At 36.2% G+C, this 288358-nt stretch overlaps 1 pseudogene across 4 annotated transcripts; it reads right to left on the bottom strand.

The window, feature by feature from the left end:
• Positions 1-49991: 49991 nt before the first annotated feature.
• On the bottom strand, positions 49992-249805 carry LOC145664524 (protein yellow pseudogene; annotated as a pseudogene). 4 transcript variants are annotated; one of them, XR_014127456.1, is made up of 2 exons: positions 249688-249805; positions 49992-52817 (listed from the first exon to the last, which is right to left on the bottom strand). The product of XR_014127456.1 is annotated as a protein yellow pseudogene, transcript variant X3 (transcript). The 4 variants fall into 4 exon arrangements; XR_014127455.1 differs by lacking the exon at positions 249688-249805 and adding an exon at positions 121837-122030; XR_014127457.1 differs by lacking the exon at positions 249688-249805 and adding an exon at positions 76289-76375.
• Between the last annotated feature and the right edge of the window lie 38553 nt (positions 249806-288358).

Genomic DNA, 288358 nt, shown 5'->3' with positions numbered 1-288358 from the left:
AGTTTGTAAAAATAATCGAAAACGATCGATATTAGTTGAGACACAAACAATACAGTGTTTTGCATCATATATCCATATATGCTTACCATCAGGGGCGGAACCAGGATGCACTTCTGCGGGAACGGTGAGTTGTAATACTGTTACTTAGAGGTACTTTTAAGAGCTCCGAACTCTGGGTTTTATTTATATATAAAATAGGAAAGTTTCCTCTTCTGTGGGGCGATCGCTTCCTGGATCCGCCCGTGCTTACCATGCTCTTTCTACTATAATTGCTGAAGCTTGTTTATTATATGGAGCGCTTAAAGCACAAGGGAATCAACCCATAAAGTTGTGAGATAAATAGACATAAAATTTGCAATGTAAGCTTCTGTACGTTGGCCTACTTACCTTGATTTGGGACTTTTGAAATTGCATCCGTTTTTCCATTGAAAATCTCATTAATTCAACAAGGAAATAATTAGACCATGATAATTTAATTGACATTCATCGTAATTTTACCCATTACAAACACTTTACCATTTTATATTGTAAAGGTCAGATTCATCGTTATTGTAACAGAGCGGTGCTTGAGCAATTGACGGTACAAATTCAAACTCCGATTAGTAGAATTTCACAACCTGGTTGTATTACAAGTGTAAACTCTTTAGTCGGTAAAAAGGCCGTGGATCATGTGTCACAGTTGATGACGATGTTTTTTGGTGGGTCAGTGCTTCATGGTGGATGGTGGGTCGGAGTGGGTCATAGTTGGTGGTGGGTCAGAGTGGGTCACAGTAGGTGGTAGGTTACGATGGGTCATGGGTGTGAGTTGCTCATGGTGGTGGTGGGTCGTGGGTCACGGTGGGTGTTGGGTCAAGTTTTCATTGACTCACGCCATCTCTGGGTTAACTGGTTTGGGTTCGGTTTAAAATTGAAACAGAATGTGTCCGTTTATTTCAGAAAACGAAATGTAATTTGGTTCAGCTTTTTTAAAACAGACACTATATTACCACTTTTCAGACTATCCGTAAATATTTTGGAAAAGTTCTCTATATATTTTTGTGAAAACACATGTTTTTTCTCTATATATTTTTTGTGAAAACATGTTAATGAGCAATAGAAAGTACAACTGTTTTTCGCTTCGGATTGGTTTGTGTTAACAGCTTAAAAATGAAATCTTTACGTTTAATGTCCAATGCTTATGCCTGTTAGGTTGAGGAAGACTATGATTAAAGCAAGTGAAATATGATGGACGAATTGGTGGAATGAGAAATTGGGAGTGTCCGGAAAAAACCCAGGAGCACGATGTTGTCCGTCTCAAGCTTACTTACCTTGGGAACGAACCAGACACATGACCCATCAGATAGTTTAGTAGACGCGGTCACAATTTTGATTCCCGACGGGAGAGCATTTGAAATATTAAATGTCCTCGATGTATCTGTGTTCGTCCCTGTCGTTCAAGGTTACTGGAAATAACTGTAAAACAAGAATAACCGAATATAATAGAGATAAGTTACGGAGATACTTTCGGTCTTTTTTTAAACTTGAATTCTCTGGAATATAGTATTTTATCATGACCGAAATCTGTGTTTCCTCATTAATAAATTATTGAAATCATAAACGTTTTCAATTTGCTACATAGACGAGTGTTTCTTGACTTACTTAAAAGAGCAGTCTCAGGGTAGTGGCTTGCACATTCGTTTCTTGAGTTAGGGGCTCGCCGTGTGATTCCCTATGAGGATATTCAGAAAAAAATATAATTTAGAATGTTGATATTTCTGGTGTATAATAACACGAAAAATAGTCAATTTCTCTCGTTCTTACAAGTGAGAGTTGAAACAACTTCCTTCACAGAGGAAAACTAACAACATGACATCACAGTCTACGAACTCGATTCCTACTGTCTGAAAACTTCGCGTGTTTCGCGAACAATTCATGCATACAAACAGGCCATCCTTCAGGCCTAGTATGAGTCATAAATTTGTCTGAAACGTCATTGAGGAATTGTTATTAAGTTCTTCCACTCTTACTAGAAATAATATTTTCATTCGCCATTTTCAACACGTTCCAAATATTTCTTCAACCAAAATTGGTAAATAGGAACTATTCTTTTCTGTTTGTATTTGTTTGTATATTTTGTTAAAATATCAATATAACGCATACATAATCCAATGTCTTTTACCCAAGGAAAGGGTGTTACTATGTATCTGATGAAGACAAATCCTACTTAGTTTCTGTTAACGCATCCGAAGGTTCGATTTTCATATTGTCCAGTAGCTGACACATTCTTTTCCACCTCCTTTCCTTCCAAAGTATCTCTTATAAGGCAATTCATCCTTACAGAGGGTCCAAAAATTTCTTTTCATTTTTCTTATCTTCAGGATGCTTATGTGCATTGGAATAGGATGTAATATTGAGGTCTCAAACATTCAGTAATAAATAATAATAATAATAATAGTAATAATAATAATAATACAGGAGACAAATTTCATATGAGGACACATTGTATTAAAATCCGTAATATCGTCCCTAGCCTTAGGCAAAATTTACAAAATTGTCGGGATAGGAGAGAAGTGTCGAGACTATCAGGATATACCCTCAGCATAGGTCCCTCCAAATAGCTATATGTTAAACGGAGATTTTCCAGGCAAATTTCATGTAGAAAGTAGGGATACTGAACCTCACAAGAGCCGTAAGAAAATTTGTTTTTAAGTAATGATTATGCCGGCTAAGCTATAGAAGACGTCGATGATGAGAATGAAAGAAATATTTGAATAAAGAAAGTGGGAGGAAGCGGAACCCGGAGAAAAACTACACACAAGGTGATTGTTCAGCACAATGCCCAACTAGGCGGGAGCTGGGTGGAACAGGGTGAACCATTAAATTAATAACGCTTCAGTAATAATAATAATAATAATAATAATAATAATAATAATAATAATAATAATAATAATAATAATAATAATAATAATAATAATGGGATTAAAAGTTTTAAAGTAACCCTTAAATTTGGCAAAGCTTACTTATACGTAGGGATTTCGGAGAAGAGATTGCATACCTTCAAGAGACACATCTGCAACTACCCAAATTTAAACGAAAGGTTTCCACTAAACTTTCATGTAGAAAGTATTCTACTGTAAGTTTTAAAGAAAATAACTGTAATAAAAATAACTGAATATCATTGAACAGTAAGGCGTATAATAAACTAACTTGTAGAATATGCAGATCTAACTATAAAAGCTTTGCTATAAAAATATATACACAGACCATAATTCAGCGAGCTCTGAAATACAAAGTAACAAAGTAACCTATAAGATCCAGTCTACAGAGCAATAGTTACTTAAAGATGGCATACACTATTTCGAGAATCGAGACAGGACGAGAAATGTTTACGATACTTTTCGTCTCGACTCGATTCTCATCTCCAAAGAGAGACAATAATTTGAGTTAGTCTTGTCCCGTCTCAAATGTAAAATGTTAAGTCTCATCCCGATTTTGTTTGGTTTGTTTTAGAATCGAGATGAGAAATTCCTCATGGGCAACATTAAACAAAACCGAAATATTTTTTGCCTAATATCACGTTTCTGCTTGTAATGGTATGACCTGAGTGATAATAAGTTTCTAATTTTAATCTTCTACGAGATAATTATTATTACTATTATTATTCCTGAATATTTGATAGTTCAAGTATTCAAACATCCGAGTATTCAAATATTTGAATATAATAAAACGTGTGTCATCGCCGACCAATCACCATCAAAATTCCTAATAAAAATAAATTGCCTAGTTGGATTCGATCCAAGAACCTCAAGATTACTGGCTACGCGCCTTGACCACTGAACCACGATCACTACGGTGTAAATGATTCGTCTTTATTCTGGTTGCGTTAGGTTTCTTTGCCTCCGCTTGCAAAGTTGTATGTTCTTTTTCTTCGTTTCAAAAAATCTTTCGTATTTCTTTTATGATGATATAAGTTAATAATCTTCGGCAAAGTTTATATTAATAACATGAGTTGTTCTTAAACCTTTGGTTCATAAATTTGTTTTTTCTCCACACGAAACTACAGATACGACATTTAATTCTCGTACTCTGCATTTGTTTCAAAGCAATCGCCATTACCTGGTCAAAAACTTATGTCCGCCACGATACATTTCGGGAAAATTGAGTTTCACATCTATGTCTGTTAACAACGACCTTTCATCGTTTACAAATCTCTCCACTCAGACGAGGACTCACTAAGTGATGTGTTATGTGGCATGACTAACATATAACATGTGCATTAACCACCAGAATTCAACGTTTGGAAAAATGTAACGTAACACCTTTATCCTCTAACGAATCACTTGTTAGTAGATAGAAGTAGAGTTAACAAACGTCCTGCTTTCGAATTGCATGTCGGGGCCGCGGTGGCTCAGTAGTAGAGCGTTCACCTCTGGTGCTTGGGGTCCCGGGTTCGATCCCAGCCTCCGCCAAGTGAACTTTGTGGTGGACAATCACCGTGTGCGTGGGTTTTCTCGGGGTTCTCCCGTTTCCTCCAACTTTCTTCATTCCACCATTTCATTCATCACTCATCATCACCGTCTCCTTTAGCCTAACCGGCATAACCGTGGGACGTAAAACTTAAAGATTTCATTTCATTTTTTTTTTTCGAATTGCATGTCTTCATTCAAAGTATTTTCACCTGTCGTCTGTTCCTACTTTTTTTCCTAAATACCTTGTCCATTTCAAATCATCTTATGTTGTTACTATAATGTTTTTATAAGAAAGATATTTTTCTGAATCTAAGGCAAACATTGAGTTTCCTCATTAATTTTTTGCCAGTGAGCTGACGATACAAATAGACTGTTATAGCTACACTGTCCTCTGAAAAAACATAGTGACAACAGTGGTACGCACTGGCACAAATCCCAGGGGGACGAGGGGGACATGTCCCGCCAATCCTGGACCTGAAGGGGACTGTCCCCCCAATAATCTGACTTAAAAAGTGCTTTTTGGGATAAGTGTGATGATTTGTGTCCGACTGTCACAAAGGAATGTAAGATTAAATTGATTTAATCTTACATTCGTGAACTGCGCGTGACGTAACCTGATATGAAATCTTATTTCCTCCTCTCCCCTAGGCCCTAGCACACGAAGAGTATATAGACTATCCAACGTCAGTAGAACTCATTTTTTCAGTAAATGTGCATTTCATCTATTTGTAGTATCAGCCTAGGAATCTACTCATGCTTCGTAAGCTAACTAACTCTATAGCGTATGGAACCCGGAGGTTCAATGCCGCGTTCAGAAAAACTCTCCACTGACTTCTATCCTTAGCCAACTGAATCCAGTTTCTACTTTGTATTCCTATATTTGCGAGATCCATGTTAATATTGTCTTCCCATCTGCGCCTAGGTCCTCCTAATGGCCGTTTTCCGATTGGTCTTACCGCTAACACTTTAAAAACATTCCTACTTTCTTCCGTCCTGGCTATATGCCCTTTCCACCTAAGCCTCCTAGACTTGATGTCCCCAACAATGTATGGTAAGCCGTATAATATATGTAGTTCCTTATTATGAAGTTTCCGCCATTCCCCATTCCCATTCCTCTTGGGTCCGTATATTAGTCTGAGCATCTTGTTCTCAAATACTTTCAGTCTATGTTCTTCCCTCAGAGTAAGCGACCATGTTTCGAAACCATACAGAACAAAAGGTATGATTATCGTTTTATATGTTTTAAGCTTTAAATTCCTGGACAGAATTCGCGACAAGAGATTTTGAACTAAATAATAACACGAATTCCCTGTTTTTAGTCGACATTTAATTTCTTTGTAAATATGATCTTCGTCTCTTAATATTGATCCTAGATATTTGGAAGTATCCACTTTATCAAAAGTATTATTTAATATTTTAACGCATTCATAATTTGCCGTATTACGGTCACGACGAACTCCCATGTATTTAGTTTTTTCTGCATTTACTTCTAAACAAACCCTTGTTCCTTCAGGCGTTTAATAAGACCTCTGCATTTCTTTCTATTGTTCTATCATCCCCTATTAAATTTACATCATCAGCGTAAATTTGCATAACCTGGTGAACTCCGTTCAGCTCTAGGCCCTGGTTACTATCTTTGATTTTCCTTATAGCGTATTCCAGGACAAAGTTGAATAATAATGGTGACAACGCATCTCCTTGTTTCGGGCCATTCTCGACGTGAAGGCTCGTGAACAAAAATTTTTCTACCCGGACTTTACTTTGGGATTCATTTAAACATGCCTTAATTGATCTAATTAGCTTTTTCGATATTCTAAATTCTGTAAGAACGTTGTACAATGTTTCTCTCCTAACCGAGTGGTAAGTCTTTCTAAAATCAATAAATAGTTGATGTACCGGGCTACTGTATTCCCCCTTCTTTTCAAGTATTTGGCGAATGGTAAATATTTGGTCGATAGTTGATCGATTTCGTCTAAGTCCACACTGATAATCTCCAATAATTTCATCTGCGTATGGGGTCAATCTTGCTAATAGAATGTTTAAAAAGGATTTTATAAGATGTTGACAGAAAAGAGATGACTCGATAATTATTACACTCAGTTTTGTCGCTTCTCTTGTGGATTGGAACAATGATTGATTCTTTCCACTCTTGTGGCAATTCTTCCTTGTTGCAGATAAGAAGAATGAGTTTGTGTATCTTGTTCCACAGTTTTTCGCCTCCAGCTAAAATTAACTCAGCCGGAATTTCGTTTGCACCTGGAGATTTGTGTTGTTTTAATTTCTTTATAGCAATTTCTACTTCTATTCGGTTGGGATCTGGAATATACGGTTCTGCGGTGTGTATCTCCCTTTCTCCACGCACACTAGTTTTTGGTTGCGTGTTAAGCAAATTGTCAAAGAAATCTTTCCATCTATTTAAAATGCTATCTGTATCAGTGAGAAATGTTCCATCAGCATTCTTTAATAAAGCATGAGGTTGATATAGCCTTTCTTAAATTCGTTGATCCCTTTAGACATGTCCCGAATGTTTTTATTTTTACTATTATCTTCAAGTTATTAAATTTTAGCTTTCAAAAAATTGCGTTTCTTTGTTCCAAAAGTTTTGGAAATTTCTCGCCTGATGTCTACGAAATTTTGTGTAGCTATTTCATTCGGATTTTGTAGCCAACGTGATTTTTTCTGTTTTCTCTTCTCTGCTAGTTCGAACCCTGGTTTGTTTCTACGTATTTGCGCGTGTCCCAATTTCTCTTTGAGTATGCAGTAGTAGTAGTGGTCCCCGTTGGCGCGAATGACTCATCCTCACTCTCTTTTATGACCGGGATTTTGAAATTCGTTCCCTTTTACGGCTTAGATGAGGGTCAATGACCTAGGGGTACCTAGGGCCACCCCCTCTAAATTTTGGCAGGGGTACCATGGCCCACCCCCTAAATTTTGGCAGGGGTACATAGGACCACCCCCCTTAAATTTTGGAAATTGCCAAATCTAAAAATTTGGTGTGGTAGCCTAGGACCATAGTATGTACCTCTATCAGTATTGGGTGTCTATGTTGTTCCCTTTCATGGGTAAAAAATTGCCAAAAATTCAAATTTCGGGGGTTTTTGACCTAATTTATCCCCTTTGATGAGGTATTATTACCCTATATAGTTATATGGGCGTATACAGGGGTCCATTCCCTTTCATAACATATGGGTATATTAATGCACCCCTTGAAAAATTTGGGAGGGGTATCATGGCCCACCCCTTAAATTTTGAAAATTGCCAAATCTAAAAATTGTGTGTGGTAGCCTAGGACCATAGTATGTACCTCTATCAGTATTGGGTGTCTATGTCGTTCCCTTTCATGGGTAAAAAATTGCCAAAAATTCAAATTTCGGGGTTTTTGACCTAATTTATCCCCTTGGATGAGGTGTTATTACCCTATATAGTTATATGGACGTATACAGGGGTTTATTACATTTCATAAGACATGGGTATATTAATGCACCCCTTGAAAAATTTGGGAGGGTTATCTTGGCCCACCCCTTAAATTTTGGAAATTGCCCAATTTTAACATTGGGTATTATAGTATAGGACCCTAATATGTATTATGATAAATTTGGGTGGTCCACCTCGTCCCCTTTTAAGGGTACAAAATTGCCAAAAATATAAACGTAAGCAATACGTTATACCACGTGTTTGGTTTTCAGCCTATTTTATCTCCTTGGATGAGGTCCTATTACCTTATATAGTTATATGGGCGTATACAGGGGTTAATTCTCTTTTATAATATATGGGTATATTAATGCACCCCTTTAAAAATTTGGGAAGGGTATCTTGGCCCACCCCTTAAATTTTGGAAATTGACCAATTTAAACATTGGGTATTATAGTATAGGACCCTAATATGTATTATAATAAATTTGGGTGGTCCACCTCGTCCCCTTTTTAAGGGTACAAAATTGCCAAAAATATAAACCTAAGCAATACGTTGTACCACGTGTTTGCTTTTTGGTCGATTTTATCCCCTTTGATGAGGTGTTATTATCCTATATAGTTATATGGTCATGTATAGGGGTCCATTCCCTTTCATAAGATATGGGTATATTGGTGCACCCTTTAAAAATTTGGGAGTACCTTGGCACACCCCTTAAATTTTGGAAATTGCCCAATTTAAACATTTGGTAGGACGAAACATGAGAAAACATGTTCCCTTTTAGAGGTACAAAATTGCCAAAATATAAACGTAAGCAATACGTTGTACCACGTGTTTGGTCTTTTGGCCCAATTTATCCTCTTGGATGAGGCCCTATTACCTTATATAGTTATATGGACGTATACAGGGGTTCATTACCTTTCATAAGATATGGGTATATTTGTGCACCCCTTTAAAATTTGGGTGGAGTACTTTGGCCCACCCCCTTCAATTTTGGAAATTGCCCAATTTAAACATTTGGTATAATAGTATAGGACCCTAATATGTATTATTATATCCCTTTTAGGGGCACAAAATTACCAAATTTTACTACAACCACGTATTTGGTATTTTGGCTCATTTTATCACCTTGGATGAGGTCCTATTACCTTATATAGTTATATGGACGTATACAGATGTCCATTTCCTATTATAAGACATAGGTACATTTGTGCACCCCTTTAAAAATTTGGGAGGAGTACCATGGCCAATCTTTTAAATTTTTGAAATTTTCCAGTTTAAGCATATACTACTGGACTCTAATATGTATCATGATAAATTTGAGTGATTCACTTCGTTCCCTTTTAGGGTACAAAATTGCCAAAATATAAACATAAGCAATATGTTGTACCACGTGTTTGGTTTTTTGATCCAATTTATCCTCTTGGATGAGGACCTATTACCTTATATGGTCATGTATAAGGGTCTATTCCCTATCATAAGACACAGGTACATTTGTGCACCCCTTGAAATTTTTGGGAATGGTACCTTGGCCCACCCCTTAAGTTTTAGAAATTGCCCAATTTAAACATTTGGTATAATAGTACTGGACCCTAATATATATTACTATAAATTTGGGTGGTGCACCTCGTTCCCTTTTAGGGGTCATTTTGTTCCGCTTTAGGGGTGAACATGGATACCTTGCAATCGTCCCGAGTTCGATTCTTGGTGCTAGTTTCAGGAAATGTTGAATTTAACGTCTCCGCAAAATGATGATGATGAGAAGTGATAGGACGAAACATGAACTTACTTGATTGAGGATTGAAGCAGGGACCTCACACATTAGTGACAAACGCGGATGGGATGATGTGATTTTGGACCTCTCGTTTCCGTTCATGGATTAAATAAAAAGATGACTCTTTGCTTAAATCTGATTAGTTCATTGTTCGAGCGATTTTTAAACGCCCAGCGTTTGTTGATCAGTAAGCGCTTCATTGATGGAAACAATGTTGCCAGATTTTGAAAATCTAAACTGCTCCGATTCTTTTTCGAAACGGTTCCGCTGAGTGCAAGAATTTTTCAAAACTAAAAATTTTGAAAACTAAAAATTTTCAAACTAAAAAATTTAAACTTTTCAAAAAAAATTTTCGAACTAAAAAATTTCAAATAAAAAAATTTAAACAAAAATTTTCAAACTAAAAGATTTCAAATAAAATTTTGAAACAAATTTTGAAAATCTAAAATTTTTAAAACTAAAAAATAAAATCAAACTTTCTGGAACGAAATTTTTTAAACTTAAAATTTTCGAACTCGAACCGAATTTGAAAACTAAAAAACTTTTCGAACCAAATTTTCAATCAATTTTTTTTCGAACTCAGAAAGTTTCAAACTTAAAACTTGCAAATCAAAATTTTAAACTAAAAAAGTTTTCGATCTAAAATTTTGAACTAAAAAAATTCGAACTCAAAGTTCTCACTAAAAATTTTCGAACTCAGAAAGTTTTAAAATCAAAATTTGAAACTCAAGTTTCGAATTTAAAATATTTTCGAACTACAATTATCAAACTCAAACTTTTCGAAAATCTTAACAGAGATTGAAAGTGATCACTCGTTTCGCGAGCCGTAACTTTTAGTAATGTAACATAGTTTACGGTTTAAGATTTATATTGTCTTGAGAACGATTGAGTTCGTTTATGTAATGAACCCGTTGGCCAGCCATAGCCTGATTTCACATCGTAGCTCATGAAAGCAATCTTGTTGTAGTTGTGTAGCCGTGACCATTTTTTCTGGACATAGCCTTTACGATCACCAGGAATGAAATACTACTTAGTTTAGCGATCATTAAGACGTGATTTAATAAATATTAGCCACATTAACACTTGAACTTGTATGAAACGGATAACAGCTTACTGATCAAAGCACAAAACGAAAAATGCTAAGATGGACAGAATTTCATTCATGTGACGTCAAGCACGGAAGTATTTCCTTACCTCTCACTCCTCTCACTTGAAGGTCAAGGTGCTAATCAGCATTTTCTAGGTTGAATGCATTACAATAAAAAAAATCTTTCCTTAAGCCCATTTGAGATTTCAGTGGCTAAGTCCAGGTTCGATTTTTTGGCGTTATTATTACGGGTTTAAGTACACAACCTACAGAAGTACGTTCAAGTCTTATACAGCCTAAGGACATAAACGCTTTCCATCTTATACGTAAAATAGAAACAAATATTTGATGTTTATAGCTACATTTATGATGATTCGAATTTCACTTTGAACTGTAGGTCCACGTCCTATACAGCCTCGATATTGTTAAGTCAACATAAAACATTTATGGTGGTTCAGATTTTATCGTTCACGTCTTATGCAGTCTAGGAACACAAGATTTACGTCCTCGGTACTGTCAAGAGAACAAAAAAACACTCGTGGTAATTCAGAGAAATGAAATTAAATCTTTGAGTTTTACGTCTTACGGTTATGTTAACTAGGCTAAAGAAGACGATGATGATGAGAAATAAATGTAATGATGGATTAAATATAGTGGGGAGAACCCTGAGAAAACTCACGCACACGGCTTTTTGTTCACTACAAAGCAACTTGACGTTAGCTAAGATCGAACCAGCGACCTTACACACCTCTGTCATTGAGTCATCACGACGTAAAACAGATAATGATACACTTAACATGAAACAAGCAAGGTCACTGAGTTGAGGAAGATCATTTTGCAGGCCTCAGCTTTTTCTCGAAGAGCAAATACCACAACAATAATTTAAAAACCATTCATGAAAAAGACTGTTGTTTAGACTAACATCACGCACACACACGACACACACACAAACACACAATGTTGTTTATTACAGTACATTCTGATTACATTTTTAAATACAAATATATTACTTATGTTGATTTCAATGAAAATGTAATTCAGTTTTAGCAGTAGGCACAGACTGTTCGTGCAGTACTTTTATCGTATAAAAACTCCACTTAAAATAGTGAACGTCAGCAGGATCAAACTAGAATCCTTTTCGCATTAGATGCACTTGTTCACTTTTATGAAAATGTTTTCCAGCCGGAATCGATCTTCTTGTGAATGTTATTTAATACAAATCACTCGAATTACAGCACCACGGTACAAAAAAAATATGAGATCAAAACGATAAATCGTTCATTTCTTTTACACAAGAAAAGCCAAACCATGGTGTCGTAATAGTTTTTTTTCTTTCTTCATTTACAATCTTATGAGGGAAGCTCTTCCACCATAGTAAATTGAATTCAATGTAGCATCATTCACTACTAGCACGATCTTTCATGAAATAAGTAACATGATAATCCTATAAGAACGACGGGAAGCACTCTAAAGGAATCGAACTGAAAACCTCTTGCACCAGAAAAATTGGATTCAATGCAACATTATAGCATCACTAGGTAACACGGTAATCACTATTGCAGTAAATGACAAGTTCAATGTTACAAGCACGGGACTGATATCTTAGTAACTACGCAACAGTAACACAATTTAAAGAGAGAGAATGCAATATGACAGAGCTGAATGATGTTATAAAGAAAAACTGCAAATTCTGCATTCTTCATCTATGACAAAGAAACTATGATACTGAAGTAATGAAATTCATTTCGTTACGAAACTTGTGCAAGAAGTCGCTCCTCTCTTTCGTCATCTTCGCCTTCGCATATGATTTTTTTTTAATGCAATTTCAATATGACAGAAGCTGACTTAATATTTTAAAGTGTTTGGCAATGTAAATGGAAAATTGGTTCATTGCTTTTAACAACTAAGCAGACGTCGATTTTGAGGTCCGAGTTCCCAGCTCATAAGATATGAATCGCTGTGCTAAACGAAATATGTCCCTTTCTTAAAGTTCTAATCGATCCGGGGTTCGACTCCAGGTAAGGAAACATACATTTTTGTTTGTTCTATCGCAGGATGTCTTAACATTTGATGGTTCAGATTTCATCTTAATGGTCGCTAAACTAAGTAGTATTTCATTCCTGGTGATCGTAAAGGCTATGTCCAGAAAAAATGGTCACGGCTACACAACTACAACAAGATTGCTTTCATGAGCTACGATGTGAAATCAGGCTATGGCTGGCCAACGGGTTCATTACATAAACGAACTCAATCGTTCTCAAGACAATATAAATCTTAAACCGTAAACTATGTTACATTACTAAAAGTTACGGCTCGCGAAACGAGTGATCACTTTCAATCTCTGTTAAGATTTTCGAAAAGTTTGAGTTTGATAATTGTAGTTCGAAAATATTTTAAATTCGAAACTTGAGTTTCAAATTTTGATTTTAAAACTTTCTGAGTTCGAAAATTTTTAGTGAGAACTTTGAGTTCGAATTTTTTTAGTTCAAAATTTTAGATCGAAAACTTTTTTAGTTTGAAATTTTGATTTGCAAGTTTTAAGTTTGAAACTTTCTGAGTTCGAAAAAAAAATTGATTGAAAATTTGGTTCGAAAAGTTTTTTAGTTTTCAAATTCGGTTCGAGTTCGAAAATTTTAAGTTTAAAAAATTTCGTTCCAGAAAGTTTGATTTTATTTTTTAGTTTTAAAAATTTTAGATTTTCAAAATTTGTTTCAAAATTTTATTTGAAATCTTTTAGTTTGAAAATTTTTGTTTAAATTTTTTTATTTGAAATTTTTTAGTTCGAAAATTTTTTTTGAAAAGTTTAAATTTTTTTAGTTTGAAAATTTTTAGTTTTCAAAATTTTTAGTTTTGAAAAATTCTTGCACTCAGCGGAACCGTTTCGAAAAAGAATCGGAGCAGTTTAGATTTTCAAAATCTGGCAACATTGTTTCCATCAATGAAGCGCTTACTGATCAACAAACGCTGGGCGTTTAAAAATCGCTCGAACAATGAACTAATCAGATTTAAGCAAAGAGTCATCTTTTTATTTAATCCATGAACGGAAACGAGAGGTCCAAAATCACATCATCCCATCCGCGTTTGTCACTAATGTGTGAGGTCCCTGCTTCAATCCTCAATCAAGTAAGTTCATGTTTCGTCCTATCACTTCTCATCATCATCATTTTGCGGAGACGTTAAATTCAACATTTCCTGAAACTAGCACCAAGAATCGAACTCGGGACGATTGCAAGGTATCCATTTTCACCCCTAAAGCGGAACAAAATGACCCCTAAAAGGGAACGAGGTGCACCACCCAAATTTATAGTAATATATATTAGGGTCCAGTACTATTATACCAAATGTTTAAATTGGGCAATTTCTAAAACTTAAGGGGTGGGCCAAGGTACCATTCCCAAAAATTTCAAGGGGTGCACAAATGTACCTGTGTCTTATGATAGGGAATAGACCCTTATACATGACCATATAAGGTAATAGGTCCTCATCCAAGAGGATAAATTGGATCAAAAAACCAAACACGTGGTACAACATATTGCTTATGTTTATATTTTGGCAATTTTGTACCCTAAAAGGGAACGAAGTGAATCACTCAAATTTATCATGATACATATTAGAGTCCAGTAGTATATGCTTAAACTGGAAAATTTCAAAAATTTAAAAGATTGGCCATGGTACTCCTCCCAAATTTTTAAAGGGGTGCACAAATGTACCTATGTCTTATAATAGGAAATGGACATCTGTATACGTCCATATAACTATATAAGGTAATAGGACCTCATCCAAGGTGATAAAATGAGCCAAAATACCAAATACGTGGTTGTAGTAAAATTTGGTAATTTTGTGCCCCTAAAAGGGATATAATAATACATATTAGGGTCCTATACTATTATACCAAATGTTTAAATTGGGCAATTTCCAAAATTGAAGGGGGTGGGCCAAAGTACTCCACCCAAATTTTAAAGGGGTGCACAAATATACCCATATCTTATGAAAGGTAATGAACCCCTGTATACGTCCATATAACTATATAAGGTAATAGGGCCTCATCCAAGAGGATAAATTGGGCCAAAAGACCAAACACGTGGTACAACGTATTGCTTACGTTTATATTTTGGCAATTTTGTACCTCTAAAAGGGAACATGTTTTCTCATGTTTCGTCCTACCAAATGTTTAAATTGGGCAATTTCCAAAATTTAAGGGGTGTGCCAAGGTACTCCCAAATTTTTAAAGGGTGCACCAATATACCCATATCTTATGAAAGGGAATGGACCCCTATACATGACCATATAACTATATAGGATAATAACACCTCATCAAAGGGGATAAAATCGACCAAAAAGCAAACACGTGGTACAACGTATTGCTTAGGTTTATATTTTTGGCAATTTTGTACCCTTAAAAAGGGGACGAGGTGGACCACCCAAATTTATTATAATACATATTAGGGTCCTATACTATAATACCCAATGTTTAAATTGGTCAATTTCCAAAATTTAAGGGGTGGGCCAAGATACCCTTCCCAAATTTTTAAAGGGGTGCATTAATATACCCATATATTATAAAAGAGAATTAACCCCTGTATACGCCCATATAACTATATAAGGTAATAGGACCTCATCCAAGGAGATAAAATAGGCTGAAAACCAAACACGTGGTATAACGTATTGCTTACGTTTATATTTTTGGCAATTTTGTACCCTTAAAAGGGGACGAGGTGGACCACCCAAATTTATCATAATACGTATTAGGGTCCTATACTATAATACCCAATGTTAAAATTGGGCAATTTCCAAAATTTAAGGGGTGGGCCAAGATAACCCTCCCAAATTTTTCAAGGGGTGCATTAATATACCCATGTCTTATGAAATGTAATAAACCCCTGTATACGTCCATATAACTATATAGGGTAATAACACCTCATCCAAGGGGATAAATTAGGTCAAAAACCCCGAAATTTGAATTTTTGGCAATTTTTTACCCATGAAAGGGAACGACATAGACACCCAATACTGATAGAGGTACATACTATGGTCCTAGGCTACCACACACAATTTTTAGATTTGGCAATTTTCAAAATTTAAGGGGTGGGCCATGATACCCCTCCCAAATTTTTCAAGGGGTGCATTAATATACCCATATGTTATGAAAGGGAATGGACCCCTGTATACGCCCATATAACTATATAGGGTAATAATACCTCATCAAAGGGGATAAATTAGGTCAAAAACCCCCGAAATTTGAATTTTTGGCAATTTTTTACCCATGAAAGGGAACAACATAGACACCCAATACTGATAGAGGTACATACTATGGTCCTAGGCTACCACACCAAATTTTTAGATTTGGCAATTTCCAAAATTTAAGGGGGGTGGTCCTATGTACCCCTGCCAAAATTTAGGGGGTGGGCCATGGTACCCCTGCCAAAATTTAGAGGGGGTGGCCCTAGGTACCCCTAGGTCATTGACCCTCATCTAAGCCGTAAAAGGGAACGAATTTCAAAATCCCGGTCATAAAAGAGAGTGAGGATGAGTCATTCGCGCCAACGGGGACCACTACTACTTATGCTCTCAGAGGATGCTTCGTAAGCAAAGAAAAGAATTCAGTTGCTGGAATATTTTTGTTCACAATCTTAAGGTTACATCTCTTAACAAAAGAGTATATGACATGCGTCAGTTTTCTGTAACGATTCCTGTAATGTTATTGAGATTATCATCATTTTGCTCAAAGAGTATTGTTGCGTCATACATAATTGATATTCTTTCTTCATAGTTTTGGTTAAGTCATTATTTATATTATTGTATTATTATAAAACAATTTTAACGTGGATCTTTGTGGATGCCTAATTAGAAACATACCAATTATAAATATGCATGTATTCAGATTTCAGAATGTGTTCACGGCAGTGATATGTAATACTGATATGTAGTATACTACTGCTTCATCTACATCGCCTAATGCATAATATACTCTACAACAGTTGATCAGATTCATCTACCGTAATATGAGTTTCATCTCCCTTCTCTAGAATAAGCCTCAAATCTGCCCACCTCACAATGTTGAAGACAACCAATGGTATATTTAGGATTTTGTTTCGAGGGGCTAAGCCCAACACAAGGAAGGAAGTGGGCAGTTGCCTACTTGAGTTTGAGAATTAAATATATTTTAATTTATGCATAAATTGAAGTTATAATGGCAAGAATTGCAGACCGAGAAATCCTATATGATATGATACAAAAATTTATTAGGGAATCTAACCCTTTATTCTATTCATGCAAGAAAAAGGAAGCAAGGAAGCATCCTCTTTGCCTTCCTAATTTCCCGGGCTAATTATTCCCCCGTTTTGATTTTCTTTAATTCAAACATTTCCTTCTTTTAAAAATCATTAAACGATATAATTTTTCCTTTGTTATAATAACTAAAGTCTGCCATGTTGATATCCGCGCAAGTTGATGTGGAACACCAGTTTCGCTTATCAACTTCTCTTAGTTTTGATGTTACTAATGGCGTTCGACTTGAATCACAACTGACAACGGTCGATGAAGTATGATAGGCGAAATGAAGGAAAGTATCGTCAAGAAAAAGAAACAGAAAAGTAGAAAGGACGAAAGAAAGAACAAAAGGACACAGTTCTTATAGGCCTATGGAATGAAATTTGACAAATACAGTATTATTTCTGAACAAAGAGCATAAGAAAATGGAAAGTCAATGACATTCTTAGAAATGGTAAAAAGGACTATTGTTGTATGTGGAATGTGAAAAACTAACAAATTTATTTTGGGGGAAACTTGAGCCCGACAGCCTTCTAAATACGCCACTGAAGACAATTCTGCTCCCTTGATCCTTTCCAGCATTGTTTTTCTTCATAAATATTTTGAACATCGCTTATATATACAGTGGCGGATCCAGGATATGATCAAGGGAGAGACTGAACCTTAGTTTGCAGCTTTATCCAGTGTAAAGCAGGATTGAAGCCCATTTTATCCAGTGTATACCTGAGCGTCAAGGGGGGGCTATAGCCCCTATAGCCCTCCTTGGATCCGCCTCTGTATATATATATATATATATATATATATATATATATATATATATATATATATATATATATATATATATATATATATATATATATATATGCATATATTTGGTCTAGGAATTAATTCGTGCGGTTGGTACGCACACATTGAAGCTGTAGTACAAACACAAAATACATAAATACCTTAAGAAAAATATTGTCCATCGCTAGCCACCACTTTCGCCCATCTGTCAGGCAATGTACGGATTCCGTGGCGAAAGAAGTCCTCATCCTTGGAAGCGATCCAGTCAGAGACCCATGTTTCGATATCTTCTGAAGAAGTAAACCGCTGTCCAATCAAATCGTTGTTCATGCAATCGAACAAGTAGTAGTCCGAAGGAGCAACGTCTGGTGAATACGGCGGGTGGGGTAAAACTTCCCATCCGACATTTTCTAAATAGGTTTTGACCGGTTTTGCGACATGTGGGCGAGCGTTATCATGTTGAACAATAAGTTTATCATGTCTGTTCTCCCATTCTGGTCGTGTTCTGGCCAGAGCTTGCTTCAAACGCATTAATTGTCGTCGATAACGTTCTCCATTCATAGTTTCACCCAGTTGCAGCAGCTCATAGTACACCACACCTTTCATATCCCACCATATGCACAGCATAACCTTTGCACAGTGAATATCTCGTTTTGGTTGTGATGGACCTGGTTCACATGGTTTCACCCAGGCCTTTTTTCGTTTAGGGTTCTCGTAATGGATCCACTTCTCATCACCCGTAATAATTCGATGCAGAAACCCCTTTCTGCTCTGTCGTTGAAACAGCAATTCGCAAATGGTTTTTCGTTTTTCAACGTCTCTGTCTTTCAATTCATGTGGAACCCAATGTGACATCTTTTGAATCATTCCCATGGCTTTCAAGCGTTTGGAGACTGTTGTTTGATCAACGCCTAATGCTGCTGCAAGTTGTTCCTGCGTTTGACACGAATCCTGCTCGAGCAATGCTGTCAATTCTTCGTCTTGAATTTTTTTTGGCTGTCCAGCTCGCTCTTGGTCTGCCAAGCCGAAATCACCACTTCTAAACCGTGCAAACCACTTCTGACACGTTCGCTCAGCTAGAGCATGGTCACCATACACTTCCACCAAAATACGATGACTTTCAGTCGTACTTTTCTGCATGTTAAAGTAATGCAGCAGGACACCCCGCAAAAACACTTTATCAGGCACAAATTGCGCCATGTTCACTTAACTACAAACTGGTGTTGTTGACGCTTTAATCCACTGCCCTATACTACGAACGATACGCGATGACAGGGGTTTGCAACACATGTGGATACACGGAACTGTGGGACGCTCCGTTCGTTGCGCCATCTCTTGTCCACCCGCACGAATTAATTCCTAGACCAAATATATATATATATATATATATATATATATATATATATATATATATATATATACATACAGACTGTTCCATAATTCGTGTTATCTTCTACAGCGCTGGAAGAAGATGAAGTTTATACACTATTAATGTAAAATTTGGCACTCTTATTGAGAAATATCTGAATTTTTCGAATTTCTAAAGAAAAGAAGAGAAAATTGCTGTTTAGCCCCCCTTTTAGGGGTGTAAACACGAAAGTTCATTTTCCTTATGGGAGATTCAATGTTAAATTTTAGAAGCAGTTTTCTCCAATAATTATTCGTGAAGATTTTGAAGCAAATGAATTGTATTTCTTACAAAATGCAAAAACACTCATTCACAAAGCTAGTAAAGCCGTCTCAAACATTATTTTACGAAGGTTCCCCTTTTGGGGGGCAAGGGGTGTAAAAAGGTGGTGAGTGATATGTTACCAAAATCCCAAAATTTATTTTCGAAATGCCAGTAAGCGTGAGATTAATCACAAATGTCACAGAATTAATGCTCCAATGTCCTTACATGTAAGAGTGACTGATAATGTGGCTACAGCCCCCTTTCAAAAATAAGAAAAATCACCTTAAATATCCTTACAAGGGACCTCACCCAATTGTCCGGCTCCGATTTCAATGAAATTTTTGTTCCTGATAGAGGACATGTATTCATTACTTGTGATGACAGAAATTTTTGCCATGGTGCATGTTTTCTATTTTTTAATATTTTTTAAAGGTTGTGATGTGGTTAGTAGAGATTACTGCAGAAGTCCTTTACTACCATTTGTAAACGGAGTGTTAATGAAAGAACAACCATGTAGATACATATACGGCATAGGGGGAAGTCGTATGACACGTATGACCCTGACGGCAGCCATCTTGAAATCCGCCATTTTGAATTAAAGTGAAGTTTTGAAAACTGAAAACCATAGCATGTGGCACCAAATTTTAATAGTAAATTTTCCCCAAAAGCCAATGGTATGCTTATTTTTGTTCTATATTTAACCAGTATGAATTTATGACTCTTCTAATGTGCACGAAACGTCCATTATTCGATCCTTCAAACTGGCAACACTCCTAATTTTCACCGCATGTTTTAAGATTGCAACTGGCACTTTGCAATTGTTGCCATGGCTCATGTTTTCTAAATTTATTACATTTTTTTAAGAGTTGCGATTTGTCAGTTCATGAATAGTGTTGTGATAAGCAACGAGCAATCTTTCTGAATTTTGAAGACTTGCCATGTAATTATTATTTTCATAGGCAATGTAATTATTTATTTCCTACACCTGCCCTTCAAAAACTCGTTTACTGACATGAATCATCGCAGAACTCCAACTTTGCATTCAGGTAATACCGGAGACGTAGCTTGTAATGGATACCGGTAGTAGATGAGACGAGAAATAAGTTGAAAATTCACTTCAAAAAAGAAGACCAAATATGATTGTTGTGTAAAGCAGTGGTCTTTTGTTTTGTTTTATATTTATTTGTTTATTGTATATTTATTTATTTATTTTCTATGGCAATATTTTAGCTAGTCATACAAAAAAGTCATTCGTTTTCTACCGATTGTTGTCGATGGTTCATGTTTGTAAGATTTATAATCAGAATTGATCGGGAACTCGATTAAATTACACCTCTTTATAAACAAGTTACCTATTTTCATATTTTGTTCACGGTACAAACAGTGTGTTGGGAACAGTCATATTATGTCTCTTTGATATGTTCTATCATTGCTGCTGATCCTTTAAAGTTGTAAAATTGTATTTATCTTTTTTAAAAAATACTGTTTGTCGTTTGTGCAACATGTAGGCTACATTTCATGATAATTTTGAGTTCGTGTTACACCAATTTCTTATAATTTCATTTGTATTTCTTTACACTACATAGGTCCATAGGTTCCTCATGTACTCTGGGTTAAAATAAATAATTACACTGCCTAGGAAATTAATAATTACATGGCAAGTCTTCAAAATTCAGAAAGATTGCTGGATGCTTATCTCAACACTATTCATGAACTGACAAATCGCAACTCTTAAAAAAATGTAATAAATTTAGAAAACATGAGCCATGGCAACAATTGCAAAGTGCCAGTTGCAATCTTAAAACATGCGGTGAAAATTAGGAGTGTTGCCAGTTTGAAGGATCGAATAATGGACGTTTCGTGCACATTAGAAGAGTCATAAATTCATACTGGTTAACTATAGAACAAAAATAAGCATACCATTGGCTTTTGGGGAAAATTTACTATTAAAATTTGGTGCCACATGCTATGGTTTTCAGTTTTCAAAACTTCACTTTAATTCAAAATGGCGGATTCCAAGATGGCTGCCATCAATGATACCCTTATCGTATCACTTATGTATTACCGAAACCTTTATCTACTTATTATTATTAATACGCGGGTTAGAAGCGGAGGTAAGGGACTTACGCACATGGTATGTATAAACAATTAATATACCTGTACCTTTTCACCAAATGAGCGCATCTTAAAACTAACTTCACCATTGTCTTCCTGATTAAATTCTAGCCCGAAATTATGTATCATATTACCCTATTCCCATTTAAAAAACTTGACCTTAATTCAAAATGGCGGATTTCAAGATGGCTGCCGTCAGGGTCATACGTGTCATACGACTTTCCCCTATGCCGTATATGCATCTACATGGTTGTTCTTTCATTAACACTCCGTTTACAAATGGTAGTAAAGGACTTCTGCAGTAATCTCTACTAACCACATCATAACCTTTAAAAAATATTAAAAAATAGAAAACATGCACCATGGCAAAAATTTCTGTAATCACAAGTAATGAATACATGTCCTCTATCAGGAACAAAAATTTCATTGAAATCGGGGCCGGACAATTGGGTGATGTCCCTTGTTAGTAGGGACATACGAGAAGAAGGTATTTTTGTTAATTAATGTGAAATTTGGCGTCATTGTATCAAACGAGTATGCGTTTTCAAATCTAAAATGTTATTTTGATAACACACCACCTTAGGGGGCACAAGGGGCGAAGTACTCGATGATGGATCTTTATAAAAATTCAAAATTTTGTTCCGGAAATGCCAGTGAGAGTCAGATTTTTCACCACTGTCACAGAATTAATATTCTAATGCTCCTTGCATGTGCCAGTGACTTATATGGGGCTGGGCCCACTTTCAAAAATTAAAAAATATCACCATAAATATCCTTAGTAGGGACATACGAGAAGAAGGTATTTTTTTAATTAATGTAAAATTAGGCGTCATTGTATCAAAAGAATATGCGTTTTTCAAATCTGGAATGTTATTTTGATAACGCACCACCTTAGGGGGGCACAGGAGGCGAAGCACTCGATGATGGATCTTTATAAAAATTCAAAATTTTGTTCCGGAAATGCCAGTGAGGGTCAGATTAATCACAAATGTCACAGAATTAATATTCCGATGCTCCTTGCATGTGTCAGTGACTGATATGGGGCTACAGCCTCCCTTCCAAAAATCATATTAAAAATTCACTATAAATATCCTTAGCAGGAACATACCGGAAGAAACTATTTTTTAAAAATCAATTAAGTTAAATTTGGTGTTATTGTGCTAAAAAGGTATGTTTCTTTTAATATGGGATGTTACTTTGGTACCGCACCGCCTTAGGGGGCACAGGGGGCGAAACAATATGATGCATGTTTATAAAAATTTCAAATTTTATTCTGGAAATGCCAGTGAGCATCAGATTAATCATAAATTTCGCAGAATTAATATTCCGATGTTTTTTTGCATGTGGCAGTGATTGATATGAGGCTACAGCCCCCTTCCAAAAATCACATAAAAAATTATCCATAAATATTTTAGCAGGGACATCAGAGAAAACATTATTTCTTGTCAAATTAATGTAAAATAATTTATCTTAGTAAAAAGGTACGCGTTTTTGAAATATACAATGTTATTTTGGTGACAGCGGATTAGGAGGGCACAGGGCGCGCAGCATAAGCATTTGAATCTTTATTTAAAAAATCCAAATTTTATTCTCGAAGTGTGAATGAGTATCAGATTAATCACAAATAACACAGAATTAAGATTCCGATGCTCCTTGCATGTGCCAGTGATTGATGTGGGGCTACAGCCCCCTTCCACAAATCACGATAAATATCCTTAACAGGGGCACACCGGAAGAAGCTATTTTTTAAAATCAAGTAATGTGAAATTTGGCGCCTGCGTTTTTTTTAATTCGGTATAATTTTGATAACGCACCACCTTTAGCGGCAAAGCGGGCGAAGCATAAGATTGTGGATCTTTATGAAAATTCCAAATTTTATTTTGAAAATGCTAATGAGCGTGAGATTAGTCACAAATGTCACAGAATTAATATTCCGATGCTCTTTGCATGTCCCAGTGACTTATATGGGCTATAGCCCCCTTCAAAAAATCACAAAAGTTCACAATAAATATGTCGTAATTATTATGTAAGTTGTCATCATTGCAAAACAAATATATATATATATATATATATATATATATATATATATATATATATATATATATATATATATATATATACACAATAAACCTGGAAATTACTGTAAATGAATAACTTCTATCAGTGTAACTGATTATGCATATAGCTTTGTTGTTATGGTGTCACTGGAATATAATCAAAGAATTTGATATTTTTAAAAATCAATTAGGGCTCTTTTTATAGCAGAAAATCTCACATACAAATCACTTACGTATTTTCTACACACTTAAGCAGAACCATCTCGAAGTAGAACACAAAATGACAATGGAAAACGTAGCAGGAACCAAAAAAAAAATCTTAATGAAAAGTAAGATCTTAAAAATTAAAAGTGAGCTTTAAGTTTCAATATTGTTTGCTTTATTCGTAAAAAGAAAAAGCATGTATTTTCATTACTTCTTACACAATAACCGTATTATCCAACTTTCCATATAACAACTTACTCGTATACTGCAGACGTAATACACACGGACACACGGTTGTAATAGAAACAAATGTTTCCCGAGGAATAAGAATCAGTTGCTGGAAATTATTCTTTGTTGAAAACAACTCTTTTTGGCTCTACTGTCACTAATTGTTTTAAAAGATCATTAACCTAAGTGTAAAACCCATAAAATCAACTTATTTTTATTTGGCATGCCTTCCTCAACGAGCAAGACATAAATTAATGCGATTTACTAAAGAAACTGTGAACACCTTCAACATATCTGGAGTGATCATCTCTACACTGTGGACAATCCTCTGTTTCAAGTCCTCTACACTGTTACATGATTTTTGGTAGACAATTTTGTTTTAGGAATCCCCACAAGAAACAATCACATGGTGTAAGATCCGGACTTCTTGGTGACCATTCGACACTTGACTCCATAGAAATAATCCGTTCCCCAAATTTCTCTCTCAAAAGATTTATAGTCGTATTTGAGCGATGCGCTGGCGCTCCATCTTGCATAAACCATAATTCATCACTTTGACCTAAATTTAAACGATCAAGTTCAGCAAATACTTTTTCTCTTAGTAGCTTTTGGTATGATGACGTTGTTATATTTTCATCAAAAAAGAAAGGCCCTATCACCTCAGTCGCAGTTATACCACACCAAACCATAATTCCTCGTTTGTCCATTGACACTTCTGATCTCACGTTCGGCTGTATCGATGACCAATATCTTGCATTGATGAGGACACAGAACCATTTAAGAAGAATTTTGCTTCATCGGAAAACATGACTTGAAATAAGAACATAGGGTTTTCATTTAACTTCTCGATAAACCAGTTACAGAAATAAACACGATCACCATAATCACTTGCACACAATTCAGAAACCATTCGGACCTTGTATGGTTTTACCTTCAAGTTTCTTAAAATTCTTTGTAGCGTACTTTTCTTAATATTTAAGCCTAAGCTTCGACGAGCAAGAGATTTCCGCGGTGAACTAGTAACAGATAACAACACCTGTCTTTTTGTTTCTTCTGTAGATACACTTGGAGACCTTCCTGCACTTTTTCTAGATGCAAGATTGGGCAGTGTGAAAATAATTGCTGCGGAACTGTTTGTACAAACGGTGAATTTGCATGTCGTGTACTTTTAATCCGAGTTCTTTAACTATACGGGATCTTGTTGCTCTTGCAGATTTTTCTGATAAAATGTACCATTCAATTACATTAGCACGCTGAGCCTGAGTTAAAGACTGCATGATCGAAGGACACAACAGTATGAATGCACTCTTCAAGTATACTGGAAACGACAAGTAATTATCAAATGATTAAGCCAGTCTATCCCCGAGATTCACCTACTAAGTAATGTCCATTTCCGAAGAAGTCAATCTAACCCAGATGTTGATTACAGACACGAAATCCTATTGAACTGTCAACACGTTAACTCGTAAATCGTTGGTGTATTACAGTTGACATTGCTTAAAATCAGCTTACAGTGGGACGCAGTAGTAATTGCCCCACTTGGCCGAAGTTTGGACTTTGACCCCGACCTTTATGACGTCATAGGTCAAAGGTCAATGACCTTGGCCCGGAGTCAATGACCTAGGGGTACTTAGGACCACCCCTCTAAATTTTGGCAGGGGTACCTTGGCCCACCCCCTAAATTTTGGAAGGGGTACATAGGACCACCCCCCTTAAATTTTGGAAATTGCCAAATCTAAAAATTTGGTATGGTAGCCTAGGACCATAGTATGTACCTCTATCAGTATTGGGGGTCTATGTCATTCCCTTTCATGGGTAAAAAATTGCCAAAAATTCAAATTTCGGGGGTTTTTGACCTATATTATCCCCTTTGATGAGGTGTTATTACCCTATATGGTTATATAGGCGTATACAGGGGTCCATTACCTTTCATAAGACATGGGTATATTAATGCACCCCTTGAAAAATTTGGGAGGGGTACCTTGGCCCACCACTTAAATTTTGGAAATTGACCAATTTCAACATTGGGTATTATAGTACAGGACCCTAATATGTATTATGATAAATTTGGGTGGTCCACCTCATTTCCTTCTAGGGGTACAAAATTGCCAAAAATATAAACGTAAGTAGTACGTTATACCACGTGTTTGGTTTTTGGTCGATTTTATCCCCTTTGATGAGGTGTTATTATCCTATATAGTTATATGGTCATGTATAGGGGTCCATTCCCTTTCATAAGTTATGGGCATATTTGTGCACCCCTTTAAAAATTTGGGAAAGGTGCCTTGGCCCACCCCCTTAAATTTTGGAAATTGCCCAATTTCAACATTTGGTATTATAGTACTGGACCCTAACATGTATTATGATAAATTTGGGTGGTCCACCTCGTTCCTTTTTAGGGGTATAAAATTGCCAAAATTTTAGTACAACCACGTGTTTGGTATTTGGTACATTTTATCCCCCTTTGATGAGGTCCTATTACCTTATATGGTTATATGGTCATGTATAGGGGTCCATTATCTATCATAAGACATGGGTACATTGGTGCACCCCGGGAGGGGTACCTTGGCCCACCCCTTAAATTTTGGAAAATGCCCAATTTAAACATTTGGTATTATAGTACAGAACCTCAATATGTATCATGATAAATTTGGATGGTCCACATCGTTCCCTTTTAGGGGTACAAAATTGCCAAAATTGTACCACGTGTTTGGCTTTTGGTCCATTTTATCCCCTTTGATGAGATTCTATGATTACAGGGGTCCATTTCCTATCATAAGACATGGGTATATTGTTGCACCCTTCTTAAATTTTGGCAATGGGGGTCCACTGAAATTGTCCAATTGAAGCATAGTACAGGACCTCAATATGTTTCGGTGGTCCTATTGTCAAATTTTTAAGTACAACCACGTGTTCGGTTACTGACTCAATTTATCCTATTTGATAAGGTTATAAGGTATGGACGGGTATCCCCTTTCAATTTGGTAGGACCCTTCGGGTGTAGTACAGTCACGTGATCGATGATTTGGTTTTGATGCGCGACGAGGTCCCTTGTCAAAGTTCTCTAGGAATTAGGTGGAAACTTTGCCCAGGGTTCTCGACTTATATCGCACAGTTCTTTAGGAGAATCTGATAACGTTGTATGTGGAATGGACAATAAAAAACTCATAAATAAGCATAAATTGCATTTTATTCAATTTTTTCTGGTTTCTTCTTTTTCTTTCTTATTGACAATGTTTGTATATTGAGCTGGGTTTCTTCATTAGACCGCCTCCTCTTCTTGATTGTAATGATTTGTTTCAATGTTTTGCAGCATAGCACCCGTTTGCAAAGCTTCGTATTGTGAATTCTGTAAAAAAAAAAGAACGAGGAAAAAGATGATTAGTATAGAAATAGATGATGATAAAACAAATACACTTACAATGATAAATATGATAAAATTACCTGGAATGTATATTGCAGCAGTCTACGATCATTAACCGTGGGTACTGTTGTGAACAAATATTGAATTTCACGCAGAGATTTTCCTTGGGCTTTACAGCACAAATAAAAATAAGCATAATAGCCACATACGGGTGAACCAAGACTTTGCATTTGGCTATTATTATATTTATAGTACATACAATGAAGTTTTAAGAATGCAACATGTTGTGGTACATAAGGAGGAAGGCCATAGCTGTCAAAATATTCTCCAACACCGCGATTATCAATATAAATTGCAATCCAATGGCTTCCTAGTTTTGTAGATGGATCTGTATTTACAATGATTGCCAGAGGTAGAGAAATCCGTGAGGGCAACTCATCGCTTGCAAATACCCCGGTAAAATGATTTCTGAATAATGGACTACCGTTTAAAGCACTAGCTAATTGTAATGTATTCAACATCGTGAATAGAAATGATACATAACGTATATGTACCTTGTAATTTAAAAGTCCAGGATAATGTTGCGCTGGTGGTCGATCTCTAGGAGTGAGGAAAACTCTCCATACACAATACAGTTTGCAGGTGCTGCTAATTTCTCTTGGAAATGAACTTCCAATCGGATGGCTCCATGTCGTTGTAAATTCCAATAGTGACAATCTCCAGCAGAAGAATCGGGAGTTAGGTCAAATACAAACAGTGTATATCCATTCTTGTAGTCGGCTCTTGAAATTGTATTTCCAGTATTGGTAAAATGTATGCCAGAGCCTGAGAACAATGTGTGGTACGATGAAATGTAGAGATTTTCTTCAAAGTTGGGTTGCAATGGTTTTGAAGGTACAGCTTTTCCATCCACGTACAATGTAAAGAAATTAATGTTTAGATGTTGAAATTCAAATGGATTGGTGGTAATAGTTCCACTGGATGCTTCATTCGATGTAAATCCTACAATAATACGATTTGGCAATGTTCCCATAAACAGGTTATCAACAGTTTTGTATTGTATATCCTTCGGGATGGTAAATGATTTCATTTGAACCCTTGTCAGAGGATACTTTACCGGTGTAGATTGTAAAATTTTATTGTGTGCCAATTTGACACTAGGGCTGATGCTGACTTTTTTCACCTGCAACGATGCATCTAGAATATTGATTTTTGCATTGACACCACTTTCACCGGCCATGAGACAAAAGTTTGGCTTTGCAGGAATAAGTTTCACACGTAATTCCACTCCATGAATTAAAAATTTATCTTGATTAAAAATGTCACAATGAAGATGTCCAATCATATCGAATTTCATACTTTGTTTTGTCAGTTCATAGCGTTGTTGAAATCCTTTGTTCTCACTTGTGGTTGCGTTCATATGACCAGCCGTATCTTGAAACCACATTGCTGTTTGTAAATGTGTATTTTTAGCTCCATCGCTATAATTGAGCAGTTTTTCCATGTACGAACGATATGGATGATTATGTGACGGAAATGAAATCAGTTTATTGTTCAAGTAGATGTGTACTTCACTAAACATAGCATTTAGAAAATCATTGACAGGTGCATTTGCTTTATCCGTATTGATGAAGGGGGAACCATCTGGTTTCACAATTTGTGCTTGGATGTATAATAAGGTTTGTGGCAAATCAATGTATTCATCACTGCTACCACTCACTACAAATTCTATTGGTGAATTTTCAGCTATTGAACTAATTGGTTTGTAGCCAATAATACGATTGTCCAGAACACTGGTTTGCGTGGGTAATGTTGAAAAAATGTCCAATTCACTTTTTACACATTCACAGGATTGATGATGTAAGAAAGCCATCGTTGAATTAATCAAAAATATCTGGTGACGATGCCAATGATTTCTTCTTCTTCTTATGTGATAATTTACGTCTCTTTGTAGGATTGATGATGTTGTTGATCGTTGGAAGGTCAACCTCAAACTGAGAGCAGTCATCCCATTTTCGTTTATGATATCCACTCTCAGCATAGTTTTCAACTTATTTTTAGCTTTTTCTTGTAAATTTGATTTTGCCTCTTGCATACGTTGATGAAACGATTCTTCCAGCGGTTGATTCGAGATCACCACATCATTAATCATATTGGCACCTGATTTTAATAATTCTTTTCCCACAGTTTTAGCGCCTTGCTTCACAAGTGGTAACACTGAACGAAATAAGCCACCAAGGAAACTTCCAATGCCATGTCCTGCTTGATAGGGACTTCCCACATAGACGTTGCCGATACCGGACAACGCTTGTTTTTGGTAGTATTGCAAATACGGATCAGTCATGACGACGACGACGGAAATGTAGTTTTGTACACACCGTTCCAAAGGTGAATGGCATACGATGACCTGTGCTGTCCCTTATATCGATTTGTATTTCCTCAAAATTCATTTTTTCCACCGGAACATAATGTGCAGGATTAAAGATTTGTACTGCATGGCTTCCAAAAGTATGATTCACAGGATCCATGTTGACAATTCGTAGCAAGGGTACCATTGTATCTCCAACAATGATAGATTCAATAATGTCACAACAGACGTACATTTGTGATGGTAAACCTAATCGTACATCCGGTGTATATTGTCCCTTTTCCATATCTTTTAAATCACTTTTCGGTTCAAATCCAAGCATTAAACTAACACTTGGTGAGATTTGTACAGAAGTATGGATTTCCTTTTTGGGATGTCTTATGAGGCATATATTATTAGTTGCGTCATGAGATATAAATAAATTGGTTTCTTTATGAAGTATATTAATTGCATGAATAAGATCCCGTATATTGATATAATAGCGTACAGGGATCGTTACAACCTTCCACGGTTCTTGATCATTACTACTTGATGATTTGTAATATATTTTATTGTTTTTACTGTTAATGTTCAGCAAAGAATGTGGATAATGAATCTCTACAATTGCCACATCCCATTTCTGGCGAAACTCTACACGTCGTTGTAATTTCGTAATATATGAAGTCAATGTATTTTCTGGAAAATAATCCATGGAACTATTACTGGGAAGTGTAACGTAAAAATCTTGATCAGGTTCCATTCTTCTTCTTCAATGAAGTTGCAGGGATCCACGAATTGAATGAGGAAGGATATCCTTTCCACTGGACGAGATACTCCTTTCTGCGACCTTTTGTTCTTGTACGTAATATTTTATCGATGAGGAACGTCGAAGGGAGCGGTACTGGTTGTAATTTTTCTCTGTAGAAAACACCATCGATGAGTTGATGATTTAAATCCTCTAGTCGATACACTGGTGGGTTTCTTGGTACAATGGCTTTTACTCTAAATATTTCCCAAGTCCAGTTCTCGAGGTAACCCTTGTCAAAGATACGTTTTGTTTTACTTATACGAACAGTATCACCAACAGATAAATCCGTATCTTGTTTTGAACGTTGTAGCTTTTTGTCGTATAAGTTATGCCACACCTCCAGTAAATTGTCCTGAGAAACGTTTGCAGGTGCCATTTTAATACTGGAATGCCGACTTTCATTGTATGCTTTTACAAGTAAAGGCAATACTTTGATGTAATTGTATGTTTGATATTTGGTAAAGTATATCCACATACGATGTTTCAATGTCTGATTAAATCTTTCTGCGATGCTGGCTTTAATATCTGGATCCTTTGTTGTAACATGTTGCACGTTGTTTCCTGAGAAACTTTTGTACTGTCTTGTTGGTAAATTCAGTTCCTTGATCACTACGTAACACAATTGGTTTCCTGTCCTGGAAAATCATTTCAAATGCATTCACTATATCCTCGGCACTTTTTGATTTTAGTGGTACAGCCCATCCGTACCGACTAAACACATCAATCACTGTAAGAATATAGCGGTAATTGTCATTATAGTTTTGAAGTGATTGTAAATCATTTAAATCACATTCCCATTGATAATCAATATTGTTAACAAGATAAAAATCTCTACGGAAACGACGACGTACAGGACGATGTAACGTGTAGGTAGGTTGTTTGTTTAACCAAAGTTTTATTTTGGCTAGAGGTATAGATTTTCCTGTGGCTTGCCATAATTTCTTTGCAGTAGAAAATGATGCAGGATGTGCAGGATTGTAATAAATGGATTTCAACTTTTTGTTCATGGTTTGTACGTTGACCATTGTGGAATGATACGTTTTCTTTTTGGTCGGACTTCTAAAACATCATCATCATCTTCTTCTTCTTCTTCTTCTCCGGAAGAAAATAATTCAGGTGCCGGTTTTGGTGGTGCAGATCCTTCAGATGCTGTTGTACTATTATGCTTGATAATATAGTTTAATCTTCGTGGATTACCAATCAATTCTTGAGGTGTGTTTGACGATGCAAGGTAGTTGCAAAACAATTCCCAGCCTTGAGGATTAGAATGTTTCCTCGGTCGAGTCACATCGCACATTAAATCTACAATATTGGATCCATGTAGTTTATTATCATTGATGTACACTGTTCCTTTATGATTCCACGTAATTGCGTCATCTTGTTTTAAACGACGGAATAGTAGTTCGGCTTTCTTACGATACATTTGTGGTATTGCGGCTAAAATTTCTTGTTTCGTGCTATCGTCAACATTCGGGACGCCACTATCAGGTTTCATTAATGTAATTGTAAGTGGTATTGGTTCTTCTTGTTTACGTATCACATAAAGATATTTCTGTACTGATTCCATTTTTCTTCATCACTTGGATACGATGTATTCAATATAGATTGCATTTCACGATCGAGATTAGATTCTCGATTTTCACTCACACGGGATGATGATGCATGCATTCGTTCAAGCATTTCTGGTGGCACTAAAACCATCTTCTTGCTATGTTCCATGAAGTTTATTGTTTAAACAAAATACTGGATAACACACTTCCTACAATAGGTGCAAGTAATGCAGGTAAGAATCCTCCTTGTTGTACGGCTAAATGTTTCTTCTTTTTATCCAATGATTTTGTATTGTCTACGAGATAGCGGAGCGTGTTCTTGTAACGCTTTAATCTTGATTTCTGCGCACTTGTCAGTGGAACATTGCCTTTTAAGACATTATAACAACATTCACAAATACTATGAATTAATGAAGCGTCTGCATTGGCAATAATAGCTTTACGCAATCTTGGTTTAGCTTTGTGCAGAGCACGTAGCAAATCAGCGTGTTTCACTGTAGGAGACATCGTGACAGACTAAGTCATTCTTTTCACATGCACAATAATTTAAACATGTTTTGTTGGTACGTAAACATAATGATGCAAATCGTCGGGAAAAATATTTGTACGAAATCGCATTTCATCGGGTGTATTTTGTTTAAGATCCATCAGTAAATAACCATGTGGATTTCTTGTTGCGTCTGCATAACTTTCTTGTAGAAACAGTGGATGCTCAGGCATGATTTGATAACTCATATGCTTGATTTGTGACTTGTCACGTGGATTTTTAAACAACACCAAATACGAACAATTTAAACTCATATTTCTATTTGCTTTACTTTGATGAAATACATTTTGTGTTATAAAAATCACACTAATATTTCGATGATGTGATCCTTTTGTGAACATATCAACAATATCACTATTCACTTCTCGCATATGGTCATCAATAATAATCAAATGTGGTCCATCTTGAGGCTGAAAATCTTTCATTCGTAGAAGTCCTTCGTGAAATTCTACTGGAACCGGCATTGTTGCATACACGTCTTGCCATTCTGCATAATACCAGTATATCTTACGAAATTTTGCATTGATCATGGTTGGGAGATGTGACAGTAATCGCTTCACAAAATACGTTTTTCCACACTCACTAGGCCCTGCGAGAATACAGGTAAATGGATGTTTCCACTGTGTATCCATGATGAACACTAACATCTTGTTTCAAAAATGATGCGCATTTAAAGCGAGTACAATTTTTTTTGTTTTAGTTTGTAAATTCTTGCACTCACTGGTGTGAAAAGGAAAAAACCGTTCATCTGTTTATCGAATAGTTGAAAACCGTTTATTTGTTAATCGAATAGTTGAAAACCGTTTATTTTTTAATCGAATAGTTAAAAACCGGATAAAGTTTAACGGTTAACCGTAAAAGCTGACCACTGATTTAAATTCTATTTGAAAAATTTTTCGTTTCAAATTTGTTTTGAAATTTTTGTTTGAAAAATTTTGTTTGAAATTTTTTTCAAATTTTTTGTTTGTAAATTTATTGTTTCAAAATTTTTTGTTTGAAAATTTTTCGTTTCAAATTTTTTTTTGTTGAAAATTTTTCGTTTCAAAGTTTTTGTTTGAAATTTTTTCGTTTCAAATTTTTGTTTTGAAAATTGTTTAGTTTCAAGATTTTTGTTTAAAAGTTTTCGTTTCAATTTTTGTTTTGATTTTTTTAGTTTGAAAGTTGAAAAGAAAGTTTTAAATGCCATGAATCTTGTTCAAAGTTTCCACCTAATTTCTAGAGAATATTGACAAGGGACCTCGTCGCGCATCAAAACCAAATCATTGATCACGTGACCGTACTACACCCGAAGGGTCCTACCAAATTGAAAGGGGATACCCGTCCATACCTTATAACCTTATCAAATAGGATAAATTGAGTCAGTAACCGAACACGTGGTTGTACTTAAAAATTTGACAATAGGACCACCGAAACATATTGAGGTCCTGTACTATGCTTCAATTGGACAATTTCAGTGGACCCCCATTGCCAAAATTTAAGAAGGGTGCAACAATATACCCATGTCTTATGATAGGAAATGGACCCCTGTAATCATAGAATCTCATCAAAGGGGATAAAATGGACCAAAAACCAAACACGTGGTACAATTTTGGCAATTTTGTACCCCTAAAAGGGAACGATGTGGACCATCCAAATTTATCATGATACATATTGAGGTCCTGTACTATAATACCAAATGTTTAAATTGGGCATTTTCCAAAATTTAAGGGGTGGGCCAAGGTACCCCTCCCGGGGTGCACCAATGTACCCATGTCTTATGATAGATAATGGACCCCTATACATGACCATATAACCATATAAGGTAATAGGACCTCATCAAAGGGGGATAAAATGTACCAAATACCAAACACGTGGTTGTACTAAAATTTTGGCAATTTTATACCCCTAAAAAGGAACGAGGTGGACCACCCAAATTTATCATAATACATGTTAGGGTCCAGTACTATAATACCAAATGTTGAAATTGGGCAATTTCCAAAATTTAAGAGGGTGGGCCAAGGTACCCCTCCCAAATTTTAAAAGGGGTGCACAAATATGCCCATATCTTATGAAAGGGAATGGACCCCTATACATAACCATATAACTATATAGGATAATAACACCTCATCAAAGGGGATAAAATCGACCAAAAACCAGACACGTGGTATAACGTACTGCTTACGTTTATATTTTTGGCAATTTTGTACCCCTAGAAGGAAATGAGGTGGACCACCCAAATTTATCATAATACATATTAGGGTCCTGTACTATAATACCCAATGTTGAAATTGGTCAATTTCCAAAATTTAAGTGGTGGGCCAAGGTACCCCTCCCAAATTTTTCAAGGGGTGCATTAATATACCCATGTCTTATGAAAGGTAATGGACCCCTGTATACGCCTATATAACCATATAGGGTAATAACACCTCATCAAAGGGGATAAATTAGGTCAAAAACCCCCGAAATTTGAATTTTTGGCAATTTTTTACCCATGAAAGGGAACGACATAGACCCCCAATACTGATAGAGGTACATACTATGGTCCTAGGCTACCATACCCAATTTTTAGATTTGGCAATTTCCAAAATTTAAGGGGGGTGGTCCTATGTACCCCTTCCAAAATTTAGGGGGTGGGCCAAGGTACCCCTGCCAAAATTTAGAGGGGGTGGTCCTAAGTACCCCTAGGTCATTGACTCCGGGCCAAGGTCATTGACCTTTGACCTATGACGTCATAAAGGTCGGGGTCAAAGTCCAAACTTCGGCCAAGTGGGGCAATTACTACTGACGCCAACAAATGATTCGGACGTGTTCCAGTGCTTCTTAAACACACATCTCTTAGCATGCATTCTGAATAGGCCAGAGAGAAGCATGGAAGATAATAAAACAAAGTGGTGTGGTTCTTTAAATGATTTTGGTACCGGGAAGGGGGAATTGGATCTACTAAAGTGATCATGGGTACATGGAGGTAGCTTCTAAGCATTAATTTTGGTATATTTCCAAATATTTTGACGCTCACGGGAAATAACGAAAAGTTTGAATTTTTCTTACTGCCTATCTTCCCCAATTTGAAGGTTTGGCATAATAAAACTAGAAACGGATGTACCATCATAGATGAAAGGGGAGGAAGAAGAGGAATGGTATCATATTTTCTACCTAAAACTGCTAATTTACAGCAAAATTCGTATAAATATAGAGCAAACTGCTTTCCGCATTTTACATTGAAACTCCAGTTAGGCCAATCAAATTTTGAGTTGACGCCACTAAAAGAGATCAACACATAACCATTATCATATTGTCGCTTTAGCTCTTTTTCTAAACAAACATTTTTCGACAATAATGCCAAATTTCACTTTAATAATGAAAAATATTTACCTTCTGCCAGTAGGTCCTTGCGTATAAGGACATTCATCATGAATTTCTATTGTTTTATGAAAGGGGATTGTAGTCTAATATCAGTCACTGGTACAGTCCGCAGCAAAAAACCTGCAATATGAGCATATATGTTTATTGTGAAACGACGAAGTCTTTTGCTCCAAAATAAGTGTGCAGGGAAGGACGCCGAAGTTTCTCCTGGCGTGATTCATGCCACTTAGACGTTATGTTGATTCCCTGTGCTGTTAGTCGTAGTTTCACAGTAAACTTACATGCTCATGTTGCAGGTTCTTTGCTGCGGATTGTACATGGAAATAGCATAGGAGCATTAATTCCGTGCGCCTTGCAATTAATTTCATGCTCATTGGCACTACCAAAATAAAATTTGGAATTTTTATACTTCGACCCCTGTGCACTCCAAAGCCAAAAATTACCAACCGCACACTTTGTCCCCTGTTACCAAAGTAACATTTCAGATTTGGAAAATACATAACTTTTTATTACAATAACGCCAAATTTCACATTAATCGACCAATAGAAAAAAAAGCTTCTTCTGGTGTGTCCCTGTTAAGAATATTTATCGTGATTTTTGGTGATTTGTAGAAGGTGGCTGTAGCACCACATCAATCACTGGCACATGCAAGGAGCATCAGAATATTAATTTTGTGTCATTTGTGATTAATCTAATATTCATTCACATTTCCAGAAGTAAATTTGGAATTTTTATAAACATCCATCATTAGATGTTTCGCCCCCTGTGCCACCCTAAGGCGGTGCGTTATCAAAATAACATTCCAGATTTGAAAAACGCATAATCTTTTGATACAATGACGCCTAATTTTACATTAATTAAAAAAATACCTTCTTCTCGTATGTCCCTACTAAGGATCTTTATGGTGATATTTTTTTATTTTTGAAAGGGGGATATAGCCCCATATAAGTCACTGGCACATGCAAGGAGCATTAGAATATTAATTCTGTGACAGTGGTGAAAAATCTGACTCTCACTGGCATTTCCAGAAAAAAACTTTGAATTTTTATAAAGATCCATAATCGAGTACTTCGCCCCTTGTGCCCCCTAAGGCGGTGCGTTATCAAAATAACATTCCAGATTTGAAAAACGCATACTCATTTGATACAATGACGCCAAATTTCACATTAATTAACAAAAATACCTTCTTCTCGTATGTCCCTACTAAGGATATTTAAGGTGATTTTTTTTTAATTTTTGAAAGGGGGCTGTAGCCCCATTATCAGTCACTCTTACATGTAAGGACATTGGAGCATTAATTCTCACGCTTACTGGCATTCCGAAAATAAATTTTGGGATTTTGGTAACATATCACCCACCACCTTTTTACACCCCTTGCCCCCCAAAAGGGGAACCTTCGTAAAATAATGTTTGAGACGGCTTTACTAGCTTTGTGAATGAGTGTTTTGGCATTTTGTAACAAATACAACTCATTTGCTCAAAAATCTTCACGAATAATTATTGGAGAAAACTGCTTCTAAAATTTAACATTGAATCCCCCATAAGGAAAATGAACTTTCGTGTTTACACCCTTAAAAGGGGGGCTAAACAGTAATTTTCTCTTCTTTTCTTTAGAAATTCGAAAAATTCAGATATTTCTCAATAAGAGTGCCAAATTTTACATTAATAGTGTATAAACTTCATCTTCTTCCTGCGCTGTAGAAAATAACAAGAATTATGGAACAGTCTGTATATATATATATATATATATATATATATATATATATATATATATATATATATATATATATATATATATATATATATATATATATAATATGGGAACGGTCTTACCCGTTCCCCCCAGTGTTCAAGACAGATTTGCGCCGATGGTGGTACGGTAAATGTAAACAGAGGCTTGAAACGGCTTTTTAGGCAACTTTGCGTTAGGCTGCTGTTTCCATTTATATCTCTATCTTATGTTCATTTTATATTATTTACTTATGTTGAATGTAGTTTTAAATTTGAAATTTGTTTAAATTCTTTCTGCAACTTTGGTTCACCGCGGTGGATGACAATGGGGTGATTGCTGAAATGAAGAAAGTGGGATATAAAGGGAGAACCTCAGATAACCCACGTATACAGTGTTTGTACACCACAATGTCCACATGATACGAGCAGAAATCGAACTGAGAATCAAAATACTCACCAGAAGTCAGCGCTTTACCAATGAGACGGTCCGAAATGTAGTTTTAAAGTTTATGTGTTTACAAAGTTATATGTACTTGCAATATAAGAAATAAATATGGACAGAACAAATAAAATTATATACTCTATAAAAACATAATAACAAAATCCTTTTAAAAGTTTAAGAACATGTTGAAAAAATGCCGGAAATCTCTCTCGCATATGTTATGGAGCTACTAGAAAAAATATATTTTCACAACACATTCAAAAAACTTCTACAACTTTGGATAATAAATAGCCTAATCTTTTTAAATGCATGAGTTCAAATTGATTGAACTCAAAAGGGGCGTTCTGATTTCTTCTTCTTCTTAAAGGATGTCGAAAGTGCCACTATCTATCTTAACGCGTCAGAAAACTATGGATTCCACATTCATTTCGATCATTTTTGATTACTTAAAAAATGTCACCTCCTGCCCCAGGGATGAACTTGTGCGGCATGGAAACTATCACTAGTGACCGAAACTATGGATTCAACACTAATATCCATCTTTCCGATTACTAACATTTCACCCCTCCCATTCCTACAGTTAGGGATGCTAGAGATTTCTTACCCTCAGTATTTATTTCTGGATTGTAAGTAATATACGTACTAAGTTTAGCTGAAATTAAACCAAGGATATTTCTCACCTCCTTAAATAGTTCCATACCAGAACAGAGTAACATATGAGAAATATTAGCTGTATTAAATAATATTAAATGGCGCATCAAGCGACCTCATGTTTTGAATGAATTTGGAATGTGCAATATCAGGCAAAATATCTTGTAAGTATGGCAAGGGAATTGTAAGTTATTAAACAGGTATTATGAAGGAAATAATAACTGAATGATTAGAGAGAAGTTGGAAATAACGTCACATGTGTGTTTGTGGTGCAAAATATTCATTAAGAATGTTACAAGACCCTATTCCTATTACAAAGTTTTAACCTGATTAGGAAATGGCGAAACTTAAAATGGTACTATGCAGTAATGCAGGGATGCAAATAAGCAACAAATATTTACTATCCCAAGAAAAAAGCTACAGCCTAAATCCCACAATAGAAATCATTTACTTATCTTTGGTACAATATTAAATACTCGCCTGCACCGATGAACAACACGCCACGGAGAGTGGTTATTTGAATCAGAGCCCTGCAAATCCAGGCCCCTGTTCCCAGCTCGACCCGACCCACCCGGCCCGGCCCGAATCTCGAGCCGGGCAGAGAACGGGACGGGCGTAACCGGCCTGAGAACAACCAAATTGATAAGTCAAGTCAATCCTTCAATATGCAATGCAAAATGAGAAATGTGTCGTCATAATATTGCAATGTCTACTTGTATTTGTCCTTCTCGAATGGGAAAATCGTGTGAAAAGTTACCCAAGGTTTGTTTTCCATATCCCTATTCTGTATGTCTATTTGTTATCTGTGCTTGCTCTGTCCAGCCATGTTTATTATACAATAATACAGCTCATGGACGTAAAAGTCTTATACTACGCTCATTAGTGCATTACGAGTAACAGAGAAGATATGTAAAACTGCTACACCGTATGCAATACTAATACTGTACAGCTACTACTGCTAATACTACCATTATTAATACGATTACGAATGCTAGTGCTAATTCCACTATTGCTGCCACTGCTACTACTATTACTATTACCACTACTGCTACTTTCTCATTACTATATTAATACGATAGCGAATACCACTACTGCTATTACTAGTAATACGAAAACAAAACAATGCAAATGAAATCTTTGAGTTTTACGTCCCACAGTTATGCCGGCTAGGCTAAATGAGAGGTTGATGTTAAGAATTAAATGAAATGGTGGAATTAATAAAGTGGGAGGAAACGGGAGAACGCCGAGAACATCCCCACGGTGTTTGTCCACCACAAAGTTCATTTGGCGAGATCTGAGATTGAACCAGGGACCCCATCCACTAGAGGTGAACGCTCAACCACTGATTCACCGTTCCAGGAACACCTAATCGACCCTGGCGTCTTGGTGATTTATTTCATCATTATATTTTGTTATATTTGTAGTATGATACTATAAACAATACAGGAACATGTAACACCATTTGGTATTTGCCTTGCTAATTGAACATTACTACAAATTGCACCGATCTTATGAGCACGCCAGTTCACGGTTTTGGCCTCCGTGGTCTTATGGTAGCGTACCAAATTCTACTTAGTAGGTCAAGTACTTGACTTTATCATACGTTCTTTAGGTAACTACGGCTCAGGCCGTATGGATGATGATCGGATGAATTGATGGAATGAAAACAGTGGGAGGAAGCGGGGCCACCCCGGAAACTCCACGCACATGGTGTTTGTCCACCACAAAGTTCACATAGCACAAGCAGGGATTGATGCGACGACCTCTAGCACCAGATTTGAGTGGTTTTCCTACTGAGCCACAGTTGTCCCTCGTAGATCAAGCATCGGTTCACATTCTACGCAAACCGGCCATAATAACTAGCATTTCTCCGTTTTCTTCTGTAGTTAGAAGGTAAATTCGGTATCACCAGACATGACAACTCTGATGCGAAGTCGTAGCAGTTGTAGTAGTATTAGCAGTGGTCGTAGTAGTAATAGTAGTAGTAGTAGTAGTACTAGTAGAAGTAGTAATAGTAGTAGTATTAAAGTACTTTGCAGTCTTGAATAAAGAGTCAGTTTCCCAAACACATTACGATTAACATAGGCTGACAGTAAAACCGTACGAACACGACAAAGGCAGGGGTAGTGGGGACATTACAAAAAGGATGACAACATTAGTTTCCAATCCGTCTTTCAGAGTGTCCGGGCCGAGCCGGGCAACATGTGTCCGGTTCGGCTCTATAACATTTGTGTCCGGCCCGGAATGTGCCCGGCCCGGTCCAGTTTGATATTACTTGAAACGGGCAGGGCCGGGCCGGGCACATTCCGGGCCGAACCGGGCGCGCCAGGCCCGTGCAGAGCTCTGATTTGAATCCCTGCAGTAATGGACGCGATTTTACCTCTGTTGCTCTTATCCAAGATACAGTATGTGTCACTTCTTTAGCCGTACCACATTCACAGAATACCTTTGCCTCATATTGTATATTATAAATGCAATAAAAATTTGATGTTGCTCGCACAAGTTACTTTGGTCTGAAATGGAACCAATGTAGGGAGTAAGACTCAAGACGAAAAACTCGGAAGTAGAAAAATAAGAACCATCATAATATATATATATATATCTCAAATCTCAAAAAATATATATACGTTATTTTTGTGTGAATTCTAAAAGTATTCTCGCTTTTTTTATTTAACTTTATCATATGGCAAGCGTGTTTTTTTTTTTTTATTAAGTATCTTTTATATGTTCGCTTCTTTTGTGTATCGTAAATTTTGAAATCCAGAGAAAGTTCATTTCAGCTTGTTTCTCTCTTGTTTAATGTTTCTGCCTTATTAACTTTAATAGTTTTATCATCTGTATTACAAGTCGGTCCTTCATGAAAATGGTTTATCGTACAGTGTGAAATCATAAAAATAATGTTAATAAGGAAATTGAAGTTCACAATAACGTAGTTATTTTAAGTACTATAGGTAGTTTGTGAACATAAATTAAAACTTTTCGAGTATAATAAATATTTCGTGAATTTTTTCCCCCTGGACGTAAGGAAGTATTTTAAGAATCTAAAGCATGAGAATTTTCTCGTTAGTGAATAATTGCCCTAAATAACAAAGGCAGTGACGTCGACTGAAAACGAGGAATTTAATTGTTTTGTAGTGACTAAAGGAAAGTAAAACCGCTGAGATGTATGATACGTGTCTTGTTTAACTTACAAGTTTCCAAACCCTGCGTATTTAACTTACATATTTTCTGGTAAACCTTTTACCTTACAGTATTCTGTGTTGATCATCTGTATGAATCAGAAGATTGTAGGTTCATAGACACTGCTGGTCTTTCCAAGCACCTTTGCAGGAATTTATTTTGGGTGGGTCCTAAAATTTTTGAAGGTAGTCCAAATTCAATGTGAGGATAAATTGTATTAAAATTAGCTCACCCCAGGCCCGTAGCCAGCCCAAAAATGTAGGGGGGGGGGCGATCCAACCATATGATAGTTCATCACCGTATTATAGTTCATTTGCAAGCCTACCGTGAAAATTTTACGGGGCCAGCAAAAGTTTTGGGGGGCCCGGCTCCCCCTAAACCCCTCTGGATACGGGCCTGCTCACCTCTAAAATTAAACTAAATTTTCAGAAAAGTTGGTATTTTGGGTTGGGTCCAGACCCCCAGGACCAATCCCTGTGTAGGTCCCTAGTTCTTTTTGATTATGTCTTTCTCTCCTCACTAACACCTTCCAAGATTCCATTACACTAAATGCTAATGTGAAACTGTGGTAGACTTCCAAACTATAGCAATTCAATACTCAACCTCGAAGTAGTACAACTACTGGCTACAATAGATTTTGATAAGATCAAAGATGGAACCTGTTCTTAGGACGTTGAATCCATATCAAAAAGCCATTACTAGATATGACTTACTATGTTGTTCTATAACGATAAAGGTTGAAATCACAAATTGCTAATTTGAACCATTTCTGGATTCAATAGAAGTTTAAGGGAGAAGATAGAACCTATTCTAGGATAGCTGAATCGCTCGCGATATCTATTACCATTTTTGATATAAAGAAAGCAATGTTGAAACCGAAAGTAGTAATAAATTCCAACTACTTCCTGTTTTGGTAGAGTGTTGCAAGTTGGGATGGTATGTACTCTTGATAGGCTACCTACAGTCGATTGCACAAAACAGCTTGTCAATATATTTCATCATTTTTGTTTTATAGCGATAAATATTGAAACCGGAAATGGTTAATTTGAATCACTTCCGTTTTGAATAAAGATTACTTGAGAAGGCTGAACCTATTCTTGGGAAACTAAATCAATTGCAAAGAACCTAATTTCGATCTTACCTCTTTTGCTATATGGAAATCACTATTGAAACCGGAAGCAGTAATAAATTTCAACCCTTTCGGTTTAGATATATTGTTATTGAACCCACTCTTGGGAAGCGGAATATATTGTTAAAAAAAAAAATTACGTCTCATTATCTCTTACAAATTTTGTCTAGAGAAATAAGTATTGAAACCGGAAGTAATAATGCATTTCAACCACTTCCTATTCTTGTAGAGTGTTGCAGGTTGTAATGGCATGTTCTCGTCAAACCGTGAATCGATTCCGGAAAATAGCTTGTCGGAATTTAATACCATTTTGTTCTGAGGCATGTGCGCCCATGTTGTGGTTTCCAAAGGGGGGGGAGCCAAGTATAAGCGACATTTCAAATGTAGTCTCAAATTTTTCGGTAACTATTCTAAAATATCTATTGGGTTTTCGATCTTCCGAAGCACAATTTCCTCTAAAGGGGGGGCGCCCTTGTTCTGAGGTGATAAATTTTGAAATCGAAAATTGTTAATTTGAACCGCTTTCAGTTTGAATTAGTGGCGTATTTAGGGAGAGGCTTCCGGGCTTAAGCCCCCCCGAAATCTTACTTACTATAGTAAAGTGTATGAAATATCTTGCAGAATTTTCACATTTTCAGGCAAAGCCCCCACCCCGAAAGTTGGCAAAGCCCCCCGAAACAAAATCGTAAATACGCCACTGGTTTTATTACATAGTTAACGAAGAAGGTGAAACCTATTTTTCGGACGCTGAACCAATTGCAGAAAACTGCATGTCGATATCTTGTACATTTTTTGCTCTATGAAAATCAGTATTGAAACCGGGAACAATGTTAAATTTCAATCATTTCCTGATTCGGTAGAGTGTTCGGGATGGTCATGGTACATTGACTTGAGATACTGAATCGTTTGCAAAGAAACGCATCTCGCTATCTGTTATCTTTTTTGTTTTATGTTGATAAACGTTGGAACCCGAAATAATTAATAAGAACTACTTCAGTTCTGAATAGAGAGTTTGCAGATGAGATGTAACTTATTCTTTGGGTGCTGAATCGATTCTCGATATCTCTTACCGTTCTAGCTTTGATACCTGTCGATAGACGGATGGACAGACAAAGCTGTTCTATAAGACTTACAACACTTGCGTATAGCATAGTATGCGAGTCTACTAGCGAAGCTTCTATTATTCTGCTCGATTGACGTTTATGTGTCTGTCCATCTTTTCACCGGTCCGTCTATTTCACGTTAACTCTCCTAAAATTAAGCGATTTTGATGAAAATTGGTATGTGCCTTCCTTCCATTTACAGAAATAAACTATTGTTTGGGACAGGGGTGCACCGGGGCAGGTGTCCACTGGGTCCGGACTCCCCTAAAACTTTCTAAGTCTACATACATTTGTACACTTTCTCAATTAAATTATACTTCTTTAATAGAAAAATTATTGATGTAGCATGAAAATTTGATCTTATACCTTATCTGCACGATTTCTTTTATAAAAACAATCTAATTCTATATATTTTTTCTGAAAATATAGGTGGAAGTATTTCACAATTACTTATCGTCTTTTCGAATGGAGAATAATACCCATTCAATACTACATAGATTTAGTGACTTGTGGTATTGGACCCCCTACCAAAGTTTGGACTCCTTTAAAAAAAATTCTGGTTGCGCTCCTGGTTTGGAATTGCAATCCATCAAGTATAAGGGAATGAAAGGGGGTGAAATACAACACATTTAGCAAGTTTACACACGTACATACAAGACAGTTTTCCAATACAAACTATGTATTTTTCTATTATGACAAAACTTCTATGTAGCATCGAGAATATCCTTCGAGCTTGGATTTAAAATCTGCCAAGAATAAAGGTCTAATTCACCTACTCCTCAATTCCAAAAATATATTCCACGATAATTCTCATTAAAAGATTTTCGATTCTGGAGTAATATGTCGTACATATTCTTCGAGATTTCCCAATCATCCTAGACCTATCTTTTATTAGAGATCTACGATACATTTCCCAAAATTCATTCTTTTTTGATGCAATATAAGAGTGCTGGATAAAAAGTAATGGCAATATTGCTATAATTCGTACGTGGCTTTACCTGTATGTACAGAACGTGTATGACACTTCTTCAGATGTCGTCTTCTCCCACCTCTAAAACCTTCTGCCATACGTCTGCATCGCACCCCGTCAGCGCGTCAATCTTTGTCGATATCTCGCAAGCAAGAACGTACGCAGTTTTCTACGTTCTCTACGCAGGTACGGAAGAGAGGTCCATAGCTTTCCACGGATCCATGTTCAATATGATAACAAATTATATTAAAATTTGTAAAACAACCTCTGAAATTAGACTAAATTTTAGTATTGTTAATAGAAATGATGATTATGTTGGAAGTCTTCAACATACAATCAACTTGCTTCATGTGCATGGCCAAATGATGTAGGAAACTAGTTGGATGTTACATATTTTCCGTCCTCCTCTTGTCGTTTTTGTCTTGATATTTTTATTGCTCCTATTGATAATATAACATTGTCAAAGATACTTACACAACAGAAGTAGTTATTGTAGATTCAGAATGTCATACGTATTTCACATGATCATGTTGATGTTACCAAAAGTTATTTACTGTTGATGAAAGGTATGGGGCACAGTGGTGCAGTGGTATAGTGTTTACATCTGGCATGTGGGGTCTCTGGTTCGATCCACAGCGAAGTAAGTTTGTGATGGACAACATCATATCCGTGGGTTTTCTAGGGGCACTCCCGTTTGCTAACATAATTTCATTCCATCAATTCTTCCATCATCATTCACTTGCCTTAATCATTATCTACCTTAGCCTAACGAACATAATCGTATTGTTACATTGTTGATCGGTGTGGACGTGTTTTTGAATCGCTCCGCAAATCTGATTAATTTTGTGTGTTTTGGGATTTGTTACTGATGGTGATGTTTGTGAAATATGATTCTTATATACGGATTTTCGATTGACTCACATTTCATTTACTTGACATTCTGTTTTAATGGGTGTTCTGTTCTTGAGAAGGAGATGTGAGCCGTGACTTGGTCTCGAGCTGGAATGTCTTGAGTGCGGAGATGCTGCTTGGCCTTTGAAGCGTTGCAGCGGTGACTCTCGGTGATGGTTTGATGTAGTGTCCTTTCTAGTTTGTGATACTTGTTTGACTCTTTTCAGTTAAAATTCGTTAAATTTTAGATTTCTCCAACAATAACATAAATTCATATTCAATACCAACAATGGATGAAAAGAGAAAATGATATAAATTCTTTCATCCCAGTTAACGAATTACATGTTACTAATCAAGAAGTCATGGAACCAAACAACATAGATGTATTTCCCAGTAACCAAGAGGAATCGAACACAATCGATAAGTATACCAAATGTAGCCACTAAGACTGGTTCACTATAACCCAATCGATTAATTTTGTTCCAAATGTGACAAATTCAAGAGGTCTGTCAATTCATAATAGTAAATGTCGCAACGAAGTAAATAAGAAGAAGGAATCAGTTGGTTCTAACGCGAGATACTCTGTGTTCAATACCTCTCTTAATACAGAGAATAATAATGCAAATAACATCAACGTGAGCAACACTGTACCTCTTCCCAATTATAATAATGTCATAAGAAAATTAAAATCATAAACACCAGTTCTACGCAGAGTTCCTCGGAGTGCAAGACATACCATGGCAGAAGCTCTATAAGAAATTATTCAGCAAATTGTGATATTTAATACTTTTGACTCCTGGATGAATCTCTTCCTTTTTCCATACATACTGCTTTACATGCCCTCACATGCTGTAAAGATTAAGAACCTCACAACATGGGTGAAGTAAAGAGTTCAGTATTGGTCAAATAGCAATCACGTTGATATCGCAAATCAAACGAATTTAAAGAAAAAAAAAAGTATAAAACTCAAAGAACTCAGTTAATAACATCTTCGTCAAACACATAGAGAACAAGTTAACCGACGGCGACATCCATGGAGCAATAAGACTACTTATCTCTGAAGACACCTTAGCTTCAACAGATACTTCAACTTTGCACTTATTAAAAGAAAAACATCCGCCACATACTTATGAATTTACACCTCCTGATACATCCAATATTCAAATCGACATCAATGGAGTCTCAACCAACGAATTTCTAAGAGCATTCAAATTCTTCCCCCCAGGCTCATCAGGAGGTATAGATAATATGCGTCCATATATTCTCAAAGATTTAATTCTCTACCATAATCAAGACTCCAAAGATAAATTGGTTAAAATAATTTGCGATCTTCTCTCAATGATAATTTCAGGAAACGTTCCCAAAGAAATAAGACCCATGGTCTTTTGAGCTTCTCTGAATGCACTAAAGAAGAAATCGGGAGGAATCAGACCAATCTCAATAGGAAATACCTGGAGAAGACTTCCATCTAAAGTCATTTGCAACAGAATTTGCAACTACATCTATTCCTATCTCCACACCAACTCGGAGTGGGCATAAAGCAAGGAGCCGAAGCAGCGGCCCACGCAGCACGTATATATATATATATATATATATATATATATGTTTCTCTTTTCCTCACTCAAAACCTAAAGCCTTCCTAAAAATTGATTTCAGGAACGCTTTCAACAAGATTGACAGAAACGCAATGCTATCAGCTGTTAAAGATAATTTCCCATTGATATTTCCTTATGTTCATCAGAGCTATTCAGAAGCTAGTAATCTATATTATCGGAAGGACATCATTCTCTCACAAAGAGCGATCCCTTGGGACCAGCTCTATTTGCAATAACCTTACAACCAATAGTCAATAAAATAAACACAGATCTAAATACTTGGTATTTGGACTATGTCTGTATTGCTGGAGATCCAGATGACGTTTTAAGCGCATTAAACATGATTCACGTACAAGCTAAAACAATTGGCCTATTCCTCAACTTCTCAAAATGTGAGGTTAGTTTTCTCAGAGCAACAAAGGGACAGACAAGGAAATATTTTACATTATACAATGAAGCAACTCCAGGAATTCAATTAATGTCATCGTCAAATGCTTATCTTCTCGGAGCTCCCCTTTCAACAGAAGCTCGAACACTATTAATAGAGAAGACAGCCAAACTAGAATTATATTTCTCACGATTATCTCTGATCTCAGCACACTCGGCCTTCTGTTTACTAAAGTCTTCATTCAGTATTCCAAGAATATTATATTTTCTTCGATGTTCTTCAACATGGCAAGATGAAGATCTAGAACATTATGACAACGCCATAAAATCTGGACTAGAGTCTATACTCAATTGTGCTCTGAAAGATAACAGCTGGCTCCAGGCTTCTCTTCCTGTTAGTAATGGCGACTTGAGCATTCGTCGAATCTTAGATATAGCTATTCCAGCCTTTCTGGCCTCGCTCTACGGTTTCCGAAGCCTCATAGAATCATTACTTCAACAGGACTTTCACCCATACATAGGCTCAGAAATCACAGAATGATCTTCTACATCGGCTCTACTAGTCACCTCTGAACTTCCTCCACTAAGCGCAAGGACAAAGCAATCATCATGGGATGATCCCATCATCAAATCCCACTTCTCTTACCTAATGCATTCAACCAATAATCTAGAGGACAAAGCCAGACTACTAGCTGTCACATATGTTGGAGCAGGTGATTGGCTTAAGGCCCTACCATCTTCTTCGCTAGGACTCCGTTTACCCAATGAAAGTTTCCAAATTGCTATAGCATTATGTTTAGGTGCAGAGATATGCGTACCTCAAATGTTTCGCTTGTAGGATCCCAGTAGATGAAAGAGGACTACACGAAATTTCCTGTACAAAAACTGCTGGAGGCACCCATGACATTCTATGGTTAACGAGTTAATAATGAGAGCTCTTATCTCAGCAGGAATACCATCAATACGAGAACCAACTGGATGCAATCGATCAGACGGCAAGAGACCTGATGGATTAACATTGATACCTTGGAAAAGAGGTAAAGCCTTGGTCTGGGACTTTACATGTGCCGACACGTTCGCTCCTTCCAATATTCCTTTTTCATTGGTTCAAGCTGGTACCATAGCTAGTAGAAAAGAAACAGAAAAGAGAAACAAATATAGTAACCTAATTAACAAATACCAATTCGTAACTATAGCTGTGGAAACCACTGGAGCTTGGGGCAAAGAAGATCTCAATTTTATCAAGGAAGTTGGTTAACGAATTACTCTTCTAACTGGAGATAACAAAGCCAGTTCCTTTCTAGCACAACGTATAAGCATGGCCGTACAAAGAGGCAATGTTGCCTCAATTCGTGAAAGTATACTACCAGGAAAAGAATTAGACGAAATCTTACTCCTACGAAAAATGCCCCATTGAACAACCCATCCATGGAATAGATATGGAATCATCTATCGAAGTACACCAAATTTCGTGGAATGAATTCCAAACAATGTGAAAACGGGCGTGTGCGATATTTCACCGCGAGGACTGAAAATGTCAGTCACATTCATTGGGAATTCCACAGCCATCCAAGAATTATTCAGAAGGATTTCTGACCAGTTTACTGTCATGTTCATAATATTAAGTTATTTAATGTAAAATCAATTCGAAATAATATCATTCTTCATAGAAAAAAATCGCATAATAAAGGTGATCCAATGTTTAAAGCAAGTGTGGATATACAAGCTCCTTGTAGTAAACTTACTGATATACAATTTTATAGTTTATATATTTTTAAATTCTTAGAGTTAAAAAAAACTTATTCTCAAATACCTAGGTAGAATAATGCACTCATTAATAATAATTAATTATATTTTATTTTACTGAACATAAAATAATATACGTTTTTAACATAGTCATACTTCACAAATTGCCTGTTTTATCTCTTCTTAAAAAATAAACTATTAATTGAGCCTTAATTATATATTTATATATTTTGTACATTAAATAAGTAACTTTGCTAATTTAATATAAAATAATAACAAAGCATTACATCATTGATATTTATTCTATTGTTCTGATTTATATAATGGAATCGGAACATAGAAATTTTATTTTTTTGTATTTTAATACTGCGAATAAGTTTTCCCTATGGAAACTTACACCAGCTAATATTTACGAACATTGCTTTAACTTTTGTTTGGCTAGACTCAATTTAAGTGAAACATCAGATATTTTTCTTGACTTCTCCTTCAACATTATTTAGAATAATAATTTATTATTATTTAATACTCAACAATAATTTTAATAATAGTTAATAAATTAGAGAAATACAAGAATAGGGGATCTTGTGTTCCTTAGTTAAATGTTTGATGGTATTTTAACATCTGTATTTTCTCAAAAAACAAAATTAAAAAATGAGCGTACGAATTATGATTTATATGAGAAAATCACTATTCAACATTCTAAAAAAACAGCATTTTCTTATATTAGGAAAATTGTTTAGATTTCTATCTATTGTCTTCTTTCTCTAAAATTTTAACAATGTTTCTCAGAAGGAGCACTAATCTTAATATTGCCCAACTTTACTTACTTCACATTGTAAATCAACCTCACATTAAAAGAACGAGAAAAGTAGTACATTAAAAACTAGTACGTCAATGTACTAGTGAGACCTCGTACTTTAAGAAAATTTATATAGTTTTTTTTGTCGGATAGTATTTTGTTCTGTATTTGTCCATACTTTATTTTAATTTCAAAATTATTAAGGAAACAATTAATTATTCTGTAACATCGACTGATTAAAACGGTGAAAATTTAAAGACCACCTGCATTTACACTACTTATTTTCTATACAAGAACAACACATTATGAAATTCTATCAATAATTTTATTTTTGAATTACAAGGGAATTGATTTTTTTGTTTTATACGTAGAATAATAATATATGGCTTGCAATTAACCTTGTTTCAAAACAGTGATGGAAGTGCTATAGGTATTACCATAATTGAATTCGAGCTGCTTTTACAGAAATTGAAACAGGACATTAGCATTCAAAATTTACAATAACTTTTACTTCTTCTAATGTTGACTCAACAGTGAGTTGTGGTGACAACTTCGCAACGGACGTAGTGCAATTAACTGTGTATGAAAATTGAATGTGATTCAATAAATGTGGATATGAAGATAGGTACAAAGCTATTCAAATTTGTGCCTAAAAACCTGAAGAGAAACTATTTAGTTATGTCTAAAACCAAAGATGGCTTTAAAAGTTCTAAATATTTGATTCCTAATTATCAATGACACCAGAGGCCAATTAAATATTTCACATAAATTTCCCAGTAATGTTGAATTTAACAACATGTTCTTTTTTCAAATAGACGGAAACCGGCAATATATTTTAGACATTGGGCGATTTGTAAATATTAAACCTAATTGGAGATAAAATATATTAAAAATAGAAAACATCTAAGGAGAAACGATTTACTTCTCATAAATAAAGTTTGCATCGCAAATTGTACCTCGGATAGCTTCAGCAACAGGAACGGTAAGTACTCTAAAGTTAATATCTGTAACATTGTTCATCGTTCGTTGGAAGTATCTCTGAAATCTGTTAGTCAAGACCCAAAGATTTTGGCGTGGCTCATTGTCAATCTTGACACCACCTGGAAATTGGAGTTTTTCTGGGTTCAAATCGATTTCTTGCATATAATAGTTAGAAAATGGATATTTGGTGTTCAAACATGCGATACTAGTTCGAGCCAGCAATCCAAAGAACATTACACCATTTCTGTCCATCGCTGAGGCAGCTGATTGAGCTGGTTTCTCCTCTGAAATACCAAAAGCAAAGTAATTTGTGTTTGCATTGGAAGCGTTCTTTAAAACTCTAGTGGATACCCAGGCTTCCCGTACGCTTGCCAAACTGTGGAAATACAACAGACGTTCTCCATAGTATTCAGGAGTTAAAGCTAAGCCAATTACACCATCTGTTATAGAAAAAGATTCGTCACCAACACGAATTCTCGAGTTAAACGGATCTGGGAAGAAGTAAGGATGATCTACTCGCCATGATATGTTTTCTCGGTAATTGTACACTACTAAACCATAGCCAGAAACATCAGCCAAGTATGCCATCACATTGTCACTGCAGTCTTTATAATCAAGAGCAATAGTTACTAAAAGCGATTGCGTAGGCACAAGATCTTTTTGTGGAACAACATACCTTTTAATTAACAAATCACTGTTGAGATCGAACACTAATATTTGGCCTGGACAAACTGATGTTCTGTTAGTCAAAATGTTTATGGTTCCTGAGTCAACAACCCAGAGTCTTCCACATGAGTCTATTTTCATCCTAAAAACTGATGTAAGGCCGTCACACATAGGCCTATTTAACTTTTGCCACATCCAATTAGGATATGGCGTTAATGTTGGTGAAGAAGTCAATGTACTTGTTTCAAGGAAAGCTGTAGTTAAAGTTGCAGGAATTCCTGGTCGCCATCTTGGAAAAGAGATAAAAATTCGATTTTTCCACACATCTACGTCTAAGGGCAGGCTGTTACCAGGAATAAATGCCCCAGATTTAATGGCATTCTGTTTGGCTTCTGGGCTTGGAAAAGTGAAGTCTATGGAAGTCCAGCTAAAGATTTCCTTCATTGGTGTGCTAGCCAGCGACATTACCATGAGGAACTGAATCACAAATAATGACCTTGAGATACCCATTGCTGTGGAAATATGCTGTGTATACCTACAATAAAAGAAATAAAGCAAGTTATTACTGTTAAGATATACTGAAAAATACACGTAATTCAAAATGAAAATTAGACCTATTTTTTACACCTGAAGATTACCACAAAAAGTGGAGAATGTAAGATTATTGTGTATAAAATTTTAAGTGCATTTCATCCAGTAGTCCACTAATGTATTTGATTTTGAACGAAAATAAACAGAAAAACGTAGGAAGTTCTTGCAATATAACATATCTATCATTACCCATCATTGGATATAGAGCAAATCGTACTTTCAATCTAAATATTAGTTGTACTGTGACCAAACTAATTCGACTTCTATAGGCAATTCAAATTTTGTTTCACGATGTCTTTTAGTAAGTGACTGTACATTAGGATGGGCCAAATTTCAACTTTTTTCGAAAATCGGTTCGGCGAAGCGGTTAAGGGTATCTTTTAGTGGGCAAAGTATGCCAGATTTTTTCAGAATATTTAGTCAACGCTTTCATGTACCGCATCGAGGCTTTATGGAAAATGTATGCAACACGCAATACAAGGAATTACGTTTTTGGCTATGTAAAATACATATATTCTCGTATTTTTTAAAGATTAGAGACAGCTTGAACTATACCTAATTGACCTTCTCAAAACCCACTTATGTGCAGCTCTTCCCTTAAATTGGCCAAATTTCAACGCTTAAGGCAAGAATGTTGCGTTTCTTATATGTATAAACAAATAATGGATTTATATTTTTTAGCCCAAGAGTACAGTTTATTTATTGCTGTAATGCAATTCATTATCAACATTCTCAATCATTAACCCAGAACTCACCACGAGGAGGTGACTGCACTTCGAGTTCCGCCCAGCCTTAGTTCCGGCCTACTGCTCTGTTTAATTTTCTACGATGGCCATTCTTGCTTGAGTTGTCAGTTACTTGCTTTACTTTTCTAGATGGCATAGTATTTTCTCGATCCGAATGTTGGAAATTCCTTACTAGAAAGCAAGGCACAGCGTATGAATCCCTCGCGACTTGACGGCCTACACACGGATTGAAAAGCTTGCGTCATCAATCGCACCATTTGTTCTACTGACTGGGTATGGCACGGAAACGCAGTAATTTAATTTCCGGGCATTGCAGCTGACTTAATATTTTCTTCAATCTCATCGTCGGAGAGCATCTTTGTGAGTGGAGGTTCTGTGGGGGACAAGGTCAGCACCTCTACAATGTCGTAGTAATCGTCCGCGTTAAAATTTATTTTAGGAAGTGTGAATTCTCAGAAAATACAGGGAATATTATCTGCTTAAGATCCGTGGGTTGAAATTGGGCTAGTCGTCCGAAATTCCATAAATGCCGCGGTCTTTCACAGCACAAGGGCTTTGCTGGATGTAAAACAGACCCGGGGGTACACCATAATAATGTATTGTACAAGACACACCAATGTCTCGCAAGGTCTCGCTTTGCTAATTACAAACGAAAAATACGACATGCCGTGTTGAGCCAACATGACTGGACCACTGGATCGGGTTTCTTGTTCAGCAAGTTTGAAGAACAGTATCCTGAGTGAATTGCTCTGCACATTGCTAGTAAACATTGTTGGTCCGCACTTAAGGCTTCAACTTTTGCGAATTCATCCAACCAGTCAAGAATTATTGCTTGGTATTTTACCAATGGTGCTTCCATGCAACTGTCGAAACTTTCTTCCGATGGGTCCCGAAAGTGCTTTTGGGCCCGATGTTTCCCATCGAGGTGTCTTATTAAGTAACGAAGACGTAGTTCATTAGCGTTAAGAAAGCAAACGATCCATTGAAGTTCTCTATTTAGTTATTTTTTTCAAATAATGTAGAGCCCCGTTAAATATCTCCGTGTTGATTGGTGTACCGTCACAGCCAGCTGCTTACAAACGTTGACAGATCAGTTCCGTTTACATCCAGAAATTCGTACACGGGTGCGGTGATGTCCTTTCCAGTACCAGACTTCGGCACGACGTGGCCCAAATATGTTGAACCTTGTTCTTCCACTATCGTTAAATGTTTTTCGATTTGCGGTCGATGCCAATGTTTTCCTTTTTTTCGCTTCCGTTAGGGTCTGGTCTTTTCTTCCATCGAAAAAGACTCTTCTATCAAATTTTTCGGCTATGTCATCATTTTCTTGAACAGCTGCTGTGAATTTTCTCTTTTCCCTTCTAATCTAATTTTTATCAATAATGAAGTCTTTGCAAGGCTTCCGTCGAAATGATGCCTGCATCTTGAAGTGCTGCACTAGCGATTAGTGCAACTTCCCGGAAAAGAAATAACTGTGTTCCCATGCCATACCCAAGCAGTAGAACAAATGGTACGTTTGGTGACGCAAGCTTCTCAATCCGTGTGTGGGCCGTCAAGTCGCGAGGGATTCGTACGCTGTGGTTTGCTTTCTAGTAAAGAAATGTCAACATTCGGATAAAAAAAAATACAATGCCATCTAGAAAAGTAAAGCAAAATGAGGACCCAAGCAAGTAAGGCGATGACAGAAAATTAAACAGGGCAGGAGGGCGAAACTAAGGCTGGGTGGAACTTGTAATGAGTTCTGGGTTATTTTGGCCAAATAATAAATGATCGAGAATGTTGATAATGAATTGCATTACAGAAATAAATAAATAAATAAACTCTACTCTTAGGTTAAAAAATAAATCATTTTTTACATACATGTAAAAAAACGCAACATTCTTGCCTTAAACGTCAAAATTTGGCCAATTTAAGCGAAGAGCTGCACATAAGGGGGCTTTGAGAAGGTGAATCATGTATAGTTCAGGCTGTCCCTACGGATGAATAAAAATAAAAAAAAAAAGAGAATATATGTATACCGTGTATTGTGTGTTGCGGAACATGAAGGCGTGGCACACTTTGCGCACTAAAAGACAGCCTTTGACTGCTTCGCCGAACCGATTTTCGAAAAAGTTGAAATTCGGCCCACCCTACTGTACATGCATTTTTTTTTGTTTACGACCTCTTTCTACAACGAAATGGTCGATTTCCTGACTACAATATGTTAGTTTATGTTAATTGCGAAGCAAATTTACAGTACAATTCCAAGTGAAAAAATATGGGAATATATTAACAACACCAAGGTACACTTTATAACACAAAATAAAAAGTTCGTCAACATAAATTCGGAATTGAGGACTTCAAGAACTGTAAGAAGAACATAAAATAATTTAAAAAGTAATTGAGCTTGAAAATGATGTGTTATATCAAAAGTGATGTAGAACTTACACAGCAACCTGCATAATTCTATCAAAATATTCATGTTTCAAAATGATGAACTGCTTATATATACAACAGATGTTATAAGGAGATTCTTAGTATTGGGCAGAGTATTCGTATGAAAATAAAGTTGGACGAATTTTTATTTTGGTATATTAGAGGGTTAGAGAAGGCATTTTTTTTTAATCATATGAAATTCTGCCGTTATCATATTAGTATTCTGATACTCTAGTCACACATATTGTACTTGGTTTTGGACTGCACATTAGTAAAAGATATGATATTATCTTCCCATTTCAATATGTAACAAGCTTCTATTACACAATCCGACATTTTCAGATGAAGTTTCTGATAACTTAGATTTTTCTTCTGATTTTATATAATTGGAGAATGCTAATTACAGAAATGAACTTTTTTTTAACGCTAACACGGCAGTTTCTTTTAGAAAAAAAAGAATCGAAACACGGGAAAATTACGAAATTTGTGTACTTTTTTTTTTTAAATAGACAATTTGAAACTCGAGATAAACAGAATGTTCAGGGTGATTTGAAATGGGAAATTTGCGTAGATTTCTAAAATATAATTACTTTTTCTGTAGCGCACTTACTTTTTATTTATAGTAGTAGTAGTAGTAATACTTTTACACGTACTACACCAAATACGTAAAACACTTGGTAATTACTATAGTAGCAAATATACACTATGTGGTCAAAAGTATCCGGACACCCCAAAAAACATACATTTGCATATTAGGTGCATTGTGCTGCCACATACTGCCAGGTACTCATTATCAGCGACCTCAGTAGTCATTAGACATCGTGAGAAAGCAGAATGGGCAATCCGCGGAACTCACGGACTTCGAACGTGGTCACGTGATTGGGTGTCACTTGTGTCAGAAGTATGTACGCGAGATTTCCACACTCCTAAACATCCCTGGGTCCACTGTGTCTGATGTGATAGTGAGGTGGAAACGTGAAGGAACACGTCCAGCCCAAAAGCGTACAGGCCGGCCTCGTCTGTTGACTGACGGAGACCGCCGACAGTTGAAAAGGGTCGTAAAGTGTAATAGGCAGACATCTATTCAGACCATCACACAGGAATTCCAAACTGCATCAGGATCCACTCCAAGTACTATAACAGTTAGGTGTGAGCTGAGATTTCTTGGTCGAGCGGCTACTCATAAGCCACACATCACGCAGGTAAATGCCAAACGACGCCTTGCTTGGTGTAAGGAGCGTAAACATTGGATGATTGAACAGTGGAAAAACGTTGTGTGGAGTGACGAATCACGGTACACAATGTGGCGATCCGTTGGCAGGGTGTAGGTATGGCGAATGCCCGGTGAACGTAATTTGTCAGCGTGTGTAGTGCCAACAGTAAAATTTGAAGGTGGTGGTGTTATGGTGTGGTCGTGTTTTTCTTGGAGGGGGCTTGCACCCCTTATTGTTTTGCGTGGCACTCTCATAGCGCAGGCCTACATTGATGTTTTAAGCACATTCTTGCTTCCCACTGTTGAAGAGTAATTCGGGGATGGCGATTGCATCTTTCAACACGATCGAGGACCTGTTCATACTGCACGGCCTGTGGCGGAGTGGTTACTGAACCATAACATCCCTGTAATGGACTGGCCTGCACAGAGTCCTGACTTGAACCCTATAGAACACCTTTGGGATGTTTTGGAACGCCGACTTCGTGCCAGGCCTCACCGACCTATATCGATACTTCTCAGTTCAGCACTCCGTAACGAATTGGCTGCCATTCCCCAAGAAACCTTCCAGCACCCGATTGAAAGTATGCCAGTGAGAGTGGAAGCTGCCATCAAGGCTAAGGGTGGGCCAACACCATATTGAATTCCAGCAATACCGATGGAGGGCGCCACAAACTTGTAAGTCATTTTCAGCCAGATGTCCGGATACTTTTGATCACATAATGTACATATAGCATAGATGCATAGATGAAAATAGTTCAGTGGTTTACAGGGTGTAACAAAAAGGTATGGCAAAATTTCAGGGGTGGAATCCTTATGGGTAGACAAGCAAAAAAGTTCATATGGCCTTATGTCGGGAAATGCATCGTTACAGAGTTACAGCCATTGAGTTACCTGACGTGAAATAGTCACATTCTGGTCGACTCTCAATGTGATTCAATTTAAACCTCAATAACTCAGCCTCTGATTAAGCTACGAAGATAATTTTGGTGTCAATATGTTCCAGAAGGACGAAGCTTTTCGCTGGTATGCATTTTAGGAATGTGAGGGGTAACACGGCGGACAGGGGAGGGTAAAGTAGGTACTTTTTAGCTTTTTTACATCAGAATTTTGGGGATAGCATTCCATCTCCCTTGCTGGTACACTCCTAAAACTTGGTATGTGAATCAATGAAGTAGTCCACTATATAGAACACATAAAGTAAATTGGAACTATGTTCAGCGAAACAACTGTACTGTATCACTCTTTATTAAGTTTACTGAGGAAGTTAACTTAATATAGGGTTATTAATGAAATATAAACGAAACAGATTTTCTTTAGGAAAAATATACTAGTTTTCGATTTTCATTATTTAATAAAGTAGTCTTATATTTCAATATTTGTAAGAAGAACATTCGGAATCACTTGGAAAATCTCGTTAAAATTTTAAAATTTGCTGCCCATACACTGAATGATGTAGCATGTAGTTTACTGTACATAGTGGCGTATTTACGATTTTGTTTCGGGAGGGGCTTTGCTAAATTTCGGAGGGGACTTTGCATAAAAATGTGAAAATTCTGCAAGATATTTCATATACTTTACTATAGTAAGTAAGATTTCGGGGAGGGCTTAAGCCCGGAAGCACCCCCTAAATACGCCACTGACTGTACATAAGATTAAACCGAATTAATAAAGAAAAAGAAAAAAGAAAACCTTTAGTCATATGTGACTAATCAAACGTGTCAATTCGTTGGAAACTGTTAATTTATTGTAAACTTGTTAGTGAGATATTTATTTATGAAATTTGAACTAAATCACATAAGCCATATTTGAGCAAAGCTTTCGAGCAAAAATAACATATACACCATAACTGAAGATTGGCCCTAACCAAAGAATCCGTGTACTTAAAAAGTGCTCTTAAAATTATAATTTCATAATAAAACATTCTGATTGTGATTCTTATAGACACTGAAAGCTGAATTAAAATATCTGTTTAGTTTTTTTGTGCACCTGGGGTAGTTTAAAACTAATCAGATATTTGATTTTTTAAACATTTTATAATCCTAGATATTGTGCTCGACATTCTAGACATTAGGAAAATACGTATATTAGCAACAATAAATAAATAAATTGCTTCCTCAAATTATGTTTATTCGAATGTTGTTTAAAAATAGCTCCTTCCCTAATATAATGAATTGGTTTGGGCATTTAACTTAAGTATATCCAATGAATTAATGATATAGCTGTGAATAGTTAAATTGTAATCAATTTGTTGAATTATATTCTGGGCAAGTAAGATTGTGTATTGGACTATTTACAATTGAGATTGAGTGTCTAGTGTTGTTAATGTCGCAAAGTTGTCTAAAGAGTTGGCATGGTTAGATATCCGTTAATCTCGGAAAATTATATTTTAAACAAGAAAAGATTCGGGCTCTTAGATATTTCGTATAAAGCGATCAAGCTTGAAAAATCAAGTCGTTGCAACTTGTGCTTACACGTTAAAAGAAAAAAAAAAAACGTTAAGGTCAACAGATGGTGCTATGATTGGGTTGGGGAGTAGCGTAGAGTTGAAAGAACTAATGAAAATTTCCTGATCTAATTTAACATAGCAAGTGAATTGTAACTTAATCGGTCAATTAAGTGAAAATTCAACGTTAATATTGCAAGAGCTATTGACATATAGTGTTTTTAATTGTTATATTATCAATAGAGAAGCTATGCTTAATTTCGGCTCATAAATTTGAGGACATGTCGCAAAGTTAAAATTGTAAGTCTACCTAACGATGTCGATCAGAGAAAAAATCTAAGCATAAGAACTTTTCTCTCGATAGTCTGAAACACCTGCCAATTGTTCAAAAAGCCTAGGAAGAGTTTCGGGACCCAAATCGCCACAGTGGCCTATGAAAGAAGCGTTGTTAGGTCAGCTCAGTAAATAACGATAAGGAAAAGGTCAAAGTTTTAGTACTTTTTTGTCTATACTAAAGTCAATAAAAATTCTTATACCAATTTGTCGGTACCACTTGTCGATAATCATAGCTACGAGATATCGCGATCTTAGATTTCAATAAAGCTAATTATTTGTTCGAATTTTTAGAGAAAGAAATTAAATTATTTCAAATTCATAAACCGCTATATAAATGAGATATTGTAAAGGCAAGTTCAAATTTTTAGAAAGTATATAGAACACTGGGGAACCTGAAGCTTCCAGATGTCATAATTGTAAAAGAGCCCCAGCTTCTGATGTCTGTGTTTATGGAGTTGAAGCATAAACTTCTTTTTTCAGTATTGTGAATGGTGAGTTGAAGTAGAACATGAGACTAAAAAACAGAATCCGGACAATACAACAAAAGGCTAAAACAAATTTATGATTATAGTGAACCCAAATTGGGAGGATTAGATGATTTAGGAATACTAGACATGAATAATTTTTGCATGATGGAATGAAGCACAATCTAACAGGTATCAAGGATTTAAGAAAAAATAAATGAATTGACGAATAAAGTAATGATGCTTGTGACTAGAGAATTCCGTATGGTAAATCAGATACTGTTGGGAAAAAAAGGAGTAATGGGATGTTAATCGAGTTAGTAAGATATGTGACTCAAAATGCCTAAAAATCATTAAAAAAATATTAACCAAATCGAAAAAGTCACTGCCTGAAAAGGGAACTTGAGCAAGTGGGCAGAATATAGAACCTGGAATTTGGGAATAAGTGGAGTCCTATGGTGTAAAATATGAACCCAGAGAATGTTTCGGAGGAAAAGAAAGTGTATAATGGGTGATGGAGTAAGGCTTTAAGCAAATTGGCATGTTACGAAGTAATTTTAGAAGAGGAAATACAGTGATGGATTTAGTACGTAAAAACTGGGTGGCCAGCCAGAACCCAGGCTATGATAGGCATATCATGAGATTACTATAAACTTTCAAAAATATGTAAATGATAGCTTAAATTGTTTTTGTCACTTAAAAAACTGGGGGGTAGGCCCCCTCGGCCCCGGGCTAGATCCGCCACTGAGGAAACAAATTCAACGACAACTTGTAGAGATAGTTATAAGGAAATGAAGACTTCCTATATAGACTTACCGAACATTGTTAGGGTAATCAAATCAAAGAGGCTCAAGTGGGCAGGTCATGCAGCCAGAATAGAAGAAAGTAGGAACGTTTTCAAAGTCTTAACTGGAAAACCAATCGGAAAACAACGATTAGGAAGAGAAAATATTAAGATGCATCTCGCGGAAATAGGAATACAAAGTGGAAACTGAATTCAGTTGGCTAGGGACAGAAGTCAGTGGAGAGCATTGAATCTCAGGGTTCCATAGGCCATAGAGCTAGCTAGCTAGTTATATAGATTATACTCAATTTTTTACTTGACTCCATATACTCAATTTTTACTTGAACAAAATAAAAGATGGTCAAGAGTGTCAGATTCTTGTTCGTCTGATAGATTTATGTACCTCCCCTCTCCAAAAAAAGTTGATTTTTTCTGTGAACAGGTAAGGGAGAACGCTTAATAATCACCGTATATTTTCAGCGTATTTACAGGAAACTATATAAATTTTCGAGAAAATGTCCTATGCACTAGGGATGAAAATCTGTCGTTCGCAAATGTCTGACATTTTACCTTAAAATTCAACTGATGATTTGAAAATCTTTGAGTTTTACGTCCCACGGTTATGCCGGTGAGGCTAAAGGAGACGGTGATTATGAGAAATGAATGAAATGGTGGAATGAAGAAAGTGGGAGGAAACGGGAGAACCCCGAGAAAACCCACAAGACGGTGTTTGTCCACCACAAACTCCACACGGCGCGAGCTGAGATCGAACCAGGGACCCCAAGCACCGGAGGTGAACGCTCTAATACTGAGCCACCGCGCCCCCACAACTGATGATTTGAGTGCACCCTACAAATCTAACCTTTCAGTGTAAAGATTCCTATGGATAATATTTTTCTTCAATATATCCCGAAATTTATATTATTAATTTGATAGTTTTTCTTGCGTGCACTTTATATCAAGCCCAATTTTATTATATAAAAAATAAAATCAAGGATATTTGGCAACTTCTTGACATGATTTACGGAAGGTAACAAAGAGGTTTGTTTCCGGTAAATTCTCCTCTGCAGTGAAACCAAGCGTTGCTCTGTTCTTCTATCATACAAGAAGAATCCTACAACCATGAAGAAATATGAAATATAAATTCATGGTCATATTTAATAACGTAGTTATTTACTGTCTATAATTCACTAAATTGAAATTCATTATTCTCTGTTCTTCGTTATACCTTTATTTTATAATGCATATCGGAAAACTGATAATCGGAAAGTCCACACACACCTATTAGAAAGATAACATATGGGGAAACATGGTTGGAACTGAATAGAGATGAATGTTAATTGTTAATTTGTTTCTTCTTTAAATGACTGATTTTAAGATAATTGCAGAAAAATGATCAATGTATCAATAATGTATGACTATTTAGTAAATATAGGCATACACTTAAGTGCTTTTCTATTTGTGCTCCACAATATGGACCATGGGTGATATAATATACTTTAATGCATATATAGCTAACACACGGATATACAGTAGCTATAAAATGATTTAAAAATGTACAGCGCCGAAAGATCAGAGTGCAGATGAACATTTTTAAAATCATTTTTCAACAAGTAATAAAAAGGAGGAAGTTTACAGTCATATGAATGGTGCAAGTGTTTTATTTATAAATATTTATTGTATCTAAACATTAGGTTAGATAATGCCTAGAGTACATATAAACGCTATAGGCATAAACGATCTAAACATTGTAGTACGTTCAATGTTCTATTTGGGATCTAACCGAAACCTTCTGCACGCGCGCTAAAGTACACACTAGAGTTGAGTTGAGTTCAGTTGATTTTAGTTTAACGTCCTTTCTAGCAGCGAGGCTAGTGAAACGGTACCTACTGATTAACATGGAGTCCGAACCACATGAGCTCCCGCCAGGTACACACTAGACTAGAGGAGATGTACCTATTTATCCTCTCTCTCTCTCTCTCTCTCTCTCTCTCTATATATATATATATATATATATATATATATATCTATATATAGGGTGATTCAATAAGAACGTACCAGGCCTATATCGCAGCTAATACTGCACGTAGAGCCTTCAAACAAGAAAATTGCATTACCAAATCGTGTGTGTAGAATGTAATAAAAATAGCAGCGAGACCAGTGGCGTCTCGTGAATACCTCCAACGGGGAGCAACTTCAAAATTTGAAATGGAAAGTGGTATAACTGTTGGAATCATTCGAAAGGACATTAAATGTCATGCTACTTTTAGAGGACAAACTTTGTCATATCCTTTCCCATTTAGCCGCTAGAGGTGTTGTTACAGACTTGTATCTGACTACCCGTAGGAGGACTTTATCTCAGCTAATAATGCACATAGAGCCGTCAAACAAACAATTGAACTACCAAATCGTATGTTTAGAATGCAATAAACATAGTAGTGACACCAGTGGCGTATCGTGAATATCTCCAACGGGGGAACTTCAAAATTTGAAATTTAAACAAGGGTTGGTTGTGCCTCCATTGAAACAAGCGCACAATGGGAGAAACGTCGAGAGGAAACTCATTGGCATATTTCTTCCTCTGTGGAAGAAACACGATCGCATTACGAGGTCAAAGTCAGATGATGCGAGGGTTTCTGCATGCGGAACCAAAGGGAAGAGTAAATACTGATCTGAAACGAACGGGACGTACAATTGTACATACGCGGAATCACACTGTGAAGTGGCGACAACAATGGCGTCAGCAAGAGACCACGACGAGGGGAGGATACATACTGTAACAGTAAGCAGAGGTACATTTGCTGCTGTTGAATGAAGCTCTAAATAGGGAACCAGTGACATACGCAATATTTGAAGAGAGTGGTTTCCGTATGGCTTCGACAGAAGCACAGTCGATGGGAAGAACTATGGTGAGGGACAATGTACGATGCTATAACAAAACGGAAGAAGAAACTATTGGTTGCCATGAAGAAAGACGAACCGAATGTGCTGTTGCCAAAGCATGGAACAAAACATGGGGACAGAAAGCTGAGGCGTTGGAATCAAGCCATTGGAGAAAGATGAATAAAGAGCTAAAGAATCAGCTTACCTTCTGCGGAGTGTAGTCGACGCCCCCTGGCTTTCACAAATGTTCAAAGTGATGTCCCCGAACAGCAATACAGCGATTTATTCGCTGTACGTAATTATGAGCAACAGCTTCCAACTCGGCCACGTTGATGGTCCGGAATGCGGTTGTAATGCGGTCTTGCATGTTGCGAATTGTAGTTGGTCGGTTGACAAACACAAGATCCTTAATTTGACCCCAGAAAAAATAGCCCATACAAGTAAAGTCGGGCGATCGCGGAGGAAACTGTGGATTGGAACCTCTTTCGATCCAGCGTTGCGGAAATAGAACATTTGGCTCTTCCCTACACATGGTAGCATTGTGGGCTGGACAGCCATATAATTGAAACCACAGCGTCTGACGTATATGGAGCGGTACGTTTTCCAATAGTGATAGTGGATGGTGTCGCAAGAAATCACGAAACCTTGCACCTGTTGAATGAGCAACAAAAAAACATGGCCCAATGACCTGAGTCCCTACAATGCCACCCCACACATTAATGCGCCATCGGTGTTGCCGATTGACTTCTCTCATCCAGTGAGGGTTCTCCTCTGCCCAGTAATGTGCATTGTGGAGATTCACATTGCCATCACTGCAGAATGTCGCTTCATCAGTCCATAAAATGAAGTGATTGAAATTCGGATGTTCTCTCACGCGATTGACCACCCAATTGCAGAACAGAAGCCGTAAATTACGGTCCGCACCACTTAGTTCTTGATGCAGAGAGGGGTGGTACGGGTGAAAATGTGATTTCAAACAGAATACGCAGGACACTACCTTGACTGACACTACGATCTCGTGAGATCTGCCGCGAAGATACATGATGATTTACTGCAATAGCGGCAAGTACATCAATGGTAACGTCTTCATTTTATACGACTCTTCTCCGGACACCATAGCGTCCACGCATGTTACCTGTCTGCCGCAATCGTGCTGCTAATCCCCGCAGCAGATTGTGGGAAATAGCTTGTCGCTGTGGATTACGTTCAGCGTATAACCGAGCTGCAGCCCTATAATTTTCCCGGCATTCCTCTAAAATCATGAGCATTTGGAATACCTCCAAATTCGTACTCCGCATGAATGTTATTTACTACCGACACTTCCTACTACAATCACTCAAACATCAACACAATCAAAGAGGTTTCACTGCTTGTGGAAGTTTCGTATCCGTCCCGTCACGAGCTTGTAATGCACAGGGGTAGTAGAACTCAATGCACGACACCTTGCCCAGTACACAGACAACTTTAACTCACTGCAGAGGTTAATCACTCTCAGACTCTACACGCTTGTGTTACCTGTTTTCTCTACAGCATCGCTCATTCTGCCCTCTGTCTGACATAGCAGCAATCGCCTGTTCGAGGCCGCATAGACTATGTCTTGAGAAGGTTATGTACGTGTTAGCTACTGGATGTACAAGGGTACCACCACACAATCACTGGCAACGATAAATGAGTGTGCTGTTCGAAACAACGACAAACAAGCCCACAACACATGCTCCCGGATTTGGGAGATATTTCATATTGTACGTACGCACTCAAGATACATCGCGCGTCCACGTCATTGTGGGTCTGGGCTACCCTTGGCTTAGGCCCCGAGTTAATCCTGCAAAGGCGTCGGCGGTTGTTTGCCAGGGCATGGTTTGCACGTACCCTCCCGGCATTCACCTTGTTTGACTGCGGACATCCTCGCACCATCTGACTTTCACCTAGAAATGCGACCGTGTTTCTTCCACAGAGGAAGAAATATGCCAACGACTTTCCTATCGACGTTTCTCCCATTGTGCGCTTGTTTCAATGGAGGCACAACCAACCCCTGTTTGCATGTCAAATTTTGCAGATGACCCCGTTGGAGATATTCACGATACGCCACTGGTGTCGCTACTATTTGTATTGCATTTTACACATACGATTTGGTAGTTCAATTGTTTGTTTAACGGCTCTATGTGCATTATTAGCTGAGATAAAGTCCTCCTACGGGTAGTCAGATACAAGTCTGCAACAACGCCTCTAGCGGCTAAATGGGAAAGGAAATGACCAATTTTGTCCTATAAAAGTTGCATGACATTTAATGTCCTTTCGAACGATTTCAACAGTTATACCACTTTTCATTTCAAATTTTGAAGTTGCCCCCCATTGGAGGTATTCACGAGACGCCACCGGTCTCGCTACTATTTTTATTACATTCTACACATACGATTTGGTAATGCAATTTTTTGTTTGAAGGCTCTACGTGCAGTATTAGCTGCGATATAGGCCTGGTTAGTTCTTATTGAATCACCCTATATATATATATATATATATATATATATATATATATATATATATATATATATATATATATATATATATATATATATATATATATATATATATATATATATATATATCGGGTGTTGCAAAATAAGTGTTACAACTCTTGGGAGGTGACTCCTGTCACTGAGACAAGAAAAAAAGTTCTCTTCAATTTTCTGCTATCGGACATAGTTTCAGATCTACAAGGTGCCGAAAGCGTGGGAAAATGACTTTCGGACGCCAATAGTTCGGAAACTATCCAACATAAAGAGGGCGGGTAAAAAATTCACTGAAGAAGTCATACCTGCTCTATTAAATTTTGCATGTTTCACAATCCTACCGCGCACGCGCAGGGGATTCCCCAAAGGAACGTAGGGAGTCCCGGATAATCTGCCAAATGAAACTTGGTTAAATGGATATGAATTGATAGGCTTTCTACCAGGTAACAATAATTCGTTTGTCTTAAGTCGTTATCTGGAACGAATACAAAATGGCGGACACCTTTATGCCCGTTGTGTGTGGTTGCATAATCGCCAGGAACGGATGCTGGCCAACAGTGACGTTCTGAGTATTAATTGTAGCGAATTTGTACTCAAATGCTCTAGAAAGACATCTGGAGTGCCGGTAGAGCATAAGAGATGAAGCAGGGTGATTCACATGTGTGGAAACACTTAACGAAAAATGCCAAGAAATGCACTCATACTCAATAAACGTGAGTTCAAAGCGTCGGAAATGTAAGGATTAGCGTCAAGAACATGAAAACCATTGCCAATTCACCAATAATATTCCCTCAAACCGATGCAATATGATGTGCATGGCTGCATACCAATAAGGATGATGCCAAGTTCAAATTGTGCAATGGACTCACAAAGAAACTGGGTAAACTAAAGGAATGTCACTAGTGGGATCGCATGATCGATATTGAAATGTGGCCAATGTGTGTGTTGATATCAACATGTAGCTAATGGACAAATGCCAACATGTCGCACTACTGCCGGGACATCGTCCCACGTGCGAAAAATAGGAAAATAACTACTCGGGTCTTGAATCTGAGGCCGTGGGCTCCCAGTAGGATTGGAAACTGCGACCACGCGAGCAAAAGCGAGCGCTCTAGCCCTGAGGTTCGAAGGAGCCTCAATTTCTCTGTATTCATTTCTTTGAAGAGTACCCACTTTGGCAAGCCCTCTTGTACAGCCTCCCGACATACTTGTGTGTTTCATTTTGTTACTTCTACTGCACAGTTGTAAACAATCAGAGCTTTAAGACGTTTCTTTTTATTTCTCATGTCGTTTTATTTTCCATATCTATGGTGTTCCAGCTGTAGTGTTAAATGTGCCAAATCGGTTCATTTTCGTCTTTGTCTTGGGATGTGCACTGTGTGTAAGACGAATATCTGGAGGTGTTTTCCTATATTTCGAGTACGTCATATGTCTCAGAAGACGTGGGACATGATACAAGTTTGTTATTTTCACGCTCTATCAGAATTTGAACCATGCATTATGAGATTTCTTTCCATATGTGTCGACTGTGGGACAATGTCCCAAACAAAGAGGGACATTGATACAATCGTGTTCTAGTTACGTTCTACCAAAAGGTGCACCAGATGTAATAGCAGAATGTACAACGTTATTTTCCTAGTTTTCGCACGTGAGATGGTGTCCCAGCAGTAGTGCGACATGTTGACATTTGTCCATTAGCTACATGTTGATATCAACACACACATTGGCCACATTTCAATATCGATCATGCGATCCCACTAGTGACATTCCTTTAGTTTATCTAGTTTCTTTGTGAGTCCATTGCACAATTTGAACTTGGCCTCAGTTGTTGTATCCTTATTGGTATGCAACCGCGCAGATAATATTGCATTGGTTTGAGGGGATATTATTGGTGAATTGGCAATGGTTTTCATGTTCTTGACGCTAATCCTTACATTTCCGACGCTTTGAACTCACGTTTATTGAGTATGAGTGCATTTCTTGGCATTTTTCGTTAAGTGTTTCCACACATGTGAATCACCCTGCTTCATCTCTTATGCTCTACTGACACTCCAGATGTCTTTCTAGAGCATTTGAGCACAAATTCGCTACAATTAATACTCAGAACGTCACTGTTGGCCAGCATCCGTTCCTGGCGATTATGCAACCACACACAACGGGCATAAAGGTGTCCGCCATTTTGTATTCGTTCCAGATAACGACTTAAGACAAACGAATTATTGTTACCTGGTAGAAAGCCTATCAATTCATATCCATTTAACCAAGTTTCATTTGGCAGATTATCCGGGACTCCCTACGTTCCTTTGGGGAATCCCCTGCGCGTGCGCGGTAGGATTGTGAAACATGCAAAATTTAATAGAGCAGGTATGACTTCTTCAGTGAATTTTTTACCCGCCCTCTTTATGTTGGATAGTTTCCGAACTATTGGCGTCCGAAAGTCATTTTCCCACGCTTTCGGCACCTTGTAGATCTGAAACTATGTCCGATAGCAGAAAATTGAAGAGAACTTTTTTTCTTGTCTCAGTGACAGGAGTCACCTCCCAAGAGTTGTAACACTTATTTTGCAACACCCGATATATATATATATATATATATATATATATATATATATATATATATATATATATATATATATATATATGAAGGATCTTGCCTTGCCTCCTCGTACTATTATACGACATTATAGTTAGGATACTGTCTACGTTCATCTAATTGAAAATGTCCCAGTTTTTCAATTAAGAAGTCCTGACCATCCGTACCATAATATACCCGATTGCCTTCAATCTTCTGAATCTAAGTAAATCTTTATCCTCTATCAGTGTGCAGTTTTTAAATGGAATTAAACCCAGTAGGGCGACAGGTAGATTTTATTTTTTATAATACGTTGCTTGTTGTTCAAAACATTTTGGTGAAAACTAAGTAGTATTCTGAAGTTTCAAATTACTATGATTTCAATTTGTAATTTTATAATTTGTAACTCCATTAGAGCGCGGCCGTTGCTTCATGATTTACACTCTTCAAACAGAAACACAAAGTTACAAATTTTAAAGTTCCGAATCCGAGCAAAGAAAGATCTGTCTATGCTGGAACTCGATTACATATAGGCCTATATATACTCGATTACGAAAAGTTTAAACAAAACAACAACAACAAAAATATACTTTTATACTTATAAAGTAGGAATTTTTTATCCATGGGTGGAATGTACCCATATATATATATATATATATATATATATATATATATATATATATAGTTTAAACATTTCGTTTTATACTGGTATACCTTATTTGTCCTTAAAATGATGAAAAATATAATGAAAATATCAGCATAGGACCACTCGTTGACATCTCTAAAGTTGAAGATTGAAAATTTTGGTAAAATATTAAATGTTATGGTAACTAAGTCCTGAACACGTTATTAAATAGTAAATTTTCTCAACTTCCGCAACTAAGTGGAAATGGTTTATTGAGACCTGGAGTCGATTTTTCAAAAATAATTTAGTGTCTTTTATTCAGATTCGAATTTATTCAGAAGTGTACAAGGAAATAAGACACTTTTATTTCAAATATTTTTAGGTGTTCCCTTTACCCTTGAAATGGTGTCGTAATTGAGAAAGGAGTAGTTTTATTTTTTATATTAAAGAAAACTAATTTTATGTTATTTTAAGAGCAAGGAAAACATTGTGGAAAATGTTTTAAAACAAAGGTTTCTTTATTTTCTTGCAGACATCCTAAATCTGAAACTAAATCCACGGCATTTCGTTTCTGAAAAGACTTTTCTGAATCGTCTAATTTTGGTCTGTTACCGGAAGTTGAAAGTCTCACTTTTTAATAGAACATTGAAAATCTAGTAATCGTAAGACTTAAAATTCTGACAAAATTCATGTTCCTCAATTTTAGAAGGGGTGAATATGTTCTGTCCTATATATTAAACTTATTTTTGAATCACATTTTCAATGCTATATTTAGAGTAATGGAGGCATAAAACACAAAATATTCTGAATTAAAATTTTCTTGTGAGTATACCGATTACTGGATTCAAAATTACAACTTTTATCATATTTAAATAAATTGCTATTGACCTATACATTGGAACTTCGAAATATTAGCAATTATTTGGCACATGTGAATCGATATGCTTAAAAAAAGACTCTTTGTGCAATACGAGCCGTGTTTAAAACCGTGTACGAACTGCCTCACTCTATACGGGAATATCAGATAAATTGTTCAATGCTTATAAATCAAATACGGCTGGAGATAAAAGGATGAATCAAAAAGAGAAATAGGACTAGATGCCGATGCCTCACACGGAAAACTTTTTCCTGCAAAAGTTGTTTGTTTGTCATTTTCCCAATGCTGTATCAGATAACATGCTTTTCCATTAAAAATTTTCGAGTGACCTCCTAGCGCACTTGATAGGAGGGCTTGTGGGGCAAGCAGAAAGCTCCATTCGATGCGTCCTCTTACATTTTCCTATCTCAGCTTTGTTTCATTCCCTTATCTCGAACTGTTTGTGATTCATAAAAACTGGATCTTTTACCTGAAACAGCCAGCATATGGTGTACAATAAGAAAAAATTCATAATCGTTATGCATCAACTCGAGAAAATTCAAGCATTTTGTTAATTTGCACAATGAATACTTGCTAAATACAGTATTGGACACTGAAAAGTTTCATTGTAACTGAAGGTTCAATTTCCAATTTTCTGAAATCTTATTTAGCTTTATTATTACTCAGAAACACATTACTAATCTCAAGCATACACATGCAAATATTTATAGCGAAGGTTTAAGTTTTCTTATGAACGAAATACAATAATATGACTTCAATTATCCAAACTCATCATTCAGATCGATGTCAGAAAATAAAATAAATAGTTGAATTAAGAGAATACTAATTTTTGAATGTAAACTGTATAGATTCGTTTGTAAAAATGTAATTTCCTTGAAATTGTTCTTAAAACCAACGTTAAATTTTATGCTTAATTGGGATTTTCAAAGTCTATGTATATTTGGGTAGTTCTAAGTTGGTATTTTATTAATTTCAGAAATACTTTATTTCTCTATTCTCACTTTGTAAGATTTATTATTATTATTATTATTATTATTATTATTATTATTATTATTATTATTATTATTATTATTATTATTATTATTATTATTATTATTTTATGATTGCCCCTATTATCAGGATTTCAGCATAACCAGAACTCACCCGTCCGGATAATTGGAATTTAACAGTAGATTATAATCATTATTGATACCGGTATTGTTCACATATCACGACGACGAATTTTCACAATTTTACTGATGATACAACACTAATAATAATCAACTCATAATGCTGTCTAAGAAGTAATCTCATTGTGAATATAAACAACACTAATAAGTGGGCCATATATTAGTTACTTACGAAATCATTAAATGTGAAGATCCACAATAATAACAATTAGAAACTACTAAAGAAACTAATTTCGAGGAAATAATATAGGAACAGAAGTAGTGTTATAGTACAGTGTAGTATATAGAAACAGTAATGATGACATACCGGTTTGAAGCACTTAATATGATGATCACACAACGTTGGTAATATCACTTGGAGAATATCACAAAGCAGCATGCCTACAAGCATGCGGTCATTCTTTAACTATAATGTTTCAATGACTGAACGCCTACGTGGAGAAATTTCAATAAATATACGCATACTTTGGAAACAATATTTAGCACTGACCTTTGGTAGTTAGATAATTTTGTGGCTTGTTAACTTTCACTGGGACTTCCATTGTTCTTTCAATGACGGTTACAAGCTGTACCTTCCGTTGTGTGTTTTTCTCTTTTTATAGAATATAACAAGAAGAAAAATTCTATATTTATTGAACATCATACAGAGTTATCATACTAGTAATCTCAAATTCTTAAGATTTATCATCATTTCAATATGAAATGCCATATTTATTTCTAACCGCAACAACGGTTAAATATAAAATATTTGATAGAAGGCTTGTCATGTGTTCAATTTCTTCACTTCGCTGCAGAATTTTGTCTCTGCTTCGTTAAATAGATGTGCGTGTCGTTTCAAACTGTGTACCAAACCCTCTGAATGGTAAATGACTGAAGTCACTGACTGAAGGCTCGATAATCGTTGTATTAAGTATTTAAGTTGAGTAAGTTACGTATTCAGGTTTGTCCATAGGTGTTTAGGTAACAAAGATTAGGATGAGCAAAAAATCAATGCATATAGTGAGAAGGAACTTTAATTACAAAATAGTGGTCTGTTACTTTTTCTAATATCCCTGTTTACGGAAAGTAGCGTGTGGGTCATAGTTCTCCAAATTGTATTTACGTAATACCAATACCATTCTACCCACTATAGCACGTCATGATTCTCTAGCTATACATTATTTTTTCGGTAAAATGCGATATGTTCATTCCTTCTGATGTCTGTCTTAAATTGTGTAAAGAAGCGATTCTTAAGTGTGAAGATAGATATAAGTTGACTCCTTTCATGTATTTCATGCAGATTCTTATTTTCATCATTACTGTAATCATAATTATACTTTTAGGAAGTTCTGGAGTTTCCTCTTCAGTGTGAAAATCATTGAACAATGTTTCTTAATGTGATTATTTCTCCCTGGGCTTCCTAGCAGGTGAGTTTGGAAAGCGTGTGAAATACGTATGGAACAATACCAAGTATTTATTATTGTTATATTATTATTATTATTATTATTATTATTATTATTATTATTATTATTATTATTATTATTATTATTATTATTATTATTATTATTATTATTATTATTTAGCAACAGCGAGTCTAAGGGTATCCCGGGTGATCGACCTTCTGAGCGGATGATCGCGATAGAACAGTTACCCTGACTACGATTAGTGGTTTGGTTTCTACTTTAAATAGTACCCTCTGTCTTTTATACCCTTAATGGTGAAAAGACATGTTAAATTAATCAATGCAAGTGACCCTATATGAACCAACAACTTTCCTTTTTTCCTTCAGAAGCGTTGATATGTATATATATATATATATATATAAGAGCCGAAAGATATAAATAAAGGGTGATAATAAATTGTTCATCGGCCTTGAAAGAACTGTATTAAAAATGCAGAACACATACAATAATGAACGGTTCATGAAAATATACACAAACTGTCCAAGTTTTAAATGTACTGTTACAAATGTTTAATGTGCCTTTCTTTCATCAGACGACACTCATCTATGGGCTAGTCCACTTCGCCCCAGTTGCACTGTAGCGTATCCCTACTAATGGTCGTAAGTGCAGCTACAATGCGATCCTGGAGCTTGCCCAAAATTGTTGGTGGTGGTTGACATGCATCCGAAGGAGAAAATCCAAGCTGTTAGATCGGATGATCTAGGAGACCATGTGAAAAGTGCTAAGTCATTACACCATTTTTCAAACTAGGTGTGTGCTGTCATCTGCCGCCACGAATCAAGATTAAGAATAAAAGGAACTAAAATTTCAAATCTGTTCTTTCGTTTTATCATTAACACAAACGTAATGTTCATGTTTTCAACATATTTCACTTTAAAACCCTATGAAGCTACCACCACATATACAAAATAATATCATGTAAGTAATGTGAGTAATGATTTAAGAATTTCTAGCTTCAGACTCCAAATGCCAATTTCAGTACAATATTTTAATATTCCCTGGCATATTAGGATGCAGCAATTCTACGAGCAGAACTGATCGGACATAATTACAAACTGTTGATACCATCCACAGCATTTAGCTTTCTCTTAAAGTGAACTTTGTAAAGAATGTGTGTTCATCATTCAAGGTAAAGTTAAACAATTTGTCAAATTACATACAACATAAGTGGATTCGCAGAATATCAAGATTTAAATTTAAGAGTTGAAGTATGAGACCGTGAAGAAGGGGAGTCTTCTCAATAACAACATACGATGCAGCTCTCCCATTAGTAGTGAAATGTCCCTTTTCACAATTAAATTAAAGGTACAGATTATCTTCGAATCACAAATTGAATTAATCATATGGAATTGACACATTGGTTCGTAGGGTTTGCTTTTGTCATGGCAAAAATTGAATGTTAGAAATTCTTTATTATTTCATGTTCGTTATTTACGAACGATCAGCAATAGAATAGAACTCAACCACGACAAATCTGAAAGCATATCCGTATAATATGTATAATGACGAGTTAATTTGGTAACAAAATATGAGCTACAACTCTTACAAAACATCGAATAACAAAGCAAACATCGAATAATTTAAGCTTCTCAACGTTCCTAAGCGACGTGCAACCAAATCTGACCAAATTACTGAAAATTAACGATTCGAAACATTTTGTGATTACCGGTGATTGAAAGTTCTCAACAGACGCTCCAAAATATCTTGCATACAGATCAAAACATGTATTAATTCTGTTGACATTTAATCCAGTCAATATATACATTAACTCGAAAAAAAATCATAAGAAGCTGAAATTTTGCACTATCTTTGGGAACATCATATCGACATACTAACAGTCCTGAAAAATCTGGTGACAGGTTGGGCCTCCATATTGGGAAATGGCCGCCAAACCGTGTTTTTAAAAATAATAGCTGGTTCTCACTTTAATAGCTATAACTCACGTTCTATCTACACTGTTGATATTGTTTTTACTTCATTCGAATAACAAAGGACTAGGCTTTCAGACCATGCACCACACTTGCCAATTTACTGTACATGTGGGAAGTAACAGAGGGATATTTTTTTAAAAATCCCAAAAATTTCCCTTCTTGATATTAGTTTTCCTATATATTAACCCAGAAAAAATCATAACAAGCTAAAATTTTATACATACCTTGGGAAAGGTATGTGTATAACAATGTACTAAAAGTCCTGAATTATTCGGAGGCGGGTTTGGTCGTGATGTTGAAAAATGGCCGCCAAACCGTGTTTTTAAAAGGTAATAACTGGTTCTCCCTTTAATAGCTATAACTCACGTTGTATCTGCACTATTGATATTATTTTTTTTCTTCATTCGAATAACAAAGGATTAGGCTTACAGACCATGCATCACACTTGCCAATTTACTGTACATGTGGGAAGTAACGGAGGGATATCTTTTTTAAAATCTCTAAAATTTACCTTCTTGAGATAAGTTTTGCCATACATTAACCCAGAAAAAATCATAACGAGCTGAAATTTTGAACATACATTGGAAAAGGTGTATATAACAACACATTAAAAGTCTTGAAATATCCGGTGACGGGTTTGGCCACCATATTGGAAAATGAATGCTAAATAGTGGTTTCTAAAGGTAATAATTGGTTTTCACTTTAATAGCTATAATTCACGTAGTGTTTGCATTATTTATGTTATTTTTACTTCATATGAATAAAAAAGGACTACGCTTACAAACCTTACCAGCCTACTACACATTGGGGAAGTAATGGAGTGATTTTGTTTTAAAAAAATCCCCAAACTTTCCCTTCTTCCGATTACTTTATCTTAACCAGTTGACAATCTCGTCCTCTGAGAGTAGCAACTAAACTTATTTTAAATACAACATAATACATAAAATATAGCTTCTAGGTTTCATTGGGATCATAATGATAGAAAAACAATAAGAAATATTTATACCTCTTGTGTAGCAGGCAGGGCCGGATTTCCCAATAGGCCCGGGCCTATGGGCGCAAGCTCCCAAGGAGCGCACGGCCGAGAGAAAAAAAATATCTAGAAATAAAAATAAATAGCCATAACTTAACGTATTTTTTGAATTGATTTTTTAAAAAAAATTAGGCTAATAAAGCATTGTGATTTTGAAGTTCATTGGAACAAATAATTGTTGGTAAAGTTAAACTAGTTTTCAACATTATGCATCAACTTCGTTACAACATTGATCTCAGAAATGTCATTTTTTATACTAGTACAATTTACTATTTGTACATACAAAATATCTAGTTTTACTTTAAAACACAGTTTTTGTGTCACGTTATCAAAATACTTCATGTAAGCGGTGCTTCTGAGATTAAAACTATTTTATAATGTATTACAGAGTTTTTTTTATTTATTTGCCCAAATGGCTAAATTGAACAAAACCAAAGTTATTCACCAATCTTTTGTTAATACATTAACGGTATTTTGTTAAGCCCAGAACCAAGTAAATTCCTCAAAAAACTTGCAATGATAAAATTGCATCGTGGAGTGGTGTTTAAGCAATTAACATATAGGCCTGATATAATTTTTTAATAAAGGCTTTTAGGAAAATAACTTTAAAACTAGGGGGCGGAAAAAATTATTGGGCCTAGGGGCGCCAAAATGATAAATCCGGCCCTGGTAGCAGGATTCTATCGGAGGCCAGTTTATCCCTAATCTTAGATAAATCATCTACGAGTCACCAAATTATCTCTAACTTAGCAATAATAACACTGGTCGACATTTTTTCAAAAGTTGAGCGATGTTTTGAAATGAATAGGTAACTTCGAATGGATTTTTAATGCTGATTTCAAAAATAAAATCAGTTTCTCTCTATCACGTCACATTTTTTCACAAATCGTGAAAACACATTAGCATCAGCAGGTGTATTGTTTTATTACTAAGCCTATAAGGGACTTAACGAAACGTATTACGTATTACGTTCAGGCATTTCTCACAATTTTTATACAGTTCTTAAATGTATGCGACATACAACAAGATTGTAAAATTAATGTTAATGTTAATGTAAATGTACATTTTCATTTACGCATACATACAAAATCATCGTCTTCATTCGTGGATGTATCGTAAAAGATCATCCGTGGGCTTTGCTATACCCATGATCTGGCGAGAACCATCAAACCATGTGGATGATTGTTACTTTTGTATGACAATTCCATTAACACATGGTATATCCAAGAAGAAAAAGTCTTCCTTGACATATCCTAACGTATTGTCGGCCATGTGACCAGTGCCTCACGCAGACGGACTGCCTGTTCCTGTTCCACCTGCCTTTGTTCAAGTGTCAACCAACTCTCTAGGAAATAAGAGGGCAGAAAACTGTAAGGAACTTGGGGCAAATCTTCTGCACTGCTACGATAGATTGGGGTGCAACATCTCCTCAAAGTCACATTTCTTAGATTCCCACTTGGACTTCTTTCCTGACAACTGTGGTGCTGTAAGCGACGAGCACGAGGAACGCTTCCACCAGCAAATTTCGAACATGGAAATGAGATATCAAGTTGAGTTGATTTTAGTTTTGCGTCCCTTTCAGCAGCGAGGCTATATGAGACGTGGACCTACTGATTAACGTGGAATCCGAATCACATGAGCTCCCGCCGGGAATCGAACCCGGGTCTCCCACGCCAAAGATGAGATATCAAGGAAAATGAAGTGCATCAATGTTAGCCGATTACTGCTGGGCACTAATCAGGGACGCTAGCAGAAAACTACAAAAGCCAGGCAAGGCGGTTGCGCCTTCAGTGACCTTTCTCCGAGGGATAACAACAAGGTAAATACATGCATAAGCTTATATAGGCAATAAAGTAAAGTTATCATAACTTCAAAACGAGAGCTAATCTTGCATTTTCATTGCCATTTTCGTTATTAGCACACCCGAAAGTTTAGCTGTTTTCATGAAAGTTACAGAAAAAAGGTGAAATTTTGTTGCCTAGTGTTATCATGGCAGCCATATTGGAATATGGCTGAACATAAATCCCGGTCACTCCTATGCAAAAATATACGCCAGATTTGAATTTCCCAGCCTCATAAACATATAGTTTGACGTAAAGATAATTGAATTTAATGGATTTTGAATTTTTAATGATCATGGCAGCCATTTTGGGAAATGGCGCCACAGCGTGAAACAGAAGACAGATCAAGCTTGGCAACCGGTGAAAATGAACTTAGCATGCTGAAATGTTTTAGAAAAGATCATCTGCCCACTTTGACTAGCAATGCCTATGGCTGTTAACTTTTGTGTAAATTGCACTAGTCTATGAGACAATTCAAAGATTTTTCTTTTCTCTAGCCATTTATTTATTTTTTTTTCACCTGAAAAAGTGCCGTGTATCAAAGCGCTTCAACGACAGTGAAGTGCGGAAGACATCAGTTCTGGACTAGTTGCACTCTCAGTTACGCAGAGGGGATACGGAAACTTGTGTCACGCTACCAGAAATGTCTGGAGGTTTATGATGACTACGTGGAAAAGTAGCAAAGGTATGTACTTGTATACAATCACAAAAAGTTTCTTCTATCATCCGGTTTGACATGAGGCTTGTAATTATTGTCAGTTTATAAACCTTGGACAAATTAAGAGTACTTTTGTAGCTGTACTGACCTGTTTTTCAATAAAAAGCACTGATAATTTGGAAGTTATTGCGAGTTTTAGATGGTAACTTTGGAGTCGATTTACTATATATAATATCGTGCACAGGTTTTGTTACCTTACTGAGGGGGAACAGTGCTCACTGATAGAGCGCTTTCCTCTGGTGCGTAGGGTCTCTGGTTCGATCCCCGGCCAAAGTTTATGTCCGTGGCTTTTTCGGATTACTCCGTTTCCTTCTACTTTCTCATTCCACCAATTCTTCCATGATCATTCATTTGCCTCAATCGTCATCTTCCTTAGCCTGAAGACCATGTACGTGGGACGTTAAACTGAAATATTTCATTTCATTTCATTTTAATTACCTTAATGAACTCGTCATTACACGTACTATATGGACGTGCATTCAGTGTCGTGGCTAACAAGGAGAAGTCGACTTTGGTAAGTGAACTTCGGGGCCATGTTTTGCGAGGAGTTAGTGCACATTTAAAGAGTTAATATTACAAACTGGGAGAGCGCAATGAGCAAAAATAAGGGAGAAAAACCGTCTTCAAAAGTTTTCTACTCGCCACATATACTGTTCAATGCGCAAACTTATCAAGGGACGGCGTGGCAGAATGAGTAAAGTGTGCAACTCATGTGAAAAGGATCTCGATTTCGATTCCCGTTCGAGTCAATCCTTGTTTTGTTTTTTGCTTCAACTAATAAAGTAACCATTTGTAACTATAAATATTAATTCACCATATGTTTATAATGAATAAAACAATAGAAATTTTAAAATCACTTGTAAAATCTTTCAATATTCCATGTTAACTAGCAAGAAAATTTAATCTATACCGTAAATATACTGATATCACGAGTTAATTATGGTTACGACAGTCAACGGCGCCGATTTCTCTGTAAATTTGGGGCGGCCCATTCATAAAAAATACATATAACAATACATGTAACAATAAAAAAATACATATGAAAATACATATTCATAAAAATACATGGCGCCCATATGAGCTTGGGGGGACGGGCCCTCCGGCCCCCCATGATCGGCGTCCTTGACGACAGTCATTGTGTAATAAATGTTCTTTGACGCTTCGTGTCTACATCTGTTGACAGTGTGCGATTTACAAAGGAGTTGAGTTGAGTTGATTTTAGTTTAGCGTCCCTTTCAGCAGCGAGGCTATATGAGACGTGGACCTACTGATTAACGTGGAATCCGAACCACATGAGCTCCCGCCGGGGATTTACAAAGGAGTTGAGGGAGGAAATCCCCTTTGCTAATACTGGATGTTGGTGGAACATCAAAAGAATTTACAAGTGATTGAAATTTTCTATTGTTTTATTCATTATAAACATTTGGTGAATTAATATTTTACTTATAGTTACAAATGCCTACTTTATTGGTTGAAGCAAAAAAACAAGAAAATATGTTTGACTCGAACGAGAATCGAACCCGGGAACCATTGCACTTCAATCGCTGATTCTTCTCACTCTGCCACGCCGTTACTTAATAAGCTTGCGCGTCGTACGATATATGTGTGGAGTAGAAAACTTTAAGACGGGTTTTCTCCGTCATTTTTGCCCATTGCGCTCTCCCAGTTTGTAATATTAACTCTTTAAATGTGCACTACCACCTCGCAAAAAATGACCCCGAAGTTCACTTACCAAAGTGTGCCTTCTCCTTGTAAGTCCTATTCAATTCCCGTTAGAGTGATATTGTTGCGTTCGTAAATGCATCTTGAGTTTTGCAGATTTGAAGTAAGTGCTATTCGTAAGCTAAAGAACAACTGTCTAGCTAAGAAAGAAAGAAACAATAATGTTCCTCTGTTTGAATTAGTGTTTGTCAGCAAAGAACACAGAGTGTTAAGCGGAGAAAAAAACTAATATTTCCGACATGTTCTTTTGTTTGAGCTCCTATGCAGGATAGTTACCGGCGACGTGGAATGGTGCTTTCATGTCAAAAATAAGAGGAAGAAGGGAAAGGAATAATGGCAGAACATAATTATTAACTTTCCGTGCAAAAGCTATTGTCCATCCACAGAAGATAAAGTTAAGCGTCTAGTGGGACAAGGGAGAGTGGGTATACTATTAATTCCTTTACAGGAATAGAATGTTATCATCACAACTGACACTTATACCAACTTGATCCCTTGCAGCCACAATTCAAGAAAAAAAATCATTAGAAAAACTGCGTCAAGTGCGGCTGCGAGCGACAATCTAAACCCACATTGTGGTAACATGAATTATACTATCTTAGATTCTTGGTTAAAGCGTTACACATCTTTTGTTCTTTCACTTTAAGTATTCAGATTTCCACTTTTTTCACTTTCAGTCTAACAATCTTCAAGGAATCCTTTGACAGGCCAACATGAGTCATATTTCAAGGTGATAAACACGCACACTTTCTATCAGGAAAGAGATTGGGTAAATTCATTGTACTTAGGCAGTGCGTGAAAAAGAAAGTAGCATAGTTTATATGGAAACTGAACTTTAAAGAGACTATTTTCTTTTAGAGGAGATTATAATTCGATACTTTAAACCAATAAATAACAGTTCTTCCAGATTTTGACACTAGCAATTCAAGTATGAAACAAGGTCGACAGGCAATGACAAAATAAGAATGGCACTACTGAAGAAGAAAATGTTCCTATTCACTGTTTGCTAACTTCCAAAATAACGGAAAACTAAGGATTAAAGCAACATTTGAAGTCTGTTGCAATCTATTATTTTAAAAGTACTATAAAATAGAGTGACTACTATCTTTAAGATACTATGAGTGTTTATTGCTACCCAACTGAGGTCCTGTTAGGTGAACTATAAACCAAATGAATTTCCATTGAGAATTGAGCCCATTTCTCTCGTTAGCTGTTTAGTCACATGGCATAATGTTTTCGTAGCACGAATTTTCAATATAATAAACATTGTGAAGCTCAATTTTTCAAATATTTTTTTTTTGGTGCTTTTAAAAATTATAAATGGAAAATAGAAAGTAAGTAAGGGTCTAAGGGAGTAGGAAAATAGGATAATAGGTAAGGAAATTTAAATTATGGAACACAAGATCATGATAGTCATACTGAATCTGGAACGATAATTTAAAATGTGAATACAATCATTTGACATGTATTAAATCTAAAATTTGATTTTACAAAATATGGGGGAAGCTATAGTTTCGATATAATTTTATTCGTTAAATAGATAATGACTTAAAGAGGAGGTTAATATACGTATTTGATTTTTGAAATAGGAAATTTTGTTTTCTTATTTCAGGTGATCTAGAGTGACGTTAACTTCTCAGGAAATAAGTGAGAATGCTTATGAGTGCTGCACGAAGTACAGTGTGATTGCAGATAAATTTGACATTTTATACCATGTCGCAATTACTAGGAAAAGTCATTGAAGGATAAAGTACATAGCGAATAGCCAGAAACCACAATGGAATCATAAAGGGCATTGCAGTTGTGCCTGCGTCAGTTAAAAGCTATGCAGCATTGATCGGTTAATTTTCGAGTTACGTATGAGTTAAAGATTCAACAGCTATACCAGCACTTCCCAACCTTTTACAACTTGCGGCACACTATGGGTGTAACTTGAATTCTCGCGGCACACTCATAGATATTATTTGTAAATATAAAATACCGTGGTATTTTTTCTGATTAATGATTTTCTCACAGAGAAGAAAGCTCGATCACTGATTTTCCCCCGTGGTTAATCACTATGTTTACTTTTCATTCTAATTTAAAAATAGGAAACAATTCAATGAAATATTGAACTCAGGTTTTAAAAACTACGCTTTCTTTTTCGAAAGCTGTATCTAACCTTTCACTACGAAGGAAGATCACTAAATAGCGAACGAACAAACAAATCTCTTTTACTTTTAAGACACAAACGTAGGTAATTTGCATGCATGTTTGCTTTGACGAAAGTATTGAATGGTATTTTAAAATTTCAAGTTACGAAATAGTCTGCAACAATAGTCACAACAATGATAACAAATACTTTTTTCAACATTAAAATTGTACACAAGAGTAACACGGTATGAAACTTAAAACTGTAGATTCATAGTAGAGGTTCATAGTAATGTGAAATACAAATAGACATTTTCTCTTGCGTGTTGCAATTTGATTTTTATAGAATTAATAATTTTGTTTCGATTTCCCCGCGGCACACCAGCGGCCCATTCACGGCACACCAGTGTGCCGCGGCACACCGGTTGGGAAACGCTGAGCTATACGATACGATGCTTCAGATAAGCGGCTTAAGATTGCATGATAAGCCTTGGACACAATCGCTCGGAACTCCGTATTTTGAACACTAGTATTCTTCAGTAATAAAAATTTCCATTTTTGTGTATTGTGAAATGGATAGGCCATACACAAGAATTGCTTATTCCAAACTACTCGAAAACTGTTCAATGAAACAAATTTAAAGTGGGGTTTGAAAGCAAGGACCCACAATTCTGGATCTTGACAATTCAGACCATTCTTTAAGATGATCAATATTTCCTCAACATATTACTAGATATGTTCTTAGCAAATGAACTTATGCCGAACATAATTATACCATGGACTTTTAGACTTAATCAATATGATACATGATCCTCTATCCATTAAAATTTTCGTCTCAGATTCAAAAAGGTTATTGTGATAATTTCACCATTACCATTCATATCCCTTTCTTATACAGCATACAATCTCATTTCTGATGAGTGATTTGACTTGTGTTTAGTGTCCCTTTCAGTAGAGCGACTATGCGAGACGTGGACGAACAGCCTAGCGTGGAATTCGAACCACATTAGATCCCACAGGGAATATAACCTGACTTTACCTCGCCTAAGACACTTATACTAACAATATAGCGAAGAAGGAGCTCTATTTCTGATCGGTGGTGTATATAGAGCTATGTGTATGTGACTTTAATACAAGATCTACAACCAGATCTCAACGAAACAGTATCTTCATTGTAATCTTAGGTGGTTGAAGCTTCATATCCCTTTAAGCCACCATATAACTAATAACGTAAAAATGTGTAGTAATGTTCTTTTCCCCTTCAATTATTGTTATTCCTAATGATTGTTCTGTATTGAGGCGAATCTTCCTACTCTTCATGGAAGAAAAGGAATTTACTTACTTTTTGATTTCAAGAAAAATCGTTTAGTGGAAACTAACAGGGTTCATTTTGGAGGCCTAACAACTGTAATGAAATTGGGTAAATTTGCCGGTTTTTAATATAATAATAATAATAATTCTCAACTTTCGAAAAAATATATTTAGAAGATATTTCGGGGATGTTATATATAACAACGGTTAATTTACTCTCTTAATGAGTTTCCTGGCACAGAAGTCAGATGTTTAAAATCATTTTTATTCACCATATCTTTTAACAGGGCAAAGAATGGGCACCAGCATGTCATTAGAGAATACTCGTCAGTTTTTAAAGAATGACACAATTTATTTTAAATACACTCTGTTTCTAATCGCGTTGTTAATCTGTATACATCAATGACTATTCCTCAAAAGTAATCAACCATTCATCAACACCATTAATCAGAATAGCATTGATCCATGGATGCCTGCTCTTGGAGAATTTCAATCCATGGGAAACAATAATAAACCAATACAAGACAAGCAAAACAGTTGATGAACTGGACTGAGAAGCTACCCGTGTGTAAAGCTGTAGAACACAGCTTTTGTTGATGGGCTACTTGTCCACCAAATTTCGTTTAGATTCAGTCAGTTGTTACCGAGAAATAAAGTACCACGCACAGACACCTAGAGTGAAAATACGATCTCCTATATGCCTAGGCCGGGAGCTAATAAAGTAAAATATAAAACCTGTCATGTAAATGTCATTAGATAAACCGTTGAGCAATAAATTTCAAGGTTAATAAAACGCAAAGTAGTCAATAGAATATTAACGATAACTTTACAAGTTTTTTTTTTTTTTTGATCCCCATCATCTGTCAGTCTTTGTCGGCCGCGTTTAAATTCCCCAAACCATTTTTTTTTTTAAAGTTGGGCGTGAAGGGGCAGAGTCCGTGAAACACTTTTTATAAACGATCGTGGCACTGCTTTTGCGTTAAACTGTACTTAAAATCATTGCATGAAAATCACGTCGCTCGAGCTCTAGATCTTTCACCACTAGAGGGCATACGTTTTAAACGTGATACGTTCAAATACGGCAGCGCTATTTGAATTTTAGTATCTAAACATTTTAGGATGCCACTTAGATGTAGTTATTTGAATTTATAATAATTTAATCTACTGTACTAAAACAGCAGAATCGGATGGTATTAAGCATATATATTACTGCAGATAGAAACGTGAAATTAGGAGAGAATACTTCTTTTGTCACAAAAGTAAGGAATAAGGGATAAAGGAGGGTTCAAAAATTTCCCAAAGAATAGTGTATTTTACGAATCCCTGGCATTAGAGAGATGGAACTGGGCATATAAACTCTTCATTTAAAATAAAGAGCACATATTTCAGTGTTTTCGAAAATTCTGCTGCAAAGGTGGGGAAAGGGGGCATTTATATCAGAAAGAGCCGAATGTGGGGATTCGCTTGAATTCGAGATCTGAAATTCTGTAAAAGGAAACACGTATTTCAACGTTTTCGAAAATTCTGCTTCTTAGAGGAGTAATTCTGAGTCTATTCGATAACATCTAAATTTTCCTTCCTTTATTGAGAAAATATCAAATGTGAAGGTTTGCTTACGTTGAAGATGAGAAATTCGGTACACAAACTGTTCGGTATAGAAACAGGGTACGTGTATGAGCATTTTCGAAAATTTCGCCCTAATGGGATAAAGAGCGTAATTTCTATAATATTGAAGTTGAAATTTATTTATAAGATGTGAAATGTGAGATTCGCTTTAGTTGGAGGTAAGAAATTCGATATATAGTTTTTTTTATATGAAAATAAAGGAACACATATTACAATGTTCTTGAAAATTCTGCTTCTGGAAGGGGAAGGGGGATTAATATGTACGATTACATGTAAGAGTGAAAGTGATTGACTGCAAATTCAGGCCATAGTAATATATCTAGAAGCGTGAGATTTGGGAAGAAATATCCTTTTGTTACGACAGCAATGAAAAAGAAAGGATTTTTTAAAAATACATATGTTAAGGGAGATAACGGGGACCAAAATGTTTTGCCTAGAATAAAGTATCACATAAATCCGTGAAGTTAAGGAGATGAACTCGGCATATAAGCTCTTTAAAAATAAGCAGATACGCGTTTTTAAAAAATTGTTTCAAGGAGAAAGGGACATTTTGTGTTACTTTTTTCCTCTGCATTGAAAGGGATATTATCTGTTGTTTGTGATTGCATCACTGGAAAGTAGATGAAAACATTTGAAATGAATTTGGAACACATTTAGTATCTACCTCGAGCTAGTAGGTTTCGCTTTGATTAAAAGATGTGTCCTAAAAGAGTATGCAGTTCAAAATTAATGCTCATGTACCTCTAACGTTAGGAAAATAGAAATAGGTATATAAACTCCCCTTACAAATAAGCGGACACGTGACTCAGCATTTGCAAATATTCCATTTTTAAGAGTGGATGTGCAATTTCTTATCTCTCCACATTAGAATAGACACTGTTTATCGTCTGTGATCGAGTCACGGAAAATTGTTTATCCGTTTGAAATGAATCTTGGAACATAGTTTCTGCCTCAAGTTCTTTTTTTTAATCATGATACATTGATTAACGGGCATATCCCAAAGGGATACGCATGTTCAGAATTTATAATAAAAATAGAGTATCTTAACGGATTTTATAATTACAATTTTCATTGAAATGAAAAACCTAAAGAGGAGAAAGGATTCAATTACTTTTCATAAACTTATTCTCCCCGTGAGAAAACGGGCATTTCAGCTAGTGGCAATATATATATATATATATATATATATATATATATATATATATATATATATATATATATATAAGTAGCAAATGAGCATTCTGTTGTCACCTGACTTAACGTCACCATGCAAAATTTCATCATTCCATGACATCGGGTAATAAGTTAAATTAAGGTTGCAAAATTTGAGAACGAAGTTGAACCAGAAACATGTGAACTGTTTAAAGAAAAGCATATACAGATAAGGATTCAAAAATGTATCCGATCAGAAAAATCATTATTGAAGAAGTGACAAAAATAAATTTTCAACTCCACACATTTTAAGCACTATGTATTACAATGACGAATTTAAAATTGACATGAAAATAAAGTAGGACCTATTGTCTCAGTTGTATGGACTGCTCGTGATCGTTCGTGGAGGCATTTCTTCCGATCTGGCGTTGTCTGATTTACAGTTTTTCTTTTACAACATTAATACTTTATGAGGTATAATCCTACATTTTAACATGAGATAAAAACTATATCGATCCTTACTGGAAGAACTATTGCAGTATACTATACAATAGTTAATTATTATACATAACTAATCTGTTATTGAGGTGAAATACGGTAGATAAGAGCCCAATTGTGAGAGATGAGTTAAAATAAGAAGAGAAAAAAGGGAGAGAAAAAAACACTTAGTACTGACAATTCCAATTTGGTGAATTCGATTGCTGAAAATGATTGCTAGCACTGGATTCAGCAAGCACCCAGACCATATACAGAGTAGGAGATAAATTAGGTCAAAGTGCGAAGATAAGACGTAATATTATGTTAATTTTGAAATGAGTTGAGGGATTGAGGTCAAATGTTAGATATGAGGAATGCGTGTAGAGCTCCACTGATTAGGCGTAATGTGAACGGTGTTTTAGCTGCACTGTAAAAAGTGAGATGTTGAAACAACACAAAATACTACCACTTTAGCGTGTTACTTATGTGTCAATTCAGTACAAAGACATCGCCTTCCGAGCATATCAAAAATAACTAATCACTACCTGGGAGAATTTGTATTGGTATTTATCGCTTAATATGAGCAAAGCTTTGCGAAATATCTTTGGCACTTCTACCAAGTAACGAATAATGTTCTGTTTTCTGTAATCGGTCACAATAATATTGTTGTAAACCTGTGAATCATCTGACAACAGTTACACAGATAGCTGTGCTTCCATCTGTTTTATCTGTTATTCTTGTGTCTTAGTATATATGAACATAAGATGGCAGAACTGCTGCCTGTGTTATTGTTGTAAGAAGTCACATCATATCGTCCTATTCACCTCACTAGTTGTGTCTGCAAAATCTGGGAAAGAATCCTTGTCCGTCGCATGCACGACCATCTTCACTCACATAACCTTCTTCCAATATACCAAACTGGATTTCGACCAAATTTTAGTACTCAAGATCAATTATTCCGTCTCACCACAGCTATTTACAATCAATATAATACAGGTTTTCCTTCTTGCCTTGTAACATTTGATTTGGAAAAGGCTTTTGACAAAGTTTGGCACCCTGGCTTACTATATAAACTTCGTAACAATCTTCTGCCAACTTCGTACATCCGCTCCATACACTCCTTCTTAATAGGACGACTAGCTTATATCTCAATCAATGGAACGCTATCTCATCCTATCTTGCTGCAATCTGGTGTACCACAAGGCTCATCATTGTCTCCTTTATTATACTTACTGTACGTCGCTGATCTTGTTATTCCTAATAACACCACAATATTTCAGTTTGCTGACGACACTGCTTTTTTCACATCTGGCCGCACCGTACAATCTCTTAATAAAACCATGCAAGTAGCCATTGATGCATTTGTGCGATGGTGTCATGTTTGGAGGTTAAATATTAACTCTTCCAAAACACAAACCATAGTTTTCTTACCACGTCGACGCCGTTCACGAGTATATCGAAACCCGAATCTACTTCGCCTTCAGGTTGATCTTACGCCTATTCCAGTTTCAAGTACTATTACGTATCTCGGTGTCATTTTTGACACTCTCTTACTTGGACTCCACATCTCAAACTCATGGGTCAAGGGCAAAATCGACTTAATGTTCTCAAACGATTAGTGGGCACAACCTGGGGATTAAGGGCACATACCGTTCTCAATACATATAAAACCTTCATGCGGAGTACATTAACCTATGGACATACAACCTGGACATATGCGCCCCTAAAATTCTATCTAAAACTTGCTATACTAGAACGCCATGCTATACGCCTAGCATACCGCATAAGCCTACCTCATCCAACACGTTTACTTTATGAGATGATCGATTTTCTGCCATTATTAACGCACCTCGAACAACTACGTATACGTTACATCAGCAAACGTATGGCACAGCCCCATCCTATGATACTTGTTATACTCCGCTACGACCGTGACAACGATGAACCAACTTTCATTGACACCCCTCTTCAACACTTTATGACATTATATCATTTACAGTTAGATGATGACATATTGGACCCCGAAATCTATACAATCTACCGACCGCATGAACTTTCATCTCATATCTAGCCATCATATGCACAGTAATACCTATTAACAAGGGCCTCCTTCGTCTTCATCAGTTCCTGAATCGCCCCATGAACAGAAGATAACTTCATTCGTCTGAACTAACATAACCTTGTGATGTGACGTCCAAAGCACTGCATTTCATCCATTCATTACAGTTGTTCATTTTATTTCTGTAGCCCTCAACTTTCTTTTCCTCTCATAATTTGTGTTTATGTAATAACTGCCAATATTCTCTTCTAGCCATTAACCTATTAATGTTTGTGTTATATATATATATATATATATATATATATATATATATATATATATATATATATATATATATATATATATATATATATATATATATATATATTTCGCCTGGAATCATTTCAATTCATGTATGTTTAATATTAATGTGATGAATAAAGAAATAATAAACCTGGCAACCCTTAGACCAGCTACATTTCCATAGAGACACTTGATCTACATTACAACACTTACCCGAAGAAAGGGCACAACCCTTTAACCGGGACGACGAACAAAAAAAAAAATCTTTGTGCTGAATTGACACACAACACGCTAAAGTAGTAGTCATTTTATGTTATTTCAACACCTCATTCTTTGCTGTGTGCTAATTGTATGTAACTGGTTGTGAGAAAAGTCACCAGTATTACAACCGGCACGTTTTGTTACAAGGGGTCATTAATACATGAGAACCCTAAATGGAACAGATGTCTTTGTGCAAGGTACCACGCCGGCATTCATCCAGTGGAACTACTTCTCATTCCGTTACACATTGCAAACATTCTTCTTGATGTTCCAGGATTCGATTCTATCTCTTTCTACTCCTCGTGCATACAACGTGCTCATGGACCGTACTGCAGGGTTACTACAGGGCCTCTAGTTCCTCATTGAAGTCACCTTTACGACAGTATTCATACATAGCCATAGCGTGGAACGCCTCCTGTTACAGAGATCTCAAACAGTATTTGTCACTATTGATTTCAATAGACGGTGTGCATCAAGAGCCATATGCCACATGGCCCCTTTCCCGTATATTCTTTATGCGCTAAGTCCAACATGGCGGCTTTTCAGATGTCCCTCATGATTCACGTTACGCCTATTCAGTAGAGCTCTAGATACATTCCTCATATCCAACATTTGACCTCAATCCCTACTCGTTTCAAAATTAACAAAGCATTTCTAGACATTTTCTACGTTCTATCTTCGCACTTTGACCTTATTTATCTCCCATCCTGTATGCGGTTTGTCGCTAAACGCCCTCTTTTTCTATGTTTCTTTTGGTGCTGAATAAATTGCTAGCAATCATTTTAAGCAATTGAATTCAAATTGGAATAGTCCCTTGTGAGATTCAGAGGAAGACAAAAAAACTTACAAGATCGAAAAATATAACTTGGATTATTCGTCTGAAATGTTTCGAATGGACCGTCTTCTGTAGTGAAATCGATATTTTTCAGAGTACGAAATGTCTAAAGAAGCAGGTTTTAGCGAAACACATGTAAATTGGCAGAAAATGAAAATGTGAGAATAATCAATATTATTTTATATTTTATTACGTCTATTTAAAATAGTTATGATCAAGACAAACCTTCGCTACAAATCCTTGACTACACATAGAAGTGTTGAAAGATCCTTCTTAAGAGACTACATTTAACTATACTATAGCTCAGTGTTTTCTAAACTTTCTGTGACCGCGCTGCCCATCAGACCTTACATTTTTCTTGCGACACACTGTGCGCTCATAAGTAAGAAAGAAAAGAAGTTAATTGGTTTAGTAGTATCATTTCGAGAGATATTGTTTACAGTATTTCATATATCATTTTTAAATATTCATACAAAAAATTAAAATACCATTACAAAGTAATAATATATTTGTCAAAGATTTAGGCATTTAATATAAATTACAGTAAAACCTGTCAACTTGGCCACCTGCTCATCTTGGCCTGGTTCCTCTTGAACCTGCATTTTCCTGTAAGACATTCGTTACTTATTATTATGTAAGTTGGCCACCTGCCTATCTTGGAAGTTGGCCGCATTGAAGAAATGTTTACCCTATGATGATAATGATAAATTTACCTGCATATCTTGGCCACGCAAAACACCGTTTTGTTATTTTTTTTTTTAACTCTTTCGTATTTCCATATGAGAGGCAGATGTTCTGCATTTGTGACTGGAGACAAATAAGCATGGATTCCTACGATTTGTTCTTGGAAATCAATGGCCAGAATACTACCCTGATAAAGAGGTAGTGAAGGAAGATGTGAATAAGAAAAAGCACGTACAGGAATTCAGGAAAGGTTGTACGTATTTGTTTGCTCCGTCTGTTTTGATAAAACCATCAGCTATCTTTGCTCCTTTCATCAGTGGGAATTTTAACAAATCCGCCAAAATTCTAAAGCTAACCAACCACCTCAATTGTCAACTCTTGGCACCTGACGGCTTGTCGAAAGGTAGCGGAGGTTTTGAGATATTAATTCTCTTAAGATTTTCTTAAAACATCTTTTGCTTCGAGGGAAACACTTGTAGCTCATTAACAAGAGGTAGTTAACTACAAAATTAGAATGTGCATATGTGCCAAAAAGAATAAAAGAAATACGTCTAGAATGAACCGCCATGAATAATTGTTATTAGGTGTATATATATTAAACACACTGTAGTAATTTTTTCTAGTATTGTATATTGTTATGATTATTCTTTATACATTATTTATAAGTAGATGTCGTGCTTATTAAATTTTACAATCAAGTAACACTAGAAATCCTATTCTAAAAATACACCAGTCACACTTATTTTCTGTAAAGTTCTTTGTTCAAGTTGGCCACTTTTCAATGGTTTCACTGTAATTTAGGAACTTACATGAATGGAGTACTTTCATAACAAGAAAACTACATTTTCATTTTATTCCATTCTTTAACGTGCAACATCTTAATATTTACATAATATTTTTTACTCTTTTGCTTTCACAAGCTTTGTAGCCGCAGCGCTCTTGACTGAGGGACATGACACTTGATGGGGTGGCAAATCATAGTTTTGAAACCCCTGCTCTAAGTAACTCTTCCATTGATAAATATTTTGATTTTTTGCTTAGTGTTCAACCCAGTTCCTTGTAACTGTGGTTTGACTACATGACCTTGTGGTTCTTGAATTCTCCACTACATCTCGTTTCTTAAAAGGAAAAATTGTAGTAGAACAATAAAATATTGTAGTATAATGGACACAATTGTACTGTACTAACACAAAAATGTCCTTGAGAAAGTGTATAATTAATAACTGAATTTAGTAAGTTACAAGAAAAATCTGACCATCGTTGATATCTATCTTTGTATAACCGGAAAATCTCAGGGTCCTTCCTTCATATTTTTGGTATAAATATTGTTCCTGTTCATTACAGCTTTTCTGGTGTTGGTGTACCAGCCGTGTTATTATCGATGACCCTGATAAACTGGTAGTTTTTCTTTTTCATTTCGTTAATAAACTACGTATGAGGAGTTGTGTAAATTAATTGCTTTTACTACTGTTTTCACCGTTATGGTTCGATTCCCTTGGACATTACGTAAGTTAGGGTAGGTTAACAAACCAAAACTTCAAATGGAGCGCTGCATCCGCCGACGTCACAGAAAGTATTTCACTTGTTTCCGCTGCAGTAAAGCTGCTCTTTTAATCTTTCCACTAGGTTTCTTTCTTTTATATACGTATATATCCATACCTGTTATCTTTATATATATATACACGTACGTTTGTTTTATAAACCAATCTGTTATACATTGTTTCTTAGACTTATTCTCAATATAAATACTCGTATACTCTATAATTAATTTCACGCATGGTAATGAAATAACGTTATAATTGTTATAATCGTAATGTATTTTGAAATTTATTACATCCTGAGGTATCTGGCAGCAAGACTATCACTGTAGAAGTTCAAAGAAAGGATATCCGATTACGAAAAGTTTTACTTAAAAGTTTAAGATTTTTCCCCTGATATTTCAATATTAAGTACAATTAAAGTTGTTTCTGGAAAATGTTTGATAATAGTAATTTAATATTGAATAGTACAGTAATCTTGAATATGGCTTGTATTTCTTAAATATGTTGACTTCAAAGAGTTACGTTTTATTAGGATAACGATGAAATTATTTTTGAATATATGTCCTCAATCGTTTAAAAGTCGTGATAAAATTAGTTTCATCTACTAGCACTTTAAGTTTATAGAATGTGGAAAAATAGTATCAACAAACTGCGTGAGATGTTTCTTTACATAAAGCATTACATATAGTTACAGCAAGAATTGATAAACAAATATCTCAATTGGAAGCTACATCTTAAAAACGCTGTAGCTCTCAAGTTCATGGATTTCCGGTGGTGGTGGCAATTAAACATCAGACATAAAAAATTATAGTCCCAGAAACAAGATATGTCAAATTATTTAATAAATAAGCATTCAAAATTTATTTACAAGCAATGTGTTTTATCCTGCAGAAAGGAATTCCAGATCGTCCATTACCTTCTGCGAAACATACGGATGAGCTCTTTTTGGCATACGAGAACGACTTCTTTCCATGTTTTTCTTCACTTAAAATTGTTCACGCACCATTGTAGCCAAACTCATTTGAAGTTCTTAGTCAATAGAAACCATTGGGAAGGCATGCGTGCCGCACATCTAGCTTTATGCAGACGCCGTTGACATAGAGAAGTCCATACCTGTTACAGTGCTCTAGTTTCGAATAATAACGTTGATGATGTACGGTCCGTCACGTCCATGCGGACAAGATGCCTATTATCCCGTGGTATAATGACATTGCGATCACCATTGCCATACCATAACTGCGTACAGAGATGTGCGAGCTCCATGAAAATGTAGTGGTACAGATATTGGGAAGCTGCCATGTCAGTTGGTCAGAGAGAGGAAGCATTATGTCATTTGTAGACATAGGTTGCTTATAAGACATCTCACATTATATCTATAATCATATGCGATTTTAACTATCTGGATAATTTTGAAATAAAGAAAAAATGCTGTTTTAGCTTGATATTTGATTACAGAAGAGAGCCACAGTGCCTCGGAAATGTAGCTGTAACATCTGGTTAGCCAGCCTTACACGCGCATTGAGAAGTTCGTAGAGTTTCACAAGATATGTGTATTAATTTGAATATTATTCTAGAAAAATAATGTAAATACTTAATATATTTTCGTTATTAAATAGATTGGTAGGGGAAGCTTTTCACCCGTGTTTGTTTACGGTTTTCTTCTGTCCATTACTCCACTAATGAATTACTTTGCTGGTGACACGTAATGTACGCGTACCAATTTTGTGGTACAAGAATCCACCTTTACATAGGCTGACCATATGGCCTTATTCGAACACAGTCGTTTGTTTCTGTACTCCTTGACATAGATGAAATATAGTAATCTTGCCCACAGGTTGCCCACTAGCTCATTGAGCACCCACTACCTTAGTGTTTCGTAGCCAATCTTTAGCTGTTGTACTACTCCAAGCAACTAACAGAGCGCGCTGTTAGCTCCATGCATGCATCATCCTTCTGAAATTGCAGTCGTTTTGTGTCATATCCTGCTGTGCAAGTTAGGATACATTTCTGTTATTCCTTGTAGACGCTGCAATTATCACAATTTTTCATTGAAAAACACTAAAGGGTTAGTTTACTAGTTGTGATGAGGTTTCATCCGACAATTTTCTCAAAAACGGTTCCCAAGATTTTGTACGTATTTCATAAATGAACATCATTAGTACGCATACTATGGTATATGCCGTATCTATTGGAAAAAAATCAGAGGCGACTTATTGGTGTGTCTGCAATTTTTCAGGATGACACTTCCTCTAACAAGTGAGTTTTGTTTCACATTGTGAAAGTATAGGGAAGCCTTTCTAACTATTTGAATCAAATATTAATACCAGAAAGAATGGATCTATATTTCTATACTTTCGGTTTCACTAGATGGATTAGTGCGGAGATGAACCTATTTTTACGATGCCGAATTGTATTAATTTATTTAATAATAGCAGACAGAGTCGTGGTATAAAAATCTCATAGCTAGAGGATTCAACAATTTCAAAGTTTAAAATTGCTAAGACGAGTTTGTTCATACATGAACGACTCGGATAAACATAATGGTAAGCGCTAGTTCCGGTGAAATTGACTAAAACGGAATGGGTTGTGATCGTGCCATAGAAAAGTATGTAGGTAGTTTAATTTCAGAAATGTATCTGCAGATGGCAGGAGAAGCTTGTTTGGTATGTGTCATTGCATTAAACTGCATGTAAATAATCAACTTTATTTTCTAGTTTACTCGAAAATTAGAATATGTGACACACCATTATTTTCGCCCGAACTTCCCATATTTTCATAAATAGTACACTTATAACTTTACAATAATATAAACATTAAGCAGGGATATTTGGTTGGTAGATGCTATTTTTTTAGAGGATATGTCGTTGTGATTTCATTCATATTTCATAAGTAAATGTCTTGCTAACAATCCTTGTATAACATGCCGCATCTATTTAAAGATACAGTATAACTATTTTACTGATAGGGTCTAGACGTAAAAGCTACTTTTCGAAGAATTTTCTTCCGAAAGATAATTTAAGGGCAAGGATATATACTTAAATATTTCGATAGTAATTGCATAATTTGTAGAGATTAATTTCTCTCAAAGAAATTTAGTGTAAACGATAGTTTATTAATGAAGTAATTTTTATTTCGATGAATTTCTCAAAATATGCGTTAATGATTTTCTCTATACATGTGTTGTAAATAAAGTACTGGCAACACTACCAAGAGGCGAGTATATCCATGATCATGCACTACAAGGGTTTGGGAATTGTTAGTTCGAATAGAACCTTTGTCGACGTGTGCAGTACCAAAAACACTTCGTAAAGCAAATAGTTGTGGTGCTACGCACACTTGAAGTTGCCGATGGTGTGGAAGGTGCCCTAAAAAGCATAGTTACAAAGGTTAAACAGATTTCTTGGATAAAAATCCAAATAATCCATGTCAAAGATACATGTCAGTGATCCAGTACAGTGCTTGTGGCAACGATGCACTGCAACAGTAGCGTCATTTCAGATTTTGCTAGGAGGGGACAAGACTGTTCATCTGCATAAGAGTTACGTGTTATTTATTAGTGTATTAGTATACAAGTTATTAAAAAACACGTGTTTCTCGATTTTAGGGGGCAATTGCCCTCTCCTGCTCTCCCCAGATGATGCCCCTGCACTGCAATATCGTAATGTTAGATCTTGCACGTTGAGTCAAGGCATTTGTTTCAGGTCTGAAGAAGTCAGCAGATGTGATTTGTAGTGGTTGTCCGTCTGTTACGGAGGAGCAGCTGGAGTTGTGGCGAAATCTCCTTTAAATCGATCGTTACTGGACTGTTACGGAGGTGCGAGAATTCATAGAAGTTGGGTTTAGTGATCAAACTGCGTGACACATCCTGAAAGAGAATCACCAAAGCTCGTTATAATGGGACAGGTACTGTACAGTGACTCAACTGTTGGTTAGATGGTAGTGGGAAACAAATGGAGAGTGAGTTGTCCTAACCACATGTTTGTTATATTTCAACACAACCGCGTTAACACATAGGCATGTCGTTGAAATAACACAACGATTTATCACAGTGTGTACAAGCGTACATAAATACGTATTTTAGTAATAACTTTATGGTATGACATGATTTATGATTCAGTTGAGAAATAAAAGTAAGAAAGTACAGTGAGGAAGACTGTTTCTTTTATCTTTTCTCTTGTAGTTATCTTAAAGAAGCGAGTGAAAGTTAAATTAATTTAAATTAAGATGTTTAGTGTTTCTTTCTAAATTTATGAACTTCAGCGGAAATAGTTTGAGACATGAGCTTATTTAGTCCGAAGGGGTGTCGAACTGATCTTCTGCAGCCCACATTGAGAAAGAAAATTGCAGGTGGCGTACTTACAAAGGAGGTTACATGCATAATTCCTGTAGTTTTTGGACTTAACGTACGGCAGGCGTATAACTGAAAACGCATGTTTTATAATACATTCTATATACAGTGAGTGTTCCATCTATACGTACTTTTCGTATGAAACAATATAGGCGGTCAGGATCTCACATACATATGAACGTATATAACATACAGCTGAGGAATGTAACATAAGTATATGCATGTGATATACGGAAAACTGTTAGATGTCAGACATTCTGCAACGGCATGATGTAACATCTAAGGGCAGTGCGTATGTAGCATATGGATAACGTATGCTACGTACTGATTTCTGTAGTAAGTAAGAGAATTCCGTATATTTGTGCAATATACCGTTGTCCGGAGAACGGATTTTTCTCAGTGCACTAGATGCTAAATTATAACATTTTGTAGGCGGAAGAAAAGGGTACAGAACAACACGATATTTCTCAATATCTTTTGGGAAGATGCTATTTAGCAGCTTGTTCTATGGAAATAAAACAAAATATCATTTATTGACAAAAGATACTAGTATATTCCTATATGATACTCAATTTCAATATAAAATATACCAATATTTTCGTTTTATGCACATTGTCCATGAATTAATGTTGTCTTAAAAGTAGACCAAATCAAAATCAACAGCCCATAAAATCTTTTCACAAATCTTTGTTAGTCTGCTGACCCCTGAACAAGTTATTTAGAAGCTATGAAGTTCGTTGCATGAAATATATATTAACTGAAACCTTGTCCTTGAGTAAACATTGCATGTAACTGTATTTAAAATTATAAAATCAAAATGTGAAATAATAATCCCTTAGAAGTGAGCACATACATGTCCCTTCAATAGAGACTTTTTAGAATATTTTTATGTAAGAAAAACATAGAATACCAATATCACAAAAGTGAAAAAAAAAGAGAATACTAGTAGAAGTTAAAGTAAAGATATCTTTTGATTTCATATCACACTTTGGAACTAAAAAAGAAAGAAGCATTTAGTGTAGTTTAAAATATCACAAATTTAAAATTTTGAAATAAATCACAGAGTAACTGGAACTAATTTAGAGTAATGACATTTTCACGACCGGATGTCATTTGATTAGTATTTATTGACTCGATACGAGTTGAGTTGTTGAGTTGATTTTAGTTTAGCGTCCCGTTCAGCAGCGAGGCTATATGAGACGTGGACCTACTTTTTAACGTGGAATCCGAACCACATGAGCTCCCGCCGGGAATCGAACCCGGGTCTCCCACGCCAAAGGCGCGTACGCTAACCGTTTAGCCACGAAGGAGCTCTCGATACGAAGAGTAAGGTAACACTTTTATCACTTTATTCATAAAATATATATATTCTATGAATGTCATTTAAATAATCATCCAAAATAATTAAATTTATTATTTTCGTTATTCATTTTCTTAAAAAAATCACAAGGATAGTATATTCTGTCAAATAAATAAAGGGAATCGTCCATTTAGAAAGCTCGCGTTAGAGTTGTAATTTTTTATTTGTTTGCTCTAGTTAGGACCAATGTATACTTAATTGACAGGGACAGTTATATCGAGATCTGTCTATCAGTTCGTTTGCAGTTGTTGTTTAAGTTAGTCAACCTCAAGAATTTGGTTGCAGACGAAATTGTTTATATTGAATCGTTCTAAATGCTAAAGAAGACAAGTTTTATCGAAAAGTGGAGGTTTCAAAGAAGGCTGAGAAATGACTGATAAACTTTCCTCGCTCCAGTCGACCTTCAACTTCTATGAATGACGAAAACTTCGACAAAGTGAAGGAAATGGAGTTTAAGCGAAATCGTAGAGAATCATCTCACGAATCCCTTTGCACCATTTTAATACTTAGGCCATGAGACGCGTCGCGAGACTGCTTGTTAAGAAGGAGCTGATTCTCTTTTGAAAAAGAGCACCCCAAACGTTAGTAAAAACATCTTTGAACGAGCCAATTCGGACTCAGCTCGTTCTTAACGCTTCGTAATGAATGACGTGGATTTGTGAGTTCGATATTCAAAGCAACTAAAAAGCGTCAAAATGACGCTTGAATAACGGACTGACATCTAAAAAACACGTCAAATTCTTTCGAAAATCAGCTCACGTTGGCTGTTTCCTTGACTATTAATTTGACGATGCTGAATCTAAAGAAACTATTTTTCAAACTTATCAGTCCATTACGTCACGAGAAAAATGACCTCAAAATTGGACTCTTTGAAGTACCGCTTATGCCAATAGTAAAATTGTCCACACTTCGATACATTTCTAGTTTCACTTTCATACAATTTTTTAAATACATTTTATTAAGAAAAAATCTGCCTACAGTGGCGTGTTTAGAGGGCTATCGGACTCAAGCTCCCTAAATAAATTTGCTAGTTTTTCACATTTCACGTGCAACAATAAGCCTTCTTATAGATTCAAAGAATTTCATTGACTTTCCATTTTATTGTGCTCTTTGTTCAAAAATAATACTAAGTTTGTCAAATTTCATTTCAAGTAAGAACTTCGTTCTTTCTTTCGTCTATTCTACTCTTCTGTTTCTTTTTCCCAGTTGTTTCTTTCATTTCTCGTATCATCTTTCGACAGTTGTTAGTTGTGATTCAAGTCGACCGTCGTCAGTAACACTAAATCTCCCAGAACAAAATACTAAATACGCAGCTGTCTGTATATGATTAAGTAATGATATGTACTGTATATTAAGTATGTATATGATTTGTAGTATAACGTGTTCAATAAATTTCTTCTTTATGATCAATAAAGCATTTATACATATATATATATATATATATATATATATATATATATATATATATATATATATATATATATATATATATATATATATATATATATATATATATGTATATATACAGGGTGTTAATGAACTATATCGCCAAACTGTAAAAGGTGATTCCTTACATCAAAATAAAAGAAAAAGTTGATATGGATCTGTGGAGAAAAGTGCATAGTTTCAGAACTACGGCTGTCCAAAATCGCAAAAAAAGCCAAATTTTAACAGGTCCTATTTTGAATTCCAGAAACTGTGGATGGTGGTTCTTATCAGCGTAAAGGAAGTCACGCATATGTAATCAAAAATGCATATTTCATTAATGTTCAATCGATGTACAGAGTAGTCGATGTAGAGTAAAATTCCCATACATGCCATCAACCGAATTTTGAGATATGCTCTGACTTTATGATTGGTCCAAAGTAGGCAAACAATAAGCCTTGATAGCAGTGAACACAGAATCCTTTGGTGCGATGTCGGAAGTGTTAAGGCTAACATACACTAGCGTATTTTCGGCGCATATTTTCGATCCGTAAAATGATGTCGTAAATTTCGGTCCGTAAGTTGGCCCATACACCTAGCGTAAAAATAGGCGCGTAAAAGAAGAAAAAGAAGCGGTCATATTTCGCTCTTCCTCTTCCCTGTTGTTTGAGCACATGGTCGTTTTCCAGTTTACTCAAGTTACTTGAACAAGATGGATCTATCTAAGGCCATTGTTTTAAGTGCAGGTGCTATAAACATTGTGTTGTTAAGTAAAAGAATAAAAACAAAGCATAGAAGAAACAGACTGGGAGCCACGCCGAAGAGGATTAAAAATTCACATTTATCTATATTACGTCCAAGCAGCTCAATCCATTTGGCCTATTTTTGGTACAATCTTAGATCATTGTACTTAGTGATCTGAGATCACTAAATATTTATATAAATCGTACTTCGAAGGAGGAGGACACAGGACAGAAAAAAGTTGTATTCAATTTTTTACGATATAGATTGCAAACTTTTAAATTTCTAAACAGACACAATGATGATTTAATACAATCTGAATGAGTTTGATGTGTGGTTTCCTCTTACCTTCCGAAATAAGCCTATTGTTTGGAACTGCAGTTTACAAAGAATAAGGGAGTAAAGGAGTGTTTCGATAGTTGAATAATTGATTGATTTTTTTGTTATACAATGTTTTAGACTGTTGACTTTGGTCGTTAAAAAGTGGACTACTGAATGATAAATTCAATCACGGTTTCTCGTACTCGGGAAAACGCATACTGCAATGTTTTCTTTCACGCTTACGTATAAGTGAAGAAAACGTGAAATATACCGTGACGAAATAAATCACATCACATATTATTTCGAACACAAAAAGGCATGAAGCTGCCGGTTCCTAACACTTCTGACTCCCCTCCGAAGCATTGGATGTCCATTGTTGTCAAGGCTGCCTACTTCGGACCCTTCTTGAAATCAGGGTATTTCTAAAAACTCTATTAAGAGCATATGAGAATTACACCCTGTAGAGAATACCCTGTATACCTATTTGAAATTGACGAAATATGCATTTTTGGATTATTTATGGTGGCGTCCTTTACGCTGATAAGGACCACCATCCACGGTTTCTTGAATTCAAAATAGGGCCTGTTTACATTTGTCTTTTTCGCGAGGAGCTCCTCCGTGGCTAAGCAGTTAGCGCACGCGCCTTTGGCGTGGGAGGCCCGGGTTCGATTCCCGGCGGGAGCTCATGTGGTTCGGATTCCACGTTAATCCGTAGGTCCACGTCTCATATAGCCTCGCTGCTGAACGGGACGTAAAACTCAAAATCAACTCAACTCAACTCTTTTCGCGATTTTCGACAGCCCTAGCTCTAAAACTATGCACTTTTCGCCATAGGTCCATATGAACTTTTCTCTTATTTTGATGTGAGGAATCACTTCTTACAGTTTGTCGGTATAGTTCATGAACACCATATATATATCGAAAGTTTGAAGTCATTTTTCCGCGTGACCGCATGGGCATACATACATATTTAAAAATAGTTGCATTGTTTTTAGAACCTACAATTAATACACACAAAAACACAAATGTATCAAAGCGTGGGCTCACACACTGTTGACATTATTGGGATGTTTAAAGCGTACTTTAAACATACCAATTTTGAGATCTTTTGACTATTGTAACGGACAACTCGGCTTTATGTTAATGCGAGTTAATATGCGAGTTAACTGGCTTAGTTAATATGTTGCACATTCCATATGCTTTAAAAATTAGTTACTGTGGTCGTGAACGGTTTCTTTTACTTTTGTCAGTCTGTGTACTGGACTTTTTTTTTTAGACTTAAGTTTGATTTTTATTGCTAATTTATATGCTCATATCATTTTTCTAGAACTTTATTTTCTTCCTTTCCCTTCACATACCACTGGTTTTTGACTACTGAGACGGAAAAGACTTCTTTTTCGAACTTTCCAACATTTTATGTTAATCCCTTGCACATGATCTTGCATCATTTGGCCTAATCCTCGTTTCGCCTAACAAATTATCTGACACTTTTATATCAGATAAATGATAAGATTTGTGGCAGGCATTTTAGGCTAAATAAGTATCCTCGTTTTGCCTAAAATGGCGGATTATAAAAAAAATTGCGGAACTAAAACTAGAGGGAAATTACAAGAGAAAGTTCCCTGGTATATGAAGAACTGAGAAATATTTTATTTTCCATAACTAATTTGTAATACGAGTATTTGCTTTTGGGAAAATGTTTCGACAGTAGTGTTAGGGTTATTTTCCCTTTCCATTTTGAGAAAATTAATGTTCGATATACCTTTCATTTAAACTTAACGCCCTCACAGCATGTATTGTGGCTATATTTTAGATGAGAGAGAAACAAGTTACACGTACTTTTTTCTCTGTTATTAATTTCGTTTAAAGGTGAGTGTTTTAGTTTGCAGTTTATTTCCAAATGGGCCTATCTGATATGAAAAATGAAATGAAATGAAATCTTTGAGTTTTACGTCCCACAGTTATGTCGGTTAGGCTAAAGCAGACGGAGATGATAAGAAATGAATGAAATGGTGGAACGAAGAAAGTGGGAGGAACCGGGAAAACCCCGAGGAAACCCAGGCACACGGTGTTTGTCCACCACAAAGTTCACTTGGCAGGGGCAGGGTTTAAACCCGGGACCCCATGCACCAGAGATGAACCTAAATATCTTATATCTGACATTGTGTGAAGTAAATGTGTATTAGATGTGAAGTGACCATGAGATAATTGTGTAAACTCCTAACTTAATTCGCTAAATTCAATTATTTTATTAAATTGCATTATCAATGACAGAATCATGAACTTTTGAAAATTCATCGGAAGAAAACTTTGATGAAGATTGTACATTCTCAGACAGCTTTCGTAAACGCATATTTGTTAATAAACACGACTAGTTTCGTCATTGCCTTTCCGCATACCTTCAAGCATAGCCTGATACTTTCCCTTCATTTGACTCCAAAGTCATCATTCTTCAGCCACACAAAACCGCGGAGGACACAACAACAAGGGGTATTCACCACGAAATTGAGAAAGGTGCAGGATCATCGGAGACAAGCAGATCCCACCGTTGGAGGACGACCGACTCAATGTCTAAAGAATACCATTCTGCCGGTTCATCGCCGCAGACACTTTTGAGTTTGTTAGTTGAGACTAGTGGAATGAAGGTGTAAGAGGACAGCTTTAAGACGCATAATCGCAGAGACGTATCACAGAGAGAGTTCGACGCCCCTAGCAGTTCAGCAGGATTGAGTTCCAGTTGTTGGCTGTTACTAGAACATCTAGGTTCCTCCAGGGCAAACCCTTCAACGTTACAGATGGCCAGTCTCGTTGGAATTATCAGGCTAGTGCTCTTCCTTTATTTCTTAATTACATCCTTTTTCTCTCACCTCTTTCCCACAACTAGTCATTTTTCAAATTAGAAACATTTGAATTTTATTTAAATTCAACCACAATTTTACAGTTAAGTACCGTGTTGTGCATCAGTTTCATCCCCATTTAGTTGCGTTCATTTGATAAATATTCTGAACTAATGATGGCACAGCACCGGCACAATTGTCAAAGGATACTGCTAATAAGCATCTTAAGGGAAATGTAGTTTGCGTGAGTATAAACAGAAATACGGATTTTATATTTGTTTGTTTTGTACTTATGTGGATGTAGAAGCTATTTTATTGTAGGTTTTGCTGTTTTTCAGAGTATTTCATTCCAATTTTAATGCATTATAAGGGATCCCATTGTGTTCCATATTATTTTAATTCGTAAGTAATTTGTAAACATTTCGAGCTAGATCACACAAGAAGTATCTAAATTAGCTCACAACAATGGACAACTGTGATCGAAATGAGTGATTTGGACAAATGGCTCCACTGGCAAAGTTGATCTTTGGATAATTCCACACTCCAAATATCTCAATGTGTTACTAAGAAAGAAAAAAATAAAAATAGCCTTCAATTCTAAGTAACCACTAGCAAATACTTATTGAAAAACTGTTCAAGAAATAAAATTGTATAAATAAAAAAATATATATATATACGTAAGCATTCTTAGACATCCGCTTCAAACATAGTGGACTGGCATATATGGATTTGTTTACAATTTCCAGTTTTGGCCAATTACATACAATCATTTGTTTACATCTTTCAAGCATGTCTATCACGTATGATCCTTTAAATCTTAGTTACTGTTCTTAGGGTCTGTGAAAAAGATATATATCTTGTTATTGTATAAATTGTTATTGTATAAATTGTTATTAAATTGTTCCAGAGCTATCAATAATAATTAGTGATGTTTACTATTATTTATTTTCTCATTTGGATGCTGTATTGTGGTAGAATGTTAGATGAGTGAAATGCTCATTTACTTTTTACTTGTTTACTTTTAATGCAAATGTAATTTATTAGTTACTCATTTTACATAAAATTTTGGGAAATAAAAGTAACGTTCATTCTAAAAAAAAATAATAGTTTTTCTCATTTTCCTTTCAACATTTCTGAGAATTCATTATTGGAAACGAGCGTAGTATTTCCTTTTTTCTTTTAGCTTAAATCTCAATTTTATGCTCCGAGGCTACGAGAGGCGGTGCTGCTGATAATGAATGAAAATGGTGGAATGAAGAAAGTGGAAGGAAACGGATGAAGCCTAAGATAATCCTTACACAAGATGTTTGTAAGGTGCACTTGAGCGTGGTATTTCATTCGATTCAAACAAATCTGTTATTTGTGTAATTATTAAGTCATATGATGTTCCATTATGCATCTACAGTTTTTTTTTTTTAAGTGAATTTCACGTGATACTAGATTGTTTCTCAGTATTTGCTCAAATCTCAGAAATTCGAATGTATGAAATGACGACAAAGCTCTTTCACTACTTTTAGCATTGTAGTTTTTATTATTATTATTATTATTATTGCAAAATATTCTGAAGTGCATTAAGGTCAGATGTGCAAGAACGCATTTGAAAGAAGCTCAAGATAAGCAAGTATTGTTCAAATAGTTTATATTTTCATTGGTGAAATTATAACTTTTGATTTGAAATTTTACTCGCTTCACACTACCGGAACGTCCATCGCATAAACAGGAGCGTCATTTCAGATTTTGCTTGGGAGGGGGAAGACCCATTGGCATAAATAAAATTTCGCGTTTTTCTGTGATTTAGTACTATTCTATTGATAAAATCTATATAAAGCTCAAACTCAGGGGGGCAATTGCCCCTCTCTACGCCACTAAATGACACTCCAGCTTATAAATCTCTGATTTAAGATTGCTATATCTCGGAGATTGTGTAAAAATTGTACAAATTCTGACAATAATATTTAACGATAATCTTATGCTACCAATTGTTGAAGACATGCGTGATACTATCAAATTTAACTCGTGTGCATAATAGTGAATCTTACATGCATATTACATAGTATATATATATATATATATATATATATATATATATATATATATATATATATATATATATATATATATATATATATATATATAGATAGATAGATAGATATAGATATATATAGATATAGATATAGATATAGATATATAGATAGATAGATAGATAGATATATGGACATGCTAAATGCATAAAGGCGTTTTGGCAATCCTAACTGCTTGAAAATATTGACTGCTTGTTAATATAATATCAATACTGATAATATTTTGCATTTCTTTCTAGGGAATTTTCTCTTGTAATTTCCCTCTAGTTGAGTTTCCGCAATTTTTTATTGTCCGCCATTTTAGGCGTAACGAGGATTAAGCTAAACAAGGATCCTTTTTTCGCCTAAAATGGCGGACTCAAACCTTATCATTTATCAGTCACAAAAGTATCAGATAATGGTTAGGCGAAACGAGGATTAGGCAAAACGTGGTAACACGCTTGCACATTGCATACGCTTGAGGATAAGTTACTGTAATCGCATTGTTTAGTTTACTTTTGTTGGCTTAACTGCAAGTATGCACATATATCACATTTCTTTTATTTTTGTCATCTTGGTCTACATATATGCACCTTTTATTTTTGTCATCTTGGTCTACATATATGCACATTTTTTAATGTCTTGAGTTCCATTTTATTTACTAAATTTAAAGTCACTTTTAGTTACAAGTGCATATAGTGCTATCATACAATGTAGATTTTTATTTTAAAGTTTAGATGACGTCTTAATAATAATAATAATAATAATAATAATATTCTTATTATTTATTTATTTATTTGTATTTAACACACGAAGGCAATTACAAAGTACAAATTGTTAATTTTATAATAGTGCAGAATGTGCTACATGTAAAATAATTGACATGTTATGTTCATGATGATTGGCAGTATGTACTGTGGTGTAGTGGATTATTAAGAACTTCGAAGTCCGTGACAAATAGTGTTCTATACGAGACGAAATTTAGGGATGTTTCGTCTCGGAAAAGCGTCGTGAAAGTGCTCCCTTGTCTTGAAAACTGGATGTTTCTATTTGAAAAGGACTGTCTTGTCACAAAAATTTTGTTTCGCTTATTCACGTAGACCAGCGTTTCCCAACCGGTGTGCCGCGGCACACTGGTGTGCCGTGAATGGGCCACTTGTGTGCAGCGGGGAAATCGAAACAAAATTATTAATTCTATAGCAATCAGATTGCAACACATAAGGGAAAATGTATATTCGTATTTCACATTACTAGGAACCTCTCCTATGAATCTACAATTTTAAGTTACATACCGTGTACAATTTTAATGTTGAAAAAAGTATTCGTTATCATTGTTATGACCATTGTTGTTCCTTTATTGTTGCAAATTATTTCGTAACCTGAAATTTTAAAATATCATTCAATACTTTCGACAAGGCAAACGTGCATCCTACATTTGTTTTTAAAAGTAAAAGAGATTTGTTTGTCCGTACGTTATTTAGTGATCTATCTTCTTAGTAAAAGGTTGGATACAGTTTTCAAAAAAGAAACGAAGTTTTGCAAACCTGAGTTCAATATTTCATTGAATTGTTTTCTATTTTTAAATTAGAATGAAAAGTAAGCATAATGATTAACCACGGGGGAAAACCAGTGATTGATCTTACTTCTCTGCGAGAAAGATAATTAATCACAGAAAAAAAATACCACGGTATTTTATATTTACAAATAATAATATCTATGAATGTGCCGCGAGAATTCAAGTTACACCTGTAGTGTGCCGCAAGTTGAAAGAGGTTGGGAAACGCTGACGTAGACAATACTAGCGACCGGAAAGCATAAAATTTTTCACCATATAATCCCTTTCTTATCAAGCAAATACATAACTTTCAATAATAACACCATTATAACTTACTTCTCATCTCTGGCCGTCTTAAACACAGACATAAATAAATGCGTGACACCTTCTGAATTTATGTATGAAGTCCACTTTTCTTCGTTTATTTGTTAGTTACATCTTTCTCAACTCTACGATCTTGCTCAATGAAATTGTTTTGAATAAGTAAGTGATGACAATAAAACGCTAAAAATGCAATGAGATGCTCAACAGTTAATGAAAGATGACAATCAAACAGACATTGGTATCTTAAATTTAGAAAATTTGTGGAAAAGGAAAAAACAAAATTTCCGTACTTAATACCTAAGTGGAATGTCTTGTTTCATAATCAGCATAACCTTCCATGAAAATTGACAACACCACATAAATTAAACTACAAATAGATGGAGACTTAGCTGGGAAATATCTCTTTCTGAATATAATTTCTCTTCATTTAGTTATGTTTCGCCAAACATGGTCGATCGACCAGGCGTACTATAATGTTGTAGCATACTGCCTTAGACGAAACAGGAAGGCTAGATTACCATGACCCTTAACTCAAGAACCAAAGATATGCCTACTAAAATACGTATATCATATGCTTACCAAGTTTGTCAACGTCTACCACCATACTACGTTTGGTTAAGAATGGATGAGTTGAGAAAGTGTGAAATATATCCACGTGTTTGATATTTTAAAAGAAAAATCAAATGAGTAACGACAGAAATACATGAAACAAACTTGTTATTAAACGTTAATTAGAGGGGTAAGAAAGAAAACAATGAGATTGTTCATTAGCTATAATGGAAATGCAGCGTATATTTACAATAATGATTTGCGAAAATCAAGCAAAGAAGGACAATCTTTTGTCCGCAATAGGGAAACTTACTAGTGTTTAATTAGAAGATTGGCATTATTTTGATTTATTACATTTTGTATAATTGACGCATTTGTTGAAATAGGAAGTAGAGTTATTGCCAAGTTTCACAAAACTAACAAGAGCACTTTATTTTAACGAGTGAAATGTTTGAACCATTTCTAAGAAGTAACATAGGTATTATTATTGTTAATAATAATATAATAACTATATATTAACATACATTACAAAGTATAACCGTCAATATATGTTTTTCCTTATGGGACCTGCGTTGAATACAGCAAGTTGTTTCCGCCAGCATCAATAACATATAAGTGAAAGCATAATGAAGTCTTATTTTTTTAAAAGTATATATAATATAAATACGTAAAGATATGATCGTGGATCGATCGTATCCAACTCTTTTCCAATCAACGTATATTATTACGTGAAAAACAGAAATATGCAAAGTTCTCTTAAATTGTTTCAGTTTTGGAGTAATTTGATAAAGAAAGAACATAAATTTCTTCAGTTTTCTAATGGTTAATACATGTACAGGGTAGCCCAAAAGTAGGTATAGGCCTACTGTCATGTACTGATTAGCTCACTGTATTTCATATCACTTCTTATTGTTATCAAACAGGTATACCTACTTTCTTTATTATTTGCTCTTAATGTCTTATTACTTATACTTTTAGCTCGGAACAGCAGAAGTAAATAAATCCATAAACTAGAACGTTATACTTGATGAATACAGGGCTGTATACCTACTTTTGGGCCGCCCGGTATATGTGCCAGTATTTCTCACGAACATAACCAACCTTAGCTATCTCGGTCGAAAACCATCACGCCGCGAGTGCTATTAATTTACTTGATTGATCGTTCTACTCCGGGTAATCTTGAAGAAGTCAATGCTAGTGTGTGGGGCAGTTTTTCTGCCACTGTTTCACAGGACTGTGACAAAGCACAACCATCCAGTTTTGAATATCTATACTATGATCACAATTAACACGGAGAAACTTGGTCATTCTACCTTAAATAGCCTTGGAGAAATTAATGCTTATGAATCGGAGAGTTTCCAGCCACAATTCTTCAAGGACATGATCGATCTTAACTCTATTTCTTTGAAGCAATCTTGCACAATAAACATTTGCAACAATATAATTCAAACTGTCTCACGTCAGACTAGTTTGATCATGAAGAAACATCTATAGGTGCTATTGTATTGGACAGTTTTTCTGACATTATTCTTGATTTATAACCACACCGAACTATAATTTCAAATCATCTACGCTACCGTGAGAAGTACAGCACAGGGAGAATCACAAGTGAAACTAGTATACTATTATTTATATTGTATTTTCTTTATATCAATTGTGCTTTCTACATGCTTCGGAGCTATATGAGTTTAAATGAAAATAAATTAAATCATCAAGTTTTATGTCCCACACAGGGCCGGATCCAGGATTTTCTGACGGGGGTGCACCAATAACTGTCAGTACATTTGAATTAAATTGTATTTTTTCAAGCGTCTTTAGGCATCTGTAGTATGTAACAGGAATTTTCCTGGAAATGCTAAGTGTCTGTTGTCGGTAAATCCTTTCCCTTCAACCTTGAGAAAACTGACTTGAACTATAGTTTTTCAAAACTCCGCTTTCGTTTAAGCCCGAAACGGAAACATGACATGACATTTTCAGAAAGTATTTCTATTTTCACTACCAGCTTCTCATTTTAGATAGTGTATATCCACAACGAAGGGGGGTGCACGTGCTCCGGTGCACCCCCCCCTAAATCCGGCCCTGGTCCCACGGTTAGGCCGGCTAGGCTAAAGGAGACGGTGATGATGAGAAATGAATGAAATGGTGGAATGAAGAAAGTGTGAGGAAACGGGAGAATCCCGAGGAAACCCATGCACACGATGTTTGTCCACCACAGAGCTCACTTGGTGTGAGCTGGGATCGAACCAAGAACCCATGCACCAGAGGTGAACGCTCTACCACTGAGTCACCGCGGTCCCTATATATACAGGGTGTAACATAAATGCATGGCCAAAAGTGACGAGATGATTGCGGACATCCAAATAAGTAAAAATGTTCCTATAAACATGGGTCCGATGCCTCTTCGGTTTCAAGATACAGGGTGTTCAAATGCCGAGTCCCTCCAATGGCTCACTATGGGAAAGTGAATGGAAATTTTCAATATTACAGGAATAATACAACAAAGTGGAATTACGCCTGTGCAAATGCATTTACACTAACATAGAGAATGAAACTAATCAACATGTGAGGTTATTGGGTTGCCATAGTTGCCAACTTGGTACAAAGTGTTATGTTTTCAAATTGCACTAGACGTCTACACGTTAGCATATGATTGCTCATATCAAAACGTTCCTAAACATGGGACAGACTCCGCTTCATTGTGGAAAGACAAGGCGTCCAAGTGTGAAATCAATTAATGGCTCATAACGGTTCGTAGACCAATACAATTGCGTATTTTCAAAGATAAGTAATTAAGAAAGGTATTCGATGGAGGCCACAGCGTTCGTTTATTTTAGACATAAACTTCGAAAGGCAGTGTACTATATTTAGGAACATTTTGATATCAGCAATCATATGCTAACGTGTAGACGTCTAGTGCTATTTGAAAACATAATACTTTGTACCGTACCAGGTTGGCAACACTGACAACCCAATAATCTCAAATGTTGATTAGCTTCATTCTCTATGTTAGTGTAAATGCATTTGCACAGGCATAATTCCACTTCATTGTATTATTCCTGTAATATCGAACATTTCCATTCACTTTCCCATAGCGAGTCATTGAAGTTACTCGACATTTGAACACCCTGTATCTCGGAAACGAAGCGGTATCGGATTCATGTTTATAGGAACATTTTTACTTATTTTGATGTCCGCAATCATCTCATCACTTTTGGTCATGCATTTATGTTACACCCTGGATATGAGTTTAATTCAGTATTGAAATTTAAGCTACATAAACACATTAACTATACACTAGTATACATTTAAAAAATTCAAAGAGTAAGACATGAATGAATATTGTTAAACGATGAACTTTACATTATAAATAAACACTCAGCGCCAAACAAATTTTAAAAAATAAGCACAAGTAGTTCTCCATATGATAGGTTTTATTTAACTAATTTATTCATCTGCATAGTGTTAGTAATGCCAATATTAATGCTTCCTCTACCTATACTTTATGAATCCATAAGCAGGTGGTAAATGTTATACAAAACCAGAGGTTGATTACAAAACTGGTATAACTTAGTACAGTTTGCATTTATGTCAACTTAGATTCAAGATCATTTAAACAGTTCCTGTGTCTTTTAGGAAGTTCCTGTATCTTTAACACCCAACCACGAAAATGCAACTTTTAAATGATCCATCATAATTTCAGGACAGTTTAAAGAAATGGGACAAATACCGCATGTCCCTTGGTCGTGAAGTAATTAGAGTTGAGCGCGATACTCCATGTGTCCTGTACCAATTCTCAAACCACTTCTCCAAACTTTCTGCTATTTTTCATTTATGTCTTTTCAATATGTGAGAATCAGAAGTTGATACAGTGTTTCTTTTCTCCCAAAGTTGATGTGGATCCCGGGATTTTATATGCATCTCAGATTTCAAAATTTACCTTAGGGTTGAGCTTAGATGACCATGTTACACATTCCATATACTTTTTTCTTAAAATTATTGTTTTGCAATCATGTCTTTCGACTGTCATTGACTCAAAAGATTTTATAGGCACTCTTTAGATGGACTAATTATTATCGTTCAGAAAAAAAAAAAAAGAAACTAGTTCTAACATTCTCCTTAAGTAATAATATTATTTAAGTATTGGATTGATGTAATTGATGACTTCGATGTTACGTTTGGTAGAAACTCGCTCTCTGTAATGCAACCAATGGATGAACCAGGATCAAGTGTACAATAACACAATCTATGTGCAAGTCCAGAAAAACGTTGGGGTGTCCAATTAATCAGGAAGCAATGTGTTATTGAACAAGATTCATGGAACACTCGCCTTTATACTAGTTCAAACAGACAGATTCTGCACATTAGTCGCGAAAATTGTCAACACTGTACTAGAGCCAGGAGTGATTAATAAAAGTACCATACATAGTTTGTGAACTTTTTTTTTTTTTTTTTTACTGACGGATAACAATTCAAAACTGAGCCCTGCAGCCACCGACGAATAGGATCTTGTGATTAGCTCTTCAGAAACACCATTAAAATATAGCCCTCAGAATGTGTTTGTGCAATTCTAGACACGTTACGCATATTCCATACCGGTACTACTATCACTCGGTGACTCTGCGCAACCGGTAAAATGAGGAAGTTGGACTCGAGAGATTGGGTGCGAAATGAGTTGACATCGCTTAATAAGGATCGCCGCCTGGAGATGCGCGGGTTATCTGAATGCATGGAATAACAGAAGGTTTCGAACTTCGTATTGTTACTTCTGATGAAAAGTGGAAATGCAAAGACAAGCATGAATGGTTAGGACAGTAGTTGAATTGTGATCAATGTTCAGGATTGTTTTCTAAGTCTCCTCTCCACTTGCAGTAGGTGTTTGTTGCTGGTCTTTGGTGGGGACAATGTATCATATTTTCCTCTGTCGAGGTAAAATCATCACTGCGAATTGTAATAGTGCTGAACTCCATGTAACGCACTGCAAATTTGACAGCAATCATCCAACAATGGTCAATAGACATGATTTTACCATGTTGAAGGTTAAAAATGCTACTGAAACGACGACATAAACTCTTCGTGGGTTTCTATATGAAGTCCTTCCTCACCTACAATATTCTCCTGACGTCTTTTCTACAACTACTACCTCTTCTGGCATCTCGATCACTCTTGGCAGAAAAGAACGTCCTTGATGGCCAGGCGAAGCAACATGAGGTAGAGAAATACTTCGTATCGCAGTCTTCAAACCTCTTTCGTCATGGAATCGAATCGCTGGCTGAACGGTGGAAAAATGTGAGGCGGCACCCGGAGACTACTTTGGTTAACCAGGTATTGTAGTTATTTTTCTACCTTTTTCCTTTCTTTTTTATTCTTCTTTGAAAGTGATACACATCAGTTGGATATTTCAGTCGTAACAACTCAATATAACATTCCGTCACATTTCATCTAGGTTTAAACGAAATATTTCTATGACCTTATCCACTGGTCTAGTGGGTAGCGTGCGCACGTTAGTGTAATTCTCGTGGAAGATCTTTAGAATTTGAACATATTTACTTTGATTCAGATTTCATTTTAAACTATAGGCTCATCTCTTATATAGCCTCGGTACTGAAATGGCATGCTTACCTCCAAAAAGAAAAAGAACATATTTTTATAGCTTTTAAGTTAAGAGGGAATGGTGGTAAATGCAGGTGAATGAGAGAGTGCAATGAATATAATTAGAGGAAACGAAACAAGCTAGAGATAATCGATCACAAGCTCCTGTATTAAAGTGGAGATATCCTATCTCTTCTATTCCTGTTCCACTTTTATTACTTTAAAACACACGCATATATATATATATATATATATATATATATATATATATATATATATATATATATATATATATATATATATATATATATATATATATATATATAGGATGACTGGTAAATCGATGCATTCCTTGCAAGGGGATATTTTACAGTACTTTGGAACATTTTCGGCTATATGAACTGGGGGTCGCAACTCAATAGTTTCTGAGTAATTTGCACATATGTGATTTCTTTGAAATTTGCTGCTAACGAGAGCTGCGCAAGAAAATTTCACCCTGACCCACTTCCACATATCGTAGAGCGATGAATTTTTTTTATATGTGATCCAGCATGCCTATGTAGGTCATATGGTAATGTACAGCTCTTAACTCTGCACCGTTGCGGTGTTATAGGTCCGAACGTGAAGTAAGGTGTTGTGGTCCAAAATCCATTACTTCACCTCAGAAAGCAGCGTGGCAACATCGCAGAAGTACTTGCTCCTAGGAAATTACTGCATGGCTGGGAAGAGGTAGAATGAAAATAGTGTACGGTCAAGGGAAAACGCGAATTATGACGGATTTCACACCCAGGGTCGTGCATCTGTTTGGTCAACATTCGAGCAGTGAGCGGGTGTTATTTTCCAGGAGGCGGACACTTTTTGTCAACATGCCATGCTGTTTCTATTTTTCACAGGCTTTTGATAGTGCTACTGTGCTAAACGCGTTATTTTGTTATGACTTTCTGAGGTTTACATTTTTATCTTTGTAGAGCTTATAATATTAAATTGTCTTTGTAGCAATCGGTGCGGCAATGGTCATAATTTTGTTTTGTTATTAAAGCGATGTATTCGATTGCTATTTATTTGTTTATTTATTTATGTATTTATGCAAGGGAATGGGTCAATGAAAGGTTCGGACCTCCAAGTCCGGGGTAACATCGGTATTTAATGGGTCTATGATTTGGGAAGGAGCTGGCATTGGTTTCTAGAAGGTACTATCCCTGTCTTCGCCTAGAGGGAGTGAAGAAAACCAGGGAAAACCTAGTCAAACTAATGACAGCGTGGCGAAGTACCACCATCAAAGGAAGTCCATGTTCAACTCTGAGTGATCAAAGTGATGATCATTTTATTTGGGATCAACATAGGGTATTACTACTTACTTTCCAGACAAAGAGTACCCCAATTACCAGGATATACTATGCCTGAATGCTGCGTGCGTTGCGGGATTCTGTGAAATCCCAGAACTGCATGTTGTGTTCACCTCCTGGAAAACAACGCACCCGTTCATACTCAAATGTTGTCAGACAGATGCACGACCCTGTGTGAAATCCAAATCCCCAGTTCACATTTTCTCTTGACCGCACACCATCTTTATTCCACTTCTTCCCAACACTGCACTCATTTCCTAGGGGCAAGTATTTCTGCGATGTCGCCACACTGCTTTCTGAGGTACAGTAATGGATTTTGGACCACTACACATTCGGACCTATAACACAGCAACGATGCAGAGTTACAAGCTGTACATTACAACATGACCTACATAGATATACAGAATTATACATGTAAAATATCATCGTTCTACGATATGTGGAAGTGGGTCAGAACAAAACTTTCTCTCGCACCTCTCGTTAATAAGCAAATTTCAAAGAAATCACATTATGTTCAAATTACTCAGAAACTATTGACTTGCGACCCCTGGTTCATATAGGTGAAAATGTTCCATAGTAGTTGTAGCATATCCCCTTGCAAGGAATGCATCGAATTACCAGTCACCCTGTATTATATATATAATGAGTGAAGACACGGAAAAATAGAGAGAAAGAGGAAAGTTGTTGGAAATAGATGATTTTCAATCTAAAATGGCACAATTTTTTCAAATGCCCCAGCCATTTAGCTCAAAACTGATATAAATGTTAAATGAAAGAGCAATGTTTACAGTTCAGCACGCTGCTTGAGCAAAACGTAAGGGCACGCACAAATAACTAGGGGAATGTGCACGTTATTATGTGAGGGAACCTAGAACACCTTGAATCGGTTTCTCAAGAATGTTGTATTATTGGTATGATGAGGGTTCTTGAGAACAGTCTGCTGAACTGACAACGTTGTTATTTCATTTAACTAGGACGCCTAACAATGTAGTTAAAAAATTCCACCATTTTCGATTGAAAACCACCTATTTCCATCAACTTTCCTCTCTCAATTTTTCCATATCTTTACTCATGACGGACTTGGCCTATGGCACCGGACTTTTGATACACCATATATTAATATATATATATATATATATATATATATATATATATATATATATATATATATATATATATATATATATATATATATTTGATATACCTATATAAATATCAGCGTTGTATTTAAGCGGTATCGCATCGCAGTTTGCTACACAAAATTCTAGAAATGCAATACAAACAAAAAATGGTATCGCAAAATCCGATGCATACATGATCATAATTTATTACCGAAGAGGTATATTTGTGCAAGAGAAAATAGTATATCATTGTCTTCCCTTTATGTCAAAATGGTGTTCTTTTGTTCTTACATACAGTTAAAGCTCAGTTGATTAATTCTCTCTGAAACCCGTTGTTTCTCTTTAAGTGTCTCTTATGCTTTCAAAAACACAACCTATTACGGATTACAAACCAAATTACTGGAAACTGGTCGTAGAATAGACAGCAGAGACCATATCCATACCATTCGACAAGGAAGTGGCTCACTACATACTCTAAATTCATAACTCGACCTTACATTCCAGAAACTAGATTACTAATTAAAACACATGCCCTTAGGATTATTTTCTACCTTCTATTTTTAATTTTTTTCATATTATTGACCCACAAATATATATTTGTTTTGATACGCTTTTCTTTTTTCTTTTTTACACTGAAATGACAACAGAAAATTAGTGTTTGGTTTAAAATGTTTAAAAAATAGAACAACAAATTGGATCAGAGCAACAGTTGGCTACAATTAGAAAATATACATGTGTGTGAAATTAAGCTATTTTATTTTTATCGTAAAAACAGAAGGTTCACTTCATGGACTGAGTTATTCCAATTTTTTGTTTCTTGATGTCATTGCGGATTTAAAATTTAATAAAAATTGTAAGAAAAACTTATCACAAAATTCGATAATTCAAAAAACTGTTACGAGATTAAACTAACTGTTGAATGCTAAAGTTAGAAGTTTTTTAAAATCATAATTGCTGTCACTTTTTCCTTACTTTATTTTTCATTATAATACTTGTTTGTGATATACAAAAGATGTTTATTTCATGTAAAATAATAAAACAACTAAATAATAATATATTTTCCTTTGCTGCGGAATATGCGATACAAACTTATAAATAATAAGAAACTTGAATTTGTTTCGCAGTTTGCTTCTCAAAAACCAAAATCTAAAGAAAGAGAAAACACTGACATACACATCGTTTGTTATGTCTGAGTTTAAAAAGATAACAAGCTTGAATGAATAAGAAAATAGGATACAATTGAATTAATGAAATTCCTAATTTTATAGGAATATAATTTTTAGATAAAGTGTTCTTGATAACAAGCTCTTGTTGTGAGAAAAGAAAACGTTAAATTCCCATTTAAGTCTGCTTCCCGCTTAATAATAATAATAATAATAATAATAATAATAATAATAATAATAATAATAATAATAATAATAATAATAATAATAATAATAATAATAATAATTTAAAAGAGCACTCATTTATCGGAGTATGCAGGAAACTCTGAAGCTCTAATTACGACCGCTTTGTGTTTGCAAAAATGGATTATTTCTCCAAGTGTGTTTTAGTTTTCAGAATAACTGTACACATTTTATTTGAAACACATGAACACGGTTGAAGTGACAAATAACTATAACATAAGACGATTTAAGAAAACTTCATATTTACAAATCAGCTGTTAATTAAATAAAAATTTTAGCTTTTACTTTGTTAGACGGAAAACCTTGATAGATGGAGAACCCTGCCACCATTAGTATTTGGTAAATATAGAAAGTTTCGAGTGTTGTAAACATATTGCCGGAAATTAGATCTTAAAAGATACAAACTCAATATTCTTAGAGCGTAAAGAAACAATTATATATTGCAATGATTAACGACGCTTCCCATGTCTTGTAAGGATTTTGTAACGAAAGATTTCAAACCGTAATTGAAACTATAATCGAAAGAGACACGTAATATTAAGAAGTCATATTCTAAAGATGGTTCACAAAGCACCTGACAAGCATTAAACTATTTGTGACATATGGAAATGTGAAAGAACACACTTCACTGGACTTTCCTTAAATTCAGGATGCTTCACATGCCTCATTTGGTTTTCTTTTAAATGCAATGGTGAAAAAGCATTGAATTCGAGATTTCAACGGATTTACACTATTTATGTCCTCTGTATACTGAAAAAGTAATTTTTTGATGTCTGTTTGTCTCTTTGTTCTTATGTACACTTGTCTTGAGACTATACCTTTCAACGAATTTGAACCAAGTTTTAAAATGAAGGTTTCTAAGTGATTCTCCAGGGAGGTTTCTTTTTTTTGGAATTTTCTTCTTACCTCTAAAAGTAAGGGTAGTTTACTGAAGGGTGAAAATAAATAATTGTGATTTTCACAAAAGAGACTGAAATGATTTTGTTTATACTTCACAAATCAACTTTTCATTAACAACCCCAAACTGAGGTATAAGTCATTTTTTCTGAGAAAAACTAAGAAAGGCTAGTTTAGTCTTGGGAGTAGTTTCTTCGAACGATCTTCTCAAAAACGACTCAGGTGATATTATTCATATTTCATTAATAAGCTAGCAATATGACATAAAGTCATTTGTTGTGAAAAATTCTACATGGGACATTTTATTCTTGGGGATGGGTTTCCTTCGAACGATTTTCTCAAAAACGAAAAGTCAGTCGATTTTATTCATATTTCATAAATAAATACTTAAATAATATTCTCATAATGTTGAATGGGAATGATATTTTTTTTAACGATTTTTGAAATATGACTCATGAGAATTTGTTGACATAAACAAATATCTTATTAATAATCCTAACATTTCTTATGGCAAAATCTACAAGGGGTAGATTACTTTTGAGGTTGAGGTTTCACAAGAAAATGCTTCATTAATATTACAGCACAACATGATTTAGTTTAAAGAATTAGAGCGAAAAGTTTAGGTGCAAATATTTTTACGAATTTCTTATATTTCTAGGCTCTCGGTATCTATGGCTATGTTAGCCCTTCCGTATAAGGAATGACGTCCCTCGACGATCACGCTCTTCGAGGAAACAGAAGGAATAAAGGACTAGGGAAGGGAGGAAGCGGCCTGGGACCTATATTTAGGTACCTTCTCGGTATTTGCCTGGTGTGAATGAGGAAAACATAGGAAAACTTCACGCAGGATGGCGTGCCTGAAAAAGCTTTTTGACAAGCGAAAAGTTTAATGCTTGAATTTTCACCCTACTCAAAAAAATAAAAGTACTTTAAAGAATAGTACAAATTAGAAAAAGTAATTATCTTCAAAACGGCTCTAATGATTTTGTCCATTTTTCATAAATCAGTATTTCATTAACAACCCTATAATATGATAAGTCATTCCTTCGGAGAAAGTCCAAAAGGGGTTCTTTGCTTTTGTTAATGAGTTTTTCTCTGAAACAACACAGGAAATTTTGATTAATATGATAATTATTTTTCGTTTTTAAAAAACTAACAAGGAGTAGTTTGCTCGTGGGGTGAGTTTACTTTGATACAAAAGTTTTCTGAAAACATGTTTTATAATTGTGTTCATACTTTGTAAATAAAGGGTTCCGTAATAACTACAGCGCATGATATGATTGAATTTAAGAAGTTAGAGCGAGAAGATATAGTGCAGTGACCCTTACATCATTTATTGAAAATATAGTAACCTTACATGAAGGTCGATTGGTCATATATGACTTCATTTAAACATTGATAGAATAGAATTGTTTTCCTTACCAATGTGAATATGTTCGCAAAATGAATCACTTACGTAGCGAAGAAGTACAAGAGCAGATTCAAAGCGTCAATTTCTTTGGTTTTTGGCTAATTTGTGGGGCTTTTCACGTTTTTTAGTTTCTTCAAATATCATGCTACAACCGAATGATCAACGTTTAGTTTCTCTGGAACCTCTCGTGTCGTTTTCCACGATCTGATTCGGGGATCGGTTTCAATTCGTAGTCCTCAACAACTGAACTTGGTTAGTGACGTTGTTTACTCACCAACCGTACGTCATCACGACAGAATTTTCGAAACCAACCGTTCAATGCATATTCACTTATAATGCCTTAATTTAACCCTCTAACTGGCGAATTCTATGGCATGTGTAACACCGAGGTTCTATGCCACGTTCACAAAAGGTCTCCAATGACTTCTGTCTTTAGCCAACTGAAACCAGTTTCTACTTTGTATTCCACTTTCTGCGAGATCCATCCTAATATTGTCTCAAATCTACGCCTAGGCCTTCCTAATGCTCGTTTTCCGATTGGATATCCAGTTAAAATTTTGAAAGCGTTCCTACTTTCTTCCATTCTGGATACATGCCCTGCCACCTGAACCTCCTAGCCTTAATGACCCTAACAGTCTTTGTTTGGTTAATGGTATAAATTAAGCAGTTCCTCGTTATGAAGTTTCCGCCATTTCCCATTCCCGTCCGAATATTCGTTTTAGAATTTTTGTTCTCAAATACTTTCAGTCTACGTTCATCCCTCAGATGATGTTTCGCAACCATCGACACACACAGGTATGATTATCGTTTTCCTCACTTTCATTAATTTTCGAATTTTTTGAGCCCCTCTGCGATAGAATTTACCAATAAATAAGTTGAGGTATATTTTGCGAAAATCGTATTTTGGCTACTTACTTCAAGCATAAAACTAGATAAATTTCCAATGACGTATGTCATATATGTCTACTAACTGCTACAGATAAGCTTTATATATTAACAAGACACTACTATGAATTTCACTACTATGAAATAGTGATGCGACATGTCAAATGTAATGTTATTACTCAGTGTGAGAATTATTTCACTCTCATTTTTATGATAAATGACGTAGAATATTGAAGTATATAATATATCTTATGGAAATTTAATATTGATTGATTAAAAGTTTAGCGTCCCATTTAGTACCAAAGCTATATGAGACATGGATCTACAGTTTAACGTGGGACCTGAACCACGTGAACTAAAGTTAATAAAATCAATGCCTCATGTCACACATGAGAAAACAGTTGAAATTACCACATTGTTTATGAATTAGAATGCAAATATTGATAATTTACAGAACAGTTAAAGTAATTTTCCAACTTTTTTACGCCAACACCAAAAAACAATTTGATACATTTGATGGAACGATATAATGATACATGATAAATTGTTTCGTGATATCATTCTTCCTTTCGTTAATGCAAACAGCATCGTCTTTTTATAGGAAGCGATTTTCAAAGAACGAATATTATGTTCCAGTGAACTTACTCCCACCTGAATAAACAAACTCCACAATTACAATAAATGTTTGCTATGTGATGTTGACTTACCTCCAGCACAGTTGTTCGTGGTCCTTATTGACTTCCGGAAGAAGGATGAATAAAAACTAACCTTCCTCAGTATACAGTTATATTACACATTTGCCAAAAGGAATTTTCTCATCCGGCATTTACAACGTTCTTATTGGTAAAAAACGCATGCGCTCAATTCTCTGCTATGCTCGAATGAGAGGCAGAAAGGGGGCAGGCATGTATGGTTTCTAAAATAGCCGTGTTAATACATGAATTTTGTGATGTAATCAGCTATGTACGTTTGCCCAACAAGCCGTTGTTCCTTGCTGGCATACACATAAAACTTAACGTGTTAAAGGAAGCTAATTACACCTTACCGGAACTTTGGAAAATGATCTCTGTGAACCTTGACACATTAATTTATGAAATTTTGCGTTAGGTAATGTTCATTCTTACGCACCATTTTACAAATGCATATTAGTTTTCTGTTGTTCTCAATTACGCTTAGAACTATACTTATTTATTTAAATATTGCGGTATTGCAAAAATTATTGCGATATTAACTTAATATCTTTATGATTTTCTTTATTTCACTCTTGACTAAGATAATTAATGCAGTAGACTCTCGACTGCCCAGCTCGCGTTTAGCAGGTTTCTGTATAATCTGGTCTAGTCTTAAAAGCTCTCCATAATAAACTTAAGAATATATATACCGGATGTCCGAAAAAGAATGTACCCTTTTAAAAAAAAAATATTCTCGACCCCCTGGTGTGATATTAGAATCCTTTATTACGAAAAGCAAGGTAATTTATCAAAGTTTTACCCCCTACTTCACAAAGATTCAGTACGGGCGCCCTTCGTGACACATAAGATATCTATTCAATAGTTTATTTCCTGCCATGTTCGAATGAACATGTCTCTTGTAATTTCAACAAAGGCTTCTGTGATCCATTCTCGTAGCTCTGTCAGATATTGGTGCAATGATGGGACAAAGACGCGGTATTTGACAAAGCCCCATAAAAAGAAGTCGCATGGTGTTATGTCTGGAGACCTCGGGGGCCATCTCAATAACACTTCATCATTAGGACCAATGCGACCTATCCAACGCTGTGGGATATATTCATTGAGATACCCTCTCACGTCATTATGAAAGTGGGGTGGATCTCCATCCTGTTGGAAAATGAAATCTCGGGAGTTCTCTTCAAGTTGTGGTATCGACCACATCTGGAGCATGTAAAGATAAGATTGCCTGGTTACGGTTATTCCTGCAAAGAAGAATGATCCATGAAACTTTGTTCTGCACATGGCACCAAATACGTTCAACTTGGGAGAAACTCTGACATGTTCAATGTTTCGCCAGATTCGAGTTCTAAACCTAAACCTCTGTCCATGAGTTGTATAATTCAATGCTTAATGGAGTTCTTGTCTGGTGGATCGATCCCAAACTGTTGCGTTGAAAACGCCTTCTGCTGTTGTGTAGGCGCCTGTCCACTTCCGGATTATAGGTCATATGAACTTTTTTCTTGGTTTGGTGCCAGGAATCTGTGGTTTCATTTCTTACCATTACTTTTAGAACACCATATCAACTTCAAGTTTTGTGGTAAAGTCATACACAGATTATTCCAATCTACTTTTAGTTTGCCTTTAATATACTTTTAAATACAATTTAAATACTGAACAGTAAACAATACAATCGGAACATAGTCAGTGAACCAAGTCAGAAGCTTACTGTGTACAAAGCTGTCGAATATCGTCTCTGTTGCCGGGCTACTTGTCTTCCAAATTTCGTTCAGATCCAGATACTAGTTACCGAGAAATAATGACTCAACAAAACAAAGATAATATACGTATTCATCATTATTAGATAATGAATTTTCACAATGTAAATTTAGTTAAAAATAAGTAAATTATTTGTATCTATTCTGTCGAAATGTAACGTAAGTAATTAAAATTAAATGAATCGAATTATGTTTTGTGAATAGGAATATAATAATATGTTATTAAACACCAGTGTCCATCCTGGCACTCGTACCGATTTCTGTGTAACTTTGGGGAGTCCGTGCAGGTGCATTTCGTTCTATTTTTTTTCTTTTTGCGAAATAAGTTAATGATAATAGTTTAGAATATACATACTTAACATAATCGTCAAGGTTTATAAAGATATTACAAAATTTTAATGTGTTTGTGTAATGTGAAATAAATTTACTACTACTAAAGGGCGTGGGTGGATAAGTGTAGTGAAATAGTCCCAGATCAATCTTGGGGCGACAAATGGGTGGTATATAGGTACCCCCAAGATATATTAGTCCCTCACGTTTCAAACCTCAACTCACATTGGTTTATGAGAAATCTAGCAAAATCGAAAAGTGGCTCTTAATAATATTTCTCAAGAATGGCTCGATCGATTTTGTTCAAATTTGGATGTATGTATAGGTGTATACAAGGGCTTTGTCTCAAAAAATTAACATCTCCACTGACCATTTCCCTCCTCAAAAAATTCGTTCAATATTTTGAGTCCCTTTTGACCTATGATGGTCTGCAAGCACAATTATGGAAAAAATAATTTTAGATGTCGCTTTAACCCTACAATCACTTACATTTTTTTTTTCAAAATTGTATCACGGGTGCACTATGATCAAAATTAGCCAAAACCAACCATACCGCACCTAAAAGGGAGCAGTTGCAAACGAACAGCTATTGATGTAACTTTAGCATATTTGCTACGTGAATGAATGAGAAATCACATCTGAAAAGCACCACATTCACTTCTGCCCCATTTGATGGTTTCTGGAGTCCCATCCCCATTTTGAGCCAAACTGAAACTGTTGATATTAGTGTTTATTTCATATGAATCAATCAGCCTGAATATGAATATGAGGTTAAAATTGCCATTGGACCACCGTAAATATCCCATTTGAGGATGCCTTAAGTTTCAGTGTGAGTGTTCATATAAAAAATCAATGTTACCTATACCTACAGTGTCCAATCAAAGTGAAATAACCTCACCTGGAAAGAGAATAACCATCAACAACACCATAATGTAATGCAACCTTTGTTGTAGTGCCTGTCACAGGTCCTGAGAGGGGGTATGGGAATAAGAAATAGAGTAGTGGAAAACTGAAACATTTGAATAAAAGGTATTTTCATCCAAGAAATAGAAGAAAATATAATGCAAACGGAAAGTAAATTAAATGTAAGAAGTACAAGTATTTCAATGTGTGAAACAAGTAAGGATGAAAGGAGCATTGTAGTATGTGCTTCAGTCCTTGTCACTGTTTTCAATTATAACCACACAAATCTCGTAATCGAATATTTTGGTCAAGATTTGTGTTGGTTTGGGATCCTCGACAAATATCTTCCATAACTAAGGTATTAAATAATGGCTGCAACATGGGAGCAAGAACGAATTGTTCGCAATCCATTTACAGAGTCGCAACAATACCTAATGACACTTTTGTAACTTCTGTATTTGGTCTTAGATGAAGCATTAGTATGTCTTGAATGCACGTTCGTTTTCAATATCTTGTCTTTGTCTTTAGCATGCTGCATATTAATATTACCTATTTCATCCAACATTTCAGTCAAATAACATATTGCCTGTTTATATTGCAAGGATTCACAAAACAATCCTTTCAAACAATTGCAGATCTAGAAGGTAAAAACCTGGGGGGGGGGAGTAATAACCCTGACTATGAAGGTATATCATTAGTTTACCATAAACTTTCAAAAATATGTAAATAAAATAGGTTCAATTATTTTTGTCACTCGAAAAACTGGGAGGGTCTAGGCCCCCTGCCCCGGGCTAGATCTACCACTGCGTTCAAATATTTTTCGATCATTCGACGAAAATCCTCATGATCCAGTGAAGAAATAGATGTAAACAGAATTTCTCTTTTCGCAATTTCTTCTGTTCAATAAAGGCTGCAAACATGTTTTCGTTCCTGAAATTTTCGCAGATTTCATGATTGCGGTGATTGCGGAGTGGCTTTCATCTGGTGTCACACGTATGGAGAAGTTATTGAGTGGAAAACTAGCAATTCTATAATAGGGGCCGATACTAGCTTTCAATTCATTGTCAAATATTGCATCCAACAGACGATACTTTTCTTTCAGTGTCCCGTGTATAGCTTCAATTGCCCAACGAATTCTTGTAATAAACCAGTATCATATGCTTCCGTAGTGGACAATTGTGATTTTTTGCCTTTAAATGCAAGCATAGGAACTTCATAACTTTTGTCCTCAATATAAGTTTTACAGTCTAAGTCTATATTTTAATCCATTGACTACTATTACTAATATAAAAATACAATTCTTATGTAGATAGGGGCTCTTGCCTCCAAAGAAAAATCGCAACAGACTCTTCTGGCTGTTGGTTTTTTTTTTTTTTTTTTTTTTTTTTGCGATAAGTCCACACAACCACAAAGATTCATTGTTTCGTGTTTGTTTCAATCCGAGAAAGCCATGCTAAGTTTATCCTTAAAAGGCCCAAGAGGTGCCTCTGAGACTCCCTGCTGCATATACAAGCTACCTGAACCCACCTCGACCATTTGTATTTTCTGTCATTAATAGGAAAGCCTAGTCACTACTTTGCTATGAAATCATTTGTCAATGGTAATAAAAAATGAACAGTATCAAATAATTAGAAAACTTCATACTTCAATAGAAGCCTCAGAGGCACCCCTTGAGTCTTTACGTTAGTATAAAAAATAACCCTATTTTTTTCTGAGGTAAAGTAAAAAAATGCTTAGGAAACGTAATCAGAGGGTGTATTTCAAAGAGATAGAAGAATTCTAGAGTGCTCTAGAGTGCAGGACACGGGACGAAATATCTATTAAGAATAATAGCATTAAAAGTTGACCAGGGTGCCTCCGAGGCACTCCTAGGGTTGTTCATTCCCAAATTGTTAAATATCAAAAGTTTTACTATATCCCAAACTAGGGAGGGGGGCGCCACTGACCATCAATGAATTTGACACTTCAGGTGTGATTTCTCATTCATGTAGTAAATATGCTAAAGCCACATCAATAGCTAATTGTTTTGCAATTGCCCCGTTTTAGGTGTGGTATGGTTGATTTTGGCTAATTTTGACATGGTGCACCCGTGATACAATTTTGGAAAAATATATGTGATTGTAGGGTTGAAAAGCGCTATTTACGCTAGTTCGTTTCTACGGCTGGGTAGCTAAACTTGAAGAGCGCTACCTTGCATCTTATATTACCTTGAATTTGTATCCGTAGCTGACATTAAGGAAACGAAGGAAAAGAAAGAAAAAAAAATTTATTGGGTCGCCGTTATTCCTTCTTACACTATAATTTATAGACCAGTAAACACAACGCTACTTACTCCAGATTCTTGTACACTACTTGCGTTGTCAATGCTAAGGAAAAGACGAGGAAAAGAAAAAAAATCATTTAGGATAACACCACATATCTTGCATCTCTGTTTATTTAACTTTCCTTGTAATAAACGTATAACAAAAGACTCTCATTGACATTCATGATCGTGGATAGCTAGATTCAGGAAAAAAAATCTTTATATTCCGTTTAAGTTTCTCAAACCTTTTAACGCCAACACCACTCAAAGGTAAATAACAATATGAATTAAGCCACACTGTACTAACAGTAAGAGAGTTGTTTACATTTCTAGACAATAGCACAAAAATCCTTGGTAGGCTACTTCACCAAAGGAAATTTACCAATTACATTACCACTCGTGAACATCTCATTGCAAAGAGAGAGAGAGACCTACGGCTGCGTCAATTAACCTTCCCCCTTTTAGCACATAACTTCTCCACTTCACCCGCATCCAACTGCTAAGAGGGCATTTCCCTCGACATTTACTATTAGCAGCGGCGGTAATAACATTAAACTCTGTAGCACATTATGGGGAACACAAAACCAGCCAGTAAAATTAGACTCGACTTCTGACACTCCCCCATTGAAGTACGAGTGGTATCGTACACCCACCGTCTTAACGTGCCTCACTGATCTAGTGAGCAACATCACAATCAAACGTAACAGAACAACTCGAGAATACGAACATGGGGTGCGGCGACTTAATGCTTAGATTGTAGATTATATAGATATACATACGTATATAGTTATTGATAAACAATACGGAATGCCCGCTGCTAGACAGACGTAAACTAGCCATCGCTAATCAATCTTTAATTTATCAAATAGAATGCCTGAGAGAATAGACAATACGGAATGCCTGTTGCTAACATACATGTGCTAGATGGCAGCTAGTAATATATTATACATCTAGACAACTCTAAGAGATGATTTTTATTCAGAGCAAGAGAGAGACGGCTTTGATATCAGACTACTCCGCTGGCGTATGATTCAACTTACTGGATAGAGACTCACTCTCGTTTACTCGGACATATTACGGACAAAACTCATTTCGGACAATATTATGGACATTATAAACTGACTCTGATAATATATATGTATATGTATACACCAAGAAAACTGAGAATTATTGAACGTATATTATTGTTTGTTCATAAGTAATCTGTAGTAAGATAATGAACACACGAAGACATTGATATGACGTTAGATATTATATTTAAAACAATTTGGACAACTATAAATGGTGGACAATTTCTTCCGCAACTTCCCGGATGATACCAGTTTCTTCACAAGACGGAATAAAAAGAAAATAGACATATTTACCTAGTAGACAGTTACCAAAGCTCACCCGACCGTGGTTTCACTTTACGAATAGGGACACTGCGGAAACACTGTGAAACAGCACTCCAGGGTGGCGACCGGTCCTGATGACTCCTCCAACATCTCACCATGTGTACAGCCATAACTTCGGCGTGGATTGATCACACGACGACCCCTCCTGGGTTAATAGCAAAAGCATACGTTCCGCTACTATCTCCACCAGGTAGACAAACAATCACCGCAAAGCTGCTGCAATGTTCATCCTCACAACAGCGACCACAGTTAGACACATTAAATTCCGGAGAGGCAGGCTGAGCTGACAACAAATAATATAGGACGAAGTCCCTTGCCAAGAAAATGTAGTAAAGGTGGACGGAAATTCACTACGTCAAGAGAAGGAGGCCATACATCAATCGAGTTCAGTCCCGGAGACAGCACAAAAGGGATTTCTGAACTTCAGCTTTCATCACATTAACAGTTAGGAAATATCTAACCAATCTCAGCCATACTTCAAAACGCACAGGTCGAATAGTTGAGTAAGTTCTCTTGTGATTCTTGTTTATACCCGCTAGCCTAGCATACCGTTCAACTAAAACAGCTTCTTTAAATATTTATATTAAAAAACAGCCACTCACTGCATAGTTCACTGTAAATTAATATCCAAAAATATGGACAATCGTGCTTCTCACCACACCACGGCCATGTTCGCAGTTCGTAGTACAAAGAAAAGGTGAACCAGAGGGGGCTCTCCGCAGCCCTCTCACTTCCGGATTGGTCATTCCATACTACGCATCAGAGCATAGAATGGAAATAACAGATTTTATAACAAAACAAATATAACTAAAGGAGAATAAAAATTATATAAACGAGCATTTATATATGCAGATTCATAATAATCCTTCCGTTTTACATGAAACAAAAAAAAATTTAAAATTATTTCAAACGATCCGAGCTACTCTCAAAAGCCGCTCAACGCAAACCATAGACATACAAAGGAAAGTAGCAAACTACATCTACACGCACTAGTCCAATTGTCAACCATCTTGAATCCTTCATGAGAGTTGAGAATTGAGAAAATATAATAAGAAATAATATTAACTGAGAGCTGATTGAACATTTCCGCAAATATTCTCTTTGAGAAAATGTAACGCTCAAAGAGGAACGTTACATCCACCCAGAGGACAAGAAAGAAAAAAAAATTCTCTCTCTCTTTTTTTTTACCCTATATATTAGAAGTTATTTATATGGATAATTTCGAAGAAGTTCATCTCTTCGTTCTTTGGAACAGTTGAATTTCTTCAAATTATGAAAATTCTGCGTTCCCACACTTTCCCCAGTGAGGGTATGCAAAATCACTGAGTTTTTCAGAACCCTTCTAGCCAAGAAAGGGCCCGAGAAACATTTCATATATTTAGCAAATTCTCCTTTAACTGAAGAGGAAAGATGGTGAAGTTTAACCATTACTAGGTCTCCTTCTTCTAACTTAACCTCCCTTCCTGTTCGTTTCAAAGATTTCTTAGTTTTATTAGTAACTTTAGGATACAATGTAATATGACGATCTTGGGTAGGTGTCTTCTCTAGAACACCAGGCCAAGGAAAATTCTTTTTAAATGCTTCAATAGCAGAATAAGATAAAAATAGCTCTGCAGGCGTACAATCAATACTACTACATAATGAATAATTTAGGAGTTCCTGACATCGCTTCAGTACAGTACTCCACTTAGAATGATTACTATGACACTCTAAACGAATAATTCGGTTGAGTTCTTTATGGCTCCTTTCTGCCAAACCATTCGAAGACGGGGAATAACTAGACGTTAATACGGATTTCATATTATGCTCCTTACAATAGTCCTGCCAGAGGCGCGAGATAAACTGTGAACCTTTATCCGAGACAATAGCATTAGGATAAGGGAACAAATAAAAATAATTCTTTTCCAACACTGAAATTATACCTTTAACATGAGCAGTCTTTAAAGGAAAGAAACAAACAAACCTAGAATAAACATCAATAATAGATAAGATATAATAATAACCATTACTAACTGGGAGCCTCCCAACGAGATCTACCGCTAGGCGGTCGTGAGGTCGACTAGCTTCTATATGAATTTCTTCTTTAAGTATTACCTGATTGGCGAACTTTGTCTCAGCACAATCAAGACAATCTCTAATATAAAGTCGAATTGACAGTCTTTGTTTCTTCCAATAAAATAAAGAACGACATAAAGACATACATTTCCTAGCTCCAAAATGACCACGTGAATGGACTATTCCAATTATTTCTTTTATTAACTCTTGAGGAATAACCAAAAGCCATTGGTTCGAATTCCTATGCTTGAAATATAGCAAACCTTGATAACAAGTGACATGTTCCGAGGAACTATCCAATAAAGACCTTAACTTAATACAGAAGTCGTCATACTTCTGCTTTTCCCTGACTTTCTCCAGGTTGAAAAGAGACGAATCTTGAACAGACAAGAAATTGATATGATACTCTTCTAACTTCGAAGGCACTTCCGGTGGATTTCTACTCAATGTATCCGCTACAAAATTCAGACTCCCAGGACAATGCTCGAAGACAAGGTCAAACCTTTGTAATTTAAGAAGCATACGAGTCGTCCTAGTATCTAAGTTCTTCATAGAAAAAGAATGAGTGACTGCAGCATTATCCGTATGGATATACGCAGTTCTTCCAAGAATATATTGTGAAAAACGTTCACACAAAAATAAAACAGAGAGCAATTCCAACTGAAAAGAAGACAATGAAAGTTCGTGAGGTTTAACTCTACGACTAGCGTAGGCGATGACATTTGGATGATCAGACCCATCAGGGTACTGTGCCAGAAAACCAGCCAAATTTTCAGAACAAGCATCCGAATGGATGTGAAATGGCAAATTGAAATCTGGTTGTCCCAACGCAGGTGGATTACTGACGATTTCCCGCAATTTATAAAAGAGATCCAAAACTTCAGGAGTGAGTTTGAACTTAACATCCTTCTTAATAAGATCGTACAACGGAGAAGTAAGAGTCGAATAATTGGGAATGAACCGCTGTCGCCATCCCAATAATCCTAGAAATTGACGCATCTTTTTCTTGGTTTTCGGGATGGGATAGCAACGGATTGGCTCATTATGACGTGGGTCAACTTTAACAGTCTGACCACTAATGATATGTCCCAAGAAGTTCACTTCCGTCAGAAGGAAACGACACTTCCGGAAATTCAGGGAAAAATTCCCACGTTCAAAAATTTCGAACACACGCTCCAGATGGGCGAAGTGTTCGTCTAGAGAAATGCTAGATATTAAAATATCGTCCAGAAACAAAGTGACAAAATCTTTAGTACTTTGATCGAAATAACTATGCATGACGCTCTGGAAAATAGCGGGCGCACTCTTAATTCCTTGAGGTAAGACCATCATTACGTATTGTCGCCCTTTATAAACAAAACTCGTACAGGGGTATGACGAAGGATGGAGACCTACGCCATAATATCCTGACGAACAGTCAAACTTTGAAAAGTATTGCGCTTTCGCTACACGGTTCAATATATCACCTATTGGTTCCACCTGAGCCTTAGGAGCTCGGACACGGTGGTTCAGTAGGCGAAAATCAATTACAGGTCTAACAGCACCAGACGCCTTGCGAACACAATGCATGGGGTTCCGGTACGGTGAGGTCTGTTCACGGGCTATGCCTAATTCAATCCATTTTTGTAATTCTGCCTCAAATTCCATTTCCATGGATTTTGGCACAGAATAACACGGTCCTACGACAGGTTCTTCGTCAGTTAATTCTATCTTGTACAAGGGCGTTCGTATCCTACGAGGATACTCGCAGAAAATATTGCGATATCGGAGTAACAAATTATATAAACGTTGCTTAACGTTAGTATCTAAATCTTCTCGAGATGAGATATAATTCTGAATTTCAGTATCTGAAAGGTTAGATTCAGGAACTATATGCACATCTGACGCAGAAAAGGTAACTGGATTTTCTACTGAAGGAGGAACCTCTAAAATGTTGACATCAGAACACAAAAGTTCGGAAGGAAGCGATTCCCGCTCATCGGATGGCCATTCAATCCTCCCGATCTCAACCTTGTTCGAAGACAAAGCTACTATAAGAATACTAGGTTGATTAGTCGGAATTACGACATGACTACCAGCATTATCACGCAATCGGATTTCTTTCCTCTCCCTGTCGATAACAGCTTTGAATTTGTCTAAAAATGGACAACCCAAAATAAGATCTGTTCGAAGATATTTTATAACAAACAATGGAATATCAAATAAATGACCCTGAATATTTAAACTAAATATCTGGACACCTTGAACTGAGAATTTCTCTGTACCAGCAAAGGCACCTAACGACAAACCAGTATATGGTCGCAATTTAGCAGATGAAAATTTTAATTTTAACTGCTTCCAAATATTCCAGTCCAAAAGGCATAAATCTGATCCACAGTCAATAGTGCAGGTTAATTGGACTCCGCCAATGTTTCCTTTGACAACAGGGGAAGAAGAAAAATAATAGTCGGGCTTTTCTTTTTCTTCATCCTCCTCAACTACAAAGTTTACGTTAAATGATATGACATTATTACTCTCGTTATTATTTACATCTCCAGATAATGACTCTACCAAGACATTGGAAGTTTTGACATTAGTTTCCGAATCATTATCTACGGGGACTGGAGAAATACAGCAGTCGTTTCCCCCCGTGTTCGGAAAAGACTGCAACCTTAGTTTTCCGAAGTAGATGAAGGTTGATCTTCCCTTGGATTGGAAGATGCTTCATCTCGCCTCCTATCATTATTTTGATATCTCCCGTTACGTCCTCGATTTCTTCCACGATAACGATTTCTACCATTTCCTCGATATCGATTATTATACTGATAATTATTACCATTATTGTTATTGTTATTGTTATTCCTATTTTCAGTCTGAGCATAGCTTAAAAATTCAGTTTGACAGCTACTGTCAACATGTTCTGAATTACGATTAATGATTTTAGCTTGCTTAGCGAATACTTTCTTTGTTGGAGGCCTAACTTCATGCATAGAAGTATCCTCAATCCCAGATAATAACGCTACTTTACTCATTAATTCATCAACACTATTATACTGCTGAACGGACAGCAAACGCATGTCCCTAGGCGGTAAACAATTCAAAATTAGTTCCACAAGTTCCGAAGTACTCGGGGTTTCACATATATTATAGTAACTTTCGACTACAAACCAAACGTAATCTAACAATGAAGCAAACTTCGTCTTATCATAGCGCAAAGATTGCAACGACTTCTTCTGTGCACGCTCTATCTGAGGCGAACAATACTGATTCTTAAAAAGACGCACAAAGTCTTGATAAGTTTTGATTTCGGGAGCTACTGAGCTATACCAAGCAAACGCGGCTCGCACCATACAATGTTCTACGACCCGTAGTTTGTCTCCATCAGTAAGTGAATACATACTTAAACATTTCTCAAGATCCCTCAAAAACTTCCTTGGGGCTCCAGGTTTGATATCCCCAGAATACGAAGGAAAAGATTGTAAATCTTTCTGCTTAATCGCAAAAGGCAATGAATGCGGTGCTGTACCACTGAAAGTGGCAACACTGTTTCGCGGTACCGGATTATTCGGCACAATAGCAGTGTGAAAAACACTAGGATCATAACTAGACTTTAAATAGCTAGTATTAAACACTGGTGGGCTATTCCCAACATGAGAAGTGATCCCCCTCGACATTGACCATGTGACAGTGTCAGTAGTACGAGTACTATTACTTACATTATTGCTGTAATAAACAGAAGAATTAACATTTGGAAAAACATTTAAAGCACTAGCGATTACTTTAGTTTCAATAGGACTAGCCTTAGATATTTTACAGTCCCTCACATTTCGCTGGTCAGGGGCTCTACAACCCCGCACACACCCGCAACGGACCAAAATGTTCACATGTCGTACAGAGACGTCATTCCACTGCATGGTAATGTGGTGGGAGAAGACAATGCTGCAAGCAAAGGCCTTGAGTGACCCACGAGCAGGTAATAATGGCACTGGATTCACAGGCAGGAGTGTTTCGGATGTTAAGCACTGCAAAATTTATGTCTAACACCTTTCCGAATGGAAGAGGTGTATCCTGTGCTATGCATCCTGACGCCTTCCACGAATAACGTAGCATAGGCTGGTATTGTGATGCACAGATGAAAGAATGGAGCCTCAAAATGAAACGTCTGTCACGAAGTTTGAAGGTAGGGTCATCATTGAAACGTATATATTCTTCCAGGCGACGCGCAAACAGTTTATACTGGCAAAAAAATATACATCCAGAGGTTGACAGTACTTCGTGGCGTTAAGTGGTATGATCGTTGTCTTCAAAGTAATATATGTGTTGCCTAAGGCTTTGGCAAGCAAACTCATGTTGGTTTGACCAGACCAGGAATCCAATAACAAAAGGGAAGGTCCTTGTATTTCCAGTTTTCAATTCCTTATACATCCAGGTCAATACCAGGGCTGTTGACATTTTACCACTGGCACTGCAGTCAAATTCGATATCGAGTGATTTGTTTCTTTGTAGTGTTTCGAAAACTCGTTTGCCAAACTTAATACCCGATTCTTGAACGCAGCTGTACAGTTTCTTCGCAAGGCGTCCTGACATCGACAAGAGCACCTAAATGGTATAGGAGTGAGTAGTAGATGCAACGGATTGTACGACAACGTCGATTGACTTCTCCCCAGTCAATGATAATGTCCTACTAGACGTGAGTTCGTACTCGAATCGACTTTGGTTGATATTGGACTCCATGTGGGCATCAATTGAATTGCCGTTTACATAGTCCGTAACCTCTTGTACAAACTCCAGTGCTTTGTTTCTCACGGTAGTGTCTATAGTAAAATTTCGCCTGGCAACGAACCGTTGATTTACCGCGATGATAGTTTATAGTGGCGTTTGAAGTGGTGAAGCAAATAAGTGCCTGCTTTAAAATTGGGGATGCCTATCGCTATAGCGGCTTGTTTGGCCTATGACTTTAAATGCCAGAAGTGAATTGCCAGTCCCATGTTACGCGCATCCTGAAATTTGAAGTACATATACTGGTGAATTCGTGTAATTTTGTGTTTCTTTGTCTCACCTCCCTCCAAAACCGTTACAATTCGCTTCACTTTGTTCGTTGTTGCCTTGAACTTTCGTGCAGTTGCTGCTATGGATTTTTCGCAAATTTCACATGGTCATAAACACTCTCCTTAGTTTTCTGCGAGAAATATTCGCGAGTGCTTTTCTGTTTCACTCTTGGGGGGAATGGCTCATATGAACTAGCACTGGATTCCATTTGTACCGGCGAATCTGACATTTCATTTTCTTCCGCTCCTGTACCCGACGTCCCATCACTTTCCTTGTCACTATTACTATTGCTATCACGCTACGAAGTCTGTCCTTCCTACATGACAGTGCCTCCTTCGACAAATTGCTCCAACATTTTTAACAATTCCTGTGCAATACGCTTGTCAATGTACGTTGGAGCCGTCGCATCCATTGTGTATTTCTGCGTAACTTCTGTCATTAATATTTGTACCACAGCTTGAGGATTACAAGCCATAGCGTTAATCGCACCACACTTATTCCTCCACAGAACTAGTTATTAGCGGTCGAACAGGCCCACGCTGTATCACGTTACTTCCAGCAATAGTCACTGCCATACAACATGAACGCCATCTACCAGGTATATGTCCTACCACTCATTAATCTCGTAGCATCAAGAAGCCTGGAACTTGATCACTTCGAATGGAGAGTATAGCCTGTACAAGTTACTGTACTTCGCAGCGAATCACATTACTACTACTCCTACTCCAACTACTCATAATAATAATAATAATAATAATAATAATAATAATAATAATAATAATAATAATAATAATAATAATAATAATAATAATAATAATAATATCATGCTAATGGTTCTCAACTTAATTCCGATCACGACCCCCATATTATCACATCCTCTTGCCAGCAATTTCTGGTTTGTAATAAGCTTGTGTGGATATTTAATTAACCTATTACGGAGATCTCACTATATACGTCTACTTCTATAATAGTGGAATCCATTTCTTGTATATAGTGGATACAATAACTTACCTAAAAGAGAATGGAGTAAGCCCAAATTTGGTCAGTTCATTCATATTACAAATATCGAATCCGATCCGTCATATTGTTTCAAAATGGAGGCCGTTTGAGAATTTTAAAACTTCATAATTCCCTTAATTTTGCGACATATGATAAAATAAATATAAAGAGCATTTGCATTTTTCTGATATTTCAATATGCAGTTCCCATTAGTTTCGTATCGTACATCTTTCATTTAAACTGATTTTAAACCAACTCTGCACCTATTGAAAATGTTTAGAAGACCATTTTTTCTTATTCTTGACAGTATGTATACGAGAACAAAATTCACAATAATATTTAAAAATATTTTTGGGTATTAGATTCTAATTATGTTTATCTCTTTCGTTTATCTTCGCGACCCCTAGGTTGAGAAACCCTATCCTATACTATTTCTTCTTGTAGCCGACCTCGTGTTCGTGTGGGTTGAGGCGTCAAGCCAGCGACTCAAGGGTCCGGACTGGTTGTTTGTGGATTTTAAAACCTTTATAACAGTGCTAAAGGACACTCAAGACGGACCGAAGTCCTTCGTTACTTAACGGGCCCAACAATATATTTTTTGTCTTCTTCTTCTCATTATTATTATTTTTACTCATCATAGTGCTCATATTAATAATGCTAATCATACTACTACTACTACTACTAATGATAATAATAATAATAATAGTAATAATAATAATATAATCACATCAATAATAATAATAATAATAATAATAATAATAATAATAATAATAATAATTGAAAGCCATTTTTGCGTTGTGCTTTCAGCGTGTCGCTTTTCTCCACCGGGTAAACGTCTTCGTTTGGAACTTACGATCGCGTATCGTGTTCCATTTGACATCGATTACCATCAATGACGTATCAGAGATCCCAATCATCACCGACTGTTATCACCAGGGCCCGAATTTTGTTGACAAGTCAACTTTTTCTTGTTAGGCCTACCGCTCACTGGCAACATTTTGTCGGGCAACTATCTTGTTGCTCTGGCTAAATGCATTGAGTCTTATGGGAGTCCGCTCACTGAGGCGACGGCGACAGAAAAGTTGCCGAGGTGTCGCCAAGCAGGGCGACAGCAGGGCAACAGCTCGGCGACGGAACAGTTGCGCAACATCTAAAACTGCATTGAGTCTTATGGGAGTCCGCTTACTGAGGCGACGGCGACAAAAAAGTTGCCGAGGTACCGCCAAGTAGAAAGGTAAAAAATAAATGTTTTCTACAAATTTTTTCACGTAACAGTGTGTAGCGCGTGAAAAGAAGTGTTCGCAATGGAAACTAACACGTTCTTTGATTATAAGCGGTTAGCGTACGCGCCTTTGACGTGGGAGACCCGGGTTCGATTCCCGGCGGGAGCTCATGTGGTTCGGATTCCACGTTAATCAGTAGGTGCACGTCTCATATAGCCTCGCTGCTGAAAGGGACGCTAAACTAAAATCAACTCAACAACTCAACATTCTTTGATTAGTGACTAGCATATCTAATTAGTGATAAAGACTATGAAAAATTAATTGAGGAAATAGAGAAACGCCCAGCGTTAAAGAAGAAATATATATAAAGAAGAAATTATTGTAGGAAGTGTGTTTTGCTTTTGTAAGAAACTAGAATGAGCTTTCCATCCAAGAAAAAAACAACACAGATAGGTACACTCATGTCCAAAATTATTGTCTATCAATATGTTTTTTGTAGGAATATAATTTGATAACGAATTCGCCCGGTATTTCTTATAATGTTAGTATGTGTATAATCAGCAAAGACATGTATGTAGAAAATTTCATGTCAAAAGAGTAAGAACAATAAAACGAAATTAAAACTTTATTGTCCATTTAGCAACATTTTTTTTTACTCATTCTAATTTTCATATTTATAATTCTTTTCCTATGAAATTTACCACAAATATACATTTCCTGATTATATATATAGTATCAGTATTAAAAGTACCCTCCAAAATCATTCTTACAAGAAGACAGTTATAGACATGCGACAATCATTTTGGACATGAGCGTACATTAATCGATAATGACATATCGCTGTCATACTACACACTACTACTTTCATTAATTTCCCACAACTAGAAAAATAGAGATAAAATTATCATTATCAATTTTCTTTCCATTTCAAATATAAAAAAGGAAAAACTGTACAGTATAAAAGTAGCCGATTTTAAAACATGAAGAATACGCAGGAATAACGAAGAAAGCCATGTTTTATTTTATGGCTATACGTAGATCATCTGAGAGTACAGTTACGGTACCGGGTACAGTGTTGTCGGATTGCCGCTTTTGTTAGTTTCGTTCTGTTAGTTATTTCCAGTCGTTTTATATTTCCCTTATTCTTGTTATCTTTTGATTCGAATAATTGTTCCTGTTTGTATTAGTTTACATTATGCTGTTATTTTTGTCACGCATTGACGCTCAGGGACGTCATTTAGGGGGCAGGAGGGTGCAATTGCCCCCCAAGAGTTTGAGAAATATATAGGCCTATATAAATACCCTAATCTATTGTCCCGTATGCGTGGGTTTTCTCGGGGTTCTCCCGTTTCCTCCCACTTTCTTCATTTCACCGTTTCAATCATTACTCATCATCACCGTCTCCTTTAGCCTAGCCTAACCGGCATAACCGAGGGACGTAAAACTCAAAGATTTCATTTCATTTCATTTCTAATCTATTGTATATTAATATACTAGTACAAAACGTGAAAGTCTTATGTCGGTAGTACTCTTGCCCCCCTCAAGCGAAGCTTGAAATGACGCCCCTGTTGGCACTACCTTCCAAAATTTGATAGCATTGGTGTAATTAGGATAATTTGCTGGGGAGCCATGGCCCCTTACTTCTAAAAATTGCAAGAACATTTTAGAAGATCTTGTTATAATAATGTTATATATGTCGTCTGAGTCCATCCCCTGTCCTCATTGTTAACCTTTTCAAATTATTTACTTCCGCATTGTTAGTTCCACTCATGACTTTTTTGAACTTATAGACCTTTAACACGCTCGAAAACCTGTGCACGCTAATTCTGAGTGTGAATTGATTAAAAAAAAAAAAAAAACTCATGCAAATGGTAAAGGTGCCCACGATAGGGTACATGTCTAATAGACCTTTCGTACTAATTTGAGGACACTCAATCCACCCAATTTTGAGATTATTTTTCTCGAGACCCCAGAGAGGGACATGTTAAGAAAATAGTTCTATTGGATTGAGCGTCTTGAAATTAGTAGAAAAGAAGGACTTTGAAATTTATCCAAGCAGGTCTTATTTTATTTATTTAAATTTATTTATTTAACCATTGGAATGGGCTATAGTTTTTTTAAATGCCCGAAACCAGCGATTATATGAACTGTTCCGGTTGCCGATTATGTAAATTGTGATATCAAATACTCGGCAACTTTTCTGCTGCCGTCGCCAGTGAGCGAGGGTATGTCAACAAAAGTGTTTTTTCTCCGTAAAGTTGCTGACTGCAGGCGACAGCGACGAGATAGTTGCGCAACTGTTTTGTCGCCAGTGAGCGGTAGGCCTTACGCATAGGACAAGGCAAGTTCAAATAAAAACGTTATTCATCAACTCTAGGTTCTAAAAATATAGTTTTTTAGGGTCAACTTTTGGTCACTTTTTGCTGTTTTGAAATTTCAGGTCATTTTTTAATATTTTAAGATAACTTTTAGGTCACTTATGGTCTTTTTATTCTTTTTTTTTCTACATAAGGAAATCTTTAAATGAACACAGTTTACGGATATGGAAAAGACGAAGTTGAATAATCTCTTTTCTTACCTCCTGGCTATTGGAGTGGAAAAACTGCATTCTTAACAAGCTAATGAAAACTAAACTGTAGCTGGTTAACGAAGGGTGGGGGTTGGTAGGTGGCCAAACAGATAGTTTTGGGTTATCGACCACAAAGAATGTGATCACGTGAATAACTAAAAATGCATTAGAAGGCGTACAAGGGTTTTAAACAGGTTTTTATCTATTATCACTTTAAGCGCCATGTGCATATATTTTATGCCCACTTGGTCTTTTCCTGGGGGCCATTGCATATATCTTATGCACACTTTGGTTTTCTCCTGGAGGCCAAGGCATATATTTCATTTTTTCCTGTTTCGAGTCAGTTTTTTTGTTCTTTGTTTCTTCAAAAATATTAATTTTGTTGTTGTTCTATATATTTGACTATAGTTTATGATGATTTTTTGCGAAAATACGAGTGTGGATAAATTATATACACATGGCCCCTGGGATAAAATTGCGAAGTAAATTTTCATGTTATTGAAATTCACAATAGCTACATTTATTTCAAAAGTTTTGCTGAATAACTTCTTACAAAGTGTTTGGAGATAACATTTCGAAAAGTATATTTTTCTTCTAAACGTTCATTGTTATTTTTTATAAACGAAGAGATAAAGATTTTCTCTTAAGAAAATATAAGAACAAGTCAGTTTAAATCAGAGTTAGCAGGAAATATCACCATTGCTTTCAATTTTTCAGTTACAATGTGCTTTTCAAAAAAAAGAAAAAAAATCTTGACTAGTCGCTTTGCCTTCTGAGCATCCGCGACAGACAGTTAAAACTAGCTTAGTGCTTCGCTGCGTCTGCTCTTCCATAGCGCTGAGACAACTTGGTGTATAGCATTCTGTAGAATAACGTCTTTTCTTACCTGATGTTTGGAGAATGTGTTTTCTTCGAGTAGGTTGCCCATCGGAACAACGGCGCCGACTTTCCAAAATTTATGTGGATGTATATCAATTCCAGGACGTGTTATGTGTTTTTAGGGAAGTCTCTATATCATATTTGATTTATTTTTAGTTAAGTCTTATAGCCCTTATCTCATAAAGGACTATTCTTTCATAAAGTAAAATATACCGGTACTATAAATATAATTTGGGGCTCGCCCTAGCTCTGTGGTAAAAAGGCTGACATAAACGGAATAGAAACGGGTCCAAACTAAAAATCATGTAGGTCCCGCGCACCCACAAGATTATTTGTGTGGGTGCCTGAGCCCCGGAGCACCCACGTAGTCGGCGCGCATGCATCTGAATGAACTGTATCTTCACTCCCTTCTGGGTTGTTGTTCCATAAGAAGCCATCTGGTCGGATACATCAATATACGATTTTTGATTCATTCTGTTCCAAAATCGTAGATGGTATTTTTGTTGTGTATTTGTTGTGCTTGTATGTAACTTCTGTCATGGTTAGCACGTATTTGGTGGAAACAAATAAAACATCGCGCTTATCCCTCCACTTTCCAACGATCTCATTGATATTGCTTTGCAGAGTGATCATTTCACCTTTTTGTTAGAGTTTTACTGAAACTACAGGTTTTGGATTACCTTTCCGTTTCTCCCTAAGGTTCTTATCAAATGTCATTGAGTTCGTTAGTCAAAACAACACTGTTGTAAAAATTGTCTGTGAGCAACGTTCTACCGGCATTCAATAATGGACTCATCATTTCCATTACTATCTTAGTTGGCATAGCTTGCTTTGATGATTTGGCCTCCTTTCCTCCGTAGAGCTTTACGTACCAAGTGGATCCACCCTTGACGCAAAGCTTGAATAATTTCAAACCGTGTTTGTCTCTTACCTCGCATGTACTGCTTGAAACTAAGTCTTCCTCGAAACGGTCCATTGTCTCATCAATACATACATTTTGTTCGGGTATGTACACAGTCCTGAATTTTTCATTCAGCATGGCAACAAGGGGATTGATCTTATGCATTCAGTTAGATTTATTTTCCACTGATTCGTTATTCGTTTCCAAATACTGGATACCACACAATTTCTTTTGTGCAACTAGTCCCAGATTCGGTCTCCTCTGGGTCTATTTCGGAATCACTCAATTGATGGCCACTAAATATAGATTCACCATTCTCTGACTTATGTCTTCTTTTCCGGCATGCCTTAAGGCTATCTTCATATTCATCACCCTAGAAGAATCATACACAGTTTCGGGTGGTGAAAAAGGAGGATTATCTGAATTAGTGATGTTAGTAAATAAATCTTCGCTCAAATCACTCATATCACTTTCCATTTCTTCTAAAATATCTCTTACTGCGTCCTCGTTTGCCATATTGAGATTAAAAAAGAATTACTACACGGAGCAGGTGTTCCTCACAACAGTGTAACTGAAATGCACTACAATTCAGCTTCTAAAGACAATGGACTTTGATTGCCTGCAGTGGTACCAACTATTGAGTAATTAACGGCCTATCGCTATATGCTGTTCCCAGGGGCCAGTACTAAATATTTATACATTTGTTTCAACGATAATTGTATAGAAAATCTCTACACAAGCCTATAATCTGTACACTGAATCGTGTATAAAATATATGCACATGGCCCACAGGTAAAAACTTTTTGTGCATACAATTTATGCACACGGCCAAATAAGGGAAAACAGGAAATACGTAGTTGGTCCCAAGAGGAAAATTCTGATTTTGATCCTTGGCGCTCAAAGTGTTATTTTCATGTAGTCTAAATCAGGGGCGGATCCAGGACGGACTTCTGGGGGGGGCGGTCGGCGGTAATACTGCTACTTTTAAGAGCTCCAAACTTGTTATGGATGGGTTTATTTATATATAAAATAAGAAAGTTTCCTCTTGTGGGGGGGGGCGATCGCCCCGATCGCCCCCCTCTGGATCCGCCCCTGGTCTAAACTTGCTAAGTTTTATTGTTTAAGAGTGCTTTCTAGTTTCAACTCGGGAGTGAATTGACGCTTTCAATACTTACAATGCTGTACAATGGACTGGTCAATAGAAATAAATGATCAATGGACTGCAACTAACTGAAACAAAACTTTTTGAATATGAGTGAGAAATGTTAATTAAAAATCCAATGGACATTAAAAAGTGTCAATGTTTAATGAAATAAAAGTTTGAGAAAACGTAAATTTTAAGGTCAATTTTTGTGATTTTTAGGGTCATTTTACAGGAATTTTAGTGTCATTTTATAGGTCCCTTCTTAAAAATTTTTAGGTCAACAAGATCCGGGTCCTGGTTATCACCTTGCGTTAGCAATATTTGTCTTCGTGAGGAAACAAGTTCCAATGTATCACACTCTGACATGTATGACCAGAATACATAACTTTCAGGGGCTATGGGGAAAGATCATTCTACTTCCTGTTAGAGGACGTTGCGAATCGTAGGAGTAAGCATATTTCCATCTTTCAATATGTTCTTCCACTTGTGCAAGTTTCAATGCGATATTCGTCGAGGAGTTGGATAGCTTTCCTTGATAGGTAAATTTCTATCGACGTTACTTAAAATGTATAATACATTATATACTGTTATGCAGGGGTGCCCATCCCCCCCCAAAGCTGATGGCGCACTCCCCCCAAAACTAATAATCTCTTCCCTCCTCAAAACTCAAGTCCTCTAAAAATAATTTCCCCAGTGTAGCAGTAGTTTTTATAGTACTAGTAATTGTTATTTTTGTTGTTTTTATTTCCTATAGTAGTATTGAAGAATGCTTGTAGTAGTAGTAGTAGTAGGAGCAGTAGTAATTATAAAAATGGCATTACTTTTATTAGTAGTTTTGGTAGTGTACAATACTAAATATGTTCTATAAGGATATTGAAGGGTATAAAAACTTCTACACACTGTGTATGGCACAGGTATTCTTTTTTTTTTTTTTTTTTACAATTAGTAGTATTTTTTTTCTTTACAAAATATTGATATAATTCCCTTGTACATGAAAAGCAAGACGCAAGTTACAAGTTATTGAGTTTGATACCAAGAGAAAATGTTATCCTCAAAATTAGACTACAAAAAGAAGTGATATCCAACAAAAAACATTCCTGTAAAAGAGCCAAGTACGAGTGGTCTTAAAAAGAATTAAAATCACAAAAATAGGCGCCAAGTTCTGGTGGACAACAGTTACAAACACTCACTGGCTTACTTCAAATTTAGATTTGAAACTTGGCTGTTGTCTGTATGGTTACCACTAGCTCACAATTATGTCAAACTACTTTATAATTTTCAACAGACAACATAGTCAAGTTTCAAATCTAAATTTGAAAGTGATTCCTTGAGTGTTTGTAACTGTTGTTCACCAGAACTTGGCGCCATCCTTTCATATAGCAACTTGCGCGGTACTTCATTCATAGAGTTTCTAAGCAGGGGGTAGGGGGATTCATTCTCGAGATTAAAAAAAAAAAAAATCGCATCGTGTTCCAATGTTATTCTGACGACAGCAAAATTACTTATTCGACATTAGAGTAAAATTCTTCCCCAAATTTTTATTCCCCCCAATTTTTTTCTCGATGGCACAACTTGCGCCATTCATCCCTCCTGTGGGCGGCCCTTCTCTCTTAAAACGAACCAACCTTTCCTTTCATACGGCTACTTGCGCGGTACTTCATTCATCGAGTATCGAAGCAGGGGGTACGGAGGTTGACCCCGGAAAATTTTTGAAAATTAGCTTCTCAAAATCGTGTTTTAATGCTATTCCGACAGTAAAATTGCTAGTTCGAAAGTAGAGTAAAATCCCCCCCCCCAAATTTTTCTCAATGGCGCAACTTGCGCCATACATCCCCCCTGTGGGCAGCCCTGCTGTTATGTGATTTATTATACTACTTTATAGATTTTATTGGGTTCTCACTTATTTTGCTTCCTTTTCCTTAAAGGTTAATAACATTGTAACAGTCATTTTATGCAACACATCTATAATTGAGGATATTGTTGTGGAAGTACGGTGTAAATAAAAAAAACTTCCTCTATGTTGTTTGTACACGGTCAAAGAAAGCTCTAACAAGACCGTTTAAACTTACTTCAAATTTACACATTCAAAGGAATATTGTTCAGGACGCTTGAATAAGAGACTCGAATGAAATTGAAACAAGTTTTACACGATCATAGAAGTATTGAATCGTGTTTTATATACTTGTTGATAGATGGCAGTCCAAGACGTGATCAAAAGCATATAAACAGATGAAAACGAAACTGCCGACTGATTTAGTTCAAACTAGTGCATGAAAAGCTAAAGTATTAGCGTTTCTTTCCTAACTTTCTGCAGACATTTAAATTTTAATAGATTGTATTTAAACCTTTCAGAAAACATGTCAGTTGATTTTACAGCTACATCATCAAATTTTCATTAAGTATTTTTTCTCTTTCACATCAAATTGTATTACGTTAGGTTACGCTAAAAAGAGTATAGACGCTGCTTAGGTATAAAATCGCTCCCTGTACTCTTAAGTTCTTTTTATAAATGTTATTCTTCATATACCGTACGGATAACAGAATCACATCCAAGAAAAATGTCTCCTACGTTTCCAAAAATTGAGAATCAATACCACAAGGCAATGCACTAATTTTTATGTTGTTTATGCTGAGGCATCGAAGGATATTTTAAAGAAGAGACTTAAAACACAGGAAACCAAGCGAAGCAATAACAATATTTTTTTCCTACCTCCTGGACTTGGTGCCCATATCTGCATCAGACTTTCATCACAAACTTAGCCGATATTTGGTACTAATTAAAGAAAAATCATAGAAATGGTAGTTCTACGGTGCATGTAAAAAGAGGATTGTCGATTGTCTAGAATATTAATTTTCACTGTCTGGACATTTCTGCACAATGTAGGAAAGCTAGGAAACCAGTAGTTTATGTTACTAGTATCAAGCTAATACAAGGCTATATTAGAGTTAAAACGAGTAATGTGATATCAAGTGTTTGTTACACTATTCTCTTTGTGGGCATACCCTTTGACGATGACCCACCTGCTCCCTACGGACGTACTGCGGCGCATGCCCTCTGCTGCATTTGATACGTAACTTGGAAAAGGTATCATCCTATTAGTTCTATCCAAAAACGTAGCCCACAAAAGAATTAGAATTCATTTTAACATTTTCAGATCAGAGGAGAGTATGTGCAGAGATTTTGGAATAGAACAGAACAAGATGAAGCATAAAAGCATAAAGAATAAAAGCATTCAAATTAAACAGATTATTGGTTGGAGCTATCAACCAGCACTATGATTTAAAATTTGTTACAAGTGTACATTAATACAGCATTTCTTTTAAAAAATCTACTGAGCCATAAAAGGCAATCTTATCTTTACCTGTCTTCTTTTATCTCTATGTGGACTGTAGTTTGAGATGAAATCCCTATAATTTTTATAAAACTACGGATTCTGTGTTGTGGAAATGCTTAGCTTAACACTGCCTAGCACTACTTTATAGAAACTTATTGGCTTATACAAGGGTTTCTCAACGTTGGTGTAGCAACCCGTAGGGGGTCGCGAGTCGGTTTTATGGGGGTCACAAAGATAAGTGGAAGAGATAAATAGAATTAGAATCTAATACCGGAAAATATTATTTTGAATTTTGTTCTGATAGTCATATTTTTCATTTTTATACGTACTCTTAAAAACAACAAAAAATAGGTCTACTAAATATTTTCAACAGGTGCAGGGTTGTTTAAAAATCAATTTAAATGAAAGAAGTACCATATGAGACTAATGAGAACTGCATATTGAAATACCAGAAAAATACAAATGCAACAAAACCTGCATATTGAAATACTCCAAAGCAAATGAGGTACCTAAGCATGGTGATTTCACTAGTGTGGCAATGTCCGGTTCAATCTTCGTGACGCACATTATCAAATCATTTAAAATACTCAATAACTGTTTTAATAACTCTCCAAGTTTTTTAAACCAAAAATTACAAATCACTTTATTTTTTATCATATGACCAAAAATTAAGGAAGTTATGAAGTTTTAAAATTTTCAAACGACCTTCATTTTGAAACAGTATGACAGATCGAATTCGATATTTGTAATATGAATGATGTGTCCAAATTTGGTTTTAATCCATTCTCTTTTAGGTAAGTTACTGTATCCACTATATACAAGAAATGGATTCTACTATTATAGAAATTGATGAGTATCGTGAATCTCCGCAAGAGGAATATTAAAAATCCCACACAAGTTTATTACGAACTAGAAATTATAAGGGAGTTCCTGGCAAGAAGATGTAATAAAATGAGATCGTGATACGAATTAAATTGGGAACCACTAGTTTACACTATTATAATTTATATTATCATTAATAAAAATTGGAACAAATGTGTCACAATATCGTGGCGTTCAATAAAGTTGTGACGTCGATGAAAAAAGGTTAGGAACCACTACTATAATCTGTAATTTAAAATTCTTTTCCTGGTTGTAGAGTTTCAGGAACTTCACTTCTGCCAAAATAAATAAACGATAATAAAAGGAAACATTTGAATTAGTTGTTACTACATTGTTTCACATCCGTGAAGTAAGGAAAAGTATTCTCGTATGTACTATTTTATATTTTTAATATCTATCTTTAGTTCAGTAATTGTACTTCAGAACAGATACACGAAAGCAGAAGATTACATTTATCTTTATGCTTTCCATTTGAGTCAGGCCCAAGGGGCTGTCCACATATTACGAACGCTATTTTTGACCAATTTTTACCCCCTCCCTCCCCCAAGGGTAACGCAAGGCCGAATCCATCCCTCCTTTGTTACGTAACACTTTTCGATTTTTTTTTTTTTTTTGCTAATTTTCCTTATTTTGAAGGTTATTACAATAATAAACTATCTTTAATGGTAGAATTTTTTTATCATAAAGTACTTGTATTCTGAATATATGTGAAGTGTTTTTTCGCCAACAAATCAAAGTATTAGAAAATAGCAGTACCGCAAATAGCAAGGTTGTTTAATTAACCAGTCCTAATTGTTCGAAATTGCATACTGTCGTTTTCCCAAGGAGCTTGCACTCATTCCTTTAGGTCACCGATGATTGGCAAGGAGGAAATACTGCCGAAGATGTAGGTGAAACACGACCTAAAGAACTACATCGACTTTTTTTTTTTTTTTCCGGAATCCAGGATGCTTCGTGTATTTGTAGTTCGCCAATGTAGACGATCAAAAGAAGTTTTCTAGCTCATCGACCACAGATTCGAAATGGCTGCACACGTGAAGGAGCAGTGACATCTCGTTTGTGGAGAAACTTCGAGCATCTTTTCTGAACCTTGGACTTTAGTGTACCTAGTGATGAGCAAATGCAAGACCAAGACCAAGACCCGGGTGGTCTTGGTCTTGGTCTTGGTCTTGCACATGCGGTCTTGGTCTTGGTCTTGCACTGGAACCCTCCGTCTTGGTCTTGGTCTTGGTCTTGCACACCTAGTCTTGGTCTTGGTCTTGTTCTTGCACACCTAGTCTTGGTCTTGCTTGCAAGAGTCTTGCAAGTTTTGCTTTTAAGAAATCTATGATTTTCGTAAGTAAATTTTACTCTGGATATAAGCGATAATAAATCCTACATTGCGTCAATAGTGAGGGAAATACAATGTATGTTTCTAAATGTAATATAGGACCTATTTTACCTTCGTGTAAGTGTGATGATACTGTACAACATAGGCGATGACCTTTACTTTTTTTTTTCAATGGGTGATCACGCTTCACTACTTATAAGATAAATCACAACATTTCGTAATATTTTTATATGTTTTAACAGATCCAATACTCCACTGGTTTCCAAACTGGGGAGGCTATCCCTGACAGTGAGACGCATGAAAGAAAACCAAGACGGCACAGATTACTGAAATACCATAAATTGCAAAATTATTTTTACACTCTAAAGGCGTCAGATTTTTTTCTTCCCTACCACGATTAGCTCATCTTTGTATTGAACAATCTCCCAATTAAATATTGAAATTTTGTTTTACTGATTCTAATATGTACTGTATGGGGCAGAAATAAGAACATACGCAAAAACGATGAAACAGTTAGACTTTCGAAATGTGGGCATGGAGAAAAAAGGAGAGAATCAGCTGGGTTGAACGGAAAACAAATGCGAAGGTTTTAGAAATAGTAGCAGTAGGGGAGAAAAGAAGAATTTTAGATGTAATGAAGAGGAGGACATTGGTTGAGGAGGAACTGTATTATGAGGGACGTGCTAGAGGGAGGGGGCGAAGGAGATCGTAGTTGAAGAAAGATATTAAGACAGAAAATTGCTACGTTAAGACGAAGAGACTAGCGGAGGACCAGAGTCATCGAAGCTTCTCAGCTGCAGCAAGTGACCTGCCAATAATGGCAGAAGAGCTATTATTATGACGATGATGGTATGTTTTGCAATATTGACCAAAAAAGAGAGAAAAATTAGAATAATAATAATTAAACCGCTTAATATTTTAGAATATGAAATGAAATGAAATTTGTGAGTTTTACGTCCTACGATTATGCCGGCTAGGCTAAAGGAGACAGTGATGATGAAAAATGAATGAAAATGGTGGAAAGAAGAAAGTGGGAGGAAACGGGAGAACCACGAGGAAACCCACGCACGAGGAGCTTTGTAGTCCACCACAAAGTTCACTTGGCGGGGGCTGGGATCGAACGCGGGACACCAAACACCAGAGCTGAACGCTCTACCACTGAGCCACCGCGGCCCCAATATTTTAGAATAATTTGAGTGAAAACTGAAAACGACTCAACTGTCTGTCTTTTTTTATATATATATACTCAATTTATATAAATACTTTTGACCTACATTAGAAATACATAACAACGGCATCAAACTTCAAGTTATTTGAAATAAGTACGAAATCACTCTCAGTTGTGAATATAGATTATTTATTGTTGTATAATGTTATATCGTTGAATCCTAGATATGCCGTATACCTAAGGGGGTTATAAGTTATATTGATAAACAATTATTCAACGTATAAGCATCCACCTATGAAATCAAACTTGCGGTCACATGCGCTAAGTTTTTGTCAATGTCATGAAAATGTTATTTCAATATTAATTTTATAAGTACACATTAAAAATTTCCAACGGATGCTTGAACCTCAGAGCCAAGGCCATACCCATGTAGTCGGTACCTATGGTGTACGGAATTGCCGATGTTCAATGCTACATTTCCCGTTAGTTTTGGAAGAAGAACACCATTCATATGTTTTTGAAATGAAATTAAATATCTACTTTAACGTCCCACGATTATAACACTGAAGCTAAGGGAAACAGTGATGATGAGAAACGGTGGAATGAAGAAAGTACGAGGAAACGGGAAAACCCACGCACAGGGTGTTTGTTCACCAAAAAAGCTCACATAGCGCAAGCTGCGATCGAACCAGGGCCCCATGTACCAGAGGTGAACGCTCTGCCACTGAGCTACCGTGTCTACAACATGCTCTAGTTTATTTTTGCTTATCCACTTCTTATGGACACAACTATTCTTCATATGATTTCCCAAAATCCAATCATGGGCCGTCGTGAATGATCAAATGATGACCAAAGTAAATCAGACACTCAAGTTATTATAGCTTGTAACAATTCATAGAATTATGCTGTCGGACGTCTCGTGAACAACCGATTCAAAAAACGACATACTGTAGCTATATGTTACAGGAGCAGATCGACTCACATGGATTGCATACACTACTGGAAACACAGTCACTCCGGCGGTATTTTTACTGGAGCCAAGAAGTTCACGTGAAAGATGTAATGATTTTTCCTCTTCCTTTTTACATTCTATAAAAAATTCAAGTAGTGTTGGTACTTGTGCAAGACTCTTGCGCAAGAGTCTTGGTCTTGGTCTTGGTCTTGCAGGTATGGTCTTGGTCTTGGTCTTGGTCTTGCATCGGGATTCCTGGTCTTGGTCTTGGTCTTGGTCTTGGTCTTGCATGCAAGACTCTTGCAAAAACTGCAAGACCAAGACTCTTGCGCTCATCACTAAGTGTACCCCTTTTCAAATTATTCTTGTCCTAAATCAGCATGCGAATAAACTCGATTTCTCCAGAAATAGTCAAATCTAAAAATAAAAAGAAATAAAATAATCCGTGCGAGATGAGTATCAAACGAATTACGGCTTATTTTGTTCTGCAAATCGCGGATCGTTCCGTTGCGGAAAATGTTATTTCACGAAAAAGAGTTAATAGCGATACGAGTAGGAACGCGAGGTCATTATCAAGCGCTGGTTGCAATCACTAAAACTACAGTAACTTCAGAAAAGCGTGTGCTGTAAATGCGATGCCGTGTTGTAAGACTCGCGGGGTTGGTCACCAGTCATGCTGGTGTCTAGTAGCGTTTTCGAATCCTTCTATATGATTCAATTTATATAGGCTATATGTTCACAATTTCCAAAACAATAGAAATATTTATTTATGGAAAAGAAAACAACTAAATAAAATTATTTGTCTTAAAGATTGCATATGAACCTGAGAATAAAAGAAAAAATTACAGCAAAAACATGCGTTACGTAACGAAGACGTAAACTCCTTCCTCCCCCCTTGTCTCACTTCGTAACGGAAAGCTGAACCCCCTCACCCCTTTGCCACGTTACGTAATATGTGGACGACCCCGAAAGCTCGCTATAGCTTTATACTGTCATGACCTCAGTATTGATAGGACCTGAAGAACATTAAGATAATATGCTTGATTTTCTGGAATGAGCATATCAGTCAAAGAAGAATATAACGGATAATAAATGAGAAATCGTAAAATATGGATTTGGGTCCAGTTAAATACACTTATACTGCTATTAATAATATTATCTGGTTAATGGGATTAAATAACACTAACTCAACAGGAAGGATACAAGAAATAGTATTAGAGTTGACAGTTAATTGATTAGAGTTTAATTATGTAGGCAGTACTGACAAGTAAACCTTACGTTTGGGTGAATCGAGTTGCTGACTGAGACACATATGAGAAAGTAGTACTAAATGTGATCAGTATTTCAGTGAAGTTGTAGGTGCGAAGCTCCAGGGGTTTAGGAGATACAGCTACCAGAACATCACATGGAAGTACAGGATAGTTTTCATACAGTTGGAGGTAAAAGCCCTGTAAGACCTCTTGTAACGACAAAAGGTGAATAACAAATATATGGGTACATATTAGGACTAGGGGGAAGTCATATAGTAAGGGTATACCTGACGGCGGCCATCTTGAAATCCACCATTTTGAATTAAGGTTAAGTTTTTAAAATAGGAATAGGGTCATGTGATACATGATTTAAGGCGAAAATTTAATCAGAAGAACAATGGTGACGTTAATTTTGATTTACGCGCAATTGGTAAAAAGTTACAGCGAAATTAAATATTGTTGCAGCATATGTATTAGTCATTTACCCCACCTTGTAAATTTTGTGTTAATGATAATAATTAAATAAAAAATAGGTGGATAAATATTAGGTCTATGGTAAGAGTTGCCTTGATAACGGCCATGTTCAAATCCGCCATTTTGAATCAGACAAAAGTTTTAAACAAAACGCATAACAGTGACACCTTATTAATAGCAAATTTTACCATAAATCCAACGGTATAACCATTTTTGCTTTATCATTAACCAGCACAAAATTAAATGGGAATAGAGTAATGCAATAGATGACTTCGGGCTAGAAGTTAATCAGAAATACAATGGTGGCGTTACAATGTTAGTTGTTTGATGCTGTACTTGCATGCCATTTCGTTGGATCGCTCCAGAACCTGGACGTTGGATCGCTCCTTACGACTACTGCTTTGACGGAATTGTCAACGACAAATGTGTCAAGTGTAACTCGATTGCCTTTGTCAGGTGTGCTCACTGTGAGCAGAGCATTTGTGCAAGTCATGCACTCTTTTCTGAACTACATATTGATTGTACTAATTGAGGACTTTTCTGGAAGAAAGACCCAAGTTCAATTATCACTCAATTCCACTTTGGTCATTTTTGCTTAAATTAGCAACTTGTTTATGCGATAACAAATGCTGGTTAATGATAAAGCAAAAATGGTTATACCGTTGGATTTATGGTAAAATTTGCTATTGAAAAGGTGTCAATATTATGCGTTTTGTTTAAAACTTTTGTCTGATTCAAAATGGCGGATTTGAACATGGCCGCCATCAAGGCAACTCTTACCATAGCCCTAATATTATCCACCTGTTTTTTATTTAATTATTATCATTAACAAAAAATTTACAAGGTGGGGTAAAGGACTAATACATATGCTGCAACAATATTTAATTTCCCTGTAACTTTTTACCAATTGCGCGTAAATCAAAATTAACGTCACCATTGTTCTTCTGATTAAATTTGCGCCTTAAATCATGTATCACATGACCCTATTCCTATTTTAAAAACTTAACCTTAATTCAAAATGGTGGATTTCAAGATGGCCGCCGTTAGGTATACCCTTAGTATATGACTTCCCCTAGTCCTAATATGTACCCATATATTTGTTATTCACATTTTGTCGTTACAAGAGGTCTTACAGGGCTTTTACCTCCAACTGTATGAAGACTATTCTGTACTTCCATGCGATGTTCTGGTAGCTGTATCTCCTAAACCCCTGGAGCTTCGCACCTACAACTTCACTGAAATACTGACCACATTTAGTACTACTTTCTCATATGTGTTTCAGTCAGGAACTCGATTCACCCAAACGTAAGGTTTACTTGTGAGACTATATGAGATAAAATTGATCGCTTAAAGTGGGATATGGATCATTAATCTGGTTTATACAACGCTTGATTCACTACTAAGGACGGAATCCACGAACACATACATATCGTGTGTTAGCCACTTAATTATGAAGGATTACACGACCTAATGAAGAGGGAAAATAGAAAATATATGATGTCTTGTCTCGTCTCCTTTCGAGGGGAAGCGATGGCTCAGTGGTAGAGCGTTCACCTCCGGTGGTTGGGGTCCCTGGTTCGATCCCACCTCGCGCCGTGTGGACTTTGTGGTGGACAAACACCGTGCTCGTGGGTTTTCTCCGGGTTCTCCCGTTTCCTCCCACTTTCTTCATTCCACCATCTCATTCATTTCTCATCATCACCGTCTCCTTTAGCCTAACCGGCATAACCATAGAACGTAAAACTGAAGATTTCATTTCATTTTCATTTCGTCTCCTTTCGATACCATCCCTAAACATACTACTGTTGGAACATGTGGTCCAGAGTTCGATTCCCAGTAATGGGTCTGATTTTCAGGTGTTGACCTACCGGTTCGCTTAATTAATTTTCATTTTCCCGCTATTGCATTACGCCTCAACTATACCTACCTACTGTATGATTATTTGTAATTGTCTTTATTTTTTATTTATTTTTTTTTTGTCTCAAGAATGAATTCCTATCTTAGGTTACATAGTTACCGTGGCGTATTCAAGGGGGCTCTTGGTTTAATCCCCCTGCGAAATTTTGTTTATTATATTAAAGTAAATGAAGTATTTTGCAGAATTTTCACATTTCGAGGAATAAAGTTAGCAAAGTCTCCCCGAAACAAAATCGTAAACACGCCACTGCATAGTTATATATCTCCAGTATAGTACATTGTCTAATACAATACTGGATACACTGTAAGCAGAATTGTTTCGCTTGTACATCAAAAATGAAAAATACATAGTGTACTCTCTTATGGTTTTTCGAGAGCCCTGCTCAATGATAACGTGTCCACTCAGGAAAAACAAAAATTCGGGAAGTAAGTTTAAGCAAAGCTCCTGTGCATAACACAAGCAGGCTGAGTCAATGATCCACTATTCCCTATTCAAACCGTCCAGGATCTATCAGCTTGAGTTATCTCTTTGATTGGTGCAGTACATGAGCAGGAAGTCTGAGTGAAATTCATTCGATTATTTTCATAGCAATCACTCGATTACGCACATCTCTACTTCCTCTCATGTATTGGTTTTCGTAATTGTCGTGCAGTGTCGCCAAATAGTTCACACAAAAAGTTGATAAAATAGAGATGAAATGACCATAATTCTGGATAAAAAGTCGCTAAAACTTATTCTCGTAATATCTAATCTATATACACTGTTTAAACTTTCAAATGTTCTTTGTACAACTTATGTTTTTAACAAGGTCAAGGTCTACTACTACTACTACTACTACTACTACTACTCACACAATCTTTATGCTCTTGTCACGACTTTCTCTACAGGACGCAACTAATTTTTGAACTCAGGGATCATTTCCCATTATTTTCTGTACTTTTATTCGTATTTTTCAGCAGTAGCTTCATTTCAGGATTTACTTTCGAGTGGCGGAGGCAATACTCCACCGAAATATAGTTTCACGTTTTTCATTAGTACATTATTTTATTATTTTTGAAAATATAAGTTATCCTCATCTTGAATTTTGACCTCCCCGAAAATCTTTGGACTCCCCGAAATAAATTCCTGCGTAAGTCCTATATATATACATATATTGGAACCAAGGGGCGACAATTGCCCATGTAGCCCCAAATGACGCCCCTGGCTTAACGCAATAATAATTCCAACACAATTAACATCTATAACGTACTTACTTTACACGGTTTTTAAAATGCTGACAAATTAAGTCAACAAAGAAAGAATACTAGCACGTACTTCACTTTAACTCGCACTTCTACTGCTAATCTGGTTGTTATCGATAAAGCTTACTTGAGGATCTCAAGGAAACTCTGCAAATTACCAAATGACATTGAAGGTTGGTATTCGAGGGCATATGAATAAAGAAAACAAAGCAGGATTTTGTAGCGATAGTGCAAGTTGCATATTTGCTTAGCTCGTGGTCGCTTCCGCTGATTAAAACAAAAAAGAAGTAAAAGAAATACAAATCAAAACTGCTTCGAACTAAAAGTACTTGATTACATAAGGACAAGTTCCCAGCACAAAAGTCGCTAAATCGTCATTTAAAAGTAACCAAAGGTGTTACCAATCAGATAAAACGATTTTTTGTCATTATCTTGGAAATCGAATCCCGTAGACTTAGCAACACTTAAGGGAGCTGAGATACTGAGCTGATGCTTACACGGTATATCTGATATTTTTTTCCATACTCAAGATATCCTGTTTTGAGACCTATGACAATTCTGATGAAAACAGTGTTTAATTGGATTTGGATTTTTGACCACCTTTAGAATGTAAGCTGAAAGAGAACAGGAAACAGGTTTCAGTGTCCTTACAGTAAAATCTTAGGCTATAAAATTCGAAACCACACACGAACAGCATTCATTGCTTCTCCCCAGTGCTGTATTGCTAGAATATTTGAAAAGTATATGCTTCAGCGTCTTCAAAAATACACCGTACGAGACCCTCCACTTACATGGATGTCCCGGCCATGTAAAAATTGAAGGGGGACAAATAGAATAATTGTTGATTTGAGTTGATTTTTGTTTAGCGTCCCTTTCAGCAGCGAGGCTATATGAGACGTGGACCTACTGATTAACGTGGAATCCGAACCACATGAGCTTCCACCGGGAATCGAACCCGGGTCTCCCACGCCGAAGGCGCGTACGCTAACCGCTTAGCCACGAGGGAGCTCAACAAATAGAATAAGGAATGCATATAGACAACAACTAAATTTACGTGAAAATCGTAAGTTAAATGGGAAGTTACTCAAATTAGCGAGATTGAACATTTACCTCCATCAGTACCATATTCTTCCATCACCGGTAGTCATTTGCTACATATTTGGACGTTCTTAGATACTATGATCCTTAGGCAATTTTGTTTTGATGTAGGAATGATGTAATTAAAAACCATTAATTTTACACTCGGATATAGTATACATGAAGCTGCATCAGTCCCCGAAGGAGCAGGACGCTCATACTTTTAGGAGCAGGACGTTCATTGAGTATGTACGAACTTACAAAGGGGGTAACAAAGCGACTTTTATTTACTTATCGACTGATACGAAAATAAAAAAGAACGTACCTGTACTTTATATCTGCATGTGTAGTGCCCTTGTACTTTATCTATGACTATGTGTGTGTGTGGGGGGGGGGGTTAACGCATATCGCATGTCTTGTGCACATGGATACTTCTTACTATTGCACTGCATAGAAAATTTATGGTATTTCATGTAGAAGTGGTAATAGAACACAGAAGATACGCAGAACAGGGGGTTCTCATGTATACTATTACCTTACACTCCTCTACCTTCCTTGTTTTCCTTCCATCATACTTTCTACCACGTCGCTCAAAGTACAGTTTCTACTTCAGCAATATCCTAACATCATTTTAATTATTTTACAATATATTCTTTCACCCCTACTATTCCTAATGCCCCGAATTGGCTTATCGTTTTATTCAGCTAAATTTTCCATTATCCCCATAATACAAGTTTCAGAGAATTTAAATACAATACTTTTTGTCGTCTCTTCATAATGTCCATGTTTTCGCTCTGTACAATGCAATACATAGTGTGTTTCTCACAATAGTATCACTATCATCTCAAAGCTATTCCATCGTTTTTCACGTTACTTTTTTATTCATCGTGTACATTTGATACCTTCGTTGATAATACCACCTAAGTATTAAAAACTAGCCATTTATTCTACTTTCTCTGCTTAGACTTCTCCAAATGTCACACCCTCAATTGTCGGAGCCATCATTGTTTTGCATTGCTTATAATTTGTTTTATGCATGTAATTTATAATTATTTTTCATATTTATTTTATGTACCCTCTTTAACGCCTCCGTGACATACCGAGGTCCTTCTCCAAAGAGATCGCTCGGGCCGCCCTAACGACAAGATGTCGACCATCATTACCATCAGAACCACTATGGTTTCATAGGCACTAAACACAATGAGAACACGAATACTCAACAATCGATTGTTGAGATTGATCTACCATCCTGTATTACTTTCGCACGATTACTCCTGACAACTGATCATCTCCAAGAAAGAGCGTGTTTGGTGATATCGGGAGAGACAGCAGTGGCAAGGCGAATGGAGGTGGTAGGATTCATAGATTAAAATGATTTTTACATTTCTGAGCTCGAATGAAAACTTTTAGGTGAGAATGAAACCCCAGCGTGGTCTCATTCATCATATAGGTCTAACTCTTCACTTTCAGGTATTTGGTAAGAGAGGGAGAAAATAAACTACATATCGCTCTCGTCTATGGTCTTCATTCAGAGCAGTATGTCCCGTCCAGTCGTCATATCGCCATGTCGTCCGTGCTCTATTCGATATAAACTTTCTACTCTTTAGACGTACCAAGGGATGATTCCATACCGGGACCAAGCACCTGGAGGAAACCTATATATCGTCTGAAAGCTCTTGCCATGAGAAGTACGAAACCGTTCTCAAATCACGGGCAAAGCCACAACTTGACCCTATAAGGGTCCGCTTTGTTGGTTTTTGTGACCCTATGTATGGCATATTCGACAGAATAAAAATGAATATTTAGATGTATCACGCAAAAGCACCTGAGTCCATCTTGTTCTTTTTTGGCTCATTGCTAAAACGTGATTTGGGCAAGGGTTTGATAATATCACTTTGCACCCTGACGTACCCATTTGGTCAGTGTTGCGAACGAACTGTAAATACAATGTGGAAGATGGTTTCTGTACCACTGCATGTATATCCATGAAACGGGGCGTAAACATCATTTGTCGTTGGAGAAAATATTCTGTGGACGTATTCCTCTCCCAAGTACTCCAGTTTGTCAGTGTTGCCAACCAATTTTTGTAACAATGATTAGTTGTAAATCAGGTTCCGTTCAATGAAACGTTTATACGCCAAGCTTGGTAGAAATATCACACGATATTATAGCAAAAAGACCTTGAGTATTACCGTCTCCTAACCATCCTAGGTTGTCAGTGTTGCCAACCAAGTGTAAACATCATAATGTTGCAAATGGTGTGCCATTGAACGAATATAGAACAAATGTGACAGATGCAGTATTGGACAATGAAAAACATAGTGTGAATGAATGTCTCCGTCTCCCCCCCAAAAAAAAACAGATTGGCAGTGTTGCTAACCAATGCGAACATTCAAGATTTTCACATGAAGTCGACAGCATTGGCGGAGATAATTAGACTGCAATCCATACTAGTTTGTAGTATGTTAGTGTAAACCCATAAGCATGCATAGTGTCAGTGTTTCCAACCATTCTAAAATACATTTTCTCGAAAGGTTGCCTGACCATTGCATGCATAGAGACAAAACTTGAAATAAACATCATTCGACACAACAGCAAACATACTGTGGTTGGTACCATTCCACAAGCACCTGTTTGTCAGTATTGCTAACGATTTCAATATGAAAGTTCTTCAAACAGCAGTATTCGAGCTTGGCGGTATTTTTATATTGTCTAATAATATGAACATGTGGCTAAACATATATCTTGGAACATGACTGTTGACCATGCAGCAACGAACGGTACTGGTTAGGAAATCATGTAGAAAGAAAGGGTTGGTGAGTCATGCATACATCTGGTCATAGAAGCTTCATTATGACATGATGAGGCAACCTTTCGAGAAAATGTATTTTAGAATTGTTGAAAACACTGATAATCTAGAATGGTTGAGAGACGGTAATACTCAAGGTCTTTTTTTAATATAGTGTCGTATGATGGTGTATAAATGTCTCATCGTACGGAACCTGTTTTACAACTTCTCATTTTCACAATTGGTTGGCAACATTGACAAACTGGGGTACTTGGGAGAGGAATACGTCCACAGAATATTTTCTCCAATGATAACGATGTTTATGCCACGTTTCATGGATATACATCCAATGGTACAGAAACCATATTCCACTTTGTATTTATAGTTCGTTGGCAACACTGACCAAATGGGTACATCAGGATGCTAAGTGTTATTATCAAACCCTTGCCCAAGTCACGTTCTATCAATGAGCAGAAAAAGAACAAGATGGACTCAGGCGCTTACGCGTGATACATCTTAACATTCATTTCTATTCTGTTGAATATGCCATACATAGGGTCACAAACCCCAAAAAATCGGTCCCTTATAGGGTCAAGTTGCGGGTTTGCCCGTGATTTGAAAACTGTTTCGTACTCCTCATGATAAGAGCTTTCAGACGATATATAGGTTTTCCCCAGGTACTTGGTCCCGGCATGGAATCATCCCTAGTAGGTCTTATCGACCACGTAAGTGACATGATAGGACGGCGCCTGAAAAAGACGATTTTCCAAGACAGATATAACCTATAGTATGTAACTAGTTACATGTTCGAACAATTGTATGGTCGCTTAGAATAGTTGCACGTTCTGTGAAGACGAGCACTGTAACATGTTGAGAATAGTACCACCTACCATTGCTTATCTCATATATACCAAAGTTTGGGCCACACTTGTGAATTCCTACTGGTGTTCTTAAATGGTTTCACCAGTGTAATTCTATAGTTTCCGTAGACCTTATGTGTCATTTTAGCTAATGAAGTCTTATACGACTCTCTCGTTATATTATTGAACATTCCGAATACTTCCTTTTGGATCAAAAGATCCAATATATTCAATCACAAATTTTCCTGTAGGCCTTATATCTGGAGAACTACATATAAGGTAACCAAACCCAAACTAACACTTAACTAAGTATGATGTGCTTAACGAATTCTCGACTTAGGGACCGTTCAAAAATTTTCTGCCCCTGGGCCAAAAACTAATTATTGACCAAGGGCCCAGTCTTTTGATACATTTTTTGAATCATTCCTAAAAGTCTTGTTCTCTTCTTCTATATTCTTAGAAAACGCAAGGAATATGTTATCTAAATTTTCAGTCTTCATTTCGCTATACTTCCCTTAGCAATTCGTTTCACGATTTGCTTGCAATTCCCATAAACTACATTTTCGTTTTTAATGCCTGAACTACATAGTTTATTATTATTAATTATTAATTATTATTATTATTATTATTATTATTATTATTTAGGTCATACAGCTCAATGTATTCTTTCCATTATCTGAAATTTCATTTGGTTTGTTAAGAGCTCATTTCCACCCTTAGTTTATATGTCATCGTAGTAGTTTTATTTTCATTGAATTTATCTCCATTGCATTATTAAAATTTCTCTATCCTTCTTTGTCACCTTTACGTCTATTGAATATTTGCCCGTCTTTGCCGATTTCCCTTCTTAAATTGCAGTTCAGCTTTGTACAAGTTACTTTGTATTCTCTGCACTTTCCCTAATTTTCTAAACAATTTTCCATTATTCATGCCTCTTAGTTATGCTATTTTCATGATACCGTAGTTTTACTAGCAAAGTTAAACATGCTTCCACAATTAGTTATTTCCATATCTATTTTCTGTCAACTCATAAATCTTTTGCTAAACTTCAAACAATACTGTTTTTACGTTATTATCTTTAAACTTTTCACTATCTAATTTGTCTTCAGTATACTCTTCTTTTTAAATATATTTTTCAGCGGGACCCCATCTCAATCAGCACAAGGTGATGACCTGGAAACAATTGCGCTCTTCCTTATCTTTGGTGTGGCTCCATGTAACGTAGTCGTTAACGCTCTCGCGTTTGGTGTAAATGGTCTCAGATTCGATTCCCTGTGGGGTTGCTCGGATGAAATCGTAGGGACCCGGACAAATCCGCCAAATGACAAATCCGCCAATTACCAAATCTGCCAATTACCAAATGCGCCAAACGCGAAAATGACCAAATGCGCCAATTGTGAAAATGGACAAATCAGCCAATGGACAAATCCGCCAATTACCAAATCTGCCAATTACCAAATCTGCCAATTACCAAATCTGCCAATTACCAAATCTGCCAATACCAAATCTGCCAAACGCGAAAATGACTAAATGCGCCAATGACGAGAACGGACAAATCTGCCAATTGACAAATCCGCCAATTACCAAATCTGCCAATTACCAAATCTGCCAAACGCGAAAATGACCATATGCGCCAATCGTGAAAATGGACAAATCAGCCAAATGACAAATCTGCCAATTACCAAATCTGCCAATGACCAAATCTGCCAATTACCAAATCTGCCAATGACCAAATCTGCCAATTACCAAATCTGCCAATTGACAAATCTGCCAAACGGAAAACACCGAACTCTGTTTGTATTATCATCAAATAACTGGATAGTCTAGTAAAAAGCATATAGAAAGAAAGTATTTATGAATATCAAGCAACAAACTAAAAGTAATTAATAGAAAGTAATCAAATCATCGCCCAGATATTTGAGGATTTGAACGAGGTAACCATTTAAAATAACATTAAAGTTTACTCAGTATATGTTAAAAAAAAAAAAAAGTTGGTTATTTTATGAAGACCGGAGAGACATTATGTAAAAGTTCATGCTCTAACGCAATGAGATAATTTGTTTGTTTTTATATGTTAATTTTGATGAATTTATAACTGTTAAAAATGAATGTTCTTGTTATTTGCTGGAGTGATTGCCCCCTTTCTACACTGAGGTTATATTTTTCGGGGGCCCGACCTCTTGGACATTACACTATACTTGTTACAGTTGGCAATACTTCTTAAAATGACGTAGTTGCGAGAAATTTTTAAAACGATCGTTGTTTGTTTTCGTACTTTTGACACTTGACCAACAGTTTTTGGGAGTCGTGATTACTACATATTCTCGTAATTTCACAACTTTTAGCAGTATTGCCAACATTAACATTCATTATCACATCTCCTAAACCATGTAAAATATCAAATTGCTATTACGTGCTGTTTGCCATGACTCCATTTTGGTGTTGTTTGCCACGGTATTGTTCTCTCTAGCTTATCTTATACCACAATCGTGAAGACTTATACAAAATCGACTTATAAGCTAAGGGTTGCCAGATGAGCATATTATAATGATCAAATCTATTATAATATAAACAGAATGCATACAATACGAATTGTCCCAAGCACATTATTGGGTTACTACGCTATCAGCTGTTCAGGCCACAGTTAAATTTGTTCAAGGTGAGTTCAAGCACTCAATATAATAATTTGTTTGCTTAGAAACTCTCCTAGTGCATTTTCAAAATTGATATTGCCTACAATTTGTTTGTGTTCGACTGTGTAGCCAACGTTAAATCTAGGCTTATCATCAGGACTAACAATAAGAGGGTATAGGAATCCCGATAAATGGGGGACCCAAACCTTCTAGAGGGAGCGCGATACGCGATATATATATATATATATATATATATATATATATATATATATATATATATATATATATATATATATATATATATATATATATATATATATATATATATATATTCATAACCTTTCTAGAGATCAAATTAAAATGAGATTTAAAAATCTGGATTTAACGATCTTTTAAACACGTTTGGTGAAAGTAGAAAAATTTAGTCTATTGGTAATACAAAAATTTAGTGACTTATGTATAGTTACTGAGGTATTTTCAAGTCCACACAAAGAGCTCCCTAGTGGATGAGCGGTTAGCGTAGGGACCCAGGTTCGATTCTTGGCGGGAGCTTATTTGGTTCGGATTCCACGTTAAATTGTAGGTCCACGTCTCATATAGCCTCAATGATGAACGGGACGCTAAGACTGAAAATCAAATTTGTCCCACAGAGATTATTAAAATACAAGGGTCGGCAATCCCTCCATAGCATTTCTGAAACAAGATGGAATGTACACGAATTGGAATGGATTTGAGTTAAGCATCCCATTCAGCAGAAGACTATGAGCCTTGGGCCTACAACTTAACATAGTTTCCGATACACATGAGTTTCCGCCGGTAATCGAACCCGGGTCTCCCATACCAAAGGCGCGTACGCTATCCACATAGCCACAAGGGAGCCCTGTGTACGATTTAAGACTATAAAACCTATGGCAGAAGAAACGGGTAGGTTACATTTCTCTAAGTTACAACCATTAATTCTTCCGGACGTTTGAAGATAAAATCTAGATCATATCAATGTAAGAAATTGAATCCCGCATTTGATACTGAACCACTCCGAGAAGAAATCAGAGAAGAACAATTTAAAATATTGGCTTTTTGATGTAATCGTACACAAGATCGTATCTCAGGTGGATTCTCGGTGTACAGAAATGAGATATATATTTACTTGACTTTTCAAGCAATTCTCAGAGTAAACACTTTGAATGACAGTGTCGCAATCAAGAAATTAATTACAATCTACTCTGATGACTTCACTTGTAATTTTGTCAAAGAGAAACAAGTATATAAGTCAGTCTCTGTGCAGCTACTTTCTCGGATCTTCACAATAAAAATTATAAATTGATGTTATATTTGTGTTTCCTGAACTTCAGAATTTCCTCGCGCGAAGTGGATTCTGTGGTGGACAAACACAGTGTGTCTGAGGTTTCTCGGAGTTCTTCTTCCTCCCATTTTCTTCATTACACTATTTTTCATTCATTCTTATCATTACCATATCCTTTAGCTTACACGGCATAAGGGTAGGACGCATCGGCGCAAATCTGTCTTCAACATTGGTTGGGACGAGTAAGACCGTTCTCCTTATATATATATATATATATATATATATATATATATATATATATATATATATATATATATAAGCGATGTTCAAAATATTTATGAAGTTGAAAAACAATGCTGTGAAGAATCAGAGGAGCAGAATTGTCTTCAGTGGCGTATTTAGGAGGCTATCGGGCTCAAGTCCCCCCCCCCCGAAATAAATTTGTTAGTTTTTCGCATTCCACGTACAACAATAATCCTTCTTACCATTTCTAAGAATGCAATTGACTTTCCATTTTCTTATGCTCTTTGTTTAGAAATAATACTGTATTTGTCAAATTTCATTCCATGTAAGAACTGCGTTCTTTTGTTCTTTCTTTCGTCCTTTCTACTTTTCTGTTTCTTTTTCTGGACGTTATTTTCTTTCATTTCGCCTATCATACTTTATCGACTGTTGTCAGTTGTGATTTAAGTCGGCCGTCATCGGTAACACCAAAACTAAGAGGAGTTGATAAGCGAAACTGGTGTTCCACACCAACATGCGCGGATATCAACATGACAGGACTTTAGTTATTATAATAAAGGAAAAAATATATCGTTTAGTTATTTTTAAAAGAAGGGAATATTTGAATTAAAGAAAATCAAACCGGGGGAATAATTAGTCAAGGAAGTTAGGAAGGCCAAGAGGATGCTTCCTTTTTCTTGTATGAATAGAATAAAGGGTTAGATTCACTCATAAGTTTTTGTATCATATCATATATAGGATTTATCGGTCTGCAATTCTTGCCACTATAACTTCAATTTATGCATAAATTAAAATATATTTAATTCTCAAACTCAGATGGGCAATTGCACTCCGACTTCCTTCCTTGTGTTGGGCATAGCCCTCGAAACAAAATACTAAGTACGCCTTATTCTAGAGAAGGGAGATGAAACTCATATTACGGTAGATGAATCTGATCAACTGTTGTGGAGTATATTATATATTAGGCGATGTAGGTGAAGTAGTTGTACATATCAGTATTACAAATCACTGCCGTGAACACATTCTTAAATCTGAATACACGCATATTTATAATTGGTATATTTCTAATTAGGCATCCACAAAGATCAACGTTAAAATTGTTTTATAATAATATAATAATATAAATGACTTCCCCAAAACTATGAAGAAAGAATATCAATTATGTATGACGCAACAATACTGTTTGAGCAAAATGATGATAATCTCAATAACACTACATGAATCGTTACAGAAATCTGACGCATGTCATATACTCTTTAGTTAACAGATGTAACCTTAAGATTATGGAGAAAAATATTCCAGCAATTGAATTCTCTTCTTTGCTTACGAAGCATCCTCTCTCAAAAGTAAAATTGGTACACGGAAATACGTAGGAACAAACCATGGTTCGATCTAGCAGAGAAGAGAAAACAGGCAAAATTATGTTGGCTAAAAAATTCGAATGAAATAACTACACAAAATTTCGTCGATATCAGGCGGGAAACTTCCAAACAAAGAAACGCGATTTTTTGAAAGCTAAAATTTAAGAACTTGAAAATAATAGTAAAAATAAAAACATTCGAGACATGTATAAAGAGATCAACGGATTTAAGGAAGGCTATCAACCTCGTGCTTATACATTAAAGAAAGCTGATGGAACAGTTTTCACTGATACAGATAGCATTTTAAATAGATGGAAAGATTTCTTTGACGATTTGCTTAACACCCAGTCAAAAACAAATGTGCGTGGAGAAAGGGAGATACTCACCGCAGAACCGTATATTCCAGAACCCAACCGAATAGAAGTAAAAATCGCTATAAAGAAATTAAAGAAACACAAATCTCCGGATGTAAACGAAATTCCGGCAGAGTTAATTTTAGCTAGAGGCGAAAAATTGTGGAACAAGATACACAAACTCATTCTCCTTATCTACAACAAGGAAGAATTGCCACAAGAGTGGAAAGAATCAATCATTGTTTCAATCCACAAGAAAGGCAACAAAACTGACTGTAATAATTATCGAGGCATCTCTCTTCTGTCAACATCCTATAAAATCCTTTCGAACATTCTATTAGCAAAATTGACCCCATACGCAGATGAAATTATTGGAGATTATCAGTGTGGATTTAGAAGAAATCGATCAACTATCGACCAAATATTTACCATTCGCCAAATACTCGAAAAGAAGTGGGAATACAGTAGCCCGGTACATCAACTATTTATTGATTTTAGAAAGGCTTACGACTAGGTTAGGAGAGAAACATTGTACAACGTTCTTACAGAATTTGGAATGCCGGAAAAGCTAATTAGATCAATTAAAGCATGTTTAAATAAACCCCATAATAAAGTCCGGATAGGAAAATTTTGGGCCACGAGCTTTCACGTCGAGAATGGCCTGAAACAAGGAGATGCGTTGTCGCCATTATTATTCAACTTTGTCCTGGAATACGCTACAAGGAAAATCAAAGATAGCAACCAGGGCCTAGAGCTGAACGGTGTTCACCAGGTTATGCGTACGCTGATGATGTAAATTTAATAGATGATAGGAGAACAATAGAAAGAAATGCAGAGGTGTTATTAAACGCTTGCAGGGACAAGGGTTTAGAAGTAAATGCAGAGAAAACTAAATACATGAAAGTGCGTCGGGACCGTAATACGGGAAATTATGAATGCGTTAAAATATTAAATAATACTTTAAATAAAATGGATACTTTAAAATATCTAGGATCAATATTAACAGACGAAAATCTATTCACGAAGAAATTAAATGTCGACTAAAAACAGGAAATTCGTGTTATTATTCAGTTCAAAATCTCTTGTCGTCGCGAATTCTGTTGAGGAATGGTCGCTTATTCTGAGGGAAGAACTTAGACGTAAAGTATCTGAGAACAAAATGCTCAGACGAATATTCGGACCCAAGAGGAATGGGAATGGGAAACTTCCTAACGAGGAACTACGTAAATTATACTTCTTATCAAAGATAGTTAGGGTCTTCAAGTCTAAGAGGCTCAGGTGGGCAGGACATATAGCCAGGATGGAAGAAAGTAGGAACGCTTTCAAAGTGTTAGCGGTAAGACAAATCGGAAAACGACTATTAGGAAGACCTAGGCGCAGATGGGAAGACAATATTAAGATGGCTCTCGTAAAAATAGGAATACAAAGTAGAAACTGGATCCAGTTGGTTAAGGATAGAAGTCAGTGGAGAGCTTTTGTGAACGCAGCATTGAACCTCCGGGTTCCATAGGCTACAGAGGTAGTTAGCTTACGAAGTATGAGTAGATGCCTAGACTGATACTACAAATAGATTAAATACGCATTTACTGAAAAGATGGGTTCTACTGACATTGGATAGTCTATACTCTTCCCGTGCTAGGGCCTAGGGGAGAGGAGGAGATAAGATTTCATATCAGGTTACGTCACACACAGTTGAACGCCTTCATTTTCATTAAAAATGGAAAAGCCAAGAGAAACAAACTTCATTTCACTTTCCTTTGTGGCAGTCGGACACAAATCATCACACTTATCTGCAAAAAGCACTTTTCAAATCGGATTATTGGGAGAGTCTCTAGTTCCTATGTTGGGGGGACATGTCTCCCCATTTCCCCGGAATTTGTGCCCCGGAATTTGTCTTGGGGTCAGTGACTGAATGTTGGCTTGAGATTCTCGGATAGACCTCAACGGTTGACTATCCCGAGAGGACTTTAGTCTGGTTTTCTCAGTCACAACAGTTGAATACCGGAACGGTATTTAAAATATCCAGAACCGGGCCGCTATTTTGCCCAAGTTTATCAATTGTGGAAACAGTATAGAAAAATCTCTTCCAAAATACCGCTTCTCTAATAAAAAGTGCACATGTTTTCTGTATGTGGCATGTTCTCTCATTTCGGTAACAAACAGGCCCGTATCCATAGGGGGCAAGGGGGGGCCGTGCCCCCTAAACTTTGGCTGGCCTCCTAAAAGTTTCACGGTAGGCTTGCAAATGAACTATAATATGGTGATGAAGTATACTATGATTGGGTCGGGCCCCCCTAACTTCTACCGGACCCCTCTAAATTTTTGGGCTGGCTACGGGCCTGGTAACAAAGCGAATAAAATGCATATTATTTTGCATTTGTCCACTGCAGCCACATTAAAACTAATGAATGACAATAGTTGATGCAATAGACATACGAAAGTAATTATTAAAGAATTTTCCTTCGTCTTCCCTTAATTGTGGAAACAGTATAGAAAAATCGGGGTGAACCCATATGTGTCTCTGACGTTTTTTTTTTTTTTTTTTTTTTTTTTTTTTGCCTGTGTCTTAACAAGGCGAGTAGAAAACACATTTTGCGTCTGTCCCTTACAACCACCACAACACGACAAGAGTCACAGAGTTTTGTTTCTTCCGTTGCACAGCAATCCTGCTCGCATATTTTTCATCCACGGCAAAACGCTGGATAATATGAAAGGGGCCGAAACCGGATCCGGCAAACAGCCGGAAACGGATCCGGCAAATCGCCGGATAATGTGAAAGAGACCTAAGTGCAGGTCCTATAAACATTATGATATTAAGGAAACGAATAAAAAGCAAGAAGAAAAGAATAAAAGAAAATTGGACTAGGGAATGATATTCAAACGTAAGAGTACTTTTTGTTTCCTTTTCATAGTATTGGAATGTGAAATTCCCGTAGAATGTCTTAACAAAATTAAATCAGACAATTTAAAAAAAAAGAAAGAAAGAAAAACAAAAGCTAAATGCATGATTTTGCGAAAGCAGTAATTGAATTTAATATTTTTTTCCACTAAATTTGTTAGATTTCTCGAATAAACAAATAAATCTACCCTCTGTGGCGTCACATATCTCATGAAAACAGGGCCTACCATTCAGCTTATGCCACTGATGTCTTTAGGGTAGGGTGCGAATCCCGGGGCGGAATTTCCTTCTATTTTATGTAATCCCTTTCAAAAAGTAACAAACTGAAACATTGATTCTTCACAAAGCAACCAACTATCTCCTGTTAGGAACTATTTTATCCCCCTTTAAATATACACAACCTAATTCGCGCACTGCTTTTGGGTAATATATGCTCAGCATCTGCTACTCTTGTAGAATCTAGTCCTTAATGAAAGGGTCAACAAAAAGAAGGAAAGTCAACCGTCTCTAAGTACAAACAAACTAAGGTTTTAATTTCGAAGTGTGACTTGACAAGTTATTTAAAAGTTACAAAAGCACATTTAGAATAATTAAAATTTAATATATAGAAAACGAACTATCACTTGATCTGAAGTACAACATAACCAAATCAAAACAATATCAATTATGTTGTTGTACTTTACTAATATGAAAGGCGGCAACTAATTCACTCTCCTGTTTTCTTTCCCAATCTTTCAAGCATGTTCTAACAGTGACGGTATAAATGCACCATGCTACATTACATTGGATAGTACATTTGCTCATAATAATAAGTTCCTTGGAAGTAAAATATCTTTTTAAGATAAAAAAAAAATACTTTACCTTAAATACAATTAATTTTTAAATGTGTAAGTGCTTGTGTTATCTCTTATTCGTTTAGCAACTGTAGAATAGATTGCTGTATATTTAGAAAAGTTCTCATCAGAGCCGCAGTTAGGGTGCGGGCGAGCGGGGCGGTTGCCCTGGGCGCTGATAACAAGAGGGTGCCGAACGAGCAAGAAGAAAGAAAAGGTATTGGAAATGAATAAACGACGCGTCGCCCCGAAAAAGTATTGGCGCCCTATTAAATCAATATTGTTGTTGGTATGGAAAGAAATAGATTTGTTAAAAATTTTCTTGCTTGCTACGCTCGCAATCCAAACGTTTCAATAAGAGTCACAAGTTTTTACTTATCACTTTAAAAAAAGCTATTATATATGATTTATCAATGACGATGTTACATACATGCTGCCAAGTAATGACTTACAGTATACACAAGAACGTTTTCAACATCAGAAACGGTCAAAGTGTTAAATACGAACGTATTTGGCGTTTTGCTGATGATGAATTTGGTTAGTTAATCACGTTTTTCTACCCAATTGTTTTAATCACGACGGTGAGAATAAAGGTATGAAAAATGAAAGGAGTTAAAAGACACACACAAGTTGCTCTTTGCTCGGGAATATTAAAAATAAAGGTAAACAAGGGGAATAATAACGTTCTTGAATTTGAAACAGTTGTAGTATAGGGGCTTAATGGGTCAGAACTTTACCCCATGAATTTCCTCTTTTTCAAAGACTGATCACTACCAGTGATTTTTTAAATTTCATTTGCATATGAAATGCTTTCAATTTCAAGGAATTTATTGGGATGATTCCTGCACTTTTCGCCTTTTCCCGTTTCGCCTTATGACCTCTGCAATGGAATTTACATGTAAAACCTGTTATCACTTTCTATCTTCATGTAAGACGGAACGGGAAATCTCGATGTGAATTATCCCGTTTCGCCTTACGAACATTATGTTGGTAGGCTTGCAAGTGCATTCATAGATATAATTTAATTTGTTTATTCATATAACAAAATAAGTGCAGTAACTACAAGAAGTACAGAACACCTATACAAGATGGTGTTTATCTTCGGTACATATACAATGAGCAACAGCATCTAAGTATTGCATTAGAGAAATCTGTTTACTACTCATTCTACATTTCAAAGTACGCAGGCGAATGTTTAATTGTTTTCACTTCTATTTCTGGTGTCTCAGTGGTAGAGCGTTCATCTCTGGTGCATAGGATCCTTGGTTTGATCGCAGCTCACGCCAAGTGAGCCTTGTAGTGGACAAACACCCTGTGCGTGTGTTTTCTTGAGGTTCTTCCGTTTCCTCCCACTTTCTTCATTTCATCATTTCATTCATTTCTGATCATCACCGTCTCCTTTAGCCTAGCCGGCATAAATGTGGGACGTAAAACTTTCATTTCATTTCGTATGAGAGAACTTTCAATCTGCTCATTTCTTGGAGGATGTGTGTATTCACCAGATAAAGATTCAAATTCAACACAAATTAGAACAACAGAAACCTTACACCCTTCACTACAATTGCAATATTATTTTGACTCACGACAATAGTTTATCCGATAAATATATTCTTCCTAACACAGTAACCTTCCCCTTCGTTTATATGCAATGAAAGATATAGCCATTTAACAAACTTTAACACACTTGCACTTATACACTTTCCAGTGACGAACTCAGTACTAATCAGGAACTTTTACTGATCATACACAGTGTGAAACTACTTGAGCAACGTACAGATCTTTAAATGTGACATCTAATCTGAAACCTGTTACCTGATTGACTCGTAATAATCAATAATCTTACAGAAAACAAAGTTACACAAAAATTCTAAAATCCCTTCCCTTTCCTGCTCTACCTTTGCAAATACATAGAAATAATCTAATTACATGAATATAAACATTAATTCTTATACCTTTTCAATAATTTATCCCACTGACAAGAGCGGACTTGCCTACCTGGCTACCCGCAATCATTTCTTTCAACTATTTTAACGTATTAGCATTGTTCATATTTTTAAAAAGTACTTCATTTTATACTATATTCTTCATTTGCTGTAGGCACGGGGTGTGCCTGGGGATCCGAAAATCCCTCCCCAAAATCACGACTTTTCTTAAATTTTGTCTAATTTTAGGGGCGATATTACAAATTTTAATACAATTTGTCCTCATATTGAATTTGGACAGCTTCCCCCCGAAATACATTCCTGCTCACTCACGTCCCTGGCTGTATGTAAGTATTAAAAAAGTTTAATTAAATATAAGCGAACTCTATTTGGCAGGATATGGTTTGAAGGTCCAGCTCTTCGTTCCACTCTCTGGTTACCCTTCTGTATTGTACTCCTATTGCAAGTTCCTTGTTGCATTTTTTAAATGTCAACTTCACCAAATAAACCTATCTTCCCTTTAGGTTGTGAAGGAGTTCATTTATATTTTTTTCTGCCTAAGTATAGTTGTACACTTCTTGCTTGAAATTTTTTGTATACTATGGAACAAGGAATGCGCACGAGACAAGATTTGTGGCTCTCTCGTCTTGAAAATGTGCTGTAAAAGTGATGTCTCGACTCGAAAAATGTATATTTCTCTATTGGAAGAGCCGTGTCTCGACTCGTCTCGTGTGCATCCCTATATGGAACGTTAGGCTCAGACTGTTTGATATCTGGGAAGTTTTCTGAATCGGAATTTGTGCAAAAATGTTTTCATTACGCAATAAATGAAACATGATTATGAGAACTATCATTTTAGTTTGTCTCTTTTCTTTACACATAAGCATTGAGCATCGGTGAAGACTTTTTTCACTCTTCAAAAATTTTCTGCGTTCCTGATCCAAATTAAGTTGTTTTCGAGGAGTTACAATTCTATTTCTGTAGGCAGAATAAACGATTTATATTGAGGTAAAAGAAATAAAATCCATGTAAGGTGGATACATGTAAGGATAAAATTCAGTGGCGGATCCAGGATATGATCAAGGGAAGGGCTAAACCATAATTTGCCGTTTTATCCTGTGTAAAGCAGAATTGAAGCCCATTTTATCCAGTGTAAAACTGAGCGTCAAGGGGGGCTATAGCCCCTTATCACCCCTTCGATCCGCCCTTGTTAAAAGAGATTCTACTGTTTTACGTACAAAAACAAACACTTACGCACTCCAGAACTTGTAGGACTATGTTTATGCCGTTTTTCTTTTCTTCTTTCTTTCTTTCTTTGTTCTTTTCTTTTTTCTTTCTTTCTTTATTTTATTATTATTATTATTATTATTTTGTAATTAGGTATAACTTTGTTCCCATGAATTGCAGTAGGGTGTCGAAAATCCGGATTCGTGAGCCATAATGGTCAGATTCATGGGTCAAAATTTTGATGGTGGGCCAAAGTTTGCCAGTCTACCCCTGCTCTGTGATAATTAATTCTTACAAGGGACATCACCCAATTGTCCGGCTCCGATTTCAATGAAATTTTTATTGCTGATAGAGGACATGTATTCATTACTTGTGATGACAGAAATTTTTGCCATCGTGCATGTTTTCTATTTTTTAATAATTTTTAAAAGGTTGTGATGTGGTTAATAGAGATTACTGCAGAAGTCCCTTACTACCCTTTGTAAACGGAATATTAATGAAAGAACAACCATGTAGATACGTATAGGGCCTAGGGGGAAGTCGTATGGTACGTATGACCTTGACGGCAGCCATCTTGAAATCCGCCATTTTGAATTAAGGTCAATTTTTTTAAATGGGAATAGGGTAATATGATACACAATTTCGGGCTAGAATTTAATCAGAAAGACAATGGTGAAGTTAGTTTTAAGATGCGCTCATTTGGTGAAAAGTTACAGGCATATTAATTGTTTATACTTACTATGTGCGTAAGTCCCTTATCTCCACTTCTAACCCGCGTATTAATGATAATAACTGGATAAAGGTTTCGGTAATACATATTATGCCTAGTGGGAAGTGGTACGATAAGGGTATCATTGACGGCAACCATCTTGAAATCCGCCATTTTGAATTAAAGTGAAGTTTTGAAAACTGAAAACCATAGCATGTGGCACCAAATTTTAATAGTAAATTTTCCCCAAAAGCCAATGATATACTTATTTTTGTTCTATATTTAACCAGTATGAATTTATGACTCTTCTAATGTGCACGAAACGTCCATTATTCGATCTTTCAAACTGGCAACACTCCTAATTTTCACCGCATGTTTTAAGATTCCAACTGGCACTTTGCAATTGTTTCCATGGCTCATGTTTTCTAAATTTATTACATTTTTTAAGAGTTGCGATTTGTCAGCTCATGAATAGTGTTGGGATAAGCATCCAGCAATCTTTCTGAATTTTGAAGACTTGCCATGTAATTATTAATTTCATAAGCAATGTAATTATTTATTTCCTATACCTGCAATTCAAAAACTCGTTTACTGACATGAATCATCGCAGAACGAAAGAACTCCAACTTTGCATTCAGGTAATACCGGAGACGTAGCTTATAATGGATAGTAGATGAGACGAGAAATAAATTGAAAATTCACTTCAATAAAGGAAACGAAATATGATTGTTGTGTAAATCAATGGTCTTTTGTTTTGTTTTATATTTATTTGTTTATTGTATACTAGCAGCGTTCACCCCGCTTCGCTGCGGTCACCCCGGAACGCAATAAACTTTGTTACTTAGATAATTTTTACTTTTTCGCTTTCAAGTGATATGATAAAAACCATAGAAGATTGCAGTAAATGTTAACATTATATCGCCTGTCATTTATGTTAACCCGCCCCGCTTCGCTGCGGTCACCCCGGAACGCAATAAACTTTGTTACTTAGATAATTTTTACTTTTTCGCTATTGCAGTAAATGTTAACATTATATCGCCTGTCATTTATGTTAACCCGCCGAGTGACACGGTCATGCGGGTTGCATATAAATACGTTTATTTTTACCTATGATGAATAACTAACAAAGGATTTGTACGTTATGGACACTTGAATGGTCAATTATCTCAAGACACTGGTAATTAAAAATTAAAGTGATATGATAAAAACCATCTAGGGTCCAAATCCTAATAACCCCCCAAAAATAAAAGAAATTGGTTCAGCCGTATTAGCGTGATGAGGGAACAAAGGATTTTGTACGTTCTCTTTTATATATAAGATTTATTTGTTTATTTATTTTCTATGGCATTATTTTCTATGGCAATATTTTAGCTAGTCAGACAAAAAAGTCATTCGTTTTCTAGTGATTGTTCTCGATGGTTCATGTTTGTAAGATTTATAATCAGTATTGATCGGGAAATCGATTAAGTTACGCCTTTTTGTAAACAAGTTACCAGTTTTCATATTTTGTTCATGGTACAAACAGTGTGTTGGGAACAGTAATATTATGCCTGTTTGATATTTTCTATCATTGCTGCTGTTCCTTTAAAGTTGTAAAGTTGTATTTATTTAAAAAAAATACTGTTTGTCGTTTGCGCAACATGTAGGCTATATTTCATGATAATTGTGAGTTCGTGTTACACAAATCTCTTATAATTTCATTTGTATTTCTTTACATCACATAGGTCCATAGGTTCATCATATACTCTGGGATAAAATAAATAATTACACTGCCTAGGAAATTAATAATTACATGGCAAGTCTTCAAAATTCAGAAAGATTGCTGGATGCTTATCCCAACACTATTCATGAACTGACAAATCGCAACTCTTAAAAAAATGTAATAAATTTAGAAAACATGAGCCATGGAAACAATTGCAAAGTGCCAGTTGGAATCTTAAAACATGCGATGAAAATTAGGAGTGTTGCCAATTTGGAAGATCGAATAATGGACGTTTCGTGCACATTAGAAGAGTCATAAATTCATACTGGTTAAATATAGAACAAAAATAAGTATATCATTGGCTTTTGGGGAAAATTTACTATTAAAATTTGGTGCCACATGCTATGGTTTTCAGTTTTCAAAACTTCACTTTAATTCAAAATGGCGGATTTCAAGATGGTTGCCGTCAATGATACCCTTATCGTACCACTTCCCACTAGGCATAATATGTATTACCGAAACCTTTATCCAGTTATTATCATTAATACGCGGGTGAGAAGTGGAGATAAGGGACTTACGCACATAGTAAGTATAAACAATTAATATGCCTGTAACTTTTCACCAAATGAGCGCATCTTAAAACTAACTTCACCATTGTCTTTCTGATTAAATTCTAGCCCGAAATTGTGTATCATATTACCCTATTCCCATTTAAAAAAATTGACCTTAATTCAAAATGGCGGATTTCAAGATGGCTGCCGTCAAGGTCATACGTACCATACGACTTCCCCCTAGGCCCTATACGTATCTACATGGTTGTTCTTTCATTAACACTCCGTTTGCAAAGGGTAGTAAGGGACTTCTGCAGTAATCTCTATTAACCACATCACAACATTTAAAAATTATTAAAAAATAGAAAACATGCACGATGGCAAAAATTTCTGTCATCACAAGTAATGAATACATGTCCTCTATCAGCAACAAAAATTTCATTAAAATCGGAGCCGGACAATTGGGTGATGTCCCTTGTTAGTTCTGATTTCGAATCCATTACATTGTTACCTTCTTTTTAAATGCAACTTATTTCTTTCCAGTTTTTCAATATCCTTCTGTTGAACATTTTAATTACATTTATATTTGCTAAAACAGGGCTACCAATATATGAAAATTATTGTAAGGCGAAAGCGGAATTCCCATTTTGCCTTATGATAACAAGTCATTAAGTACCAATTTTTGGTTGACGTTTCCTGTGATAAGAATCATAAGGCAAAACGGGAAAACGCGAACAGTGAAGACACGATTGGGATCATTTCCCCATCAACCACTTGTATCGCCAGGATTTCTTTTGTGTGTGTGTGTGTGTGTGTTTACGTATCTAGTTGTGTGATATTTTGTATGTTTATTAATAATAAGTAACCTTAAATTCAAAATTTTCAGTCATTAAGAAATTAAGTAAGTACTATAATTTTAAATGTATATAGTAGCCAAACTATATTTTGGATTTCAAGTACAAACATTAAACTATTCTTCACCTCTATCGATCAATATTAAGAAATTCGCAAAGAAGGTCCATTCAGAGCTTCCGTTACATTTCACAAAATATTTTTTACTGTAAAACAATCAAAATTAAAATCATCTTTATGTGGTCACATACAGAATAAATTTACAAAAGTTTACAATTATTACTGGAAATTGAAGCTGTTACCCATTTCGAACATTTCTTTTTAAACACATAGTTTCAAACATATTAAAAATTCATTTCTTCTAGATAGTATGAAACGTAAACATTGTAAATTTTCATAACTGTTCTGAAGGTGGATGTGTACAGCCAGAGGCAGTTTTATAAGTTCAACAAAAAGTCCAAAAAAAGCCTCTTGAAAACAGCTTTTATTTGTAAAAGAATAGAGAATGATCACTTTTGGCTGTTGCAATAATCTGTGCAACCAGACAACAGCTGTTTGTCTTATTTGTAAAAAAAAAAAAAAAAAAAAAAAAAAAAAAAAAAAAAAAAAAACGAAAAGCTCGATAAGGTGAGTGTAGGGGCACCGAAGTCTATAGCTACGGCTCTGTTTTTCATCTCCCTTCTAAACATTTGTCTAGTTTACTTACACTTATCGATTCGACTGTGATATTCCTCATTGTTGTAAAAATATATATATATATATATATATATATATATATATATATATATATATATATATATATATATATATAGAAAATTTTTCGAACATTTAACATTCCCCTTCACCGGACGCAAATTCTTATTAATTAATACACTGAGAAAAGTCGGTTATCCGGACAGCGATACACTGTACAAATATACGGAATCATTGTTTACTACAGGAATCTGCAAGGAGCACACGTTATCCATATGCTACAGATTTTCCTCACTTAGATGCTACATAATGCCGTTTTAGGATGTATAACATCTAACAGTCTTCCATGTATCACATACGTATACGTATGTTACATACGCCAGCTGTATGTTACATGCGTATATCTGTATGTGACATCCTGATCACTTATATACAGTTCTTTCGTTCGTACAGAAAGTACGTTTATTCGAAATATTTATACGGAAAGTATGTCTTAGTTATACTTTTTTAGTTATACGTTTTTTTAGTTCTACCTTAAGTCCAAAAACTACAGGATTTACACATGTAACCTACGTTTTTACGTACGCCACATACATTTTTTCTGAGTGTATAACTTCACAATACGCCCTATATCCGTCTCTCATGTTAGTGTATAAGATACAATAAATTTACAGCATTCAATGTAAGGTCTACTGAAAACATTTTGACACAGTAAGCAGACACTTTTGATCAATGTAAACCAACTTTTAAATTGAAAAATTTTTAATTCAAATGACTGGACTAAACCACATGTTCAAATTAAATATAACAAATTTGGTGTTTTTTTTTTAAATTATTTAGTTAACTGTAAACAAATTAATTTAAGTTGTTGGCCAATGCAATGATTGTTAGTGAATATTCTATGTTTGAACGCATCGTTGGATGACTATCAATTAATGAAAATATAATGAAACTAATTGTAGATCTGAAGTGAAGTGATTCAAATAAAAGCGTATAGATATAATTATATACTACTAAAATTATTCCTCAACAATGTCTTAAAATTCAGTTAAATTGGGAATAATATTAACATGTTTGCTGTCCATCGGCGATTAGGTGCGTGGAGGTAATTGCTGCTCTCACTTTTTTAGCTTTACACTATAACCTAATTACATGGCCCCTTTATATTAGTAGTGTTTTGTCCCCCTTTTTAGTGTTTATACCCAATTGCCGTACTTTCTATTACAAGTGAATGGATCTGTTTTTGCGCAACTACAATCGATCACGGAAAGTAAGATAAATTTAACACTTTATTAAAATTGTTATAGTAAGTTAGTATACTATATATTGATTTTATCTAAAAAGAGAGGTTTGCACGTGTATGTTATATGGGAACAACATATAATAAAATGTAGGGTTGTTACAAATCATTGGAGCTGTTTCATGAATTTGGCGTAGATATGATATTTGGCATATTATCACGAAGCTTTACCATAATATAGACCTTAATTTAGAGCCTATTTAATTTCGAATTTATAGTAGTCAAATTCCGTTCAAACATTAGCCATTCACAACTCTCTATTCTACAATTCAACTCAGATTACGTTATTTTCAAACAAAGTTAAACTATTCTGAACTACTAGTTTGTTTAAATTTTACTACATGTTGGTACATACATCTAACTGCTTAATTAAATGAATTGAGAACTACCCAATTTTGGTTCAGATTTTTTCTTTCAAATGTTTAAATTGTTAACTCATTAAAGACACTTTGAACCAAATCCATTCGTTGATTTAAATTTATTTTTTCACTACATTTGTTTCACAACTTATGAACCAATCAGTTTGAAGGAATCTAAGTCGAAAGAGTTTCCATATTGGTTCAGAAAATAAACAGGTTTGTTTTATTTTAAATTTTCATTTCTCTCAGTGTAAAGATCCCGTCGAATTGTATGTTTTTAATACTCATAGTTCTTATATTCATTACATAAGGCATATTTCACTGTAAGAAATCGTGGTTATAAGGAATTAAGGAGAAAGTAAAAAGAAAAATGTAAACAAACTTGTATGTTATACGAAACTGAAAACAATTAAATATCAATTAATTTCGAAGCTCTAGTAGTTAAAATACCACTAAAATAACACACTATTAAGTAGGAAGTTGCGTCAATTATTATATCAATTCTCCTGACAGTGATGGACATGCTACTTACAAACATAGTAAAACGATATAACTTGAGTTGATTTTGAGTTTAACGTCCCTTTCAACAGCAAGGCTATATGATATGAGACCTACTGATTAACGTGGAATCCGAACCACATGACTCCCACCAGGAAGCGAACCCGGGTCTTCCACGCCAAAGACACGTACGTTAACCGTTTAGTGACATAGGAGCTCAGTAAAACGATTGAGTTGTTCAGGAAAGAAATTATTTAAGTGTCAGGTATTCATTGTTATTTAATATTTTGTGGTAATATATCTTAAGTTAACGTTTGCCTGGGAAAGATTGATAGTAACCATACCACAAAGGTTGAGAAATGCTTTAATGGAATACTACAAGTTAACATGAACTATTATGAGTGTATTCCTATTTCCTGCAAATGGGTGTCATTTAAATTTTGATGTTAGGTATGTTCTGTTTTGAACCTACATAAGTTTTCAAGTAAGTGGTGGTACAGTCCCCATCATGACGAGATATAATATAATGTTGAAAAATATTCAACATCCTGGATTGAACTAGAACTTTTATCACTGGAAAGCAAGCACACTAAAACAAGCGGTACAATGATTCTTCTATTTATACTTAGTATGTGAGCATTAATAGAGAAATAGGATTATTAGGTCTATTAAATTTAAATATGTATATATTCTGAGGTTTGAAATAATACTCAAAGAAAGAAACATTAGGCTATGTATTGTGGTTTATCACATTTTCTTTTTCACGAGTAAAGTCACGTGTAAAAAAAAATAGTGACTTTCTGAACCCATTTTGCTACAAGTTCTTGTAAGATTGAGAAGGTACTTAAAATAACAAGCAGCAGGTGGTCGAAATAGCAAAAAACTTTTATCGAATTTCGATACTCAAACGCAAATTTTTGCTCAGTTTTATCAGGCAGATATCGAGATAGTATCTTGTTGAAGGTCAGAATTACTACTTTTTATCTTAAATATACCTAGTAGGTACCTCTAGCCTCTATACTGGTGATGATTTCTTCTAAAAGTATTGTACGGGTAGCGTGGGACAAAACAAACTATCAGAAAGCTGCACTTGGACATTATTTGGTGAAGTGTTCTTCACAAGAGTGAAATGTAATTTATCTTTGCTACTGGGGAAATCTTTATTCATATTCGACTGAGAGAACCAAGTGCCCGAAAGTATATCTGGAAGTAACATTGCTGTTGGTTGCCCTAACCTTCCTTCTTTCCCTTCTCTTGCTTTCTCTCTCTTTTATAAATAGCGTGACATTTTCAGTTTGCCGAGAATTGGTCACACCCTATTAAAAGTCATGTTATACTTCTCTTTTTAATAGCAGAACATGAGCAATTCTAAAGGTGTGACTTCATCTTTATAACCATCTCGACCTCTGTGTCTGTGTGTGGGGGGGGGACTAATATGCAAATACTAAATTTAATGTTAAATTCGTAGTCGAAAGACATCATGTTCGATTGGATTGGGTTTCAATTTAGCGACCTCTTAAACAGCGAGGCTATATGAGAAGTGGGATCCAAACTGCATGAGCTCCTGCCGAGAATCGAACAGGATGTCCCGCGCCAGAGAAGCGTACGCTGACCATATAGCCACGGAGGAGCTCTCATCATTTGCGAATTCTGATTAGGAAGTATTGGATTTAAATAGCTTTTTCTCTATGTACTGAAAATTAATTATGAATTTTAATTAGGAAATAATATCTCGTTTTGTGCAATAGAAAATATTAATTTAGCCGAAATCATGTATTGTATAGAAAGACTGAAACTAGATTGGAATGATGATTTCTGGTGAGTCTGCCAGCAAACCTCAGCAACGATCCGCGAGGACAACACAAGAACAGGTTCTCTCTTCTGAAAACAATACAACCAGAACGGGGAGAAGGCCTGGAAAGGCAAGAGACCACCTGCTGCTTGAAAACTCTTTCATCTGAGCCGTTTTTACGCGCCGTATTTACGCTCGAAGTTAAAAGCAGCCAGACTTTTCCAGCGTATAAAAATTCGTTACGTAAACTTACGCCAGGTCCCATACACTAACGTATTGACAGCTGCTAACAAGACTAGCGTATGAAATTTTATGGTTACGACCGAAAAATACATCAATGTATGGTAGACTTAAATGTGCAATTCGCATTTCCTGAGCAGCTGTCAGTCTCTTAACTCGCCCCAACTGAGACAATATTCTCTGTAATTATCTTTTAATTCTAATTGTACTGAATGAGACATGACAGAGACACGGACATAGAACGATCGAGGACAGTTAAAATCACAGAGAATCTCCACTGCGGATGAAACCTCGGACCCATACACCAAAAACCCACCCACCAGCCACTATACCAGCTTAATTTCCTTTAATTGGTTGCAACAGCGACACCCGACTGTGTAGTCATCTTTTTTGGTTGCAATTCAACTTAAGCATACACGTTAGTGACAAACAGAAACATAACGGACAGTCCAAATCACAAAGTATCTCTTACCAGGAATCAAGGCCGGGACCCCTTATACAAAATGCTCACGTACTAGCGACTAGATTAACGCGAAAGCTCAAAGGGAGGGTTTATAGATATTGTAGATAAATGTGCAAAAAGGACTTTCAGAAGATTACAATATTAGTTTACGACCATTTTAACTCATATATACTCCGAGGATTACAATATTTGCTTTCGACCATTTTAACTCTTATACCCTTTGATGTCTGCCCCCATTCAAGATAAGTACTTAGAATAAGAATTCATTCATCTATACGAAAGCTTGCTCAAAAGAAGAAGGAAAACTTGGTGTTCATGACTGCATCACTTGCTCGCATCAGACATACGTTATAAAGGCTGTAAAAAAACGCATAGTACTCATGTTAATATAACCTTCCAGCACAAATACAAACTGATATTTGAGCAAGTATATAGTCTTAAAGTAGCTAGGTGGTGGTCGTAGGAAATGCTGTCATAATCATGTGTCTGTCAGAATCGCATGCTAGAGCTATGTTTGATGAACCAAGGGTAGGTTATCAAACGAGAGTAGAAGGTGTACAGTGACTAGAATACACCTGATTCATGTTATGAAAATGTGTTACCCTCTTCGAAGATGAAATCGCAAAAAGTTGTTCAAATATTTATAGAGATGACAATTGAGGATGAAAGCACCCATAGCGGAACAACAGATGTGTGAGATATGTAGCTTAATGCCCTATAGTAAAATTTTGGTATTCATCCTATATGCGAAATTCATACACACTTAATAGTCGTCATTGTGTTAAAGGGTAAAAGGACAATATTATCGAAATATCAGCGTCCTCCATGTGCCTAGTCAATGACGAAGATCCTGTAAGCGATGAACAGATGGAGAAAAATCGTAGGAAAAGAACATAAACGTGCGATTCAATAGTAGATTGGTTACTGTTCGTGCGTTCACATGGGCCCACACATGTTCCAATGAAGTTGGTAGTGATCGTCCTATCAATTATGGTTATCCGCACGTGTCTTACTTACGACTTACAGCGAATAACTATATACATCATTACCCACGAGAATGGTCTATAAATAAATACGTAAAATAGTGGTAACATTCAGAGCAATATTTTAGTTTACCTTTAATAATTCAAGTAATAAATTACTTTCTGTAGAAAGGAAATAAATATATCTAGAAAAATTATCTTTTTTTGCTTCAGAGATGAAAAGAGTTGAAAATTAAGTATATGTAAAGAGTTACTGTAAGCAATAATGAAAGTGATGTTTAATTTTGTATAGGTGAAAATTCTTTGCATCTCCTTAACATGCACAACGATATGTTCAAAGAATATTTCTAACGTTAAATAAACCACCTGTAGACCTTGTAAATAAATTTTATATTTAACTCAATTGTCATGACAAGGTACAGCACTTTTTAGTAAAAACACTATAAAATGTAAAGTTTCAATACTATAATAGTATCTTCACCAGACTTAACACACTTATCTAGAATGTTGTTTCTACTCTTTCTACATCTCGTGGTGTAGCTCAAGGTTGTGGTTGCAATGAGGTACCTAAAAGAACACCAAAAGCGATGCAACAAATGGGTCTAGGTCAAAACCCCCACAGCCAAAACCCCTACACTCAAGAAATGTCAAAACGCCCACACAAACGGTCATAACCCCCACACAAATGAACAAATCTCCCAAATACACGAACGGTCATAACCCCCACAGCCAAAACCCCTACACTCAAGAAATGTCAAAACGCCACACGATAGGTCATAACTCCCACACAAATGGACAAATCTCCCAAACGCACGAACGGTCATAACCGCCACAGCCCAAACCCGCACTCAAGAAATGTCAAAACGCCCACACGATCGGTCATAACCCCCACACAAATGGACAAATCTCCCAAACGCACGAACGGTCAAACCCCCCACAGCCAAAACCCCTACACTCAAGAAATGTCAAAACGCCCACAAAATCGGCCAAAACTCCCACACAAATAGACAAAACAGCCACACATAGCAATGGTCATAATCCCCACATAAACTCCCACATGGAGAAATTGTCACAACTGCCACACAAATGGACAAAACCCCCACACAATCGGATAAATCCCCCACACTCTGAAATGATCGTGATTGCACGTCTTTGTTGCGGCTCTTTATGACGCCCACTTTAGTGTTTCTGTCATTAGAAAACAGTGCAAGAAGAATATTTGCAACATCAGTTTAAGTGGAATAAAAAATGTTATTAAAAAGTACAAGGGCAAGACATACAACCAGGATCATTTCAGAGAGTGGGAGATTTGTCCGATTGTGTGGGGGTTCTGTCCATTTGTGTGGCAGTTGTGACAATTTCTGCATGTGGGAGTTTTGTCCATTTGTGTGGGGGTTTTGTCCATTTATGTGGGGATTGTGACCGTTGCTATGTGTGGCTGGTTTGTCCATTTGTGTGGGAGTTATGACCGTTGGAGGTTATGACCGATTACCAGTGTGGGGGTTTTGTCTGTGGGGGTTATGACCGATCGTGTGGGCGTTTTGACATTTCTTGAGTGTGGGGGTTTTGGCTGTGGGGGTTATGACCGTTCGTGTATTTGGGAGATTTGTCCATTTGTGTGGAAGTTATGACCGTTTGTGTGGGCGTTTTGACATTTCTTGAGTGTGGGTGTTTTGGCTGTGGGAGTTTTGACCGGTTCCCCAACTCTAATGTAATGTCGTATAATGCATTGCCCTTCTTCCTAAGACGCCACTATTGATACATAATGGGTTGTAATAACTTTATCAAAAACGTGGTATGTATAAGCTTTAATGTATGACATTTTAACGAACATTTATAAGACATTATAATATTTATATGCCATTAAATTGTATCATTGTGACTCTATATTACGTTTTGGTCCCGGGTTCGATCCCAGCCCCCGCCAAGTGAACTTTGTGGTGGACAAACACCGTGCTCGTGGGTTTTCTCGGGGTTCTCCCGTTTCCTCCCACTTTCTTCATTCCACCATTTCACTCATCTCTCATCATCACCGTCTCCTTTAGCCTAACCGGCATAACCGTGGGACGTTAAACTTAAAGATTTCATTTTCTATATTACGTTTGCAATTGTAAAAAAGACACAGTACATTTTTTCTGAAAGAAAGTGACTGAATGAGAAATTGAAGAAGAAAACATGTTGATTTCGAAGTTATGACTACTTACTTTATAAATTTATAGTTTACAACTATTCTCAGGTTATCGAAATGAATAATGAAAAATATATAACTAGTTAGTAAATCAAAGAAATATGAGTCGAAATGTTAAGTTTTGTATGAATAAATTTATAAGTACAGAAAAGGGAACATGTCATACACATCGTTATTTTAGAGAACCTAACCTATTCATTGAAAACCATAAAGTAAAAATTGTATGTAAGAGAATAACACCTACACAAATAATAAGAGAATCTATATACTTTATATATGCTGTATTATAAGTAGGCAATTTGTGATACTTTTATTGAAGTTATAGCATTTGTTCCAAAGGATCAATCTATATATGCCCATGAATATATTATAATGAAAGAAATACAAGAGAATACGAAGATAAATATGTGAGTAATGTGTTGGGTTATCGTATATTATTTATTCTTAAAAAGAATCTAAATGTATGTCGAGGAAATATTATCTTGTAAAGGACAAACTGCGTTTCTTTACTAATATGACCACAAAGGGGGTAACCGTGGCTAATATTGTGGTCTTTGGGGAGCCAGTTTATTTCTTTTCTTTGTTTATTTTGTTTATTCCGTTATGAGAGCTCATCCGTGGCTAAGCGGTTAGCGTACGCGCCTTTGGCGTGGGAGACCCGGGTTCGATTCCCGGCGGGAGCTCATGTGGTTCGGATTCCACGTTAATCAGTAGATCCACGTCTCATATAGCTTCGCTGCTGAAAGGGACGCTAAACTAAAATCAACTCAACTCAATTTATTCCGTTATGAGTATTTCAAGTTTGAAATTACCGACGAAGTGCCTGTGGTGCATCATCATGTAAGTAGCCCACTATGAGAGGGATACACTTTACACAAAAGCTCTTTCAATTTTCAAATTTAAAAGTAGTAGAAGAAATAATAAAGAAAAAGGACTTGAACCATATAAATATTGTTACTTGACTATTTCAACAAAAACGAAGTTGCAACTGTGCTGACGACCTTTACGGGGATGGAGATTTCACAAGTTTGGTTGGACCTCGCATAGAATTTGTGTGAAAGACCATGAAATCTACGAGCTATGGCTGACCTAATTCATTAAGCGGATGTCTGCTTCTTTTTTACATTTTCGAAATAAACCAATATATGTATTCCTTATTATAAGTAGAAAAATACAGTCGGTAAAAGTTAATAATAAAAAGTCTTGAACAAGAAGCTATAATCTTTAACAGAAAATGAATAAGGAAAATAAGAAGAAACGCAATTATTTTAGCAATAATAACATCGTTAATAAGTAGGCAGTAGTTAGTATAATCATGACTTGTTTGCAAACACGTATCTTGAGATATTTTTTGAGTACTCTATTTAGAACGTTTAGAATATATAGTTTTTTTTATATATAATTTATTAAGTCAGGTTTGCGGGGTTCTTAGATTGTAGGAACTTTGCCCATATTACAAGTAACTTTTGTCCTCTTGACCTGATTTACAATCGTGAATTTTAAAATCGAAAGTTATAACAGAAAAAATTCTTTTACAACTATTAATTTTGGTATTTATTTTTTATACGATCTTGTACTTGGTGAGAAATTCTAGTTTGTAATTGTGAAAGTTGTGAATATTTGAAAGAATGTGAAGAAATATTTGCATAGCCTTGTAAAATATAAAGTAAATATTTTAAGTAAACACTTTTGTAATTTTCTTTAAAAAGATTCTAAAGTGACGGCTTATATTTTGATGTCCCTATTCAAATTACCCGTTCCGAAAACAGGTTCGTATTCATTTTAACCAATTTGAAAATACTTATTACCAAGACTTTTTAATTAACTTGATTGTTATTACCTACGATTACAACCAGCTATCATGTTCCAAAAAGTGTATGTGTCACCTTACGAAAAGACAAGGAAACTGCTAGTTCACTACTGCCAGGACAATGAATGAAAGCTGTCACTGATTATTGGCAACGAAAGATACAGTTGTTAGTGCAGCATATTTTTTTTTTATAAACTAAACTTGTATTCGAGCATCTCATTTTATTTGGTTCGATGTGATTTATCGATTTATACATATATAATGTGTTTGACAATGTTATTTTTAAAGGAAGAAAATCAATCAACAGTGTGGACTATATCTCATTAACTGAGTAATGTAGTCTTAGAATTGGTGTAATAAAGATCTTAATGACAGCGACGACGACTTCTGTATAATTTTGGGGAGGCATTGAAATATGTGTATTTCCTTGTCACAAATTCGAATAAAGATATCTACATTCAGGGAGGCCAATCTCCAAGATCAGTGTGCATGGTTAATGACGATGTAATTCAATTTCACTTTTATATCAGTAAGTAGCTTTAACAGAGCATCAATGTTCATATCTACGAATACGATATTTTACTACATGTTCTAGAAAAGTTTACATGGGTTTTTACACGCATGTATAACATTTTGTTTACCTCAATATTATCAATGGAATGATATATGTCTCGTCATTGGAAGACTGTTAGAACTACGCGTTTCATTCTTGGAAATATGTGTGTCAGTGTTAAGAGGAAATCAAGTAACAAAAGGTACAATCCGATTGTTAACAGTTAATATTTTTCACTTTAGAAATCTGTAATCAGGATCACAAAATTATTACAAAATCACTAAGCATACAAGTTACAAAACACCAGTTACTAATGTGTATTTACTAATAGATGCGAAGTGAACTCAATTATACTAATTTTCCTTTTATATGAACTAATCTTGGATCATATTCAATCCACTTTAAACGTATTAACTACATAAAGAGAAACTTACTCTGAAAATTATTTGTTGGCTATCGAATAATTACAACAAACATTAGTCTTTTCGGGTTCGATTCCTAGTAAGAGGGCATTAAAATTCAAACGCGTTACTTCACGTCTCATATAACCTATGTACAGCAATGGGATACTAAACTCCAACAACCAACATCAGTAAACATTCATTTTGAAACATAATTGCGAATTAATTAAAGTAAAACACATCAAAATTAAAATACTCTTTTCCGCTTTCTTTCATAAATAATTCTTCTTCTTTTTCGTAATATTGTAGGATGATGATTGAAGAATACATCTAAAATAAAATGATAGTTCGGTGACTTATCCTTTGGCAGATTTGTCCATTGGCAGATTTGGTAATTGGCGGATTTGGTAATTGGCGGATTTGGTAATTGGCGGATTTGGTAATTGGCAGATTTGTCCATTGGCAGATTTGTCCATTGGCAGATCTGTCCATTCTCATGATTGGCGCATTTGGTCATTTTCGCGATTGGCGCATTTGGTAATTGGCAGATTTGTCAATTGGCAGATTTGTCAATTGGCTGATTTGTCCATTTTCACAATTGGCGCATTTGGTCATTTTCGCGTTTGGCGCATTTGGTAATTGGCAGATTTGGTAATTGGCAGATTTGTCCTTTTTCACAATTGGCGCATTTGGTCATTTTCGCGTTTGGCACATTTGGTAATTGGCAGATTTGGTAATTGGCAGATTTGTCAATTGGCAGATTTGTCCATTGGCGGATTTGTCCATTGGCAGATTTGTCCATTTTCACGATTGGCGCATTTGGTAATTGGCAGATTTGTCCTAGGCCCAAATCGTATAACTGTGTTTTCAGGCCAGCCATCTTGAGTAAAAATGAAATGAAATCTTCAAGTTTACGACGATGCGGACTAAGCTAAAGAAGACCGTGATGATAGGAAATGAAGGAAATAGTGGAATGAAGAAAGTGTGAGGAAGGGGAAGAACCCCGAGAAAACCCATGCACACAGTGCCCCCCAGAAGAGGAAACTTTCTTATTTTAGATATATATAAATAAAACCCATCCCAGAGTTTGGAGCTCTTAAAAGTAGCTCTAAGTAGCAGTATTACAACCCATCGCCCCTCCCCCAGAAGTCCATCCTGGATCCGTCCCTGACACCAATACAATCAATCCACAATCCAAACGATGGTGCATCCAGTTCCAGTGCCTCGGTTAGCAGTGACGTCATTGATGATCACTTATTTCAAATTAACTGATAATATGGCTGTTGACTTTCACAAAAGAGATGAGTTGTTGATGGATTTTATAGTAATTTAAAGTTATGTATCTTGCTTGTTAGTCTTCAGCGAATAAAATTCAACATTTCAAATTTTACTATAACTCACTTATAGTCCTACACACACAAAAAGGGTTTAACATCTACAATGTAGGTTATAGGTTAGCAGTTCAAAATCTAGCATGTTTTGTGTTTAAAAAAAAGCTTATTTCTGAAGACCATCTAGCCTATTTTCTTCCGGGGTTGTTGGCAACACTGCGTACTGGTGTAGGTCTATAGCTAAAGCGCACTTGTATGCCATTGTGTGTTGTGAATGAAGTTTGGAGTAAGAAAACCTCAACTTTGCGTAAAGCTTATCGCTATATAAAGAAATTTAATAGAGAAAATGATATACCGTTTCACGCTTAAATTCACATAGGCTATCTTTAGATATTGGAAAACTATTTATCTGCAAAAGTATTTTAATGCGTAAATTCAAGGCTACTGATATGACCCACTTACTATTAACAGTTAACACTTCGAACAGCAGCAACCTTGCTTAGTTGTGAAAAGACGTTCATAATTATCTAGAAGAAACGTTAAAGCAATTGATAATTTATTTACAGATCAGTGGCAGTAGTCACATAATCTTTGAGTTTTACGTCCCACGACTATGCCGGCTAGGCTAAAGGAGACGGTGATGATGAGAAATGAGTGAAATGGTGGAATGAAAGTGGGAGGAAACTGAAGAACCCCAAGAAACCTACGCACACGGTGTTTGTCCACCACAAATTGCACTTGGATCAGGGTTTGAACCCGGTACCCCATGCACCAGAGGTGAAAGCTGTACCACTGAGCCACCGCGGTCCCATCAAACTGAAAGAGTACACCAAATGTAGGAAAGGCCTTAAGTTGAATGTATGGCTCCAGAACGAAAGAAATATCTTTAATATGGTCAGGACAGTACTCATTCAGATTTCGTACTGTTACAGGAAACAAAAATGACTACTGAGGGGGCAATGACATATATCAAGAAACATCACAAAGCTGCTTTTTCATGTATTAATTGTGGAATCTGTAAGAGAGATGTAGATTCTTTTCACCTTAGATTCTTTATACTTGTTTTTTGAACATTATTTATCTAAACAAATAACTGAAAATATCAGGAGTGCTAATAACGCCGGTAGCCAGCTCAAAAATATAGGGGTGCCGGTAAAAGTTAGGGGAGCCCGATCCAACCATATTGTAGTTCATCACTATCTTATAGTTCATTTGCGTCTACCGTAAAAAAATTAGGGGACCGGTAAAAATTTAGGGGGGCCGGGCCCCCTTAGACCCCCCATGGATACGGACTTGGTGCTAATCCCATTCTACCACCCCGTAGCTTCGGTCTACTCTACAGTTTATTTATATATGCACTTAACGTTATGTATCTCGATGCAACTATTCTTTAATACTTATTATGATGCAATAATAGGGTGGTTGAGTTTGAAATTCTTAGAATTGGAAAAGGCACATTCAGTTATTTGATACACATAGCAGGACATAAATGAAATGTGCTAAACTTCGTTTAATCTGGTAGGCTAAATAAAGCGGCAAAAATATCATATCTAGTTTTGCTTCAACTTATTAATTATCTACACATTCTGTTTTAGAGGGGGGGGGATAATTTGAGGTTGGCACTGCCCATTCTAGCCCCTCCCTGGTTACGATCCTGAATATAGCAATCATTGTTTATTAATAATTAGAGCATTTGGTGCATTTTTCAATACTCGCACGACGTCACAAAGTGATTGAAACGAGATCACTTGTTACATAGGAATCCCAAACACAGTTCGGATTTGTATTGGAGGCAAGCAGTGCGCCATGGATCAAAATCGTAACCAAACTCAGAACTCTCTCGTAACTATGTAATTATCCTATGTGCCTTTGGCACGGGAGACTCGAGTTCGATTCCTAGTACGAGCTCATGTAGTTTGGATCCTACGTTAAACTCTAAGTCCATGTCTAATATAGCCTTACTAGTGACAGGGACGCTAAACTCAAATCCAATCGTAACCAAACGCCCTAGCCACTTGGCCCCAAAGTTGAGTATATCCAAGTATCATGAGTATTTTAATATATTTTATTATTGTATCTTATCTAACATTTTCAGTATATTCATTCTTGATATTACTAAAGTAACCTGTCACTGGAGTCAGAAATGTATTTGCAGATTGATTCGATGTCTCTTAACATTAATGATCTCGATATTAATTTCTTTGAAGTGAAAATATAACCTTGTAATCTAATGTATAATGACGAATCTGTCATATATTAAATTTTGGCCACGGGGTAAATTTTCCTCCCGGAACAGAGACATTTCGCAGGATATTTCTCTGTTAGGTCTCAATCGGGGTGACCAGCATTATTTCGAGTTCCCGTTCAGAGTAAATCTAAATTCAACACTATTTCTATCTGATAACAAAACAAAACAAAAAAAGAAGAAGAAAAAAGAAAAAGAAAAAGAAAAAGAAAGAAAAGCAAATTATTTCATAATTCCCCTTTGATAAAAAAAAGTTTGAAAACAAAAGTTCAAATTGTTTTGAGAAACATCAGCATCCCGGTTTGTGTACTCTAGATCATCGTGTACTTGATAGTGAATTTCCTGAAAACCACGTATATTATTCATATTATTAAGGACCATTGATGAATAAAAATAGTCATGAACTCCTCCAATGAATAAAACCGGAAGAACCTTTCTTCATGAACTCCCATTCCAACTTTATTTTGTAACAACCTAGACGCTAAAATACTGGCGTGCTTATTTCAACGACGTAGTTTTCTAAACAGGATATAATTATTATTTAGGAGCGGAAACATGGTTAGCATGTAAAACTCTTTTATGAACTAATTATACTGTATAACGGAAATTATTGTTATTAATTACAAAGAGAGATACTAATTTTCTTCCAGGTAAATTGCACATTAAGCTTAGAATGTTTGTGACAGTTAAAAGATATGTTAAATGGCGCTCTTTTAATATATATATATATATTACTTATTAGAAGTGTTTATTTCATTTAATTAATTTATTGATTAACATATTTCCGGTAGAAGCAACACATTAACACATTTCGCTTAGGCACAATTAAATGTATTATTTCTTCGTTTTATGCAGATTAACCGTGCAACTGAAATTAAATTTTAATTGCTTATTTTAGTATGCAGGTAGCAATGTGTATTGTATGAGGTGTACAGATGCCTGAAATGGTTATATCTTTATATCATTAGTGGAGAATGGTGGCTCAGTGATAGAGTGTTTGCCTCTGGTGCATCGGATCCCTGATTCGATCTCCAGCCAAGTAAGTTTGTGGTGAACAACATCGCGACCATAAATTTTCTTGGGTACTTCCTTTTCCTCCCAAATTTTCATTCCATCACTCCTTTTATCTTGCCATAAGTCTGTCTATCTTAGCGTAAAGGGCATAACGGTTTGACGTTAAAATTAAAGATTTCATTTTATTTCACTTTAAATTATTTGTACTCTGTGTTTTTTTGTACTCTGTGTTTGTACTTCTCTTACTCCACTTTTAGATAACTATCCGAGTGAATTTATAAAAACTACTGTATTATTTCACTCTTCGAAAATATGATGCTCTTTCAACCCATTAGTAATACTGTGTTTTTTAATAATTAATATGTTTTAAGGGAGTTCTAGTAAGAAATCATGTTTGGACCTTTACTTGATAACATCGCTTACACTTTGAAACAACAGGTGACTGCTTTTTACCATACAAGTGGAAAACAAATGACTGTTCAATTGCCAACGCTCTAATAGAGGGAATCACATAGACAGTAGCGCCAATTGTGTCTTTAGTGGTTAGTTTAGTAACTCTATGGTTTTTTGAAACTAGTGAAGAATAAGTGAAGTCTCACTCAGGCCCGTAGCCAACCCAAAAATGTAGGGGGCATATTATAGTTTATCATTATATTCAGTGTTTCTTCCAGACCTGTTTCTGGAGGGACACTGTTCCCCGGAGCTCTGAGAGTGCCCCCCCCCGGAGGAGACCAAAACAATACCTCTTTCATGTAATAATAAATAGAACAGTATCAGCAGTCCCCCCCCCCCGGAACATTGTTTCTGAAAGAAACACTGATCACATTATAGTTCATTTGGAAACCTACCGTGAAAATTTTAGAGGGCCACTAAAAATTTAGATAGGGGCAACCGCCCAGGCTGCCCCCGTGGATGTGGGCCTGGTCTCACTCTAGAGTTTCGAAAGGCAGTCTCGAATCTTTCAGTTACTTACTTCAAACTTCAAGAGTTAATGTTTTGATCTGTAGATGTACTCTTGGATAATATTTTATATGACAAACTTTACTATGACCCTTTTACAGCATTACGAAGGAGTCAACATCTTAATCCAGAATCAGAGGAAAGGAAGTGGTGACCTATTCTAAGTAAAAGTACTGAACTGAACATTTTAGAGACAGCAACGGGAGATTACTCTCAATTGTAGAATATATGCACAGGTTAGTGTTATTCTGTCAACTATCCTTATTCATAACATGTTAACTGATACATACTTATGTATAATGCGTAACAATTTAACATTCCAGACTGAAGTTTTTTTTTTTTTAAATTACAACTTCATTACAATAGGTAGCCCAATTATGCTTAGAATTACCAATTTAAACATAGACCTATAATCAGGGGTAAAAGTGAAGGGGAATGCAGAAGGACGCCGTCCCCTACCTCGAAAAGATGTACGGTGTCCCCTCGATTTCTAAAACAATAAAATGGACAAAGATAGAAGGAGGAACGGCATGGCGTGATGCCGCTACCTACCATTCCCTCACTTTTTCACATCAACTTTTGCCCCTGCCTATAATTAAAGGTCGTGTTCACTGTATGACTTCTTGCTTCTGCTCCTAATTACCTAGAGTCTTTCTATTTCAACTGTACCCCTTCTGGCGCTGCTGTCGACATATGATTTCTCGTACTTCCTTCGAACGTGAAAGGACAAGTTGCTTCGGTCGAGATCTTTCAATTGTTGGATGCGGAAGCTTTGCCACAATGGACTTCGTTGTGCTTTGTCTTGTTAGGCACTCTAATTAACCTACGATCTTCACTCGTCAAGACCAAACGACTGAATGACAAATTGGTAACAGATCTGACGTCATTCACTTTTCCGTAAGCAAAGGGAGAGTTTCATCCATCACAGGGTTGGCGGGGTGAGGCCGAAGTAATATGTTTCATATATTTTCCGAGGGTACAGGTGAAATAGGCAGGATCTATTATTAAATATTTGATTGTTAACAACTAGTACATTTATATCATTTAGCGTTTACCGTTTCTGATATTTGCAATGCAAGTTGTGTGTATCACCTACCATTAAACTTTATTTATAACAGAAAATATCATTATTACAAAAGGGTAGACAATTGTTTCTTATTAATTAATTTCATTAATCACATTATATACTGGGACTATAAACATAAACTTATAGAGGTTACAAATTACATACTGTCCTATACTAATCACTATTGGCATTAGTATAACCGAAAAATACATTAATTTTTTTTATCGCAGAAATAAGTTCAATATAACTGCAAAACACACCAAGCGGAACTGGTAAAAGCAACTTCCTTTTATAAAAATTACAAAGGAAAGAATAAATCATAAATATTCATAACCGTATCTCTTTTCCCAACGAATTTTCTACCAAAGCATATTTAATCATTGATCAAAATGCATGAGAGCATAATTTTTGCAAAATTAAGGTATGCATTCTAATAGTGTCTTCCCTTCCAGAACTTCCTTTTATTTTTTAACCGGCTCATGTGATTTTTAATTTTCTTAAGAAAAAAATTAAACTATAAAAATAAACGTATTGTAAACAGTTATTTTCACTTCCGTCACAGATTTCAGATACAGACAGAAGTACGATTAGTAATATTACTCTCTGAAGGAGTTACGTTTTTTCACATTTCACCTACTTGTGGCGGGTATGCAATTTAACCGTCGAATTGATTATAACGGAGGCTAACAGACGTAATTGATCCTAACAGTTGACGACCTTGCTATTTCTTTGACATTTCGACTTATTGGATACTCTCCTCTTTGGAGGCAGAGACACCCCAAATCAGTTGACGACCTTGGCATCTCTACCGGCTAACGAATACCTTTTGTGCTTCCTCTTTCATTGCGTGTTTTCCTAACACAGGGCCAAGGTTTCTCCGACACAACCCTCATATCAGCATTGCGGATTACCGCAAATCATCCCAGGTCCACCTGACGCTGCTGCTCTTGACAGGCAACGCAGGGAAACCATAAATGTGTTCTAAGTACTAGTCGATCTCCGTCTAGATCTCGATCTTCCTCACGTTCACCAGCTGTTTCAGGATCAACTCTGTCTCAGCCATCAAAGAAAGCTCACACCATTAGCGATTCTGAATCTGAACTTCAGATAGATCTAGGAGACGACTGACAATTTCCCCCATTAGACACCGCAACGTCCACCGGTATACAGTTCTCTACTTCAACAGTTTGATCCAAAGTTTACCAATCTCAAAATTCTGCTCCAGCAATTCTGTAAGTACGTGCCTCGTACATCAATTTCTGAGCTCATACCTACTCGCAATGGCATGATCAAATCACCAGATGAGAAATTGGCCTATAAAATTCTCAACCGCTATAGCTATGATGTCTTCGGCAAAACAGCTACTATGACACGATTAACTGACAAACGACTCAAGCAGCCACTACCTCCACGAAAATCGCCTACATTGTCCGTTGTTATACGTGGTGTGGACCCGTCGATCACAGATGACGAGGTTACAGAAGAGCTCAAACAGGAAGGCCATGCATACGTATTAAGAACAACATGGGACCGACTTACATGATGCGTGTTCTTACCTCGCATCAAGAAACCATTGATGAACTACTAACTTCGGGGGCATTTATCTTCAAACGTTGACACCGGGTTGAGTCATCTTGCACTCCCCAACCTCTCCCACTTCGATGCGAAAAATGTCAGAAATATAATTCGCATGCGACATCTAAATGTCCAAATCAACCGACATGTGGGTTTTGTTCTGGGCCTCATTACACTAAGGTCCGCCCAAATACACAACAACCACCTAAATGCAATACATGTCCTGAGCAACATCCCACGTTCAGCTACAATTGCAAAGCCAGACCACCAGCTGATGAGACAAAGCCTGAAGTTGTGCCTATCAGACCACCCGAAACTAAATCTTCTGAATCTCCGCCTAATACCTCAGTATACCAATCTATCACTATCGAACAGCTTCTCGCATTTTTCACTGTAGCAATGCAGAATATTCATCCATTTCAACGACAATATGAACTCTAACAAATCCAACTTGCAGCTCAGGCAACTCTTCATGTTACCTTTAATGCTACATATTCAGGTCCACATACTTACTTCCATGCTACAGCCATTCTACCTAGCTCTTAAAAACCTCATTCACTCTATACCGATCATTATGGCTTTAGTTTTCTTTTTTTGTTAACATCTATTCAATCTCATAAACTGCTGTTCGAACAACTATTACTAGAAGAACATGTCAACGCATTTCTTCTGAATGAAACTCATCTGAAGCCATTCCAAAACTGCAAATTTTCCCTCTTCAGACTGCTCAGGGCTGACAGTACCATACCCATGTGCTGTGCAAATGGTGGAGTCGCCATTGGGTTTTCTCCCACAATCGCTTCCGCTTCATACATAACTAAGTCTGTATGACTTTCTTACAAACCGTCTGGCTTATTTCTACATCAATTCCAGTGTATCTTATTCTATATTTCTTCATAGTGGCGTCCTCCAAGGCTCAGCCTTATCCTCGCTTTATATTTGCTCTATGTCACTGACATGCCGTCATTACCCGTAAGTGTCCACACTTGCCAGTATGCCGACAGCACGGCTTTCTTGGAATTAGCTACGACCATCTCCCAAATAAACACTGCGATGAAAGAAGCCATTCGTCGGTTTAGCGACTAGTGTCGGACGTGGCGCTTAACAATAAACGCTATCAAAACCCTGGTTATAGGCTTTATCCCACCAAAAGTCGATCAAGGGTTCATAGGAATCCTACTCGTCTTGCCCTTAGAGTGAACGATGCTGACATACACCACTCGAAAACAGCGACCTACTTGGTTATCACATTTGATCACCATCTTACGTGGTAGCCACACCTCGCCACGCTCGTAAGCAAAGCCTAAAACAGACTTAATTTACTTAAAAGTCTCACTGGTACAACGTGGGGTCTCTGTTCCTCTACACTCATCAACACGTATAAGGTCTTCCTACGTCCCGTTCTTACCTATGGCTTCACCGCATGGGATTCAGCAAGCGCAAAACATTACGAAAAGCTCTTAATAATGGAAAGACATGTTCTCCGCCGAGCATACCACATTAAATTACCTGTGAACTATACGACCGCATTACCTTCCCGCACCTTCTCTACCACCTCGAAGCCCTCCAACTCAAATATATCAACCAACGCTATGACAGCGAACATGCTCTCTTCTTCGAAACAGTTTATTACGACGCTCCCTACATACAAAACCACTGCCTTGCACCTACACCTCTCTCATTGCTTTTCGCACTGTATACATATACTGTTCCTCCAGATCATCCCGACTATGACCTCATCCGTATGCTCAGCACGGCAACCATCCCGGCACATATATCACCTTCATATCATGCACATTATATCCTCTTGTTACTAACAGGGTCTCCTTACGTATCATCACGTCTAGAGATGCCTCTGGACTGAAGATAACCAAGCATTCACAGCACCTCATTCTCATTTCCTTTAGCAAATTATTCCTAAACAGCATATCCATTCCTGGCCTCCGAACTGTCTATGCTGATTATATAGAAATGCTTATCGATACTAAATAAAGTTAATAAATGTCTCTTTGCCCAGCTAAGAATTCATCATACTGCAAGATTATATTAAAACCTCTTTCCCGAGTAGAGGGTACAGCCCTCGCAATGGGTGCTAGCTAGCAAAAAAAAGTATACATTTCATCACCATCTGGAATAATATTATACTCTTCAGATAAGGGAACAAACAGGTAAGAATTTTGACGTCAATTATTCGGAGTACATTAAAAATCTTTATTATGTATGAATCTATCTATATATACATATACATATACATACATACATACACACACACACACACATATATATATATATATATATATATATATATATATATATATATATATATGAAACAATGCTAAAAATACAGGGAGTCCGAAAAAAGAATGTACCCTTTCAAAAAATTATTCTGGAGCTCTATTAAAATCCTTTATATACCATAAGTAAAGTAATTTATCATTTCTTTTAACTATTTTACAAAGATTCAATATGGATGCTCTTCGTAACAGGGACATATCTAGTCGATAGTTCATTTCTTCCCGTACTCGAATAAACATGTCTCTTGTAATAACAACCAAATCTTCTGTGATCCGATTTCACAGTCCGTCAGATCTCGAGCCAATGGTGGGACAAATACGCGGTCTTTGACAAAGCCCGATAAAAAGAAGTCGCATGGTATCATGTCTGGAAACCTTAGGATCCATCTCAACAACACTTCATCATCAAGACCAGTGGGACCTATAGATATTTAACGCTGTGGGAAATATTCGTACGGTGGAACTCCATCCTGCTGGAAAATGAAATCTCGGAGTCCTCTTTAAGTTTGGTATCAAACACAGTGGAGCATGTCAAGGTACGAGTGTCCCTTTACAGCTCTTTCTGCTAAGAAAATTGACACATAAAACTTCGTTCTGCACATAGCAGCAAATATGTTCAAAGGTGCTCAATGATTCGCCGAGGCAGCTCTGAACACCAGATTCGAACATTATACCTCTAGGTTTTGCAGTTGATATGGAAGGTCGCCTCATAATTGAAGACAACTCTGTCCCACACTGAAAACACACTGAATCTTTTTTTTTATCATCGTTAGTGAGTACCTGTCCAAGTTGCAGCTTGTAGAGATGCAAAAAAGCCGGCTTTTTTGAATCGATGGTTTTTTTCACATAAAAAGCCGGCTTTTTTGGGGAAAAAACGAGAATTTTGGAAATTTTGGCTTTTTTCATTTTCATGATTTTTCTATCTAAATAGCTTTCTTATAGTATATTCTATAGTTAGATAAGAATTCCATGACCTAAATGCGATATTTCGCTCTGAAATTCACCATCAAAATGGATGGAGCACATGTTTTACGAATTAAAGCTAACATGAAGAATGTAGTATTTGAGGGCAATTTTAGAGGCTATTTAACTTTATTTTAACTTTTGAGTTATCGACATCTTTTTTCTTCTCTAGATCATTTTAGTTTGTCATCCGTGTTTCATTTCTAAGAGAATTAGTACTCTAGCTTCTAGCGCAAAAGTTAAACTTGCCCGTTTCTCTATTTATCCGTCAAAGCGTACGTTTTTCAATATATCCGTCAAACCGTACTTCCACATTTCTGTTATACTGTAGCTGTGAAGTGATTTAGCAATAATTTTCCGGACACAACCTTGAATACCAATTTATACAAATAATCAGTAGCGGATTTAGAAAAGTACTTTAGGAGGGTTTTTTTCTGATTGTTTCGTTTCCTAAAAAGTCCTAATTTTATTTGGAAGGTGCTTGAAGTTTATGAATACAGGCATAACTAATATTTCGTTTCGTTTACATATTTAGCAATAATCTTCCGGATGCAACGTTAAAAATCACTTTATACTGAGAATCAGTGGCGGATTTACAAAAGTATTTTGGGAAGGTTTTTTTCTTACTAATGTTTAGTTTTTCTAAACATTCGTAATTTTTATTTGACGGGAGCTTAAAGTTTATGAGTAAAGGCATAACTAATAGATATTTCGTTTGTTGCAGACATTCCGTAACTTTGGGGAACGGGCTTCAGTCCGAAAGACCGCCCCCCTAACCTTCGCAAAACCGTCACTGCTGGTAATTAGTAATAATGATTTAAAAACAATAAGAAAGGAAGTCGGCCAACTCACAGTACACGCACTATTTCTACATTCACAGATGGAATGAAGAAAAGCTTTGTCAGAATGGTCGAATGCTGGTTGAATCCCGGACTTCCCGATAGAAGCGCAAAAGCTAACCTCGCAGTCATGTTTGTTGTGCAGTTGTATTTAGCTTAACTTAAATATATTCCGTTTTTTTTTTTGGGGGGGGGGGAGTTCCGTAATGATATGTTGAATCTCTCTTGTTAAAAATTCAGAAAACTTGAGGATTTGGTAAACCGTGATGGTGGTTATATAAAACTTAACTGTAGAATTTCATGAATATACAGAACCAAAAGCTCTAGATGCGCAGCCTTCAAGTGTATCATATAAATCTAAGTATTTCTCTTATGTTTTATTTTAATTTTATTTTGTTTCAAAAAGAGGGTATAGAATATTTTGAAGTAAAAATACTACATACTATTCTGCTAGTTATTTGTATACTTTTTTAAAAGAAGTGTTTACTTTTAGGGTTGGCTGGTATACACCAACTTTTTTTTTTAATAACTGGTTTAAACCAAAAAAATAAAAAGAATAAAAAATGCGAATAGTGTGAACTTCATGGTGACGTTTCCAGATATCAAACCATCTGCAATAGTTTTATTTCCCTTTCACCTTTTAATCAAGGTGTCCCATGTTCAATTCTCGGTCGAACCACAACCCTTCTTTCATGCGTAAACCAAGTAGCGGTTCGGATGTCAGTTTAAGCGAAAGTCTTCTCCTTGAAAACCTCGGTACTTCGTAAGGATGTTAAGCCTAAACATACGAAACGAAACCAAATTGTATATTTCTGCATGCCTAAATGCCTGTTGTTTTATAAAGAAGCCAAGATTGCTTAAATATATTCATAGAAATTGGCAAAATTTATCGATTGCCTACATAGCTTCCAACATTAACTTGGATTGGACTTTCAATGATATCTACGTATTAAATTTGTAACTTAATACCTTAGTTTTAGCGTACTGATTATGATACGTTGACCTTTAAATTTTACATGCAAAGCAATAACAGGATTTTTCCGTTATTGTCTTACATTTCAAGTAATGATGGGATTTTCCCGATGGCTAGGGAGGGAGATTCTCAAATTAAGAAATTTACTGATCGGACTTCTTTAAGCTTATGGAAGTTCTTCCGGCATAACCCCGCTGTTGCATAATAACACCAAGGCGAAACAAACTTATTTCTGTGAATATGTAATATAAATACATAAAGCAAAAAATCTAAATCAAAAAAGCCTGGTTTAAACATCCCCCCAAAAAGGGTTTTTGCCATTTTCAAAAACAACCATGGTTCTTGCCAACTCTGCTTACTTTTGTATATAGGAGGTTAGAAAATTCTTATTATATACATTGGTTAATTCTGTGGAATTCATAATGTAAATATGTTGAAGAAAAATTGTTTGAAATATCTTTTCGAAATTCATAGTTCATTTTCGAGGTTATATATTATTATCAGCATCATCCATTAATTAAATCACTTTTTGTGTTACAGAGAAGCGAAACAAAGTCTGCTTTATCAATTTAAAGCAGAATTTTGAAAAAAGCCCAAAATTTCCCAAGCAAAAAAGCGAAGCAGAAAAAACCGAGTTTTTTTTTCAAAAAAGCCGGTTTTTTTCCGAGCCCTTGCATCTCTAGCAGCTTGTAAACCTTGAATTCGAAACGCTTACGAAGAACATTTCAGTTTGATTGGGGCAGTGCTAACTCACAGCGCACTTTCCGAACACATTCCGTGGGGCTGCGTTGAAATAATTGCCAAACTATTTTCACTATCTCCTATGAATGCAAAAACGACCGGTGGTTTTGCCTTTCCATACGTAACGTGTCTTCATGAGTCAGGTATGCCAACGTTTAAATGAAGTTCCTGTCAGGTGGATCAACCCCAAACTGTCACCGAATATTGTTGAGTTGAGTTGATTTTGAGTTTGTCCCTTTCAGCAGCTAGGCTATATGAGACGTGGACCTATTGATTAACGTGCAATCCGAAACAAATAAGCTCCCGCCGGGAATCGAACCCGGGTTTTCCACGCCAAAGGCGCGTATGCTAACCGCTTAGCCATGGAGGAGCTCTCACCGAAAGTTGTGTTGAACTGTGACAACGGACGTTGTGTTTGCGTATCAGACATCACAAAATACATTCTGTTGTTTTGTGGACACTATCGTGAAAAGAATGTGGTTTTGAAAACGATGGGTATTTCAATCAAAACTTGGAGTATCTAATAACATTTTTTGTTACTGACACCTCTCTCTCGTATACTGAGCACCTAGAGAAAATAAAGAAAGTGATCAAATCTTTTCGGACACACTTTATTACATTAAAAATATAATTTGAGAAAATAAACTTGAAGAGAAATGATAAATGTTGAACCTTAGTTTGAAAATACTAAGAATCAAAAGCATTCATATTTACGTGCAAATATGTAATCTGTGTAATACTACTATATGGAAATATAATGCGTGATGCACTAACTAAGCTAAACAAGCACGATAAATTTGTTTTGTATACAGACTCCAAAAGTGCCTTACCACCTGCAATTCTCGATCCTGCAATAGTAGGCAACCCACAAACAGTGTCGTTGGGGTGTTTCGGAATTAGAAAGGCGTTGGACCAAACCTCAATTTTGTTACAAATATATCAGTGTGACAAACTGCAAATAAGAGAATCAAATAAATTGTTAAGGTTGTGTCTAACGTTTTCAGCTGAGATATCAATCCCTACATAATAACATGGCGAACTTCTTTCGAAAGTATTATAAAAACTATTTGTCTTATGCAGTTCAAAATTTCTCCAAATGTTAACCTTCCCCAATACTACATGTTAACTTTTTTATTCTTAAACTAGCTCTTACAGTTCATTAATATTACTTTTTACAAGGAAATATGACAGCGCTAGAAAGCACATAAGCAGGGTTTCTTTTCCTGTTCCTGGAGATGTCGATACCTGAACAATTCACACCATTGTTCCTTACTGATCTTCAAACCGTTGGTAGGGAAGGGAAACAAGTTAACAAATGAGATAAGATTGTTCATCTAAAAATGCGGAGAATGTATATCTTCGAAGTTATGTTAGTTTAAAACCTGATCATATGATCTTAAGAAGAAAGAATTGCGGGTGGCAACACTGGCTGCTATCAGAAATGAGACAACCTTATCTACCTACACATCTTTTCACTTTGTTTTGAAACAAGAATTTTTGTCAAACAGGATGCACTTTCCCTATTTTCTTATTTCAATAATTTTTTACCCTAAATATTATTGATTCTTGCTAGTGATGTAAATCGGCTAGGGTCGAACCCTAAGCCATCAGCTCATCTCGAGCTCCGGCTCGGCTTAGGTGAGCATCGGCTCGGTTCGGTTCGACTCAGATGGGCCATCGGCTCGCTTCGACTCGACTTAGTTGAGCCACCGGCTCGGTTCGGCGCGGTTGCGATGAGCCACCGGCTCAGTTCGGCTCTGTTGGGTGAGCTGTTGTCTCGGCTCGACTTGGTGGTGACTGAGCTGTGAGTCGATGTGTTCGAGTCGTCGACAATACTATTTGTCTATTGAATATGATCTAATCTCTTCCAGTAAAGGGTTCAATGTTTCTTTACCTGAGTTACATTAAAAATTCCTAGATGTTACTAGTACCTTTATAAATAGACGAATAATGCAGAGGTTTAATGTCTTAAATTCATCATTTTTTAAACTATGTTGTCTGGTTAAGCTATGGGATAGACGGGAGGTTAGGAGAATGCAAGTTCTTCTTCTTAAACAAGAAGTGATAATTGCAATCTTTTGAAATAACCTGAGGAAAGAATGATGCCTTTTGTATTGCATTCCCTATTATTATGAAGGTCGTGTAACAGCATCTACGTACTTTCTAAAGGCATCCTTTCTGTTTATCTAGAGACTTGTTTTGTTTTATTACTTTCATCTATTTATCAATAACTGAAATAAATTTTAAGTGAACTTGTATTTTTTCTTTGTTGTTAATCCGGACAATGTTGCGCCCAACCGGCTTGGCTCCGTTCGGTTCAACCGAGTAATGGGCTCGAGCCGGCTCGGCTGCGATGAGGCAGCGGCTCGGTTCGGCTCTGCTAAGGTAAGCTATCGGCTCGGTTCGGCTGAGGTCAGGTGACCCATCGGCTCGAGCCGGCTCGGTTGAGGTGAGCCATCGAATCGGTTCGGTTCGGCCCCATTGAACCGAGGGCTCGAGCTGGCTAGGTTGTGTGAGGTGTTGGCTCGGCTCGGTGGTAACTGAGCCGTAAGCCGAGCCGCTCGAGCCGTTGACAACGCTAATTCTTGCGTGGTAAAGAAAAGAGACACATCAGAGGAAACGCAAAACTAAAAGCATTATCATCAAATGATTTTGCTTTCCAAAATAAGGAATGTAAGGAATCCGATATTGGTATTCCAAGGATAAGCAAGTGAAATGTTTTTCGCTTGATTTTGACTGAAGACCTGATTTACAGATCATATATACATGTGATGTATATATATATATATATATATATATATATATATATATATATATATATATATATATATATATATATATGCGTGTGTGTGTGTGTGTATTATATAGTATTTTGACTGAGTTTCCTGATCAAGGTTATGTTACATCTTCTTAGGAATCTAAAATTACGTCACTTTGGAAAAAAGAGATGTTTATCCTTGTTTCACCTATGTAGTTCATAACACTTCGTAATTTTAGGGAAAAAATTCTGGCAACGTGTATCACTTCTACTCTCCTGATTCATTTAAAGAACCAATTACCTGTTAGTCGCAAACTGGAATTATTATTTTCAGCTGAGGAATCTTATCAAACTCTCAATCAAATTTGGCCGATACATGAACCTTGTCACAAATTGGAATGGTCACAAATCTCACGGAATCAATAAAAATGTATTCACAGCAAGCTATATTATTTCATATATCCACATTCGTGCATACTTCTATTTTGTATTTGACCATCCATTACAATCTCGTCTTGATTATAATCTCGAAAACTTCTCGTTTCGTCTCGTCTCCTGGAGAAAAATATCTGAACGACATAGATAGCGTTCTTGCTTATGGTAACTACCTGACAGATACTGGTGTATTTTTTGGCATGAATAATTGATTTTATGGAATATCACATCAATCTGTACGCTATTACTGGGCCATTAGCGAAGAACAGAACACTATAGAATGCATTAGGTTATTAGTTGAAATGAAATGAAATCTTTGTGTTTTACCTTCGACGGTTATGCCGGCTATACTGTAAAAAATGAGGTGTTGAAACAACACAAAATGACTACCACTTTAACGTGTTACTTGTGTGTTAATTCAGCGCCAAGTATATTGCCTTCCGAGCATATAAAAATAACTCGTTACTACCTGAGAGAATTTGCATTGGTATTTATCGTTTAATATGAGCAAATCTTTGCGAAATATATTTGGCACTTATGCCAAGTAACGACTAATGTTCTATGTTTTTTGTAATCGGTCACAATAATATTGTTGTAAACCTGTGAATTATCTGAGTAGAGTTACATAGGCAATAGTTCTGCCATCTTCTGTTCATACGTGCTAAGACACAAGAATAACAGATAAAGAATATAGATGAAAGAACTGTTGTGTAACTATTGTCAGATGATTCACAGGTTTACAACAATATTATTGAGACCGATTACAGAAAACATAGAATGTTATTAGTTACTTGCCATAAGTGCAAAACATATTTCGCAAAGCTTAGCTCATATCAAACAATAAATACCAATGCAAATTCTCTCAGGTAGTAAGGTGTTATTTCTGATATGCTCATAAGGCGATGTGCTTGGTGTAGGAACTGGCCACCTGGAGCTCTAACCAGGTTAAAAAATAGGATGTCCGTAGCTGGCGGAGAAAAATAAGTGAGTCACTTAGTATTTCCGTCCCCATTGTTTGTATCTCGAACTTCTTATATACGGTTGGATTACTTACCTCTTTGAGGTTCAAGGAAACGAAAGTCGAATTGTTTTTAAACCTCCACGGAGGTTGATACCCTGAATTGGTCTTAACTGTTGACAACCTTGCTATTTCTCTTGGCTTAACGATTTATTTTGACACTCTCCTCTTTGGAGGTAGAGATACCCGAAACTAGTTGACAACTTTGGCATCTCAATTGGTTAGCGATTACCTTTTTTGTGCTTCCTCTCAAGAGGAAAGACACTGCTCTGACAAGATACTATTCACTGGGAACGTCACTACCCTTCTTAGTGGTACGCTGGCGCCATCTCCCAATTTAGCAATAAAGATGGCTTCTCAGAAGACACTAATCAAATAAAAAACGCACAATTAGCCAAGATCCCCGGTATCAGGGGCAAACTAATAAGAGGAACATATAAACCAGGAGACTTCCTTCTGCCTTTAGGCAAAAAGAACCAAACAACCACACCAGCAAATCTAAAAATGAAAACACCTACACCTAAGCAGTCAAGTAATTCGCAGCCATCAATGTCGAATAAGCCGGAATACATGGATTTCACAGTAGTGGGAACACTAAAGCGACGTAGGTCTTCTTCAGCAAACCTTCATAAGGAAGAGGAACTAACTAATAGTATCCAAGACTATCCGCCTCTTCCAATAACTAACAAGTAACAAGTTCGATGTTGTATCACCAGAACAAATAGATAATGCTAGTGCCAGTAACGACACTGCTCCGACTAACAAGCCCTCCAGTTTCATGCCTCCTCTGATTTTCATATACAGAATTACTAACGCATATACCTTTATAAAGACCTTATTACGAACATTGAAAGAGCCTTCCTTAGCACAGCCTACTAAGGAGCGAATTAGTCTTCAAGCGGCTAACAAAGATGATTATATCTCCATCAAAACGTATTGCGAACAAACGAAGACTAAGTATGCCACAGGTGTGGCAAGAAATGAACGTCCTATTAAGGTAGTTGTTCGAAAACTACCTATTGACACTGACTTAGGCGATCTGAAGGATGAATTTATTCGACTTGGTTATAAGCCAACAAGCGTCAATCAAATGTCTCGAAAAAGTAAAACAGATAACACGAAAATAACGATGCCCCTGTTCTTGGTTGTTTCAGAACAAACTGCAGCTGTTAAAGAAATTTATGCTATAAACAACTTGCTTCATTACAAGGTTCAAATTGAACCCTACAAGCCTCCCTCAGTTCTACACTGTTACAGATGCCAATGCTTGGGGCATTCTTAAGACACTTACCAAGCTCACCCGCAATGTCTCAAATGTGGGCAATTACATTTCACGCTGTCATGCAGTAAATCAGACACTTCCACATCCGCCACGTGTGCAAACTGTCGGGGACATCACCCAGAAAATTACCGTGGCTGTCCGGTATTTAAATATTACTCAGAAGCTCTCAAATTGCCGGCGCAACAACCGAAGAAACACCCAGATATATATCTAAGAAAATTTTCCACACATCATCAGCAGAGAAAACTTCCATTCCCACTGCTGACAATATATAACCCGTGATTATGGATAACGAGAACGCTGTAGCTTCCACTTCTTTCCACACCCAGCCAGTACTGCTCTCCAACAAGGGAACCCTAATGAAGATCTGGTCTTAAAGTCCGTTCTTTCATTCTTCAAGAGCTTACATTTCAGTAAAATAATAACGCACATTAAACGTGGTATTACACGTTTTCGACAAACTGCAGACTCAGTTTCCAAGGATGCAGTAGTAATCGAAACAATAGCAAAAATGGTTGACAATGGCTATTTCTAAATCCGGCATCCTACATCACACAGTTATCCTTGCTACGTGGAATGCAGACGGTCTCGAGGGGCAGAAACAAGTCCTTCTCCGATTTCTAATACAGCATAGAGTTGATGTCATGTTTATCCAAGAAACGCATTTTACTGCTCGCACCACTACCTGGCGCTTACCCAACTACATTGTGTACAGACGGGATAGAGTAGGCAGACATGAAAGGAGGATTCCTACTTATCATCAAAAACTCATTCCCAGTACGGTCGCTTACAATATCACCACTACTTACTTTGCAGACACTTGCTGTTGAGCTCATAACTCCAGACGGTCCATTAATATTGGTCACCGGTACAGGTCCCGGCTACGCACTTAGAACCCACAGATTTCGACATTACTCAAGCACTACTGGAGATGATTTACATCAATATCTACTCACTTCCGACTTCATCATCAGTGCTCCACCAGACCAAATTCATTATCCAAAATTCGGCGGGCAACCCGATGTGCTTGACGTTGCTCTTAGAAAAAACGTATCCTTTTGTATTCATCCTTATGTCATTTCGGATCTAACACCATGATCCAGTCATTTTTCACGTCTCCCACCGCAGAATCGCCCATTCTCTTCCTATTACCAAGCGCATAGAAATTGATTGGGATTTGTTTAAACAAGAATTAAACACTCTGATCGACCTACGAGATCGGCCCGCCACCATTTAGGACATCGATCAAGCAGTTTCCCATGTCTCATCAGCACTTCGTGCAGCAGAGGCAGCGAGTTCCACTAGCACAATCTATAGAACGCAAACAGGTCAACGCAACAATCTACATCTGCAACACTATCTTCATTTAAAACGTTGTGCTAGACGTCGGTGGCAGCACACACTTCATCCAGCATACAATACTCTGGAATAAACTGCGTGCGAAGCTCAAGATGCTGACTCAGCCTTAAAATCAACAGTACCGGGAAGATACTTTTCGTAATCTCACAGTAAATGATCAGAAAATTTGGACGTACTACAAATCCTGCCAATGGGCTAGTAATGCTTCCAGAGCTAGAGTCCTCCAAGGACCACAAGGACTGACACAAGGCCCTCAGTCGCAAGCGGCTCTTTGCCGACTCTCTGAAAGCACAAGGGGGGCGCGGTAACTCAGTGGTAGAGCGTTCACCTCCGGTGCTTGGGGTCCTTGGTTCGATCCCAGCTCGCGCAGTGTGGAGTTTGTGGTGAACAAGCACCATGTTCGTGGGTTTTCTCGGAGTTCTCCCGTTTCCTCCCACTTTCTTCATTCCACCATTTCACTCATCTCTCATCATCACCGTCTCCTTTAGCCTAACAGTCATAATCGTGGGACGTAAAACTTAAAGATTTCATTTCATTTTTTCTCTGAAAGCACAGTTCCAGCCCAACAGAGACCGACTCGATCCTTATCTCCAGCATCATATTAGAACTACCATATATAGATACGAACTCAAAACCCTACACATGGCATCAACCTAGTTACACCTCGAGAAATAGAAAAACACATCAAATGTCTACCGGCAAAGACAGCAACTGGCCTGATGGGATTCGACCTGAGCTACTAAAATATCCAACTCGAAACTTACTGGTCTTTTTAACATATTTATTTAATGCCATTTTTCAATTATGCTACTTTCCAAAGACCTGGAAAGAATCTTGTATCATCACCATCCCTAAACCTGGAAAGAATCCTCTACTTCCGGAAAACTACAGGCCGATAAGTCTTCTCTTACACCTAAGTAAATTATTTGAACGTGTGTTCCTCTGGAGGCTGAAACAACATGTCATCAATGGTGATCTTCTACCCTTCCATCAGTTTGGGTTTCGTGCGCAACTGGTACGAGTAGTTGTTCACTTAGCAGTAGCTTTCAATAGAAAATACCACACTTTTTGAGTATACCTGGATGTGTCAAAAGCATTTGATAAAGTCTGGTTAGCAGGATTATTATATAAACTCTACACCCAAGATCTTCCGGATCGTCTTTTGCATTTACTTCGTTCTTACCTCATTGGCGGAACATTTCATGTGTCGGTTGATGGTGTCAAATCCTCGTCTAGGCCAATTAAAGCAGGTGCTCTACATGGCGCTGTACTTTCACCGCTTTTATATAATCTCTATACGGCAGATCTCCCGACTCGACCAAATTGCTTTTCGCAACGTACGACGACGATACCGCCTTTTTCACAACAAGTAGTTCACTTGCACAGTGTTACGTATATATGCAATGCCAACTAGACGGTTTTCAGGAATGGGCAACACGTTGGAGAATTAAAGTCAATGCCGACAAAAGTTGTGCTGTCATCCCCAGTAGAAGACGCATCCGCCCCTTTCAAAATCTAATCTATGAAAACGCACACATTCCTCGTACCACACACGCTAAATATGTGGGTATTACTTTAGATGTGAGCTAAAGTTCGCCTCACACATTAAAGACGTAAAGCAACGAGCATTACGCAAAATCTCAGCATGTATCCCATCTTTCGCTGCAGTTCAATTTCTCATGAGGGCCGCATGTACCTATTGAAGATGATAGTCTTGTCCACACTTTCTTATGCATGTCCTGCCTGACAACATGCTTCTAATAGTCATCTTCAAACACTCGAAAGTCTGTAAACGGGAGCCGGTCGTATCATCATTGGTCACGACAGATATACACGCAACAGCCAAATTCTGGAAGATTTAGAGCTGCCCCCTGTTAGGGAAGTTCTACAGTATCTCCACCATAAGTTCTGGCATACTTTACCAAGACACGTTAATCCAGCTATAGCTACTATCGTCACCGAATGCGATCTACGGAACGTTCATCGCACGCCACGCATTTAATATCTTTTCATAGCTCGTACTGACATCATCATCAGCTATTCTGCGGCAGTTGCAGATGTAGACTTCCAGACATAACAACAGTAATATCCAACAAGCCACTTACACATCTGTATATATTCTTAATGCCATCTTACTCATGGAGTCAGGGTTTTCGGCCCGATACTCTTCACAAAACTTCAACATTACCGTGATCGTGACCGTGTTGGTGTTGAATTGACACACAAGTAAAACGCTAAAGTGGTAGTCATTTTGTGTTGTTTCAACACCTCATTTTTTGCTGTGTAGGCTAAAGGAGACAGTGATGATGAGGATGAACGAAATGGAGGAATGAAGAAAGTGGGAGAAACTTAAGAACCCCAAGAAAACCCACGCACATGGTGTTTGTCCACCACAAAGCTCACTTGGCGCGAGCTGAAACCGAACCTGCGATCCCATACATCAGAGAGGAGCACTCTACCACTGAGCCACCGTGGTCACCGCTATTCTTTAGGACATAATTTACGTAAAAGTATTCTTGAAATTCCCATTTTTTAATCTGCACGAAAATAGATTTGATGAATAATACTTCTTCTACCTGGGTTTATTAAACTTTTAACTTATTCTATGCATATGTATCGGAAGTCTAATAGAACAGCTATGTCCGTGTGTCTGTTAACAGGTATCAGACCAAAAGCGGTAAGAGATATCGAGAAGGGTTTTCCGGAATCGATTTAGCGTCGAAAGATTAGGTTCCATCTCCTCTTTCAATCTTCTATATAAATCGGAAGTAATAGAGATCAACCATTTACATGTTATAAATTAAAAAGTATAATAGTTAGCGACAAGCGCTTTTAGGGAATTTATTCAACGTCTGTAGAATATATACCATCTCCATCCCTATCTCCCTATTGAAACCCGGAACTGATAGAAATTTGCAACCATTTCCGATTTCAATATTGATTTTCATAGAGCATAAACGATACGATCGAAAAACAGTTCTCGGTTGTTTTCTTTTTACACATATATTAACTATTTTGCAGTTTGCTATACATCACAACAGGGTAAATCCTCTTTGATCTCTCTGTAAACGTTTGTCAATTGATGCGACAAATAAGCGAATTTACTCTTACACTGTATAGTTTGAAACTACTTTTATAAGATGAACACTTCCCTCACTTGAAAGCAACATAGACAGGCTTTCTGAAACTTTCGTACGCCGTTAGCTCCAATGAGCGTCTACAGGTAACAACTATTCGTGGAGATGTTTATGTAGAATCAATGAAATCTTTAAGATCTACGAAGAGAGGAAAACAGACTTTGCTCTTATCTGCTGTCAATCTGCATTCCATCCGTTTCTTCATTTCCGGAGACAACCCAAAATTCGTGCACGTGACCTAGCGGGGGGCAGAAAATGAAAGAAACCTACCTGGTTAGCCTCCTATCTGATGCTCTGCGTTGTTGCAAAATGTAGTGTGAATTTATATTAAACAGGTTTTAAATGGAAGAAAATTAATTTTTAATTAGCGCGATCAAATATTACCATTGCAAGAAAAACTAAAAGTGAACGTGCAATATTAATACTAAGAAACATTTGTACAAATTTTGAAATGTATACAATAAATAGTTTTCATAATATTTTGGAAAGAAATATGCCATGTTATTATTTAGGCAAATCCCAATGCATTCCGAGTGTTGGACACAGCCTTAACCTCTACGGTCCCCCAGTACTCATTTGAGTACATTCATTTTAATATTACGTAAATATATGTCGTTTCATTTCAATCGCACCCTTACACGTTTTGCTTCTCAAGTACTCATTCGAGAACAAATTTAGTGACTATAGGTCCATCAGATAGCAGAATTGCGCATACAGTGTTAGATTCAAAAGTATGGCTGCAGCAGGAGAGGAAGGGATTGAAAGTCCTGACAAAAAAAACGTGAGTATATTATTTGATTTACCTTCGGTATAATATAAAAAAATATTTTCTTGTAGTTTAAAAGAAACTTATTGATATAAAAACATTACTCGTGATTTGGACATTCTGTACATTTCAGAACTTAGTAAAAATTATCATGTACTCAGATGAGTACTTCGGGACTTATGTATACATATTATTCCCCTATACTCATTTGAGTACTTTTCATATTGCTAGATATTTTTTATCTTTCAAAAGCTATTTTAAGTTTTGTTTTCTTTTCATTGTATTTAGAAATAAATATGCTCCATTTTGTAGATAACTTATCTCTTGATTCCGAATCACCAGACAAAATTTGGAAAGTGAAGCCAATAGTTGATGAGATACAACACGGTTGTAACCTGCTGCCACAAACAAAAGTCCGTTGCTATCGACGAACAAATTATACTTTCTTCAGGACAGAAAATAATTCAAGGTTTGAAGCAGTATGTTCCTTCTAAGCCCAATTCTTGGAGATTAAAAAAATTGCTCTAGCAGCGTGATGATTTGGTTTTAAATTTTTTGAAATATCAAGGTAAAAATACATTTCCTGAAGAGTTAGTGAAAATGTATGGAGTAGGAGGAGCTGTTGTAAAAAATTAGTTGAACCAATGGATTCTGTAAAATTTGTTTATACTGACAAGTTTTTTACTAGTGTGTCCACTGCTGAAAACGTGTTGGAGGCAAATGTATATTGTACTGGTACAGTAATGCGAAATAGAGCAGGAAGAGCATTTAAAAATCTGAAGAGTGATAAGGAAATGGTAAAAGGCGAGGTGATGTCGTATGTAGAAGTGATGGTAAAATAGTTATAGTTAAATTGAAGAACAATAAGAGTCTTCTTTTGTTATCTACGGCTTTTGATAGTTTACCAGAAGATCAAGTCCTAAGATACAACAAAGAAGATAAGTATCATGTTTGTGTTCCTAGGCCTTCTGTAGTAAAACATTATAATGAGGAAATGGGGGTGTAGGTTTGCAAGATAGATTGATTTCGTACTACAGAATCTCCACTAAGACTAAGAAATGGACTGTAAGAGTATACACTAATTTCTTGAATTTTGCTGTTGTATTTTGAATAAAATAGATTGTAAGCTTGCAGGTACACCAAAAAAAGACGATTTTGATCTGTTAAGAATTTAGATCAGACATTGCTAATTCTCTATTAGCGTATAATCCAGAAAACGTGACAGTCCCAAAGTTGACAGGCCAAATAACAATAACAGTAAGGTGATTTCTGTAAAAAAAAAAAAAAAAAAAAAAAAAAAAAAAAAAAAAAAAAAAAAAAAAAAAAGAGAACAAAATGTTATGCCTATGCCTCAATATCATGTAAAGTATGATTCAGTAAACCACTGGCCAGATCATGTCCCTGGTAAATCACAATATCGATGTTAGTTTGAAAAATGCAGAGAAAGAACAAGGATTAAATGAATAAACTGCGAAGCTTTCCCTTGCTTGCAAAATAGAAGTTGTTTCCTTGCGTTCCACATCAAGTAAATCCATTCACCGGGTTTGCAAGGTTATATGTTATGGAAACAACAGTGCATGCTAGATAGTATTACACATGGCAAATGTAAAGTTATTCTCGAGATGTGAAATGCATGATTGTTCTAATGAAACATTGAATGTACATGATTATGTTAGCAGCTTATCTTATAGGTACTGAAGGTAAAAATATGCAACTAGTACATTTTCTTTATTTCTCATTTTGTTAAGACACATCACAAAATTATAGCATAATTTGTTGTAAACCCTGCAACAATATTTTTGCCACTAACTTTTGATTTTTCACTAAACAATTGCAAAAAGTCGTTTATGGTATGAATTTAACTAAATTCTCATAAGTAATTATACTCACACTGAATGTATCACGAATGATGTTAAAATAAATAATTTTGCTTCAAAACGAAACAACTAAATCTTTATTGATACCTGGCTTCTAATACTTGCTCCGTTTCTAGCAAAAACATCCTTTACTTATTTTTATATTTACAATAAATATATGTAGTACGCCCCTAAAGTACTCAAATGAGCACATGCCCTCCCTCTGCCCCTATGGCACATTTTAATATGAAATTGTTTTCAATACACTGAAATACATATAACTAACTAGAAAATATTCAGAAATAATTTTCTGGTGCAGTAAAAAAAATTCGGGACCGTAGAGGTTAAGAGTGACAATTTTATTATCATGAGGGCAATGGATAACATAAAAAGTTACAAAATGATCTTACTGAAGCAGTTCAAACAAGATGAGTTGTAAGAAATAGGTATCAGAGGAAAGCAATTTCATTACTTTATTTTTTTAAAAAAAATAACGTCGCGAAAAAGATAAGGTTTATATAATGTAAAGGTTTAATACAAAAGCCCAACAGCACAAAAACAAACCAAACTTTTACACGAAACGGACAGAGACCAACACAAACTAATTGACACCAGTGGCGTAGCAACTTGCGGTCCTCCCATGCATTATAAAGATAAATAATAATAATAATAATAATAATAATAATAATAATAATAATAATAATAATAATAATTATTATTATTATTATTATTATTATTATTATTATTATTATTATTAAAAACTCGTTTCCTTTTCAAACTCTGATAGCCTATATCGTCTTATTATTTTTTTTTTAATTGGCCGCTGTGACAATAAAATCAGAAAAAATCTCGCTTCCTGACCTGGATTCGGATTCGCAACCGCTGGACTAGAAAGCCAGCATTCTACAGCCTGACATTTTTTTTTAAAGCGAGCAACCGATCATACATCATTTTCCTGAGCACCCGAGTTTCCTTATACACAAGGTTTCTTTAACCATTGCCGAATTCGACAGGGACACTAACTCATACATTTTCAGGACAGTTATAATTCCAAAAGCTCTTCCACTGGGAATCAAACCCGGGACACCGTTCGTCAGTAGGTCCCGTGTCATATAGCCTTGCCGCAAAAACGACGGACATCAAACTCAAAATCAACAACAAAATCAATAATGATTCGATTTTGATGCAATAGGACATAGGGTTTATAATCACCCCATCGATGGAGATAAAGTTTGTCAAGAATTTAAGGGTAAGTCGCCAGTGAAATATATATATATAGACTCGTAGTTCTTTGTCTGTTTTTCTGTGATGACAAGACAACCTCGATGTCGTCATTCTTAAATATTGAGCAAAAATTATAGAAATTGCCCATCTTCTTCACTTAATACCGAAATTTCTAAGTGCAGTCGGACACGTGCACCCTCGTTTTAAATAAAGATTTTATATATAATTAGGGCTTTTGTGTGTGAGATTTATATTACATTGAATGTAATGTCTCACGCTAGTAGCAAATAAAGCATGAATGTTAAAACGTTGTTTAGTTTCAGTTCTCACGAGAGTTTCTTTCCTGTCTTTCCATTATTTTGTCAAAAGCTTACAAAACACTGCCACCAGACTTTTTTCATGTATAATCTTTAAAATTTGTTCCGACATACTTTTCTCAAAGTTTTAATCCTTTAGGCAAAAGATGACGGATAGTTAACAGAAATAAATTCTAGTTAAAGTAAAATTTTAATGGACCTTTAACGGGAATCGAACTCGATACTAAAAGAACCAAAAATGCACGCGATAACCACTAGACTAGCAAAAGACATATAAGTCTAACTAACAGTATGATACAAATTCTCCGTGTGTATGACGACATGCCGTCGTCTCCAGATCTATCCCTGTCATACACGGGACTCGAGTCTGACTGTTTTCAGGACATTAAATTCTTAACCAGTTTCATCACTACTTCCCAATACCAGTATAATAATAGGGTTTGTTCCAACCCCAACGGGTAAGAACTGACTAAGATCGGATACTTTTTTCTAAAAAAGGAGTTTGATTCTCGAGGAGCTCATGTGTTTCGGATCCCACGTTAAGCAGTAAGTCCATGCATGTCTCACATTGCCTCGCTGCTGAATGGTACTCTAAAATCAAATGAACTACTACAACTAATAACAGAAATTCTAGAAAGAGCTCTGCAGACCATTTTCTTCAAACATTTTCTAATACACTGCTTTTCGTTCCAAACGGGGCAAACATATTTGTATAGTAACAACTAACTAATTTACTTACATACTAACCTTATGGCCTATGGAACCCAGAGGTTCAATGCCGCGTTCACAAAAGCTCTCCACTGACTTCTATCCTTAGTCAACTGGATCCAGTTTCTATTTTGTATTCCTATTTCTGCGAGATCCATCTTAATATTATCCTCCCATCTGCACTTAGGTCTTCCTAATGGTCATTTTCCGGTTGGTCTTCCAGTTGAGACTTTGAAAGCGTTCCTAGTTTCTCCCCTACTAGTTACTTGACCTGACCTGACTCTAACAATTTTTGGTAAACCGTATAAATTATGTAGTTACTCGTTATGAAGTTTCCGCCATTCCTCATTCACGTTTATCTTGGGTCCGAATATTCGTCTCAAGATCTTGTTCTCAAATACTTTCAGTCTATGTTCTTCCTTCCGAGTATGTGACGATGTTTCGCAACCATACAAAACAACAGGCATGATTATCATTTTATATATTTTAAGGTTTAAATTCCTCGATAGAATTCGTAACTAAAAGAGATTTTGAACTGAATAGTAACACGAATTCCCTGCTTTTAGTCGACATTAATTTCTTCGTGAATATGGTTTGCATCTGTTAATATTGATCCTAGATATTTGAAAGTATCAACTTTATCAAAGTATTATTTAGTATTTTAACGCATCCATAATTTGCCGTATTATGATCTCGACGCACTTCCATGTATTTAGTTTTCTCTGCATTTACTTCTAAACCCATGTCCCTGCAAGCGTTTAATAAGATCTCTGCATTTCTTTCTATTGTTCTCCTATCATCCCCTATTAAATTTACATCATTATAGTAACAAGCATTATGTAAAACCTTCCGAAGTATTCAAATACCTAAAAAAGATTTGATGTAGGAACTTCCACCAAAAAATAGGTTCTAGCAAGCAAAGTAGGCTATTTTTTGGCATTATTCAATTTTGATATGTTGCTACATTTGCTAATTAAATGTTAACGTTACATGCTCTGCCTGAAATATATGCAAAGGAAAAATATATCTTTTGAACAAAAATCCTGCGTTAGATTCGTTGATTTATATATTAAAAAGTCTGGAAACAGGTGCTGGTTCAGTGAGCCGCTCTCTGGATTTATCGCTAGTTTAGTTAGTTTGTAAAGGCAGTACGCGTATTATAAATATGGGATGTCAAATTTGTGTTGCGCACTCCAAGATTTGAAGCTCTTAACATCTTTAGATTCTATCGAGAATCAAATTCAAAGACTATATTTCAAGGTGAAGTGTCTTTATCTATTCAAGAAACTTGTTATAGGGACAAATACTTTTGCTAACTTCAAATACCCTGCATTTCATTGTAGTTTATTTTATTAGAAACTATTGCTTAATTCTATTATATAATGTTCATAATATTTGCCATTATATCTTCGACATTTTCAAGTATAAATGTATTTGTTTTTTGTTTTCATTTATGTAACGAAATGTAATAGGATAATGCTATTTTGAACTATACTCTCTGGTTTGTTTACAACTTAAGATGAGCATTCCTTTTTTTAAAAGGAAAATTGATTTTAGTTATATTTAGTTCGAGATGATGGAAGCCAATGCGCTGATCACACACAAAATAACTGAAACTCATTTCGTTGATCATTGGTGTTTATGGAGTATTATTGAAGAGAACTCAATTTGGCTGTCAGCTGTAAACATATTCATAGCTTTTATTAAGAGAAACATATAGAACGGTTTATATGCTTGTAAAATCCTACTTAATTCTCCTTACTTGACAAAAAAATGTAGAATGTAGAATCACACCTAAAATTCTAATCATAAAATTGTGTGTAAAATTTTACACTATTTTTCTTTTTCCTGTTGTACTCCGTAATCAATGAAAAAAAGGAGATTGAAGAAGATTCGAACACTGGTTGTGTGGATGGGAGTTCTATACGGAGCCACGTAATGACAGGACACGGAAATAATAACAGGAAACATGATATCCTCTGTCACTGAAGAAAATGCATGGGAAAATTATATGTCCCTTATAGCAATGGAAGGTTTGAGAAAATCAGCCTACTTCCTTGTTTCAATGACCGTATTTGAACATTTAAGGACAGTTAATCTTGATAAAACAACAAAATATATTACATTTACTAAAGCAAGTTAGACAACGCATAACAAATAGAGTAACAAGGAAGAACAGCAAACGTGTTATTTATTAAGTTCCACAATAAAAATAAAAAAAAACACTTCAGTATTGAAAGTTTAATGAAAAATAACCCATGTGAATACGTGGTGTAGTATATATCGTCCTTGTCTATTAATCAAGCGATCCTATAGGAAAAAATAGCGGGAAGAAGCGTTTTAAGGTTTCCAACTCGCCGCATATATGATACGGCGCGTATAGTTACCAAGTCACGGCGTGGCAAAGTGAGGACAATCTAACGATCACGCGCGAGTCTCGGCTTCGATTCCCGCTCGAGTCAGTTTTTTGCTTTAACAAATAAAGTAGGAATTTGAAACTACAAGTAAAATATTAACTCACCATATGTTTATAATGCATAAAATAGAAATGTTCAAATCACTTGTAAAACCTTTTAATGTTCCATGTTAACTAGCAACAGAATGTAACCTACTCCATAAATATATTGATACCACATGTTGTATTATTGTTACCACAGTCGTCGTGTAAAAAATGTTCTTGACGCTTCGTGTCTATATCTGTGGACAGAGTGCGAATTACAAGGCGTAAGTAGTAAGGGCCCCACCTGATCTAACTTTTCATTATCCAATTTGGGGCCCCATGGACCATAGCGTTAATGCGAATGAGGCAGGGATGCTTTGGCCCGGGATTGCGTCTCCAATTGAAATTTTGCTTATACTTACTCAGAGACCATGCACGCTGATGCGAATGAGTCAGAGGTACCTTGGCCCGGCTAATGCGTTTGAATGACGTCATTGAATTGGGAGTTTTGGATCAGAGGTTATGATGATTTCTTTTGTTTCTTTTCATGGGTATAAAATTACTAAAATTATGGTCTTGATGATTTATTACGTTATGAATTAGTACAGGTTTACGAATGCTTTTTATTTTCGTTCCCCTTTAGGGCATAAAATTTGGAGATTGTATCCTTTCGATGAGATGGTATATAATTGGACTAACAATGGTGCAAATGAAAATTAAATGAAATCTTTAGTTTTACGTCCCACGGTTATGCCGGTTAGGCTAAAAGTGACGGTAATGATGAGAAATGAATGAATTGGTGGGATGAAAGTGTGGGAGGAAACTGGAGTATCCCGAGCATAATGTTACCCACCACAAAACTATGTTCGCGGGGTTCGAACCAGGGACCCCATACAGCAGAGGTGAACGCTCTACCACTGAGCTACCGCGCCCCTACTGGTGTGAATGAATTAGAGGTATTTGGTTCGAGCTAATGTGTTCGTTTGACGTCACTGAACTAGGATTTTTAGCTTGGAGGTTATTATGGCTTTTTCGTTCCCTTTTATGGGTATAAAATTACTAAAACAAGGTTTGATCTCTTTCTTGATGATCTATTACATTATGAATTAGTAGATCACCAGTAATAGTATGAATTAGTATTAGTATTGATATGAAACTCGAAAACTTTGGAGTTACTCTGTGGCTAACCGGTTAGCGCATGCGCCTTTGGCGTGGGAGACCAGGGTTCGATTCCGGCGGGAGCTCATGTGGTTCGGGTTTCACGTTAATCAGTAGGTTCAATTATTGCTGCTGAACGGGACGTTAAACTGAAAATCAACTCAACTCGAAAACTTTGGGAGGAATACTTAACTTTTGGTGAAGGTTTAGTTTGCATTCATGAGACTTATGGGATTCGAATCACGATATTCAATTCTTAAAAAGTGTGTCCAGGAAAGCATACATTTATTTGAGACGCATAAAAGAGGGGGAGGGGCGATCCTGGACCTGATTACCAACAATAATTTTTATCGTATTCGTTTGTGGATTAAATAAAACTGTTGGGAAGGTTAAAAAATCTTGTTTGTGCATTGGCTTATAATCATATGTTTAAAAGGAAACGTCAACTACATCGCGTTACATATGCTTATGTATTCGTTGTCACAGTATCGTTGGCATTGCTTGTTTGAACAAGTACGGTGTTTAATTGTCAAATAGTGTGTAATGGTTTACTTTGAAAAGATATATTCATTCTTTAAGAAGGAGAAAAGGGATGAGATGAGGTTATTTTGGACCTAGTTAGTACCTCTCGTTTTCATTTGTGGATTTAAATAAATGACGTCACATTTACTTTTTGCTTAAATCTGATTGGTTCATTGTAATAACGATTAATCATACTTATGTAATGAGATAACATTGAGGAGTTATTTCTTATGACAAAACAAGAACATATATGTGTAATGGTTTACTTTGAAATAATACATTCATTCCTAGAGAAGGTAAAAGAGGGAAGTGATGAGCTGAACCTAGTTACTACCTTTCGTTTCCGTTCGTGGATAAATATTAATGACGTCATGAGTATTCGCTTTTATAGGGCATGGGTACATGAATGAACACTAAAATTTCATGATTGGTGGGTTAATTTGGCAGAACCAAAGTTATGGTCTCCAGAACTAATTATAGTATTTGATCACCTAAAATTGCTAAAGATATAATTTGGGAAGGTTGGGATATAATGTATTCTCTTTATTGCGTTATAGTGATGCACTGTCTAGATTTAGTCTCCGAAGGTCATGAGTTTGATTCTCGATGACGGCTTATATGACTTTGATATTAACAAATTTTTGTGCTGTTTAGGATTTATGCTCCACATAGATGTTTGTGAGCTCTTCAAACTAGAGTTTGCTGTCACTTTATTTACATATAATGAAGATATGTGTACCTTAACGCACTCCTCTTAAGCTTTTTGATAAGAGAGAACTACGATACTTTAAGGTCACCTTTTTGGTCTTGGTGTTAGTTCGCGTGATTTATATCTTAAATAACATTCACGGTTTAGTTTAAATCACCTCAAAATACTTTAGCCAAAAAATTTCAGTGAGTACAAACAGGGATTTCTTTCACGGTTAACCGTTAAACCTTATCCGGTTTTTAACTATTTGATTAAATTTTGAGTCTTCATTAATTTCCAGTTATTACAAAAGTTCAAGTGATAATTTGAAACTAAAATTACTCAAACTCAAACGTTTAAAATAAAAAATATTGAAACTGAAAATTTTTCGAATTAGAAACATCAAACTAAAGTTTTCGAACAAAAAACCTTGAAATAAAATTTTTCGAATTCGAATTTTCAAACCGAACAAAAAATTCAAACTCAAATTTTCGAATTAAAAGTTTTCGAAACAAATTTTGGAAAATAAAAATTTTCGAACAAGAAAGGTGAAATAAAAAATTTTGATTTCAATTTTTGTCAAATCAAACCATTTCACACTGAAATTTTCGAACTAGAAATGTATACTAAAATTTTCGAAACATGGAATCAAAATTTTCGAACCAAAAAAGTTGAAACCAAATTTTAGAACTAGAAAGTTGAAACTAAATTTTCGAAAAAAAATGAAATGAAGATTTTTCAAACAAAAGATTCAAACAAATTTTCGAATTAAGAGTTTCAACCTTTGTCAAACTAAAAATTTTATAACGAAAGTTTCAAATCAAATTTTTGAACCTAAATTTTCGAACTGAAAATTTAAAGTTTCGAACAAAAAATATTTCGAAATTTTCATACAAATTTTTGAAAAAATTAAGCAGAGGTTTGAAAGTGATCACTTAATCAGACTGCACCTTAGAAATAAACGGATTTCAACAAATGAACGTTTTCGACTACATTTGTAATCTTAAAAATTCAAAGTGTAAAATTAATGAATGGATTTCAAAGTCGAACTAGAAGTTAGAGGTAGAGATTAACCAATTTTGGGTAAAGGTAACTTTAGATTAGTAACTACCCTATATTCAAGTATTATAGTAAAAAAAATTCACCATTTCAGATGACGAGGAAACTCCATAAAATTTTAAAAAAATGGTAATGATCTGTTTCGTCATCTCATTTCATAAGCCATAACCATAGCCGTTTACTGATTTCAAAATTTTAAATGTCTTGAAGAAATATACCGGACTAAGATTTTGAGACAATGAATCGTTTGGTAAGCCATAGCCGAATTGAGACATTGATTTTGCTTGAAATGAAGTTTAATCAAGCTTTCAAATATTTCCCTCAAATCTAGTCTTCGTGTGCCAAGAACGGGAATTTCAACTAGTGTATTACAAGAATGAAATCGATGTTGCCTGCATAACAATAGTGGCTAATGTTAGTGTTGCAGCCTTGCGCAACGACCAAAGTATTTCAGGAGAAAATATTATTAGTAGGAATAGTAAGGAACGGGAAACAAATACTTTGTAATACTCCTATATACTTTAAAAAATATATTTTTACTTCTATTACTGTAAAATCCATTAATCTGTTTTAAAATGCGAAAAACAATCCGTCATCTCTAATTTATATTGCACTGCAGCAAGGATACAACGACCAGATTTCTACAGCGCGGCAATTGGAGCGAATTTGAAGTCTCTTTTCCTATCTCAGAAATTAAAGGCTCTGGTCGTTGCAGTGCTTCTGCAACAACACGACAAGGTTTCCAGTGCACTAGAAGGATTTTCGCGCTAAATAAGGTTCCTTAATTTTTTTCACTACCAATTACAAATGGAATTTATTTTTACGCATTCATATTTCTAAATTACGACACTATACTGAAGGAAACCAATATAATGACAATTAAAAAAAGTGATCGCAAAATTACAAAATAAGAAAGAAAATATGTAATAGAGTAGAAAACAAATGAAAATAAACACGCATGTTGAAGTTAATTCTTAGCTTATATAGATAATGAAAGCTTCTTATACAGCAATTCGTGAACCAAATATTAATAAATCAATAAATAGAATCCCCTCTGTAGATAGTATATACACAGAGGTTGTTCAGTCTACATTTGGCCAATTTCGACTTACCTAAACATTTAGAAGAATCCATGGCGCCAGGTCCGTAAGTGCTCAATGTGTTTCCCTTGGTTCCTAACAATAGCCCGACAGCGTAATTTCCATTGCAATAATCTTCTCTGAAGAACTGGGAGGGGAATTTTGTTCCATTCCCTTTGCACAGCTTTTCAATGTCCTTCCACAGTTGTCACACGCCGTTTTCCCAAAGCCCGCTTCAGCAATCCAAATCCACAATTGTTCATAGGACTTACATCTGGAGATTTAACAGGTACCTCATTGAAAGGTATCACCTGTATACCACTTGCCTCCTCCATCTTCCTGTAGAATGTGAGGGACGATCGTGAGGTATGTGATGAGGCCTTGTCCATGTGAATGCGCACTAGATTGGCGTCATTTCCGTACATTGTTGGAATCTCATGCTCGTAGATCGGCCGCATGATCTGCTCCTGAAAATACTACGAATTTATTTTGCAGTTATTCGCCACCCTACTAATCTCCAGTTTACCTCGGTAACAGTAGCCAGTAACGACCATGGACCCTTTTGGGAAGGATTCTTTACAGACACGGACCCACCTTCTGAAGTTCTTGGGAGCTCCCTCTTGGCTAAGCGGTTAGCGTACGCGCCTTTGGCGTGGGAGACCCGGGTTCGATTCCCGGCGGGAGCTCATGTGGTTCGGATTCCACGTTAATCAGTAGGTCCACGTCTCACATAGCCTCGCTGCTGAACGGGACGTTAATTAAAATCACCTCACCTGAAGTTCTTGGCGCCTTTCTTTCGGTACATGATGGCTCTTGGTTTGTCGCAGTCGGAAAGGTAAATCCATGCTTCATCGAGCGTTACGACGTACATCTACCTTTGTTTTGCCAGATTCCGTTCGTACAGCTTCCGGGCGTTATACTTTCGTTCCTTTTGGTAGGCATCCATGAGAAGATGGCCGCGAGCTTTCATGACTTTTTCCAGATGAAGTTGATGGTGTAACGTCCGGCTCACAGTCCCCAAAGACACGTCAAGACGATTAGCCATACACATTTGTGTTGGCGGATTTTCTTGCATTGCCATTTTGCGAAGTTTCTTCTGCATGGCGGAGGTGGCCTTGGTGCATTCCCGCTTCCTAGGCAACTTCGTTGGTGGTCCAAATGGTGGAGTTTCGTTGTCCTTGTACTTTTAATAACATTTTTTATTCCACTTAAACTGATGTTGCAATCATTCTTCTTGCACTGTTTTCTAATGACAGAAATACTAAAGTGGGCGCCATAAAGAGCTTCAATATAGCCTTCCCAAAACCGGCTTAGTTTGGGCGGCATTTTGGTTACAGAGCGGAAACCTACACACTTGGAAACCAATTTAATACAACACTCACAACAATGGTTCTGTCTTGTGCGTTATTGTCGTCCGCGCTGAAAAACAACTCCTTCCCAGGAAGCCACTGCACAACACTGCAGGACGCCACGAGAGAGGTCGGGTGAGTCCATTCTGCTCGGGAGGGGGAAGGAACGAAATCGGCCAAAAGTAGGCTGAACAACCTCTCTCTCTCTCTCTCTCTATATATATATATATATATATATATATATACGAGGTGTGGTAATTAAATAACGAGACTGCCCACCTGTCGCACAGGATAGTGGGGGTGAGGTAGCTAATGATGTGTTGTTGATCTTGAACCTTCTTGAGCAGCCACTGTTTGTTTCATGATTCTGAAAGCTTTTCTTTCCTTCGCAGGCTTGCATGAAGACGACAGTGTTCTGTAATAGTGTTGGAATCATGGTGGACAGTATAGTTGATCAGCGTATTAACATCAAATTTCTAGTGAAACTTAACAAAACACTGACGAAATGTTGCGCAAGTTAAAAGAGGTGCATGGTGATAATGCTATGTCACATGCGCGAGTTTTCGAATGGCACAAACGATTTTCAAAAGGTAGGGAGGAGGTTGAAGGTGATGAATGACCCGGCCACCCTTTGAGTTCAATACTGGACGAAAGTGTTCAAAAAATTAATGAACTTGTGCGGAAAGACAGACGTCTGAGCATTCGGATGATCGCAGATATGACGAACATTAAGAAAGATACAGTAAGACAAATTTTGCATGACAATTTATACATGACAAAAGCTTGTGTAAAAATTGTCCCGAAAAAAAAACTCTCTTAGGAACAAAAAGACATTCGAAAGACCATTTGCTGTGACGTCATGGAACGACTCAAAGCAGAACCAGACTTGCTAGCACGTGTCATCACATGTGATGAAACATGTAGTTTCCAGTATGACCTCGAGACTAAGCATCAATTTATGCACTGGAAGACTCCCACATCGCCAAGAATATAATAAGCACGAATGAGCAAGTCAAAAGTGAAATCAATGCTCATCGTTTTTTCGATATCAGGGGTATTATCATGACTGAATGGGTGCCTCAGGGTCAAACGGTGAATCAGATCTACTAGAAAGAAGTCCTAATCAAGCTGAGGGAAAGAATAAAAAAGAAGAGATAAGATTTGTGGAAGAACGATCCATGGATCCTCCACCAAGACAATGCGGCTGCCCATAATGCCCTTTCTGTGAAGCAGCTTTTAGCAGCCAAGCGCATTCCTGTGCTCGACCATCCTCCGTATTCCCCGGACTTGGCTCCCTGTGAGTTTTATCTATTCCCAAAAGTGAAAAGTGCATTGAAGGGAACGCATTTTCAGTCTGTGGAAGAGGTGAAACGAAAAACGGCAGAGTTGTTGAACAGTGTGACATCTGATTATCTACAGCATTGCTTTGAGCAATGGAAGACAGGTATGCAGCGGTGTATAGATAGGGAGGAGACTATATTGAAGGGGTTAACAGTTAATTGTAACTTTCTTTGCAATACATCACATTTATGACTCCAGTCTCGTTGATTAATTGCCACATCTCGTATATATATATATATATGTCTCGACTCGCCTCAATTTCTTAGGGGCCGCGGTGGCTCAGTGGTAGAGCGTTCACCTCTGGTGCTAGGGGTCTCGGGTTCAAACCCTGCTCGCGCCAAGTGAACTTTGTGGTGGACAAACACCGTGTGCGTGGGTTTTCTCGGGATCCTCCCGTTTCCTCCCACTTTCTTCATTCCACCATTTCATTCATCTCTCATTATCACCGTCTCCTTTAGCCTAACCGGCATAACCGTGAGACGTAAAACTCAAAAATTTAATTTTCATTTCATTTTCGCCTCAATTTCTGTGCATGCAGCTTTGTTTCTTCTCGTGCCTCTTCTTTCCCTTGTTTAAACTACTTCTTACGATGCTTTTCAACTTGGAATGAGAATCCACTACTAGAGAAATATGATCTTGTCCTTAAAATGGGTCTGGAATCAATTTTAAACTGTTCCTTAAGCGACGAATCTTGTATTCAAGCATCCTTACCTGTGAGATTAGGGGGTCTTGGTATTCGACGATCTGTGGATATGGTGATTCCTTCCTTTATAGCGCCCTACCACGGGTCTCTTCGTTTAGTCGATGCTCTTCTTCCGTAAGATTACCACCTAGTCCCAGATAGCACAGTTCAAGAAGGCTCTACCAAATGGAAAAAATTTAACAGATACAGATCTTCCAGAAATAAACAAAAGAGGTTCTCAGGCATCTTGGTATACAACAATTCAGCGCATCTTCATGGACTTCTCTTACAGTCAGTTATTGCTCCAGAGGATAAAGCCAGGATTCGTGCTGCCTCATCCCTACATGCTGGGGCATGGTTGAATGCAATACCCTCCCCACCATTAGATCTTCATATGACTAATGAGGCATTTCGAATCGTTGTCGCCTTAAGATTAGGTTCAGCTATTTGTGAGCCACATCGCTGTCCAGCTTGCGGGGATCAAGTTAACCAACGTGGCCTGCATGGCCCTTCATGCATGAAGAGCATGGGCAGACACGCTAGACACTCCTCTGTGAATGATATCATTTTACGAGCCGTTACCACAGCTGGAATTCCTTCCATACGTGAACCTTGCAGGATGTTGTCGTTCAGATGCTAAACGACCTGATGGCATGACATTAGTTCCTTGGTTGAGAGGGAAATCACTAATATGGGACTTTACGTGTTCAGGTACATTTGCCCATTTAAGTCTCCCTTTAGCTGTTTTGAATGCTGGAACTGTTGCTAGTCATAGAGAGGTAGAAAAGCAAAGGAAATATAACAACCTCCTTGATAAATTTATGTTTGCTCCAATTGCCATTGAGACTAGTGGTACTTGGGGATCTGCAAGCCTTGATTTTATTAGAGAAGTAGGTAGACGCATTTCTATCGTTACTGGAGATGTTCATTCAACATCTTTCCTAATTCAACGCATATCTATTGCTATCCAACGTGGCAACGTGTCGTCGGTTCTTGGCACCTTACCACACGGAAAAGAACTAGATGAGGTGTTTCTTCTCTAACACAAAGGACAACGCTGAACATTTATACAACTGGACGGCATACTATACAAATAAGGTCAATATGGTACTAGGAAAGTAAATGATTGTAACATAGTGAAATACATATGCTTGTGTCGGGGAGATTGTGTATTATATATGGGAAAAGGTTATATATGGATATTAGATATGCACTCACTCAGCATTAACACATGAATATATGATAATAATGAAAAAATACACACAACAAAAAGCAGCCCACAATACAATCACAAAACAAACTAATTTCTAACAGAAACGCTTCTCAAATTCTTCTTTCCAGCTACACATGTTCCCCATTACTTTGTATTTATGTATGTGTGTGTGTTTGTCCCTGTAAGTTGTCGCCATGTGACGTCATAGTTTCACCACTGCTTCCATGGAGAAAAAAGAGGCGTGGTTACCCTACCCTTATATAGAGTAGTCCTGATACGGTTTTCTCTCTAAGAAACAAAATATATAAATTTTTATCATAAGAAAGGTAAAACATATTTAAGAGTCTTGGTCCATTTCTTATAAAATTTCTGATTAATTTTAAAGATTGCTACTTAAAGTCGTACTTACATACAAAATTACCACGGTTTCACAATATATGAAATACAGCATAAACATTTTAAAAGAAAAAATATTAATAATGAATCTAATCTAAACAAAATGCTAAGGGTAAATAGCTCACAGCCTGAGCCTGAGCGCGAGTCCACATTTAACTCAATCGCAATTGAGATTGACACGGAGATGTAGCGGTTTAAGTTGAATATAACAACACTTTATCAACAAAGTCGTCTTAGATTTTTCTCCAATCCAAAAAAGCAGATGGGTTTTCGTGATTAAGAGATTATTAAGCGGGGGACGATTAATCGGGTGGTACCCGCTAAAATCGGGTAATATGGCAACTCTATCTCAGCTAAATTCCATTCTTCGTCCCTTGTAAAAGCCACTGAATAGGCCGTTATTAACCGTGTTGAGCTCCTTCTTCATCCTCGTTCTTTAGCCTGTTGATTTACTGGATTCATATTCGGGGATTCATCGTTTAAAATAAACCAAATTTTAAAGAATGAGATTTTATTGATTTCTTCTTCAAATTCTCCTTTTGCTCTTTCAAACTGAATTTGCGTTACAATATTACTCAAATTAAATTTGGTTATTAACTATTTTAATTATAAATTACAAAATACAATTTACAGAAAGACGTTCAAATAGATTTAAAGAAGAAATGAAGTCAAACTGCTAAAAGCATTGTTCATTTCAAAGGAAAACAAATCAAATAAAATAATGCACTAAAAAGTAAAGATGGCGCAGGTATTCAACATCGTTAAATATGTTCATAGATAGATAAGTATAGATATAGATATATAGATAAATATAAGAACCCTACTGACGAAATTAAAAGGAACCCATTAAATTGGAGACAAAGACGTACATTTATTCATAAAAAGAATGTGAGCACATTTATTGTTTTTGACAAGAAAATATAAAACTCCAACATTAACTTCTGTCTTCTGTTCTTCTCTCTCATTCTGTTGATGGAAACAAGTCTTCCTTCACTGGTATTTCTCCTTTTCTCTCTCGTTTAATCATCATCTCACAATCAGTGCAGATACTTATGATTTTCTTTAGCTTCATTCAGTAGTCATTAAATTACAAATCTTAGATATCTTCTAGCATAACTTCTTGGTAGAAGGGAATTTTCAATCTTCCGTATTGATTATATCCTTCTGTCAATGACTCTTCTTTCGAGAAAATAAGCCAATTTAAGACTTTTCAACCACCAGCTTCAATGGGGTGGCTGAAAGAATGGCTAGATAGGGAGAAGACAGACAGAGGAGCACGAAAACTTCAGGAGAGACATCTGGGCCATAGGACATCGGGTCAGATGAAAATGTAGGCATCAGACCAAGTGTTAGGGCGCTAATGAAAATGCCATAAGCTATGTAGAAATATACATAACATATGGAGAGACAGGTAAGGTATGGTGTCGTGTAAGTGTAATTGTTCATATAACTATCAGCAATAGGAGAGGGTACACAAAAATTACCGGAATTACAACACAGTATGGATACATTTTGTAGTTACGGAACATGTCGCTGGACATTATAGCTTGGGGTTCCCGCGCCAATGTCATAAGTGGCATCAGTCTGTAAAGTAGTTCCCTCTTGGAGCTGCATTGTATGTCTTCCTACTCGGGTGTTCTATGATTATTGTGATGAATAACAATTCATATAGAGGATGTCTGAAATTGATTTTGATAGGAAAAACTACGGCCGAGACCATAGTTATGCCTTGATAAGTACCTAAAGTAATGCTTCGTGTAAATCATAACTTTAGGATGATTTTTCTTTCAAAAATGGCAATATGTCAATTGAATACGTAGTTTTCCAAAAAGTATCAACCTTTTTTTTCTTTTTCTTTTTTTCTTTTTTTTTTGCATAAACAACTGTATAAGGAGCGGTCAATAAATAATAATGCAGAAGATATTGCGCAATAGTTATGATATTTAGAAATTTGGAGACGAACCAGAAAAGTAGTTGCTGGTGTTACGAAAACGATTCGCCGCGTTTCATTCGCTAAATGGCGCTACGTGTCCAGCAAGAAATGAGAAAGATGAAAACAGAACCGTGTCCAGTCATTTCATGTTTAAAGCGATCCGTAAGGCGTCGAAAGAGGAGAAACAGGATGTTGTGCACTTTTAGACAGCAGAAAATCTATGAGGTCGTGAAATCCATTTTCGAATGGAAAGAATTTATAGAGAGAACTCAAATCAACCACTGGGGGTACAAATCATTACAATAGTGCTGGTCTGAAGTCCTGATAAATAGCGAGAATTAGGAAGAGCATCCGACTGTAAAAATAAACAATAATAAAAACAAAACTCTTGTAAAACTAAAATATTGTGATACGCTTTAATCGTGCCTTGGAAAATGCTAGGACGTTCCCCGGAAGTGACGCGCAATGGCCTCGCCTGCCCGTTGTGTAAAATGAGCGAAAGCTACCGAGCAATGAGCGAACTCAGTTAAAGAGGCTAGTCCAGATTCGATTTGAAAGCTTAAATGTGGGGCCAATAACTGGAAAAGAAAAGAAGATTTAGATCTAATGGCAGACGAAGAATAGAAGCACTGTGTTCAGAAAACAAAATGAAGAGGAAATAAAACAAATAACCTAGGAAGTGGATATAAACTACTGTACAATGGAGTAAATCAACAAGGTAAAAATGACATTGGAATTGTCTTTAGTAGTGAATTAAGTCGATGTGTAGTTGGTGTATATAGAAGAAGTGATAGAACAATAAGTATCAAACTGTATCTTGAAGAAATGTTTAATATTGTAAGCGTGTACTCTCGCAAGTTGGATGCAAAGACGAAGAAAAGGACTTTCTATGATGATTTGGAGCGAAAATTAACTAATATACCACAGGAAGGAGTGATTCTGGGTAGCTATTACATTACAACTGTCACATTGATATTACAAAAGTAAGACTTACACAAAGTAATCAAACTGAAAATAAGTGCGAAAATGAAGTGGGATGAATCAGAAACTGACAAGAATCGAGAAAGTTACCAGAAAGCGAAAAAAGCAGGTAAAAGGGATGTGGAAAAATCAAAATCAGAAGCTTGGCCAAGAGTTCGAAACTAACAAGGAAGAGAGAAAACTCCTACGTATAGCCAGGGCATGAGGCAAACAAAAGATTTCTCTCAATATTATACAAATAAAATACCAAAAAAGTACTACAGGAAAAACAATTAAATCAAAAGATGACTGGGAGATTGCTATAGAAACCTGGTAAATGAAAAAAAAATGAAAGTAATCTTGGAGAACGGGTATCAAAGCATAGAGTTACAAACAGCATAAAGAAAGAAGAAGGAATATTAACGGTACGGAAAATGAAAAATAGTCGAAGCAACTGGTCCAGATGAAATATCTGTAGAAGTGTAGTAATGCTTCGTTGAAGAAGGAAGATTTATTGTTAAATTTGCTGCAAGAGGTATTTGCCAAAGAATGGAGAGATAGTATAATAATACTAATTTTTAAGGAGAAGGGTGATATTCAAGGTTGCAATAACAATTGAGGGATTAAGCTAATGCCCCATACAATGAAGATTTGGAAAATAGTCATTGAGAGATGGTTTGGAGAGAAGACATCAATAGGGGAGGAACAATTCGAGTTTCGAATTCATTCCAGGTCGGGGAACAACAGATGCGATTTTTGCAATTAGACAAATGATGGAAAAACTACCAAGAAAAGAAGAAGGGAATAGATGTATTTATCGACCTGGAGAAAGCTTATGACAGAGTACTACGTCAACAGATCTGAAGATGAATGAGAAGTAGAGGTGTACCAGGAAAATATGTTCGTCTCGCCTAAGATATATATGAAGAAGCTAGAATAAGTTTCAAGAGCAGCGTAATCTACATGGACTGGATACCTGTCAGAGCCGAATTACATCAAGGATATTCCTTGAGCCCATATATATTCAACTTATTTATCAACTTAGTTACTGATAGTATTAAAGATACATTACTATGGTGTATGCTGTTTGTAGATGATATTGTCTTGGGTAATACCAAGACAAAGAAACTAGAAATGTGGAGAAAACTCTGGGGGACAGAAGATTAAAAATGAGTAGGAAGAAAATAATATATGAACTTTGGACGAGATGGAGAAGAAACCGTACAGGCGGAAGGACAGAATTAAAGGAAGTAAATATATTTGAGATGAATACGTGAATACATAATGAATAAAAATCGGATACTTTTTGAACAAACCTCGTGCCTACAACTCCCTGGTCGTACTGAAATGAGAAAGAGATGAAAATCTACAGGCTATTAATGAAGATAGTCAAAAGACTGAGCACATTTGCCATGGAATACCTGCCAGCTAATTTTATAAGATTGTGGAATAGAACGGGAGTCAGCCACAGTTGGGCATTGGTGCTCATACAGGCACTGAAAGAGCTCAAGTCGTGGCAAATCTTCAGTTGAAATGTTAATTTTTGAACCGGGTAACACTTGCAAACTTGTTATTTATTTAAAGCTGCAGTTTTCTCTAACAGAAAGTTAAATTTCATGTACTCTTCTCATTCCTCGTAGTCATAAATCACAATAATCTTTGGACGCTAAGAGCAGGAGCACATACAAAGCAGCATCAATGATAAACAAAAAATTCCAACTCTACAGAGGTTAGTTAGTGACGTGCGTTCCGTAACTATAAAACGCGTGCGTATTGTGTTGCAATTCTGGTTAGTTTGGGTATTCCCTCTTACTTACGATCCAAAGAGCTAGAGTGCGCGTAGCTGGAAATGTCAGTGTAGTATATTTGTATAAAAGTGTGTGAAAACGCAGCAGTGGCTCAGTGGAAGATTGCTCGCCTTTGGTTCAAGATGTCCCTGGTTCAATTCCAAATCCCGCTAAGTAAATTATATGGTGGACAAACATCGTACGCATGGGTTTTCTCGTTTTTTCCGTTTTCTCTCACTTTCCTCATTCTACAATTATCATTACCTTCTCCCTTAGCCTCGGTGCATATTCATGAGACGTTAAACTAAAAACAAAGTGTGTTGTATGTTAAAGAAAAACCTCTACAAATCGTGGGTGTCTAACTGTGGTGGATGTACTGTAGAAAACGTGTCTGTGTATGAATAATATTTTAGTGTGTTAGGTGCGAGAGACTGCGGATCTACTATCGGTGAGAGATCATGTGATTCCGATTCCTTGTTAAGCTATGGATCCATGTTTTACATAGTATTAGTCATTATAAAAAAGAAAAGAAATGAAAGAAAAACCTGAGATGTACGTTTACTCATGAAAGATGTGTCTGTATCCGTAGTACACAAGTAGATGTGCAGAAATTTATGAAATCAGAATTATGATATATATAAGATGATTGAGGCATTGACGGAACTTGGCCGGTATGAATTAAAAAGTAAAGAAATCACACCAGTTGTAAAAATTTAAAAATAAGCTCTACAATATTGAAGTGTATCAAAGTACATTTGATCATATCGGCAGTGCTTTATTTCAAATACGATTTTGATATATGGTAAATGTCAGAGTAAAGGAGATGAATAGCTAGAAAAGAACACAATACTGACAATGAACAAAGAGCGGGAAGGAAATCTGATAAACAGCTGTAGAAATCAATGATTATTATTAAAAGAAAAATATGATGAAAACTTGAGGATAAAAAGGGCTGGAAAATAAATTATGGATAAAGAATTTTCGAAGAAAGTGAAACGAAAGAAGACTAGCAGTGAAAATCGTACAGAGAGAATGAAGAAAACAATTATAGGAAAGATGAAGTATACAATAGAAAAAGAAGGAAGGGGGAGGACAAATGCAAATTATAAACATAATGATAGGAATAACAGAAAGTTTGGTGAAGAGTGGAATTATGGCTGTCACTATGTTTCCGATTAGGGCTAAAATAGGTTACGATTTAAATCATGGTTTGTGGGATTTGGTGGGTGGAAGTGAAGAATAATTTACATAATTTCTCTCTGTTATGTAGATTGAATGTTGTCGTTGTACGGTTTTAGGAATGTTAGGAATCGAGTGGAAAGCTATCAGAAGTAGATTTGCAAAGAGTAATAACTACTTGTAGACACGATTGAAATGATATTTATGTTCGATAATTGTTGGCAAGAAACTGTAAGGTACACTCATCAAAAAAATCAGGATATTTTATTTGGATGTCCTTAGGATTCAGTTAACAAGTATCTTCTACGATTTTCAATTTTTGTTAGTGAATGTAGTTGCCTAGGAATGACATAATGAACGTGGGTGTCGCAGTATCAAGTGTGTGTGTCTGTTGGATATTTCGAGTTTAGGGTCCCTTTCAGCATTGAGGCTATATGAAACGTGAACCTGCAGTTTAACATGGAATTCGAACCACATAAGCTCTCGCCGGGAATGGAACTCGGGCCTCTCGCGCCGAAGTGTATATCTATCTATCTGTCTATCTATCTCTCAATTTCTCTCTCTCTCTCTCTCTCTCTCTCTCTCTCTCTGTATATATATATTTGTGTGCGGTGAGAGTGTTAGTGGTGTAACTGGAGATGTGTGTAGTTTATTTATACGTATGTACATGTGTATGCGTGTTTGGAAGTGGTGTCGTACGTGTATATGTCTATGTATAGATGTGTGTGTGTCAGTGTAATACCGGTCTGCCTCTTAATTGGGATGTCTCTAGACTTTAGTGGCATTGCCTCTGTAAGACATCCCACGCACCCAATCCAATGCCACCCAAGAAAAAAAAAGATCAATATGTAAAGCGCAGATTTTTTTTTAAAAAAAAGACGTAACTACATCCGACCATCTGCCCAGCGGCCCAAACGCCCTCCTTCCACTGCCTGTTCCCCTGTCTGTCAATCCAGCCACCATCAATCTTCACCTTTGATCCTTTGAAGTCTCTGAAGATTGATGGTATACTATCCCCACCCACCCATTGATCCAACCGCCCCATTTAATCAAAGCTACGTATCCTAAAATCAATTCTGCATATCCTTAGTGATCTGAAAATTGGAAAGAAGTAGATTTAACATGTCAAATATTGAGAATAGTAAAAATGTTCATAATAAGCAACAAGTAGAAACAAGAGGAACCTATTCTTAATACAAACTATGTATTTCTTTAATAACTTATTATAGTGTATAAGTAAAATAGGAAATAAAGGATTGCGTACTTACTTACTTATTATACATATTATAATATTTATTATTTTATTAGCTGTAAAGCAACGACAGTATTTTGATACCAAATACAATCTGTCATCAGCACTGTCAAAGAACTAATGCAGATTATAGTTTAAAACGTGCTGGAGAAAACTAAAATTCGATTAAAGAAAAGGGAGGGTAAAAGATAAATTTAATTTTTAGCGAACAAATGTTTTTCATAGGACCTGTAGTTTCAATGCATGAACAGTCCATTATATTTACTAGATCTTTCTCTCTATTATCTAGAGACCTTTCTCTATCAGAAATGTGTCAGCTCAGAATAATATTCATCTTCACTGTGATATATCTAAATTCAGCACTGAATGAATGTTTTATACAAAGAAAACTTGCTCCTGACTGAACTAGTCCCCAGAATGCACTTTGTAATACATGGTTTATTCAATGCAAACAATAAATTAAAACATTCTGCTCCTAATGTTGATAACGTTCCGCAGAATTTATCAAGTCCTCAGGTTCTCAAATACATAGTGAGCTGTTTCTCCTGGTGCAAAGCATATATGAGATGGCACAACTTCAGAAGTCTGTTACTGTTCCATTACGCAAAAAAAAAAAAAAAAAAAAAGTTTCCTATTAAATGTGAATATACAGAACTCTGATCTTACAAGGGACATATGCGAACCGTGCTAGCTAAATATTTATGAGAATTGGTACCCTGACCAATTGTGGATCACTAATCATTGTGGTGATAGTCACTCGGTACGGAAATGCCTTGTTTACCCGCTACGTATAATACATATATCAAGCAGTGACTGGGTGAGTCTGTGCCGAGTTATATAATAAAAACGCCAGAAAAAGGCAGAAAATGAAAACTGTATGCAGTTAAGCAGATACCTTGGGGAGGGGGACGCGTGACCAAGAACACGCACTACAGTCTTGTTGTTATACATTTGTTGGTTTCATTGTACGGACACTATAATTTCGCAACTTTAGAGCCTCATATCTATCTTATTTGGCAGCACTGATAACCCACTTTTTGCTTATTTGGTTTCACTTTTTATGCCAATTGTTTTAATGCCATAAAATTATATACGTTTATTTGAAAAGCTATAAGTTTCTGTTGGAATGGCAACACTGCTTGCGTGACACTACTGCCGTGCTCTTGGTCGCGTGTCACTCTCCTGTAGGTATCAGGTTACCTGCATACAGTTTTCATTTTCTGCGTTTTTCGGGCGTTTTTGGGGTATAACTCAGCACAGACTCACCCGGTCACTGCTTGATACATATATTATACGTAGCGGGTAAACAAGGCATTTCCACACCGGGTGATTATCACCCCGATGATTAGCTATCCACGATTAGTAAGGGTACCGATTTTTATAAATATCTAGCTGTCACGTTTCGCATACGTCCCCTGTTAGTAATTCATGCGTCAAAAATACTAACGGAAACCTTTACGGAGAATCGAAGGAAACAGATAAGCAATTTGAATTCAGGAAAGGAAGAGTTAATGAAAATGAGCAAGAGTTGGAAGCCACGCTTAATATAATGTTAGTACTCAAAAAGTATATGAAGATCAACCACTCTAAGACAAAGATAATGGTGGCAGGTAAGAACAAAACAAATATGGTAATTTTATTGGTTTAAAGAAGTTAGAGTGTGGTCAGCATTGTTTCTTTCAGAAAAAAAAAATGTTTCGGGGAGCAAACTTAGTATTCGGAGTAGCAGATATTTTCACACGGTATTATTCTATTTATTATTATATTTTAGACTATTATTTTGGCCTCCTCCGGGAGGGGGGGGGGCACTCTCAGAGCTCCGGTGGGGCAGTGCTCTCCAAAATCATGCCTGGAAGAATCACTGGTGGTCAGATTTCACGTACCTTGTTGAAAGATAACACCGAATGTAAGATTCAAGGTGGAGGTTGCTAGTAGAATAAACCAAGCTAAAGCTATCTTCAACAGCAAATGGAATATACTTACTTTCTGTAATATTGATATGAGGATTCGCAAGCGCTTGTTAACTACCTTTGTTCAGACTATATTTTTATATGCCAGCGAGACCTGGACGCAAAGCCAAACAAATAAGAAATGCATATAACAGCCTTTGAAATCCGGTGCTACCGACCGACTTGTTTTGAAAATTCCTAGAATCTGTAAAGCAACAAACCAAGATACTGGACCATAAATGTTCATTTATCTTTTACAGAAACGAAAGTAGCCGTGCTTTATAGATTTTGATGGGTGGAACAAGAATATAATGGTTTAAATTGTCTCCTAGCTCAGGGTTACGAGTAAATAAGATGTCTGTGCTTTATAGATTTCGATGCGTGGAACAAGAATATAACAAACTAACTAACTCTTTGGCCTATGGAACCCGGAGGTTCAATGCCGCGTTCACAAAAGCTCTCCACTGACTTCTATCCTTAACTAACTGCATCCAGTTTCTATTTTGTATTCCAATCTCTGCGAGATCCATCTTAATATTGTCCTCCCATCTGCGCCTAGGTCTTTCTAATGGTCGTTTTCCGATTGGTCTTCCAGTCAAGACTTTGAAAGCGTTTCTACTTTCTTCCATTCTAGCTATATGATCCGCCCACCTAAGCCTCCTAGACTTGACGACCCTAACAATGTTGGGTAAACCATATAAATTATGTAGTTCCTCGTTATGAAGTTTCCGCCATTCCCCATTCCCGTTCCTCTTAGGTCCGAATATTCGTCTCAGGATCTGTTCTCAAATACTTTCAGCCTATGTTCTTCCCTCAGAGTAAGTGACCATGTTTCGCAGCCATACAGAACAACAGGCATGATTATCATTTTGTATATTTTAAGCTTCAAATTCCTCAACAGAATTCGCGCCGACAAGAGATTTTGAACCGAATAGTAACACGAATTCCCTGCTTTTAGTCGACATTTAATTTCTCCGTGAATATGATTTTCCTCTAGTAATATTGATCCTAAATATTTGAAACTATACATTTTATCAAAAGTACTATTTAATATTTTAACGGATCCATAATTTGCTGTATTCCGGTCCCGACGCACTTCCATGTATTTAGTTTTCTCTGCATTTACTTCCAAACCCATGTCCCTGCAAGCGTTTAATAAGATCTCTGCATTTCTTTCTATTGTTCTCCTATCATCACCTATTAAATGTACATCATCAGCGTATGCCATAACCTGGTGAATACCGTTCAACTGTTGGCCCTGGTTGTTATCTTTGATTTTCCTTATAGCGTATTCCAGAACGAGGTTAAATAATAATGGCGACAACACATCTCCTTGTTTCAGGCCATTTTCGACGTGAAAGCTCGTGGACAAAAATTTTCCTACCTGGACTTTACTTTGGGATTCATTTAAACATATCTTAATTAATCTAATTAGCTTTCTCGGTATTCCAAGTTCTGTAAGAACGTTGTATAATGTTTCTTTCCTAACCGAGTCGTACGCCTTTCTAAAATCAATAAATAGTTGATGTACTGTAACACTGGGGTTCCTGTATTGGAAGCCAAGTTTTGTAATGATAATGTTATTGTCTCGGGCGCTAAGTTTTGCAATGATTGAAAATAACTAATAATTAAAGGAAAATTTCTGCTCGGGCTGCCAAATAGAATTACTGCGTGATATTACGAATAAGCAGATCTTACGTATTTGGGCGACGAAGAATATGAAACGTATTGTTTTCGGAATTCGATTCCTTATCTCTAATTTGCATATTTAATCTGAACTAGAACGAATAATTAAGGCACTCACGGATGAGCCTAATATGCGTCAGAAAAATGAATACCTGACCTTGTACTTGAAAAGTGAATGGTATTGATGAGTGGCAACTCATCTGCCTATTACACAAATAACATTAAAAAAATTAATGAGAGTTTGGAGAATTGAAGTTGACTCCACGGGGCTCGAACTTCAGTTCTCCAAGGTAAAGATACAGTTTTGCTAAGATGGTTAGGAATTAAAAAAAAATGATATATATACAACGAAAGATGACCTAATGTCTAATCGATCCTGTTTTCCCCATAACGGTGTCTCCAAGGCGCTAGGAAAACAGGTGCGTAGTTAATAGTTAAGTGATTTAAATATGCGGAGCAAAAATCTCACAAGCTGCAAAGCTGAAAGAAAGATTTTTCGCTAATGGCTTGTTCAGTTGGCTACACTGACTATCACTCTGTCACCGAAGTGTGTGGAGATAGCAAAAATAGTTAAAAAGCAACAAACAAGGAAAGTTTAATTTAAAGTTTAAAAAAAAATGAGTTAATTTAGATAAAAATTTCTGATGGTCAATGTAACCGTGCTTCAACTTTTTCTGTTCAGGGTAATTTGAAATAACTTCTAGGTATGCTAATATCAGTTAAAGAAATAGGCATATCTTTGAAATGATAACCACATAAATGCTTTGGTTCTAACGTCAAATAGACTTTTAATAAATTTAACGAGAAATAAGGTGATATCTACAAAAATCAACAAGAAAGTTAATTTGGATTTTTAAAAAAAAATGAATTAATTGACTTTACTGAAAATGAATCAGACTTTTGACTGTTTTGACCAAATAATATGATTTCTCTTAACACATTCTTCACTGTACAACGTAATATTCAAATTATTCAATCTTGACTGTAAAATTTAGCAACAATCTATTTCTACTCAACTAAACTGACAATATTCGATTCTTTATAATTACCATGACGTAGTTATACAAACAAAAATTTCTATTAAACTGAATATTAATTAACAAAATGATTTATTGTTTTTCCTCTAGGCATAAACGACTATTAAGTAATTCGCCCACAGTTACTACCTTTTTTTATTAATAAAAGAAATGGAAATAAGTTTTAGAATCGGATTGCGGAATGAAAGAATTAATGGTTTAGGTTGCTTGCAAGACTCACTGGAGAGATAGTTTAGAAGCGATAGTATGCTTTTGAGAAAATTTAGTGCACTGTTTCTAATGAACTCTAATGAATTTTCAATATTAAAAGATTTGCATAAACAAAACATAGCTTTGTACACATACTATATCAGTTGGAAAATAATACCATTCACAATAAAAATCGTTACACAACACTAACTACACAAATATTTCATATTGAAATGCACTACACAGAAATATATATATATATATATATATATATATATATATATATATATATATATATATATATATATATATATATATATATAGTACTACTATTATTATAATTTGGCCAATTGATCAAAATAATTATATTGTCGACACTTTTTGATTTTCTCACTGATTCCTTCTTTTGCGAATAAACGTTTCTCCATAGCTATGGACCCTATCTGCGTTCGTTGCTCAGATAGGTACCTCCGAAGGGATTTACTCGAGTATCTTAAGTTGTTTACCTTATTTATGAGACTAACGATATTACGGGATTAGAATGTTTACAATTATTTGTCTGAAACTTACTCTACATAGCACGTCTTTGGAAGCTTTATATTAATTGTTTCTTTTAAGAATGAGTATAATAAAAATTGACAAGTTACAATAAAATGGTGTGAAGCCTGTTCACCGCTCTGACACATATTTCCCTAACACAACTTATACAAATGTTAAAATTTGAAAAACTAGACTTTGACGCTAAATCATGGTTTACTCAAAACAGAAATTACATTACATTCACACCTCTTAAACGCGATTTATGTTTAAAAGAGAAATAATCCATACTTGATATAAATAAATACTGGATTGCATATAAATGATTATAATGACGGCTTCAAGGATCTAAATATTGACACATTACGATTACAAATAAATGCATGATTGAAGATCAAATCAATGTATACAAATTTCACTAGTAAAATAATCAAAAATTTTACGGTACTTATTCAAGAATGAAATTAACAGTTCCTATATCAGTGAATTGATTTTGGAAATGCAACCAAGGCATTAGGCTATTTATTTACTTCTTTTAAAAAGAAAGAAAAAAAATGGTCTAAATGTTTACGGACAGTTCCGTATGAATAAACAATGTCCCGAATTTTCTAGGAAAAGGTGAGTATGGAGATTACGAATCACGGAAATATTGGCCATAGTCCTTCTTCAATAAAGAAAATAGCAGAATACTTTGTCCTACCTTAATAAGTCTTTCCGCTTATATTTCCACACTTCAGAAGAAAACTGCACTGTACTTAACTGACCGTCACAATGCTTCCTAATGTCCCTTCTCAGACCCCGCTGTCCTCTGGATTCAACTCCCGGAGAAGAGGTCCTCGTTTGTCTGAAGCGTCTGGGTCTTCCTGTGGCAAGGCATCTGTCTCGAGTATCGAGGATCGAACCCGTGTCTCCGTCCTTCATCTCCATGTTGTTGAAATGCAACGATGCGTCACTTATCACATCCATCTGCACTTAAATTTCACTCACACAGTTTATATATATCCGCCATACATCGCACTACTTTTCCTGTCTTTGCACTTTATGCGGGAAATCAACGTATATAGAATCACAGACTCACTTCAAAATCACCAATTATGTAGCGTTACCGTAAGATGATAAGAATTATGTCTATCTGTCGATGTTTTAAATATTTGTATAAATAATCTTGTAACGACGAAATTGCTGTGGATAACGCGTGGTTTAAGTAGCTGGCTGCTAACGGGTCTTTAGCTAGCCATTCTTCTGAAATTTAAACACTTAAATATATATATATGTATATATGAGTTGACGTATGCATATGAGTCGCGTGTTGGTGATGTTTTCACGATGAAGCGTCGACTTAGAGTAACCTCTCTTCCGTGTAGGCGTTCTCCCAGCTTTCCTTATTTTTTTAAAAAAAAAAATAGACGCTTCATTCTTCTCTTTGTGAATTTTGAATTTCGGATTCTGATTCGCCGCTTTAAGTTCGTGACACCATTTCCCAAAAATCGGTTGATAGTTTGGCTTGGGTTTCTAGCGTCTCTTCTGGGCTAGTACGTGATGTTAAAGAGTTTCATAAGCACTTGCGAAGATTGTAGATAAAAAATTTTGGTTCCTGTGTGTCTGTGACGTGATATTTGCGATATCGAGGTACTTAGGTAGTGCGACAGTATGGCTGGAGTAACAATAGCAAATTCCATTACCGTTTACTGGCGAGGTAGAAAAGTGGGTGGTCAATTAGTGCGGTTACCGTCTTATGTTTTTTTTTTTCTTTCTGAAAAGCAGAGAAACTTCTTTACCTGGGACAAATGAAAGAGGTTCGCTTGGCTGCTAAATGAAACAAAATAAAATTTTCCTTGACTTTTTAAAATAAATTGAATTTACATATAAATATGTTTTAATTTGAATATATGAACAATTAATTGAGTGTGTGAGCGTAATTGTCACAGTACCGGGGTATTTTATTCCCACTTTTTTTCGAGAATTTGGCGAATGGTAAATATTTGGTCGATACTTGATCGATTTCGTCTAAATCCGCACTGATAATCTCCAATAATTTCATTTGCGTATGTGGTCAGTCTTGCTAATAGAATATTTGAAAGGATTTTATAGGATGTTGACAGAAGAGAAATGCCTCGATAATTATTACAATCAGTTTTGTCGCCTTTCTTGTGGATTGGAACAATGATTGATTCTTTCCACTCTTTGTGGCAATTCTTCCTTGTTCCAGATAAGGAGAATGAGTTTGTGTATCTTGTTCCACAATATTTCGCCTCCAGCTAAAATTAACTCAGCCGGAATTTCATCTACACCCGGAGATTTGTGTTTCTTTAATTTCTTTATAGCGGTTTCTACTTCTATTCGGTTGGGTTCTGGAATATACGGTTCTGCGGTGTGTATCTCCTTTTCTCCACGCACAATAGTTTTTGGTTGCATGTTAAGCAAATTGTCAAAGAAATCTTTACATCTATTTAAGATGCTATCCGTGTCAGTGAGAACTGTTTCGTCAGATTTCTTTAATATATAAGCACGAGGTTGATAGCCTTTCTTAAATTCGTTGATTCCCTTAGACATGTCCCGGATGTTTTCCTTTTTACCATTATCTTCAAGTTCCTTTATTTTAGCTTTCAGGAAATCGCGTTTCTTTGTTCTAAAAGTTTTGGAAGTTTCCCGCCTGATATCTGCGAAATTTTGTGTAGTTATTTCATTCGGATTTTGTAGCCAGCGTAATTTTGCCTGTTTTCTCTTCTCTGCTAGTTTTATGCATTACTGGTCGAATCATGGTTTATTCCTACGTGTTTCCGCGTGTTCCAATTTTTCTTTTGCTGAAATTTTAATGCTATCTCTAATTTCAATCCAGGTATCCTCAACACTAGTGCACTCCGAATCTTCTAAAGCCGAGAATCTATTCGACACTTCAATCTGGTATTTCTCTCTTACCTGGCTCTCTTCTAATTTCTTTAAATTGAATCTCTCCGTTTTCGGACAATGAATATTACCTTTATTCAACGATAACCTCTCTCGTATTATCGCTGCTACCAGGTAGTGGTCAGTGTCACAATCAACCCCTCTAAACGACCGGATATCAATTACGCTAGATTGCCTTCTTCTATCTACTAAAACGTGATCAATTTGATTATGTGTTTTCCCGTCTGGTGATGTCCAAGTGTATTTATGAACGTCGCGATGTGGGAATTTTGTACTCTTCACGATTAGGTTTTTGGATGTTGCAAAGTTCACGAGTCTAGCACCGTTGTCATTACTTTCCTTATGCAGACTTTCGTTCCCTATAATCGGTTTGAAAATATCCTCTCGTCCTACCTTCGCATTGAAATCCCCTAATAGAATTTTCATATGGTATCGCGGGAGTTGGTCAAATATCCGTTCCACTTCTTCGTAAAAACTGTCTTTTATATCGTCATCCTTATCTTCAGTTGGGGCATGCACATTTAAAACAACAATATCACACCACCGTCAATTAAGAGTAATAAAAGAAAGTCTGTCAGTAACAAATTCAACCTGTTTAATTGATGGTAATATACGTTTATGAGCGAAAAACCCTGTTCCTAACTGGTGATTTTTATTTCCTTCCCCGTAAAAGAATGTAAAATTTCCGGAATTCACAGATCCATTTCCTTCCCACCTAACTTCCTGAACTCCTACTACGTCCATCCTGTATTTCTCTCTCATAAGACATACATGCAGGGGCATTGTGACTACGGTTCCTTTGTCGAGAGTGAGTAAGGTAGACGCTTCCAGTACGATTTGGCAACATCGTTTTACCATGACTCATATGCACACCCTCCTGTCAAGTGAGTATTGTCGAATGTACAAATAGAAATCAGATGAGATTTTAATTGTACTGCACGACTGGGTGCTCTTGTGCTCACTTGTACGCTTTCCAAAACAATGCCTCTCACCTGCTGCAACAAACCTAATAACTTTTGTTACATTTGTACTGATGTTATTTGTGATTCTAGAAGGCGACCATTGACTAAAGTAGTGAAACACGCTTATATTTTGTATTTCGAGTGTCAAGTTGAAGACCAAGATAAATCGTGAGCTCCATACGTGTGTTGTATCTCGTATTCTTCTACACTGAATGCCTGGATATGGTAAAAACATCTCCATGAAGTTTAGTGTGCTTGTAATTTGGCATGAACCCACAAATTGTGCATCGGAATGCTATTTTTGCATGGTACTTCCTTTCAGGAAAGAAGTCAGTTTCAAGAAGAAGAGGAATATTCAATATCCTGACATTTCATGTCATTTGCTCTGTGGCTTATAGCTAAGGATTGCTTCCCCACACGTACTACCATCAAGCAGTGATAACGATTATGCTGAACCTATAAATACAGCCGGAACACACACTTTGAGTTCACTCTAAACTCTGAAGCATGCGTGGCGTTGTTTTCGTAATGTGATAACACTGTTTTTGGGAAAAAGGAGAGCCAAAAGTTACAGGTTCCTTGTGGGCGATCTCAGTTATGCTTATAAGATCATTGGCTACAACATGACACTGAAGATGCACTTTCTTTATTCCCACCTCAATGAGTTCCCAGAGAACTGTAGTGCATTCAGTGACGAGCACGGCGAGATGTTCCACCAGGACATTTCTCTCATGGAACAGCGGTACTCGAGACAGTGGACTACTGTTATGTTTGCTGATTTCTGTTGCATGCTACAGGGAGATGCTCCAAACACAGCCCACAACAAGAAGGCATAGAAATGACGTTTCTAAACTAGACAAGTTCAATTATTGTATATATTATATTGATTACGGTAGCAATATATGCGAAACGTGAAGTTAAAATTTACTCGTAACTTTGAGACAAACCATGATATTCGTAAAAAATTGCTAGAAGAATTCATAGAAAGAAAGAATGCTAGGGGAAGACCTAGGCTACAGTATACACACTAGAGAAAAGAAGATGCCATTTGCACGGGCTTTGAAACACTAAAGAGGGTTGCAAGCGACCATGTATAATAGCCTGATTCACACAAATCATTGATTGAATACCTAGAAGATGATAATGATTCATTTTATATATTAACCAAGATGTTTTCCGTGAAACGAGTTATGCTTCGGAAAGAAAATAGCATAACAATTTTTTGTTGATAGATGCAAGTGCGTAAGTTTGAAAAAAAAATGGTAAGAAAGTAAAAAAAAATACCAAAAAAACTAGAGAAATCCGTGGACATAATGTCATCAATTTGCGTACACATGGCCCAAGGTTAAAGTTCGATACTTGAAGTCAGAAGAGGGTACTATACTACCGACATGCTATCCTCACAATTAGGTGGAAGAAAACTAGAATTAAAAATATAAAGCACAATTTAATATTACTAACTAACTAGGTCTATGGCCTATGGAATCGGAGGCTCAATTCCGCGTTTACAAAATTTCTCCACTGACTTCTATCTTAGCCAACTGAACCCAGTTTCTAATTTGTATTCCTATTTCATTTGAGATCCATCTTAATATTGTCCTCCCATCTGCGCCTAAATCTTTATAATGGTCGTTTTCCGATTGGATTTTCAGTTAAAGCATTGAAAGAGTTACTATTTTCTTTTATTCTGGCTACACGACCACCCACCTAAGACTCTTAGATTTGATGACAGTAACATGTCTGGTGAACGATATAAATTATGTAGTTTCTTGTTATGAAATTTCCGCCATTCAGCATTCCCTTTCCTGTTGATTCCGAATATCCGTCTTTGGATCTTGTTTTCAAACACTTTCAGTCTGATTTTTAACTCAATTTAATATCACTAAAACTATATATATATATATATATATATATATATATATATATATATATATATATATATATATATATATATATATATATAAACATAATCATTCTTCAGTTTCCCCCATAGCTAAACCGTTAAGATATGTGAGCATATTTTACAATCAATCAAAAATTCCAAGCAAGCTAATTCATTGGAATATTTGTTTTTAGTTATACATCATATTTAACCACCCAAATATGGAAACAACACCAACATACCTGTTTTGAAGATGATGGAAACAAAATTTTATCATGTAAACACCCATTGTTGACAGATGTCACGAGACACATATACATACAGTTATATATTTGTATTGAGTTGGTGCAATAAATACATTCGAATGACATGTAACTTTCAAAGGCGAAGAAATGAAAACTGGTTGGAGTTTTTTACAGCTACAACGACACCTTCATAATGAAACAAGTCTGCGATACGAAGCTCTAAACTGCACGTTGCACCTCCAGGTTATAATGGACTTTTCCTACCGAGAAGTGATCCAGATGCCAGAAGGGCAGTAGTCGATAGGAGAAACGTCAGTAGAATATGGTGGATGATGAAGGATTTCATACTGCAACTCACAGAGTCTGCACCGTTCTTTGAGTCATTGCTGGGTGCTTGCTGACAAGTTTTCGATTAATTTCATGGAATTCGCTGTAACGTTCCGTAGTGATGGTCTCGCCACGATAGAGAAAAACATGATGGATCACTCAACCATAGACCGCCATTGCAACAACATAAGCTGCAGGTGGAGATGTCAGTTTGGACGTTGATCAAGATCCAATCAGTCCTGACCGTGTATGATTGCCGTAGCTGATCCATTTCTCGTCCTATTGACCCTCCAGTACAGGTACCCTTCCCGGTTCCCGGGTATTCCCGGTTACTCTCAGAGAACTGCATACCTCCAGATGAGGATCCTTGTCGCCCAGTGTTAACTCATCTGGCACACATGAGTCCAACGTTTTCAGCTGATTGCAACTGATTGCAGCTGAGTCCAACTGATTGCAGGAAGCCTCCGAACAACGTTGTTAGACTGTATGTCTAATTCGTCTGCAATGACACTAATACTTTTACGAGGGTCCACTTTCATGCTATTGTTGAGGAACTCATCAAAATATCCATTGATCGGTTGTCGCAGAGCTTAATTTTAATTTGCTGAGTGACCTTCACGAAAATATCACTGTTGATGGTTTTCGCGGCTAGATGGTAGAACGTTTCAGTTTAGTCTCGTAAAAGATAAGCACTTTCAATTGCGTTTTCTCTATGATCCACTTTTACGCGATCCCGTTCAACAACACGCCTCCTCTTGACTGACTGGCAGTCTGTTTCCTGAACATGCGCTGAGTCTATAACGTAGTACGCGTAACCTCGGCTCGTTCATTGGTTGCATTACAAAGAGTGATTTCCTCCCAGATATAAAAACCGACATTCCGATAGTAGCAATCAAATATACACAATTTTGTATTTTATGTACTATTCTTTAGGCGTTTCTTCTCTTTCTTGCATTCTCTTCTATTCTTTGCAAACTCCCATATAGTCTGTAATATTATTATAGTAATGTGATTGAGCTTTCTTTGGCTATATGGCTAGCATACGCATCTTCTGCACGGGAGATCTGGGTTCAATTTCCAGCGGGAGCTCGTGCTGTTCGAATTCCACGTTAAGTTGTTGGTCCACGTCTCATATAGCCTCGGTGCTTACAGAGACGCTAAATCCCAATACAAACAAAATTATATTGTTGTATTTCCTTTTTCTTTCTAACGTTTCAACTCACGAAGTATTATGGGCAACTAGACGCATTTTAATTTGTATGTGGTCAGTGCTTCGCATCCCTTCGTTGTTGTCATTCTGTATAGGGTGGAGTAGAGTTCATTACGTCTTAATCCAATGACCATAATTGCTTCACGATGGTCGGGTAACACCAGAATCCAATGCATTAAAATAACCGAACCCGAGACCACATTTGATGAAGTACATGCGAGATGACCTTTCGGTTAGAAGGAAGCGTGACAAATTACCAAACCGTTAATAGAAATGTATTTATGTAACACTGAGATCCTTGAGTATATAATTTTAAGAACATATGTAAAAATTGTGCCTCTTGTAATCGAAACCAACACTTGACATTTAATGGGAAGGAACGTCTATTAATAAAAAGAAAGAGAAAGCTTACCTTCTTGAGAGGGAAAAGCTACATCTTGCTCTTCTTTATGTCGAATGTCAAAGTAACTGGCAAGATTAAGATGATTTAACCATGGTTTCCTCTTTGGCTGAATATTTCTAAAACCTAAAAAGAATGAAGGGTGTTACAGTTTTGCTCACTTTATTCCATGATACAACGTTATATATTTAAATTGTTTTACATTATGTGTGAGAGTTAATATATTTATTATTAGTCCTTACAGGTTAGGTTGAAATTAAATGTTCTCAATATCTACAGAGTGATCACAAGATACCGTTACCTGTCGACATATTCACTGATGGTCGCATTGTATTAATGTGGGATCTTGGCAAAGGACAACTTTGAGATAGTATGACTATTCTGTCCTATTTATTCTAAAGTGTCTATGTGTACACCATAACAGAGTATGATTCTCTTTCATGTACGATGTAAAATTCTACTCAACATTGCTGGCGTGATGGCAGTAAATGCATGTTGAACAGCATCATTAAGTTCGTCAACAGTCTCGTAACGTTGGGCAGCAACCTTTTGTTTAATGAACCAACATAAAGCATTGTCGCAAGATGACAGATCAAGACTTCGATGTGGCCACTCCAAAGGTGCAGGAAAATGATTTGAGTTGATTTTGAGTTTAATGTCCCGTTCAGCAGCGAGGCTATATGACACGTGGACCTCCTGATTAACGTGGAATCCGAACCATATGAGCTTCCGCCGGGAATCGAATCAGATGTGCAGGAAAATGGACAGAACCACATCCAATCCATTTATTAGGAAATAACTCATTGAGATATTCTCTAACGGCAACAGCATAATGGGCCACTGCTCCATCCTGCTGAAATATATACGACCAAGCAGTCCCCAATCTTGCAAATGTGGAATAAACTAATTACGTAACATGGTGAGACACGCAATGGGATTCACAGCACCGTCAAAGAAATATGGACTTACCAAGTGGATTGCAGACATTGCAGCCAGATCATGGCATGTGGTGGGTTGTGTTCAAGTTCTTCATAAAATGTGTGTTTTCTTTACTCCAGAAATAAAAATTTCTAGCTTTTGCACTGCGATACATTGCACACACGTCCGAGAAAAACGCTTTCCCCTTTGGAGGAAGAGATGTAAAGACATCGAGCATTCATCCATAAGCCTGCTGATGTTTTTGCATTTCACTATCACCCAATTCGTTTACAAACGAAAGTTTTCAGCTGGCTTTTAACTGCAAATCCTTCGTCATATGGTTTTGTAATGTCGAATATGGAACACTCAATTTCTGTGACCGCTTACAATGGACATTTTTGGCGAACGTTCGACAGACGCTGCAGCGTCCACACACGTTTCCAGTCGTGTTGTTGATCGTCCTGGCGGAGCTTATTTTTTATGCATCCAGTTGCAAAGGGCTTTTTCATCCACCGTAAAATTAAGAAGGTTCGCCCTGGAAAGGAAGGTTTCTGAAACCTTATAGTGAAATCACGCTGAATATCTCTCATTGATTTTCCTGTTTGTGGTCGTTCATGAGCGCACGTATTCATTACGATCCGTTCCTTCGTGTTGTAAATGGACTCATCAGCTATGATTTAGATGTATATTAGCACATGCAACAATAAGAGACAACAGTTCATTAACATCTACTGTATTTTATGGCAAGGGGGCAAGAGACTTTGTGATCACTCTGTACAGTTTAAGAAATCAGGGAAACTAGCAATTCCTTCATAGTAGAACAGTTTTCGGGTAAGACAAATCGATTTAACTAAGGATTGTATTCGGGAAAGTAATAAATTTAAACTTGCTCAGCGACTTTCCTAAGCCACAAATCAAATGGTTATATATAATGTCAAAATAATGCCTTTGTAATGGGACGGGACACTGTCAGTGATTTAATTACGCAGCATTCTCCTCTACAATTCACATCACCAATGACATTGCATCGAAAGAGGACCTCACTGAAACTCACAAGACCTGTGGTAAAGAAGATCGGAATAGGGCTACCTTTGAGAATCCATTGCCTCACCAGGTTATGGTCAAACAATTACATGTGGCCCAATCACAGTGAGTCGTACTATGCATTATAAATTGAGGCTGTAAACTGTCCGCAAGGTCATAGTAAATGCGTTAATACTACGGAGCAAAAGAGCAAGAGCAGAAGGCTGTACGAGAGGCATCTATCTGGAAATGAAAAAAGACTGATGTAAGTTGGTGGCTCAATGCAAACAAACTTTCTTCAAAGGTTTTTTGGGTGTTACTTTCTTTTGTTATAGAGTAAAGGTCGAAATAAACGTCAAAATCAGTACTCTTTATTACCGACATGTTCTATCTCTCAATTTACACAGATAAATACCAGCATTGTAAGGCGACGACATATATCGTGTGGAACTGCACCAGGACCATACTCTCCGCAGGGAAAGTGTAAACGCTAGGTAAAAACAACATTGCGAACACTACCTGCCTCCCCACTTATCTAAGTACTGGCAAGGTCCAGCGATGATCACACAGAAATCAGTAGACCAGAGAGGTTACGGTGTTGGCCGTGTTGCTAGTGAATGCAAAATGTGTGTAAAGTAGAGTAACAGCTTTTAATTCGTTCCTAATAAATTCTTTCTTTTGGTTGTTTATCAGTTCCCATCAAATGGGATGAATTCATACTTTTCGGGTAAGACAAATCGATTTAACTAAGTCTTGACGGGAAAAGTAATAAATTTAAACTTGCTCAGGGAGTTCCCTAAGCTACAAGTCAAATGGTTATATATAATGTTCAACTCTTAAAAACAGTGTTTTTGTTCTGAAAAGAAAGAGAAAAATGCTACAGTAAACTAACTTTATACTTACTGACTTCGTTGCACTTAAAGCAGCCATGAACAGTAGTTTCAAAGTAGAAGTTTGGTTTAAAATCGATGATCAGTAACATTAACAATTCATTAGACGTATCTGCTCTTTGAAAATGTAGTAAGAGGTATCTGCTGCATTTTGCATGTTAATGAACTTAGATGCAAGCGTAAGTAACGTAGTCTTGAAATTGTTAAAAAGCGTTAAATAATCAATCATAAGCGCTGAAACATTAGTTTCCTACTTGGAATAATCGGTGAGAGTTCTTCGATGGCTCTGCAGTCACTGAGTAAGAAACCTTGAACTTTAGACTCTTCTTTGGACAAACACTTGATTACTAGTTAAAACTGGATTTTTTTCTTTCTTCTAAATTTAAATCTCAATAATTTCTGAATCTTTCTGTATACTATTCACAATCAACTAGTTATAAAATATTTTGTACAAAATGTTGTGCCTTGAAGTAAGTGTGTTATGACCTTTTGCAAGTACCCCTTTAATCTGGAATCTTGCTGTTTACGTAATTTATAATTGACTGAACATATATTTGTCCATTTTTCCATCTTCAACAACGTATGTCCATAGAAGAACCAAGAAACATATTTTGTTGAAGGTTTTAACATTCGTATATTTTTCAATATCACTTTCGCTGAATTCTTCTGGTCATTTACACCGACTTTTTTCTTTTCGTTTTTTTTTTTTTTTTTTTTTACTTTGTACCGATATTTATTGGCAAGCTTAATTTCGTAAAAAATGTATTGATGTGTGATAGAATCACATTTTAATGACTTTGATGTTTAAAACCTGATACACTCCTTTGAAATTACAGGAACAACTGTTTTTGCGAATAATAGTTTTATATTGAATGTTTTTTCTCTAAACTTTAGCTCCATTACAATCTTCTTCCGATTAACGGACCACAAAAGTTATGGACCTCGTCTTAAAGAGAACCAAGATTTAAACATATACATTGGAAGTACATAAGATCACTGTGTTCCGAAAGCCCAGAATTATTTCATCTACTTCACACATATGTCCATTACATTATTCTTAATCTCGTCAAAGGTGTTTGCTTTATCAAACTATATTTTTCAATGTATCTTATTAATTTCTTCCAAAAATTACAAGTTAGGCTGTGTATTAATCAATTAATCATCCAACCGAAGCATTTCTTGAAGACGTTATTAAGGACTATATGTACACAGTTTCCATCTGAATCACAAGTCATCTCTGCAGGTTTTGTAGTAATATCACAAAGAATATTAGTTGTTTCCTTTAAATCCCATATCAAGAATGTAACCAAGATAAGTTTAGATCCATTAGTCCTTAAAAACACATGCAACTTCTTCTTCCATCAGCCTTGACTCCTTAAGGAATTTTCATTTATTTTTGGATCCAAACAAAAATCTTTGATTGGTAGATCTGACGAATGAGAATCTGCCTGTAAAGACAGTACGCTTTAAAGAACCGACACATCTTAAAACATTAGATATTTCAATTATATTGTCTATAAATTAGCAATACATCCATCACATTTTGGAAGGAATTGAGTTACTACCTGAGAATTGTTCTTTCATTTATTGTATTTAAGATTACATGTCTTATCAATAGGTAAAATATGTTAACGCGTAGTATTGTCGATGACTCTGCAACTTTGCTAGTGAAGAATATCTGTTGACAAGAAAACACCTTGCTATTAATATTTGAGAAACTCAAGTTCTTAAAATGTATTAACATTTGTATGAATTATTTTGTATATTCATAATTTCAGGCTAAGAATCTACTGAAAGCGAACAGCAGCAATTATTTACATTTAATGTTAATATTGTGCAAAATCTCTGACAGCAAGAGAAAACGCACGACTCGTCTATAATGAACATACCAATCGATCATAATCTCAAAACAAATTATACCAAAGTTTTATCAATGCTTAAATACTGAATTTTCCGAAAATATTTTGCATTCAAATATGGTAGTTGGATGTAAATTCTAAATGATCCTAGTACATTAATTAATTGTAAACAAATATTAGTTTCATAATTTTAAAAGATGATTAAAACTTTTGTTTGATGGACAAAAGTTTCTTTTAGTTACCACACTCAGTGTTGTAGTTGTGCATGTACGTAGTAAGGAAAGAATAGAAAAACTAAGCGTATTCCTCTTACTGTTGGCATGGGCGACCGCAGCGGGGGCAATTGTCCCCTCTAGATTTTAGAAAGGGGTTGGATTCTTTGTAATACATATCAAAACATTTGCTTACTCCTCCAGTTCAATATTTAATATATTTACTGTAGTTAACAAAGCTATGTAACGTGGGTCAATAAAAAATTGTTCACATGAAATACAATGTGTATCAAGATATTTATATTCGCGACTTCGATTGTGTCAGTCTTTTGCTTCTACCTTGGAAAAAAAAAATCCTGCGGGCGCTCCAGTCTATAGTTGTATATACATCTACATTCCCTACTTACTTTGTACTTTGTCACGTAAAAAAAAAAAAAAAAAGAAAAAAGAAAAAAACAGAACGGAGCTATAGGAAGAGTTACAATACTCATTGCGCAGCAACTAGAAACTGTTTTAGAGTTTATAATAGCAGATACATTTTCTAAGTAGAAACGAAATCTCAGCAGTGATTCGATGACAGAAGATTGACATTTGTGAAAAATTTTTAATGTAAGTTGGAAGTATCTTTTTCGCTTCTGTTTTGCCGTTTTTAATTTTCCAAAAGGATTTTAATTAGGATTAGGAATTAGATTTCTGGGCTGTCGGCATCCAAGACCATTTACCCCGTCACGTATATGAGGGATGACGTCCTTCGGCGAGCACATTATCCAATGAAAGGGAAGGAAGGAAGAGGCATGGAATCATTATGTTAGGTACCATCCCGGCATTTGCCTGGTGTGAATGAAGAAAACCTCATTCAAGATGGCTGGTCTGAAAAGGGTATTGCACTTTTTCGAGAGAGTGGCCCCACCGGAAATCGAACCCCGGACCACTCGCACCAAAGGCGAGAGCGTTAGCGACTACGCCACCAAAAAGAGTTTGATAAAGTGATTCGAACGTAAGACACCAAGAGGAGGAAACAATAAAATAATACAATGAAAACATTACTAACATTTCCAGATTAGACTCAGATGAAACAATGTGTAGAAGTTGCTCATCCAGCATGTAGTAGGAGATACCGCATCTGTAATTCTACTGAAATTCCTAGGCACTTCTTTCTTCTTTCAGTGAAGTCATTTTCCCAAGAGTGATTTGCGTAACAGCAATAAAACAAGTTGGCGGGAAGATTATTGAAATTTTTCGTGTATAAAAGTAATTTCTGTGTTTGATATTTGGAAATATTTTTCTTGTTATACATAAATGAAAGAGGCAAGCAAATGCTCCAGATATTTAATACATGCTTGTAGCAGTTGGATTTCTTAGAAGAAGCAGAATTGAATATTGAAGGAGAAATGACAAAGGCACCAGGCACCAATCACAATACTGTTTATTCATTATTTATGAAGTCTGTAATACAGCTGTAGCCCTTTTTACGAAGGATATATTGTCCTGACAAATATTACTGTATAAAACTATCATTTTTTGGCAGAAATAAGTAAAATGCGCTAAACAGAATTTAAGTTAGTAAATAAAATTACAAGAATTTCAAATCTTGTTTTAAGACATTTTAAAAAGTTCTCTACAAGTTTTATTTCAAAGAGAGCAAAAAATAATTTATGGTGAACAGTTCCCGCTAACTCCCTTCCCCTAGCTACAGGTCTCATTTGAAACCTCCATCCACTGTTTCTACATTCAGATTATTTTAATTTATTATGCTCTTCTTTTCTAGAATTGGATTTTGTTTATGAGTAAGTCGATGGTTGCACCAAGCGCCATGCGCCTTAATGTACGAGGGGACAATAATATGGACATAATGGTCACTATTTGCTGTAATGATCTTAGGATATATCTAGTTTTGAAACCGAGATAGCTAATTTCATATTCATTGCATGTTATTTCGGCAAATGATCTGATAATAATATGGAATGGTTCTGGAGTGCCCTTGCCGTATTATCCTGGATATCCTGAATGTTGTCAAATTGCTTCCTTTTAAATATGAATTTCAGTGCAGAGAGAAGGAAAAAGTCACACGCACTTTTCATCCAGCGAGTAGGGGCAATGATGCTCTACGCAGATGATGTACTTGGCCAAAAAGTCGAGCACAATACCTTAAGTGAGTTACAGAACATTTTTATGATATTAATGCCACTATTCAGATGCCTACTTGTCCGGTCGTTTACGAACGGAATCGCGTAACCATTGTAACACAGCTGTGTAGACCTCAGGCCCGTATCCACGGGAAGTCTAGGGGGCCGTTTCCCCTAAATTTTTACTGCCCCCCCCTAAAATTTTCACGATAGGCTTGCAACTGAACTATAATTAGGCATGGGCGCGAGACGCGAGAACGCGAGAAGTCTCGTCTCGTCTCGTCTCGCAAACGAGACGAGAACGCGAGACGAGACTTATAATATTTTGCGAGACGAGAACGCGAGACGAGACCTGATATCTTTTGCGAGACGAGAACGCGAGACGAGACTTCAGCGAGTCTCGCGCGAGAAGTCTCGCGAGACTTCTCGCGGTCTCGCATAGTTTACATTTGTGATATTGATATGGTATTCTTTTGCAAGTACCATCATACATATTGAAGAAAAGATAGTTAATAATGTCAGGATCGAGTTTTGTAATAAAGATGGGTGTACCGACAGCAGAGCGCCAGCAAAGAGAGTGATGGCAAAAGAGCGACGACCAGGAGAGCGTTAACCAAGAGATCGACGGGTCAAAAGGTGACGCACAGAGATCGATAAACTATGGATCAAATGCTTGAAACGTGGTCATAATTCAAAATCAGCAAAAATGGACAAAAATTGCTATAATGAGGATCAATTTGACATCAAATAAAAAAATATGGAGGACCAAATTTTGAAAAAGTAAAATTGGCGAACTGGACTTGGTACATTGGTGCATTTGACTTTGTTGATTACAAACTTACTAATTTGACATTAAAATTTAAAAATTCAAAATGGCGGATCCATATAGCGGACTGCGTCTGAAAAAGTTTGAGATTCGAGAGGGAAAGATACTTTGTCTACTTCAATAGCTAGGACAGAGTCAATCTACCAGTCATTTATTTATTAAAATATAACTTAATGAAGTCATTTTAATGTTTCAGTTAAACAATTGTTCTTCTCCCCCTTATTTTTCGAAAGCTTAGTCCTCAACCATATAGAGTCATTTCACCTGAAAGCGAAAAATCGAGCAAGATGGTCGATTATGTGAATGATAATAACCAGAAATATATATAAAGTTCTAAACCGTGTGGAACAAAAAGGCACAGTGGAATACTAACAATATTTTGATTCCAGCTTCCTCCACAAGTGGTGAAAATTTCAATTTGTATTTCGACTTACTTCTGTCCCGGCATGTGTTTACGTGGCTGCACGTTCCTTGCTGCTTCACGTTCGTTAGCAGCTGTAAAATTCCACAAAAACATTCTTGTAAACAAAGTCCGGGTGTAAAAAGGAATGCAATCACAAACGAGAGTCGTGTTTTTCTGTTTTCACTCCTTTTAGTAGACTCAGTTCACGATTGTTTGTAATGCTTGCAAAATTTGATTTTGTTTGTAGCGGTTTCAGACCCTGGAATGCAGACAACACAACAATCTTGATGTAGCGTTGGAGCTTCAAAAGGCTGTAATGGTCACATCTGTTTTGGAGATTGAAATGTATTGCTTTCTTTTCTTTCTTTCTCTCTCTTTCTTTCTTTCTTTCTTTCTTTCTTTCTTTCTTCTTCTTCTTCTTTTTTGAATTTTGGAGCAACAACAACAATATAAAGTGACAACATGAAAACAGATACTTTAGTGAGGCTCAGAAACACAAATTTGAGCGTTTTAGTCATTTCCGATGAGAAGTTAGAGGGGACATAGCTCAGCATCCGTTCTCTATGCACTATATACTTTATACCATTAACACTAATAGGAATTAGAAACACAAAAGATGATTTTTTTTCTATAGAAAGTACAGATGATACTTATTTTTCTCTCAAAATTACGTTCCCTTTGACACAACAAATTTTTCAATATTTCTTCCCTTTAATTCATCGACTTGGACTAAAAAGATCCATATTTCGTAGCCCAAAATGTGTATTTGCGTCACTACTACGTGGTAAAAAAAAAAAAAAAAAAGATTGTTCACATATCTATAGTGCAATTTTGAATTTATTTATTTATTTTTTCATTTTCGATAGAGCTCCAAGAAAATGAACATAACTTAAGATTCAACTATGGCCGTATCTTCAACTTAAATGGCGTGCATTACAAACCATTCCATTTTTCTTCCTATCACATATTGATAAGTGTTCAGACAAACACTCAAATCTCGAATGCGACCGCACGAAGATTTTGGCATAATTTGTCATTTCCACATGGAATAACTCTATAGGTATTGTCTACATGTTCAGCCGACTCTACATGGAAGTTATTCCCTTCATCACTTTCATTTGAGTCGTCTAAATTTTTGTCAGCTTCCATGTTGGAAATAATTAAAAGGTTCATAGACGTCTCTGGCGGGGGGGACGAGGGGGTCGCGTCCCCCCAAATATTTTGAAGTACAAAATATTCAATATTTCATTCTAATTTAATTTATTTACTAACGACAGAATAACAAATAAACTTTCTTCGATGTCCCCCCCTCCCCAAATTTTACATGCCAGAGACGCCAGTGAAAAGGTTTACAGCTTCAGATGACAAATTCTTCATTTTCTTATGAAATGATTTGCCCAAAGAAGAAATGAAAGGATCTGTTGTTGCCAAAAGCCTTCGGAACTTATCATCCATGTTTTCATTACGAAAACAGTTTCGAGAGAAATTCTGACAAGTTGACAAGAATTCAGACGGTTCAGACGATGAATTCGATACAGATTTGGCTGAACGTGTAGACACTTATATGGTTGAGGATGAAGCTTTCGCAAAAGAAGAAGAACAAAAACAATTGTTTCGCTGAAAATATTTTCAGTAAATTGTCCACTGATTTTGCGTGTTTATTCTTTATAACTCCTCCTGTACCATTACCACGCTAAATAAATACCAAAAATGAATTGAATTCAGGCCTGGTCATACCGAAAGTTAAGTGTTTACTATTTGCCTAAACAAACAGCTAAATTTCCGTATTTTGTTTTGTTTAATCTTGTTTTTGAGGTGAGAAATAGAGACTGGGCGAGACAAAATCAAATCTGTCTCGCCTCGTGACCAGGACTAGTGATATTCAAGAAACAGTTCACATTTGTTTCGAGATAATACATTAACGACATCTCAAGATAGACTAAATTTTCCTCTTGCCGCATCTCGTGAGCATCACTAATTAATATAAAAACTACTAATACTATAGAATTAAACTCGTTTGGACCCGACACTACTCGAAACTTGAGCAAATATCGAGTCGAATTGGAGATTTTTAAAACCGAGTTCTCGAGTGGATATAAAATATTTTTATTGCGAGTGAAGCCAAATTTAAAGAAAATTGGTTTGAACTTGCTCGTCCCCAACCCTCGAACAGAATGGGTCCAGAGAAGGTAAATCAATATTGTGCGTTCGTGCTGTATTTTGCAGTAAGGAACAATGCTGTCATAATTATGAACTCCCCAAAGATGTTAATGTTCTACAAAATTGATACCTTAGAAGTGCATGGTTCTCATCGAAACATCCCTTCGACACATCATCACATGAAATCGTAGAGACAATCGCAGACGAAGGCAAGTCAGTAACTAATAGTTTATTTCTAAACTTTTGGGCTAGCATTTATTTGAACATTTACTATAAATTATGTCGACTAGTGGAAATAAAAAAAAATACAATTTTCCTTTGTATTATGAAATTTCTATTGATTTTTTATGTTTTACTGTTAGTTTGGTAGTTTCAAAGTATCTAGTTAACGGGGTAAGTGTTGTGACTTTTCGGCAACACTGATAATTGCTTAGTTAGCTGTTCTTGTTTCTTGAAATGGTTTGGTCAGGTTGTCACAATTACTGATTTCATTATAGGTTTAAGTTAACAAGGTTAATCAAAATCTAGTTATTTTAGGAGATTTCCTCATGACAAAAGATTCAAGAAATAAAGATTGTTTTTCTTTGTCACTACTTACCCAAAATGCAATAAAATAGATTCTTCCATTATCTACACTGTTTTCTTTATTTTCTCTTTGGGGTCGTGAGCCAAGATCTTTGGTCATAAAGTTCTTGAGGAGGGGGAGGCAAATAGGGGGAAAACGACACGTTTTGTCTTGTGTATCCACCCTCCTCCTGATGATGAGACAACATCTTGACAAATCATAAAAGCAGGATAGTAAACACCAGTACAATACATTCTTTTTTTATTTCTTTATTGAGGACATATTTGGAAGCTGTCTTTTCGGAAAATTTTGTAGACGGAAACAATGAACTTAAGTAACATTGCATATTCGCGGCTGCGGTTTCCGGTCTTCTGTTATTGCACCCTCGGTAAAAATATCCTAGTTCAAAAATATACGGCTCGCTTTGATTTTTCCTTCAGTGCAGAAATTCGAGGTGTCGGTCAGAGGATACCATATCTTCTCTCTCTCTCTCTCTGTTTCTGTCTGTCTCTGACACTCTCTGACTGACTTTCTTCTTCCTATTTTAAATGAATTATATATATATGAGGGAAAAAGACACGTGTTTAGTTCCAATGTGATGTAAAGCCTCTGGGTTTAAAACAGATTTGTTCCCCCTGCCCACCAAATTTTCTTACGGTAACTTGTTTTATGAAGGCAGAAAAAGGGCCTATTGGCTTGTTTAAGAAGGAAAATTTTTTTGTCAAAATAAAGCAGTTGTTTCTTTCCGTAAACATAAATTTAGGATAAATGGATTTATGGCTGCAAGACGAATCCTCTCACCAAAACCAGAACTGATATCTGCTTAGCTTTTATTCGTCAGAAATAAAGGGGGAGAAAAATCCTGTCGGTACTCCACTACTTTTTTATGGTTTTGTTTTGATTTTGAGGAAAAAACTAGTGTTTCAGATTGCAAACAGTTTGAAATATTATTTCAGATGAACTTGGTTCATTGCGTGAATTTCGGTTAGAGTAAATAATAATAATAATAATAATAATAATAATAATAATAATAATAATAATAATAATAATAATAATAATAATAATAATAAATTTTTATTTAAGCTCATTGTAATCTTTCTTGTAGTTATTAAAGATTAATCTCTTAACTCTCATTTGTTAAGAAAACGTTTAGATGAAAGTGCATTTAAGTTGTGAAATATATATTACTAACGCTGCATGTTTACTATAAATACGGCTATTTGAGTTACCGTTCTTACCAAGTTATTTGAAAGCTTTTATCTTGCAAGTAAGATTACTCAAATGTAACATTCCGATTTCATTCATACTTCACATAGACAGAGACTACAGAAAACGCATATTTTAATACCGAAAATGTGGGGTGTAAAATCAAGCATTCTGAATCGGAATGAGTGGATAAGCATTGTGTAACAATGTAACTAAGAAACAAAACTATGTAAACTTTGAGTATACATTATTTTAAAAGGGTCGAATGAAGACTACATTATTCCAGTATTGATTTGCGAGACCGCGAGACCAACGCGAGAAGTCTCGCGCGAGACCGCGAGACGAGACTTCCAAAATTTTGCGAGACGCGAAACGAGAACTTAGGTCTGCGAGACGAGACGAGATGCGAGACGAGAACAGCTTTTGATTTTGCGAGACGAGACGAGACTTGTTTCAGTTCTCGTCTCGTTTGGTCTCGCGCCCATGCCTAACTATAATATGGTTGGATCGCCCTCTCCTACATCTTTCAGCTGGCTACCGGCCTGGTAGACCTCCTTATTGACAGTTTGACAACTTGGAAGAAATTTCTGATGTACGATCCCGAACGAAAAAGAATAAATAATAATAAAACAATAGCACTTTCACCGGGATCGGGCTTTTTGGGTCTTGGAGATCCAAGTGATTTCCAATGAGATGACACTAGCTCGATTTTCCATACCTATAAACCCATGATCCATCCTGTATGTTGATACTGGGCAGAATTGTTGGATCATTGGTGACTGTTTTCTTGGGTGGCGGTTGCTAATGGTGACATGAGTGCTCTTCTGGTTCTATGTAACAATCCTCGGCACGAATTTCGCAACACACGAATAGGTCTGCGTGTATAATTTGGTAAAATTTGGAGCCGATGGAAATATTTAACTTCTCACTTTCACGGACAGTCAGTCTACGATCAAATCTCTCGGACTGAAAGCATATACGCTCACCATATAACCACGGAGCTCTACACTGATTCAAATCCCATCAAACTGTCAGTATATACCTGATATACAATCAACACTGAAAAGAGACATTAAACTATAATAAATTCTAGTGTGAATAATTAATAAATTTTGTATTCATGTTTTCGATACAATGTAAACATAATGCCATTAAATATATTTTCTCTAATTACATATTTCCCTGCTATATAAACCTGCAAATAATGGTTCTTTAATCAATATGTCAATAGAAGAAACACATTTGTTTTGTTCTACTTGATAAAGAGCTTACCAAAGCTGCCAAAGCAGCGTACGTAACCCACTCGGGTCAAGACAGATTCTTTCGCCAGTTGAAGGGACCATAGTCCTTAATCTTCCAGGCTTAATGCCTCATTGGAACGTAATCTGGAAATAAAATAAATAAATAGTAACTGCCATCCAATTTAGAGTAATTAAATTATTATTCTAACAACTCAGTGTAATAAAGGGTGTTCGAATTCTAATTGAAAGCTTATCGACAGTCCTTACACATTTCAACAAATGAACCTTTTTGGTTAGTTAAGCGTTGCAAAAGCAGAACTATATTTGTGAATCTTTTGCTGTTGGTGGTAGAAGAAATGTCTTTTATTGAGGAAAAAGCATAATGTGTGAGGTAGTATGAACAAACAAAAGAATGATTGTGCAAATACAATGGAACTTTCGCCATGTGCTTCACAAGGATCCTTCGACACGTAACACTATCAAGGTATGTAAGGAAATACTTTTATGGACAGGGAGTGAGGTGAAATGCCACGGTAGTGTGAGATGAATCTGAAGAGTCGACAAGAGACTGTTTCATGAATAACCTATTGAAATCAATGCTCACATTACTCCACTTGATTTCTTTCTTCGGGAGTACATCAAAGACATAATGTTTCTTACTGAAATGATAGATGATCTACAAGAACTGAAAGACCGTATTCAAAATACCATTAATGTTTCTACAATCCCTCCAATGTCGCAGAAGACATGGACAGAGACTGATTACAAAGTGGACACTCTCTGTATAACACATGGAGTGGAGTGGAACTATACTGAGGTATAACTGCTTCCAATAAAGTTTGGTGAATTTGTATAAGAAATATATGTGATTGTTTTTTTATAGCTATTTTACCATATTAAAATAACATAAATAATAAAAAAAACTATCAATGTCATTTCAGACAACCTGCAGTTTACTTAACATATACTGTTACATTTTATTTTAAACGTGCTTATATAATATTCTTGTGCTCCAATTTCAAACAATTTTAGTTTGTGTTCTGTAGATATGAAATAAGTTTCCAATCTCAAATTTTGTACAGCAGTCACGGGTTCGCTTCCAGATGTAAGGTCACGGAGTTCAAATCCCAGTTAAATTCAGTTCGCGAGTCATATAGCCTCGGTGCTGAAACTGGACGTTAAATCCCAATCATAAAACGCACAAACTAATGCGCAGGCTGGTGAAAGAGTACGTGCTTTTTATAACCAGTTTGAATCCATTTGAATAACTTACATAGAATGACAATGAGTTCTATATGTATATATAAAAAAGTATTGATATGCGTGCTACGTTCGATCTGATATTGATAACAAAAGTACAGAAAAGGGTAATTTGCTAGCAATAATACTTCCACAATTATGTTTTTTCGCCAGGAAAGAATAAACGAAACAGTATTTTCATAAAGGTAGGCCCACTTTTTTTAATATATACAAAAGTTAAATGTTATAATGATTCTGCAATATACGTAGAGTTTGGTACCAGAAACAGACATTTCCTTTTTAAAGACACTTTTTCAAAAGCAACATAGTGAAGCGATCCTTTCATATTAAAATGTTCTAACGCGGGGTTTCTCAACCTGGGGGTCGGGATTCCTAGGTTGCGAGAGGAATACATGAGAGACACAGTGACGACCAGTCGTTCCTTCAGCAAAAATGTTCCGGGGGGAACAGGTAGTATTCCGAGGGTTGGGGCACTGCTGGTACTATTTTATTTATTATTATATTATAGATGTATTATTTTGGTCTCGTCCGGAGAGCACTCTCAGAGCTCCGAGAAAGGGGCAGTGCCCTCAAAAGACGTGTCTGGAAGAAATACTGGTGACGACGCCAGGCTTAATTTCTTGCGAGGCGCAAGTGGAAGTTCAGAGATATTTTTGGGTGACAGGTATTCCATTAGCAAATGTCATGTGATTTCGGTCCTCCATCTACAATGGCGGCAGGACTGCTCTAATGTATAAGCACATTCAGACCAGTTTCTGTATTGGGGGCGCAGTGGCTCAGTGGTAGAGCGTTCACCTCCGGTGCTTGGGGTCTTTGGTTCGATCCCAGCTCGCGCCGTGTGGACTTTGTGGTGGACAAACATCGTGCTCGTGGGTTTTCTCGGGGTTCTCCCGTTTCCTCCCACTTTCTTCATTCCACCATTTTCACTCATCTCTCATTATCACCGTCTCCTTTAGCCTAACCGGCATAACCGTGGGACGTAAAACTTAAAGATTTCATTTCATTTTCAGTTTCTGTATTTGGGCTGCTGTGAGTGGCTGGATTTCGCAGTATTCGAAACTGGATACTGCGTGATTAGTCTTTTTGACCAGGAGACGGTACTATGACAGCAAACCATAGCCGATCTGTTTTCCGAAAGCTTAAGTCGGTAATGTTTGCTTTGTATTTGTTAATTGCTTACCATATGTTTTCAAATCAATGACAGTATATGTGTAATTAGGTTGAAGATTGACGAGCAGCAGCTGCTGGGGGTCTGCCATCTCGTGGCTTGAGGTCTGCCAGCTATCCCGCGTGTCTTGCTAATCGGGTATCTTTGTATATCGAAAATAAGTTTTATATTACTTGACCTACCTTACAATTATGTCTGAGGGCAGTCGGATGGGGTCCTGCCCCTTTGCTCCGTCTAGTGTCGTCACTGGGGGTCACGAAGGGAAGTGAAAAAAATATAAATGTACTTAGCTGTGCTGGGTTTATTGATAAATCAAAATCGCCTATTGCTATGGGATCGTGATATAAAATAGTTTTAAAGTTTTTCTAACATATTTTACTAATTTAATACACAAAATGTAGCGTTATAACTCTAACAGAAAGTTCCGGTTCCTTTTGGTATTAAAGAAACAAATCAGTTTCATTTTACATACTGAAACTACACTAGAGCCCCGATTAACCGAATTTAATGGAACTGATGGTACTTCGGTTGAACGAAAATTCGGTTAAACCGGAATAAAGGTTTTTTGACTAACAATTCTGTATATTTGTATGCAAATCTTAATTAACATATGTATCTTGGCCTTTACATCACAGTACAGTACATGAGCACCTTCCTGGCTAAGCGGTTAGCGTAAGCGCCTTTGTAGCGGGAGATCCGGGTTCGATACCCGGCGAGAGCTCCTGTGATTCGGATTTCACGATAATCAGTAGGTCCCGTCACATATAGCCTCGCTGCTGAAAGGGGAGTTAAATTCAACTCAACTCAATACTACAATACATGTGCTAAGAATAGACGGGGACGGGGAAGTGGGTGAGTCATACTAACATATTGTAATAAGAACACTGTTTGAAAAATGACTATTGGACCAAAACAAATATTGTAGGCTACAACAATATTGTACAACAATATTGTACTCATTGTTGGTGTTTTAAAATAACACTCGTGCACAGGTATATGTTTTTCTTAAGAGATTCGGTTAAATGAAAGAGTAATGTATCTATTATGAATATTCAAACTATGGTGGATCCAACATTAAAACTGGAATAACTATCACTTTTCGATCCTGCAGAGGTTAAGAGAGTTGTTTATATCAACAGGAGCATAAGGGAAGAGATTAAACCTATTCTTGTGATGCTAAATCCATATCAAAATCACATTTCGCTGTCTGATATCGCTTCTATTCTAGGGTACTGGAGTAGACACTTTCTAATCAATTTGTCTTAAAATACCTTGGAAAATGTGTTAGATGGTACAGAGTTTACATTATGGATATTTATTTCTCCTTACTACATTACATGAGTACATTTGGTCAACTTTAAAAAGTCTGCTGTATATGGTGTCGTTTTCAAGGACTGAAAATGGCACTACTTTCAAATATTTTAAATACACTGCAATATTGAAAATAAACGCTTTAATAACATGCTATTTAAAAATTAAATGGAAAGCACAAAGTAAATTAGACATTCAAGGGGGCGTTCCCTAATCCCCCAAACAATAATAATTCACAACCATCCGAGACAATAGCCAACCTCATGCTGAATAAAACTGTCTAGCCCTATATCCTCTTAAGCAAAATACCACAGAATTGTAAAATGCACAACTTACTGCATACTTAATTTAATTTTCAAACAAAGTTCCTAGAATAGCATGAGCATAACCGTGGGACGCGAAACTCAAAGATTTCATTTCATTTCATTTCGAATAGCATGAATAGACCAAAAACATGCTACACAGCTAACCCCCAGCTGCATCAACACCACCTATCGCGAAAAATTAATCCACTTAGTACCAACGCCATCTGTTGCAGATACATAAATTTATATCAAATTTGACAGAACAAAGACATGATACACAACTAACCGATAGTTATTCCATTTGTAGCAAAAACTGAGTCCATCTTAATATTGTGACATACAATTTCTTATTAAATAGTCTGCGGCAATATATTCAAATTTACATCCTTACATAGGCCTATTACTTTACAACAGGATTAAATTCAAACCTCGTCGAAGGTGTGTACGCTATTGCACATACAGTATTATTTATTAAAAATATTATCTTTTAAAAGAAGGCCCACGTGTATATTTTTCCCTGCAAGAATCAATTCTGAATACTTTATCCTAAATTTGGAAATGAATTAACAAAAAAAAAAAAAAAAAAAAAAAACACCTTACGTCCATCTTCTGTTTTACTTATAATCAATTTAATCTGTTGTGTTTATAGTAACAGATTTTTCAATTATTACAATAAAATAAATTCAAAATTTTATAATTTAAATGAACTTCTTTTGTTACTTTCTATTGTTGACACAATACTTTGACAAACAATACTTTTTATTTAAATTTTATTATTATTATTATTATTATTATTATTATTAAATAATAGTAAGAATAAAAGTAAGAAATAATAACGAGTGTGAACTTAGCAGGACCACTTTTGAAAATTATAAATATTTGCACACCATACGTTTGTACTGCGCTTGTACCGGTTTGTACCGTAAAAATTTTCGTTTGTACCGGTCTCAAATTCGAAAAAATCGAAAAATAGTGGTCCTGCTAAGTTCACGTGAACTTAGCAGGACCAGAATACAAATTTCTACAAATTTGATGATTTTTCTGTACGATTCGTTTGTACTGCGTTTGTACCGGATTGTACCGTAAAAATTTTCGTTTGTACCGGTCTCAAATTCGAAAAAATCGAAAAATAAAGTGGTCGTGCTAAGTTTACGTGAACTTAGCAGGACCACTGATAAATTTCTAAAAATTTGATGATTTTTCCGTACGATTCGTTCGTACTGCGTTTGTACCAGATTGTACCATAAAACTTTTCGTTTGTACCGGTCTCAAATTTGACAAAATCGAAAAATTAATGGTCCTTCTAAATTCACGTGAACATACCAGGACCACTGATTAATTTATACGAATTTGAAGATTTTCCTTAACAAATCGCTGAATACTTTATCCTAAATTTGGAAATGAATTAACAAAAAAAAAAAAAAAAAAAAACACCTTACGTCCATCTTCTGTTTTACTTATAATCAATTTAATCTGTTGTGTTTATAGTAACAGATTTTTCAATTATTACAATAAAATAAATTCGAAATTTTATAATTTAAATGAACTTCTTTTGTTACTTTCTATTGTTGACACAATACTTTGACAAACAATACTTTTTATTTAAATTTTATTATTATTATTATTATTATTATTATTATTAAATAATAGTAAGAATAAAAGTAAGAAATAATAACGAGTGTGAACTTAGCAGGACCACTTTTGAAAATTATAAATATTTGCACACCATACGTTTGTACTGCGCTTGTACCGGTTTGTACCGTAAAAATTTTCGTTTGTACCGGTCTCAAATTCGAAAAAATCGAAAAATAGTGGTCCTGCTAAGTTCACGTGAACTTAGCAGGACCAGAATACAAATTTCTACAAATTTGATGATTTTTCTGTACGATTCGTTTGTACTGCGTTTGTACCGGATTGTACCGTAAAAATTTTCGTTTGTACCGGTCTCAAATTCGAAAAAATCGAAAAATAAAGTGGTCGTGCTAAGTTTACGTGAACTTAGCAGGACCACTGATAAATTTCTAAAAATTTGATGATTTTTCCGTACGATTCGTTCGTACTGCGTTTGTACCAGATTGTACCATAAAACTTTTCGTTTGTACCGGTCTCAAATTTGACAAAATCGAAAAATTAATGGTCCTTCTAAATTCACGTGAACATACCAGGACCACTGATTAATTTATACGAATTTGAAGATTTTCCTTAACAAATCGTTGGTACTGAGTTTGTACCGGATTGTACCGTAAAAAGTTTCATTTGTACCGGTCTCAAATTTGAAAAAATCGAAAAACAAAGTGGTCCTGCTACGTTCACGTGAACGTATCAGGACAAGAATACAAATTTCAAGAAATCTGAAGAATTTTTCTTAACAAATCGTTTGTAGTGCGTTTGTACCGGATTGTACCGTAAAAAGTTTCGTTTATATCGGTGTGAAATTCAAAAACTCGGAAAGGAAAGTGTTCTGCTAAGACAAAATGAGACATTCGAGTAATAGTTTTTGGAACAATTTTTATTATGTTCTATTGCATTATTTGTTGCTAAAACGCTAGGTGTCAAACTATGGTACTAATTTAAAGATTAATTAATAATGTGTCGCTCGCGATTGAGCCGAATCTTTTGACTACTTTTTGGATGAGTGAGTTTGTCGTCTCTGACTAGGAATGATCGACTGTTCTTTATGAGTCGTGTATCTTCGTGATTCGTGTATTTTCAGGAGTCCTAGTTTCTAAGGAGACGTGGTTCTTCTAGGGTCATGGTCTTTGGCAGTCAGGTTTCGTTAGAAGTACGGGTTTTGAGGGGGGCACGGTAGTTTGGGATTGACAATATTTATAGCTTATGAATTTTGTACAGTCAGTAACAATATTAAGTATAGGTTGGAGCTTTTATTCTTTATACTGGTACCTCCAACCTATACCTTATATTGTTTCTGACTGTATGTTGCTCTTTCGCGAATCTCCTCTTGCTTTTCGATCTTCCTTGGTCCAATTAGTTGCTGGTTTGGAAAGGTGGTTTCAATGATTCGTGCGCCTTCTCAGCAGTGTAGGCAGATTGGGCTACAATAAGCGGATTGGGCAATTTTTGATCCAAAAGTTCCTACCAAAATTTCAAATTGGGCGACCTATTACGTTCTCGGCTATTTGCAATTATCTGCCAGTTTAACTCAAAAAAAAAAAAACTCTACTTTCTTATTTTTTTATTTGAAATCACAAATTTATATTATACAATAAAAAATTTTGTTTGTTTAGTATTCTATTCACAATTAACAATAGTTTTACTGAAACTAAAACGTTTGATACTAGCTCAATTTTTGTTTTAGTAGCTTTTAACCTCAAGATCTTACAAGAGCAGTCTTTTGTTGACTTTGTGCAGTAGTAGTATCACTGACCGTGTTTCTGTCTCAGTTCATGCTCAACCTAATCCCCAACCTCACATGAACTTAGCAGGATCACTTTACTTTTCGATTTTTTCGAATTTGAGACCGGTACAAACGAAAATTTTACGGTACAATTCGGTACAAACACAGTACAAACGAATCGTACACAAAAATCATCAAATTTGTAGAAATTTATCAGTGATCCTGCTAAGTTTACGTGAACATAGCAGGACCACTTTATTTTTTGTTTTTTACGAATTTGACACCGGTACAAACGAAAATTTTTACGGTACAGTCCGGTACAAACGCAGTACAAACGAATCGTACAGAAAAATCATCACATTTGTAGAAATTTATCAGTGGTCCTGCTAAGTTCACGTGAACTTAGCAGGACCACTTTATTTTTCGATTTTTTTTGAATTTGAGACCGGTACAAACGAAAATTTTTACGGTACAATCCGGTACAAACGTAGAACAAACGATTCAAACAGAGAAATCTTAAGATTTGCAGAAATTTGTATTCTGGTCCTGCTATGTTCACGTGAACTTAGCAGGACCACTTTATTTTTCGATTTTTTCGAATTTGAGACCGGTACAAACGAAAATTTTTGCGGTACAAACCGGTACAAACGCAGTACAAACGTATGGTGTGCAAATATTTATAATTTTCAAAAGTGGTCCTGCTAAGTTCACACTCGTGGAATAATAATAGTAAATTAAATAGTAGTAATAATAATAGTAATTAAATAAAAGTAAGAATAATAATAATAGTAATAATAAAATTTGAGATATTATTAAGTAGAGGAAGAGAAACTGGTTGGAACATTGGCTAAGAAGGAACTGTATCATGAGAGACGTTTTAGATAGCAGGGTCACAGGAAAGAGAGGGAAGGGCTAAGGAAATCACAATTAATGGACGATATCAAAACAGAAAAATCGTACTACAAGACGAAGAGGTTAGCAGAAGACAGAGTATGGAAGCTTCTCACAAGTAAACCTTACGTTTGGGTGAATCGAGTTGCTGATTGAGACACATATGAAAAAGTAGTACTAAATGTGGTCAGTATTTCAGTGAAGTTATAGGTGCGAAGCTCCAGGGGTTTAGAAGATACAGCTACCAGAACATCACATGGAAGTACAGAATAGTTGTCATACAGTTGTAGGTAAAAGCTCTGTAAGACCTCTTGTAACGACAAAAGGTGAATAACAAATATATGGGTACATATTAGGACTAGGGGGAAGTCATATAGTGAGGGTATACCTGACGGTGGCCATCTTGAAATCCGCCATTTTGAATTAAGGTTAAGTTTTTAAAATAGGAATAGGGTCATGTGATACATGATTTAAGGCGCAAATTTAATCAGAAGAACAATGGTGACGTTAATTTTGATTTACGTGCAATTGGTAAAAAGTTACAGGGAAATTAAATATTGTTGCAGCATATGTATTAGTCCTTTACCCCACCATGTAAATTTTGTGTTAATGATAATAATTAAATAAAAAGCAGGTGGATAAATATTAGGTCTATGGTAAGAGTTGCCTTGATGGCGGCCATGTTCAAATCCGCCATTTTGAATTAGACAAAAGTTTTAAACAAAACGCATAACATTGACACCTTATTAATAGCAAATTTTACCGTAAATCTAACGGTATAACCATTTTTGCTTTATCATTAACCAGCATTTGTTATCGCATAAACAAGTTGCTAATTGAAGGAAAAATGACCAAAGTGGAATTGAGTCATAATTGAACTTGGGTCTTTCTTCCAAAAAAGTTCTCAATTAGTACAATCAATATGTAGTTCAGAAAAGAGTGCATGACTTGCACAAATGCTATGCTCACAGTGAGCACACCTGACAAAGGCAATCGATTTACACTCGAGGGGTGACACATTTGTCGTTAACAATTCCGTCAAAGCAGTAGTCGTAAGGAGCGATCCATTTAATTTTGTGCTGGTTAATGATAAAACAAAAATGGTTATACCGTTGGAGTTATGGTAAAATTTGCTATTAATAAGGTGTCAATGTTATGCGTTTTGTTTAAAACCTTTGTCTGATTCAAAATGGCGGATTTGAACATGGCCGCCATCAAGGCAACTCTTACCGTAGACCTAATATTTATCCACCTGCTTTTTATTTAATTATTATCATTAACACAAAATTTACATGGTGGGGTAAAGGATTAATATATATGCTGCAACAATATTTAATTTCCCTGTAACTTTTTACCAATTGCGCGTAAATCAAAATTAACGTCACCATTGTTCTTCTGATTAAATTTTCGCCTTAAATCATGTATCACATGACCCTATTCCTATTTTAAAAACTTAACCTTAATTCAAAATGGCGGATTTCAAGATGGCCGCCGTCAGGTATACCCTCACTATATGACTCCCCCCTAGTCCTAATATGTACCCATATATTTGTTATTCACCTTTTGTCGTTACAAGAGGTCTTACAGAGCTTTTACCTACAACTGTATGACAACTATTCTGTACTTCCATGTGATGTTCTGGTAGCTGTATCTTCTAAACCCCTGGAGCTTCGCACCTATAACTTCACTGAAATACTGACCACATTTAGTACTACTTTCTCATATGTGTCTCAGTCAGCAACTCGATTCACCCAAACGTAAGGTTTACTTGTCAGTTGCAGCAAGTGACCTGCCAATAATGGCAGAATACCTATAATGATTATTATAATTATTATTCTATTTAGTTTAACGTCCAACGTTATGCATAGAAGTTAAGAAAGATAGTAATAATAAGATGGCTGATGATAATGCTGGAATGAAGGAAGTAGGAGGAAATGAAAAAATCTCGAGAAAACCCACATACATGATGTTTGTCAACCACAAAGTTTACTTGGCGAGAGCTGGAATCAAATCAATGACCCCACGCAGTCTACCACTAAGCCACCGCAGCTGAGTACTTTCTATGCTATGAATATACTGTTATCCTCAAAATGCTATTTATGAGAGAAACAGAATGGGAAGAACTTTTACAAATATTTATTAAATGGATATTAGTACAGCTTATGAGCCTCTGTGGCATATTAAAATTGACAGTGAGACGTCAAGCATGTTCATCGCGGAGAGTTCAAGCACTCAATTTTAATTTATTTCAGGAATACAGTAATGTATAAATATATATGAGGCGCTTGGTGCGATATATTCCTATGCCACACGTTGGACGAAAATGAAGTAAGGTGCCTTGTGAGTCGTCATCTGGAGTGCTAATCAATTGGCAGTAAAAATTTCAAGAAACGCTAATAAATGTCATCACAAGCTCTACAATTCCATTTTGCCTCATACATGCCTAAAACATTTCAGCAAGAACAGCCTATGCCCAGTGTTCGTAGTTTGAGAGGTAAATTCTGGAAAAAGGGAATCTAATGATAAAAAGTGAAAATCCAGGGAAATTCTCGCGCTGTCTGATTGACCAATATAAATGCTTAATTTTTTCTTTGTTTAACAGAAATAAAAAAATACAATATGATGTGTGTGTGTATGTCTATTCAAAGTAGCATATTTTGAACTCATTGTTACAGGCACGTAGCCAGGATTTCGTGAAGGGGGGGGGGGCGTGTCATGAAATACTGTGGTCATCACAAGAGGGGCTCGACCATTCAAAACTATTTTACTGGAACATATATTGGTTCGTTTAGACAAGATTTCCTAACGAAGGGGGGGAAGGGAGTGACAAGAAATTCTGAAGGCCCAGGAGCTCAATCAGTCTAAACTACCGGTACTTTACTATCAACATATATTGGATAAAAATGAGGATATGTTGGCAAGTTTTTTAATACGAAACTATGAAGAAATCTCGAGTAGAATAATAATAATAATAATAACCTATTGAAAAAGATTTTAAATTTATTTACCTTCTTCCTTACAATGTATTTTACTCAAATATAACAATTTTCCTTTCATTATGACCTCAATTATTACAAAAAGTACATACTTAATAATGTCTTGTAAAATATTTTACAATATCTGCGTTCCTTTCTCTGTTGAATCAAATGCTAACAGAACTTTCTTTCCACATAAATTTTTGTTTTTATAATTCCACCAACTACTGTCTATTCCAAATGACAGGTTAAAGGAGTAGTAGAAAATTGTTTTTGAAATATCATGTTTGATACTGCAAGGATGCTATGACGAAAAATTATGATAAAAAATGTCCACGCTGTTATACAACGGCACTATGCTTTCGGAAGCTTGAAATCTCTCTTGAAATCCCCCTGACTAGTGGCAGAAAGTCTGAGAATTAAGTAACTTTTCTAGAAATTTCAAGTTCTCTGGCTCTTCCAGGATATTTTGCACACCTCGCCACCATGTATTGCAAGTAATACAAATTTCTCCATAAGAAAGAATAACGAAAAGCTTCCTATAGTTTTTTTCTTAACGGTGATCCTTCTTTCCTGCATTTCATTTTGTTTCGTCCTTCCTTAATTTTTTTCATTTCTGGTCTCAAAGGGAAGGGGGTCCGGACCCCCCTTTGGCTACGTGCCTGATTGTTAGGTAGTTGTATTAGTGTGTCTTTTTTGTAAAATAATAATAATAATAATAATAATAATAATAATAATAATAATAATAATAATAATAATAATAATAATAAGTGAAGCAAAAACTTTAAAAAATAGAAGCAAAAAGCAAATTAATAAAATAAATATGGTTGGCACTAAGAATGTTATAAAATAGAGGACCTGCCTTTATGTATCTTCATCCTTTTAACTGAATGACCCCCTATCAGAAAAATGAGCATCTGATTGAATACTCTCGTTTCCGCCATGAATGTTGGCTCAAAACATTGCGATCCTATTGGGCGGAGGAGGAAGAATGTGGATAGCGAAACTGTGACGCATGGTTTCACGATTTTCTTGCATAGGCAGATCCTTTATTTTATAATATCTTTGGTTGGCACTTACTTAAATACAGCTAAGTTAATCATATAACTTCTGTCATAGGAACTGGACACTCAACAAACTAGGGAATATTTGGTAAGAAAAGGGAAAATTTTGTGTTAGTCAAGGCAGGCACGTAGGCAGGATTTCGTAAAGGAGGGACGGGGTCCGTGAGATGAAATATTGTGGGTCAGGAGACCAGGGTCTCGATCATTCTAAACTATTTTACTGGCAACATATATTGCTTTACTAGGACAAAATTACGATATATTAGTAAAAGAATAAAAAAGTAATGAAAAAAGATTTTTACAATATTTACGTTCCTTCCTTTGCTCTTTCAAATATAATTTTCCTTTCATTATGATCTCAACTATTATAAAAAGTACATATACAATAATTTATGTAAAATATTTTACATTATCCTCATTCTTTTCTCTGTTGAATCAAATGTTAAGAGAACTTTCTTTCCACATAACATTTTTTTCATCATAATGAACATGATGGAGACGAGAGACGAGGATAGTCTTCTAAGTGTAAACTTTGCTTTAAATGAGAAGAAAAGCTAAACACAATAGAAATACTGGTTAGTATTACTGTTACCAAGCACACTCATACACGTAAAGCTCATGCTGTACAAACATTGTTGGTATCCCAGTGTGTTAAATATTATTAAAATTTATGTTCATGGCTCGGTGTCTACTGAAAAAGTCTGAAACATTTCTCCATATACCCAAAAAGGGTGTACTTCACTAGTTTATCACTTATTTTATTCCTTCCATTGTTCTCGTAGTATTCGTTTAACAAGAACTCTCTTACTTCAAATTACTCAATATGCGTTCGTTTTTACCATATTTTGTCAACCATTTTGATCTTTATACACGTAAAGTGGGATAAATATGTGAGAAGAAAAGTGCAGATTGCCGTACTAGGTTCATTTTCTCGAACTTTGTTCTAAGTTCAGGCCATTTGTGCATTAACGTCTCTATCAATGATATATTTTGAAGGCAAAATACTAAAGTGGTAACGATTGATTATTCTAAAACCTTATTTAACATGCTTCTCGAAATAATTAGTATGTGGGATAGGATTATTTTACACAGAGTCATTTTTTTTATGAAGAAAGCCTAGCAGCAATATAGGGCTGTGCCAAAATCTTCAACATAAACCTTAATATATATATATATATATATATATATATATATATATATATTTACATTTATTCACGAACTAATGCTTAAATTGATCAAATTAGAGTTCTGTTGGTAGAAGAAATGTTGGGCCTTCTTTTATGATATAATTTACTAACCACAAAGAGGAACTATGAGTTGTGGAATTTTTTGAAAATTTAATTTTCATTTATCTCAAAATCATCCAAATATGACATAGGACTATATCGCGACAAGCGCTTCATATACAGGGTGTCTCAAGTAACTTTGCCACCAAAAATATTTCCGAAACGACAAAAAATGTGACAAATATACTTATACTTTCGCTAGAATGTACAGCGGGCCACAGAAATTCTTGAGATACAAAATCCGTGAGATAGTCAACCCAACTAACGCCTGCTCCAAGATTAATTACGCCTGGTAGTAGCTAGCACAGCAGCATGAAGTTGCCCCCAACTGTTAAAAGCACAAATCGTAAAGTGCGTTTTCGTGCAGAAGTAGAGCAAAACGCTGGCTGACGAAATAACAAAAGGGAGTCTTTGGATACTTGTACTCACACCGATTTGCCATCCCAGCCCACTTTAAATTTTAAGCCTTGCTCTTGAAGCTTAAGTTTCACTCTAAAGTTAACTGCCAATAATTATCATGTATTCTTAACATTTCAGAAAAATGTCCCGATTTCACACTCTGAAAATATGGTAGCCTAATCAGTGACGAAACTTAGATATTTGGCGTCCAGGGTTAATTTTGCGATTAGCACCCCCTTCATCTACATCTACACCAATAAACACACAGATTAGTTTGCTGGCGCCCAGGGCAACTGCCCTGGTTGCAGCCTCTTGTTTTGATCTGGCTTTAGTTCAATTATTTTTTGTTACTTTTACCCTTGAGCTCTAAAACTGAGTAATGAATTGCCTTTATTTCATTAAAATCATGAAGTGAACACTCTTTGAAGCCAAAAAAGGAAATGTTTTTCTTTTCCTAATATCAAACAGTGTCAGAACAGCCATTTCAATGAGAACTCCTTACAGCAAAAGAAGTATACGTGGCCTTTTTCTTTCTTTTTCTTACCTTCACTAGTTTTTTTTTATTTTTTTAATTTACAGTGAATTCAAATACACAAACATTTCATACCCACAACGAATGGCCAAAGCTCAGCAGTAGAACATCAGCTTAAGATTCGGAAGATGGTGTGATCGATCCTTCGTGGGTAAATATTTCGACTGAGGAGTTTACCAAGATTCTTCCTCGGTATCACTAGGGAAATTTTTATCGCCCTATTGACTCATTTCTATCCCCTGAGCCTCGGATGTTTCAAAGTTTTAAAATAAATTCAAATATAGTTGAAGTAACTTAACGCTACTATCCTGTAGTCGATGTTAAATTAATATTGTTAGTTTTGAGATTGGATTTGAAGGAGGGGTATTAATTGGTATATCCTGTTGAAAATGCATGTCACCACTGATTTACTGTTCTGCGTAATTCCTACAATGTTATTTTCTCAGAAATGCATGCATATTTTGACGAAGAGCAAATATAAATCTGTGATAAAAGTGGATATTCACAGACTGAACTTATTGAATGGAATATCTGTTGACCAGCCCCACAAACTCCTGATATCTCCAGCAATATCAGTCTGTGTGGGAGGCCACTAGCGGGCCAAGAATTTGAGCAAGGGGGCCTGGCTCCCAGTCTCTCTTGGCTCCGCCACTGGCATCCAGGCAACAGACTGCCGAGGTTAACGGAAACAAAAAAAGGAAGCGAAAATTGAATATGAAATCCGGGGGTGTCGTGCAATGACAAGGTTGAAAAGGGTATGCTACCTAGCTGTCGCCAGAAACAGCATGTACGGCTCATACCAATGAAAGGAATGTCGACCATGAACTTAAACTTTGCTATAAACACAGCAACAAATACAGAACAAAGAATGATATAACAATATCTTAAAAGAAAGTCAGGCGCAATTTAGTTTGCTGGCTGTGATGCGGAATGCAAGTTGACCAATTGTGAAGGCGTTCATCGAAGGATGCAACAGACTGAAAAGGAAAGTCCAGTGCACGATAGTAGAAGAGAAAGTTAGCTCCAATGGGAAGGGGCGCTGCTCCCTTGGTCAACAGGTGTGGCCTTGTACCCGACATGACGTATACGAAGCCAAGACACACTGGTAGGAAAAGAATACCGCTTACTTTAATAATGGGACTGCAACAAAAATATCAGAACGAATGTCGACATCAATAGACGGCCTGTATGTCATTAAAATGCATTTTCGTGACCCCTGCAATGGAAACGCTTCCAAATGTGAAAGATCACAAACCTTGTAAATACCAATGTAAAGATAGATAACATTTTAGACAACGATTTTTTAACCTCTTGTACCCGTACTATTGGTGGTACGCGAGCTATTGTTGGATTAGACGTGTGATACGCCACTGGAAAATAATAATAATCCGTGCTTTAGACGTATGGTTGGTTGCTCTCCTACAAATGATTTTGTTGTTTAATTGCACACATAAATGTAACTTTGAATAGTACAGTTTAAAACAAAAGCATAAAGGCATAATGTAAAATGTAATTTTAAGAAAGCAAGTGTAAACAAATGATATATAGGGTAACTTCGGCAAATAACGCCAGTCGGGTAATAACGCCATTTAAAGATTTCCACAGTGCTAGCATAAACACGTGGTTTGTAAGGTGACCGCTTATGAGTGTGTGATAAACAGTGATGCCTGTTGTCTTTGTAGACACAAAGACTAGAGGTCAGCCAGGCGTCAGTAAAGAGAAACCGGTGAACAAATGTTGACGTGACAGCCGCGGAGCAGAGGAAACAGCTCGCAACTTTTTAGTGTGTCAAACGAGGTAGGCGAATTGTTTGGGTAAAAGTGAGAATTTCCTATTACTAAAGGTATGCGTTGATAGGGCCGTACTTGCATAACATTATGATATAGATAAAATATGCAGGACCGCTACTCTTGGTATAGAAATAATGGCCAAAACAAAGTCTATTGTTTCTGAAAATAACGCCACTATCGCGTCGGGAAATAACGCCACTTCATCTAATCGTTAATAGAAACTAATACTAGTGTTAAAAGTTTGTTTTTCTTTGTCGTAGTGGTAGAGCCGGAAAAGTGTAGTTTAATGCTTTCATGACAAGACACCGGAATATCGTATGCAGAAAAGCGGAGAATTTGAGCTATGGTAAACTCATGCGTTTCAACAGAACTAAGTGAACGAATTGTATACGCTATTGGGAAATACACTTGATGCTATGAACCTTTTGTGACAATCCTGAACTTATTTACAACGCAGATTAAATGCAGGACTGTAACTAACGTACAACAGTAGCCTAAAAATTTTGACACCGAAAGGGAGCAAGCGAGCACTTAATGCCACACATGGCGAAAAAGGTGAAACTGTGAGTCTTATTGCGTGCACTAATGTATCAGTTTCAAATTAGATCCCTCCGATGATGTTATACAAGGGAAAGTATAAAAAATAGTTTGGTGATGATCTTCCTCCAGGTAACACCTATGCAATGACATCTAAAGGCTATGTTACAAAGGGAGAATTCCGTACATTTCTGGAACATTTCAACAGACATCTGATCCCTGGCCGAGCACTGCTTATTGTAGATTGCCATTGCAGTCATCTTGATATTACCATTTTAAATGCTGCTGAGCCCATGTATATTAAACTGCTGTGCTTGCCTGCACATTGCACCGCTCGACAAGAACTTCTTCAAATCGTTAAAATTGTACTGCTCTAAAGCAGTTGACAGTTACCGACGAACGCATCCCGGAATAACACTTGGGAAGCTACAGTTTCCAAAACTGTTTTCACAAGCATGGTTCCGTTCAGCAACACCTCAGACCATAATTTCAGGCTTCAGCGCTACAGGGCATCCTTTTAACAAAAATGCTATACCCGATGTCGCTTTTTTTTCCCAAATTATATCTCAGAGCAACAGCAACCTCCACCAACACCTCCAAGCACATGACCAGCCTCCATCTCTCCTTCAACACCACCGAGCGCCCACTCCATCCACGAGCTTCTGCCTACAGCTAAAATAACTAAGTACAAATCTCACCCTAGGTGGATTTCTCTTACTGCCAGAGGAGTATTGGAAACCCTAGACCTATTCGCAAGAGCGGCCCATTCACTTCTTCCGGCATGAAGAAACAAGCATCTCCTGGAAAGATGAAGGATGGAAATATGCTCCGTGGGGACTGTGGAATATTACTATGATCTCAGGGGTCTTAAAATATGGATTCATTGTATTGAATGCAAGATTTGGTTTCACGAATTATGTGTTTCTGACAGCATTGTTAAACGTGGCTTCTGAACATTTGTGACGCTGGTTGTGCATTGTTGTCTGGCTCCGACGAGTAGTGCTCCATATCACTGCAGCTGTTAAGTTAAGAGGTTCGCAATCATCAGAAGAGTTATCGGTTAACGACATGTATGATGACTATGAGTTTTGTGTATCAGCAAAGCAGGTAGCACATTGCCAAGAACATTGTTTAGTTGTGTTCAAAATGCATTTCGTTACGATTCCAACACCTTTCCGTTGTTGTAGACAAGTGGCGATATTTGACGACACAACTGGTAATTACGCCATCTCATACTCACTCCGATTTACGAGTGTGAACTTAGCAGGACCACTTTTGAAAATTATAAATATTTTCACCCCGTACGTTTGTACTGCGTTTGTACCGATTTGTACCGTAAAAATTTTCGTTTGTACCGGTCACAATTCGAAAAAATCGAAAAATAAAGTGGTCCTGCTAAGTTCACGTGAACATAGCAGGACCAGAATACAAATTTCTACAAATCTTGACATTTTTCTCTTTGAGTCGTTTGTTCTACGTTTGTACCGGATTGTACCGTAAAAATTTTCGTTTGTACCGGTCTCAATTTCGAAAAAATCGAAAAATAAAGTGGTCCTGCTAAGTTCTACAATAAAGTCGTGCTAAGTAAATAAATTTCTACAAATTTGATGATTTTTCACTATGAATCGTTTGTACTGCGTTTGTGCCGGATTGTACCGTAAAAACTTTCGTTTGTACCGGTCTCAATTTCGAAAAAATCGAAAAATAAAGTGGTCCTGCTAAGTTCACGTGAACATAGCAGGACCAGAATACAAATTTCTACAAGTCTTAATATTTTTCTCTTTGAATCGTTTGTTCTACGTTTGTGCCGGATTGTACCATAAAAATTTTTGTTTGTACGGTCTCAAATTCGAAAAAATCGAAAAATAAAGTGGTCCTGCTAAGTTCACGTGAACATAGCAGGACCAGAATACAAATTTCTACAAATCTTAAGATTTTTCTCTTTGAATCGTTTGTTCTACGTTTGTACCGGATTGTACCATAAAAATTTTCGTTCGTACCGGTCTCAAATTCGAAAAAATCGAAAAACAAGGTGGTCCTGCTAAGTTCACGTGAACATAGCAGGACCAGAATACAAATTTCTACAAATCTTAACATTTTTCTCTTTGAGTCGTTCGTTCTACGTTTGTACCGGATTGTACCGTAAAAATTTTCGTTTGTACCGGTCTCAATTTCGAAAAAATCGAAAAATAAGTGGTCCTGCTAAGTTCACGTGAACATAGAAGGACCAGAATACAAATTTCTACAAATCTTAACATTTTTCTCTTTGAGTCGTTTGTTCTACGTTTGTACCGGATTGTACCGTAAAAAGTTTCGTTTGTACCGGTCTCAATTTCGAAAAAATCGAAAAATAAAGTGGTCCTGCTAAGTTCACGTGAACATAGAAGGACCAGAATACAAATTTCTACAAATCTTAAAATTTTTCTCTTTGAGTCGTTTGTTCTACGTTTGTACCGGATTTTACCGTAAAAATTTTCGTTTGTACCGGTCTCAAATTCGAAAAATCGAAAAATAAAGTGGTCCTGCTAAGTTCACTTGAACATAGCAGGACCACTGATAAATTTCTACAAATTTGATAATTTTTCACTATGAATCGTTTGTACTGCGTTTGTACCGGATTTTACCTTAAAAAGTTTCGTTTGTACCGGTCACAAATTCAAAAAAATCGAAAAATTAAGTGGTCCTGCTAAGTCCACGTAAACATAGCAGGACCAGAATAAAAATTTCTACAAATCTTAACATTTTTCTTTTTGAATCGTTTGTTCTACCTTTGTACCCAATTGTACCTTAAAAAATTTCCTTTGTACCGGTCACAAATTAAAAAAAAATCGAAAAATTAAGTGGTCCTGCTAAGTTCACGTGAACATAGCAGGACCATAATACAAATTTCTACAAATCTTAATATTTTTCTCTTTGAATCGTTTGTTCTACGTTTATACCGGATTGTACCATAAAAATTTTCGTTTGTACCGGTCTCAAATTCGAAAAAATCGAAAAATAAAGTGGTCCTGCTAAGTTCTACAATAAAGTCGTGCTAAGTAAATAAATTTCTACAAATTTGATGATTTTTCACTATGAATCGTTTGTACTGCGTTTGTGCCGGATTGTACCGTAAAAACTTTCGTTTGTACCGGTCTCAAATTCGAAAAAATCGAAAAATAAAGTGGTCCTGCTAAGTTCACGTGAACATAGCAGGACCAGAATACAAATTTCTACAAGTCTTAATATTTTTCTCTTTGAATCGTTTGTTCTACGTTTGTACCGGATTGTACCGTAAAAATTTTCGTTTGTACGTTCTCAAATTCGAAAAAATCGAAAAATAAAGTGGTCCTGCTAAGTTCACGTGAACATAGAAGGACCAGAATACAAATTTCTACAAATCTTGACATTTTTCTCTTTGAGTTGTTTGTTCTACGTTTGTGCCGGATTGTACCGTAAAAATTTTCGTTTGTACCGGTCTCAAATTCGAAAAATCGAAAAATAAAGTGGTCCTGCTAAGTTCACGTGAACATAGCAGGACCAGAATACACATTTCTACAAGTCTTAATATTTTTCTCTTTGAATCGTTTGTTCTACGTTTGTACCGGATTGTACGGTAAAAATTTTCGTTTGTACCGGTCTCAAATTCGAAAAAATCAAAAACTAATGTTGTCTTGTTAAGTTCACGTGAACATAGCAGGACCAGAATACAAATTTCTATAAATCTTAAGATTTTTTCTTACGAGTCGTTTTACTGTGTTTGTGTCGGATTATTCCGAGAAATGTTTCTTTTTTGAGATTAAAGAAAAACGGAAATTCAAATTCTTGCTGAGTTCCCGTGAGCATAACTGGACTATTGACTAATTTCTTGATATTTGACGTATATGTTTATTTTAATAATAATTACACAAATATTAAGCTTTATTTATATCGTAAATATAAGACTTGTTTTTACATCGACTGTTTAAAATGTTTAAATAGGGACTCTTACTTAAAGGACATGCAGTATTCAGAAACTAAAGTGGAAGAATTATACACAACATATAAAATAAATACATTAACGTCTAACAGTTTTCAGTTATTTCAAGTGGTTTGGTGACTATATAGTGTTTTACACAATTTTAAACCTAGTTTAGCAAATTTTACAAAGAGAATTATCATACTTTGAGAAAGTACTTTACAACCCGAATTCAGTCAAAGTGTAATTGATATGTGATCAAAACATAATTTATACAAACATTAAATAGAAGATAACTTTCATGGGTATTTTCGTTTAACAGAGAATATTAAGACTTCCAACTTCAAAGTGAACACTGCACATAGAGAGTACTAATTGAAGGGTTTTATACAAGAACGAGGTAAGTTCACTTTTAGAAGTGTTTTCGCAGCTGCGTGCTTCTTCCTTTAAGTTCAGAATGAACACTTTTTCGTAATTAATCCTTTGCATTATAACACTGAATATAATAATCGGATGCACATGATTCTTACAGACAATTTGGAGTGTTTTTTTTTCTATTGGAACCTGTGTAAATCTCAAATTTACTAAAAAATGGACCTACCTAGTGCTTGTATCCAACCTTTCAGTTGTATTCAAACGCTTAATTAATATTACCATATACACACAATCAGTTAACATTTATCTATAAATAAATTGTATACAAGTTGTTCAAAAATACAGGTGGAAGATATTTTATTAGTTTTTTCGAGTAAGACTAACCAGTTTTGAAATTCTGGGTAGCTGAAATTTTACAATATGATCACTTACAATGTTTAATAGATATTGCTTTGTTTGTTTGAAGTTATGTCGTCTCATATTTCAACAGAATGGAAGTACTGAATTCCATATTAGAAAGCGATTTTAGAAAACGAAAATTAAACATTAGTGATTATAATAGTGAAATGATTTTTTCAGGAAGAAGGCAAAAGACTGGTGTTTGGAAACAATTTCGAGAGAAAATCATCACACGATTTATAAGCACATATTTAATCCTGTATTCCTGAAGAACTACAATATAGCATTTTTATGAATTTAAGACTATAGGAAAGACATATCGTAAAATTTCGATAAACATGCTTATAATTGTTGTAGGCTAGTATTCAACAATATTTTTCTTCTTTCATTTCACGAAACACATTTGGAAGTCTGTATAACTTGTATAGGATAAATCCACGCTGCGTTTAGACAAGATAGTATTGATTCGTCAATTATACGCAACAATAAATTAATAACTGAGCAGTAACACTTGTTTCAAATGAAACAGTTTTCATGCCTTGTGAGTCCTGGCGCTCCCAACGACTATGAAGTCTGTAATTATAACATACATAATGTCCTATGTTAAGATCACTATCAGGTGGTATAAACTCTATTACACTCTTGAGAGAGTACGACTTATTTTGAAGGTTTATAACTATAGGGAAGTCTTTAAGCTGAAACATCCTCAAACGTTCGATCGTATGCCCTACAAACCTATCAGAAGGTGCAGCATTTTCAGCGGAGTCAAAGAACACTAACTCAATGAAAATAATACTCTCTGATAATTTGGACGTATATGTGCAAATTCCATCGCAAAATGACTCCTCAGAATCTTCTGTCAACTTTTTTTGGCACAGGGTTGGTTCAAATACCAGTTCTCATTTACATATTGTTCTAACCTCTGTATATTTAATTGATTTAAGTTTTGGGTATTTATTGACACTAAAACATGTGATCTGATAATTATTGGTGCCGGGCAAGTGGGAGAACTGCAATTTATTGTTTCTGTCCAGGATTGAAAGCAATAAAAAATTCGTTTCAATATATTCAAAACAGTACTTTCACAGTTGATGTGACATATGCCGCCCTGTAAAATTTCCATATCAAAATATTCTTTAGCAATCATTATTCGTAGTCTGTACACGTCTCTACAAACACCCTTAGTTGACATGAGCTTTATAATAGAAACCGAAATATTATTTGGAGTTATACTGTCAACTTCTTCTCTGAACTTCTCACTGTCACAATAGAGAACACTAAATGCATGCAATACAGAATCAATAGGACATGTATTTTTTAGTGCATATTTTTTACTTCCTATCTTAATAGGAGGACATTCCATACCGCTTTTCAAAGGACCTATCTTAGTGTTTATTATCTTACTACTTATATCAAGAAGGTTCCATTCTGCGCGTGGCCACTTGTACGAGAACCGTACATGTTTTTTCTTGGAGTTTAGAAGGTTTACATCACAACCCAAATGCTTGAAAGCTAATCTGATTTCTGACATCACCGCAATGCTCAAGGGACCAAGACCTCTCCAATGATAAAAGCAAGTCAATGATGATAGAAGAATTGGTTGAATGAAATGTGTGAGGAAGCGGGAGTACCTTGAGAAAACCCAGGGATATGATCTTATCCACCCACGGATACGATCTTACTTGTCCCACCAGAGGAAGCGCTCTACCACTGTGTCACCGCGCCCAATGATTAAACAAATTCAATGATAATAGAAAAGTTGCTTGAATGAAAAGTGGGAAGAAGCAGGAGTACCCTGAGAAAACCCACGGATACGATCTTGTCCACCACAAGCTTACTTGGCCCGCCAGAGGAAACGCTCTACCACTGAGCCACTGCGCCCAATGATTGAAGCAAGTCAATAATAAGAGAAGAATTGGTGGAATGAAATATGGGAGGAAGCGGAGGTACCCTGAGAGAACCCACGGATACGATCTTGTCCACCACAGGCTTACTTGGTCCACCAGAGGAAGCGTTCAACCACTGAGCCACCGCACCCAATGATTAAAGCAAGTAAATGATAATAGAGGAGTTGCTGGAATGAAAATTGGGAAGAAGCAGGAGTATCCTGAGAAAACCCACGGATACAGTGTTGTCCACCACAAACTTACCTCGCCCACCAAAAGAAGGACTCTACCATTGAGCCACTGCTCCCAATGATTGGAGAAAGTCAATAATAATAGAAAAATTGGTATTATGAAATGTGGGAGGAAGCGGGAGTAGCCTGAGAAAACCCACGGATACGATCCTGTACACCACAAAGTTACTTGGTCTGCCAGAGGAAACGCAATACCACTGAGCCACTGCGCCCAATGATTGAAGCAAATCCCTGATAATAGGAAAATTGGTGGATTGGAAAGTGAGAAGAAGCGGGAGTACCCTGAGAAAACCCACGGATACGATCTTGTCCACCACAAGCTTACTTGGCCCACCAGAGGAAGCGCTCTACCACTGAGCCACCACGCCCAATGATTAAACAAATTCAATGATAATAGAGGAGTTGCTGGAATGAAAATTGGGAAGAAGCAGTAGTACCCTAAAAAACACACGGATACGGTGTTGTCCACCCCAAACTTACTTGGCCCACCAAAAGAAGGACTCTACCACTGAGCCACTGCGCCCAATGATTGAAGCAAGTCAATAAAAACAGATTAATTGGTAGAATGAAATGTGGGAAGAAGCGGGAGTAGCTTGAGAAAACCCACGGATACGATCTTGTACACCACAAACCTACTTGGCCCGCCAGAAGAAACGCTCTACCACTGAACCACTGCGCCCAATGATTGAAGCAAGTACATGGTAATAGAAGAATTGGTGGAATGAAATGTGGGAGGAAGCGGGAGTAGCCTGAGAAAACCCACGGATACGATCCTGTATACCACAAAGTTACTTGGTCTGCCAGAGGAAACGCTCTACCACTGAGCCACTGCGCCCAATGATTGAAGCAAATCCCTGGTAATAGGAGAATTGGTGGATTTGGAAAGTGGGAAGAAGCGGGAGTATCCTGAGAAAACCCACGGATACGATCTTGTACACCACAAACTTACTTGGCCTGCCAGAGGAAACGCTCTACCACTGAGCCACCGCGTCCAATGATTAAACAAAGTCAATGATAATAGAGGAATTGGTGGAATGAAAAGTGGGAAAAAGCGGGAGTATCCTGAGAAAAACCACGGATACGATCTTGTCCACTACAAATTTACTTGGTGGGGATCGAAACAACAAGGACCACAGCACCAGAGGAAGCGCTCTACCAGTGAGCCACCGCTTCCAAGGATTAAAGCAAGTTAATGATAATAGAGGAATTGGTGGAATGAAATGTGGGAACAAGAGGGGGTACCCTGAGAAAACCCACGGATACGATCCTGTCCACCACACAACTTACTTGGCTGAGAAACGAAACAATAAGGACCCTATGCACGTGAGGAAGCGCTCTACCACTGAACCACCGCGTCCAATGATTAAACCAAGTCAATGATAATAGAGGAATTGGTGGAATGAAAAGTGGAAAGAAGCGGGAGTACCCTGAGAAAACCCACTATATGATACTGTCCGCCGCACTACTTGGCTGTGGTTCGAAAAATAAGGACTCCACGCACGAAAGGAAGCGCTCTACCACGGAGCCACCGCG

The sequence above is a fragment of the Thermobia domestica genome, chromosome 11 (assembly GCF_964235325.1).
Source record: "Thermobia domestica chromosome 11, izTheDome1.hap1.1, whole genome shotgun sequence".
In the NCBI taxonomy this organism is placed as follows: domain Eukaryota; kingdom Metazoa; phylum Arthropoda; class Insecta; order Zygentoma; family Lepismatidae; genus Thermobia; species Thermobia domestica.
This window is presented reverse-complemented; position numbering and strand designations above follow the sequence as displayed.